The sequence below is a fragment of the Lissotriton helveticus genome, chromosome 5_1, assembly GCF_964261635.1.
Source record: "Lissotriton helveticus chromosome 5_1, aLisHel1.1, whole genome shotgun sequence".
NCBI classification, from domain to species: domain Eukaryota; kingdom Metazoa; phylum Chordata; class Amphibia; order Caudata; family Salamandridae; genus Lissotriton; species Lissotriton helveticus.
This window is the reverse complement of record NC_136065.1, coordinates 640,159,902-640,448,259: the sequence shown is the minus strand read 5'-3', so window position 1 is coordinate 640,448,259 and position 288,358 is coordinate 640,159,902. Positions and strand designations below refer to the sequence as shown.

The 288,358-nt window shown below is 43.4% G+C and overlaps 1 protein-coding gene across 1 annotated transcript; it reads right to left on the bottom strand.

Annotated features, from left to right (window-relative positions):
* Window positions 1–77,127: 77,127 nt before the first annotated feature.
* Window positions 77,128–218,385, bottom strand: LOC144753325 (guanylate cyclase activator 2B-like). Its single transcript, XM_078641061.1, has 3 exons — window positions 218,276–218,385; window positions 104,720–104,882; window positions 77,128–77,649 (listed from the first exon to the last, which is right to left on the bottom strand). The coding sequence occupies exons 1-3, from the start codon at window positions 218,357–218,359 to the stop codon at window positions 77,582–77,584; spliced, it is 315 nt and encodes a 104-aa protein (XP_078497187.1). The 5' UTR covers window positions 218,360–218,385; the 3' UTR covers window positions 77,128–77,581.
* Between the last annotated feature and the right edge of the window lie 69,973 nt (window positions 218,386–288,358).

The following is a 288,358-nucleotide window of genomic DNA, read 5'->3' as shown; positions in this document are numbered from 1 at the left end:
TGATCTAATTATTAGTATTGTTTTGATACAAAGGCTCATGGGGTTCTTCATATTCGATTGAAGGACTTATAAAAAACATGTGTTTTCATTATTTATAACAGTAATATAGTAGCCACGTTGAACAGTACAGAGCTCTGTATGTTTGTGCATATTAAGCAATAAAAAGTGCAAAGTGCTTGAATTATAAAAAGTGCAATAAGTGTAAAAACATAAATATCTATGTTTAGTTTTTTTGTTTTTTTTTAAAAAACACTTCTAAAAAAATTACTAATAAAACAAGATCTTTTTTATGGTTTTTTTCCCTCTTTTTTATCTTTAAAAAAAAAAAGAATATTCATAAAAAATATAATATTCATATTAGTGATCATTAGGTGGTATATATGTTATTAATTTAAATCAAGAGACTAAGACTGATTAATGTGTATCATTTTCCTTTCTGACTTTGGATTAAATTTCGTTGAGTGCCTGAATAACTAGTAAAAACTAGAGAAGATCATGAAAGGTAATAATGCAAGTCATCTGTCGTATTAAGGCCATTAGGGGTCTTACTATCAAACTCCATAATCATGTGAGTTTCTAGTTGTCTCAATTTGAGTTCTCTGTTACCGCCGCGAGGAAGTACCCGAATTGCAGCTACCACAAAGTATTTTAAGTATCTCAAGTCATTGTTATGTGTGGCCTTGAAAGGGCGTGCTACCGGATAATTGTTGTCATTATTTACTATCGCACGCAAATGCTGTAGAATCCGTGTAAATACAGTGAGTTTTGTACTGCCTATATAATTCAGATTGCAAGTACATGTGAGAACATATATTGCAAAATCTGTGCGGCATGTGAAGTGCCCTCTTATTGCGCGTGGCTGTGTACTGAATGGGACAGTATAGTGAGTGGTATTACTGCCAAATTTACATGTTCTGCATGTTGAGCATTTAAAGAAACCACTCAGGTTTTAACCATGTAGTAGCCATAGTAAACTCTGGACTGTTTTTTACTAGTTCTGTCCTCATCGATTTAGCTCTTCTAAATGTAAGTGTAGAGCTGTAGGTATAATCGGCGCCAACACCCCATCTGTGCACAAAATAGGCCAATTTTTCTTGATAATGGCATGGATTTGTCTCTGTTGCTGACTATAGGTGGTAATTAATCTGGGAGGAGTTAAGTCTTCCTTGCTGTTCTACGAATTTCGTAGCGACCACTGCATCGCATTTTGCGATGCATGATGCGCTACGAAATTCGTTTTATTTATTAAATTGTTTACTTACCTGCAATTATCCATATTCCGTTGTTTATCACTGTCCACCCTGCCCCTCCCCCGCACCGCCTCCCTGCCCCACCGAACTCCCTCCACGGGCCGCGGCTGTTGCAGACCTTGTTTAGACCTGTGGATTATCGTTTTTGCATTTTATTACATTACAGGCAAAGCAGTGTGGTTTAGCATGCAGCCTTTGCCTGGCCATTATAGGCCTGTTTTCAGTACAATATTTTCCAGGCCTCCTGCTTGTGAATGTGATTTGTGAGTGTCCATGTGGCTGGTGGTCATTTCTGGTAGGAGTTATAAGTGTGCTGCTTTTGCAATATGGGCCTGCATGTGTTTCCTTTGTGGCCTAGGCTTCTTGTTGTTGTGGGCCTGGCCATGAGGCTGGTGGCCATTTTGAAGCCAGGCAGTGTTCTTTTTGCCAAGGGCCTGCATTGTCTGTCTTCTGTTTTCTTGTTGTTGTGGGTCTAGCCATGAGGCTGGTGGCCATATTGAAGCCAGGCAGGGTGCTTTTTGCCATAGGCCTGCATTGTCTGTTTTCAGTTTCTTGTTGTTGTGGGCCTGGCCATGTGGCCGGTTGCCATTTTGAAGCCCGGTAGTGGGCTTTTATCCATAGGCCTGCCAGCTTGTGGCCTAGTCTTCTAAAAAGCCTTTCATCCAGTAGGCTCAGAGGTAGTCAGGGGTGCATGAAATAACTGTTTCTGTGTGTTCTGTTGAATTTAAACATCATTTAGGGCATGGATGGTATTGGATTGAATTTCAAAATGTGTATTTTTGGTTGTATTTCAGTTTTTTGGTGTGTGTTATTTAAATGCCTTTGTTGTGTGTGGTGAGTTGCGTACCTTGCAGACCTTGTTTAGCCCTGTGGATTTTCATGTTTGCATTACAGGCAAAGCAGTGTGGTTTAGCATGCAGCCTTTGCCTGGCTATTATAGGCCTGTTTTTAGTACATTGTTTTCCAGGCCGCCTGCTTGTTGCTTGTGAATGTGGTTTGTAAGTGTCCATATGGCTGGTGGCCATTTCTGGTAGGAGTTATAAGTGTGCTGCTTTTGCAATATAGGCCTGCATGTGTTTCCTTTGTGGCCTAGGCTTCTTGTTGTTGTGGGCCTGGCCATGAGGCTGGCAGCCATTTTGAAGCCATGCAGTGTGCTTTTTGCCATCGGCCTGCATTGTCTGTTTTCAGTTTCTTGCTGTTGTGGGTCTGGCCATGAGGCTGGTGGCCAGTTTGAAGCCAGGCAGTGGGCTATTACCCATAGGCCTGCAAGCTTGTGGCCCAGTCTGCTAACAAGCCTTTCATCCAGTAGGCTCAGAGGTAGTCAGGGGTGCATGAAACAACTGTTTCTGTGTGTTCTGTTGAATTTAAACATCATTTAGGTCATGGATGGCATTGGATTGAATTTCAAAATGTGTATTTTTGGGTGTATTTTTTGGTGTGTGTTATTTAAATGCCTTTGTTGTGTGTGGTGTGTTGTGTACCTTGCAGACCTTGTTTAGCCCTATGGATTTTCGTTTTTGCATTACAGGCAAAGCAGTGTGGTTTAGCATGCAGCCTTCGCCTGGCTATTATAGGCCTGTTTCAAATACATTGTTTTCCAAGCCTCCTGCTTGTTGCTGGTGAATGGGATTTGTGAGTGTCTATATGGCTGGTGGCCATTTCTGGTAGGAGTTATAAGTGTGCTGCGTTTGCCATATAGGCCAGGCAGGGTGCTTTTTGCCATCGGCCTGCATTGTCTGTCTTCAGTTTCTTGTTGTTGTAGGCCTGGCCATTTGGCTGGTGGACATTTTGAATCCCAGTAGTGTGCTTTTAACCATAGGCCTGCAAGCTTGTGACCTAGTCTGCCAATGGGCCTTTCCTCCAGTAGGCTCAGAGGTAGTCAGGGGTGCATGAAACAACTGTTTCTGTGTGTTCTGTTGAATTTAAACAAATTTAGGGCATGGATGGGATTGAATTGCAAAATGTGTGGTGTATTTCAGTTTTTGGGGTGTGTGTTAAATAAATGCCTTTGTTGTGTGTTGTGTACCTTGCAGACCTTGTTTAGCCCTGTGGATTTTCGGTTTTGCGTTTTATTACATTACAGGCAAAGCAGTGTGGTTTAGCATACAGTGTTTGCCTGGCTATTATAGGCCTGTCTTAAGTACATTGTTTCACAGGCCTCCTGCATGTTGCTTGTGATTTGTGAGTGTCCATGTGCCTGGTGGCCATTTCTGGTGGAAGTTATAAGTTTGCTGCTTTTTCCTCTTGGCCTACTGCTTCCATCCATCCCCTTTGTCAGCTGCTGCTCCCTGAATGATGTGATGAGCAAAAAATGTAATGCCAAACAGGGTCCACTTCCATTACATTTGTATTTTTGTTGTTGTTCCTCTTCTTTCCTATCCTTCCTGAGAGTGTACACAGCATACCATGAAAGCCCTTATTGACAAAGTCTAACAAATGGCTACACTAAGATATACATTTTATTTGTTTGTTTGTACTAGTATTAGTTGAACCACAACAACAAATGCAACATTTCACTGATATTCTTCTCCTTGCTTCTTTGCTTTTAGGTGCACAAAAAAGACAGAGGAGGAGGTGTCATCATCACCCATTGTACTGCCAGACAGAAGTCCTGCTGTGCACCACGTCACATCCACGTGTGACCACAGACATCTTTGCAACTTGTGCGCCTGCGTCCTGCTGACATCTGAAGAAGATGGCCCCAAAATAGGTACCAAGTCCTTCAGTACCAAGAAAGTTGCCAGTGAGAAGAAGGAATAGAAGAAGGAAGTGGCACTTGCCAAGTCTCGTGTGCCGCCCGAGTTGTTTTTTGGGAAAAAAAACTTACGCCTGCAGCAGTGGTTTACACTCTAGTATCTCGGCCGGATTTTACGTCCAGGTGTATAGGGTTGCTGTCGTTGCATTTGGCATTTAAACCCCTCCTCCGACCTCGCAATCACAGTTTCCGGTCTGCGAAGTCGAGGGGGTTTGCTGCCTTTCCACTCACTGGGGAGGACGATCGTTAATTCCAAGGTAAGCAACCACTTAGAGGGTCTTGACTATTGGTAATATTTTGGGCTACATTCCACGCTACAGCAATTTGTTTGCTTTACTTTAGGCTGCCGATTTTGACATGCCGCCTTGATTTCAAGCGTCAAACTACCCATTGTTCGAGTCGCTTATCGTTCATACCTAGATAAGCATCTGCACAGGGGGTCGGGACGATCTTATGATAATCTTTGTCTACCCCCCGTTACAACTATTTGTTAGCTCTACTCTAGGTTGCCAATCTCTATATACCGCCTTGAAATCAAGTTTCTATTTATCGTCTGTGCAGTCACACTAAATTCTCTCGGGTGAATATTTTTCTGTATTACTGCGTTTACTAGCCGAGGTTGGCCGCTTTTTTTGAAATCTTTGCCATGCCGCCTATTCGTCCATCTTTAGCTGTGCCTTTCTTGTGCATGATGCCTTTTAACCGTTTGGGTCAGCCCTGTTTTATTACCCCATGTACCTTTTCAATACCTTTTGGTATTTGTTTCCATCTAGGTCCTGTATTTTTATTCGCCTGAGGTACCGCACAGTTTTCCGACTTCTTAATTCCATTTGAAAGCAGCTATTTGAGAAACCTGATACTTTTGTGTACTTCGGGGAGATTATGTTAACAGGACTCACGATGATCAGCTGAGGTAAAAAAAAAAAAGATTTCTCCAGTTCCCCGCTTATTAAGTGGCAGGGAGTCTATATAGGCGGATTGTCCATTTCATTCTTCAGAGGAGACTTCTGTTTTTTCGTATTGTACACACTTGCAAGTCTATGCTTCTGAATCTAATTAGCTTATTTCACCCTTTTGTCTTTAATTATTTTTTTCATCAGCTCTTCTCGTTTTCATCGGTTCCTAGCTTGATCTGACTGGGATCCGGGCAGTGACGAACTCTTGTGCCACTACAGAGGGCTAATTTGACTAGCCTTTGTCCCCTTTAACAACTCAAGAGGGCCCTGTTGCAGACAGGTTATATGGTATACGTTTAATAGTGATACAACTTTGATTGTGGGTGTACGCATCTTTCTAGACTCACTCTGAGTCTACATTTGGTATTTTCAAAAACACTTCCCTTTTCTTCTTTTTTGTTTCCCCTTGGTGATGGGTTGCCTTACGGCGCTGTGTTATCTGTTCTATGTATGGGTTATAAGGTGCCTTTTCTAATTATGCACACCAACGCTAACATGTTAGTTGGTTTCCCTCTTTTGCTTGTGTGTGTATCTGGACTCTGCTTTAACTCGTTTTTTGCCCTGTTCATTATATATTGTAGTGTATATTGCCTTATTCTAGTTTCTTTGCCCACAGACAAGTTTTTCAGCCACGATTGTTACCAGGACACCTTCCCAGGACTGGGTTGTCGGATCTCGAGAGACCACACATATCCATATTATCTGTATCTTGCGCCCTGATGAAGGAAGCTCCTATTGGTACTTTTCCGAAATGCACGTCAGCGCTTTTCCTGGATGTTGTTGTTTGAATGTGATTGTGTGGATTTGTATGGATATGATTTTGGTTTGACTGGAAGAGTGAGTGAATTGTTTGCCATTTTTTTAATGTTCCGTTGTCCTACGGCTGATGCCACAATATTTTTTGTATGTGTTTTGTTGACAACTTCAAACAAAATTATGATTAAGAAATGTATTATGTATTAATTGTCTAGAATTTTTTTAAGAAATTTTTTCTATGCTAATAAAAAGAAATATTTGATATTATTTTGCTGTCTTTTGGGCTTTTCCTGCAGAGTTGGGAATTATTCCCCTTCACTAGTGGGAACTCCCCTTCTATGTTTCTTGACCAAGCTGGGAGCACCACCTCCGCATCAGCGGGCACACTCCACCACCCTAGGTCCAAGCACATGAGTGTGATAGAGGTAGCCAGTCTACTAACGAGCAGTGATGTTGAAATGTCATTATCGCAAAGTAGTACCCAAGCAACGCATTCGCAGGCGGAAACTCAACAGATAAGTGGGCAACAACAGCAGCAACAACAGCCGCAACAACAGCCGCAACAACAGCCGCAACCACAGCCGGAACCACAACTGGAACCACAGCCGGAACTACGTCCGCAACAACAACTGCAACAACAGCCCACAATAGTAGTTGTTCCTCCTGAAGTAGGGGCAGTTCAGGAAATTGAGCTTTTTGCAGACAAAGAGGAGCAAGCCACTGTTTCAGAAGATCTATTGTTTTCCAGAACCCCAGCAAGGAAAAGTAGGGTAGTCCATCAACTTCTTCAATCCCCGCTTCTGATGATCGAGATGCCACTTGGAAGCCACCAGCTCAGTCTGAGAGTGATGCACACCACAAGACAAGGCTAGTGAAAAGGAAGGTTTCAGAAAGCCTTAGAGTTATGGAGGTAGATGTACAAGAGAGGGATGATGATGATGACGAGCAAGTCATCTTGAACATCACTCCCGGCTCAGAGGAGATGGAGACCAGCATTATTACCCTGTCTAAAATCGCTGCAAGGGAGGTAGCACGGATACCACCGACACAGGTAACACCACCAGCTTCAATATTTGCATTTGCAAAGGCACGGCCGGCACCTACATCCAGCTCAACCACGACTTCAGTAGGTAGTGGTAGTGTAACTGCACAGAGTCAAGTTCCAGGCACACCCTCCAGTTCATCTGGTATTGAAAGTGGCACCTCCAGCAGCGCCAGAAAGTTCTCCTCCCCAGTTTGGGACTTCTTTTCGGTTAGCAGTAAGGAGGAGAACATTGCTATATGCTCAATTTGTCGGCAGGCTGTTAGGCAGGGTAAGCTTGCTACAAACTATGGTACCAAAGGCCAAACAAGTCATTTAAAAAACACCACATTAACCAGTGGGAGACTCACCTACTTTGTGTAGAAAAAAGTAAAACTGAACCCATTTCTTTTGTTGGGGTTGAAGAAGTAGGGGAAGATATGATCGCAGTGGAAGGTGAACAAGAGGGAGACAGTTCTAGCCCCCTGTCCCCAGCAGTGAGGTGGTACCGCCCACATCCTCAGCAACATCTCAGTGGCACCGTAATAAGAGTTAGACTGAGACACCAAGGCAACCGAGTACAGCAATGAGAAAATGTGCGTCGTCGTTGAGCCTAACTGGGTTCAAGAAGCCAGCTGCACCACAAAGGAAAATAATCCAGCCTACCATTGACAGTATGCTTAGGTCGGAGGGGCAGTACCAACACAACCACCCAACGGCACGGTTGTACAATGCGAAGCTCGCTAAAATGGTAGCGCTGGACCTTCTCCCTTTTTCATTTGTGGAAGGGGTGGGTTTCCTTGAATTTGTGTCAGCCATCTGCCCTAAATGGAATGTTCCCAGCCGGTCCTATTTCGCCAGAGTTGGTGTTCCAGCACTACTCCAGCACTACATCACGGTGAGCTGGAATTGGTTGGACAAGCTTTGCAGCAGAGTGCTGTTCACAATATCCACCTGACAACAGACATGTGGACCAGTTGCCAATCCACTGATTACATGTGCATCACTGCACACTGGGTCTCTTTTGTGAAGGTTAGAGAAAAGTTATCTGAAGAAAGAGCTGTTGACACAGCAGAGATTGTTAATGCTACTCGGAAACATGCAACTGTAGCCATGTTCGCTATGGAGAAATCTCATACTGCTGCAAACATTTTGGAAGAGTTTAACAGCAAGGTCTTTGAATGGCTGCGCCCAAGAGGGCTTAACATTGGTTTTGTTGCCACGGATAATGACAGTAATGTACTTATGGAGGTTGGTTGCTATTTCAGGGTCCCATGTTTGGCGCACTGCATTAACATTATAGTTCAAGACTTTCTGAAAAAAGAAACCATAATCAGCAACTTACTGACCACCTGCCAAAGAATATGCACTCATTTTAGCCATTCTTTTAAAGCCCAGAAGCAGCTGAGGATCATTCAACGTGACTATAGAATGCCAGTCAAAGCACTCACCAGGAGGTGGTAACACGTTGGAACTCAACTCATTACATGCTTGACCGTCTGTTTGAGCATTACAAACCAATTAATGAATATGTCATGCGAAGAGAGGATGCTACTGTGAAAGGCATGACCCTTCAGATGGACCAATGGTGCCTAGTTAAATGCCAGACAGAAATGCTTCTTCCTTTCAAGGTCTTCACACGTGAAGTCAGCAAGGAGGACTGTACTATGGGCCAAGCTATCACATTTTTGCTCGTGCTAGAGCAACAGCTGAAGGAGGTGTCTGAAACGTACATAGTTGTGTAGGAAAAAAAAAAGCATATGAGTTGGTGGAGAGCTTATCCCTATGCTTAACTGAAAATACAAGGGTGCAAACTAAGATTTTGTCACAAGAACATTACATTTGTGTCACAATTCTGGATCCACGGTACAAATCGTCACTGAACAGTAAGACATTACTTCCTTTTTCAGAAGTGGATGTTGCCCGGTACAAAATTTGGAGAGCTGAGGCAGCCAGTAAATTGCAAAATCAACGACTGGAAATTAAAGGCCTGCTACTCAAACCCACAACAAGCACTGCAGCAGGGCACCCGGCGTCAAGTTCAAATTCAGAGCAGTGCATTTGGCTCACAGCTGTCACCAACACTATCAACAACAGCAAGAACCGGATCATCATCAACAGCCCCAGTAAAAACGGCAAAGAATTAGTATTTACAGCAAGGACTTGCTAGGTCTAGTGCTGATGCAAAAACAAAAGAGGCTGAACAAAGTGTAGCACCCCTGAACATTGAGCGGATGGTTCAGGCCTATCTGGATGACCCAACAGTGATCTACATTGATCAAAACCCATTGCAGTATTGGTATGGGAAAAGGGGCCAATGGCCAGTGGTCAGCAGGCTGGCGATAAACTATCTGGCTTGCCCTGTCGCAAGTGTCTCTTCTGAACGTGTTTTCAGTGCTGCTGGTTCCATTGTAACAGTGAGAAGGACCAGTCTCTCGCCCAAAAACGTGGAGAGGTTAACCATGATTAAAATGAATCATCACTTTATACCACCGGATTACACAATACATGAATCAACGCAGGAAGATGAGGACAGCCGCTCAGGTGACGTAAGTAGTGTGTTAGACGATGATTACCTACTTCTGGTTGAGCACCCAGAGTTTGAGGATGAGCTATACTTCCCTGACTATAAGGCTTGCACTTCTACCTGTCTTCCTCCCTTATTTACTTGTATTTGTGTGTCTGTCTTTCTGTTTTGAAACTTCGAATCACAACAAATCCATCACCACCATCTTCTAGTCTTTTTATTGCCATATATGAGTTTCAGCTGTCTGCATTTCAGTCCACTCCTCCGAGTCCTGCTCTTCCATCTTCTTGAATCACCCTAAATCCATTGCCCTCAAGCCAGATGTTGATTGGATGTAGCATAATAGAAAAAAAAAGAAAATCTTGCCTCGTTGAGTCCCTCCAAAAGAAGTGGAAGACATGATGATGACTACTATAGCTATTCTCCTTTCCGAGCCGAGAGAGACCGCCAATTAACTGAAAGATGAGAAAGAACAGGTAATGAATGATGCCACACATTGAATGCTGTCACTGACTGAGTGATTTGTGTTGTTGTTTGTTGTGCATGAAGTTAATTCATTGTGTACTATTATCTAATCTACAAACTAAAAGTAACTCAAGGCAATTTTTCCCCTCTTTATTTTTAATAACAAATGTGCACTTCTACTGCAGGCCAATCCATTGCATTTTAAATATGGAAAGGGGACTCAATCTGTACACTGCACACTGAGTTTGACAACACCAAGATGACCACAGTGACCTAACATCTCTGCAGTCATTTTGTAGGATCGGAGATGATTGATGGAATAAGTCATGGCGTTTCATGAGTGGCTAAAAGGTAAACAAGTCAACAACAACCACAGCAGACTTACATGTCTATGTAGTGGTAGAGTCGAATGTAGTGGTATAACTGACACCGGTGCATTCATTTTGTCACTCAATTTGTAAAATGCTATGTTGCTGTATATGTGCTTTGTCTGACTCTGTCAAAAATGTACGCTAAATGGAGGATGGGTCAAGGGTGCTGTGGGCCTGCTCTGTGCTGTTGTTGTTATAGGTTAATGCTGGAAACAGACTAAAGAAGACATGATGTATCCATCCATGCCGCCTCTGAAAGTGTTCTTGTTGCACTCCACTAATTCATGCACTTTTTTTCTACTTGATTTTTCAATATCCCTTTTGTTTCTCCATCTACAATTACAGGCCGGCCCTTACCCGGTGCTATACTGGGAAGAAACAACTCACACTTAGCTTACCAATGAATCTATATCTGCCAGGCAGGCAGTGGCGTCACCCAAGATGGATGGGTGGACAGAGCATCCATGGAAGGGAGGACCAAGAGGAATGCCGAGATGCAATTCCCCTTTTGACCAGGATAACATACAGTAACAGTATCAACTCTCATCATCTTTTAAATAATTAGAGTCATGACTCAGACTCACGTTAGTTTTATTTACTACTGTCTGCAGGTGAGGAACTAGTATTTTTCTATTATGGGTTGCACTGGCCATACTCTGTTACATCAAGGGCAACTGCTTAATTTTACTTTCACCCTGCCCTGACTACTAGAAAAAGGCAGATGATATCTGATCCAATGATCATTGCTTATATATGGGACGACATGAGGTACTTTGTTTTGATTGATTGTGTAACCAGCCGATAGGCCATCCATGGTATGGAATCGAGTACACAGTACACCAGTCTTCTTCTTCTCTCTTGTGTTGCCAAATTAATGTAACTTTGTTGTAGCTGGCATGCCAGCTCAGTCAGCCTGCACCCAAGACAAACATACTAGAGTCATGACGCAGACTAACAATAGTTTTATTTACTACTGTCTGCAGGTGGGGAAGCTAGTATTTTTCTATTATGGGTTGCCCTGGCCATACTCTGTTACATCAAGGGCAACTGCTTAATTTCACTCTCACCCTGCCCTGACTACTAGAAAAAGGCAGATGATATCTGATCCAATGATCATTGCTTATATATGGAACGACATGAGGTACTTTGTTTTGATTGATTGTGTAACCAGCCGATAGGCCATCCATGGTAGGGAGTTGTCCTCTGAGTTGGAGGAAGACGCTTGATGATAACTACTACATACATACACAATATATATGCTGTGCTTGAAAACTACTGTGGGTCAAGGGAGTATTCTGAAAAAACAACTTATATTCTCCTCGGCGTGGTTTCTTTCACATTCTCTTCAAACTAAGACTCTTCATCCAGAGACAGTCTACACCTATGCTGTCTATGATGATACCATCCAGGCATTCATCCATTCAAAGTAAACGTCTATCATTCTTCTTAATCTCTCAACAAACCTTAGTTTGTTTCACCAACAAACATTTGTTCTTTTCTTTTTTTTTTAAACCACCACCCATGCGTCCTTTCCTTCCTTGCTTGCCTTGGCTTGGAGTTTGACCCAAAAACCCCTGAGGGTTCTTGCTATCCTCCACCCATACAGTTTCACCCACCCAGGCACGTATCTTTTCTTTCACCTTTCACCGATCCTTCAACCACCCATGCATCTGATTCCTATCAGCCACCTATGCATGTATCCCATGTATCCTTCTCTGCCAGTCATAAATATTACATCTCGCCCATCCTTCCTCCTTCCACCCTTCTTTCCCTTTTCGTTCAACACACCCATCAAGGTCATCTGATCTGACTTTTAGTCTTCTCCATAAAACTTTCACAGCTGAGTTGAAGTCAGGCCATTGGTTACTCAACTCCCGCCGCTAATGTTATTGCTAATGCTAAGTAAAGGGTGTCTTCTTCAACCGTTGTTCACAACAACTTCATACTTACTAAGTCTCAACAGTACATTGTACACCCTTGCAGCGAGTATAATGTAAATAAGTAAGGATAACTTACCACTGCCCGCCACTGCTGCTGTCTCACCCCCTGCAGCCCCTGCAGGTGCCGCATCTCCTGCCCCCTCCGGAATGGCTACATCGCCATCGCCGCTGGCCTCAGCACTGGTGGTTGGTAGTACACTTAGAAAAAACATATAAAATGTTTTAGATGCCATATACTCCTCCCCCTATTTATTCTTTTTCACTAGCAAGATTCAAACGAAAGTTAATACATACATATACAACAGACATCACTAGTACAAATCTGGCACTACTAGATTAGAGTAGACACTAGAAGTGTCATGGTCTCTAGGGTTATGCTAGTCTCTTTGCTAAGTTAGCCTGAGCCGTGCAACCATTTTAGCTTTGTGTCTTTTATTTTTGTGCATGTTACCTCACAGCTTGTTGTGTAAGAACTAAGAAGCCTTTGAGCCCACATGAGCTCATACTGCTACTGTCTGAGCGCTGCGTACAAGTTCGAAAAACCAGCAAATTTGTTATGGAGTTCTGGTTGTCAGTCGTATTGCTTAACTTAGCAATAACATGCCTCACTTTTGGCACGAATGAGAAATGCTTGCAATATACTAATGCACACCATTTTTCTCATTACAGAAGGAAGATTCCCTTCTCCAAAACAGAGCTTTGCAGAGATTATGATGTAACCAGTACTTCTAGGTTCTTCTAAGGTGAGGGGTCTCCCAGAATTCGCTTAGAGATCTTCATTTATAATTTTATATAAACTATATTCCTGCCAAGGGGAGAGTGGTTATCCAACGACTGTTCAGTTATCATGATTTCCCCTTTTGTCTTCTCTGGACTGGTAGTTGTAACATTGTTTATTGTTTTAATCTTATGCAATTTGCTGTTGGTGCTGGCTTGTATTCATATACTGCATTATAGAACAACGTACAGAGCTTGTTATTTGAAAATAAACCTTTTGAACTTACATAGACTCTGTGATATTTGGTGTGGACTTAAACGAGTGAGTGAGAAAAAGGGTGTGCATTGCTTCCATGACTCTGAGAGGTCGGGAGTGTAGTGTTATGTTCTGGGTTGTCTAATCATTGGGTTACTTTAGGGGTTTTGGGGAGCTAATGAGACACTATAGCTAGTTGGTCAGGGGATTGTGGGTGAGGTATGAGGAAGGTACAACCGCCTATCAACGATGTCCTGTGCATAGTTCTGTATGTGCAGAATCCCTACAACAGTAGAAGTATGTACTAGTATCCTATCAAAAATAGTTAAATATATTTGGTTGGGCATTTTCTTGGTGGGAATTTTTGAAAAGCCTCAAGATTAAGAAGACTAGAAGAGGAGAAGCCAAAGGACTGGAATCTTCCCCAGCTCCCGCCGACTCCGACCCCGTCTTCCTGCCCCTGGGTGCTGATCGTGAAAGATGTAAGAAAGAAAGAGACAAACATGGATGATTGGTGTGGAACAAATATAATATTTTGAAAAATGCTCCAAAAAACATTTATGGAAACTACAATTGCAATTAAATCTGGTCGACTAGTATTGTGGGATTCACGGTCCGTCTTGTTATTATTTAATATATTTATGAACACTATTCCAGTGTTCCATTCTGGTTCCAAAATACTAACTAAGCCTAAGTTCCACCTGACCTAGCCCACCTATTCCAGATGGGCTAATTGTTCACTAAGTCTGCATTTCCATTTATTTAAGCTTCAAAAATGCAATGGAGGACACATGCACACATGTTTGCATACACCAATTTGTAGATTTGGTTGGTTTCTGCTGATGTTCTGCTAGTCAGTCAGTCAAATTCACTTTATTCGATTTGTTAAAATCATAAAAGGCATAACAATTTACATACATACATATAAATTAAGCAATTCATGTATTTACAAACTCAGTGCAAGGCCCTTTTGAACAGATATGCTACAGTTAATCAGGTTAAAATCGAACTGGATAATAAAATCAATCAGAATTATACATTTGGTGGCGCATTTTTTGTTTTAATTCTGATTGCTGCCACTAAAAAGCTGGCCACACAGAAGATGGTGCGGGTGCTACTCAGCATCTGGAGATGAGTGAGAGCAGGCCTGACTTGAATAAAGCCGGCCTCTCTCAGAATTGGTAACAGATATGTTTTTCTTATATCCGAATAAAACACGCAAAGCATAGTACAATGCATGGTATCTTGTTGCGAGAAATTGTCACAGTTACAAGGCGGACCATCTTCTGATTTGCCCCACAATTGGTGACTACCCAGGGAGTGATGTATCAGATTGAATCTAAATTTAGTTAATAAGACTCTGTGATAGGGTTTAGTTACAATTTTAAGGTATGGCTCAAGTGAGGGGGAAATAGATAGCATATAATGCGATCTGACTGTAGGTTTCAATAGTTCCTGCTCCTCACGAGCCAATCTGGACCTATCTATAAAGTGCGTCTTGATCCAATTAACATCCTCCCTCCTAATACAGGATGGGGCTAAAAAGAGCTCCGGGCGTCCTAACTGGATAAAAGAATTTCTCAGGTATTCCAGCCATGGTACTTTTTTAGAGTGGTCCAGTGCCATAACATCATTCAAGATAGCATGATTCAAAGTTATTTCGTGATTGAGCCATGTTTTTACCCAGAATATTAATGGAGCTAATTTCAGTTTATCTGTGACGTAATCCAGGCCCAACTCAGAGTGGATCGAAAAGGTAGGGGTGGACTGGGGAACAGACAAAAGGTATCTCAAAAACCTATTTTCCACTCTTTGGATCTTTTCGTGAGATACATAGCCCCATAAAGATGACCCATATGTGGCAATTGGCATGCATTTTGTGTTGTATACTTTTAAAAGGGCCTCCATGGGCCTGGCCCCTAGCCGTTTTGAAACGCCCATGAGGGCTGACGTGGATCTAGCCATGGATATACTCTTGGCCTTGATTTGAGGGGTCCACGTCCACTTCTCATCGAAGAGAACCCCTAAGTAGGAAAAAAACGGCAACCCTGGGGACCACCTCACCCTTACACACAAAGATTTTGGATTTACACTTATTTCTATGATGACCAACCACCATTGAATGCGATTTTTTCGCATTGATCTTTAGATCCAGCCGATCCATGCAGACCCCAAATAGGTCCAACAGTCTCTGAAGTCCCACTCCAGTACGAGCTAATAAGACTGCATCATCTGCGTATAGGAGAGCCGTTATTATTGCATCTCCTACACGCAGCACGTCCACCCCTGGTACATCTAAATAGTTTCCCAAGCCATTAATAATATAGATGGTAAAAAGGAGGGGGGCCAAAATACGGCCCTGTCGCACTCCTCGCACCGATTTAAAACGACTCATGCACCTGCCCTCCTTGGTGACCCTAACCGTTGCAAACAACTCCCGGTGAAGGGACGCCATAAAGTTTACGAGTGAGGGGTCAATCCCAAAGTCCAGAAGGATTTGCCACAGCTTAGCCCTATTCACCAGGTCGAAAGCCGAGGAGAGGTCCATAAAGGCCAAAAATAGCGACCCCTCCTTTGCAACCGTATAATTGGAAATTAAAAGATGCATGTTTGAACACTGATCCAAGGTGCCTCTCTTTTCTCTAAACCCATATTGTATGTTTGATAAAACCCCACTTCTCTCTATGTTATCCCTTAGCTTAAACAGTAACACTCTGCCTAGTATCTTGATCGCAGAGTCTAACAGGGAGATGGGTCTGTAGCACGCCGAATCATCTCGCTGCCCCTTTTTAAAGAACGGCACGATGATAGATGTGGATCAGGTGGCAGGGAAGGTATTACCATTAGCAGTGTAAAAGACATTTGTTAACACCTTGGCCCAAAGTTTTGGCGAATGTCTATAAAGGTCTGCCGGTATGCCACCCGGCCCCGGGGCCTTGTTTTTAGAGGTCTCTGAAATAGCTCTCTCTACTTCATCATGGTTAAAAAGTAGGGGGGCAGGCTCGGGGACCACCGGTGGACAACATGAGGAGCCAGGATCTGAGTCGCCATAAACTTCTCTAAAATGACAAAGCCATTTATCATCAGAGACAACACAGTCCATGACTGTGTTTTCTGAGTCTGAAAAAAGAGGCTGGTTAATTGTTGCCCAGAACTGGCTACTGTCACGCAATACGTCAATTGAGAGTAACTTTTCCCATGCTGCCTTTTTTATGTAATTTTTCCTTCCACTAATTGTTTGCTTGTACTCCTTCCTCAGGTTAGCAATAACTGCCTTATCTCTCGGGGTAGTTTTCAGTGCTTGTATTAATGCCCTATGCGCTCTTGAGCAGTTAGAGTCAAACCATCTATGGTGAATGTTACCTCCCTGGCCTGAATTGGTCGTCAAATCATCCGAGATTTGTGTGCATATTGACTCAAAGGCCCCCATGATATCTTGATTGGTGGCATTGGGATCTTGGCAAATCGCCATGTTACCCTCAATTTTAGGGAACAGTTCCTCGAGAAAGTTTTCGGGTACTACCTTTGCCCACTTGAGCCTTCTCCCTTGGTCTTTGGGAAGTAAAGCAGGCCCCATTTGAGAGGAGCAGGACTTAATACTCATGGAGTCGCCCCAGCGCACCTCAAGCAGCACCGGGTTGTGATCACTATATATCGAGACAATTACTTTGTAGGTCACAACCCTATGTAAGATACCAGGGGTCATAAAAATATAGTCTATCACTGAGCCAGGGTCAGTACCCTTATAGGTATTTGCTCTTGCCTCTCCCTCGGTGTTGCTCGATTCAAATACATTAAAGTTGGACAGCTACTCTTTGAGGGCCTCTCCTGGCTTTGTGTGCTCGAAATGAGGGGCCACCGAGCCTACTGGACCCTCCTGCGCTTCTGCGTGACATAAGTCACTACAGGGATGAATATTAAAATCGCCCATTAGAATGAGCTCGAAATTAGTGTGATGATTATGACTGAAATTAGATAAAACGTTTTCCAGAGAGGCGATGTGTTCAGTACCATCGTCCCTTTACCAGGAATTATAAAAATTAATTAGGATGATTTTGCGGGTAGGAGAAACTACCCATTCAACTATTAAAAGGTTTGGTGAACCGGCCTCCACCAAGGTTAGTGTCCCCATGAGTTTTAACGAGAAGAGAGAGATGAGGCCACCCTTTGCTCTGCCTGCAGTACTTGGGATGGCCGGGACGGCAAAGCTGGTAAAGCCATCCAACCAAAGCTAGAGGAAGGGTCCCAAGATTCCTGAAAAGCTATTTTGTCATAGCTGGCGACAAAGTCAACCCAAGCTGTGTCTGCCCTGTTTGCTCTAATACCAGCTACGTTCCAACTAATGATTTTGCAACCCGCTGTCGCATCAGGGTTGGGGGCCCGTGCATGGCAGGCGAAGTTGTGACTAGCTGTCAATCATTTTCTTCCATGTCTGAAAGAGGGGCAAAATGATTGCCCAGAACCGGCCCATACCCCTCTACAGATTTGTAAGTTGACTGGGGGTTGAAGGCCACCAGCACTTCTTGCCGCTCCTTTGGGGGATGTAGGCGAGGTTTCCCCGCTGGTCTTGTGCCTCCAGGTTCTGTGCTCCATGATCTCCTTTCCATAGCTGGACGACGTTCCCCATAATGTATGTCTGGGGGCGGGTAGAAAAAACCCAAAGGAACCGGTCTCATTTGCCCTGTTTGTGAAATCCCCGATCCATCCCAGAACAGCCACGTCAGGGCTATCGAAGTTCACTATGACACAGTCCCCGTCTATATTCTTTAGGCATTTCCCAAACCAGCCCACCCTTCTCGCCATAATGATCCTGTTTGAAATGTTCATCCCCCCACTGCTGAAGTCAGCACACCAAACTCTAGCCTTATTTATCAGGTCAAGAACTGATTCAGACTCTTCCTCTTTGAGTGGGGCAACTCCAATAAATGTGGCTACTAAGGGGGCGGCCTCCTGAGGCAAGTCCAGTTTACTTGACATCCCCTAGCCAACATACTAATAGCTGGATATGGTGGCGGTACAAAATTACCTAGGTGGCCTGAGCTTGGGCAAATGGTGTCTATGCTTTTGGAAGCTGTGTGGGAATCCCGGTCCTGCTGTTATCTAGGGCCACCCCAACACTGGTCGGCGTTGGTCCGGAGGGTCTAACTATCTCCTTATCTCTTTTACATGGAGGGTCAAAACCCACCCTGGGGGGTTCCTGAGCTAGGGTGTGTTTATTCACATATGTGTCTATTAAGGTGCATTTCTTTAGTAGACCAGCGAGGCAGGTGTTCAAAGTTTCCACGATATCTTTCGCTATACCCAATAACAAAGGCTTGATACGGGCAATGAACAAGGCCTCTAACTGATCGCCAAGATTATCATTTGTCACAGTAGCAATGTTTGGTATGACCTCTAATTTTTTTCTCCTTTTTGTGTTCTTCTTTAGTTCATTGCCAGTAGCCCGGGTACACTGAGATGAGGGCGGAGATAGGGATTTGCCAGGGAAGGAACAAACAGTAGGTACAACAATGTTATTAGAGCTTATCCCAACCACCTCAGGCTCTAATGGTATATGGGGCACTTGGGCAGTGTCAGTGTCATGAGTGCGGTTTGTAAGGGACGAGGGGGCCAAGCCAAGCTCCTGTTCTGCGTTTGCTATTTCCTTTGTGAGAGCCCCAACAGCAGATGAAAGGTAGGAAATTATTGTCTCCGAGTATCTAGGCACCTTTGTCTTCTTCCCCCCCTCCTCAGCGTTAATTGTTTTCTTGCGCTTACCTATAGGAAAATGTCAGAGGGCTGCCCCAGCCCGGCCTCCTTTGTCCTCCGACGGCCACAGACAGCCCGCCCTTTGCCCGGGCTTAGCCCGCGCGCGTCCCGCGATGCGGAGGGGGCCTCTGATCTTTATGCGCCTCCGGGCGCGAGATTGCTAGGAAGTGGGCGGGGCCGCTAGGCAGCCTGGGAGCTGTAGTCTCCCCCCGCTGCGAGCGCGCGATGGTGCTGGCAGCGGCGGCAGGGGAGACCAGCAGCATCAGGACCCCAGGTATGACAGGCTCCGATGATGGTGTTTGTGAAGCTCAAGATAGCCCCAAATAGCGTCAATGACCCCCGCTCCACCGAGGGAGCCTCTGATCTTTATGCGCCTCCGGGCGCGAGTTTGCTGTGAAGTGGGTGGGGCCGCCAGGCAGCCTGGGAGCTGTAGTCTCCCCCCGCTGCGACCGCGCGATGGTGCTGGCAGCGGCGGCAGGGGAGACCAGCAGCATCAGGACCCCAGGTATGACAGGCTCTGATGATGGTGTTTGTGAAGCTCAAGATTGCCCCAAACAGCGTCAATGACCCCCGCTCCACCGAGGGAGACTCTGATCTTTATGCGCCTCCGGGCGCGAGATTGCTGTGAAGTGGGCGGGCCGCTAGGCAGCCTGGGAGCTGTAGTCTCCCCCCTCTGCAACCGCGCGATGGTGCTGGCATTGGCAGCAGGGGAGACCAGCAGCGTCAGGACCCCAGGTATGGCAGGCTCCGATGATGGTGTTTGTGAAGCTCAAGTTTGCCCCAAACAGCGTCGATGACCCCCGCTCTACCGAGGGAGCCTCTGATCTTTATGCGCCTCCGGGCGCGAGATTGCTGTGAAGTGGGCCGGGCCGCTAGGCAGCTTGGGAGCTGTAATCTCCCCCCTCTGCGATCGCGCGATGGTGCTGGCAGCGGCGGCAGAGGAGACCAGCAGCGTCAGCACCGCAGGTATGGCAGGCACCGATGATGGTGTTTGTGAAGCTCAAGATTGCCCCAAACAGCGTCAATGACCCTGTTCGGCTAGTCATAATAAGCCTATATCACCCCTCAATAAACAAACTACAAAAGGTTCTACTAAGGACTGGGGTAAACAGCACTCAGCAACACGTGACGTGACAGAGGATGCGTCACGCAGACCAGTAAAATTACCTGCTAATAACAATTAACTAAACCTATCAATCCACCAATATCTCTTCTTAGTGGCAGGAGGACAAAGGAAGGACTAAAGTCTCTCTAGAATTACCTCACTTAAGTTCTCTAAAGTAAACTCTTACATAATCATGCCAAGCTAGCGCAAAGTTGCAAACAAGTAAGATTTGTAGCTCCGTGCACCTGTGTCCTAATAATCACAGAAGATTTTTAAACATAATTTACCTGCAATGTAAGCAGCAGCATTCTTGCTGTTCGGGGAAAAAGTTGTATTCGCAATATATAACACAGAGAAGAAGAATAAAAAGTAGTAATATTAAATAGCTACTCACCAAGCCCCAGGACCTCCACTCCTAGCAGGTCCAGCAGGTCCTGCTCCCAGTCCAGGATATCGGACCCCCGGTGCGTCAGCTGGGTATTGGTGTGCCGGACACCAGAGCAGCAAAACACTGCCCGGCGCACCTTTCTCCACCGCTGGCGATGCACGCCATACCCGGACCCAGGCCTGCCGCTTGCTGCCAGGATTAAGGGGAGGTAGTGTTAGACAAAAAAAACAAGTGTGGCCACCTCCGAATAAGGCCTGTGTCTGCACCCCGTCTGAGCGATGCCTTCCGCAGGGAAGGTGGTTGCGGCTGCAACTACGGGAAGCCTTGCCTTTTCCCTTGGCCTTGCCCTCTCCCTTGGCCATAGCTCGGGGACTTTGGGGGGGCGGAAAAGAGAAGGGAGGAGTTGGAAAAGTAAGTAACAGAAAAAGCAAGTTATAGCAAAAGAGTAAAAAAGTAGTAGAAAAAGTAACAAAAAGTAGAAAAAAACTCAAAATATAGATTCAGGAAAATAGAGAGAGAGATAATAATAAAAAAGATTTTAAAAAAGTGTTCAGAAACAAGGGATTGCAAGGATAGAGGGAGGATAGAAAACCAGGCCCAGAACCATAGCAATAGAGCGAAAAACAAGATGGCCGCACCAGCTGCGACTGCGTGGGCAAGTTTGCGCGATATTTTCCCCAAAAAAATCATCGCGAACATGTAATACGCGTTCCCAAATGAGAAATACTCATCGCGAATGTCACTTATGGAGGTCACCTGAACCACAGCCTCGTGGTCCACGCTGACAGAACCCCCATTACTGCGCTTTTTCATCTACACTCAGGTATTATCCTATGTGACCCACTGCATTCTGATACAGCCTATTCCGAGGCATACCCTGTCAGAACCCTCTGTACTGCGCTCTTTCATCTATACTCCGGTATCATCCCACCTGGCGCACGGCGTTTTGATACAGCCCTTTCCGAGGCCTTTTCTGGCCAACTCAGTACATGTCGCCGTTATCACGCTTGCATACCGACATTCAGGTATCGCATTTCCTGGCTTCCGGAACATTACCTGGCTTCTGGAACACTGACACTGTCATCTCCAGCGGCGTTAAATCATTCTTAGTTTACCACAGTTTAGTTTAAGCTACAATTATCGCTGGTATTTCCATTACTAAGTCCCTGGGATCATCTCTAACCACGCGGACTACATTCATGCTCATTTGCACTTTTAACTAGCTACCTATCTAGGTGGCCCATCTCTATTTATCAGTCCGGTTGGCCTATCTTCCTTATCTTGATCAGACCTCACTATTACCAAGCACATACTACGAGAGTTTGCTATATCTCATTTCAGTTTCAGTGCAATAGACGGTAACCTGATGAAGGCCTACATGCCGAAACGCGCGTAGTTCCCATTTAGTGCATTGCCTCCATCTAAACGTGTCTATGGTTATTTTGGCTGTTTTTAATATTTCTGAGATGTATATATGAATGTCTATAAAAAAAATACCAGTTTTTGAGATCAAATTTGCACATATATGTACAGTATGAGGTCAAAACAGAGATATATGACTCATAACAATCCTATAATTCTAAAAAGATATTAACTAATAAAATGAATACATTTTCTATCATTTATGTGTGATACGTTTGATCTATGTGGGATCTAAATCTCTAATCCAAAAATTTTTGAACCTAGAATTTTGTGTGCTTTTTGTCAAATGTTTGATTGACTTAGCTGTAGACTTTTACCTAAACTTGCCCTCTCCCTTGGCCATGGCTCAAGGACTCTAGGGGGGGGGGGGGGGGCGGAAAAGAAAAGGGAGGAATTGGAAAAGTAAGTAATAGAAAAAGCATGTTATAGCAAAAGAGTAAAAAAGTAGTAGAAAAAGAAACAAAAAGTAGAAAAAAACTCAAAATATAGATTCAGGAATATAGAGAAATAGATAATAATAAAAAAGATTTTAAAAATAGTGTACAGAAACAAGGGATTGCAAAGATAGAGAGAGGATAGAAAACCAGGCCCAGAACCATAGCAATAGAGCAGAAAACAAGATGGCCGTACCAGTTGCGACTGCGTGGGCAAGTTTGCGCGCTATTTTCCCCTGAAAAATCATCGCAAACACGCAATACGCGTTCCCGAATGAGAAATACTCATCCCAAATGGGCAGGAGCATGCAATAAGCGACCCCAAACAGGAAATAAGCATCGCGAACGGGAGGGACAAGTGAAAAACAAGATTAGCAACCGAATGGGCAAGTTAGCGACATATTTCCCCACAAGCACGCAAAAACACATCGCGAATGGGCGGGGTAAGAAATTCCACGTGTTAGCGGAATATCCGCGTGCTCACAGAGATTTTTTGTGGTTTCGCAGAGATTTGTGTAGCGCGACTATGCAAATTCTACCCAGGCCTACCTAGCATTAAGCCACATTAAGTGGCACAAAGCTGACTCGCAAATAAGGCAAAGCCCGTATGGTGACGTTCTGGTGGCAATAGGGGCTTGTAAATATGCCCCTCTGTTGCAGTGTCTTACCGCTGAAGTTCAGGTCTAAGACCCGGGTACCAGCCTCTGATATCCTGACCACTGCCTAACTCCGATCTTGCCTCAATAGCATGACATCAGAGCCCACTGCCCGATTTTGGCTTCTAGTGTCTCCTTGTATGTGTTAATGGCCTGGAGAATCACAGCAGTGTCCGCCAGACAGATCCAGCCAACAAGGGGTTCATTGCATCTCCTTCATTTGCAGATAATTTTTGGGTGCTTGGGTGTGCAAATGTGTTTAACGTGTGCTGCTTGCCAGCCGGGTGTAGTTTGTCTTTGGCCACGGCATGTCGCCTGGAGTCCAGGGGAGTCTGGCCCCGGCAGCTACACAAAGAAGCTTATGGCCGTTGTAAAGCTACACCGCCAGGGCTACCTCAAGTGTGCATTTGTCAGGAATGTCTAGGGGTTTGTAGTCTTGCCCAGGTGCCAATCTACCACAGGTCCAATTTCCACAACTATACACTTCCCAAAAATCAACCTAATTTCAAGCTTCTTTCTTTCGATTTTCCTGTTGGTGTTCTTTTGCTTTTCCTTCCCCAGATGACAGCCAACCCACTTCTGGGTATAATTATAATCAGAAGAATGAAAGGAACGCAAATGGGTATGAAAATTGTTTGATAAAAGTCAAAGGTTTAAGGGAATTCAATTGATAATATCAATTGTCATACCCATTTGTATTCCCATCATTCTTCTGATTATATTTGTTTGCATTTATATGGCACTTGCCACCCCCGATGGGGCGTTGAAGTGCTTATAGGCGAGCAGCACGCTACTCCAGATCTAGAAAACAAAAAGGATCAGTGGTGAATTAGTCTGGGGGAATATGAAATACATTTGAGTGGTGGATATGTTATTCTGTTATTTGGATTGAAAAAGATAGTGGAGAGATAGAAGAGGGAAGGGTCTAGAAAGTTGTTTTAGTATGTATAAATTCGTTTTTTTGGGGGTGGGGGATTTTTCATTGCAGCAGGATGGGTTTGGGATGAGTAAGGGGGGTGGAGTGTGAAGAGCCAGAGGGAAGGGTTTAGAAAGGCTTGTTTGGGAGATCTGAATAGTAAAAAGGGTCTGAGATGATGCAAGGAGGAGTAGAGGAGGGAAGAGTCTAGAAAGGGTTATTTTAGGGATCATAATAGTGGTATGGGGTTAGAGATGAATCAGAGAGGGGATGTAGAGAATATATTAATAGAGGAACAGGGTGAGAAATAGGTTAGTGAAAAACAACTGTTATTTTCGGTATACCCACATCTGTCTCAGGAAAAGACTGTTCAAGGGTCAAAAGAACAGGGAACTTAAGAGAAAGGTGCTGTTCACAAAATTCATAATAGATGGACAAAAGCTCTCACAAGAGTCTGTGCTTGGCGAATGAAGGAACCCTGTGGTATGGTTTTGAATCAACACAATTTTACCAACACAAATGTGCATAAGCCAGTGAGATGGAAACATCAAGACACTTATGAAAACACAACCCTTGCATGGCTGCTTTCCAGGACATCTTTGGAATTTACAGAACCCACTTGCCCGAGTGGTGCACAGAATGTAAGACAGATCGCATCATTGTCCACTGGGATATGCAACATTGAATGAAAAACCTGATTGAATTGCCTTTCATACAGCAAAGGGAAGAGCAAGGATTCACCAGCTGTGTTTTGTAAACTATTAGGCCAAAACTGGAAAAACGTTCTAGCAGAACATTTCTAGACATGTGGAGGCATCTAATTGCAAACCGTTTCCCTCAATACTTCATCGCTACTTATACCATTTCATGATAGTCCTAAGTATACTGTTTTATGATAGATCTATTGAGGAACTGGCCATGAAACTGTCCACTGATAGCTCGAAAACCTGAGATACTTTTTGTGTGCCACCTCCTAGTTTGAGTCGCAGAATCCATGATTTCTTTATATTTGGTCCTTTATTGTCTACAAGGTTCTTTGTGTTAGTTATACGGCTTCTGGGATAGGAGGTGGTATAACAGCCAGACCTGCCTTCTTTGGACCTGAAGAGCAAGGTTCGAATCCTGGCATTGGCACAACATCCTGTGATCCCGGGATAATCACCTAATCTACCAGTTTCTGATTCTCTTGCAAAGTGCTTCAATACCTTAGATTGGAGTTCACACTATATAAAGCTGCAGAAAAAAGAATGTCCATTGTATTCAAGAGGCCTTTGGCCTTGTGTGTAGCATGTTCTCTTTTTAATTTGCTAATTTTCCCTATTTCCTCTCATTTAAAAATAAGCAAATGTGTTATTTTATGATAAAGGCATACTGCTGCCAAATGCAAATCTAATCAAAACAAATGAGGGGCCACCGAGCCTACTGGACCCTCCTGCGCTTCTGCGTGACATAAGTCACTACAGGGATGAATATTAAAATCGCCCATTAGAATGAGCTCGAAATTAGTGTGATGATTATGACTGAAATTAGATAAAAAGTTTTCCAGAGAGGCGATGTGTTCAGTACCATCGTCCCTTTACCAGGAATTATAAAAATTAATTAGGATGATTTTGCGGGTAGGAGAAACTACCCATTCAACTATTAAAAGGTTTGGTGAACCGGCCTCCACCAAGGTTCGTGTCCCCATGAGTTTTAACGAGAAGAGAGAGATGAGGCCACCCTTTGCTCTGCCTGCAGTACTTGGGATGGCCGGGACGGCAAAGCTGGTAAAGCCATCCAACCAAAGCTAGAGGAAGGGTCCCAAGATTCCTGAAAAGCTATTTTGTCATAGCTGGCGACAAAGTCAACCCAAGCTGTGTCTGCCCTGTTTGCTCTAATACCAGCTACGTTCCAACTAATGATTTTGCAACCCGCTGTCGCATCAGGGTTGGGGGCCCGTGCATGGCAGGCGAAGTTGTGACTAGCTGTCAATCATTTTCTTCCATGTCTGAAAGAGGGGCAAAATGATTGCCCAGAACCGGCCCATACCCCTCTACAGATTTGTAAGTTGACTGGGGGTTGAAGGCCACCAGCACTTCTTGCCGCTCCTTTGGGGGATGTAGGCGAGGTTTCCCCGCTGGTCTTGTGCCTCCAGGTTCTGTGCTCCATGATCTCCTTTCCATAGCTGGACGACGTTCCCCATAATGTATGTCTGGGGGCGGGTAGAAAAAACCCAAAGGAACCGGTCTCATTTGCCCTGTTTGTGAAATCCCCGATCCATCCCAGAACAGCCACGTCAGGGCTATCGAAGTTCACTATGACACAGTCCCCGTCTATATTCTTTAGGCATTTCCCAAACCAGCCCACCCTTCTCGCCATAATGATCCTGTTTGAAATGTTCATCCCCCCACTGCTGAAGTCAGCACACCAAACTCTAGCCTTATTTATCAGGTCAAGAACTGATTCAGACTCTTCCTCTTTGAGTGGGGCAACTCCAATAAATGTGGCTACTAAGGGGGCGGCCTCCTGAGGCAAGTCCAGTTTACTTGACATCCCCTAGCCAACATACTAATAGCTGGATATGGTGGCGGTACAAAATTACCTAGGTGGCCTAAGCTTGGGCAAATGGTGTCTATGCTTTTGGAAGCTGTGTGGGAATCCCGGTCCTGCTGTTATCTAGGGCCACCCCAACACTGGTCGGCGTTGGTCCGGAGGGTCTAACTATCTCCTTATCTCTTTTACATGGAGGGTCAAAACCCACCCTGGGGGGTTCCTGAGCTAGGGTGTGTTTATTCACATATGTGTCTATTAAGGTGCATTTCTTTAGTAGACCAGCGAGGCAGGTGTTCAAAGTTTCCACGATATCTTTCGCTATACCCAATAACAAAGGCTTGATACGGGCAATGAACAAGGCCTCTAACTGATCGCCAAGATTATCATTTGTCACAGTAGCAATGTTTGGTATGACCTCTAATTTTTTTCTCCTTTTTGTGTTCTTCTTTAGTTCATTGCCAGTAGCCCGGGTACACTGAGATGAGGGCGGAGATAGGGATTTGCCAGGGAAGGAACAAACAGTAGGTACAACAATGTTATTAGAGCTTATCCCAACCACCTCAGGCTCTAATGGTATATGGGGCACTTGGGCAGTGTCAGTGTCATGAGTGCGGTTTGTAAGGGACGAGGGGGCCAAGCCAAGCTCCTGTTCTGCGTTTGCTATTTCCTTTGTGAGAGCCCCAACAGCAGATGAAAGGTAGGAAATTATTGTCTCCGAGTATCTAGGCACCTTTGTCTTCTTCCCCCCCTCCTCAGCGTTAATTGTTTTCTTGCGCTTACCTATAAGAAAATGTCAGAGGGCTGCCCCAGCCCGGCCTCCTTTGTCCTCCGACGGCCACAGACAGCCCGCCCTTTGCCCGGGCTTAGCCCGCGCGCGTCCCGCGATGCGGAGGGGGCCTCTGATCTTTATGCGCCTCCGGGCGCGAGATTGCTAGGAAGTGGGCGGGGCCGCTAGGCAGCCTGGGAGCTGTAGTCTCCCCCCGCTGCGACCGCGCGATGGTGCTGGCAGCGGCGGCAGGGGAGACCAGCAGCATCAGGACCCCAGGTATGACAGGCTCCGATGATGGTGTTTGTGAAGCTCAAGATAGCCCCAAATAGCGTCAATGACCCCCGCTCCACCGAGGGAGCCTCTGATCTTTATGCGCCTCCGGGCGCGAGATTGCTGTGAAGTGGGTGGGGCCGCAAGGCAGCCTGGGAGCTGTAGTCTCCCCCCGCTGCGACCGCGCGATGGTGCTGGCAGCGGCGGCAGGGGAGACCAGCAGCATCAGGACCCCAGGTATGACAGGCTCTGATGATGGTGTTTGTGAAGCTCAAGATTGCCCCAAACAGCGTCAATGACCCCCGCTCCACCGAGGGAGACTCTGATCTTTATGCGCCTCCGGGCGCGAGATTGCTGTGAAGTGGGCGGGGCCGCTAGGCAGCCTGGGAGCTGTAGTCTCCCCCCTCTGCAACCGCGCGATGGTGCTGGCATTGGCAGCAGGGGAGACCAGCAGCGTCAGGACCCCAGGTATGGCAGGCTCCGATGATGGTGTTTGTGAAGCTCAAGTTTGCCCCAAACAGCGTCGATGACCCCCGCTCTACCGAGGGAGCCTCTGATCTTTATGCGCCTCCGGGCGCGAGATTGCTGTGAAGTGGGCCGGGCCGCTAGGCAGCTTGGGAGCTGTAATCTCCCCCCTCTGCGATCGCGCGATGGTGCTGGCAGCGGCGGCAGAGGAGACCAGCAGCGTCAGCACCGCAGGTATGGCAGGCACCGATGATGGTGTTTGTGAAGCTCAAGATTGCCCCAAACAGCGTCAATGACCCTGTTCGGCTAGTCATAATAAGCCTATATCACCCCTCAATAAACAAACTACAAAAGGTTCTACTAAGGACTGGGGTAAACAGCACTCAGCAACACGTGACGTGACAGAGGATGCGTCACGCAGACCAGTAAAATTACCTGCTAATAACAATTAACTAAACCTATCAATCCACCAATATCTCTTCTTAGTGGCAGGAGGACAAAGGAAGGACTAAAGTCTCTCTAGAATTACCTCACTTAAGTTCTCTAAAGTAAACTCTTACATAATCATGCCAAGCTAGCGCAAAGTTGCAAACAAGTAAGATTTGTAGCTCCGTGCACCTGTGTCCTAATAATCACAGAAGATTTTTAAACATAATTTACCTGCAATGTAAGCAGCAGCATTCTTGCTGTTCGGGGAAAAAGTTGTATTCGCAATATATAACACAGAGAAGAAGAATAAAAAGTAGTAATATTAAATAGCTACTCACCAAGCCCCAGGACCTCCACTCCTAGCAGGTCCAGCAGGTCCTGCTCCCAGTCCAGGATATCGGACCCCCGGTGCGTCAGCTGGGTATTGGTGTGCCGGACACCAGAGCAGCAAAACACTGCCCGGCGCACCTTTCTCCACCGCTGGCGATGCACGCCATACCCGGACCCAGGCCTGCCGCTTGCTGCCAGGATTAAGGGGAGGTAGTGTTAGACAAAAAAAACAAGTGTGGCCACCTCCGAATAAGGCCTGTGTCTGCACCCCGTCTGAGCGATGCCTTCCGCAGGGAAGGTGGTTGCGGCTGCAACTACGGGTAGCCTTGCCTTTTCCCTTGGCCTTGCCCTCTCCCTTGGCCATAGCTCGGGGACTTTGGGGGGGCGGAAAAGAGAAGGGAGGAGTTGGAAAAGTAAGTAACAGAAAAAGCAAGTTATAGCAAAAGAGTAAAAAAGTAGTAGAAAAAGTAACAAAAAGTAGAAAAAAACTCAAAATATAGATTCAGGAAAATAGAGAGAGAGATAATAATAAAAAAGATTTTAAAAAAGTGTTCAGAAACAAGGGATTGCAAGGATAGAGGGAGGATAGAAAACCAGGCCCAGAACCATAGCAATAGAGCGAAAAACAAGATGGCCGCACCAGCTGCGACTGCGTGGGCAAGTTTGCGCGATATTTTCCCCAAAAAAATCATCGCGAACATGTAATACGCGTTCCCAAATGAGAAATACTCATCGCGAATGTCACTTATGGAGGTCACCTGAACCACAGCCTCGTGGTCCACGCTGACAGAACCCCCATTACTGCGCTTTTTCATCTACACTCAGGTATTATCCTATGTGACCCACTGCATTCTGATACAGCCTATTCCGAGGCATACCCTGTCAGAACCCTCTGTACTGCGCTCTTTCATCTATACTCCGGTATCATCCCACCTGGCGCACGGCGTTTTGATACAGCCCTTTCCGAGGCCTTTTCTGGCCAACTCAGTACATGTCGCCGTTATCACGCTTGCATACCGACATTCAGGTATCGCATTTCCTGGCTTCCGGAACATTACCTGGCTTCTGGAACACTGACACTGTCATCTCCAGCGGCGTTAAATCATTCTTAGTTTACCACAGTTTAGTTTAAGCTACAATTATCGCTGGTATTTCCATTACTAAGTCCCTGGGATCATCTCTAACCACGCGGACTACATTCATGCTCATTTGCACTTTTAACTAGCTACCTATCTAGGTGGCCCATCTCTATTTATCGGTCCAGTTGGCCTATCTTCCTTATCTTGATCAGACCTCACTATTACCAAGCACATACTACGAGAGTTTGCTATATCTCATTTCAGTTTCAGTGCAATAGACGGTAACCTGATGAAGGCCTACATGCCGAAACGCGCGTAGTTCCCATCTAGTGCATTGCCTCCATCTAAACGTGTCTATGGTTATTTTGGCTGTTTTTAATATTTCTGAGATGTATATATGAATGTCTATAAAAAAAATACCAGTTTTTGAGATCAAATTTGCACATATATGTACAGTATGAGGTCAAAACAGAGATATATGACTCATAACAATCCTATAATTCTAAAAAGATATTAACTAATAAAATGAATACATTTTCTATCATTTATGTGTGATACGTTTGATCTATGTGGGATCTAAATCTCTAATCCAAAAATTTTTGAACCTAGAATTTTGTGTGCTTTTTGTCAAATGTTTGATTGACTTAGCTGTAGACTTTTACCTAAACTTGCCCTCTCCCTTGGCCATGGCTCAAGGACTCTAGGGGGGGGGGGGGGCGGAAAAGAAAAGGGAGGAATTGGAAAAGTAAGTAATAGAAAAAGCATGTTATAGCAAAAGAGTAAAAAAGTAGTAGAAAAAGAAACAAAAAGTAGAAAAAAACTCAAAATATAGATTCAGGAATATAGAGAAATAGATAATAATAAAAAAGATTTTAAAAATAGTGTACAGAAACAAGGGATTGCAAAGATAGAGAGAGGATAGAAAACCAGGCCCAGAACCATAGCAATAGAGCAGAAAACAAGATGGCCGTACCAGTTGCGACTGCGTGGGCAAGTTTGCGCGCTATTTTCCCCTGAAAAATCATCGCAAACACGCAATACGCGTTCCCGAATGAGAAATACTCATCCCAAATGGGCAGGAGCATGCAATAAGCGACCCCAAACAGGAAATAAGCATCGCGAACGGGAGGGACAAGTGAAAAACAAGATTAGCAACCGAATGGGCAAGTTAGCGACATATTTCCCCACAAGCACGCAAAAACACATCGCGAATGGGCGGGGTAAGAAATTCCACGTGTTAGCGGAATATCCGCGTGCTCACAGAGATTTTTTGTGGTTTCGCAGACATTTGTGTAGCGCGACTATGCAAATTCTACCCAGGCCTACCTAGCATTAAGCCACATTAAGTGGCACAAAGCTGACTCGCAAATAAGGCAAAGCCCGTATGGTGACGTTCTGGTGGCAATAGGGGCTTGTAAATATGCCCCTCTGTTGCAGTGTCTTACCGCTGAAGTTCAGGTCTAAGACCCGGGTACCAGCCTCTGATATCCTGACCACTGCCTAACTCCGATCTTGCCTCAATAGCATGACATCAGAGCCCACTGCCCGATTTTGGCTTCTAGTGTCTCCTTGTATGTGTTAATGGCCTGGAGAATCACAGCAGTGTCCGCCAGACAGATCCAGCCAACAAGGGGTTCATTGCATCTCCTTCATTTGCAGATAATTTTTGGGTGCTTGGGTGTGCAAATGTGTTTAACGTGTGCTGCTTGCCAGCCGGGTGTAGTTTGTCTTTGGCCACGGCATGTCGCCTGGAGTCCAGGGGAGTCTGGCCCCGGCAGCTACACAAAGAAGCTTATGGTCGTTGTAAAGCTACACCGCCAGGGCTACCTCAAGTGTGCATTTGTCAGGAATGTCTAGGGGTTTGTAGTCTTGCCCAGGTGCCAATCTACCACAGGTCCAATTTCCACAACTATACACTTCCCAAAAATCAACCTAATTTCAAGCTTCTTTCTTTCGATTTTCCTGTTGGTGTTCTTTTGCTTTTCCTTCCCCAGATGACAGCCAACCCACTTCTGGGTATAATTATAATCAGAAGAATGAAAGGAACGCAAATGGGTATGAAAATTGTTTGATAAAAGTCAAAGGTTTAAGGGAATTCAATTGATAATATCAATTGTCATACCCATTTGTATTCCCATCATTCTTCTGATTATATTTGTTTGCATTTATATGGCACTTGCCACCCCCGATGGGGCGTTGAAGTGCTTATAGGCGAGCAGCACGCTACTCCAGATCTAGAAAACAAAAAGGATCAGTGGTGAATTAGTCTGGGGGAATATGAAATACATTTGAGCGGTGGATATGTTATTCTGTTATTTGGATTGAAAAAGATAGTGGAGAGATAGAAGAGGGAAGGGTCTAGAAAGTTGTTTTAGTATGTATAAATTCGTTTTTTTGGGGGTGGGGGATTTTTCATTGCAGCAGGATGGGTTTGGGATGAGTAAGGGGGGTGGAGTGTGAAGAGCCAGAGGGAAGGGTTTAGAAAGGCTTGTTTGGGAGATCTGAATAGTAAAAAGGGTCTGAGATGATGCAAGGAGGAGTAGAGGAGGGAAGAGTCTAGAAAGGGTTATTTTAGGGATCATAATAGTGGTATGGGGTTAGAGATGAATCAGAGAGGGGATGTAGAGAATATATTAATAGAGGAACAGGGTGAGAAATAGGTTAGTGAAAAACAACTGTTATTTTCGGTATACCCACATCTGTCTCAGGAAAAGACTGTTCAAGGGTCAAAAGAACAGGGAACTTAAGAGAAAGGTGCTGTTCACAAAATTCATAATAGATGGACAAAAGCTCTCACAAGAGTCTGTGCTTGGCGAATGAAGGAACCCTGTGGTATGGTTTTGAATCAACACAATTTTACCAACACAAATGTGCATAAGCCAGTGAGATGGAAACATCAAGACACTTATGAAAACACAACCCTTGCATGGCTGCTTTCCAGGACATCTTTGGAATTTACAGAACCCACTTGCCCGAGTGGTGCACAGAATGTAAGACAGATCGCATCATTGTCCACTGGGATATGCAACATTGAATGAAAAACCTGATTGAATTGCCTTTCATACAGCAAAGGGAAGAGCAAGGATTCACCAGCTGTGTTTTGTAAACTATTAGGCCAAAACTGGAAAAACGTTCTAGCAGAACATTTCTAGACATGTGGAGGCATCTAATTGCAAACCGTTTCCCTCAATACTTCATCGCTACTTATACCATTTCATGATAGTCCTAAGTATACTGTTTTATGATAGATCTATTGAGGAACTGGCCATGAAACTGTCCACTGATAGCTCGAAAACCTGAGATACTTTTTGTGTGCCACCTCCTAGTTTGAGTCGCAGAATCCATGATTTCTTTATATTTGGTCCTTTATTGTCTACAAGGTTCTTTGTGTTAGTTATACGGCTTCTGGGATAGGAGGTGGTATAACAGCCAGACCTGCCTTCTTTGGACCTGAAGAGCAAGGTTCGAATCCTGGCATTGGCACAACATCCTGTGATCCCGGGATAATCACCTAATCTACCAGTTTCTGATTCTCTTGCAAAGTGCTTCAATACCTTAGATTGGAGTTCACACTATATAAAGCTGCAGAAAAAAAGAATGTCCATTGTATTCAAGAAGCCTTTGGCCTTGTGTGTAGCATGTTCTCTTTTTAATTTGCTAATTTTCCCTACTTCCTCTCATTTAAAAATAAGCAAATGTGTTATTTTATGATAAAGGCATACTGCTGCCAAATGCAAATCTAATCAAAACAAAATCAATCAACATCTGACTTCTTCTTTGACACAAATGTGCATTTTCTGAGCCCAGGCAAAGAGTCACACTCTGCAATGATTGATTCTTAGCATAAATATTAGGGGTGGGCGGAATTTGCAAAATTCACTTTCGCACACTATCGTAAAAATGTTGAAGATCTCTGCGAACATGGGGAAATATTGTGAAGACGCAGAAGTGTTTTTTTCCAGCCCGTTCGCGATATTTTCTGCGAGATCGCGTTGAAAAATGTCTCCTCAACTTACCCATGCGGTCGCTCATGGGCGTGGCCATCTTGTTTTCACTTGTCCCGCCCGCTCGCGGTGGAGAATGACGTGTTCGGGTTCTCTCGCTCCTTGTTGCGTTCGATATGACATGTCTGCGTCCTCACGCTCTTGCTCACAGTGGAGAATGATGTGTTCGAGATCTCATACTCTCGCGGTGCATGATCGTGAGACAAATGACGTGATCGCGCGGCTAATGACGTTAATGTGGGCGCGAACTCTCGGGAGATAGCGTAAATGGCTACCAACAATCCAACATCTCGTGGAGAATGCGACCGGATCGGGAAAACTTGTCGGCGAACGCGGGGATTCAGGTAAGGCGATCGCTCACACACGAGAATGTACTATTTTTACAGCGCGAGCAAGAAAAGATTTCCATACGATGCGGAGTGTGGAGATTTTGACATTTTTGTGCTCTCTGCAGAACGCGAAAATTTCACATTATCGCTATTTCCGCGAGTGGAACGGAATTTGATGCTTAGGCCTAATAAATATCATCTGGCTCTTTGGGTCTATGATACACAAGTCTGAGCCTCAGCAAGAAAAGCTGTCATTGGGATGCTCTACAGACAAAACAGAAGCTAAGGACAAGAGACCCAAGTGGTCTAAGTACAAGAGTTAGAACTGGGAGGAAAATGAGTGTAACTTACAGTACACCGTGTATGGCCATTGGTAGGATTTGTGGAGGGTGAAGGATAATCCAGGACGGCTACAGTAAGCATGTTGCTAGTTCATTTGCCCATTTGGGGACGGTAGGTGCCAGGGCAATTGAAGATGACAGGAAGGGCAATACGATTCCAAAAGTAGAAACTGAAGGGATGTAGGCCTGGACAGCAAAGGGAATAAATAAGGAGGTAGTGGTGATGCCTACCACTGAGAAGGAAACAACAAAGGAAAAAGGACACAGAAAATCAGAGGAGAAAGTGATTGTCATAGACAGAGTAGTGACGTTGCTAATACAAATGAGCGGGAAACCTCTCCAGCAGTCATTTTCTGTTGAGTACCAAAGAAAAGTTATGGGCGAATAAATATATTATTTTCAAATTGTTACACAAAGAGGCTTGGTGTAAAGGTTCGACGAAAGATGAAGAAAGTGAGGTAGGTAAAACTCCTCAGGGTGTTAACTACTCATCACACCTAGACAGGACAGCTGGATCCACAATTAATGTCTCAAAAAGGTGTTAGAGTTCAGTGTGACACTATTTAAATACATAGACAGGATGCAAATGGCAAGCATCATCACTACGGGTGGTTTCAAGTTGTAACACCATGATAAAGAATATAGCTCAAGGTGGCGCATGAACATGAAGAAGTTGTAGATTTATCTGGACAACGAACTGGGGCTGCAGTGCATACCGCCCACATGGCTCATTCCCCTACAGAGCAGGTTATCGCTGTCAGTTTCACCCTTTCCAGGGTGTTCCATCGTAGAGGTATGTAGGCAGTGGGGAACACAGAATCTTCAGTAACGGAACGTGCTATAGATAATGCTACAAATTGTGGACCGATTGCTCAGAATGTGTGGGCAAGCACCCCATCATCCATTGCTTTGTTTTAGTTTGAAGTTCAGGAGTTGAGGCAGAGGAGAGAGTGGGGTTGCTGTGAAAGGGCAATTGCACCAAATAGGATATTTAAAATGGAGGAATGGGTGCATAGGTACCTTGACAGGTCAGCAGCAGGGTGGTGAAGAGTGGATTTACAAAAGGTTTCAGAATTCCATATTCATACCTCCAAGCAAGTAGGTACTCTGACAATTTTAATTAAGGTAAAGGCAAAGAAGAGGTGGAAATGACGCATTGATGAAATAAGGGTTGTATCTGTGTAATGCAGACCATTAGTCATTATGTCTGGAGGATGCAGTCTTTTCCTACTGGGTGTGGTTCAAAAGAAAGTTGAGGGTGAAATCTTGTTGATGTATTGCTTGGCATGGTCTAAAGATGGATCAGTGAATGATTTCACTGACCAGACAGACATTTCTGTGTAATATTGCAATATTGACATGGCCAAGTTGGCAAAGAGGTATTGGATAAGAGCATAAATGGAAAAGGCTAAGACAAACTGGCATTTCTAGCGTTACCAATGTAACATGAAAATATCCAATTGGTTGTCATCCCATTTCAGGGAAAAGTATTTGTGGACAAGACAGTGCCTAAGGGTTGCTCCATGGCTTATTAAGTCTTTGAGAAATGTAGTACTTTTCTACAGCAGGTGGGAAGAACGGAGTCAATGTCTGAGAAGCTGATGTACTACAATGGCGGTTTCTTGATGGTGGGCAGGTCAGGTAGGTGAGTGTGAAAGACTGATTTGGACATTTGAGAAAGCTGTGTGTTCCATTGGTATTTCATCGGTGCCTGGAAAGACAGAGAGCCCTTAATCATGCTTTACTTTCCTAGGCACTGATCTAGAATCAGTGGCAATGGTTTTGTACCTGCCAGCTGACAAGCTGAGGTAGCAAGTAAGGAGAAGTACGAGTGTGAACTATAATGTATACAACAATTATTATGTCTTCTTAATTTAGTATGTCAATTCGTTGCACCAGAGTTTCTGGCAACATGATTGTGGGGCAAGGAATTACAGATAACGAATGTGACATTTTTGTTGGAAATGAAGCAGTGGTGATTCTAGTTGATAATTTGACTGAGAACAATCAGCATGTGTTGTGTTTACTGGAAGAACTGGTTTACATTTAATTTCAAGCAAAACACATTCCTGACCTTCACAATGAAGGGGCTCTACATTAACTCCAACAATGATAAATGAGAGACGGGTACGCCCTGTGAATGATTCCCAGAGTGATACCATAGGACTCCTATCCAGTTGCTCCTCCACATATATAGCTTTAACAAATGATGCCACTGTTATTTTCCTGCTTCGTGGACATCCTTTGACAAGGCTCAAAGGTTTGTGGGGTCACCCCGTGCACTCCTTTGTTATAATTCACCATTGCATTGGTTTATGATAGAGGATACATCACTGATAGTTGGGATGATCAGTGTGCGCAGGGGAGGCATGTTTTTGTTGTAATGCATGCAGTGTTGCTGTTGCACTTCTTTTCATATCGCACCTAAGACATGACACTGGTGACATGCGATTTAGAAATACCATTTCACGAATCTCTTGCCATGACTTGTACCAGTGAAAAACGAACACTCATCTCCTGGAACATCAGGGGCCTACATAACCCACAGAAAGGTAGAAACAAGCATTGGAATAGCTAATAGGTCTCGCTTTTGGGACCTTATAAGTGTTTAGCCATGCAACAGTGTATGTTGTTGCACCAAGGATTTTGTGCTGCATAACTAAATACTTATAAGGTCCCAAAAGCGAGACCTATTGGCTATGCCAATGCTTGTTTTTATATGTCTGTCTTGAATATACATACTGGCACGCCATATATATCAGAAGTCTAGCACGTATTAAAGTCATCATTTCTCGCTAATAGTTCGCCTCCCACCACACAACCTTAACAGAAATGTAAAAAGTCAGCGTAGTAAGTTTCTACGCACCCTTTACCCACCTAAATCACATTATGCATGAAGAACGTTAATTGCCTGAAAATTATGGGGGAAAATCCCAATGATGCAGCCTTCACTGACAGGAGTTACGCAACAACAATGCGGGGGCTGCCTGCAAACACATGCACCCTTATTTAACCGAAAGAGAAAGTAGCTCTGGACGCAGTGAAATTGGCGTGTGCAAATGAGTAGAACATGTGCTATGGTGGACAAACGCATACAAATTAGTGAAGATGGCACGTGCCTAGTAAACAAGCAAAGAAATTAGAGCTACGATAAAGTCAACCAATGGTAGGCACTGGTGTGCCGTAAGCACCCTAAAAGTAAACAAAATGACTCGCAAGCAGAGCGTGCTGTCGGAGGTGAGACCCAAGAAAAAGTGAGAGTGGAAAGATATTGCATACCTTCATGAGTGGACTACTGTACATTGAACATGCCTGTTCTCCTTAATTCAAGCATCCCACCTGCTTTTGTGAAAAAGCAGAGGTTCCTCGTCTTCTAACCAGGGGTGCTGGAGTGTCCCCACTTAAAGCCCAAATCTCTCCCGACAGTTACTCCTGCCTTCAAGTTACCGACATGCCTCTGTATGAGGTTTAGTACTGCACCCATACAAACCGAAAGAAATAGCCCTATCAAAGATGGCCGTAAAAAAAAAAAACACGCTAGTGATGCGCGCACGCCCAGCTTTACAAAAAAGTGAAAGTGATCGTGCTGGAAGGGATGCAGATGGCGGCTGCGCACGTGCACGCTCGCGTGAACGCCAGTGCTAGGCCACCAAAAGCCTGTGGCAGTACTTTGAAAACCCCGATGCTAAGTGTCTTGCAGCGCATGCGTAGGCTCAGTGAGACCAAAAAAGTAGCACACCTGGACAGACACAATGGAGACATAGTTATGTTGCAACAGACACATCTGACTCCTCGCTATCAAATAGGGTATGACAGGCGATGGGATCAACATAGACATTTGTCACCCCACAGTACATATTCCAGGAGAGTTGGTGTAATAATTCACAGCTCAAAAGACTTCAGATTACACCAAAAATGTGAAGTCTCAAGTGGCAGATAGCTCATATTTTGTATTAAGGTGGTGGTTCTGCTCAACACACATTCACCTAACATCGATGAACAAGCCTTTTTCAGTGCGATATCAAGTAATATATGGTGACCTAGCAATGAACCCGGAACTAGATCGATCCCAAAATACAGGCCTCCACAATGCTAAATCAGTTGAGCCAATACAAGACATTATTAACTCTATAGACCGATTGATAGGTGGAGATTTCCTCATCTGAAAGAGAATACTGATTCTACTCTTTTGCATGGCACACTGTCACATATAGATTATTGATCAGTATTGCGAGAAGTGTTGCCATGGATACTGGATGTTACATGCATGCTTAAAATACTCTCATATCACTACTATGTTCCAATGACACTATTAGTGCTCAGGTCCCAACTCGTTGGAATGGAGAGGATATTTCCAGCAGACCCTCAGCTCCTGTGAGTGTTTGGAGAGGAGATACACACTGTGGCAAACAAGTCCTTCCAGCACAACTTGGACTTAGTGTGGCACTCCTCAACAGGGGCAGTTGTGCCACCTGGTATGGTCAATTTTATGCTGTTTTTCAAGTGTGCTGTATATCCTATGCAAGTGTTAGGTCCCTTTATAATGCATCAGTTTGTGCTTATAGTTCATGGAGATAACTTTATTTTGCTTACCACCACATTTCCACTTTGTGTCAGTGAGGCCCTACCGCAGTTCCAATTCCCAGGCCCTTCTCCTGGCATGGGCTCCACTGCTCTAGAAGTTGATTCCATGTTGGATAGTTTGGACACCCATCTAGTGCAGTCAGTGGAGTCGATCAGTTATGTTAATAGTTCAAAGTTTGGGGATTCAGTAAGAAACCAAATATTTGCTCTTGTGCTGTTTTCCTTATTCCATTTAAATGACTTTTGGGAAAAAGTTTCTCGCACCATATCCCAAATGACAGGGGTTCGCGTGGACTTGCACCCAATAATAATTAGCCTACTAGTGTAAGGCAAAATGTTCCCATGCAGTTCCAGATGATTCAATGGGATGGCACTAGTTGTGACGATGCACAGTGTTGCAATTCACTGTTGCAGAAACAAGGCACCCGCAGAGGGAGACTGGATTAAATATATGATTATATACAATGATGCAGTGGACACAGTACTGCAACCCCAGCCAATGAGGCCTAAGGATAGTTGGGTGTATAAGAGAAAGAGGCAACCCAGAAACCCTTGGACCTGGGTAATCTAGTAGTAAAGCAAAGCGGTGGTCCCTAAAGTGGAAAGTGTGAACATCTATTTCCTAGTGGTTCACGCTTTTCCCTTTAGAAACCACTGTTTTGCTTTAAGGATATTTTGGGGTCCACGGAGAACGTATCTTTTACAAATGAACAATATCGAGACAATATAAAATGGCTGATAACGACATGGTCTCATCATGGCGGAGCTAGATTATTGTTGTGTCAACCTATACTGAAGTGCCCAGTTGGAAAATGTACCTAATTTTGCTAGTTTGGAAATGTAGGCAGACCTGCAGTAAAAGACATGGGACACGTTTGATCAAGAGAAACTTTGAGACCTAGAGATGGTGGAACAACCATGGGTGACACATCACATGTAGGGCTAGACCCAGCACATGATGGAATAGGTACATAAGCGGAATACTATTTGTTAGAACTGGGGGTCTCTAGTTGGCAGAGGTAGGTACCACTGTCGAAATAGGGACCCTTGCTTCTAGTCAGGGTAAGGAGGAAACCCTCTGAGATAACCCCTGCCCACCCTCTAGGTAGCTTGGCACGAGCAGTCAAGGCTAATCAGAAGGCAATGTGTAAAGTATTTGTACCAACACTCACAGTAACACAGTGAAAACACCACAAACTGACTCCACAACAGTTTAGAAAAATAAAGGTATTTAATCTAAACTACACAAGACCAAAACAACAAAAATACAACATACACAGTTCAAGAATATGGTTGCGAAAGAGTTCTTACGGTTGCGATAAAAATAATCCACGGAGGTGTGAAAAGTTCACAGTTGCGTCACGTTTAGCCAACAGTACCTTTAGGTGCAACAAAGTTCCAAAAGCAGAAGCTGGTTCAGTGGAAAACAAGCGATGCGTTGCTCCTGAGACCTTGGGAAGGCGATGCGACAACCCCGCTGCAGCAGCGGGCGTGTTGCGACAAATCCGATCTGTATGGGGAGGAAGGCCACTTGTATGGATTCCGGTGCGTAGGTTCCGTAGGAAGTTTTTTCTTGCAAAGGCACGGTGCGTCGATCTCGTAGGGGCTGCGACGATCTCCAGGGTGACGATGCGCGATCAAGCAGCGATCTCACTCTCGCAGCTCCTCGATGCGATGGCTCTGCGACGATGTTCGCAGCGACGTGAGGCGGTCCGCAAGCAAGCGGTGCGGCGATCTCACCCAGCGACGACAGGCTCTGCGACGACACTCGCAGCGATGTTAATCTTCCCACACTGGTCTGGTGCGTCCTGAAAACGAAGGATGCGATGGCTCTGGCAGCGGAAGCAGGCGCTGTGATGATCTCGGCCTTCGTAGCGGGGGTATTTCCTCGCACTGTCGGGTGTGTGCTCCGCAGCGAGCCAGCATCCCCCATGATAGCCTATGGAGCAAGATAGCCTTGCAGCAGTGAAAAAAGAAAATGGCTGTAATTCACTACTAGAGCATGTCACCTGCACAAGTACATGCTCTACCTTTCACATACACTGCAACCTGCCCAAGGGGTTCCTTGGGCCTTCCATAGGGGTGACCAATGTGCACAAAAATGGAAGGGTTAGGCCTGGTCAGTGGGGATACTGACCAGGAGGACATGGCAGTTCACAGACTGCACACAGGCACTGCTGTGGCAGGCCTGGGACACCATTTTGGGTCTACTCCTGTAGGTGGCACAATCAGTGCTGCAGGCCCACTAGTAGCATTTGTCATCACCAGCCCAGGCACACCCAGTTCACTTTAATAGGGACTTCTTGGTGATACAAATATGCCAATCATGTATATCCAATCATAATAACAATTTACACAGGGAGCACTTACACTTTGGTACTTTGACACTGATCAGCAGTGGCAGTGTCCAAAGCATCTAAACCAGCAAAAACGAAATCCAGCACAGCATCAAAAATACAGAAGGTAGAGGCCAAAAAGACTGGAGAAACCACACCAAAGATGCCAGGTCTATCACTATTGAGAACATTTGAGAATTTATTTAAGCAAAGTATACCTTTCTAAGCACTACTATGCGCATGTCTATGTCTTATGGCAACTTCTTGACTGTAATTCTATTTTTTTAGTTTTCTTTATGAAAAGAAAGAAAACTGTTTTAAAAAAAGGACTGGTGGGAAATGTTAATTTCTCCCTAGCAGTCACATTTGTGTTATTATAGTGACAACTGGCAGCATGAGGGTACACTGCATCATCAAGAAGACAGGGTTTAAGTAGATGAAAACGAATGGATTGATTCATTGAAACATATGTACATGACTGGTCAGCACTGACTGCACCGACATTGGGAGGGCAACATAATTCACTGTAAGTGCTAACACCATTGAAAACTGCATATGCCATGATGCATTGGGAGAACTGATGTAGCAGGTTGCCAGTATGCCCCCATCCTATGCTTAAGTGTGTCTGACAATCTCCTAACAAAATTAATACACTTTTTTCTTTGGTGGAAATAGATACGTTTAGAAGGTGTATATAAGTTATGTTCAAACTAACAGATTTTAAGTTTATTTGGCTAGATAATGTTTCTAAACCTTCATTTTATAAAAATTTATAAAATGTTCTTAAAAGGCAATAAGCTCTTCATCAAAAATAAAACACAGCTGCGTCGGAATCCATAGTTTTGGTAAAGATGACGAAAGGTGGTAACAAAGCTTAAATTCCCTCCTTGTGAAGACCTCAATGGAATGTCTCATTTAGGTCTTAAACAGATAGATGATGAAAGATTTGTATTCAGTGGTAACAGTTCAGCCTTGCTAGCCCCAAGTCTGACACAGAAGGCTCCTCCGTTGCTTTGGTCCGCCATACAGATTGCCATTGAATTGCAAGAATAAGAGCAAAATAAATCAAACTTTAGTAGTATGAAACCAACCATCTATTGCGGTTACCCTGGATCACTGTGAGGTCACCGTGCTAAATGATAGGGTGCAGGTTAGTTTACGGACAATTGTTTAGGATTGCTGCAACAATACACTAATTCTTCTGGACTGATGCTCTTGTAATAATATAGGTTTTGCTGATGTAATGCCCCACTAGTGACCAGTGACTTTACCGTAGTTATGGATCTTCGTAGGTTTCCTAAATGATGCAAGAACATGCCTGTGCACTTAATGTCCTATTACTTACCGGTAATCTTCATTACTCCGGGTCCAGTAGTCCTCGACACCTTCATAATTACAAGTGGAGATGACCATCTCCCGACAGAAAAAAACAAGAGGAATGCTGGGACACTAATACTGCCGGTCCCCCCTGGAGTACATAAGCAGTACTTACCCAGCAGCCCTCCTGTACTAACAAGCCCAGACAGGAAGTCCGGCCGCCCTGGAGGGAGGGAGGGGCGTATGAAGGTGTCGAGGACTACGGGACCCGGAGTAATGAAGATTACCGGTAAGTAATAGGACATTACCCCCAGGTCCCTTCGTCCTCGACACCTTCATAATTACAAGTGGAGAATACCAAAGCAGAAAACCCGGCCTTCCGCACGCACAAGCACACCCAGGAAACCACAACAAAAGCAGCCACCCAAGGGAGCACCAAGAAGGAGGAAAGGAAGACCGCAGGAAACAGCCGGCCTGCAACCCAGAACAGGACAGCAGGGACAAGGACCGGAGACAAACAAAAAGGCCACGGCTCCAAAGAAAGGAGGCCGCCAACCCGAGAAACCGGCAACCGGGACCCGGACCAGGACACCAAGACCAGCCAAAACAACCCACCGGAGAAGACCGCCAAGGTCAGAACCAGAAGGAAGGCACACAGGGTCAGGCAGAGCCACCAGGAAGACGAGACAACCCGGAAGAAAGCCAAAGAAAGAAACTGCCAACAGAGCGCAGGCACAAGCACCCTGCCCAAAAAGGAAGGAGAGGCACAGGCCAGAAACCCGGCCAAACTCCCAAAAAGAAAGGACCCGAGCCCAAGAGACCCGAGGAGGAAACCCGGCCGAGGAGGCCCAGGAAGCAACAAGCACCCAGGAGCCGAACAGGATCGAGAACCCGACCCAAAAGACAGGGACGGGGAAGAACCCCAGAACCCAGCCGAAGGCCCACCAAACAAGGAGAAGCCAACAAGACCGGAAACTAGCAACAAAGAAAACACAACCAGGTCGGGAACAGAGAAAACAACCACAAGCCCAGAAAACCCCAACCCCAAAGGGATGGAACACAAGGCAGGAGGGGAGCACAGAGCAACTGGGAAACCCCAGCAGCTGCCCAACGAGGCACCGAGGGCAGCACAAAGAAGGTGCCCATAAGACATAGGACCGCCCAGGAACCCCACACCCAGGCCAGGCAAACAGCAAGGGCAGGAGCAGCGGAAAAGAAAGACCCAGGGAGCCAGCACCCAGACCACAATCACAAGGCCCGAACCCAGCAACACCGGAGAGGAGCCAAGCAACAGCAAAAAAAACAGAGCAACCAAGGCCAACAGAACCAGGAAGCCAGGACCAGAGCCAAGCGACCCGACCATGCAGGAGGAACAGCAGGCCCAAGCAAACCCCAGAAGGGGCCCACACAGCGCCCAGACCAAAACAAAAGGGCAGGAGGAAAGGGAACCACCAGCACCAAACCGCCGGACCAAACAGAAGGCCAAAGCGGATGCAGGAGGAAGCAGAAAAGCAGAGGACCAAGCAGCAGGAAAACCACAGACAACCCGCAGCCCGGAGGGAGGAACCAGCAGAGGCAAGAGCACCACAGAACCGCACCCCAACCAAGAGGGAGGGGGCGGGGCACCCCAACAGACCCATACCGGGAACAAAAACCCAGGGAAGCAAGGGAGGAATAAGCGAGCCAGAACCCCAGAACCAGGAAGGAACAGGAGACTGCGGGCAACCACACCCAGAGCAGGCTGAAAGGACAGCACAGCACGAAACCCAGGAGACAGATCCCGAGGCCACACAGAACCAGCAAGAAGGCCCCAGAGCCAGAGAACACAATACAGGCCCGCAACACCGGGGAAACAAGCCCGGGAAGAGAACCAACATCAGGAGAAGGCCCAGAAGGAACCATCAGGAAGCGCCCCCAACTGCCGAACACCCCGCCAGGAGCAAGAGACACCAGCAAGGAAGCAGAGCACAAAAGGCAGCCCAACAAGCAGGAGCGGCAAGCCACAGCCAAAACCTCAGACCGGCACCCACCCAGGGAACCAGACGAGACCAGAACAACCCAGGGAGCAAACACCCCTGACAGCAGAAGGACCAGGCAGCCAACAGCACCCAGCAGCCCCCGGAAGCCAGGCAGGTACCAACCCTGCCCGACCAAGCACAACCACCGAGCAGACAGCGGAGCACGCGGGCAGCACACCAACCCGGAGAATAGGAGGCATGACAGGAACCGGCAGCAGCCAGGAGGCCACAGCCAGGACCAAAGCAGGCAGGCACCACAGCAGAAACAGGAGGGGCGAACAGGAAACAACAGAAGCAAGCCAAAGGCAAGCACGCAGAGTGCTAGAGCAGGGGCATCCAGACCAAGCACACAGAAAGGTCCCCCGGACAACACCAGAAGCCCCAGGCCGGAGAAAAGGGAAGGCCACACCATCAGGAAGACCGAGGGAGGCACCCAACCTGGCACCACGCAGGGAACAGACGAGAACAGGCGCAGGCAGGGCGGAACAGAACAGCCGCACCCAAGGCAGCAAAAGCCACCCAAGCGCCGGCAGAGGGGATAGAGCACCCCAAAGAGCCCCCGCCAAGACACCGGCAAACACCCCAGAGAGGAACCAGGTGCAGCACAAGGGACGGAAGGAACAAGGCCAGGAACCAGGAGCCCCAAAAGGCGACGAACCACACAGAAGCAGGAAGGGAAGAACCAGGACACCCAAGCGGAGCAGAAGCCACAAAGCCTGCCTGCAGCGGAGGCAAGGACATCAAGGGAGAACAGCACGGCAGGCCAACCGGAACCAGGGAGGCCCACAGGACCCGCCCCCCTCAAACCCCCAAAGCAGCCTGAGGAGCAGGAACCCCGACCCAGCACCAGCCGGGGCAAGGAGCCCGAAGAAGAGGGGGAACGGAGCGCACCCCGAACAGGCCGTCGCTGAAGAGAGAAGCGACTCCGAAACAAGAGCAGCAGAGGGCAAGGAACAAGCAAGCAGGCAGGAAAACCCCAACAACACAGGGAACCCCAGGAGCGAGCAAAGGCAGAGCCAGCGAAAAAAAGGAACCAGCCCCCACCAAGGCGACCGGAACCCAGGCCAACCCGAGGCAGTCCACAAACAAAAAGAGCGAACGCCCACAGAGCCGCCAGGAACAGGGCCACCCCCTGAAGAAGAGAACCAAAGGGAGCAGACCCTCGGAACGCCCACCACTCGAGAATAGCAAGACCCAGAGCAGGCTCGCGGCAAAGCCTGAGACCAGGAACCAACCACACAGGAGGAGGAACGCAGGACAGCACCCACGACCAGCAACAGCAGGCCAACAGAGGACCCACCAATGCCGGACATCAGGACAGCAGCGGCCGGACTTGAACCCACTAACCAGGTGCGTCAGAGACACCAGAGGCACAAGGAAACCATGGAGCCCAGCGACCGCAGCACCCAGAAGAAAAAAGGGGGGAAACTGCAGGAGCGGGGTCCAACAACCAACAAGGCCCCCACCGCAAATGTGAGAAAAACAGAAACACATGCAGTACAGGAAGTAGACACCCCAGTGCCCCATGCCACAGAAGCACGCCACAAAAGCAGCAAAAAGGACATGCCAGGGAAAGGCGGAGGCACTTCGCCCAGGACACCCAATAGGAAAGGAGCGGCACAGGGGCAGCCCCAGCAGACGACACAGGTGGCCAAACGAAACGTACTGTGAGAGGATCAAAACCCTGCCTACATAACATATACACACATAGCCACAAGAGACACAAGACTGGCGTACCAGTACCCACGTTACCAGCTCCGACCATCAAAAAGTATGTAGAACAACCTTATGGTCTCAAGGTGCTGGGGGCCCTCGGGGAGATTAGGCAAGCAAATGCTCAGTGTTACACGGTGAAGAGCTGCCGCTGGGGATCGAACTCTGAGCCCTGTGCTCAGGAGTCAGCCGCTCTGTCGGCCACGCCACATCTGTCCTGTCTGTACCCGAATATAAATTTTTGTAAAATCGAGGAGGCAGGTAATGGGGGATCCGCCACAAAGCAGCAGACGCCCCGGATGCCCATCATCCTAAGTTCCCACGTCACTGAGGGGGCACAGAGAGAGTCGATGTACCTGATAGCAGAGCCACAGCTGTGCAGCAGTGGGAACAGAGCAAACACTTCACAGCACAGAAGGACACGATCAAGCATGGCAGGCACGGAGACCAAGAGACCCGCCAGAATCACAATTGCTGAGCCGACGCTGTGGCACGAACCCCGCACCCCAACGTCAAAGACAGACGCCCTGGTCGAAAGACCACTACTGCAAGCCGTGCCAAAATGACGCCAACACCGACCTCCAAAGCATCGGAACAGAGGGCAGGGAACGTCCCACACACAGCGCCCAAGGCTCCACGGGAACGGAAGAAACACAGCCCTCGGACACCTGGCACAAACTCCTGCGCCTGGAGCCCACTCAGAAGTGAACCTGAAAGAAAATGGGCAGGAACCACACACAGGCCATTAGCAGCATCCAAACAGCCCACCAAGTGCGCAAGGCAGAGGAAAAAAGTATCCCGAAATCGGGACTCACCAGGAGTGGGGGCCAACCCCAGGAACAAGGCCCCCACATCACCGTCGTGCAGAAGCCATCAGGAGCCCATCAGTGAGGCATGGCTTCCCTGCCAGGCTCGGGAAGTCGAGCCCTTGACCAGGAAGCCGCCGGGAACTCCTGCCCCAGCCACAAATGGCCGGGAGGGGCATGCAGCACACAGCAAAGCCGGGAAGGCTCCAACCACAACACCGGCTCCAAGTAGAGACTGACTCCCAGCAAGCCCGGCAGGCCAGGAGGCAGTCCAGGAGAACCCCACGCCCACACAGCCAGGCAGCCGGGGGGGGAAGAAGAGAAGCACCGCCACTCCAGCCCAGCAGGAGCAGCACCAGCACACCAACCATTCTGTCGACAGACAGAAAAAAAGAACAGGAGGGCTGCTGGGTAAGTACTGCTTATGTACTCCAGGGGGGACCGGCAGTATTAGTGTCCCAGCATTCCTCTTGTTTTTTTCTGTCGGGAGGTGGTCATCTCCAATTGTAATTATGAAGGTGTCGAGGACGAAGGGACCTGGGTGTAATGCCAGTGTCCCTGATGGATTGAATTGACCATTGAAGTTGTAGAGGCAAGTTCCAAACCTTACCTCTGGGACATGTGTATTTCTCTGCTTCTTAGTATATACTACATGCCTCCTGTGCATAAGCAACGGTGACCTAGTATCTTGCATTGAGTTCTAGAGGAGCCCATGTTAACTGTGCTCCCTTTGACTCTAGTTGCAACTGGTAAAGTCGTTTCTCCTAAGTTTCTTTACAATTTCTTTCTGCAGTTCGTTGGTGTTTAATAGTTAGCAAGTGGTTGCAATCTTAGTTTGAATCTTTCAATCTTTACAGTTGTAACAATGGTGCTGACTGAGATTTTGTTTTCTGTGCCCCTGTCATTTCCTAGAAGTAGTTTATATGTTACACAAGCTTTAGGAAAAGGTGAGACAAAGATGTTTTATAGTGAGGGGTTGATTTGTCTCCTTTACTAGTTCATTGGGGAGCTTAAATTTTTAACACTTGCCAGTGTTATTGGTGGTTTATAAATGGTGGAAAATGGACACCCAATGTTTACACTAAGGGCCTCATTACTATGTTGGTCCGAAAGCATTCCGACCGACCCGGTCTTGGAATAGTTTCTCACCGCATTGGATTCGGGGAGTCTGACAGACCGATTACGATGGTTCAGAACACCATTCAGTTGGACTCCCATTGACTTCAATGGAAGTCTGTGTTTTCCCAACCAACTATACAGGCACCCCATTGTGCCTGCCACACTGTGCATGGTTTTGAAGAGAAATCCCATAGGAGGGCTCCGGGTGAAGGGTGGTCTGTAATGGGTCCCCAAAGTCAGATTTCGACAGCTGAGCCATGTCGGAACAAGTGATTCGGAAAGGCTGTCTGAATCCGACATCATAATACATCGGTTGGAAATGTGTTCTGTAGACCTGTACGAGTCGCCTCCGAACTACTCGATTACTCCGAATACCGCTCGGAACCGAGTCAGAAAGTCCAAATGGTTTCCGACTATCATAACTGGTCGGTCAGAAGGCTTTCCAAAGCGGTCGGAAAGACGGGTTCCAAATCAGATGTGGAAGAACCGAATGCCATTCCGAGCCTTTCCAACCGACATCGTAATCGGCCCCTTAGTTGTGTCTTAACCTTTGCCCATTGCGTCCATCTTTAGCCTTCTACCTGGAGTTCTTAAACTAGGAAAATCTCTGATTCTGTAGTATCATGAAAACAGCTATGGTACAGTTTATGAGGATGTACATGTGTAGAATATTGAGAAAATAAAAGTTGCATAGCATATAAGTTTGGTTGACCAACAAGAGAATGTTTAATGCTCAGATCAAAAAGGAAGCCAGTTGCCTATTATGTGAACACTTTTCTGTCTTTGTTCAGTTCTAAGTTGATTTCCAATTATGCTAGACAACACCAGGGCAGTATGCAACATGTGTTTCAAAATAAAATCCACAATTGTTTTAATAGCCCACTGTGGGCACGCTATCACCTGGAAAGTCTGATTGAGAGTGGCGTCAACTTGCAGGGTCGGGACGGTTTTGAACTCAAGATTATATGAGGTAATGTGTCCCTAGCTGCAAGATTCAAAGCAGCATTGTAAAAATACAATCAATATTGTAGTGTAGTTCCTATATTCCCAATAGACTCTGCGCATTGGAATAATATATACTATAGATTTGACGTCGGACTTAGGTCGACTAGGTCTCTATCGAATATATTAGACTTAATTGTGAGTGCCAGCTAGCTCAGAGGTCACTAGAAACTTTCTCGAATTCACAAGAAGGGATTAGTTTCGGACAACCGCATAAACATGACAACTTTGCTTCCCCAAGATAAAACATATCTCTAGAGTCGTGGAAACAATGGATAGATATTTCACTCAGTCAATCGTGCATGCTTCATTTCACCAGAGGTGCGGAGAAATAGAGAGACGGATTTTCAATCAAAGGTATTTATTGAACAGTCTTCTTTCTCATGCAGAAGAAATGAACTGCTACAATCGTAATACTGGCTGTAAAGTATAATGCGTACAGCAAGAAGAGTATTATAAAATAATACTGTAAAAGCATGGTATGGTTTCTAAGCCATAGATACATACATAAATAACAATGACTAAAAAGTACTCAACTGGTGCTTCTAAAATACGCCTACCCCGATGAACCTAACCTAGGTCTAGTACGAGGGAAGAAGTAAGTGAGCTGTAGCATAGGTTTAGTATTCTTTGCCAAGAATCTATCCAAGATTTATCTTAGGGTCTAATCAGCTCCGGACCTTGGTTTAGAATGAAGGAGGTCTGGTATCTCTCTGTCTCAGGACTCGATTTTCTAACACCCCGCAAGGGGAGCTTGGAAACACTGGAGCTGGATTTCTCGGCAAGAGAAAAGACAGCGTCTCTCTCAGTGTGTCTGCTGGAGGGTCGGCTTCCTTCAGCACTTGCTGTTGCGAATGGTGTCGGGTAGGTAGATAGTCGAACTGCTCCAAACCACTGTGTGTTTGCTATGGCAAGTGTGGGCATATTCATACCTTGAAGGTGCTGAGTTTGACTTAAGGCTGGACATAATAACGTCATCAAAGACTCGCAGTTCTTTGAAAACTCGATGAGTTCTTGGACAAATCAATATTCAAGCAAGGGGAAGTCCCTAAATGCTGAAGGCGAGTTTTTCCAAGAAATCGTTGTGGATTTTTGGAACTAGTGGAAGTAGCCATGCCATATTTGGACTGCATTGGCTAAGTCTAACTATGGTTATGATGTCTATGCCTATATAAGGACAAGGTGAGTTATACCTATATAAGGGCATGAGTCAGGAAAATTACACAAGGGTCCTAAAATGTATATACAACAATACAAAGAAAGGACTGACAGAAAAATGGAGATCAAGATCAGTAATTTTAGAAAAAAACCCATGAAGGTTTATTAAAAACTTAAAATGTGATACAGAAGGCAAAAATATACCTTATTTCAGTGCATAATTTCAACAGAAAATCACTGTTCAGCATTATAAAACATCATATAAACCCACCATGCTAGCACTATCCATTACATGAATATTGATTCATCCGTTCTGACCTAATGTAATTGGAGGTAACTGAACAATTTTGTTACAGTAAACAATGGAAGATTCATAGATGTTCTGTCCACAGCATGTAAGCAGGAAAAGCTCTAAATGTAGCAAAAACTTCCTCCTGAGTTCTTCAAGAGCAGTATATCATTACAAAACAAACAAAGTACATTTTTCTGTGTGAAGTGTCAAATGAGATAATATAAGCACACAATGATTATTATGAGACAGTAGACATATTAATCAAAATGGAGATGAGGCCTATTTGAGGCCTAGTTAAGCCAGAGAATTGTACTGCTAAACATTTCAGTGTATTTGTTTCCGATTGATTCTTGTTAATATGCACATATGATTCTAATCAGAAAATAGCACCCACATATTCCCCTTCTGATGTTTACAATCATCATCAAAATTCAATAATTACGTTCATAATACAGCCTGCACCTTTTTCTGTCAATTATTCCAACATTTTGATCTCATCGTAAACTCATGCTTTGATGTCTTCTATCCCGATCAGTTAGCGCTTCCTTTTAAATGTCAGTGACACCTTCTTAAACTCACAATTTAGTCCCATTAAAAAAAAATTACTTCAAAGAATTTAAACAAGAGAGTAAGAACAATTGCACATATATCACAATAGGTATTGAGGTTATTATAGAAGGCAAACCACTGACTCCCAGACTGAACCACTCACCAACCTTTCTAAATCCTTTTCAAATTTAATTGAACAAAGAACCAACTGATTCCCACAAACCATACTCCACAGGAGGTGCACTGGCTATATAAATCATAATAAGTTTACTGGTATCCATGATGAATGCACAAAACTGCTTTACCTTCAACACTCAACGGTCTCCTTTGCAAGATGGACATCTAATGCAGGATGGTTCTATATACTCATAGCACACCTAGCCATTAACTCCTCATCAATTTTAGTTAGTTCTCAGCAATGTTAGAAACAAGGCAAGACACACGCATCAACAACCTTCTAATCTTCACATCTTTCAATGCCACACCAATAGATGAAATAGCACATCCAACCCAATTTGTCCGAATCGAGGCTTAACGCTTTTCAATCCAACAGCATCATTTATTTCAGAAAAAGGTACCCGATGCCCAGAGTCTTTAGGTGCAGGTATTCTCTCAGTGAAGTGGTGAACGACAAAAACTGTCTTTTGTATAATATGCTAAAACAAACATTACAGGAAAGAGCATAAAAGAGAGGTAATTGCGGAGATGCTGCACCCTCTAAATAAAGAAGGGAAGAATATACAGATGAAACAATTTCTAACATTCATAATTTCTACTAATGTGATGTATTCCTATAGGTTCTGTATCGATCCCCCTATTCCTGACCCTGTTCTGGTTAACAAGTTAACTAGCAGCCATCCCATGATGCAGAAACCGTTATCTGATGAGGCCGAACTACGGCACAGGAACGTGTTATCTGATTAGGTCATAACGCTTGCCATCTAATTAGACAAGCGATATTCCTCCAGCCCCTGATAAGGCATACGGAGTTCTCAAAACAAATCAAACCTATGACAACCTGGGAAAAACCCTGCGGCCATTGTTTTGATTTCACCGAGAACTTCAGCAAAAGAATGTGCTAACGACCAAGTCGTATGACATCCTTATTGACGTATCTATGTCCATCCTTACGTCAATCTCGGCACCTTACAGGTATAAATATTACCGGTATTGCCTTAAGCAAACACACGCGGTGGTGACGAGATCGGAGCAGCCAGACTTGCCGAAGCCCAGAGCAGAGCGGACCCCGCTGGTGCAGCCCCGCCTTCTTGACGCGCTGAGAACGAGAAGCTGCTTTCTCCTGCCGAGAAATCCAGCTCCGGCGCTTCCAAGCAGCCCTCGCAGGCATCTTGGAATATCGAGACCAGAGACGAGAGATACCATCCCTCATTCATCCTAAATTCCAGGTACAGAACTGAATAACCCCTTGCAGAGAATTCTTGAGTCAGTCACTTGGCAAAACAAACTTTACTTAAACTGCTACTTTCTATTCCCGCCCACGTATTAGGCTTAGGTCAGGTACACTGGGGTAGGCGTAGTTAGAAACACCAGTTGAGTACGATTAGTCAAATGTATATATGTATGTATCTATTTTATCCATTTTAAACCACCTTATGGCTTAGAAACCATATAAATGTTTTTACAGTATTATTTTATACTTCTGCTTTTATTGTATGCACTATACTTAACCATAAGTATTGCGATAATATCGATCCATTTCTCTTGTATGAGAAAAGAGACTGATCAATAAATACCATCTTTTATTGAACACGCCCGTCTCTTCCTTTTCTCTACAATCTGGTGAGACTAAGAATGCACGTACTGACTGAGTAAAATAAGTTGTCTTTTGTTTTCACACGACTCTAGAGATACACTCTTGATTAGGGGAGAGCAAAGTTGTCATGTTCTATGGTTGTCAGAAACTAAATCCCTTCTTGTCTATCCAGGGAGGTTCAACTCCTCCTTGCCTATTCGAGAAAGTTTCTAGTGAACTCTGAGCTAGCTGGCAAACCCAAAACTTTAAGTCTAATATCGACAGTAGAAGACCTAGTTAACGTCTGGTCTAGGCCTATACTATTGAAGGTATTATTCCAATGTGCAGAGCCTATTGGGATAATAGGAACTACACTACATGGCGCCCAACGTGTTTGGCAAAGGCGATAAAACTAACGTAAGACATTAGAGTAACTCAGTCGTGCTATTTCACTCAGACCCCTTTTTTCCCATAATACTCCAAAGACGTCTGGAGTGGGTGAAAGGTTATATCCGCCAAACCTCGCAGGAGGAAACTCCTATGTATGGTTCTTGGTTTAGTCAACGTTGAAGGATACACGGTTCCAAAATATTGTGCATCTAATCTTTGTTTCCATAAGAAACCTGATCTGCAAACAAACGGAATAACCTTCTGGACAGTACAATGTCAGACAATGAAGGAGATAGAGAGGCAGCTAGAATAACTGCTGAACTTGTAGCAGCTGATAATGCACTGCAAGAAGCAGACCCGGGTATAATAATCATCCCGGCCAACACAAGGAAATCTATAACTTTAAAACTTATAGAAAATGGACCGACACCGAGAGGTGGCACAGTCATATTCGTAATAGAGGCACACGAATATCGGCAGACAGAGGTATTCTATTCATGGATACACTTTCCAGCAGCAAATGCTGTAACAAAGGTCTTCCACTATTACAAAACAGAGGGACCTCCTGATGAATACACTCCTTTCGAGGAGGTGGAAGTACCACTTAAATTTCAAGAGCACGTGCTCTTGTTTAATGGCGCCCTAAAACACAATAATCACATCACCAGGCTCGGTTCACTAGGTAGACCAGGAGCAACGTGGCCGGTCCTAGCCGGATACACACCACATCCAGACATCGACGGGATGTCTGCAGCAGATCTTTTAATACAACTAAAACAATTAATAAAAGTACATAGACAATTAGTCCAATATGTAAAGCGGACTTCAACAATCCAACCAGCAATTAAAATTCCACAGCTGACCCATCAGGGGAATACAAATAAAATTACACCACAGAACATACAGTCCTGCCTAGGTAAAGTACCAGCTAAACGGGAACAAATACCATTCTGGTTAGCACAAAAAATCACCCAAATAGAGGCTGTGTTTCCAGACACCACCCCGTTAGAAAAACACAGGATTCTGACTATCTGTCTTCCAATGGGAATCGCACCACACGTGGAGGACTGTGACACTTGGGGCACAGTCTTTGCTTCCATCTACACAAAAACGCATGGTGTTCCATCCATCTCGGTAATACCAGATGTGCTAAAACAAATTCAAGATGAATACGGTCCAGAACCCGCTTTAACTCTTGGTATGAAATTACTAAAAGACTTCAAGCAGGTCTCGGCAATACTATTAGCCAACATAAAGGGAGAAGCAGCAAACGTGGCGATCCGCCAGAGGTTAAAAGAAACAGATATAGCAGACTAACCAGCTGAAATTGCCAGAATTATAGAAAAATCCTATGAGGAACTAGGCAGAGATAGTTTAGGTGGAATACCAGTAAAACCGCAACTGATTGAAAGTCCTGAAAAAGTATTTTTTTATAATAATTTAACATTACAAAAAAAGAGCTGGGATGGAAACAAACAATCCAATCCTAAGGAAAAGAAATTCCAGTCCAGAGGAAGGTCTCCTCGGCGAAGAGAAAAATCTCCGAACCAAAGACATAGGTCTCCCCAAAGTGATCCCTCTGGGAAAAGATATAACCTTAGAAATAGGGATAATATAAAGAAGCCTGATAGATATCAAGATTTTGATACACGCCCCTCTCAATCTTTTCAGACTTCCTCGCAGAAATCGGAAAGAAGAGGACGATCAGAACAAAGAGAAGAGCACGCCAAGTCCAAAGACAAGGAACCTGCTCATCTAAAAAAGAAATTACAATTTCCAAAAAAGAAGGTAGCCAGTATTAAAGTAGTTAACAATGCCGAGAATACTGAGGACACAACTGAAAAACGGAGAATGGGCTCAGACAATGCTAGACAGCGCAGCAGAAGTGAGCATAGCTCGCAAAGTCCTTATGAATCTTCTGGAGACAGTGGACACGAATGAATATCTTCAAGTGGAAACTGCAGACACCAGAGTTAGCAAACCTCACAAAATATATGAAATAACTTTACGTATAGAAGGGGATAAGACTAGAAAAATAAGGGGACTCTTTTGGGATAATCTCTCCAAGGGCTATGACATCCTTCTAGCTGAAAAAGACTGGCCACCAGAGTTTGTCAGGGACTGCCCTCATGGCGAAGAAATAATTATGCCTGCCTTCTCAAATCATATCCCAATTCATAAAAAATACACACTTGCTAGAAAGAGGGCAGTAGCTCAAGCTCCTGCTTTATATAAAAATCACGTAGGATGGGATGAGGACTCTCCTCCTCACAGAATCCAGTTAAAATCACAACCTACTGCACAAAGACAGTACCCAATTAAGCAAGAAGCTAAAAAACAGGTAAAAGAAATCCTAGATCAACTAGAATACCAGGGGGTGATTGAGACATGCACCTCACAAATGAACAACCCTTTGTTTCCGGTCTCCAAACCAGACAATTCATATCGTCTAGTTTTGGATTACAGACACCTTAACTCATGTTGCAAAACTTTTGCAGTACAAAACTCGCATAGTGCTGCACTAATGAATAACATAGTGCGCAAAAAACACAAAACAACATTAGACATCTCTAATGGATTCTTTTGTCAAAATATAGCACCAGAGAGCAGATATTTGTCTGCGTTCTCAATAAATGGCAGTCAAAAACAATTCTGTCGGTTAGCCCAGGGATACAAGAACAGCCCTGGAGAATTCTCAGCGAGAGTAACAGAATTACTACAAACATACGATGACGAGGCATTATCATATGTCGACGACATTTACCTAACAGATGATGACTTGGATACTCACTTGAAGAGAGTGAACACCATAATACTTGGGTTCGCAGCAGAGGGTTACAAATTCAACTTTAAAAATCTCGAATTGCCCCTCTAACAGTCCTGTTCTTAGGATATGAATTATCAAGTGAAGGCAAAAGCCTGGCAGACAATTTCCTAGAGAAATGTGCCGTACTCCAAGCACCTAGAACACTAAAAAACCTACAGTCAATTCTAGGCTTCCTAAATTTCGGAAGAACATACATTGCAAATTACGCAGAAAGGGTCAAACCCCTTTATGATCTAATAAAACCAGATTTTAAAAGAACCAATTGGACTCAAATACACACAGAAATTTTGAGATCTTTACAAACAGACATGTTAATAAAAACAAAATTAGAAACACGTGATAACACACGCAATCTTGTGATTCGAGTCATCCCAGGAAGATGCGGATTCACATACCTGACCTCTAATGAGGGAGAAAAGGTACCAATTGCTTTCAAATCACACTTGTACACAGAAGCTGAAAACAAGTTCAGCATTAAAGAAAACATTGTTCATGCAGTTCAAACCGCAATAGCTAGAGAAAAAGATAAAGCTGCCGGTAGACGTATCACACTCAGAACAGCAGAATCAGCCTTTGAGGCATTAACAACACCGTGTAATTTACCAACAACAACATTGAATCCGGAATGGATACAATGGGTGAATTCCATTACAATGGACAAAGTAAACTACTACTTTGATCCAGAACTAGAGGAACTAAAAAATCTAGAATATGAAAGAACATTCCCTCTGCCAATCGACATTCTGCCCTTACGACAATACGCATGTGTAATCTATACAGACGGACAGGATCAACCCTCCGTTTGGGGAGAACAAGCATACAACCCCACATGTGAGATTACAAAAGAAGTGTGGCGCGGAGGTAAACTAAGACCTCTATTAACAAAAACACACTCAGTAGAAACTAATTCAGAACAACAGACTGAAATAATAGCATTGAAAATGGCGCTAGATAATGCAGATCGCGAATTCCCGACACTAATAGTGTCCGATTCATATTACTGCGTCAAATCATATAACAACGATTTGCAGACATGGATTCAAAACGGTTACAAAGATGACACAGGTGCAACAATAAAGCAAAAACTGCTTTGGGAAGAAATAGCTCTTTTACAAAAAGAACTACCAAAGACTCACGTGACACACTCACTGAGTCATCAGCGTGATGGCGTTCACGTTGCAGGGAATTCATTGGCTGAGACAGCCACAGCGGTAGCAACTAAATTGGCTTCCGTAGCTCGAAAAAAGCGTACAGTGAAGTATATTGACGGTGAAACAGTGCTGGCGGTGAAAACGTCATCAAAAGGCGACTGCTCAGCGCTACCGATCAACTATCCACTCAATTATACATACATAATCGATGCAAACTCCGTCCCTTTTGCTCGAATCCCTGGAGTGGGGGACAGAGTAATTCCAAACATGGACAGGAGAACCTTGTTAATTGCAGACGCACATATGGGTGAGGGTCTCGGACACCGCAAAATAAAAGATTCTCTGGAAGAATTACAATCAAGGTACTGGTGGCCAGGCATGAGCCTGCAGCATCACATTTTTGTAAAAAAATGCCCGGACTGCAACAGAGATCGCAGTGGCGAGAGAAACGGTATACTACCGTGGCATTTCAATCCAGAAAAGATCAACAGCAAAAAGCAAAGCGTCCGATTAACATATACAGGCTAGTTTCCACTTATAATGTGGATCACCAGCACTCGGCTGACGTCTGGACTGTTATACAAAGATAGGCGAGTCTAAATGGCATATACGCTAGGAGCATGCTACGTTTGACCATTGTTTTCACTTTAGCCTTAAGCCTGAGGGGAAACATGGCCAAATGAGCATAGCATAGCGGGACTCTTTTCACTTCCTTCCTGAGGGATACGGGATGGTGTAAAGAAAAAACCAAGGCATAAAGCTATCTATAACGGAAAGGATATTAGGTTCGGGAGCTGGGTGGGTCAAACATCTAATAAGTGTCCAACGTAGTCTAAATAACCTGCCAAGAAATTCTCTGAGGGGATTCAGTCCGTACGAATTATTATTTGGAACTAGGATGTTAGTCTTAGACCTCGACAGTCAGACTTCAGTGGTGAAGGAAAAAAGCTTTGATATCAAAGATCGTTTGGCTATTTTGCAGGACTTAAACGAAACAAGAAAAGACCTGAGCAACATAAAGTTGAAACAACAGCCAACAACCACTGAAGAACCACCACCTGTCCCAGCAAGACCTGTCTGGATTCCAAAAGTCGGGGATCTAGTCAGAGAAAAGATCGCAGTAAAGAAGGAATTTGGGCCTTCTTACAGAAAAGCAGTTCCTGTCTTGTCTATCAACGGGACAAGATCAGTTGTACTACCGCCGCTTGCTGGTAAAAAGGAGAACCGAGTTGTATCCATCGACCTGGTATAACCACAATCATGTGGCCGATAACAAATAGTAGGCCAAGTGGACTCCCGATAAGTAGCAGAACACCAAGGTTTGCTACAAATACAGAGGTTCAATCTAAGAGGCTAATCACATTCGAAACGCCTACAGTAGAACAACAAGGACTATGCAACAATGCATTTGAACTCAGACCTCTAAAAACCCAAATAAAAACATTTAGTAGAGACACACCAACCTACAATGAAGTAACAAACGAATATGCAAGAAACAATAATCCTGAAGCAATTGGAACAATTGACAGAACTGCATCCGGCTACTTCATAAACTTCGATGATTCCTCTGAAGACCCAAGTGAATCAAAAACACAGGCATCAACAAAAACCCTTAAAGATAAAGCTAAAGAACTTTTGAAACAACTGAAAGAAACCTATCTGATTTCTCCATGGATTGAATTTTGGGTGGGCTTTGGTGCATTTATCCTCATACTTTGGCTCATCATGGTACTAACTTTGGGACGCTTCATTGAGGGAAAATATGCTAAAATGGACACAGCAAGTCAAAAAATCAACTTGATCCTCAAGCCGCACACATCTTCACACGTTGAGAAAAGAGAACTTTCTTCAGTCAACTTCACAGCCAATCCTATACCGGGTGGGGTAGCATGGGACAACACTGACTACGAAATTTATGGTCCGGTCGAAATCCTGAAATATCCACACCAAATCAAGATCTCATTGAGTGACTTTGTAAAACCAAGCTCATTTGCTGATGATTGGGACTTTGAAAGTATAAATAATATGATGTCTGACTTAGTGATGTCTGCTAAATTTACCAAACATGATTATTTGCAGGGTTCGACTAATTATGATAGTATGTACTGTTACAACCACTATGGTAACCATTTTTTACATAAATCGGCACAACCTAGAAATATTTTAAGTTATAATCAATGGGAACATTGTGCAACCCCTCCAAAAGGAAGCTCAAGAACCTTTTATGACAAATATTCATACTTTTCAGGTTTCAACACAAGTAATGCTGAAACATTTTATTTCAAATTATCAAATAAGACAGGGACAAAGACCATGCTAACGAACACAAAGTTGATATATTCAGACTCATTTTTTGAACAAATGAATACTTTTGGTTTCGATTTTTGGGACAAAAATGTTGAAGTAAAAAGTGTTTGGGGTACAAAAGAATGGCAAGTACAAGGTATAGAATCATTGTTTAGAGCCTGCATGATCCCAGAACAAATTATATTTTTAAATGACACTGTTCAACAAACCACCTGTCTTGGCTTAGCCAAAATCAAAGACTTAAATAAACCGTCTATTCCAAAGCCAACTATGAACGGCAATAGCTCTAAAGATGAAGAGATAGACGTAAACTATGTATTAAACCAAAACAGAACACATCCTGATTGGAAACAGTGGTTGATCTGGCCCACAGATACTAATAACTGTCAAGACAGATTCCTGAACAAAATACAGGGGTTCAAATTGACCAGGCCAGACCCTAGATATTCCCAAAGACAGCACCCAGGGATAATAACCACCTACAGTGTGGGCAAATTATGCCTTCGATGGCTACAAACTTCCACACTGGCAGAAATTAAGCAACACCTAACCTTACTTACTGATGGTGCTGACTTGCGTGATTTCATTATGGGACCACGCAAACAGCGTCAAAAACGCTTCATAGCAGCCTCTGTATATGCAGCTTACAACGAGGCCTGGAAGGTTACTCAAATTGAGACAGCAGAAAGTATACGGGAAATTGACCGTATTAATTTGGAAAAATCACTTTCTGTAGTGGACAATGGGTTATTGACTCTGTCCTCCAGAATTTTTTCTTTGGACAGCATTGTGTCTTCAGCAATCGACATAATATCGCAAGACTTACTGTTGTTACAACACGGTCAGTCTCAATTGCGTTCTATTGTACAGCTTGGCTGGACGTTACAAAATCTGCGTTCAGGCTATGTGCCTTGGCGTTTAATCAACACAACGTCACTTTTCAATATCTTTAACCTTACTGATAAACAAATCAGTATGGCACAAAAGGGTGCTGATTACACAATCCTGAGCATTGAGAAACTTGAGAGATTACCAGTGACAATGTCAGAACGACCTGTCAGTGAATGGATAATACATGGGATAATTAATATTCCAATATCAACCTTCAGGTTTCAATACTGCCAAAAATATATACAGGCTGGCATGTACGAAAAATTGGGAAAAGGGTACATTAAGACAACATGGAACTTGCCCTATTCACATGCATGTGTCAGTAATAAAGGACAGAAAGTGTTTCTTAGTGGCAATAATTGTGCGATGTCACTAAGCGGTACACTTCTGTGTAACGGAATTAGTTTGCATGGAGCCTGTGAAGGGAACTCAAATAACCTTTCATGTCACCAGCTAGGCACACCTGCAACAGAGATAGAACCATTCTTTCAAAGACTCTATAATGGGAGTTACATTCTAATTGTGGATCGCAGATGTTGTAGTCTTATGCCCGGGACTCCTTATCTCGTAACTACGACTGCGAAGGTCATGTGCTGTGGACACTCATTGTTCCCCAGCTCCTTTCCAGACAGGGAGGCAAGGGCATGGCCCAACTTGAAAATTACTTCTATTCGAATAGATACTTTAAGCAGAATGAAAACAGTGCTTCTTCAGACGCCGACCAAGCTCACGTCATCAAAAGAAACGTATGATCTCCTAGTCGCAAGGACGACTGCAGAGATTCACTCATTGTTATCAACTAATTCCCCCATACATTTCGCAGAAATCCTGAATGAAATCTTAAATATTTCTGATACCAGCGGAGTCTCAAAAGTATTTAAGACAGTATTTTCGATGGCATTAACACCATTCAAAGCCATACTGGGTATTTTTCCAGATATCGTCCATTCGATTTTTGGCGGACTTCCCCTCATTTTGGGACTAATTGCAGGAATCCTTTTCCTGGTCCTAATATTTCGTTATGGCAAACCGTGTCACAGACAAAACACCTGCGACAAGGGAAGAAACAATCCGAGCCATTGGATACCGGGACCGGATATCGAAAATCCTGGGACAAACCCGGCTTAGAGACCTGAACATGACTTGGTTTCTTTCATTTCGACCAATGTGGCATCGATGTGTTTTACCTGTATTAAGGTGCCTGCTGTGCGGAGAAGAATGCGTGTTGGACACCTGTCTGACGCTACAATCGGATGCGCCTATGGATGCAGAAACATTGTTGAGTCCGATAAAGGCTCATGCTTTGTGCTGCCCTCAACGGCTACCAATCCTGATGACGGCATTCGTGGAAACTTCACCACTGCGATTAAGGGGTAGTGAAGTTCAAGATGAAAGCAGCATCGATCAGGTACGACCTTCTGTCAGCAATACTAATCAAAACGCCAATGGAGACAATCATGCGCACGAATGCATGGTTACACCTTTTTCCGAGTTAGTGGAACTCTCCCAGGAAGCTGTTGACAGCTTTTTCGAAAGTCTAAATGATATGATGTTCTCACCAGAGCAGAAATATAGACTTTTTAGCAAGCTAGAACACGGCGTTCCCTGAATTTGGCCTTCAACTAGAATAACAAAATAACATGAACAAATCTTCCTCCAGTTCACGGACAGCGATTTTTCAGCAGCCCCAAAATATTTTTTCGATTTTTCGGGACACTTATCTTCTGCTTAAAGTAAGAACTATTCTTAGAGAACTAAGATTTCTATTTTTAGAAACTTTATAGACATTAGCTGCCCGCTGGTATGTTCATAATTATTTTATTCTGTGATGGAATGGTCTCAAACTTTTTTTCTGTATTAAGAGCCATTTCATGTGTAAATTCTCATATACCGATTAGCAATAATGTATACATATGCGTGATTACTTTAGCATTATTCTACAGCTTGAGTGCATATAATACATGTGACTGTTTTTACCGTATATTAGATAATTTAAAAATGCATTTATGTATTTTGGGGTGGTAAGGTATACACGATACTCTACAGTATGTTTTACTATGCCTAGATTCATAAACATGGTCATAGTTAGCGTGGAGTGGGTGTGATGTATTCCTATAGGTTCTGTATCGATCCCCCTATTCCTGACCCTGTTCTGGATAACAAGTTAACTAGCAGCCATCCCATGATGCAGAAACCGTTATCTGATGAGGCCGAACTACGGCACAGGAACGTGGTATCTGATTAGGTCATAACGCTTGCCATCTAATTAGACAAGCGATATTCCTCCAGCCCCTGATAAGGCATACGGAGTTCTCAAAACAAATCAAACCTATGACAACCTGGGAAAAACCCTGCGGCCATTGTTTTGATTTCACCGAGAACTTCAGCAAAAGAATGTGCTAACGACCAAGTCGTATGACATCCTTATTGACGTATCTATGTCCATCCTTACGTCAATCTCGGCACCTTACAGGTATAAATATTACCGGTATTGCCTTAAGCAAACACACGCGGTGGTGACGAGATCGGAGCAGCCAGACTTGCCGAAGCCCAGAGCAGAGCAGACCCCGCTGGCGCAGCCCCGCCTTCCTGACGCGCTGAGAACGAGAAGCTGCTTTCTCCTGCCGAGAAATCCAGCTCCGGCGCTTCCGAGCAGCCCTCGCAGGCAGCTTGGAATATCGAGACCAGAGACGAGAGATACCATCCCTCATTCATCCTAAATTCCAGGTACAGAACTGAATAACCCCTTGCAGAGAATTCTTGAGTCAGTCACTTGGCAAAACAAACTTAACTTAAACTGCTACTTTCTATTCCCGCCCACGTATTAGGCTTAGGTCAGGTACACTGGGGTAGGCGTAGTTAGAAACACCAGTTGAGTACGATTAGTCAAATGTATATATGTATGTATCTATTTTATCCATTTTAAACCACCTTATGGCTTAGAAACCATATAAATGTTTTTACAGTATTATTTTATACTTCTGCTTTTATTGTATGCACTATACTTAACCATAAGTATTGCGATAATATCGATCCATTTCTCTTGTATGAGAAAAGAGACTGATCAATAAATACCATCTTTTATTGAACACGCCCGTCTCTTCCTTTTCTCTACAATCTGGTGAGACTAAGAATGCACGTACTGACTGAGTAAAATAAGTTGTCTTTTGTTTTCACACAACTCTAGAGATACACTCTTGATTAGGGGAGAGCAAAGTTGTCATGTTCTATGGTTGTCAGAAACTAAATCCCTTCTTGTCTATCCAGGGAGGTTCAACTCCTCCTTGCCTATTCGAGAAAGTTTCTAGTGAACTCTGAGCTAGCTGGCAAACCCAAAACTTTAAGTCTAATATCGACAGTAGAAGACCTAGTTAACGTCTGGTCTAGGCCTATACTATTGAAGGTATTATTCCAATGCGCAGAGCCTATTGGGATAATAGGAACTACACTACACTAATTCTACTAATTCCTCTTACTAAATTTAAATATAAGTTCTCTTTATAATTGCCTACAGATCTCTATATGTTAACTTTTTGTGCACTGTATCATTGTATGTTGTGGCTAAGACAATTTGAATAAGGGAAATGTATCAAATTGGAGATAGCAAACATGACAAATAGGCCAACTAATATATTTAATATCATTAGCAACAAACACATACTAAACATTTTGAAGCACCTTTGTTTGCTATAAGCAGCCATCTTCTACTAAGTGAAAATAACATGGAACAGGAAAATCCAACTTCTAAAAAAGGAACCAAATCTAAATGTTCTTTTTTCAAAATGTTTAGTTCTTTGACTCAGTCCATAGAATTCAAGAAACCCTATCACTTTCATCTTGATAAATCCACGGCGGTTCTTCAGATTCAGCTTCAAGGGTGAACTGGTAGGTATTTATCAAATCATAGACTTCTGCATCTGATTCTTCTTCTGCAATGACTGCAAAGGCTAGATGAGTCCACTCAGGAGATGCGTGCTTTCTATTTGGCAGTCTCTCGTTTGTCAGTCTTTTGGCTACAGGTGACTCAGTTTCACTGTGTTCAAAATGAACTTCATTCTTCCTTGGCTCTTCTTAAATCGATTCTGGTCTTTGAGCTTTCCAATGTAAGCTTATGCTTCCCCTCACAGATTCAGGACACTTGTTTCCCCGATGCTCACTCTTCTGCTTCTCTTGTAACTACTGCGGAATCTTCTTCATTTGCAACTGAGCTTGTGCTTTCCTCCTGCATCAATAGCCTGGCTCTCTACAAACCACTTTCCTTTGGGGGTTCTTGAGACTGTAATTTTCAGCTTCTCTTCCTCACGAACTGGACTTTTAGTCTCAATGTCTTCTTCTTATTCTTGCTCATATATGTGCAATGTTTCTTTTTTTGATTCCTAATTTTGTTTTCTTCAGACGCCTCTGGATATTTTAACACAGCAGTAGCAGTTTCTTCTTCTCCCCCCTCTGGATCCATGCAGTGAACTTAAGCTTGCACTGTGAATCAGAGGTTCTGGCCAACAATTCTTCATGTGTAGTCTTCATTCTTTATATGTGAGCTGCATGGATCCACTGTGGGATTGTTGCACACTTCACAGAAGTGTTGCTCACAAGGGTCACCTGATATTGTCCTTTCTACAGTGGCTCCAGACAATGCTTGCTAATATACTTCTTCACTATCACTCAGTTACTCAGTTACCAGGTCACAGTGCCTGGCACTAGATTTCTTTCACTGAAAGCATTGCTATATGAGATGACAGATTTCACAACAGCAGACAGCCCTTTAAAGTAGTCCAATACAATATCATCACTTATTGGTAGAAGTACTACTGAGGGTACACATGGGATTCTCAGCTCTCCCAATGAGGCCCTTATATGGAGAGAAACCAGTCTTTTTATTTAGAATATTTTTAATGTTCATCAGTGTGCGTGGAAGTCCAGCAATTTCAAAGTTTTCCAGCACATATTTTCTTAAATTTTGACTGAATGGTTCCTTTTATTTTCTTTAGCACATCAAACTCTTCAGGTCGATACCCGCAGTGGAACATTTGCTAAACTTGTAAAGTTGTAGATAATGCTTTCAAAATCTCATTCTTGAAGCGGGTAACTCTGTTGGTCTCAGTAAAAGTAGGCATGCCAATGCGCCTGTGAACCAATTCTCTTGCCAATACTTTGGCCACAGGCATGCTTTTGCTCTACCTAGTTGGATAGGCCTCAACCAATCTGGAAAATAGGCAGACTATCACCAAGATATATATAAGCCCAGTATAAGCAGGCATCCCTATAAAATCTGCTTGAAGCCTAATGAATAATATCTCTGATTTGACCGTGTTACTCGTGGTCACATGTGTTCAATTTCCCTTGTAAACCCTCTGACAGCCAAGTATTCTGCAACAGCTCAAACTTTGTGCTGTGCCAACATTTTTTAAACATCCTTACCATATTGCTTCTCCCTATGTAACTTTGACCATGAACAAACCTATGGCCGCATTGAATCTGAAAGAGCATAGTGATGATCGGATATGGCATTAACCAAATGTTGTTATAATCCCCCGTACAACCATCTGTTTCCCACCTTTTCTTTTCATCCTCAGATACCTCCTCCAGCAGCTCTCTGAGCTCACTCAGTGTTGCTTGTAAGGTATTAAGCATAAAAACCAATTCACATTATTAGCATCATCAATGTATGTCTCAGTTTTACATTATTGTGTTCTTGCTCTTTTGATTGTTACAGTCTCAAGAGCACAATATCTAACAACATCATTAGCATAGTGATTGCCCAAGGTGACCATTAGGCCTGGGAACATTTTTAATAACACCGGAGTAATTGTAGTAATTTCACATTACTCTTTTCACACAAAATTACCAAAAGTTATGCCTGTCCATGTAATTATGTGTACTTTTGCAGAAACATCCTACAGCAGGAGCATAGGAACAATAAACTTATCAAGCACAACCAGCAGCTGATTGCTGCTGTTCGTGTGCTGTTACATTTAGCTCGGTTTTTATTTTTTTAGTGTAACATGCATTCTCAGGTCCATTTTGAATGCAAGAGTGCATTTTGCACAATTCCACGTGATCTCAGGTAGTTTTGCTGTAATTTCAAGAAAATACGTTATAGCAAATTACATGAGTTGCTCTCACCTCTCATGACCATGTCATCACCAGACTTATGATCATTGTACTTTACAACCAATATCTTGTTAGGTTGCTGTAAAGCCTCTAACAAATTCAAAATGTTAGAGGATGTCATGAAACCCCAATGTGACCATACTTGCTAAAAAATCATACCATTCCAAAAACATTCTGACGGTCTGTGTAAACTGCCACGCTTTGTTAATTATCCAGACAAACTGCTCTTGTCAGGGCAATAAGTCATGCCGAAGGTACTTTACAAAATTATAATGCTTCAACAATTTTAGAAATTCAGATTCCGTAAACTGCTTTCAGTATTCGTTGGTGGTCTCTCAGACTAGACCCATCAACAAACAGAGTCAGAGTAGCCATTTGAAGCAGAATATCTTTGATGTCTTGCCTTGATTGGTGCACAATTCTGTTACATCGATGCAATCATGATGGAAGGATTCATTATTTTCATCATTGTTTGGAATCAGCAGCAGCATTGCAAGATTTAAGGCATTACACCTTCTTATAGATGTGTTATCAGCTGCCAATATTGTTTGCTCATATTTTATTAGGCACCTCTTTGTCATGCTGAGTTTGTGTACGAGTTAGCACAATCTTGACTAAATGAGGGACAAATACAATCAGTTGCAACATTTGTACGCCGAATGTCGAAGCTCTAATCCATTTTCCTTTCAATTTCCGTTAAGACTGAAACTGGGAGACTTTGTTACTGTGTCTAGGACAATCTCCACACTGTATCCGTTTGGAAATCGGCTATTGTGCATTGATAGCTAGCGAAACCTAAATGACAGAACATTTCACTGCTTTTATCAATGCCTTTGAAGTGCCTCATTATACTGAACCCCTAATGAAACCATAATTTTTTCATACAATATAATGAAATAAGAAATACACCCAGTTGCACTGATTCATTCTTTTTCTTTGAATTTTACAGGCTAATGTGCCTTTTATTGTTTTTTGATGTCATGATTAGTCGTCTAGCAAGTAATTAAGGGCCAGATGTAGGAGGCCAAATACCGGTCGGTAACGGACGATTTTGGCCGTTACTGACCGGTATTTGGAGTTTCAGATGTAGGGGGCCTTAAAATCACCGATTCGGTAAATTTACCGATTCTGTAAATTACCAAATCGGTAATTTTACAGAATCGCTAATTTGTGATGTTTGTGGCACTGAAAACAGTGCCACAGGCCCTTCAGACTTCGTTATTTACCATCAAATACTATTTGCTGGTAAATAACGAATTCCTGTATACATGCACATCTGTGCATGTACACCTGTGCCATGTGGCACACATACATGCCCTAAGGGCATGTATGTGTGTCACATGGCACACAAGCCTGAATCAGGGGTGCAACAGGGTGTCAAAGTGACACCCTGTCCCCCTTGCAAAATCGGTAATTTTACCGAATCTGTATTTATCGATTCGGTAATTGACATTGATTCCTATGGGCCTCAAGGCCCATAGGAATCAATGGCAATTACCAAATCGGTAAATACCGATTCGGTAATTACCGAATCGTACAGATTTGGTAAAAATTACCGAATTTTTTCCTACCTCTGAATTACCGAATCTAGAATACCAAATCGGTAAAAATCTGTATTCTATAGTCGGTAAATCAGATTTACCTACATCGGGCCATTAATCTTTATTTAAACACATTTCAAAATATATCCCTGTATGAACTATTACTGGAGCCTTTTAGAAAGTTGACATTTTCTTGTCCTAGCTTTTTCCTGCCTGTAGCCTTTCTGCTGGGTCACATGCATAGGTGTGGCTGTAAGTTGGACTTTGTATATTGCTCCCAGATGGTGAGACAAATGGGAAAGGGGTGTTAGCAGGATGGGCCATCTCTGACTTGATGAGGGGGAGGAGCTGTCACCTACCACACTTGCACCTCACAAAGGTTCTGCCCCAGCACACTCAGGTGTGACACCAGTCTTTTGTGTCCCCGACAAGCTGGGGCCAAGGCAGGAAGGCAGAAAATTCCAAGGCTCTTTGGGGGTGGAAAACTCCAGAACTTCCTCCTACCTCAAAGCTGTCACCAAGCATAAATATTGGACCCCAGACCCAATTCTTGAATATATTTCTGAACCTGTGGAAGATTCAGAAGGACTGCTGTTCTGTCTACTGCAAGAAGGACTGCTACTCTGCTGCCCTACTACTCTGTTCTACAACTGCCTGAGTGATTTGGACTGAACATGCATCTTGAATGATGGTCCACTGGAGTGACTATATGGGCTAGCTGGATGGGCTCATTATCAAACTCTCAGGGACAGAAAAGGCTCCAACCACCTTTACCCAAGCACCTAGACTTTGGCTGCTGTGAGTCTTAGCCTCCAAGTGGTTCTACCCCAAACCTGGACCCTTGGAAGAGGACCTGAAGGTGCTCTGCTAGCCCAGCTGTGGTCCAAGTAGAGCCAAAGCAGAGCTACGAATCGCCTTGTAGTTCTGCATTAGAGCAGCTGCTGCATTACATACCCCTGACCCAGCAGCTCTCCTGGACAGTCACTGCACGATGCCTCCTTGATGCAGCACCTTGCATCGCAACCCGCATCCCATCGGATCCACCGCTGCACAAGGCATTCACCAAGTGGGATCTTACAACGCTACAAAACCCAGATTTAAGGTCATTTGATCAGCAGGCCTAACTTGGTTCCTGTACCCAGACCATGCACCATTGCAGTCAGCTTGAACTTGTGGCTTTGTCCCAGTCCGGTGCGGCCCGATAACCACAGTTAGCATTTTGTGTTTTTAGGCAATATTTTCACTTTCATCTGTAAAACTGTTTATATCTAGTTACACCAATTGGCTTTTTGTCATTTTGATCTCAAATAATTTACTAAATGTAACTCTGTTTTTCTAAACTGGTGCAGGATTTTTCTTCTGTTGTGTTTTCACTTTATCACTGGTAGAAGTGCTGCATAAATACTTTACACATTGCCTCTAAGTTAAGCCTTACTGCTTTTTGCCAAGCTACCAGTGTTAATTGTGCACAGGTTAATTTGGGGTTTGCATGCAACTTCACTCTGACAAGCATTGTGGTTGCTGCAAGTAGGGATTCTCCCACTCCTCAATCAGAAACCTAATTTCCTACAGTATGGAATTGCTCCTATCGTCAACATTTTGCATGGGAGTCATTTGAGCTGAGGCAGCAAACTGTTTCATGTGATACAAATTCTACTGTGTCCTGGGAACAAATTAATTTAGAATTTGATCTGGATTCTGTCTACTTCATGCTTCCAGTGCACAATTTTCTCTCACAAATGACAACCAGTTATCTTTCTAAGCAATGTAGGGTTCACGTTTATTTCAGAGCCATTCACAAACCCTCTACCTCTGCCCTGCGGGACCACATTCTTAACTTGTGTTAAATATATTATTTCCTTGCACACCAACTCTTTGCATCCCACAATCTGAATATGTACTCAATCTAAAATTCACAGATGGTACAAAATCTGTACCTGAATTCATGATCTGGTTTTTACTACCTCTCACAAGCTGTTTTGTTTGCGTAACCATCAGCTTTTCTTTATTCTTTCTCTGCTTGGCATCAAAACTCTCACTGCAATATCTGGCATACTTGACTATTTCACCAATGCTCTTGGTCGCCAAAACACATACACTGCTGAATATGCAAGCTATGCTATGGATGTAAACCCAAAACGAAAGCCCATACAAATCTGCTAAAGCTTTTTTTCGCTATATCTTCTACTCCACTATACTTCCTAAAGGTCTGAATAACCTCTTGTTACAAGGTAGAAAGATACATAGACCAAGTGATGTAGAACAGGATCACAGCTTTATTCATAAAATCACTTCTTGGCTACAGCTTACAAGATGTCAGTCAGATCCTTTAAAGTGCCCCACCAGGAGCAGCCTCCTCGCTGCTCAGCCCTTTCACACCAACTGATTCTCCCTTCCAATACAAACATACTCAATATTCTATATGACCTCATCATAGGCTGAGCAGAAAGGCAGAGAACTTCTGTAGGGAGAGTGCATTGAATAATTAGTACATTACAACACCTCTCATAGCATGTATGCCCTGATTCTTTCAGCTCTTGTGAGACTGTCATGAATTTCACTCAATTCACCTCTTTCTTTTTCACTTTCTGTTTCAAATGCTCTATTTTGCCTTGTATTTTTTTATTACCCGAACATTTGGACCATTATTAGGCTGTGCTCTTTGGGGTTCATCTATTAGTCAGTAAACAGTAGCTTTACCCAGCCCACAAATCTTAAACAACCATAATCTTAAACAATATATTAAATCTGCCCAAAGCACCTTTGAATTAGACACTTATATTTCAACTTCCGTGTACCACTTTTCTGGTTCCTCTCTCAGTTTCGAAAAATTCAATGTAATGAGAGATCATGCCTAGTCCAAGGAAATGCACATTATTCCCTCAATGTACTTCTCACAAAGGAAACTCCTTCAAAACATTTCAGGCTCACCTGGGACCAGGATCACTCTCTTTTCAGTATCAACCATTTTCTTTTTCAAACTAGCCTTTTTCTTCCACTTGTCACTGTTCTTTCTCAAATATCACCTGTCTTTTATGAAATCAGTCAACTCTTTGATATGAGCTCGCAGAGTCAATGACTATGTCTACTTCACTCAATTTCATTATAAAGCTTTTACCCAAACTCTTACTTTTGTACAGATCATCATCACATTCATCTTCTAAATCTTCAAGCCAGTCATACACACACCTAGCTACTTCCTTAATAATCTCACTTATTCTGAATTATACACAAGCATCAACTGTACCCTGCAATAATTCTCCAAATTAAAATTTCAGATTAACAAAATAAATGTCTGTTCTCTCAGCTAGAGTGATACCAAGAGCCTCAATATCTGGGACCACTGCATTGACAGTAGCTGTAATTCTACTCCAAGAGGGTAAAACTGATAGTGCACTCTCAAGTTGTACACTCTCAGGTGGAGCACTCACAATAGAGAGTTTTTATTTCATGTGTACCAACACCTGGTGCTTCCACACCCCACAGATGTGGTAGCGATCATGGTGTCTGTGCATCAGAGTAAGGAAGAGGTCTAGAGTCTACCAATTCATTTAGGAAAATGTCCTCCTCATCTGAATCATGTTCTTTGTTTTTCTTTCACTTTTCTGTATTAGATACATAAGATAAATTTTCTTCTGCCCTTTTCACACATTTTTGGAGGAAGTGTGCCCACACCTTGCATTGTGTCTTCTTCCCATGCCTTTCTCTGCATTTCCCACTTAGATCTTTACCATTGACTCACTGTGTTTCTAACCAGCTTCTTCATTCTTTTCCTTTCCTTCTCCTAATGAGCCACGGGTCAGAAGCTCAATCTCGCATATAGTATATTTCATGACTCCACAAAAATCCACATTCTCGACTACAAGTCCCACAATGCGGCATCAGAATACCACAGGTGCTTCTAATTCCTGAAAACCTATTAATAATACTCACAAGCATTCTGTCAGTAACAACTGTGGAATGCTAAAACAACACAAATATTCAAATTCATAGACTTTGGGAAGTATAAACAGAATGCAGAGAGTGGAAAAAATATCTTGGGAAATATCAATTATCTTACTTATAATGTTCCCCGTGCAGGTCACTAAAACTGTGGGCCCACTACAACTTAGATAATCTGCATGATAGTGGCGTCTGTTGCAGGGTTGGAGACGGTCTTGACCTCAACAATAGATGAGGTAATAAAGCCAAGATTCAAAGAAGCATTGCAAAAATACACTCAATAAGAAGAAAGGACTAACTCAAATAGGGAATTCGAGATCAGTAATTTTATGAAATATCTTGAAGGTTTATAAAAATGTTAAAGTACAGTAAATATAACAGTTCAATAAATAAATCAGAGGACATAGCGATCAATTGCCATAGAGGCTGGCAACATTAAAAATAAATCCATTAATGAGCAAAATCAGAAAAGCCAAATGTGTAGCAAACTGGCAGTAAATGGGGCAGCATCCCTAGAGGTTCAGAAGTCTGGCTTACCCCAAATTGTAGGGCCTTTTATAATTAATTTCATCACAGAAAGCAATGAAAAATTGCACTGTTAGCATGGGATGGGCAAATGCATATTTTCAACAGCAAATCTCAGTTCAGCATTACAAAATGTCAAATAAACCCACCATGTTAGCACTATCCCACTACATGAATATTGATTCACGCCTTTAGACCTAATGTAATCGGAGTTAGTTGAACAAATATGTTAAAGTGAACAATGGAAAGACTTATAGTTGTTCTGTCTACAGCGTGCAAGCAAGAAAGCTGTGAATGTAGCAAAGGGGCTTCCACAGGAGTTTCATTAAGAACAGCATATCATTACACAACAAACAGCGCACATTTTTTAAAATATATATATTTTTATTGGGGTTTTTTAAAACACAGAAATATGTCCCAACGATGCTCTAGTACAGAAACTAAACAGAACACATTTTTTCTGCGTGCTGTGTCAAATGAGGAATATAAACTGTGAGACAGCAGAAATATTACTCAAAATGAAGACAAGTCCTAGTTGAGGCCTAGTTAAACATAGGCCAGAAACATGTATTTCTAAACATTTCCGTGTTTTACTTTCAATTGCAATTGATTCATGTTAATATGCACATAGGATTCTAATCCAAAAATAGCTCCCAAGACTCTGGCCATTTTGTCATACAGTGGGAAAATAACGCAAGGAAAGCAGCACATTTAACCATGGTACGTAAACCGTATGCCATCCTTATGCACCATCGTCCAATCTAAGGTCAAAGTGTGTCTCTAATCAGAATAGATATGCTTTGAATACAACCAAGTAAATTACATCTAGTTAAGATTACTGTTTTGATCCATATACTGTTAATTACAATTTAGATATTTTGGAATATTTAAGCAAAGCAAGTGTTAGACCAACTGTACAGACAAATGTGTTATCTAATTACTATCAGTTTGAATATAGAGCCAATCTTCAAGGCCATATGAGTATTGCTATTTTCAAAAACATGATTAGTTATCATCTTGCTCATTTGACTGGTTCAGATCTAAAAACACTGAACTTCGAACAGGCAATTATCACATTGAAATTCGCAACGAAGCAGATTGAGGCTTAACTGGAACTACAGACAGATGCTTGTAGTGTGTTTTAACACTTGCAAATCGCATTTCTACATAAGGTAAACCTAAATCGAACAATGTGCTACCTTTAATATGTCTTGATTTTTATTTCAGTGACCTGTGTTTGTTATTAGGGTGACAGCAGTATTCGTTTACATTTTTGCAACTTCCATCGCAGTGCTTCACAACAACCGCACAGCACATCTAGAACTATCAAGTGCAATGGAAGTTGCTTTTTTGGGGCTTAGATAATTCCTGTGAGACCATGAACAATTCTTCAATTCAAATATTACCTAGGAATTCTGTCATTTTTGTGAATACCTTAACTTTTCATTAAAAAGATCTCACTGAGATTAACCAATAGGTATGTCACACAGTGTAGTTTGACATCATAGGCGATAACATTATGGCCTGTTTTATACGCCTGTCTATGTGTTAAGTAAGCGCGCATGTGCGTGTGTGTGCAAAGAGAATTAAGTTAACACACTATGGGCCATATGTACCTATGAAGTGGCTGAGCATGTCGTTAGCCTCCTGGGCTTAACTACACGCTCCGCCACTTCGGAAATGCAAGGCTGCACCATATTTACAAGAATGTTGTGCAGCCTTGCGTTTCCCCCTGCAATGGCGCTAAGTTTCAAAACTTAGCGCCAACGTAGGCACCCTTGCACCAGAGTGCAAGGATGTCCGTGTGGAGGGGAGGATTGGTTATGTGTATAAAGGTGTCCCTTCCTGCACATAAACAATCCTAAAATGCCATTTTGTAACTTTCATGTGTGCTGCATGAAGCAGCACACATGAAAGTTACAAAATGGAATTTTTAAAAAGGTTTGTTTATGTACAGGAAGGGACACCTTCCTGTACATAAACAAATCATGGCATTTTGCTTTTTCCGTGTGTGCTGCCTTGTGCAGCTCACATGGAAAAAGAAAAAAATGAGGAGAAATAATGCATTTCTCCTCGTTTCGCCACCTTAAGACCAGGGTTTTTCTGATCTTAATTTTAGCGCTGCCTCATATGTACGCCACCCTGGTACATGGAGGGCAGCGTCAAATACAATGGGTGTTGCGGTGGAATGCCTACTATAACACCCACTGCAGGCCCCTTTCACGCTAAACACCTTGTACATAAGGCAAGGCACCTATCGCCACGAGAACGTCACAAAAAGTGACGTTCCCATGGCATTAGGGGCTTGTACATATGCCCCTACTTCTCTGAATTAGTGCTTTATTTTCCCACAGCATAGCACAGCTGTTATGTTATGTATATTTGTATGGCACGCTAATCACACATGAGGGTATCCAGGAGCTTCGCAGGTGAATCGGCAGCTGTCTCCAGCTCAGAAACAAAAAGACTCAAACTTTGTTCATTGTTTCCGAGCTGCATTGTCTTAAAATAAATCTTTGACTCAAAGAAATATTAGATTAAATGAATTTACATTACACACTTCAAGTGCATAAAAGTAGATACTCAGCTCTTCGATGAAACGGCAACCATCATGATACAACCCTATGTGGACTGCATGAGAAGATGCTAGCCTAAGGATGCAACAATGAAAAAAGAGATTTTCAGACGATTGGGAAATGACATGCAATGCCAATTTTGTGAAGACTTGAAAAGGTCTAAATTTTTTGTGGAATTTCCAAACGTGAAGTAGGGTGAAACGCAGTGTTCAGCTTACTTGTCAAATTATAATTAACATAATGAAGGCTGGAAAGATTGACATGCATTACTAATATTGTTACTGCAGAAAATAGAAACCGTTTTAAAAGCAGATATTTTTATATCAGCCCCTTATTTTTAATGTATGGATGTATTTACAAAAGTTATTTTAAAAACATAGGGCCTCATTATGATATCAGCGGGACCATCAGCTGCCTGTCACATGGTGCAGGGATGTTTCCAAACATCCATTTTAATATCGAATCTTGTGCTGCTGACCTTTTCTGCCCGCTTCACAAGCTGCCATAGTACAATGGATGTTTCCAACGGCCATATGGGCGGTATCATCCTAATACTAAGGTCGGAACCGCCAACCAAAGGTCAGGTGGTTCCAGACCACTCCGACCGACATTGTAATGAGCCCCTAAGTAGTTGTACGAACTAGATATACAAAACTAAAACCAATAAAGTACATTAAAATGTTACAAAATGTGTACATAGACTTAATATAATGTTTAAGAACTGGAGTACCTATATTAGTTCCCATGGGTGAGCCATGACTAATTATCTTGCTGTGCCTGTTCCACTGGGGATAACAACCCCTCCAAAAGACGTTCACATACATTTAAATACAACGGGCATGGGTTTTCAGAGCACTAGCTCCACAAGTGGCATTGCCACTCGTTACTGTAGAGCCAACTCCAGTTACCTGTGACCATCCGTAAAATTCAGTGACCCAACCTTAAGGTCGTAAGTTGCACTCTCAGGAGATAAATGGAGAAAAGCACATATTTCAGCTTGCGGCAAGGTGGGCTAGTAGATAATTATGTTAGGTAGTCAACTTGGCTAGGGTTTCAAAAATATTCTTATTGGCAGCCTTTTTCATTTCAGATTTCACCTTTATGTATTTTTTTAAAATAAGTTACACAAGAGTTAGTTTGCCAAGATAACAGTTAGAGAAACAGATACAAGTCAACCATCCTTGCGAACCCCAAGCATCTTCTGTGGGTGTTTGTGCAATTTGTAGGTCATGAATGAATAGATTTGTTGACAGTGGAAATATTTCTGAATTAACAAAAAGGTGTAATTTACAAAAGGATGGAAAAGTTACAAATTCAGTAAAGTTACAATGTTTTGGTGGTGCCATGGTGAACTTGACCCTATCCATCAAGAACCTCAACCTGTGCAGTGATGAGAGGGGAAGGGATGTATAAAATGAGCTGTTTTAAGAAAAATATAGAATGGGCAAAATTGTCCGATGTTTTATACTGTATATATTGTGCACCGTTGTTAGATATATTGTGCTTAATCAAGGAGTTTACTTTCCTTCATCCCTGTACACTGTATAAATGCAAAAGGAAAATGATTCTTAGGCGAGTGTCAAATGTCCCTGTTGTGCGTTTGCGTAAATATAGATATATTGGAAAAAATACTGAATATTTGCCAACATCGCCCCCTAGAGTAAAATATCTAGTATAGCCATACTGACATGCCCAGAGCGAGTTCTTTCATTCAACTAAATCTCCCTTTCAATTTCTGATGCTTTAAGGGTGCTTAAAAGTAACGTAAAAAGACATATCTGTTTATCTGGTGCTGTGATAGGCATAGATATGCTTTTTGAAACTCCAACGGGGTGGCAGGGTGGGGTGGAGAGAGAGAGAGAGAGAGAGAGAGAGAGAGAGAGAGAGAGAGAGAGAGAGAGAGAGAGAGAGACAGAGAAGAGAGAGAGAGAGAGAGAGAGAGAGAGAGAGAGAGAGAGAGTTTTCACCTCACTCTTTAATTTGCCTTTACATCTCTTTGATATTGCCTGTGCATGAAATCAGTGCTGTGCGTCAGAAAAAAACAGAAAATGATACATCTTAAAGCACTATAAACGGCGGTTTGCTAACTTTCTCATTATTATTTCTCTAAATCAGAAACGCTGATAACATCTGGAAAATGTGGGTACAGAACCGTTGGTTTTCTCCCCGATTCCACAACGGATTTTCAGCACCCCCAAAATATTAAATTACCATTGTGAATAATGTTATGTCCAAGCAGATCGCACAACGATTTACCATATGACATTTGAAAAATGCATTTTAAACAGAAGATTTGTGAAAGAAGTGCATTGTAAAGGAAGCTGCTTCTCTGAATAAAAAGAACAAATATATGACCCATTAGATGCTGACATTTCTGTTTCCAAAATTGGATGCTGCGTGTTGTTTGCGCCTGGATTTCATTTTTCAGGTGTCATTGCATGTTCAGAAGCAGCCAGGGCAGGCTGGGTTGGCACATAATTCACACTCATCAACTGTTTCTGCTGCTTGCACTGTTTATGGTAAAAATGAGAATGGTTTATAACTTTACATTTTAAACTTTGATACAGTACCGTTCAGATAGGAACAGCACACTACAGACACCCCACATTTAAGAAAAACCAGAAAAACAAAAGAAACCCCCTCTTTTCCAATTGTATCCAACCCAGAATCACTGACGTCATAAACTTCCCAATGAATTTGGGAAGAGAGTACATAATTAACACAATCTGGTTGAGTCACAACTCAGTACTAAGATAATTTCTGCTTATTCTGCTGAAGCTGTGGCAGCATGCAATACTACAGATACATCTGTGTTAAATTCAAGCAGCACAAATGTAATGGGGCAAAAATATTACAATAAAATCTCCAAACCAATAAAAAAAAATAGAGAAAGGTTTAATGAGAAAAAAGTTACCAAATTAATAAGGTAAACCACAGCTGCAGACATTGGATAATGGTTGCACGGTGTTCCTTGTAGAAGCAGATTTGAGTGTGGGGGTTTGTTACTGGATTTGTGACCAACAAGCCTTGGTGGCAGTAAGCACAGATAAAAGCTTCTGAAACTTCACTGGGCCCGAGGGAGTAACGTAGCAGTCTGAAACTTGGGGCAGGTGAGACTACAACTCCTACAATGCACTGGACCACCTGGATGTGGGTGATCCCATGGAGGGCCCAATAGCCAGTGATTCTTTGGATCCAGCGAGTGTTTTTACCTGCAGTTTGCAGGGCCCTAGTGCCACTAGTCTAGGTGAGACTGAGAGTGCTTCTGGCTTCCACAAGCGTGGCTCTCTTCAGGAGTGTCCGGTTTTAGCAAAGGACGAGGCTCGTAAACTCAGTTCTATGTCTGTTGCCTCAAAGACAAAGTATCCCTGTTTTCCTTTGTGCTCTGGACAAAGTCCTGTTGTCGATGACACAGATCTCCTCTTAGTCCTTCCTTGAAGTAAACTGTTCAGATCTAAGGTTCTGGTGTCGGGGTGCTTAAATCCTAGATTTAGGGGAGTTAGGGATGTGGGAGCTAGTAGCCAATGGGCAACTAGTCTGCACCTAGGACGACCAAATGCAGTGGTGTAGTTTGCCATTTCTACCCAGAACCCACTATTCCCACCCTCCTAAAGATGGCAGAATTCTATTTTAGGAGTACAGATCAGGCTTCCAACACTTATCGGTGTGGCCAGCTTTCATTGAGGTGCACACCTCCTGCATATCTTATTATCCACCTGCCCGGCAGCAAGAGCGCCTGGGACAAGGGCAGGGCTCTGTCCCCCTCAAGAGGATAGCCTAGATGCATATCAGAGGTGGTACAGGCTTTGAAGCTCACCGCTTGATGTGCCAATTCACTTTTCTGCTTGAAAGGAGGGAAATGTGACCTCCTTCCTGCCCAAGCCTTTGTTCTTGACTCCTGGGAGTGATCATGTTGCCTGGCAAGAGGTCAGAATCCTTTCTTGGCAGCAGCATGAAAGCAGAGCACAGTGAAGCTGGGGCAACCAGGTGGGCAAGCTCTAATATTCTACCTGGGTGCATGACATGTTACTCAGGACACAAGACTCATGTCAAAGGGGAGAAGGCATGTTGCTTGATATCAACTATGACATAGTTTAGTGGTACCATAATGGAGCTTCCAATCATGAGAGTGTCCAGCTAGTAGGCCATGTTATCCTAGGGACTGCTAACACTTACAGTACCATCCAATGGGGAATGCAACTATAGGGACATATAGGCTTGCAGTGGCAGGCCTGCTTTCAATAATTTGCTTGGGTCTCCAAGGGTTTTGGCCACCACAAGTGTGGAAGGGTATGCTCAGATGTGAGTCCCTTGCTCACTGCACCATCAGGATTCAAGCAAGCCGGGCCGAAGACGGCTGTAATGCCAGAAACCGGTCCCCGGAAGCTTGTTTCCTTTCCAGTAAAGAATTGGCTTGGTAGTTTGGTCTGCCCTGTTCCCATGATGCACTGGGCCAGGGTCAGACTAATTTGCATGTAGCCAGGTTCTGAACTGGGATGGTGCAGTGAGCTAAAAAACGGTGATGGATCAAGCCCTGATCTTTTGACTGGGTAGGAGTGTTCTGCTTAATTCAGATACTCTGTCCATCACCACTCCCTTTTGTATCGTTTGGGTCTCCAAGGGTGGCACAAGACTACGCTGCAGCCCTGGGGACCTCTTTACAACCTATGCTCTGGGAACACCTGGTACCTTAGACTAGGGCCTTATAAGGGGGTAAAGTCAAACATAACAGTTTTGGGAGAGTGCACAGGTGTCTGGGCAGCAGATCAGAGTGCACTATCAGAGTCAAAACCATCAGCATTTGGAGAAATGAGTGGAGGGGTGACCATACAGAAAGGGGCACTTTCCTACAGTCCTGGACTTCTTGCATCTGCAGGAATCATAGTCTTTGCGCCAGCCCACTCCCATAAGAAGTTGAGATGCCTTACCCTCTGACAGTGTTAGAACTGATACCCCCTCCTGCGGTGGAAACAGACAGAAAGTCTAGGGTGCCTCTGGGAATCTGTGACTGTGGTTCCTGATCATGACAGCAACATTTTGCATTTCCCCTTTAAAAGCTGCTCCTGCCCAGCTCCCAGGTGGTTAATCCCTGTAAGAGGCCACTGTTACTACTGTTACCACCACTCCTGCCTTCCTGATGCTTGAGGACAGACATTGTCTTCCTGGTGGAGGGTCATTAAAATATCAGCCAAGAACATGATGTCAATCTCTAGAACAGGACTGAGAGGCTAACCAGTTGTAAACCAGTTTACCCTCAGGCAGCAAAGTACATTTACCTAAAGTTGTTTTTCTACTTAAGGTATTGCAATTTCACTTTCACAAATGATTTAGATTTTTTAAACTAAGTAAAAAATAACTTGTAATAAACACTATTATTTTTCACTGCAATGTTCTTAAACTGCAGCCTTAAAAGACCACAATGCTCTCTGGAGCTATACATTTTTGTCAGGTGGTGTAAATACAAATGGCAGTTCACATATGAGAACTAAGGGGCATATTACCAACGATTAGCGATATTTATCGCTAACGAGGCTTAGCAATGAATTTTTTAATGCTAAGCATCGCCGGAAATTATCGCAGAGATAACTTGCTATTAGCAAGGTTTATCTCAGAAGTGACAAAAATCCTCGCGCTAACTGCCAAATGAGAGATTATCGCTGGAAAACCAACGATAGTCTCTCGAAGTTTGGCGTTAGCTTGCTGATAGGGGCTCACAAACTTAGCCATGATATCCACCTTCCATAGGATATCATGGCTAAGTCAGGAAAATACCAGGTGTAAAAAAAGCAGTGCTAACCGCGGTTAGCGCTTCTTTTTTTATCACTAACAAGGTTAGCGAAATCCTTGATAATAGGAGAAATGTCGCTTAACAACATTTCTCCTATTATTTTTCTCTGGAACGCCCCCTTTGCATCTCATTAGAGATGCAAGGGAAAGCGTAGAGAAAAAGGGTGCTAACATACGAATTTGCATGTTTGCACCCTGTTGCTGATAACTTTATCTCCGCTTTCTTGGCTTTTAAAGACAAAAATGCGGAGATAAATCCCTTGATAATATGCCCCTAAGTTTGATGCTGCTGGTCTTTCACCATCTACCATGGTGTGACTGGAAAGGTAAATAAGACAGTTTGATACACAGTGCATGTTTTTATTGATAAGCACACACAATTTGCCATGGTTTAGCAGTGGCATAGCACAAAGAGTACTAAAGCTACCAAATCCAGAGAACAAATAGTGGTGGACTGTGACAAAATGGAGGTACTTTCTTATACTAGCCTTACGGTGCTGGAAATGTAATACTACATTCTAATACTGTGAGGATCTGGGTGTACTATATGATGTGGCTTTGGGGCCTTATCATGCGGTACACTCACAGAGATCTTACTGGGTCCAGTCAGTATAGTTTACTCCACCTTAGCTCAACTTTGGGTAGCTGTGGCTGTGAGCAGAAAGGCTTGGCAATGGAACTTGGTGTAAAGCATTTAACATTACCATAGAGCAGCATAGGAAAATCACACATAAATAAAAAGACACAACAACAATTTATAAAAATAGAGCGTATTTTTAAGAATTTTTTGAGACCCTGATCATTAAATCTGGGGTTCCAGAGATACAGATTTTGTATCACTAGTAAGTGCAAATGCAAACAAGCATTGGCAAACGTAAAGTTTGAAAACCGACAGGGATGAGGTTTAGGAGGCCAGAAAGGATACTTTGAACAGTTACCCAGCCACCAGAGCATTTTTAAAGCAAGTTCCCAACTTTAGAACACAACCTCCATATGAATCATTGGAGTGGTGCTGGTGCTGAGGGATACAGGCAAAGATGCTCAAGAGGGATGCTCCAGCTGTGGTGTGGTCGATGGGGCTGTCTCAGTGGTGGTTCCCGGGATCACGGGTGATGTGGGGTGACTTTGGCATCCCTCAAAGTCCTCTACGTTGCAGTAGTTGTACAGTGGCTGTGGCACTCCTGATTACAAAGCATAGCAGTTGGTTGCAATACCTTTAGTGGGGGCTTGTGCCCTCTACTTCCAACAAATCCAGTTTCTGATCGCTCTCCCGGGCTAAGCAGAATCAGGTGCAGGTTTTGGATATCTTGGATTCCTTTGTTGCTACTACCAGTTAACAGGTACACCAACAAAGGAATCTCAGATAGCCAAAACCTACACGCTAATCCTGGACCTAGGGAGGTCTCCGCAAGTGTACTCCATGATAAGGCCCCACAGCCATATCATATAGTACACCCAGATCCTCACAAATACTAGCCAGCTAATTACTTTCAAACTCATTTTCTTATTGAAATTGCAACTGCCATATCTCATCCCTGCTTTAAGACTCATTCCCTCATCTTTCTTTATTTCTTTATTTCAGCTCTTCAATTGCATATGTATACATTTTCCAGCTCCGTTGTTTCTTCTTCACTATTGGGCTTCCAGCAACTATATATTAACATTGTATAGGATTATTTTTAATATAAGTTTTTATAGAATTTTTGAAACATGGTAATGAAGCAAAAAACAAACAGGGGTAAGATGCAGCGCCTTGTGCTTACACAATATGTCCCATCAATAAACGTCGCACAGTTGACGGGGAGAAAAATAATTGTATAAACCATGCCAGGGCGACATGGTTGTGGGCCTCACACAAACTGTAGGTGTACATGGTGGTCTTAAAATTGACATGTGGATCATATCCCTCAGTGACCCAGTGGGATAACATCAAACCCCCCTCTTTTGGGTCTGTGTGTCAAAATGCTACCTCCTGAGTATAGACCAGCCAAGGGCCCGATATCCACTCATATGTTCGACGTCACACATGGCCACCTAGCACCCTATCCCTATGAGCAATCGCCAGTGTCGCTGGCCACTCACGTCTTTCATCAATCCCAGCAAGGCCATCTTGTGGTGTATTTGTAGTGTACTCCCCACTACTGTTGCTAAGACACATTCAATCTAGGACCAGAATTGTTTGTGGGCTCCCATTCCCATTTCACATGCAGTAACATACCTCCCTCCCCATCACAGCTAATACACCTGGGATCTAGTTTCCTCCCCATCTCCCACATATGCACAGGTGTAATATAAATTCTGAGGAAGTATTTCAGTTGGATGAGTTTTTGGCAGGCAGGGATGGTAAAACACTCTTGGAGCCATTATGGCCTCTCTCCACTCATCATCTTGTAAGTCACTTACATCAGGCTGCCATTTGGAGCGCTTGGGCATTCACAACTAGGGAGTGGTAAAGCCTTGGTATACTGTGTTTTCCAATAGGCTCTAGGGTCAATTTGATCTCTAATAGGCTAAAATCTGTCAGTTTATCTGGGGAGCCTCTCAATGAGTCAAGTAAACTACTAAGCTGCAAAAATGTAAAGAACTATGAGTTTGCAGCTCATACTCAGTTTTGATCATATCATATGAGTGTATGGGGTCCAGGACCAGACATCGCCCAACTGGGAAAGGCCTATCACGTCCCAGTCGTGGAAGTCCACAGCTCTACTGGCACTGGCCAACCAGTCCCCTGCCCACAAAAGAGCTCTTCATGTGGGGTTCTTTCACCAAAATTACTTCAATGTGTGCTGCCATGCTCATATAGTGGTGTTAGTGGCATGGAGAAGGTTTGGTGACTCTTGGTAGTTCTAAATGTGATTTAGAGCAACCATCTCCCCAAGTCCCTCTAGTTTTAAATAGAACACTGGGCCATTGATCACTATCATGTGTGCTGCCCAGTAGTATAGTTGGACGTTTGTCACACCCAAACCACCATCAAATGGTCTTAGGGTGCACTTAGCGATGGATATTCTGGACTTCCTCCTTGCCCAGAGAAAAGTCCTATATAGAATCTGTAGTTTTTTGTTTAGTTGTAGTGGAATAGTGATGGTGTATTTCCACTAGCACATGGACGCTCCCAGGAGTAACCACACAGCTGATAAATACTGCTATTCATTCTCTTGTTCATTTATTGTAAGTTCTCCGATCTTACCTTCGAGCGATGCCCTGGAATCCTGTATTGCCTGTATTGTGGAGGCCATAGAGTCGGAGAGGGGTTGTTCCACTGATTGTAGTGCTGGATCCAACTAGGGGTGGGTGGAACTTGCTGAGTATCACTCAGTGGAATTCTGTGTAGTTACAGAGAAGCTCCGCTAGATACTGCAGAAATCTGCCAATGGGCGAAAATAGGTAGCTTGTGCTGCAATTTAGCACCAGTAGCGCAAACAGCACCATATGTTGCACAAGAGGAGAACGGCGTGAAGAAAAGGTGTACTGCTCCTTGTTTTCTTCACTACAGAAACACAGAGAGGTTGGCTCATAGTTCCCTTTAGTGTATACCTAAAAATAAATAACTTCTCAAACACATGCACAATTCAAAAGTAAAACATCCCTGACACCAACGCACAATTGAGCTGCATGTGTGCTGTGTGCTGGAAAAACACAGCACCTTCACTCTTGCCACCTGCAGACTGTGGTGCAGCTAAAACAATCACCATGCATTGTCCGCAGCACCTCGAAGGTGGAACTGAACTTCCATGTCCAGAAACCTCTGGGCTCATTTCCTGTATCCCCAGACTACACATTCCATACATCAAGCACACACAGCCAGAGGTTCCATGCAACTGAAGAGAAGTTCAACTGCACACAACTGGCATTAGGGACCTGAAAACGAAACAAAAACATTACAGTTCTAGTGAGAATAAAAGGGAAAGAAGTGAGAAATGTATTAAAAGATAATGCACATCACGGGTAGTCTTTATTTAAACACAGTTTTGCCAATTGAAATTGGTCTTTATACAGCATTTTCAGTGCCTACCTCCTTAAATCCAATATTTTTACTACTCACCACCAACCACCAACCACTGATCCAGACCTGGACCTTAAACCCCTGCTGCTGGATATCAAACTCAGCCTGGAAAACGATGATTCCAATATCAATACCTTAACCCTAACGAATTATTTAGACAGCATGAAAAAAGAGGGTGGACGCGCATAGATATCACCTTGGGAGGCTGTAACACCAGATGCTGGACTTGGAGGATGTGGCAAATGCCCAGTGGGAAAAAATTGCTTCAGATGGAAATGGTACATGTGGTTATACAAGCAAAAAACAAAGACTTGTATGTATGATCCCGCTGTGATAACCTTCGAATCATAAGAGTTGCTGAATCCACAAATTATGGCAGAATGAAAGTGTACATGGCTGCAATGCTGAAACATCTATTTACCGAGATAACCTTCACCCTACTGTTCCCAGTGGAGCACACCCACCTTTCGCTAAGGCCACAACTGCCACCTGGGGCATCAGCTCACCTGATTGTTGTGCTTCTATTCAAGCATAAATACAAAGTCCTTAGGCTGCGGAAGAGCAGTGAGAGGTGCAATAAGAAGGCAATGAGGTGTCATTTTTTCTGACTTCATGATGCCTGCTCTCTCCAGCAAAACGGTGCGTACTGCTGAAAAGCAAGCCATATCTGTTCACAAATCCCAATAAGGCCACTCAATTTCTTTGTCAGCATCTGCACCACCACTCACCACAAAGTGGCAGCCCTCAGAGAGGGGACGCTGATTGAATGAATGAAAATGACTAAGGTAAACTCCTGCTCTACTGGGCTACAATATTGCTACCTGTCACAACCACAGGGAATTATAATGCAAGACAAGTGGCAATGGTGACTTTAACGTTGAACAATTCCCTATCACAAGCCACACTCTGGTTTACGGGCAAACTACTGCTCGACCACCAACATGCCCAGAGAGTCGAGTGTTAGCTGAGCCCAGATGTCCACTCTTTCAAATACGCACCCTTAATGTTGACTGTCTTGTTGAATGTGTGGGGTTACAAATGGTTGGTTGGCTAGTGCAGTGACTGTCCCTTAGCTTGCAGAGTTAGGACGTCCTCTGATGCACAATGTTGCTTTCAAATTTCCTGCTGTGAGTTTAGACGGGCACCAGACATGGTGGGGGAGCCGGAGTGGGTGGGGGAAAGCTACAAGGAATGGAGTCCAAGGGGTTTTGTTGGCTTTGCTCGGCACATTGGCTATATAGACTGGACATGCACCCATCACATCTGGGTGCAGTGGTTCCCATCCCACCAGAGGAGCTATGTCACCCAAACATGTGGATCAGTACTACTTACTATGACACCTTTAGTACAGTTACATTTCTATCATGGAACAGCCAGTGTCTCACCGACCACAGGAAAATTAGGCAGGTAATGACCTATGTCGCCAGACATGAAGCAGATGTGTGCTTTTTACAGGAGATAAACCTGACAACCTGGACGGACACTAAACTCCAAGTCATATAGGTGGAACACAAGTTTGTCACCTTCTACTCGAAGTATACCCCGAGGTAGTGATTCTAATTGGGTGCAACTCACCAATTCACCTGATCAGATCCTTGACAGACATGAAGGGGAAATACGTGATTGTGCATGCGCTCATACACGCCCTGCCAATCACGCTGATCTGTCCCTGTGGAGCATACACGGATGACCCCTCTTCCTTTCACAACCTATGTCTCCAGATACAAATGCTGGGCCCCGCTGCAATTCTTTGGGGTGGTGATTTCATTGTAATACTAGACTAACAGCAGATATATCTGGGACTCGCAGGAGACTGCATCCCAGAACAGTCCATCAGCTTTTCACTGTAATGGTTACTGGGCTATAGGGATCCAGTTAGGCCCACTGAACAAAGTACCTTCAATCCTAGTTTTTGGAGCATTACAGGATCCATGTTAAAGTTGTGTAATGCAGCCAAAGCAATGCCTTGGTTCCGAGATGTGGTGAGGCTGCTGAGCGAGGTCCTGCTGAATCAAAGATCCCTTCAATAAAGGCTTGAAATGTGAAATCCAGAGTTGGGGATGCGTCATGCAGTTGGGGTGATGCGTCAGTTCCGAGGAGCTGCGAGGCTGTGACGCAGAGTGCGGTGCTGTAATCGAGTCTGCCGTCGTTGAGACAGGCAAGGGCCTGTAATGAGGGTGCATTGCGCAGCAGAGGTTCAGATGTGGCGACAGGCTGGGATACAGGTCTTTGCAGTGGGTCTGATTCACGCAGCAGCAGCCATGAGTCAGTTCTGCTCAGGGTTGGGCTGCACAGCAGAAGAAATGCATTGGTTCCTACTGTGTCCACAGAGGCTGGTAGAGCACATGAGGCCTACTTTCAATGGTTCAGGACTGAGGTGGCACCACTTGGCAGGGAAGACTCACAGGAGGCAGAGCCCAGGTGCAGGGTTGTTGGAGCTGTCTGTCCCTGAGGCTCAAGTCAGGAGGCCAGTCAGCTAGACCATGGGAGTCTCTCTGGGGCTCTGGGTTCAAGAGATGCAGGTCCATTCCTCCTCACCCAGTCAGTAGGGCAGTAGGTGAGTACAGCATACCAGTAGTCCAGAAGAGTGCAGTCCAGCAAAGGGACAGTTCTTCAGCAGTACATCAGTCCATCTTCCTGGCAGAGTATCCACAGGGCCAGAAGTGTACTGAAATGGTGATGTCTGAGGTTCTACTTTTACGCAGAGTTGTGCCTTTGAAGTTGTGGAGAACCTTCTAGAAGTTTCCTTTTGAAGTCCCCATACATCCTATCCTCCCTGTCCTGGCTCCTGACTAACTACAGGGGGTATGTAGACCTTTGTGTGGAGGCTGGACACAGCCTATTCAAGTGTAAGTGGGGCTATCCAACTCCTCCCTCCCATCCTGCCAGTGATGGCCCATCCAGGCACCCCTAAGCTCCCTCTTGTATGGTAGGAATACTTTCTAAAAGTGACATTACAAAAAACTGTAATTAAAAATCCAACTTTACCATGAGTAGGGATTTTCAATTCCAGTTCAGAGACACTCAATATAAACTGGTTACCTGCTCCCATTTGGAAATTACACTTTTAAAATGTACTATGGTAACTTCAATGTTAGTCTACGGGAGAGGTAGGCCTTGTAGTAGTGAAAATCTAATTTGAGAGCTTTTCACTACCAGAACATGTAAGACTTAAAAATATATGTCCTACCTTTAAAGTATACTGCAGCCTGCCCTCTGTGCTGTCCAGGACCTACCGAGGGTGACTTTTATTTATTAAAAAGGAAGGTTTGGGCCTGGCAAAAAGTTTACATTTGCAGGTCAAAATGGCATATAAAACCGCACATACAAAGGCTGCAATGGCAGGCATGAGACTTGTTTAAGGGACTACTTAAGTTGATGGCACAATCAGTGCTGCAGGCTCACTAGTAGCATTTAATTTACAGGCCCTAAGCACATTTAGTGCCACTTTACTAAGCACTTACAAATGGGGAAAACCAATATTAACATGTTTTAAGGAAAGAGCACAAACACTTTAGCACTGGTTAGCTGTGGTAAGGTGTGCAGAAGTCCTAAGGCCATCAACAACCAAAGTCAGCAGAAATAGGACGGTTGAAGACACAAAGTTGAAGGGGAAACCATGCCAAGGATGTCAGGATGTCAGGTCCAACAGTAGGATAAAACAAAACGCACATCAAAAACAAAGGACAGTATTCCATTATGGTCAAACAAATAGCAAACAGTCCCAAAGACGAGATGTTGGGGCTGAATTTTGTGGTAAATTTTGAAAAAAACTAACCCAAAACTGTGGCTCCTGGTTGGACATGGTGGTTTGAATTCCTATTGTGATAGGACACAAGTTCACTCGTTCTGCTGTCCTTACGTGGGTGAGGTTATAACTTATCAGTGCAACAGTCGCTATTTGTGACTTATGCCGATTCACCTTTTGCAATTTGGTATTTAAAAATTACTAATACTTCCAAATCACTATTGGCCAAAATGGAACACACCTCAATCAAATGCAATGATACCTAATTTGTGATTGAGTATGTGATGCTATTTAGTAATTGCTAAATATCTTTTTAATACAGCATGCCCCATGTGATTTAAATATGTAACAATGTACCCAAACAAGCCAAGTCAGATAGTAGGGAAAAATGGAGCCTCAAGCAAACGTCCTTCTTTATTTTTTATCTCCTGCACCATAACATGAATAGATCTCTTATGCACTCATCATAGTTGTCACCAAAAAGCAAATTACTGCCTGGCTGCATAGAGCACGACTCTTATCATCCACCGACCTTCTGGTTTTTACTTCAGTTGTCAAATGGTTTCTCCAGGGCTGGGCTAGGGAACTAAAAGCCACCCTGGGGAAAAACCCCAAACCATCCCTGCTCCCTTTGTCTCCTTGTGCAGTCTCTCTCTTTCCATCCACCCAATCTCTCCCTCTCCTCTTCTCTCCACTCTCTTTGGTCGCTTTTTCATGACCTTCGTCCCAAGCTTTCAAAACTGGCCTCCAAAGGCTCCGGCCCACTGGGGAAATGCAAGGTCGGATAGAATGCCTTCCCAGCTCTAGGGAACTTTAAGGAAAACAATTTAGAAAAAGAAGCTCGTCTAGTTGCTTTAATTATCAAGTCAAGTCAAGTCAAAACAAGCTTTATTCGATTGTTAAAATCATAAAAGCAAAGACAGGCAAATAAAAAGACAATGTCACATTTCATCAGTTTAAAAAGACATTATACATTAATGATAATATTGAATATATACAAAAATTGTTAAAAATGGGCATGCTAAAAAACAGTTAAAAGCAGTAAAAAAGAGCACAGTATATTCGGTCACCCCGTCAGGTTATTCGGGGATAGCCTCCTGGTCTTAATACGCATGGCAGCTACCAGAAAGCTAGCAACCCCGAAAATTACCTTTGTGGATCCTAATAGTTGTAAGTAAAGGAGAGCAGGGCGTACTTGTGAGAAACCCGCATCTCTTAAGATTGGGGCTAAAAAACGCCTTCTACCCCCCTTAAAGTGGTCACAGAACATTACAAAGTGCATGAGAGACTGCTCTGAAAAGTTATCACAGCTACATGGGCTCAGTATATCAGGTACCCACCACACTGGGAAGTTACCCAAGGAATATTGTATAATATTAAACCTGAATCTAATAAGGAGATGACGATGAAATGGTTTACTAACAATTTTTAGATAGGGTTCTAGAGAGGGGGTAGTTAAGAGCAAAAAATTTGCTCTAACTTTTGGCTTAATTAATTCCTCCTCTTCCCTAGCCTGATTCGCCCTAAGCAGGAAGTTCTCCTTAATCCATTTTACGTCTCCTTTGACTATGTTGTTCGGGTAATTGTAAAGATCTGGCCTACCCATATTGTTCAACGAGTTCTTAATGTATACTAGCCAAGGAATTTTAGACACCATGTCTAGCGCCATACAATCCTTAAGAATACAGTGGTTCAAAGGGATATCATTATTTAACCCGGTTTTTGCCCAGTAGACCAAGGGGGCCAATTGAAGCTCATCGGTTACATAGCCTATGCCTAACTCAGTATGTAGAGAGAAGACTGGTGTAGATTGTGGGACTCCTAACAGTGTTCTGAGGAAAATATTTTCCGCAATTTGTATTTTGCCTTGTGGCGAGAAGCCCCACAGGGGAGCACTTTCAGGAGAGCGTCCATTGGGCGCGAACCCAATCGCTTTGCAAAGCTCATTAGAGCTGAGGTTGATCTTTTGACTGCAAGGCTTTTTGCATTTAATTGGGCGGTCCAAGAGCCCCCCTCTTCAAAGATGACGCCCAGGTAGGTAAAGACTGGTACCCTGGTCACCCTCTCACCCGTGCAGGTAAACGTCTTTAGCATTTGAGTTTTCTTGCGTTTCCCCGCCACCATTATATGGGATTTTTTGTTGTTAATCACCAAATCAAGTGAGGCCATGAACTCTCCAAATGCGTCGAGAAGTTTCTGTAACCCTACCCCTGTGCGGGCTAAAAGCACCGCGTCATCCGCGTATAGTAATACGGGCACTAGGGAATCCCCCACGCGTGGAATATCAGGTGTTGAGTCCTCCAGTTCTTTACCCAGGGAGTTAATATAAAGGGTGAATAGGAGAGGGGCGAAAATGCAGCCCTGCCTAACACCCCTTCTGGAGCGGAATGGCCGAGTACAGCTGCCCTCCCGATCGGTTCTGATGGAGGCTGACAAATCTGTGTGCAGTAGCGCTAGAAAGTTAACCAGCGATGGGTCAATACCTAGGCTGGCCAGTATGGCCCATAACTTTGTTCGGTTGACCAAATCGAAGGCCGAGGAGAGGTCCATGAAGGCCATGTATAAATTACCCTCCTTAGCCTTAGTGTATTTGCCGACCAGCATAAGGAGGTTTAGGCACTGGTCCATGGTCCCTCTCCCGGCCCTGAACCCATATTGCAGGTCTGAAAGGACCCCCTTCTCCTTTATGAAATCCCCCAGTCTCTGTAATATGACTCGGCCCAGAATTTTGACGGCAGAGTCAATCAATGATATCGGCCTATAGCAGGCCGGGTCTGTTCGGGAACCTTTCTTGTAGATGGGAATAATGGTCGACAAGGACCATGATTTGGGAAACCCAGCTGTGCAGGAGGAATTAAAGACGTTAGTGAGTATTCTAGCCCACATGTCCAGGGGTGACCTATAAAGATCTGCAGGGACGCCATCTGGGCCCGGGGCCTTACATTTTGTCATCTCCAAAATGGCCCTAGTAACCTCGTGCTCACTAAACTGAAGGGGAACATCAGGGACCATGGGCCGGTGAAGACTATCTGGTACTAAAGCCTCTCCACTGTTGTATATTTGGCTGAAGTGGGCAACCCAATCTTCCTCAGGGATTACACAATCCATGATAGAATTTTCTTCCTCAGAAAAATAGGAGTGGTTGATCACAGCCCAGAATTTGGAGCTATCTCTCAAGATGTTAATTGATGTGAGATCGTCCCAAGCCTCGTTTTTTATGGTCTTTTTTCGGTTGGAAGTAGTGAATCTATAGAGCTTCCTGCACTGAATCACCCGCTCCCGATTCCTTGGCTGCTGTTTGAGGGCCTCCATAAGCTCCTTATGTCATTTTGAGCATTCCCTGTCGAACCACCTTGGGCGGGAGGTTTCAGCTCGCATCTTCCTAAGTGTTAGATCTTGGCTAACTTGCATGCAGATGTTAGGAAAAGAATTAATTATATCAGTGTCAACTGCCAAACTATCTGTGCATGTTAGCAGATATACATGAACATTTGCTTTTAGGTGCTGAATAAATGTGTCCGGAACCACCTTGGACCAAGTTAATCTTCTTCCCCGGTCCTTGGGGACGATGGGGTCGCAGCAACCACCCAGACGCTCAACCTGGGTTACGTTGTTGCTCCCAGTGTCTAGAGTCAGGATCAGGGGACTATGGTCACTAAAGGCGGAAACCTTGACTTCCAGGGAAGATACCGCGTCAACTAGTCCTGCTGAGATAAAGATGTAATCGATGACAGTGTTTGCATCTCTACCTATGAACGTCGGTGCCCTATTTTCCCCCTCAGACCCAGCTACCTCAAACAGATTTAGGTCGGCAAGTAATTCTTCCAGCTCCATCCCCTGCGGTGTGTGTTCAAGTTGGGGACTGATAGCGCCCGGGGGTGCCAATTGTTGTTTAGAAAAACAGTCCCATCCACAGGGGTGTATGTTAAAATCTCCCATGAGCAAAATTTCGAATAAAGCTGTTTGATGTGACTTGTAATGAGAAAGAAAGAAGGATAGGGACCTTAAGTGTGTGTTACAAGCTACCTTATCCGGTGCATTATAAAAGTTTACTATTAAAATTATGGGGAGGTTGGGCCTAAACCATTCTACACACAAAATACTATCCACAGATGATTCTATTTTCTTCATGGAGCCTACCAAATTGATAGAGGTAATTGTGTACAGGCCACCTTTGGGTCTCCCTCCCAGCCCAGCAGTCGCTTTAACTGAGAAACTACGATATCCATTTAAATAAAAGTTTTCATTTACATCCCACGTCTCCTGAAAACACACAATATCGTGATGAGTTACAAAGTTAACCCATCTGTCATCCGAGGCTTTCCTCCTTAGCCCTGCTATATTCCAACTAAGTATCATTGGTTTATAGCGTTGATTGACTAGAGTGGAATTCTCCTGACCAGTCGGGTGGGTGGGTGGTTGTCAATCCACTAGGTCCAGGCTAGAGGGGTTTGCAAGTGGTGAGAACCTATTACTTAGCACAACGGGGTCCACCTGAATTTCATCTGTATGATACGGGACCTTGCGTGCGGTGGCGACAAGCTTATCCCCCGCCCGCAGACAAGTCTGCTGAGCTTGATAGGAATAGTGTCTCACTTCCCCTGCCCTACCTATGTGTCCTACTGGTGACGGGATGTGCCAGGGTTGTGGTTTAACCAGTCGATGGGGTGGGGGAGGATAAAAGTAGCCTAATGGCAGGGGTCTGATACCTGTACCAACTGGTTCTGATCCATCCCAGAGTAGTGTATTGGCCATATTGGGACTGGTAAAGTTAACAATCACACAGTCACCGGTGATACATTTCTCCCTTCGCCCCACCCAGTCGACCCTTCTGGCAGCTATAATATTTTTCCCCACATCCAAGCTCCCACTACTAAACTGTCTACACCATCTTCTGGTTCTGATCAGTAGATCCTGTTCTGACTCCCTCTGGTTAATGTTAAGGCGTGGAATCCCAGTTAAAATTACAACTAAGGGTGCTGCATCTGGGGGGAGATCCACTATGTTGTTCTGTCTGGCATGCCACCCACTACTTCTTCGCTCCGTAACTAGAGGATTGGCAACCCTGTCCTCAGGCACAGCCCCTGAGACTGCAATCGTATGTGCCTCCCCTTGAGATGTTATATTCCCTTTGGGTGGATATGTGCGTGTTGTGTGGCCTTGGCTATTAGCCTGCAATGGTGAGCCCATGATCACCTCCTGACTACCAATCAATCCAGGTTTTTCATGGGCCCGCTTCCCCTCAGTGTGAGACTTCAGGTCATTTAGGCAGTTATCAATGCGTTCACATTTAAGCAGGATATTGTCTACACATTGTTTCAAAGTGTCCACTATGTCCTTTGCAATATTTACCAAGAGTGGTTCCAAACGGGATTCAAACAGTTCTTCTACCACATCTGCCAATTTAGCGGGGAAACCCTGGGTCGGTGTAATGTCTTTTTTGGGTGTGGGCGGTATGCGGGGTTTTTTCCCACGGGTTTTGGTGTTTTTTAACAAGGGTTGTTGCTGTGTTTCCGGTGATACAGCCTTACTGTTGGTTCGAGGAGGTAACTGGTTGTCCATGCAGGTGGAAAGCGGGGCCGCCACAATTATGTTGGGTTCAAGTGGGATGGGACGAGCCGGTTCTGGCAGTAACAGAGATTCCGATACAACTGGGAGATCCCTATTAGCAGCACCAGCCTGGACAAGTCCCAGTTTTTTCTCCGCATTTGCAATTTCATAGTTCAAAGCCCCCACCGCAGAGGTAAGATAGGAAATAATTGAATCCGATTTTCGTGGGACTTTGGATTTCTTACCTTCTCCGCCCTTTATTACAAGTTTGTGTTTCCCCATTGCACTGGACAGAGAGACTGGCCCTGCCCTGCCTCTTCCTGCCCCGGATGGCCACAGACGGCCCGCCCTCTGCCCGGGCTCCGCCCTGCGTTGCCCGCGCGCGTTACGCGACGCGGGAGGTGCTGCTGGTGTTTATGCACCTCCGGCCGGAAGCTGCAGGTGTCAGGAGGCGGCGTCCCGGTCCCGGTCTCACAGGGATGCTGGAAGGTGTAGTTTGGCGAGGCAAGGCAAAGCTCCTCCCCACTCGGCGGCCGGTAGCACTCGGCGGCGGGGGAGAGCGGTGAAGATCTGTGGCCCCAAGAAACAGCAGGTGCACTGCAGGTAATGCCCCCAGACAGCAGCAATGACCGCCGCTCCACCGGAGGTGCTGCTGGTGTTTATGCACCTCCGGCCGGAAGCTGCAGGTGTCAGGAGGCGGCGTCCCGGTCCCGGTCTCACAGGGATGCTGGAAGGTGTAGTTTGGCGAGGCAAGGCAAAGCTCCTCCCCACTCGGCGGCCGGTAGCACTCGGCGGCGGGGGAGAGCGGTGAAGATCTGTGGCCCCAAGAAACAGCAGGTGCACTGCAGGTAATGCCCCCAGACAGCAGCAATGACCCCCGCTCCACCGGAGGTGCTGCTGGTGTTTATGCACCTCCGGCCGGAAGCTGCAGGTGTCAGGAGGCGGGTCCCGGTCCCGGTCTCACAGGGATGCTGGAAGGTGTAGTTTGGCGAGGCAAGGCAAAGCTCCTCCCCACTCGGCGGCCGGTAGCACTCGGCGGCGGGGGAGAGCGGTGAAGATCTGTGGCCCCAAGAAACAGCAGGTGCACTGCAGGTAATGCCCCCAGACAGCAGCAATTGGCTCCATTGATCACCTTCACATTAATATCCATTCCTTCACACCCGGAAGACTCTTATAAACGTGCTCCTTTTTCTCTGTAACAATACGACTATAAGGACACTTTTCTTCAGTTCATTTATCCATTACAGAAATCACTTTTACTCCAACCTTCGTTTCAGGACAGTTCTCTTGATCTACATTTTATTTCATTCCACACTCAGCATTCCCACTGCTCACTGTCACACCCAATCACAATTCTCACTACAAACTATTAATATGCTTTCAGTGTACTCATTTCAAGCAACTAGCTTCACTATCACATACAAATATATGTATGTCCTCCATTGGTATATTTACTCCTTTCTCTTTATGGTGTCAATAAGACTTCTACAAAGATGGATTTCCTATTGATACTATGCAGCTAAGTTCTCTTCCATGTATAGATTGCATTACACTCCTGCTAAATTAAATAGATTTTCAGAGAGGTATCCAAGTGAATGCAGGATGTGCAACGCAGCAGAGGCAATCTGGTTTCATATGCTGTGGCTTTGATCATTAGTAGAGTAAATTTGGCAAGAGGCTTTACTCCCTTAAATCAAGGTGATTGATTTTGTGGTGTCTCAGTCCTCACTGGTATGGCGGAGCGGCAGCCAGAGCAGCCTACATTATGCAAGCAAGTCAAGAATGTGATGTATTTCAGGTCCCTTATGGCTCATCTAATGACAGCCCAGAAGCAGAGATCCAAATAACCCTTTGTCCCAGCTCGCATTGTGAAAGAGATTGATATCAGTCATCAAACAAAAATTCATGTACAAACGTCAATATCATTTGAATACGTGCCATCAACTATTGTGGTCACTGAATAGTAAAAAGGATCGGTGTTCGTGAAAGAATTAAAAGGTAGTAGAACCATAGTGATGTAATGTATTTATGTATTCTTGTTAACTTTGAGTAACAGTAATGTATAATTCTACCTTCTTTAATGTTTTGTTATTTATAGTTCTGATTTTCTTGCCACACTTTCTAAATAAGGAATTATAGTCTTGGCTCAGCAGTATCCCTCAACTTGCCACTATGGATTTTTCACCAGCAATCCTAATGTATGTGTCTGTATAACGTTCCTCTTATCACATTATCCTGAACCTGCATGTCCTACAGCTACCTAACCAGGATCTTCAGAATTCTCCTTTGACCGTGTGAAGTCCTGTCACTGAGCTCTGAGCATTATCCTTTGTTCTTTCCTTATGAGTGGCCAAACACTTGTATACACTAATATAGTTCATAAGAACTCAAGGCCTCATTTGGGATTTGAAAGATAGGGAGCCTATTGTAAATCGTTCTGTCCCATGTAACTCATGGGTCCTTGCCTCGTGTAGAGATGGGGGGATCACTATGTACACAATGGTGGGGCCTCAGCTGGTCCTGCTATTGGAAACATTTTGGGAAAAAAGCATCTTTCTAATTCGGGCGTGGTTTCCAGCAGTTATTGTTCCTTCAAAGACTGCCATGTGAAACTTTATAGTGCGGACAGGAAAACACAGAAATGTCTCTGACAAGTTTTGGAGCTTGTTTCTGAAAAATACATAAGAATGCCAAACATTTTGCAAACACCCGTCATTCACTTTTGCCAAAAGTTCATCTTCTACAGCATCAGTTGCCCTTTCTGCAAAATTTCCTGGCCAGGTAGGGAGAGATTTTTTCATTGACAGGGAGAGGTTTGGGCATCATCTGCCATGGCAGAATAACTGACCACCCAGCAAAGGCTAAAAGGTTTATTTAGATCAAGGTGGGAAGTCTGCTGAAGTTGATGGGGCAGCCAACATCCTGCTCTGCCCACCACACCGTGTACCGCCCACTCTATTTAGGAAATAATCAATGCTCTGAAAGTCTGGCGGACCTAGAGCGGGAAAATCTGCATAGGAATTTGATGTGCCATGTTAGACCTTGCACCATTGGCGTGGGTCTCCCTTCCATTTTTGCTGTTGCCTTGTGTTTTTGCTGGTATTAGATGCTTTGGGCACTGTGCCACTGCTATTCAGTGCCACAGTGCAAGTGCTCCCTATTGTAAATTGATGTATTAATCAGTGGTTCCATGTTTGGCTATTTGGTTTACTTGTCAGATCCTAGTCTAGTGCACTGAGTGTGCAAGGGCGTGTAATCCAAATACTGCTGGTGGGCCTGCAGCACTGGTTGTGTCACCCACGTAAGCAGCCTTGTAAAATGTGTCTAAGGTCTGCCATTGCAGAGCCTGCGTGCAGTCTGGTACTGTAATGCTGACTGGGCAAGTGCACCCACTTCCCAGGCCCTAAACCTTCCCTTCTCTTCATATCAGTCACCCCTATGGTAGGCCCATGGGCAGGCGGCATTGTAAGTATAAGGTAGGACAAGCCCTGATGTGTGTGGCATGTCCTAATAGTGAATTACAGCCATTTTCGTTTTTCACTATTGCAAGGCTACCTGTTCTCCTTAGCCCAGAATGGGCAGTTACAATTGTTACACTTTATAATCCTAACAGGCTCAGAGAACATGGTAGAGATTCGAGTTTAGTATGCCTGAACTCAGAATAATAAAATACATCTTTTAGTAAAGTTTATTTTAATATTCTGTGTTTGCAAATACCACTTTTAGAAAGTAGGTATTTGCTTGTCTAACCATTCAAACCTGCCTCTGCAAGTTTGGATATTCCTATGTCTGGTGAGTGCCAGGGCTGGGGAATTTCAGGAGACAGGCTGAGTCACCCAGTGGTGAATAGAGAGATCTGCATCTTGATGGGAGGGGGTAGTGCACCTGAACTCTGAATAGGGCTGTGCCTGCCTTCCACAATGCTGGCTCCACCCCCTGGGGAGCGGCTGAGGCCCCTCTCCCCTCAGAGAACAAAGGATTTCTGGGTATAATATTGGGACCCTGATCCCATGAAATTAGATCACTTTTGGACTACAAGAAGAAACCTTTACTGAGGAGAGGAACCTGAAGAAACTGAGGAGAGACTATTCCCAAGCTGAAGGGCTGCTTGGGGGATTGGCCTGCAGTAGTTGCCTTACTGCCAAAGGAAGTAGAAAGGAACATTGTAACTTTGCTTTCAACTTTTGAAGGATCTACAAGGGCTTGGAAAAGAGCTTGCCTCCTGTTGAAGTCTCAGGGGCAACAGACTACACCCCCAGCTCCCCAGAGTTCTTGTGGAAGTGCCTGCTGCTGTTTTGGGCCTTCTGAGGAACTGCGTGTCGCAAGGAGCTGGAAGCGCGACTCAACGAGAAGAAGTGTATCGCCATCGCTGTGCCTGCCATCACAACTTCGAAGAAAGGAGGGTGTTGCCGCTGGAACTGTCGCACGGCACCGCATCGGAGAGAAGCATGCCGCAACGAAGAGGAAGCGTGTCGCCGTCGCTGCTGCTGCCGTTGCAACTCTGGAGAAAGGAGGGTGTAGCCGCTGTGGTTGTCGCACTGCACCGCATCAGGAGAAGAATCTCGAAACGAGGTCGGAGCGTGTCGCCGTCGCTGTGCCTGCCGTCGCAACTCCAAAGAAGGAGGGTGTCGCCGCTGGAACTGTTGCATTGGACCGCATGACCAAGAGCACCTCGCATCCCCGAGAAGTGCGCCGCCGTCGGAGCTGCTGCCGTTGCATCTTGGATGTCACCGCTGTAGTTGTCGCATCGAGCGGAAGCTTCATGCATCGTGGAGAAGAGCGTCACCGCTGGAGCTGTTATCGTCGCATTGTAAGGGTGTCGCCGCTGCAGTCAACGCATCGAACCGAGAGTTTCTCGCATCCCTGAGAAGAGTGCCGCATCTGTAAGATCTTCACGTCTTTATTTCTTTGCATCTGAACTTTGCCGCTTCTCCATCGCTGCGACATTGCTTGTCGTGGAAGCGCAAAGCAACTTAAGGTATATTGACGCAGAGTGTCGCATTTAAGAACTGAACTGCACTAAGCTTAATCTACCATCTTAAAGTAATCATAGTGTGTATTTTTGTCGTTTATGGTCTTGTGGTAACTCTATATAAAGTCTACTTATTTTGTATATAAAACCTGTGTGGTGTCCATTTGTAGTGTTGTCACTGGGTTACTGTATGTGGTCACAACTGCTTAACTTACAACGCCTCTGAAATAATGTCTTGACTGCTCTCGCCATGCAGCCTAGAGGGTGAGCAGGGTTATTTTAGGTGTGTAACCCCCTTTTCCTGACTAGAGAGGGTACCTGTTTGTCACAAGTACCTACCTGTGCCAACCAGAGACCCCCAAATCTAACATGCCAACTACAAGAAATGGTCAGCGATGGACTTTCAATTTGTGAGCCCTGGGCACTTTGGCCTTGTATGTTGAGAACTGCAATTCTCCCTGACATGCTGGACGAATTTCATTTCTCAAGCTACTGCTGAGCTGTGGCACTGCATATGCTAATCTCACATTGCTTCAATCCACAGCATATTTTTACTACCACAACAAAGAGGTATGGTCATTAAAACGCTGTGGTCACCTCAACCGCATTACCAATTGAATAAGTTGATGTACTCTCATAGAACTACAGAGAGCACAGAGCAACAAATAGGGATTTTTTCTTGCCACCACAAAACATAATGGGAAGCTTAAACATCGTGCACATCTCACCCAGCTGTGCAATGAAAACGTTTGCACAGAATTACAGAGCTGTCAGATTAACAGCTAACTAACATCACTTTAAGACCTTGTGTTTTTAAAAAACTTTTTTATACCACGAAAGTGGCCAAGTGCATTGGAGCTCTTTACCACACGACCAATTTGTTTGTATTTTTTAGGCAAAATGGTCATTTAGTGATCTGCCCAGAATAAAAGGATGTTGAGTGGAAACCGAGATCTTTTCCAGGTTCCCCATGTTCCAAGGTTGACAGCTCTTTATGCTAGAACACTTCCCCTAGCCCTGTATTGTTTTTACAAAGCAAGGCATTGTTCAAGATGAGTCCATAGTCTCAGTACAGTCCTCATCACGACAGTCCACACTCAGAATTGTCTTGCCCTTTTCTCTCTTTTTAAAACCTTATCCAACTATCAGTTTAGGTCATGTATACAGCTGTCTGTAAGCAACAAACCTTCTGCATCCAATATAGCACATGTTTGGGGGTTTGAGTCCTTGCTTTGCTCATGATGAAGTGGCTTTTTTTAGTTTACTGCTCATGATTCCATGATTCTCCTTCTATGTTTATCTTGTACCATCCAAGAAGCACATCGGCCTCACCTTTTTTTGCTGGGACTTATTTACAAGCCCATTGCACTGCAGGTGCGTCACTTTTTTTGACTCACCGGAGGTGCAGTGGGCTTGCCCATATTTACAAGGTCACGTAAAGTCACCCTGCGTAACTTTTCATAGCCTTGGAAATATGGGCCCCTTTCATGCATTACTCTGCATGAAAGGGGCGCCCCATGGGTGTTGCTGTGGGTACTCCCATGCAACATCCATGGAACTTAAGGCACTCCCAGATTTACAACATTTTGTAAAACTAGGAATGCGTCAGAATCCTACGCCTTCCCAGGACAGCCGTAGGAATGGCGCAAGAAGGAGAAATACTTTTATTTCTCCTTGTTTTATCCTCTTTCTATGTGGAAAGAGGAAAATGCCATTAATGATTGTTTTTGTGCATTAAGGCGTGCAACAATCATCCCGCAGCACCCTTGCAAATTGAAGCAAGGATGCCTGTGCTGGCTCATGGCAGCCAGTTGTGTACCAGGGGGAAAGAACAGAGAGGAGGCAGGAAGCAGCTAAATGGTTTGCGGCACTGCGCTGCATTATTTTCCTGAAGATAAGGCCCATAGTATTTTTCCACTCCTGACATCAGGACCTCACTGTGCTCTGCATGAGGGACTATTTTAATTTCCTCTCTCTCCTTGTTCTCCATTTACCCCAGATTCTAATTAGGCACTGCTCAGACATGCACATCCCCATGGGACCACGGGGCATATTACCAACGATTAGCTATATTTATCACTAACGAGGCTTAGCAACGAATTTTTTAACGCTAAGCATCGCCGGAAATTATCGCAGAGATAACTTGCTATTAGCAAGGTTTATCTCAGAAGTGATAAAAATCCTCGCGCTAACTGCCAAATGAGAGATTATCGCTGGAAAACCAACGATAATCTCTCGAAGTTTGGCGTTAGCTTGTTGATAGGGGCTCACAAACTTAGCCATGATATCCACCTTCCATAGGATATCATGGCTAAGTCAGGAAAATACCAGGTGTAAAAAAAGCAGTGCTAACCGCGGTTAGCGCTGCTTTTTTTTTATCACTAACAGGGTTAGCGAAATGCTTGATAATAGGAGAAATGTCACTTAACAACATTTCTCCTATTATTTTTCTCTGGAATGCCACCTTTGCATCTCATTAGAGATGCAAGGGGAAGCATAGAGAAAAAGGGTGCTAACATGCGAATTTGCGTGTTAGCACCCTGTTGCTGATAGGGAGATAATTTTATCTCCGCTTTCTTGGCTTTTAAAGCCAAAAAAGCGGAGATAAATCCCTTCATAATATGCCCCCACATTCGTTGCGGTGTTTCTGAACATGTCCTAATAAATAGTATAATTATTGCTTATAATCTGCAAATGAAAAACAATCGATTTTTAAATGCTCATCTTGGCCAATGTAAAAAAATATGCAGTAATCAATAAAAAATGCATGCGTTTTCCTAAGAATACATTTTTACCGCAGTTCTGTTAATGGGGTTTATTGTACTCAGATGTTGAACACACTTCTTTTAAGTTCAAAGAGTGTGAAACTTAGCAAACATTGCTCGGTGTATGAATGGTAAATTATCATGGTATTAACATGGGAGCTTTAATCAATGATGAAATGTGGTCATGAGGGAGGTTGCTTGTCAGTGGTTCTTTTTATTCTAGAAAGTCTCAGCTGGTAAACGTCTTTTTGAAATAATGTCTCCTCTTGCGTTGTTGTTCGCTGTTTCTGAATCCAATGCTGTACGAACATTCACTGGGTAGCGTTTAAGCGCAGAAAGAAACCTGCCTTCAAACCCATGATTTCAGAGTGATGTGAACACTCCATATATGATCGAACAAGAGATATGACAATATATGCCCTCACTTTTCATGGATTCACTGTGTATTTAGGTTAGGGATTCTAAAGTTATATTACTTGCATTTGTCTATGAGTACAATCATTGGCATAGCAAGTAGATCGTGTTCGGGTGAGGTGTTGACTTTGACAATGCTTTTTGCTGATTGCATGCGTACGTAAGAATCAATACTCACTCATGCACTTGCTTCAAGCTGCATACACACGAATGGCTGGCAATCTTGAATTGGGTTTGGTATTATACGAATTTCAAGATGGCCACAGAAGCGAATGCACATGTCATGGCTCAGGTGGGCATTTTTAGGTTGAGCATCCGAGACCTCTTGTATATACTTTAGTATATACTTATTATATACTGATATGTGTATGTACTTTGTGGGCTCTGGAGATCAGCTCTAGGACGTGTCTGCTTCCGCTCAGGGACTTTTTTCTGTTCAACTGCCTCTATTTAACTGGCTTGATAGAAAAACGACCAAAAGAGGTCAGTAAAACACCAGAATTGCTTTCTGCTGATAGACTTTCTTTTTTTTTTATATTTCTGGCAACTGCTTCTATTTAACTTTGTTGATAGAAACCAACCAGCAGAGGTCAGTAACATACCAGAATCACTTTAGTATTTTCTAGATTCCAGTACATAGAAATTGTCTTCCACAAGCACCCGTAGACAATAATATTTTTTTTAAATCTTGTATTTTCAGTGATATGAACATCGAAAGGTCCTGATTTTATATTAAAAACAGAGCTTTGGGCATTACCATTTCCCACTGAAAGGCAATATTTCTCTCCATGTGTCCCCATACCTGGCGTGTCACGTAGTTTGGTGCTTACTTTCCCTCCATGTTAAAGAACAGTAGATGTTTCAGCACCCAGGCTAATTTGCTTCATAGCTAAATATATACAAGGTCCCAAAGGCGAGACCGATTGCATTTCAAATGCTAGTTAATTGACTATTCTGTCACTGAAGACAGCTATGTTTATTAGCAAATTAAAATGTAAAAACTAAATATATAATTCAAATAAGCGTGCATGAAGTATGGAAAGAGATGTGATTGGCCAATAGCACCTTTCAGCTGCCAGGGCCTAGTAAAAAAAATTGAATAAAACAAATTAAAAAAATGTATGTCCAGTGTAAGTGCAATATGTCAAGCTTAATATATTTTGGGAAGCTAGGCACATGTCAAAATACAAAACAGACTATTAAGTGTGGGCCTCTCTTTCCCCGTGCAAGAAACAATCCGCCATACTTGTTTGCTGCAGACACCTCGTTGAGTTTCTTGGTTCAAGCCATAGCTGAAGTGAGGTGCATCCTGTGAGAAAAGTGACCTGGTAGTTGTATGTGGGATGAGTCTAGGTCTGGCAGAGACGTTTTAAGGCATGGGAAAAGTGGGCTCAGGCCCAGGACCCCAGCCTTTCAGGGGGCCCCCTGATAGAACCAGATCTGTTTTGTTTTTTCTGTTCTGCAGACAGCCCTGCTCTGATGACCTTGAATGATTCTCAAACATAGATGATTTAAAATACTGTTTCCTGTCATTTATTTTTAATACGGGCAATGTGTGGGAGTTTGTTACAGATATTTTGCAGAGAAATGCCGTGTTTATATTTTTCAACGCCATGCAACATACATAAAAGGTTTGTTGTAGATCGGAAAACGATATGACTTTACATATTCGAAACAGGAGATGGTCACAGAGATTTTTTAGCAATAATATTAGTGAGCTGCTGCTGTGTTACAGTAGTGAAAACACAAATCACTACCCCTGAATGTTTGATGGGAACATAATCAGAATTTGTATCAGTATGCCTGCCAGTGTGTCAGGGACCTGACATAAAGGGCCTGGAAGAGCTGAAAATAGATCATAAATGCAAAGCTGTTCAGAACATGGGCCCCCAATATACCTTTGGACTGGGGCCCCCAAAATCCTTAAAATGTCCCTGAGCTCTGGCAGAAATCTACAGGTGCAAGATGTCTAACTGGATTCCGGGTGAGAGAAGCTCTACTTGGTGAGTAGAATAAAATAATAGCACTATTATGACCCAGGGATATGAAAAATAACAACAGCTGAAGAACTAAGCAGTGGAAATGTTGTCTCATTGTGGTACTGAAGCACATCCCCTAGACTGTGTCGCTATACGGCTACTTTGCTGAATAAGTGTCAGGGCCCTTTTCTCCATATTCATTTTGCATGAAAGTCAGTAACATACACAAATAACACTTGGTAGTCTTTGTCTACTTCACTCCTAATTTCTCAGTGAAAGGTAGTGAGATTTGGGGGAAAAAATGAAAATGAGTTATTGCAAGTGATCACAATAGGAAAATTGAGATGGTAGCAACTTACCTAGCCTTGTAAAGACAGTTGCTGCATCACTGCTCTTGCAAATTGGTTCCAGATCAGTAGGAAGATCTGGATTCCAGAAAGGGGCAGAACATATTTTGGTCACATCAACACCGAGATCCCTCAGCTTCCACACAGCTAGGACTGAAATTGAGAATTCACCATCCTGTGAAAAAACATCATGCTTATTGTTAGACAGGATATTGTGCCGCCAAGCACCATTTCAACTGATAGAATTCATATTATTCAAAAATAAAAAATATTCATTATTGGATGGTATTACGATGCAACACACAGCTGTGACACGCTCAAGGCACTCTGCTGCAATTACAAGAGAAATAAATAATTAGTGAACTATGTGGCAAACATTCTGGGTTTTATTTCATTTTTTAAAGAGTAAGCTAGACTTAGAGCCTTATGTAGAGTTAGCAGAGTTGTTGTCCTGGTGCAAATCAGCAGAGCTCCACACCCCCCCAAACTCGTGACTGACCCACCCCTTTTAGAGGTAGGGGAAGTAGCTATGTCATTTGTCCGGCCTCCACAGAGCCATTAGTTTAGTTTAGCAATTTATAGAGTGCATGGTTACACCACCGGTGGGTCCCCTCACTGAAAACATACACTCTTAAAGGTAATGGAGGCATTCTTTGCATATCACACCACGTCACTCACATTGGCCAGCGTGCTATATCTAGTGTGCTGTTAAGAATAGCCATGTCTTTAGTTGTTTGCGAAATCTAGTTTCACATGGTTCTATTCTTAGGGCCATTGGTAAAGTGTTCCATGCTTTTGCCGCGAGATAGCTGAAGGAACGTGCCCCTAATCTAGCTTTAAATATTCTTGGTACAGTCACCAATGCCCTACACTTGGATCTTAGGTTTCGGAATGGTGTGTACTGTGTTAATAGTTGTTGTAAGTACCGTGGGCATTTTTTTGATAGAATGGCACATTGCCTTGAACACAATTCTCTTCTCTACTGGCAGCCAGTGTAGTTCTCCTAGGGCTTTCTTTGCGGAGGCTCTTCTCGGGAGGCTTAGTACCAAGCGACCACCGCATTTTGCACCATCTGTAATTTGGACAGTCCTTTATGTGTGCCACCTAGATATAGTACATTGCCGTAGTCCATTCGGGAGGTTACCATGGCATGTACTATAGTTTTCCTAACCTTAGACGGCAGGAGTTCAAGGATCTTTCTCCAGATTTTCATGGTCCCGTAGCATTTGCCCGCTACTCTCAGAATTTGACTGTCAAATGACAGTTTGGAGTCAAACCATACTCTAAGATTTTTTACTTCTAATTTCGGGGTAGGTAATTGGCCCAGCGTCTCAGGCCACCAAGCTGATGACCAAATGGTTGGGGCCTTGCCCACAATCATCCCCTCCGTTTTATTCCCATAAGCTTAAGTCAGTGGTTAGATATCCATGCTGCCACCTCTTACAGACAATTGGAAAAACAAATAGCTGCCTGTTCCCTATCTTGAGACAGCATTACAATTAGCTGTGTGTCATCAGTGTATGACACAATGGCCACCTTATGCTCTTCCACTCGCTCAGCCAGTGGTCCCATATATAAATTAAAGGGAGTGGTGCTCAGATCGATACCTGTGGAATACCCTGGGCAGGGGGATGCTGTTAGATAGGTATGAATTAGTATGTTAGAAGGCCGACCCTATTTAGGGAATTCTTCGGACTTACAGTTTTGTTGCAAGGCTCACCAGGAAAATCCTAGTGGTCCAAATCACCAAGCAACACAAATGGCACATCAGTGCTATTTGTTTTGTATTTTTTCAGAAACATACCAATTGTTTGGAGATTTACATATGAAGAATTGCAATCTTTGAGAGGTCACAAAATTATGAGAGTCCCTTGGTAAACTTCTCTTCCTTCTGTGCAACTGCCGCACTGTTGGATGCGCAGAAGTCAGAAGTTCTCATTCACAGGAGCAGAGGTCATACAGCCTGATTCATCAAGCCGAATTGCGCTCGCAAAGGGCCAGATTCTGAGAATCTGGCCCATTGCGAGCGCAATTTTTGCATTTGGGATTCATCATCCCAAATGCAAAAATCGGTAATTGCTAATTCGCTAAATTGCGAGGAATTACATTTAAGGAATCTCTATTTGAGATTCCTTAAATGCAATTCATTAACCATTTTTAAATTGCTAATTCGCAATTTCGGGCCGCTATTTACTGAGAGGTCAGACCTCTCGGTAAATAGCAAAAACTTAGAAAAATGCTTTTAAAAGCATTTTTCTAAGTTGCATGTTGCACACACACATGTCCTTTGGACATGTGTGTGCGCAACACCAGTTTCAATTTGCATTTAAGGGTGCTACAGGGTGTCCTTTGGACACCCCTGGCACCCTTTAAATCGCTATCTTATTTGCGAGTAGCAAATTGCTAATCGCAAATAAGGAATACTCCCCATTCATTCCTATGGGCCTTTTGGCCCAAAGGAATGAATGGGGAGTTATTCCTTATTTGCGATTAGCAATTTGCTACTCGCAAATAAGGAATGTGTAGGAATCGCTATTTATTTAGCAATTCCTACATGAATACCGTTTTGCGAGTCCTTAATAGCGATTCGCTATGAATCGCTATAGGGGCTCGCAAAACGGCCCGTTGATGAATCAGGCTGATAGCCCCTACTTACCTCGCAGACCAGCTGGACACCTGCTACGGTCTACATTGCCTCCTTAAAAATAGGAAAAGTCCAAATGTATTTGTGAGGTTGAGGCATTTATACTAATGTTAAGGTCGCCAAGATGTGCTTGACAAGATTAGACATGAATTTTGCATCCTATAGCAAACTAAGGCAAAATATAATAATGTCAAGAATTGTCCTAGGGCTTAACTATCTGAAGTTTTGGCTACGAAAGTACTAATGCCTCCGGAACTGAGGAATTTGGCTCAAGTAGATGTCAAATTGGAGTACTAAGGGACTGGTTATGCATTTGACGATATGGGTGCAAGGCAGCACTCCACGGCCTGCTCCCTCACTACTCCACTGCTGACGGCCCGTCAGATTACAATTGTTATCCAGGTGGGTGGTCCTGGGCAGCAGGCCCACGGCACTGCCTTTCAAAGGCTCACAGGAGAGCCTTTGAAAGGCAGTCCCATGGAACCACCACAGCTAGTTCCAGCATGGTAGGACTGTAAAGTCCATGCCACGCTGGAACAGGGGGTGCATGCACACAGGGGGCACACCATTTGCCCCCCTGCAGGCATCCCCAGACCTTAAGGAAACAGGGAGTCCTGTATTCCCCCCTTTGTTTCCTCACCACCACCCTTTGCACGGCAGGCTCACCACCATGTGGCAGTGAAGAAACTTGTGATATGTTTGGCGGTGCCGCAGGGGCACCACCAGCAAATTGCAAGCCTCTGACCACCGCGCCACCTCTAGGGATCACAGATCCCTGGTGTTTGCAGTGGCCCTATGGTGGTCCGACCGCCATATTCGGAATACGGCAATCAGACCACTGTTGAAGCAGTTGTTGCACCACTACTGTAGGGTTCGCAGTTCATTAGACCGCCAACACATAATCAGGCCCTAAGTATTTGGATCAAGTTGCAACTAATTTAGGTCTTGCAGAAGGATGGGCAAATGTTCTGCTTTAATTCAATTTAAGAAAATGGTAAGGCACAACCTCGGAAGAGATTCCTTTTGTAAAGCCTGTATTATTTATTTGTATGCATTTGAGAGTTGCTATGAATATCTACATTCCTCATTAGTACGACTTATTCATCAATAAATTGATCTGAGCAGGGAAAAGGAAAAATGAAAATGTGTTTGGGTGAGCTTCAACTGACTCACTAGCATTTGAGCTGGGACTGGTGGCTCAGCAAGCTAATTCATCCACTCCAATAATCTGTGCTTAGCTTCATGATTACAGGGTTGAATCTTGGAGGGTTCACGTAGCCTTTCATTGTTCTGAGGTTGGTTAAAAAAAACTTCCATTGAGTTAGGTAACAATATATTTGCTATTTCAGCGCTAAGAGACCCAAGGGTTTGTACATGCTTCACAAATGTATATTATATGTTAAGCTATATGTGCCTGACAAAGAGAAAGTCTTCAGCACTTGACAAGTAAGCATTTTTTTGGGTCAACCCCCATTGTAAAGAGGCAAGAGTTAGCACACGTAGAACTAGAAAAGTATATCGATCGTGTAGCTCGTCTCTCATGATAATTTGTGCTCTGTGGGTAAGATTAGAACAAAGCAAGTGCTGGATTTTATATAGGTTTGAAAACTTTAATTTCTCTGATGGATTCTAATACAGGTTCTTTCCTATAGGTGGGATCAAATGAAGTTTAGGAATTTCTTATGATTTCAATTAATCTACAAAGAAAATGGAAACGACTATGGGATTTGATTGCATTTAAGACATAGGCACTCATTAAACAAACTTCTGAATAATACTGAATCTTTATTAAGCAGGAGTTTGTGGTCGAACCTGAAGTGTGAGGTTAGTAACAAAGCCACACCTTCAGGCTCTTCCCCATGGTCATTTCACCAGTTAAAAGCAGGCAAAATATATCTGTGGAAAATCCTCAGAATTAATATAAACTGTGGTAACACAAGTATTCAAACACTTTGGGGCCAATTACAATGAAAGCCTCCAGCCTCAGGTGTGGACTGCGTTCATGGTACTGCTCCTGATGAAGCGGGGTTGTGACGTCTTCAACCTGATGAGGCACAGAATACACCACATCAGCCAGTCCTCTGCCTTAATAAAGTATCATGTCATTGGTAATGTTCACCAGCACGTTTGCAGGTACAGCTGGCAGTCTCTTAGCTCTACCCATGATCATCTGATAGGGGCATTCCGTCCTCTGATCAGGTATGCTGCGAAGACTCCTCAGCACAAGAGGAAAAGTATCAGGTTACTTCAAAGATGTAGAAGCACACACTTTTGCAAGTCTGGATTTCAATGTTCCATTGGTTTGTTTCACCAGTCCTGAAGCCTCAGATCTATAGCTACAATGTAGTCTCTGTTCACCTTGCACACAACATTCTCAGGATTTCGGCGGTGGAAATGCGTTTCCTGGTCTGATTCCAGAGAAGTTGGAAAGCCAAACCTAGGTATTAACTCTCTCAAAAGTAACTTTGCTGCTATGAGACTGTCATTCCTACTATGATGCACACAACAACAGGGACATATCTTAAACATTTGCACAAAGGTATTTCAATGAAATACAACTTCTACCAGTTGAAGGGACCACCTGGTCTTCCCATATGACTCAATGGTGCCTCTGTTCTTTTCCCTACATTGTTCTATTGACACACAACACATCTGTGACAAAATGCTCCAGCCTTCAATTTAAACCTAGGATTAAACCAGGTCTGTCTAAATGATCTGACCATGGCATCTCTGCCTGCATGAGTAGGGCTGTGAAAATTCCTGGCCACCAGTGGCAATAGACTATTAGGCAGCACAGGCCTTCCATCCCCTGAAATCTATATATCATACTCTTCTGTCTTGGCACATCCTGCCTTAATCCAACTTTGCTGTTCTGCCTGTGAAACGTCTTCCTGAAGCTTCTTGACCTTCTCCCACATATCAGCAGTTGTTAATAAAAGGTTGAGGTTGGTCTCATCTGTTCCTTTATTAGAGTACTCACCATTAAATGTGACTCATTGTCAATGAAATTGCTCTCCCTCTCTTGCAGCTCCACCATTAAGTGAGGCCTTCCCCCGAGCCCCTGTACTCTCGGGTGTTGGTGTTCGAGGCCCTCCTCCACCCACAGGTTTCACCTGTGCCTCATCCCTGGTGGTCCAGTGGACCTCTGTCTCCATTTTCTTGCTCCGCTTTTTCTCTCCTTTTTTACTCGTTTTCCCTCACTTCTATCTCCCCCTTAACTCTCCTTCTGGGTCTTAACCTCCATTTTCTGTTGTTTTCCCCTCATTTCAACCTCCCACTTCACTCTTATGTGTCTTTCCTCCGTTTTTCACTTGTTTGTTGCCCTGATCTCAATCTCCCCCTTTCACTCTCCTGTGTCCTCTGTGTCTTTCCTTCACTCTTTCTTGCACTTTTGCTGCCTTATTTGCACTTTATTCTCTCTTTTTGTCTTTTTCCTTTTGCCTTTTTTAGCCCGTTTTTCCCCGCCGCTGCTGCCCCCGCGGCCCCTCCCCCCAGCACGACCAGTGCGACCGGCCCAATCCAGCTCCCCTCCTCTCTCCTGCCTCCCAGCTGTCCAGCCCTCCCTGACCATTACTTAATGGCGGCAACTGCATGCCGCTGGGGCACCAATGGCAGGCCGGTCTGCGCCCATCTGCGCCCGTCCGCGACTCTACTGTGACCAGCGCCAGGAACCCTAGATCTCTGCACCGCCAATGTTACGTACGACCCAGCGGCACTCCATGCTCTCAACCAAGGCCGTACTGCAAGCTAGCATCACCAGCCGACACTCATGGACCCTTCAGCTGTCACCGCCCGCAAGAACACAACTAAACCAAAGACCCTGCAATGCATCGTCCTCAACGTCTGATCCCTCCACAAACATGCCACCAAAATCTGGGACCTCGACAGCACCAACCCGGACGTAGCATTCTTTACCGAAACCTGGACTAACACCACCTCGGGACAGGACATCACCATCGCCATTCCCCTAGGATACAAGATCGCCAGGAAGGACCGTCCCACCCGCCCTGGAGGAGGAATCGCCATTGTCCACAAATCCACCCTCCGCCTGAGCACACTCCCCGACGAGCCCACAGACCTGATGGAACACCTTCACTTCAAGATACTGGCCAGCCCTACCTCCACCCTCCGTGGAACCCTCATCTACCGACCCCCTTGGACCCTGCTTACTTTTTGCCAACTCCATCACAGACATCATCTCCCCGCATGCCATTGCATCCACCAACTACACCCTACTGGGAAACCTCAACTTCCACCTCGAAAACGAACTGGACCCTAGCACCACATCCCTCCTGGACAACCTCCACAACATTCGACTCCGCCAGATTGTGACCGAACCCACGCACTCAGAAGGACACACCCTCAACCCCCTCTTCCCAACAGGAAACTCCATCACCTTCAGCCACACCACCAAACTTCTATGGACTGACCATCGATGCGTCCACTTCACCTTCAGAACACGCACCATCCACAGACACCAGCACCTGCTCCCACAATGAAACTGGACCAGAATCACCGACGACCAGCTAAACTCATCACTCAGCAACTCCACCCCAACCATGGCGGAAAACGACGACGCCAACACCACAGTTTGAACCCTGCACAGATGGATCTCTGACAGTGCAAACACCATAGCCCCCTCAAGAAAAGCAACAACACAACCCATGCTAAGAAAGTTAGATGGTTAACCACCGAACTTCGAGAGTCCAGACGCACTTGCCATCGCCTTGAAAAGGCCTGGATGAACACTAAACCCACAGAAGCCCACAACAACTTCAGAGCCACCTCCAACGCCCACCAGAAACTCATTAGAAAAATGAGGAAAAAAAAGATTGAAAACAGAATCTCCACTCATGAACACAACAGCAAAGAACTCTTGAACATCATCAAGAAGTTCGCCCAACCCACCAGCAAGTCCACCGACATCCCTCCGTCACAAGACCTCTGCGACAAACTCAGCACCTTTTTCCACCACAAAATCAAGAGCATCTACTACAACTTCGACGAAGACAACCAACACACTGAACCCTCACCAACCACCCCGACACCCTGAAGCCAGCGATCGACAACTGGACAGCCCTCACCACTGAAGACACACTGAAGACGATAAAGTCAATCCACTGCGGGGCCCCCACGGACCTCTGACCCCACCTCATTTTCAACAGAGCCGCCAACACCATCGCACCCATGCTCTGCCACACCATCAACCGCTCCCTGGCAACCGCCTCGTTCCCTGACAACTGCAAACATGCTGGGATCAACCCCCTCCTGAAGAAACCCTTGGCGGGCCCCACCGACCTCAAAAACTACAGACCCATCTCCCTGCTCCTGTTCCCACCGAAAGTCATCGAGAAAGCCATCAACAGCAAACTCGCCATATTCATCGAAGAGCACAACATCCTCAACTGCTCCCAATTATGCTTCGGAAAAAACCACAGTACAGAAACTGCCCTCCTTGCCGCAACAGATGACATCCGTGCCTTACTGGACAAAGGAGAAACAGCAGCCCTCATCCTCCTCGACCTCTCTGCGGCGTTCAACACAGTCTCTCACTGCACCCTACTACGCAGACTCAAGGATGCAGGGATCCAAGACAAGGCCCTCGACTGGATCTGCTCCTTCCTCTCTGGCAGAACGCAGCAGGTCAGACTTCCCCTTTCCTCTCAGACCCTACACCTACCACCTGCAGAGTCCCCCAGGGGTCCTCCCTCAGCCCCACGCTCTTCAACGTCTACATGGCTCCGCTCGCCCCCATCGTCAGAACCTACGGATTCAACATTGTGTCATACGCAGACGACATCCAACTCATCCTCTCCCTATACAACGAACCCAACATTGCCAGACACAACTTTCGAGAAGGCACGGAAGCCGTCACCAAATGGATGAAAAACAGCTGCCAACAACTAAACACAAACAAAACAGAAGTACTCATCATGGGCCCAAACCCAGATGCCTGGAATGACACTTGGTGGCCCCCTGCCCTCGGAAGCCCACCCAGCCCCCACGGACCACGCACGCAACCTGGGAATTATCCTGGACTCCTAGGTAAGACCTTCAAATGGATCCCCCTCAAACACAGAAAGACTGTCACTCACGCCCTGGGCACCTGCAGGCTTGACTACAGCAACGCACTCTATGCCGGAATAAACAAAAACCTCACCAGCAAGCTACAGAACATCCAAAAGGCCGGCACAAGACAGGTCTTCAACCTGCCAAGCCACTGCCACTTCTCCCAGCACCTGCGCACACTCCACTGGCTCCCCATCGAAGCTAGAGTCACCTTCAAGATGCTAACCCACACTCCACGACACCGGACCAGCATACCTGAACAGCCGACACAAATTCCACGCACCCCAAAGGACCCTACGATTAGCCCAGCTCTCCTACGCCGTGGTCCCTTGCACCAGAAAGACCAGATCGGGAGGCCGCTCGTTCTCCTTCCGTGCGGCCAGTGCCTGGAACGACCTTCCGCTCCACCTTAGACAGATAACATCGCTCCCCGTCTTTGCAAGAAACCTCAAAACCTGGCTCTTCGACAGACCCCCCTCTTGATGGACTGGAACCTGCGAAACCCCTCCCCCCCACACACCCTCAGCGCCTTGAGACCCTTATGGATGAGTAGTCGCGCTTAACAAACACCTGATGTGATTTGATTTGAAGCATTGTGAGCACAATACTTTGCGACTTCGTCAACATATCTTTGGCCGAAGGTCACATAATCACCCCACCTTACAAAGAGCAACACATTTTACGACTGCAACTTGATCAGGCATTTGCAATGCCTTAAGAAGCTCTCTTACTTCTTCTTTGTTCCAATGGGAGACCCTGAAGAGGACACAAACCCTATCTGAGGTCATAACTGTCTGAAATCGTGAACAACACCAAAAAAATACTGACTATCAGTGAAAATGTTCACTCTCTGCTGGTCTGAGATACAGCACACACTTGTGAGAGCAATTAATTCAGCCTCTTGTGCAGAAAATACTCCTTGGAGCCATGAAGCGTCAACTGCTCTTGAAAATGTACAGACACAGCACAGGCAGCTCTTAGGTTTCCTCCATGGTCTCACAAACACGAGCCGTCCATAAACAATGCAAAATCAGATTTAGGTAGTGGATCAAATTCTATATATGATCATGGCTTGGTGCACAGTTCAGTAACATAGAGACAGTCATGCCCCACTTCACCCTCATCACTATCACTCTCTGTTAGAGGCAATAAGGTGCCAGGGTTTAAAATATCACATCACTTTAATGTGCCATTCTCAGCTGCAAGTATAATTTGCACTTACTGGGTAAGGCGACTGTTTGTCAAATGTTGAGTGCAAGTACCCATCAACAGTATCTCCACGGAATGGGGCACACTCAGTTAAAGGATGACCTATAACACTACCTTCGCACCACTCAGTACTGACACTAGAAGCAGCCACAGATTTGAAACACCTGGGCAACGCTGCAGCTGCTAGATCAAGGGTTGCAGGAAATCGGCAACAGGTCTATGGACACTTCCATGCATCTGTGTAAGCACTGACTGAGCACAGCCCTATCTCTCACTGCAGAAAAGCGAAAACACTTTGTTGTAATCAGGCATTCTCAGTGGAATGGCAGAGGATTTCTCTCAAGTCTAGGAAGGCAACCAAACAATCATTATTGCAGGGTACCAGATCCGACACATCCTTTTGTGTCAGCCGCCGTAAAGGCTTACAGGCACATGCATCAAGCGATTTAGAAGTCGCTAAAATTGCGAATCGCATAAAAATCGCAATTGCGATCGCAATTTTAAGAGTTGAAATGCATCAACCTTATTAATGCGAAAATGTGTACATTTACGCAAAAATAAGGAATTGCAAAAATATTCTGCGAAAACCATTGCAATTTCTCATTTGCGAGTCGCAAATACAGAATCCCAAATGAGGAATCGCAATAGAAATGCATGAAAAATCGCAATTAGCGATTTTCATGAAAATCGCAAAATTGCACTCGCAATTTAAGACGGGACACAACCAGGTGGTAAAAATGAGTGCAAATCAGAAACAGCTGAAGACCAACAGAAACTGATATAAACACACCCACAATGAGGTCCCACATTTCAAAATGGCTGGTCTGTACCTGATGGCGAGGAGGATGAGGCTGCAAGCTGCTCGACAGAGAGGGAGGCTAATCAATGAGCGCATCTTCAGAGTCCGCATAACTTTGCTAGGACAGGAGGAGGATGAAATATATGATAAGTGTAGGCTGAATGGCCAAATGATACATGATCTAATTAATGAATTGGACCCCATTCTGCAACGACAGACTCATAGGACCAATGCAATTCCAATGCATGTTCAGATATTATGTTGCCTACATCTACTGGCATCAGGCACTTTTCAGGGAGTCATTGCAGTAGCAGGAGGTGTGTCGCAAAGTGCAATGTCACGAATATTGGCAGCTTTCCTTGATGCCATGATGGTCCGGATACACACACACATAAGTTTCCCTACCACAGCCCATGACATTGCTAAGACCAAGCAGGAGTTTTACCAAATTGCTGGCTTCCCCCAAGTACTGGGTTGTATTGATTGCACCCATGTGGCGATATGTCCCCCTGCAGCTCAGGAATATATGTATCGGAATAGGAAAAGTTATCATTCCCTGAATATTCAGGTTGTGTGTAATTCAAAAAACATCATTACGGACATTGTGTCACAATTTCTTGGCAGTTCACATGATTCGTATATCTTCAGGCAAAGTGGCATTCAGACCCGTCCAGCAAGAGGAGAGTTTGGAGAGGGACATTTGCTAGGTAATTATGTGCAATACATCATTCCATTCCTTGTACAAATGTTAAAGTCAAACAACCACTGACAGCCTTTCATCCCTCACATGTAGGTGACAGCGCATACGCCTTGCGAAATTACCTGATGACACCATATCTCAATCCAGCCACTGCCGCACAAAGGAGATACTATGCAGCACATGTCTCAACTAGGAACGTGATAGAGCGTACATTTGGGCTGCTGAAGAGCCGATTCAGACGCCTTCATAAGACCGGAGGAGCAATGAAGTACAGTCCCGTCAAATGCTGCAAGATAGTGGCAGCATGTGCCATGCTGCACAACATAGCCACAAAGGGAGGATTGGAAATGGAGCTGACTGACAGTGACTCGGAGGATGGAAACCAACAAGTGCAACACCACCCTGCCCAACAAGGCACAGGCGCAGCAGTAGGGCGCAGGCGCAGATTGGAGATTACACAGAATTACTTCTAAGGTGAGTAATGATGCCACAAACACATGATATGCAATGAAAAGTATACTTTATGTAAATGATTCGTGACCAGGGAACAGAAGCAAACTGCCAAAGTGACTAATGTCAGAAGACACATTGGCATAAAACAATAACTCCAAAAGGAAAATTAAATGTACTTGAGAGTCAGTGATTAGGTCACAGGGTAGCAATGGTTAAGTCACCATTTAAAGCCAAATTACAGGATGGGAGCCTAGCATTTTTTCCCTCGAACACCCAGACGTCTGTCTGCGGCAGCATCTTCTTGCCTTTCGTTGGTAGTGGATGGGGTGGCGCTGCGAGTATTGCGTCTTACTGCACTTGCAACAGGCATTGTTGTACTGCTCAGGCTTGAGGCACACTCACTACTTTCATCCTGTGCAGTCATGTTCACTCGGCTACTAGATGCATTCATCATCTCTACTGCATTTGTCACTTGATGTAGTGCTTTGGCAACATCCCCGCTCCAATGACACATTTCGGTCTGCATAGTCACAGATCTACGCGCCAGCAGTGTTGTTGCCGTGGACAGTCTATTGTTCGACTTTCCTTGATGTTTGAGCTGCTGCATCAGTTGGCGGTGCTGTCTGTTGCGCAATGCATGCCCCTCCTATATGACCTTTGTCAGCTCCTGGACACTACTGTCCAGTACTGCAATGTTGCCTGACATCTTAGCTATTTCCTTCTTCACTAATCGAGTGTTCTTGCCCTGCAGGCGATGAGAACGGAGCATCTGTCCCTCCAAGCCACCCCAGACCAGATTTGTCGCCTCCACCTGCTGTGGTCTGCGTGCTCTGCGTCTTCTCCGTAGCGATCTACAATTGCCTCTCCGGATCTGTTTTGGTGTGGGTGTGGCGCTACATCTTTGCCATACACTGACTGCAGGTGCAGCACTGACCTCACCATCAGACGCCATGGGACGCAGTGTTGGGACAGGTGATCTACGGGAATGAGGCACACGTGAGTGGGTAGTTGGCAGAGCTGGTGTGTCCTCGTGTTCTGAAGTGCTGCTGTGGTGCATTTCCAGACCATCACTGTCCTCGGCCTCATTACATTCTGCATCTGTGAGGTTAAACAGTGCAAAACAGCATCAATGTATGCTTGTGAGGTTATGTCGCAGTTCACAATTAATAAATGTCATGTTCTTTTGGACATCTGCTACACTATTTCAAACCGTTTTTGGCATGTCTGTGTGTGTGTGGCATTGTAAGTACTTGGCCTGACTACAACTCCCATGATGCACTTCCCTTAGTAATGTAATAGTAGTAAATGCTTTACAGTGTGCGCTTACGCTGTGCTGAGCTGACATCCTGACTTCTGTACTTGGGACAATTTAAACATTCATTCCTCTTACCTTCAGACGTGTGTGCAGCTCCGGAGGTGTCCAGCTGCGTGACTCCAACAACAGCTTCTGGCTGGATTGTTGACTCCACCAATTCCTCCATGGAAGTGTTTCCAGTGTCTGGTGGTGTGCCCCCTCCTGTATTATGTGCCTCCTTCAAACGGTCTGCAATGCGCGCCTTGGCCCGACTGCGCAGATCGTACCATTGCTTTTTCAGTTCCTCTGTGGTACGGCGAGTCACCCCAATGGCATTTACTCGGTTCTGAATCCTGATCCATATCTTCCTTTTTTCCTGCTCAGGTACCTTCAGTGAGGCTTTTCCAAACAGCTTGTCATTGCTGTGCACTACACCCTCAATTAGAGTTTCTAATTCTTTTTCTGAGAATTTAATTTTTCTCTTCCTTGAACTTTGGCTTTCCTCTGCTGGATTTTCAGGTTCCATTTTGCAGTTCTTTGCAGGTGTACTCAGTCTCTCTCCCTCTCACTCTGCTCTGCTCCCAGAGCCAGCTCCCTCCTCCCCCTGAGCCTCAGTAATGGAAATGAGGCTTGGACAGCACACTTCCTGGTTCTGATGGCATCAACATGCATCAATGTGCGACCTCGCAATTTGCGAATTCGCAAAAACAAGAAATCTCTATATATTCTGCAATTTTTGATTGTCACTAGGGAAAAATTGGGTATCCACTGGCAACAGTAGCCCACCATTTCCAAAACCATCATGACTTCTTTCTGTGTTGTTTGTGGCTTCATTTGCAGAATCACTGAGATTCTTTCCTGCAATACCTTCCAGACCTCTTTCTTAATGTGATGGCTGATATACAGGACTTCTCTCAAACAGTATTGCAACTTATTGGAGGACACCTTTTGTCCATTCTCAGCCAAGTGGTTCAACAGAGCGATAGTATCAGTGTTTCAGGCTTCTTGCCTATTTGATGCAACCAGCAGATTGACAATATACTGCACCAGGGCAGAGTTACAGGACATAACCATGGACTCCAGGTTATTTTTCAGAATCTGGTTGAAAATGGACAGACTCTCCATATACACTTGTGGGACCATATTTAAAACACGACTGCTGAACCGAAATGCAAAAAGGGACTTATTGCCTTCATGCAACAGTATAAAGAAAAGGCATGACAAAGATAAATGACAGTAAACCAATCGACCTCACATGGAATCTAAAACAAATTCACAGCAGGATTCAGTGCCACAGGACAACAAGGCACTAAAATGATTTTATCTTTTGGAGATCTTGAACTAAGCAGTACTTACCGCTAGGCTTCAGTAAGCTCATCATGAGTGAATTACATGGGTTCCCCATAATCTGCTTTAAAATATGCTTTGGATCACTGTATTAGTTACTGGAGTGATTCCAGCAATCATTTAAGGGGTCAGAATATATTGTGTGTTTCTTGGGTACTCCACATTAGGTTTTATCTGATTATGGAAAGGCTCAACTCCTTTGATAAGTCCAATGTCCTTGACTGAAAAATCCCAAACTTCCAACCTCACTGTACCTCCGAGATCTAGGGGTAACCCTCGCTTCTCATCATAGGGAACACCTCAACTGTTGGGGGTTGACTAGCCAATTTAAAAGCAACATCTTCATCATGAGTTTGGAACTTTGTACCCTTTGGGGTGCAATAAATGGTGCACAACAGATCCTATCCCACCATACTCACAGAACTTGAATTACATACCACAAATTGGTGATATCCTTGAAATTCCCTATTTTTACAGGCACATCCTCGGTTCTGGGGTTTTTCATTAATTTATGTGCAACTCTAACTTGGATTCTCTTTCCCTAGATTGGTAGGTTTGGAAATTCCAGTGCTCTAGCAAGAGAGTAGGTAGCACCAGTATCAACCAGAAATGATACAGGTTGGCCATTTAACTCACCATCTATAAATGGACCACTGTAGTCTACCTCCAACACTGCTACAAGCACGCAATCCTACCCTCTCATAGGCAGGAGGACTGATCGGTGCCATTGTTTAGGTGGGAACTACAAAAACAACACCACTGGGTCTGGGCTCCCAACAGCACAGCTTAGCCACAAGCTACTAATAAACAACAGAGGATGCTAGTGCCGCTACTTAATTAGATAACAAGACTTTTTTTTGTCCAAAAGCATTGGAATCAAACCATATGCTTTGTGTTTTTATTTTCTTTAAATTGGTTTATTTTGCTCAATATTTCTTTTTACACATATTATTACTTTTAGTTAATCAAGTTTTTGAATTTTTGAACCTTATGTACACAGCAAAAAACACTAATATTTACAAACACTTTTCAACATATCAAAAAGAAAATCATTCAGACTCTCAATCATGCCTCACTCATACCAGTACAGATAAAATAACAGCTGGAATTACAATGTTCACAGCACAGCCATATGAAATTAGTTATTTTGAAATTGAAAACAAATCTATTGTACAATCCTTTAATTTATACAGTCTTTTTTATGGCTATTAATAGTCTACGCGTTTCGAACTCGCTTTAATTTACGGAGTTCTCATCAGGACCATAGTCTGTAAAAGAGGAAAACAACCTTGCTTTAGAAAAAACTTTTTGTTTAGTGTATGCCTGCTGCAACCTCCATCTCTACTAGCCTCCTTATCTTACCTCTTCTGTGTCAGAGCATAGAAAGTATGAAATTTTCCCCGACGTGTGGTCAATTCTAATGCAAAAAAATGCAAAAAAGAGAAAAATACGAAGAATCACGATCATCATTCAACAGCCAGCAGCTAGATCCATTCATGACATTACATTGTTGAGCCACTTACTTTCAGGAGAAAGGAGGGGATCTGGGGCTTGATTAATTCAACTGCCTGGCTATCTGACAGAAGGAAAAAGGGGGGAACCCATGAGTGCTGGATCTCTTGGCTGTGTTGCCACATTTTTTTGAAAGAATGAACTGAGTTTACCTGATTTTTCGCTTCACGCTTTAGTGTACAGGGATCGAGTGCTCCCGCATAGAGAAAATAGGACAAGATGCCATTATCGATCGAGGCATCAACGGAGCATTTGTGGCCGGAGATACAATCTAAATCAGAAGAATTCTTTACCTTGAAGGGTCGGGGCGCCGAGCATGTAATGCTCTCCTTCCTCATTCGTAGTCCGCGTCCAAACAAAGTGACGTGGGCTTCCGGGTTTGCTAAGGATTACGGGGGATGTAGTTCCGAGCTCATATGCCCATGAAATAGATTGGCTCGATTCTACTGGTGAATTGGATTCCAGCCTTTTTGCAATTTTGCTTTCAAATAAAATATTTCAACTTTCCAATGTTTATAATGTGGCTATTTTCCATGGGGGCATGTTTTTCATGTTACATCGACTTACTAATCTCCGATAAAGCACGTCGGGAGAGTGATCTATAATCGTATAACTCGTGGGTCATGTAAGATACATGGTCGTGTATCATGTCTTTTTCGATCGTATTCTGATGGAGAAGAGGTGAATTGTGGAATTTGTAGTTCACGTCGCTTTCGTTTTTTTCTTTTGAATAATTCTGATATGTGTTGTCGTGTATGGAGTTTCTTTAATAGATGTCTGATTATCAGATGATTCTGGTGGCAGTTTAATCTCCAAGGATGTGATGGCTTATATCGGTGTCCTACTGCAGCGTAGTTGACGAGCATTATTACCTTGTAGTCTCCTATTTGAGAGATTGAGCAAACATTTTTACCCTAGTTTGAACATCTCTGTTAGTTCATTCAAACCCTGAATGGCAGAGTTGAATTTCACTATCAGCATTGCTTCCCTTCTCAAGAGCTTGGCTTCCAGGTCGCCACCTCTTGCATCATTGTCCACTTTAGAAATTACTGTCCAGGTTAGGTCTGTTTCTTTATGGGTCTTTTCACGCCAATGATTGACAAGGGGTGCTGTTGCCACATTGTTCTTTATTCTCGATTTGTGCTGTTGGATCCTGGTTCGTACCTCTTGATTGGTTTTACCGATGTACAGTTGCTTACAAGGGCATATGATTCTGTATGTGACAAACCGGGATTTGCAGTTAGTGAATGTGTCATGTTTCCTCTTAATGTTGTTATGTTCGAATAAACTTCTTTCTTTTGTTGTGTCACAACATGAGCACATCCCACATTTGTGGTGTCCTTGAATGGGAGGTAAACCTAGCATTGTTCTTAAGTTTGAATTCTTCTCTTATGGCTGTGCTGCTCTTACTAATTGTTTGGCGATACTGGAGTTTTTTCTGAATGCAAATAATGGCTCTTTAGTGAATGCTTTGTCTAAGTTTCTCAGTAGGTGGCAGTTTTTTTTACTAGCTTTTTAAGTGCATTAGAATTTGGACAGAAGGTGGAGACAAAAACCATTATGTCAGTTTCTTTTTTTATTTTTCTTTCCAATAAGCTTTCACGCGGTGTCCACCACGCTCTCTTGAGGGATTTTTTCAGTAATTTTTTGAGGTAACCACGTCGTAGCAGATTGTTTGTCAAATTCTCCTCATGTCGCAGATACTGATCCTTATATTGGCAATTCCTTCGAATTCTTAAATATTGCCCATATGGGAGGTTGTCTTTACGGCTCCGAGGGTGATTGCTTTTAAAATGGAGGGCCTTGTTGCGATCTGTTGTTTTTTTGTTAAGAGTTGTCACTAGTCCGCCTTCTGAAGGATAAATCTCGACATCTAAAAATGGGATTTTTTTCTGTGAGCGATCCATGCTGAATTTGATCGTTGGAGCTCTATTATTTATCCAATCATGGAATTTTTTCAGGGCATCCTCTGTCCCTGTCCAGACGAAGAAAATATTGTCTATGAATCGATACCAATTGTTGATCCATTGGGCAAATGGATTGTCTTGGTAGATAAAGGTCTCCTCATATTTCGACATGAATAAAATTGCCAATTCTGGGGCGAAGGGGCATTCCATCGCCCGGTCCGCGTCCAAACAAAGTGACGTGGGCTTCCAGGTTTGCTAAGGATCACGGGGGACAAAAAAAATAGTCTTGTTGTCTAATTAAGTAGCGGCACTAGCATCCTCTGTTGTTTATTATTGTTTAGGTGGGGGCAAGTTTTATATAGCACTTACTCAACCTGAAGGTGTCAGAGCACTTTACATGAGCACCAGTTAGCTTACAGACAGACACGTTAATTTTGTTAGACACAGAAAGATTAAGTGATTTGCCCAGAACCACAAGATGTTGAGTGTCCCTGCTGAGGCTCGAACTCTGTTCCCCAGCTTAGAGGTCAACTACTCTAGCCATTACGCTACATCCTCTCCCCATCCATAATTGTCATCTGTATCCAACATGGGAAAGTATTGTTATACTGGAAAGCATTCTAATTCATTTTTGGAACTTGATTTGAAGTGAATCTAGGGCCATTGACAGCTTGTTGTGGCATCAGGGGTTGTGGAACTTGAATCACTGGGGCTTGGAGCACATGGAGATTTTGAGACCTTGGCCTCTGCATGTTTTGTAATTGCACAGGGTTTATGATTCCGAAGCTGTGCAAAGCTTGAATTCTGACCCTGATTAGCAGGATTAAGACAACATTCTTGATTCCAATGCCCAGCCCAAGTTTATTGTAATAGTGACATGGATTGAATTTCTTCAAAGTAGCTACATCAATCCAGGCTCTCGGGTCAATTGTGACACCACGACCTCTACATTGTGGCTGAAATCCACCTCAAACTTGCATCACAGGAGCTCCCTGTTGATACACTCCTTGCATAGCAGGAACATTTCCTATGAAAGGCTGACTCTGACCTCCTCTCTGAGCAGCCTTCATTTGTGCCACCATCAATTTCTCCTTCAATTTCTTCTGCTTTTTACCTGTCATCCTTACAGTACCTTGCATATCTCAACATCTCATCAACTGACTTATTCTGCCAACAAACCAAATTCTGCTGACTCATCATGATAACTTCGGGCCTCAATCCTGTTACAAACCTGGAGACAAAATGGCCACCATCCTTAGGATCCAGCCTCTGCATCCCACTGTGCTGCTTAAATGCCGGCAGGAATCTCTCATAATATGCATGAATTGACTCTTCGTGTTCTTAGGTTGTACTGTCAATCTTGACCCAGTCAATATCTTAGGGCGATACCTTAGATTTGAACCACATCATCACTTGGTTATACTTTATCATTACTGTGGATGATGGACGTTAAGTCAATGGATCTCTCTCTAGCCATTTAGTGGCTATTTTACATTATTTGTTGAAGAGAAGAGATGCACTCTCTGGTAATCCTTATGTTTAAACGTGTGTAATCCTTTGTCATTTCTTCATGGCGTGCAAAACCTGCTTTGCGCTCGTCTCTAAACGCTGTTTGCATTTTACTGAAACCACTACGAACCTTAGGTATGATTCGTTCAGGCTGCACAGCCAAATTCTACGATTTGAATCAAATGAATCAATTGCGTTATTTTTACTCTCCTTTTCTTGGTAGGTAAACTGTCCATTTTACACTTTAATCCTAATTTCATTCTCAATTCATTTTACTCAATATTTTACGATGTGTATTTGTTCACAAAAAGCTCAGGAATCCGAGGTAGGTTGCACATGCCATGATTTTATTTTGGCAGCCCAATGCATTTCAAGAAATTAAATTCTCTTCTTCAGGGGCATCATGGCTTGCAAATCCCCGTGTTTGTTAAAATGAGAGCCTCCTCCCTTATCCGGCTTGTGACCGCGCTCTGGTGCAAAGTGAAGTTTATTTGAGAAATCACGGCTTTTACTTTAGTGTTCCCGTGAACTGGTGAATGACTAATTATTCTGTTCAGGTGAGTGCGAATGGTTCTACACTAACACTAAAAACGGACGTCTGCCGTTCCCCTTCGATAGTTATTCACATGGCACTTCGATTCCCAAAATCCTATGCAATGTCTTCTCCACTCACTCAGTCTCTACGGAGCTCACATAGTTATGCTGGTGTTTTCAGTGCTTTATAAATGTTCTTTTTTTTTAAAAAAACAGTCTTTAATGTTCCAAACATCTTCTTAATTCGGTTAGCAATCAATGTTGAATTTCTTATTTAATTTCGTAAGTTGGCAAGGTAACAAACCCAGGTCCTGTGCTCATTCTTCATGCAAATGTATTGTATCACTGTAGTTCGGGTCTCATGTTTCATTCACCAGTTCACGGGAACACTAAAGTAAAAGCCGTGATTTCTCAAATAAACTTCACTTTGCACCAGAGCGCGGTCACAAGCTGGATAAGGGAGGAGGCTCTCATTTTAACAAACACGGGGATTTGCAAGCCATGATGCCCCTGAAGAAGAGAATTTAATTTCTTGAAATGCATTGGGCTGCCAAAATAAAATCATGGCATGTGCAACCTACCTCGGATTCCTGAGCTTTTTGTGAACAAATACACATCGTAAAATATTGAGTAAAATGAATTGAGAATGAAATTAGGATTAAAGTGTAAAATGGACAGTTTACCTACCAAGAAAAGGAGAGTAAAAATAACGCAATTGATTCATTTGATTCAAATCGTAGAATTTGGCTGTGCAGCCTGAACGAATCATACCTAAGGTTCGTAGTGGTTTCAGTAAAATGCAAACAGCGTTTAGAGACGAGCGCAAAGCAGGTTTTGCACGCCATGAAGAAATGACAAAGGATTACACACGTTTAAACATAAGGATTACCAGAGAGTGCATCTCTTCTCTTCAACCATTAGTATGGTACATTCGTCTCACCACGAGATGGCACCCATGAAGACATTACTAAAATAAGGATTCATAAGAAACATGAGACCCGAACTACAGTGATACAATACATTTGCATGAAGAATGAGCACAGGACCTGGGTTTGTTACCTTGCCAACTTACGAAATTAAATAAGAAATTCAACATTGATTGCTAACCGAATTAAGAAGATGTTTGGAACATTAAAGACTGTTTTTTAAAAAAAGAACATTTATAAAGCACTGAAAACACCAGCATAACTATGTGAGCTCCGTAGAGACTGAGTGAGTGGAGAAGACATTGCATAGGATTTTGGGAATTGAAGTGCCATGTGAATAACTATCGAAGGGGAACGGCAGACGTCCGTTTTTAGTGTTAGTGTAGAACCATTCGCACTCACCTGAACAGAATAATTAGTCATTCACCAGTTCACGGGAACACTAAAGTAAAAGCCGTGATTTCTCAAATAAACTTCACTTTGCACCAGAGCGCGGTCACAAGCCGGATAAGGGAGGAGGCTCTCATTTTAACAAACACGGGGATTTGCAAGCCATGATGCCCCTGAAGAAGAGAATTTAATTTCTTGAAATGCATTGGGCTGCCAAAATAAAATCATGGCATGTGCAACCTACCTCGGATTCCTGAGCTTTTTGTGAACAAATACACATCGTAAAATATTGAGTAAAATGAATTGAGAATGAAATTAGGATTAAAGTGTAAAATGGACAGTTTACCTACCAAGAAAAGGAGAGTAAAAATAACGCAATTGATTCATTTGATTCAAATCGTAGAATTTGGCTGTGCAGCCTGAACGAATCATACCTAAGGTTCGTAGTGGTTTCAGTATTTTACATTATTTCCACAAGTCACTTGAACTACAATATCAAATTATTCTGATCAGTCTACAAAACCTTCTAGATGTTCACAAACCGCTCAACTTCTTGTCTACCATACAACTGGCGTCTCTCTCAATCTTTGGAAATCCTTTGTGAATGACACAAGATCACTCCTACTCCTAGGAAATGGACATAACCTCCACTGGGAACTTCCTGTAAGGGGACGTTTGTGGTATTCACTTCCAATTCTAAGGGAGGAGGCAATCTCCCATAGATCTCTTTGAACCTTCCTTTTTGCCCATTTTCCTTCCTACTTATCTAGTGCACTCCAAATCTTAATGTTTTTAATCAATTCCCGCATTTGCAGTTTCATTCCTGGTATTCTCATACACTCTATATCAGCTTTTCCCAAACTGTGGTCCGCGGATCCCCAGGGGTCCGTGAGATATTCCCAGGGGGTCCACAGGACTCGATTGCCTGTCGTCGTAGTGAAAAATGAAATGCCCATGCATCCTCACAGCACACAAGAGCTGTGAATGTTGGCGCAGGGGCGGCGAGACCACAACAATACAATTGGGAGGCGGGGGCAGCGAATGGGCAGTGGGCAGTCGGGGGTGGGGCCGCAGGGGGCACAACGGCTGGGGAAACAAGTGGAACAGAAGGCAAAAGGGGCACAAAAACAAGGAAAAAACGAGAGGCACAGAAGGCAGAAGCGCACAAAAACGAGTGGAACAGAGGGCAGAAAGGCACAAAAAACAAGTGGAAAAAAGGGCAGAAGGGCACAAAAAAACGAGGGAAAAACGAGTGGAACAGAGGGCAGAAAGGCACAAAAATGAGTGGAACAGAAGGCAAAAGGGGCACAAAAAACGATGGAAAAACGAGTGGCACAGAGGGCAGAAAGGCACAAAAAACTAGGGAAAAACGAGTGGAACAGAGGGCAGAAAGGCACAAAAAATGAGGGAAAAACTAATGTAACAGAGGGTAGAAAGGCACCAAAAACGAGGGAAAAATGAGTGGAACAGAGGGCAGAAAGGCACAAAAAATGAGTGGAATGGAGGGCAGAAAGGCACAAAAAAGAGGGAAAAACGAGTGGAACAGAGGGCAGAAAGGCACAAAAAACGAGTGGAACAGAGGGCAGATTGGCACAAAAAATGAGGGAAAAATGAGTGGAACAGAGGGCAGAAAGGCACAAAAATGAGTGGAACAGAAGGCAAAAGGGGCACAAAAACAAGGGGAAAACGAGTGGCACAGAGGGCAGACGGGCACAAAAAACGAGTGGCACAGATGCAAAATACAGAATACAGAAATATAGGGGCAGCTAAGAACAGAAGGCAGAACGGGCAGAGAGGCACGGGGGCAGCGAGGGGAACAGAAGGGAAAACCGGGCAGAGACACGGGGCAGCGAGGGGTACAGAAGGAAAGACTGGGCAGAGAGAGCACGGTGACAGCGAGGGGAACAGAGGGAAGAAAAAGGGGCATGAACCAACTACAGGCAGCTGGGGAAGACAGACAACAGCAGTCACAGACACAACAATGAAAATAAAGGCAATACAATAAAAGCAATAAAGCGTTGAAAGGCACATGTGTATAGGTTACCGTTACTTGGCAGGCAGGTAAAAATAGATTCAGCCAGGATCAGCAGTAGGATTATCGTGCTGCTGTCTGATTGCTCACTTTCCACAAGCCCATGGGTGAATTATGTGTGCTGTAAAGCTTTCATTTTCAGACATATCAAGCTCTTATTCAGGGTAGCATTTGCAGTTTGTTGTTGGCAAGGGGCGGGGCAGTGGGCATCCTAACAGGAGAGGGTCATGTCAGGTGCCACGCGAGGCCTCTCTGAAATATGCCTTAACTGCACTGCTCACCCCTTGGTGGTAAAATGTTGTTCTCCTGTCTGTGACTAAAGATTATGTCTAACAGGGGTTTATGGTAATTGGCATAGCATTGTTCCATGATCTCGCTGAAACAATATGCCTCCTGTGCAGATACCTTCCTGCCATCTCTTGCACTTCCATGATGAACTCCTAATATAGACCTTGAATTTGCTCTGTACACTGGACTCATCGCTTTGTGCACTATCGTGTTAGAAATTTCAAAATATTCATTGCTCCTTGGGGCATGTCTTTATTATAAAATGCTTCATAATTGTATAATATTTTAGACCTTCTTAAACTGTGAATAGGTAAAAATGCTAATAATTCACAATCATTCAACCTGTTGCTGTAAGGAAGGGTCACCCCTCCAAGGCTCTGGAATGAGAATGTAGAGGTGCTGCTATGGCTGAGAGCAGGAGACTTGTACCACCAAATAATACACTGCTGTATGCATACATGTCCATGCCAATGGACCCAATTCAGGTTGCCTCCCTCTTGAAATTGCCTCTGCTTCAAATAGCATTTAAAAAAAGAAATTTAAATTGTACACCTTGCTTGGGGGTCCCCGGCTTCCAGTAGTGATTCAGTGGGGGTCCTCAGGAGTCAAAAGTTTGGGAACCACTGCTCTATATCATTATCACTAAAACAGAGTCAGTGGCATTTCTGCAAGGCTTTAGTCCGATCCAGATCTATCTCAAATTGTTGAGCTGATTAAGATAATTTATCATAGACTTGTCTTGCCCATTGGGTAACATCCTTACTCATAAACATAAGTAAATTTTCTTTGTAAGTATCTAATTGGGCACATTCAAGACTTCCACTTATCACATTGCCTATCTAGTTTTTTTTTACAGGCATTACCAAGTTTACCCTCAATGATGACTGAATTGTTTCTTGACTCAATTCTGAGCTTCATCTTTCAAAGTGGCATTGAGAACCTTCAACCATTTGTCTGTTTCCTGAGCACTAAGGCTAGGCTGCACTCCAGGCGCTTTAGGTACAGCCATTTCACAGGGTGTGCTACTAAGTGCATGTAGGGGGGGTCTCTCAGGTGGGCATATCTTGCAATCCCAGAAATTACCTAATAGGCCCAAATCCTATATGGTTCATCATTGAGTCCGCACTCGCACCACAAGGGGAATTCACATTAATTGGAATTAAAGTAAGAAAAATCCTCAAACGTTCGAACTTGTGGGAGCATTCTCTGGGTCCTTTAGCTTGGCGGGAACAGCTAAATTACGTGTTACATTACCTGCAGAACTAGGTATATATATAGGAACCACAGGACCAAAGGTAACAGGGACAATGAGAGCATCTTGAGCATTAAGACCTCTAGAGCTACCAGGTGCACAAATCCCTGAACATCCTCCCTGAGGGTTTTGATTCATATTTACAGAGGTGGTTCCCATCGTATTAGGGCTCACATTTACTGGTAAGGTAGCCACTCCAGGATTTCCATTCGCTTTAGGACATCAACCTCCCATTAATTGCGCCTCATTATACAGAGGTGGGAGTTCTGACAACAAAACATTTAGAAGTCTATCGCTAGTTTTTATCACTGTTTTTGCTTCTCTCATCTGGTTCCTTTGACTTGTCTCTTTTTCCTTTTCTTTTCCTCTCTTTCCCTTTTTCAAATTCTTCCCTTGTTAATGTGGAGTATAATTTGGCTCACTCTATTATATCAGTTCTCCACTTCCTTTGTTCTGCAACCCCCTTGCATCAGTGTAAGTGCGCACTGCTTTTTTAGCCCTTCCTTGAAACCTTTCTTTCTATCTGGCACGAGCTGCAAGCTCCCAAGCATTGAGTGCTTCAAACTGTGCATATCTAGGCTGTGTTTTCATCTCATCTAATATCCTCTTCAAAATGTCAATGGTTCTCCCATTGAACATACCACAGCGTGGAGATGCCAATACACTTTTTTCTCTGTGATCTTGTGTCGTTTTTTAAGCCAAGTATATGTGTGAAGCCCTACATTTATAGCCATATAATGACCTGAAGTTGGGTGGTGCTTCTTTTCCCTCTCTGACAGGCATTGTCTAGGCCTGGGCAGCAAACTCCGCTCCGTTCACTGACTTTGTGGCATTTTCGGCACTCCCCGGAGCAATCGGAGTTCAGAGTGGAGCTTTTTCGTCGCTCACCAACGTTATGTTGACGAGCGAAAAAAATCTTACTCCAGACCACCTCCTGGCGAGATTTCTCTACGCGAGTAGTTGCAGATGGTCATGGCTGCTTGTGTTACTCACCTTCCGTGCGCTTTGAAGAATATGCCGCTCGAGTAGAACATCTACTCGAGGGGTAGAAAGAAGCAGCACCCTCTTGCACTGTGCATGGTGCCCATTTGCGCAGATTTTTTCAGCACGGGACAAACACCCGCTGCTAAAAATTAGCACAAAACAGCACAACCTGATGCACTCCACCACTTGCGGAACTCTGCGTAGCACAGCAGAGTTTTCTGCCTGCTTACGCTGAACTCCACGAACCCCGCCCAGGCCTAGTATTGTCGCATTTTCCCTCAACAAATCTCTGTTAACTTCAAAGCATTTAATTTTCCAGCAAAAGATCAATAATCGCAAATAAAATTTCATTTAAAATCAGTTAATAATGGTTTAAACACAATTCTCATTCAGAATCAACAACTAGCACCAGCTCAACACTCTATGGAAGAGACAACCAATAACTTTGCAGCGTTACATCAACCGACAAATCTCAGCTCGGCACACTGTGACGTCAATCTCGGTCCTTGCAGCAGTTCACCCTCCTTTACAATTTTCACAAACACACTCTCCTCATAAATGTGCATGCAAAACAAATGCAAAGCAATTTTAACAAATACCTTTGCTTCACTAAAGAAATTAACAGTATTTAATCATACAAGAAATGGTTCAGAAAACAACTTTCCAACCTACTCAGACACACTTGAATGAGACCTCGACCTGCAGGAACTCACCCTGATTAGTACAAATTTCCCCTGCACAAAGGGTCTACCACACCAATCAAACCAAGATAAATGTTTCTATCTAAATTGTGCTGTCAGTGAAGTCTCACAGCAGGCATCACAAAACGTTAGCAGAGAATTACAACACAGTGTCTCCTACACTTTTTAATATCATCCCAGGCCACGTTGGACCCTATAACAATTTTTATTTCTCCATGTTAAGCGCCACAATCACACGACATTCAAAACAACTCGACTAATCATCACACAATCTCCAAGAACATTCAAACTAAGCATAAGCCATTAGAACGTGCAACCCTATTAATACTCACACCTCCACTGTTACAACTCTTTCTCAAACTGATGGAACTCCGCCAATCAATCAAACCGGAACATGGGCTTTAGGGTTGGGATAGGGACTGAACTGCTCTAATGTAATGCATTCTAACTCTCCTATTCCAGGTTCTAGCCATCCTTGTTTTGCTACCATATGCTGAAAAACTAAAATGCAATGCGTAAGACCTTTTTAGATTACTGAGAAATAAAGAGGAGTTAACATTATCCAATAGTTCAATTTACAATATAACCCATTTGGCTTGTCAGTAAGGACTTGAACGTTGATGAATAGGGTTAAATGTAGATTTATTACAAGTACAAAGCCAAACTGATGTACACAAGTCTCAAGAATATGTTGCAAAAATACAGAATCACTACTGACAGTCCACATTTTTGAGAAAGTTTAATCTCAACAACATAAATCATACAAGGAATTCAGTAATAGCAATGCAAATAATAAGGAACAAAATCTGGTGGTCAGTATGTGGTTTTCGATCCTCTTGCTTATACATGAGTAAGTCTAAATTCCCTAAACTAAGCTTGGACTAAGTAGCATTAACTGGGGAGATCCGAATTAGACCCAGCAAAGCAGGAAGGTGTCAGCATTGTAAAGACTTCTGCAGAAGTTCTACAGAATCAGGAGTATTGAATAGCATAAAGCCACACAACAGAGATATAACAAAGAAGTCTGTACCCCTCTGAGTCTAAAAGTAATCTGCCTAAAGCTAAAGAATGACCACCAATTAAAACTCCACAGAACATTTGAGAATCCCACTTCACGTGTCCTAGTACTTTTCCACTTTCTCACAGTAGCACTTGGCAGCCATGTCTGATACTCCCATCTCATGGTCTAAACATCAGGGTGTCCTTAGATTCCTCCCTTCTCTAGATTTAACATGAATAAGGGTCCTTATTTATTTATTTATTTATTTATTTATTTAAAGAGTTTTATATAGCGCTGGCTAGACCCGGAGGTATCAGAGCGCTTTACATGAGAATCAACAATGTAACATAAAAAGTTCAACAATTACACAATAAATCCCAAAAAATAGGCAATACAATTAGGAGAGGAGAGAAAGGAGAGGGAAAAGTAGTGGAGGGGGCAGGGGAGGTGGGAAAGGGAGGAAAAGGGAAGAGACAATACAGAGAGACGGATAGAAGTCTGTCTAAAGACCGACTGGGTAGGTGATGACCAAGGAGGGAATCCACGGCCCATCTCACCTATAGCTAAACCAGGTAGCTCCATCGGGCATCAGACAAAGAAGTTCGGTCTCAGGTGTCTGGGGAAGAGGTTCGCAGAAAAACAGGATGGGAGTGAGATACGGCAGAAAGACGAAGGAAAGTCTGCCCAAAGACCGGCTGGGTAGGTGATGGTCGAGGGGGAAGTCCCAAAACCCATCTCCTCTATAGCTATCAGGTAGCTCCACCGGGCTTTGGCCAAATAGCTAGGTCTCAATGGGACACATTTAAATAACATGGGGGGCAAAATAAATGGAGCATAGAGGGGAGGGAACAGGGCAGGTGAGAAAGGGAGGATAGGGGAGTAAACAACAAGGAGAGACGAAAAGAAATCTGTCTAAAGGCCGACTGGGTAGGTGACGACTAAGGAGGCAATCCATGGCCCATCTCCCCTATAGCTAAACCAGGTAGCTCCATCGGGCATCAGACAAAATAGTTCAGTCTCAATACATTGAGAGAGGAGAGAAGTAGAGATATAAGTAGAGGGAGGAAGTGGGAAGAGACGACAAGAGAGACAAAAGGAAGTCTGGCTAAAGACCGACTGGGTAGGTGACGTCCAAGGAGGGAATCCCCAACCTGTCTCCCCTATAGCTAAACCAGGTAGCTCCATCGGGCATCAGACAAAAAAGCTAGCTCTCAAATGACGCGGGAAATTCACAGGTAAACATGGTGGGGCCTAGGGCAAGGACAGGTGAGGGTAAAGGTTAGTAGCAGAAAAGAGGAGAGGAGTAGAGCAGGGAGGGGTAGGGGGTAGGTAGTTTGGTTCCCATGGATCTGCTGCGAGGCATTCAAAAAGCCGGTCCGTTTCTTCACAGGCGCCACAATGGAGTTCTCCGTGCGGTGCCGCTGAGCTGTCCCTTGTGAGGTACCAGTTATTACACCCAGCTGTACATTCAGGGATCGACACCGAGTCTAGTCCCCGCGCTGCTGCCCGAGGCTGGCAGCTTGGCAGGCAGCCGCAGCAGTGGTCACGCGGGGGCCATCGCAAGAGATGACGATGGTCGGGTACCAGAGATCGAGAGGTTATTATGGTCACATGTCCTTTTAATTCTGCGCAGTCTTCAACCTTCTGCCTTGAGCCACTCTAAGAAGATGCATAAATGTCGTCCCGAAGCATACGTAGCAGTTGGGTCCACATCATTACAGCCTCAGCTGCCCCCTCGCAGGGTTAACAAACTGTATTGCAGTGGCGCTCCCAGTAAATGAGACTCAGTACTTATACTGTTAATGGTCCAGCAACTTATCAGGAGAGATTGTATTTTCGTCAGAGTTCCGTTCTCCGGGATCGCGCTGGTATTATGTCCCGACCGCCGCCATTTTAGAGTCAGGCAGGCATTGTAACTATCGGGGCAGTGCAGCAACTTGCAAATCAGCAGGCAAGGCGCTCACCTCCCGGTCTCGCTTGAGGGTGATTTGCTTCTTGTATCTCCGATCAGAGCAGCCTCAGGGGGTCCGTTCAGGATCGGCGCATCTCATCCTTGCACAGCGCCAGGCAGATTCACGATCGGCATGCGGCGCCATTTTAGGATGACCGCATCAGCACGTGGAAAGGCTCCAGGATTTCTGAGACCAGTGCCTCGATGCATCCAACGCCAGCAAGGGGGGGACGGGGAGAGGCCCTTAGCGCCCTGCAGAACCTCGTGGGGCCACCGTTTTGGTTGCTAGTGCCTCTTGTCTTTGCCAAAAGCTATACTCCTGTGCCTTAAAATCTCTCATTCACAATGTGCCTTTCACTAACTATTAGATCATATGAACGCTCCTGCAAAAGAGAAGAAAACATTGCAACCCGAGAAAACTTTAAGGCCTTTGGTCAACCTAACACAGAAAAGCACATCACAGCACATTTAAATGCATTGTTATAGATGCATATACAGTTATACAATAAATGCATCATACCATTCAAATGAATAAGTGACCATATATACAGTCAACAAATTACTCAAACCACACAAATGCAGATGCGTATGAAAACTGCAACTTGGTAACACCATAAGGAAAACATTAGTATGCACATGTAAATTTCTTAATTGTACATCAGATGCTCCTTCAGTATTTCGGCCCAGTGGAACACATTTTGCTAATGAAATGAAAGCACACAGATATATGGTGCTACATGAACATATATACGGCATAGTCAAGACATGAGAGGATGAAGCCGAAATTGCGCTGCTCCACTACACTGAGTCACCCCTATGTGAATTCAATGTGCTTTTTACAGCTCATGATGAATTATATTTCCACAAGGAAGTTATTTTGAAAGTATATTGCACCCCAAACCCGAAAAGAAATGCTACCAGATTGAATTGAGCATTCATAATTATGATTATATATAGGCTTCTAAGCTCCCCTCAGCAACCTATTGCTTGTACTATCCTCTAATTGACATAGCGGTATACACTACGTTCTCTGCCAGCAACATCGTCTTCAGGTGAATACTACAAAAGATCCTACAGGACATCAACGACACCAAGGCTGTTTCTCCTGTTAGACGCAACACCTTTTTTTAGCATCCCACAATGGTCATTTATCAAAGCCCTATCTCTTACAAATCTCACATACATATTTAATTTCCTCAATGCCAGTTCATTTGTAGATGTTGTCTTACCCTAATCCTTCATCAAAGCTCTCTCTTGAAAAGTTCTCCCACCCCTACTCATCATTGTCTTTACCTCCCTCTCTAAGGAGATCTTCTCAGAAGCTCTGAAAACAGGCTAGTTTTTTTAAATCCTGAAGAAATTCACTCTAGAGCTGTGGAAGAGGTGTGGCGCAGCGGCCAGGGCGACTGACGCTGGAATCTGGGGCTCACAGTTCAATCCCCAGCACCGGCGGCAGGTCAACCAAGCACCATGTGACTCTGGGCAATAGCTTGCTTAATCTTCTCGAGGGCCCCCAGCGCCGGGACACCACTTCGGAGGTAGCTGTGCTTTACAAATACTAGTATTTCAATGACCTTACCAATTACTGGTCTCTTATTCAACTACCTTCATTGTCACATTGAATTCAAAAGAAGCCTATGCTTAACTCCTTGTTCACATCAACCCCAACCATGTATTGCATGACAACCGATCTGGCTTCAGATCATGCTGCACCATAGAGACACACGCCTTATAGGTTATAGATGATGCTCTCCTCTTGACAGTTAAAGACAACCATGCCTTATAATAATGCTGAACTAGTCAGCAGCCTTCAACATCATCGACAATTGCACTCCTATCCACACCAAGAAGTCAGAAATAGGAATCACTAGCAACTTTTTTCACTAGATCTCTAAACTCAGCTGCCTCTCCATTCACTTGTTGACTGTACCTTTGCCATTTGAACGGACTCTGCCGCCTTTTGTCTTGGTTGCCACTATACAATACAACATGCATGCATAAATACTTAGCTTATCAGCAACCTATTCTGTGCAAAGTCATTAATTCTATGGCATCTGGTGACCCCCAGTTCACTGCCTAACCAGCATAATGAGTTCTGTTAGATGAGAGAAGACTCACCTCTGGTATAAAAGTGCTATTTCCTGCTGTCTTGATGGTAATTCCTGGCATAATGCAGGCATCCATGGTAGGATGGTCTAAATCCCTTTTAGCATGCTGGGTTCGGAATAACGCACTGTAGTGGTACATGGTGGAAATTCTTAGCATAATTAGCACATCTATGGCATGGTGGTGTCCTGCCTTAGCCAACTACCATCCCTGGAATAGTGTTGCTAACACTTTGCATACAGTGGACACCCATTATATGATGGGATCAACAGATATAATGCTGTTCCTCTGCACAATGGTGGTCATTTGTGTCATAGTGTGGGCATTCTTAGCAGGATGGTGCCCACCCATGGTATAAGTCTGACCCTGATGCATATGGGATGTTGTCACCTATGTTTGGATGGTTCTGACATCATGACAGCAAAATTTTGGCATTTATGGGTCTCCATTTGCATGTTCTACCAGGTACATACAAACCAAGATGCAGATTATGAAGTGACACTATTGAATGGACAGCTCCAAAAGAGCACTTTATAAGATGTACAAATTAACAAAATCTCCTTTCAATGGGAAACTCTCTGAAACAAATACATGAACCTAGAAGAAAGAACTTAAGTGAACAAAGCCAACAGATATTACACTGACTGTCAAAAACCCATTCTGTTCTTCTATATTGGTACAGATGCCTGACAATTAAAAGTCAACTCAAAATTAATAAGAACTCAGGCAATAGAAGCTAAATAAAATGGCAAAATGCCTCCTAATTAACATCTCCAGGACTCTGTCAGTCAAAGTCACAAGATTTGAAGAACTATCAGTGAAGAAAAGAAAAAGAGTTAAAGGTAAAGTCTTTCAAGAACTGCAGCTCATATCACTCGTATTCTTAAAATGAGACACACAAGGGCATATTTACAAATTGCTAACACCACGCTCCGCCATTCTGAAAATGAAGGGTTGTGCCATATTTACAAGGATATCGGCACCCCTGCGTTTTCCATAGCCCTGGCGCTAAATTCAGCTGCCTAGTGCCAACGCAGGCACCCTTGATCCATGTGCATTGAGGTGTCCATTCGTGCACATAAACAATCACTAATGGTGATTTGTAACTCCTACGTGTGATGCATTGTGCAGCACACATAGAAGTTGCAAATTATCATTGTTTTAATGATTGCAGGAAGGGAATCCTACCTTCACATAACCAATCATTCATGGTGAATTTTGGCGCTGCACCATATTTACGCCACACTCATGAATAGGAGACAGCGTCAAAAAGCAATGGCTGAATAAAAGGGATCCTTAATCACAAGGTGGCATAAACTCACGTTAAGTGGCTTAACCCCACCTTGTAAATAAGGTGAAGGGTTTTTCTCCACCGGAACATCACAAAAAGTGACGTTCCTGTGGCGATGAACTCTTTTAAATATGCCCCACAGTATCGTAAAGAACCGATTAGTCAGGGACAAGCAAAGAACTTGCTATAGTAGGGTCAATAGTGTAGGGCCAGATGGATCTGTACCCTAGGTGACTTTCTTCTGGCGCTCCTTTCATGCCCCATCACCACGGCTGTCGGTAACGACAGAGCATTCCCAGCCAGACAGATGACGGGAAATCAATGCACAGCATGGCACATTATGAAAGAAACACACACCAAGATGTTAGACAACTCATCTGATTGAGGTGTGTGAGAGTGAATCATTCAGAGGAAAGTTCTGACTTGTGGGTGTGTGTGGGTGTGTCTCTTTCATTATTATAAAGGATAAGATAATCATAGTTCAGAGACAAAGAAAGAGTGTGTAACTGCAGATAGTGACACTCTCTTTCTCTCTACTATATATAAAGTATAAGACAAATAGTGTCTAGGGAAAGACAGAGGTTGAGACTAAGGGCCTAATTATGAATTTGACGGTCCTGGAGTGGGCCGCCACGCCAGCGCCCCGCTCCAGGACAACCAAACTCGACCGCCGGCCGCCAGCCAGATTAGGAGTTTTCTCCTGGTCTAGCCGACAGTCCTTTGGCGTTCCCACGGCAGTGTCTATGAAAAAGACACCACAATGGGACACCGAAGTTATCCATAGTTCTATGAAATAGTTGTATACAGCGTTTAAGCTATAAATGCCCCTACCAAGATGGCAAATCACAAGTTAGGAGAAGGTTACAATTAAACACTTCAAATCCATACACCCCTCCAATTATATGTTTAGATATGTGTATAAAGATAGACAAGCTTTCAGATAGGTCTTAAAATAAATTTAGGCTTTACCATAAAAACAAAATACATACGAGTGTCCATCATTTTCAAATCAATGTGTCATTTACCACTGAGGCGACTGCTCACACTTCAGAGAAAAGTTGCAACAGCCTCTTTATTTCGCTTTATTAGTGCCACCTATTGGCAAATGTAAGTATTATTTCTCACAGTGATGAATGCTGAAATGAAACTCATTTCCACAAATCGTTTATAATAACATTATTATTTAAATAATTTTTCTAGTGCTTTTCAGAAATATTTCAATGAAGAAATTGGTCAGAACAGGACAACAGCCCTTTTTTAAGAAGCAAATGAAGAAACACATTTGTAGTAACAATGTAAGTCATTTTTTTAATCTAATTGAATTATTTTAAATTGTCAGAATTCTTAGAAATGCAGTAATATAGATTTTTAAGAAAGGGTAAAACAAATCAGGAAAATGAGAGCAGATGGTGATCACTGGCTAGCAGGCTGATTAACTATTCCAGCTTTCCCAGTGCCAACTCAAGGAAGTTGCTGGACACTGAGGGGCTGATTTCAATGTCGGACGGATCGCCACCGCCGGCCTGGCAGTGGTGATCCACCCGTCATCGTAACCTTATTTGCACACTGCCAGATTACAATGGTGGTGGGTGACGCAGCGGATGGAAAGTCTGTCTGCCGCTTTTCCGCCAGTCGGCAATCGTTACGAATGCCAACCGGGCGGAACTGGGGCACATTTAAGGTGGCGGAACCTAGCAGACACCGCCATCCATATTATCATGTTGGATATCAAAGGCCTATCCATGGTGGCGATGCCGCCATGGAAAGGCTGGCGGGGAGTTGCTTTGAGGGCCTGTTGCAGGCCCCCGGGGGATACGGGTGGGGGTGCACTTGTGGGGTACCCATGGTACCCTCTCCATTTCCATGTGCAAGGTGGCAGGCACTCTATGGTGCCTGCCACGATGTGCATGGAAATGCACAACATGGCAATTTTACACTGCGGCAGGTGCTACCACAATGTTAAACTGTGGAATGCGACCGCCACGATGGTGGTTGCATCCCAATTCACGGTGCAGGATCACCGCATGTTTGGAGCGAGGATGGCGGGCGGACTCAGGTCCCCCTACCATCCTAATCGGCCCCTAACTGTGGGACAGAATTACTATTCCAACTCCATCATGTGCCCACTCGGGGAATGTGCTGTACAGTGACTGAGTGGCAGAATTACTATTCCAATTCTGCCCTTTGCCAACTTGGGAGAGTTGCTGGACACTGACAGGGGTACAGCTTTACTGTTCCACCTCCAACCTGTGCCAAATCAGGGACGGTGCTGGTCACTGACAGGGGGTCAGATTTACTAATCCAACTCCACCCTGTGCCAACTCAGGGATGGTGCTGGACACTGACTGAGGGAAAAATTACTATTCTGACTCCACCCTGCCCCCCCTTGGGGAAGGTACTGGACACTGACTACAGGGGCAGATTTATTATTCCAATTCCACCCTGTGCCAACTCGGGGGAAATGTGTTTACACTAGGAAAAATAGATATTTTAAACAATTTCATTATGAAAACATTTCCCATATTCTTTGTGGAAAAATCTAGATCAACATCAAACCATCCTCTATAAAAAAGAACACAAGCTTTGAAAATAAAGCAACAATCACATCAATTTGACAATCTATCGGGTTAATAAGTTCTTTACCTGTTCCATTCACACTAATAACCAATTTTTCCAACACTTTACATCATAACAACCACACAGAATCAAATTCCTTGAGCAAAATTGCAAACCAAATGGAAAAAGTATTTGCTTGCATTCTGCGCATCAAATGCAATTCCTTTGAATTTCTTCGACAGCATGAGCCAACATTTTTGAAACGTTTATAAAACATTTTATCATACATTTTTAAATTATTTCAGATCTACACCCTCAAAGGAAAATTTGACAAATCTACCACAAACCTCCTTTGAAGTCTTCAAACTTTTTTTCCAACTTGAGCCCACACTCCATCTCCAAAGAAAGCATAAAGATTTCATGATAAAAAGATAATGTTTAGTTAAATCTCTCCACCAAAAGACTTCAAGGAACCAACCTGTTTTCTTTAAACAGTACACCAGGGACAAACTCACCTTTTTTTCATTTTCACAGGATATGCCATTAAAAATGATAACATCTCTCCACAAACAGAATTCCAGCAAATAAAATTTTTCCTTTCCAAAGCAGAGCATGAAAATCGATCATCAATTTAAAAATATTTTTGCAAGATACTGGATAAAATAATATTTTTTTTTTTTTCTTTCAGAACTTGAAGATGTAAAATGCAAGACAAGCTGAATATGTTCTCTCTAAGAGGGCTAATTAACTCCTAAGATATGATGAGTATCTTTATTGTAAGGTGAGTCTTACTGATCCCAGGAGTAATTGGAAGTGTGTGGAGTACTTCTCAACCCATTGCAAAGGCAGAGCTGTTCTACTTGGTGACATAATCAAAAGCAGGGGTGTAACACAGGCCCCGTAGCACCGGTAGTCCCTGTGGCCCTATTCAGCCCAAGGTCTATGAAAATGTATGAGATGGGGGAGACTTAAAGGTCCCTTATAAAAATCTGCAGGGGGCCCCATTGCTTTGGGATACGCCATTGGTCAAAAGAAAAATCAAATATAACCATTCTTCCTCTGCATTGGAGTTAGAAACACCTGAAAATGTATAGCACATTAAAGCACTTGGTGCCACCTCCAATGAAGCATGTGGCTCAATTATAAGGGAGGTAGCTCAGAACAACCACATGCATGTTGCAAGTAGTATGCCCACATTTCAAATTTGAGAAGAATGGTACTATGTCAAAAACAGGCACGTAATCCACCCACTAACAGCTCATCATTTCTATTCAAACATTAACATTCCCCAAATTAACAGAATCTTTCAACCATGAAGCTTACATTCTTTATGGCAACCAACACCCTCAAAAACATATTTGTATCTTTGCAACCCTTCATAACACAGTTACAGGACAAAACAGTGAAATTTGAAAGATGGGTAGTCCCATTAAATACACACCCAATCCATTCACCCACATTTGCATGATTCAAGGTAACATTAATCACACTACAGTCCCACTGAATTAGAGTTTACTCACTGACGAGCAATCATGAACCTATACTAAATGATTGTCAGTTATAAAATCCAAAACAATAAATAAAAGTCCTAGGAAAAAATAATTGTTTTTCAATTATACCTTATTAATACTATTGTTAAACTGTACCCAAATACTCAAATTCAAGGATATTTTTCACTTGTCCCCGACATTTTAGAAAACAAATAAAAACTATATCCTTAGCTGAGAATTACATGTCAAACAGTACATTACACTTTGAAGTTAGAAACTTAACAGCTTGGTGTTTTGTGCCTCCTGAAAGTGTGGATGACGTCTATACAGCCATTATGCAACAGGATTTTGTTTACTCATAGTGAGGCAAAATTAGCTCCCTCTTAAATTATTTTGAAGATACATGGATTGGCTGTCTAAGCAGGTTTGGTCACAATTGCTTTCCAATTGAATGGTGGAACTGCTACTCGATCTGCTTAGAGGGAGGTGCAAGAACAAAGGTTGTACTTAAAGTGTTGGCATCATTCCTGTAACAGTTCAATTGCCAAACAACACCCCAACCTGTATCATTTCCGATATATCTTTAAAAAGGAACAACGTTTCCAGAAATGAGACAGGCGCAATCTTTAGTGGGTAGTCTGAATCCTTGAGTTTCTACAAAATATTTTTAAATGTCTGAACGACTATTAAACAAAAAATCTCAAACCTTTCTATGTTTGGAGGTTCAGACTACCTAAAAACTTTGCTTACATCCCACACTAATCATACTAAATGTTTTACTGCATTACTCTCATCTTTTACATAAACTTTTAATTAAATTGCCATTTTTAGGAATTGCACATTATGTTTTTCTAATAATAAGTCCTTCCTGTGAAAGACTTCTTTTTTCAACTGTTGTTGATATTTTTAATGCCATGCTCAGCTGAAGTCTTAGGTAGTTTGAAAATCCAGTTCAGGTAAACAGTGTCTAAACTCCAAAAATGTTCTTTGTTGCACCAAAAAAGACACATTCAGCCCAAACAATGCCAGCCCCAAAAAATGTATAAAGCTTATTTGAAAAATCGCCTTCATTAAGCCCAGAATTTTTTTTATCACTCCCAAGTCTCTACTGCATTTCTCATCAAAATATAAAGACCAATTAAAAAACATGACATAACATTTTGTAAAGTAGTTGTTATTTTATTTTTCTAGTTTCAAAAGGAAATTATTTCAATAAAAAATTCCTTCTTTTTACACCTAAAATTTAAAAAGTAACATCCTTCCTGTTGTGCGCATATGAACACAACCTATTTGGGGAAGTCAAACTGGGTAAAATTTGCATATCATAAATATAAACGTAATTTTACTGCAAGCTACCTCCCTATCTCTCTTTTTACAATATAACATACACACATAGGTCTATGCACTTCAATAAACATACAGCAATAACTGGAAATTGAAATGGGGTTTAGTTATGATTTGTAAGCATATAACTCTTTTAACCACTTGAACGCTATGGGGATTTTTCCCCTGTGCTGTAAATACAGGAACACCATTATTCATGACGAGCTGGGCTCGTCATCAGTGTAGCAGGAGGCTACTGCATGACGAGCCCAGCTCGTCATGAGCGTGGAAGGGGTTAAGTGACTTATTTGACTATAATGTTTTTCCATGTATAATAAAAATCTAAGCCACATTTAGAGTTCACATGACAATTGACTTGCATTTTGATTCTGCCTGAGACCCACACTCTAACCACATGCACCACAAATTAAAGACAAAGCATTGACCTTTGATGTAAAATAGGTGAAATAAAGAAATATACTTCAACTGAATTGAACAATGTGAAAGTAGAAAGCCATGTATCAATCCCAGCTTCCAAACTTAAATATATTGTGTGATCCCAGGTAAATCTATATCTTGTGTTTAATTTGGTGGAGTATAATTAGGCTGTTCGGTTTTAGATTTAAACCTATAATAACTGATAAAACCCCACTGAAAGAGAAATAGCCCTCACCAGTCATTTTTTGCTGCCTGGAGGGGCCAATACAATGTAACTTTGGTATACAAGCTAGCAGTAAGAAAGGCTGAGCTAACATTATTCTGCTTGAGTTTTGGTATTTAGTAATGCCACTAAAATATTGTTTTTTCTTCCTTTTGTTTTTGTTAAGTTCTGTGGTCTTTGATCTAAAGATGCAGAGTTCAGAAGCATGTTTTTGGTCTTGTTTAATTATTTTATAAACTGTAGAGATTCAGGAAATATCAAAATCATATTTGAATCTTTCACTGATAGGTAAAATGGCTGGTTTCATGAGAAAACTTTACTAATATGTGTCATCGCATTTACCCACAGAGAATGGGTAAAAACCTTTATGGTGTACTACAATAAGTTTAATTTGCAAAAATCTATTTGGACCTCATACACACTATACTTACTCTGTCTATATACCATGCACTATCAGTGCAGAAAGCAAGCAATATTAAAAGGGAAACATTCCACAAACACCGGAAAAACACTGTTTCTGTAGTTTTTAAAGGCGCGAAAATGTGTAACCACTGTTTTTTAAGGTATTGAAATCACTTGAAAACACTGGAAAAAACACCAAAAATAGAAACTGAAAACAGGAAAGCCTAAGTATAATGTTGCTTACATTATAATAATATAGGCCACTTATAAGGGGCACATGGCAAATGATTTCCATTTGGCTACTGCCTGCAACTCATGCTTTACCCTCATGCCCCATGAATTAAAGATAAAGTATTAACCTATGATCTAAAACAGGAAACATAAAGTGATACCCATCTAGTGGCAGAACTACAGAATCTGAAAGCAGAAAACCTGGGAGCAATCACAGCTTCTTCACTTGACCAAATTGTGTGACCCTAGGCAAATCTCTCTCTTGTGTTGTATCTAATAGACTATAATATTGCTCCATGTACTGTAAGAATCTTAGATTCTAGAATCTAAGGTGCTCATGACAATTGACTTGCTTTTTCGTTCATTAATAGTATTGTGGTCAAGGTAGTGAATGGCATGAATGTTTCTAAGTTCACAGTAAATTCAAGCTATCAATTTTAGTAAATTCCTGTCAATGCAGTGATATGATCTGACATACTATGGTGAAACGTTTCTGCTTTTTAACAAAATACACTGTTTGGAATTGTGACGCGACTTTGCATATTTTGTTGCATAATACTTGCCCATGTCATTGCTCAGCTCATGTATGGGCTCTACTTGTAAATTTGTTAGCTCACCCATTTCTAAAGAAGCTAGCTTTTGGAAGCAAGACTGGGGCCGGGGTAATTGTAATGGTACCCTTCAATCCAGCCTATGAAGTTGAAAACATTTCCTTGAAATCCGACCATATACCAACCAGATGCTGCATCACTTTGCTGCAACACCTCGTCCAACGGTAAGAAACAGTATTTCTTTTGCAATGGGATGGAGTGAATACTGACTGGGGTAGTAGCACTTACCAAGAACTGAAGTGAAGAATGGGATACAGGCGCCTCCTCTCCACTAGCATTCTCCATCTAGCTTCTTCTTTTCTCTTTATGTCCATGTGCAGCGTGTGCTTCAGCTCCAATGGGAGGGAAGGGTCAGTGTGGGTAAGGCAGGTGTAGGGCACAGTAACAAATAGACCAACATTCTGACTGCTCACTTTTTTAAATGGTGTGCAATTAGAGGTGGGCAATCTACAGAAAGCTCGAGGCAGTGGCAAGCCAGGTTATTGGCTCTGGCTCAGGTCTTCTTGGGCCCTCAAGCCCAACATGAGACAAGCTTTCATGTGGCTTCTGCCTGTCACCAAGCTCTTACCTTGTAATGTAATGTAATGTAATGTAATTGCCAATTTGTACCGCGCAACAATCGCTCCAAGGAGCATCTAGGCGCCCGTATAAGGTCATCCAGGTGTCATGTTGCCTCTCTGCTTAACTTGACCAGATCCGAAATCACACTAGGCTTCTAGCAGTTGTGTCTTGGAGATTAAAAATCCAGGTTTTTAAGTGTTTACGGAAATCTGTTTGCACCAAGAATTAACCTCTTCGACGCTTATGGCGAGCTCTGCTCGTTATGAGGCACAGTGGAGCTGTGCTCATGACGAGCTGAGCTCGTCATAATCGCCACGGAACGCCCACGCGGGGCTAATTCCCCTCCTGTGTGGGCATTCCACAGGAGTGGGCGGAGTCATGACGTGCTGAGCTTGTCACGAGCACCGCGGCGCTGCGCGCGGCCCACCCTCCCCACCGCACCGCGGGGCAATTAGCCCCGCATGAAAGGGGTTAAAGACAAACCCTTAATGGGTAACAGAAACAGATACCCATCCAGTGGCTGTACCGCAGTGTGTAACCAGAAAACCAATGATCAATCGCGGCTGCCAATGCTCACTGTTGGACTTGGCCCTTTTGGCAGGTTCACCCCTAAACCTTTTGCCTTCTCCTAGCCTTTTCTGTGACCTGGTGTTGGTGGTTTTAGGCCTCTGGGCACTTTAGCACTGCTGTCCAGTGTAAAGTGCGTGCACTCTCTGTGTTACATTGGAGAGATTGGCCTGCCCTCCCATAGGTATGCATTGGGGTTTCCCTGATCAGTGTGCGTTAATGGTAAATCCTGTTATAAGAGGAGCAGTGTGTTCTAGTCTGGTATGATTGGAATTGTAATAATAAATGCTGCGCAATGGTGTGCACAGATTTATTATGTGCATGTGTCTGCTTGCCTGGTGTGAACTGCATGTCTGGCTTGTGAGTGACATGGGCTGGGAGGTGTGTGTGGCTCCAGGAGTGGCAGGGTGAGTCAGTTATGTTATGTTAATTTTGTCTTTTATAGCGCACGGCTACTCCGATAGAGTGTCCCAGTGCTAGGCTGAATGGGACATCTGTGCTGGGAGTAGTGGGAGGGGTAATCACCTGACTCTGATTAGGATAGTGCCTGCCCTAGTGAATGATGGCTCCGCCCCTCTGTGGTGTGTCTGATGACAAGCCCATACCTGACATAGGGGAAGAGCAGCTTGGGAAACAAAGTGCTTCAAATCCCCCCCATAACCAGTTGCATCTGGTTCCCCCATGCCCTGTACTACAGGTAAAGAGATTTTGCAGTATAAGTATAGGGGCTGTGACCCCATGAAATTGTTCAGTTATGTTCTGTTCCTGGATGAGGGCTTGCTGCTGCTGGGGCCCAGGAGGAACCGGAATGGGAGCTTACTTCCCTGCTGGAGGTCCCTGTGTGCTGGCCTCCCTGGGCCCAGCTATGCCCCATGGACCTGAAGGAATTGCTGGGACCTTTTGCGCCCTGTGAGCGCTAGATTCTGATTTTCCCCAGAAGAGGAATGCGTGGGTTTTTGCAGCGCTAAGCTGCTCGTCCTGTGGGAGGGAATCCCGGCATGATGGATTCCCTCATGAAGCTGATTGCGGATGCCCAACCCGATTTTGCTTTTTATTTTATTACCGGTGCCCAACCCTCTCTCAGGTACCTTTGAAGGCGGGTGCCCACCCCACTTCATGCTTTGACTTTAAAGCGGGTGCCTACTCCGCATGGATCCGCCGAAAGAAAATGCTGGGCCGCAGCTGAGCGGGACCGGGAAGACAGGCACTGTTGCCTGGTTGTGGGTAGGCCGGAAGTGCAGAGCCGTGCGGGCTCCACATCACAGATCCGGGTCCCAGGAGAGGACCCGGGTGAAGGGAGGTGAGAGAGAGAGTCCCCGAGGAATGGGGGCTCTCCTGAGTATGCCAGTAGTAAAGCGGGGCTCCTGTGTGCAAGGGAGAGCCCAGCAGTGGCAGCCGCAATGGATTAAGGCGAGGCCTGGATTGTCTGCGGGGCTCCCATTTCTGGAGGGAGCTCCGTGTCCCACCGCATTGGAGGAGATCTGTCCCGAGGGAGGGGGACCAGAGTCTCCAGCCCGGCCGCATAGGCAGAGAGACTTCCCACCGTACAGAGTCCTGCCAAGTGGGGGATGAGGCTGTTATTGTTGTAGGTGCCACAGGGCACTCGGGCAGTATGTGGATTTCCTGAGCGGCCCCGCCTGATAGGGGGTTGCTCCAATGTTGGGGGCCATTTCTTTAATAGAGCTCCAGAGGGGGGCCCCACAGCCCTGTGCTATTTGTTTCTCCTCAGCTGCGCCGCACCAGCACGGGCAGCTGCAACATTGGGCAGCATTACTCTTTGCCATAGAGTCCCTGAGTGGGACAGGAGGGCACAGTGGCAAGGCCTGCAATTCTTCACAGCTGCATGGCAATTAGTGTCAGCTGCTAAGTTTAGGCCAGCATCCCTTTGGGGGCATTTCTTTTGGAGGTCAGAGGCACAGTGGTGCAATTGCCATTCCCAGCTGCAGTGCAAGAGTGCAGGCAGCTGCAATGTTTGGGGGCATTTTGTTTTCCTAATGAGACAGGGGTGAGTTGCACCCCACAGCGCAATTGCAAACTTTGGGGTTTGCTGCATTGGCAGCCAAGCCCTGACATTCTGGCCCAGGTGAAAGGCCAGATGGCCTAGGGTAATTTTGGGTGAGATGGGTAGAGCGCCAGGCTCTACAAAACTACACAATGCATTTCATGCCACCTTGTGATTGTGATTGCATAATGTGATTTATGTGATGTGATTTATGCAACCTGATTTATGCCTCTAATGATGTTTATGCTCATGAGATTATTGCATAGTATGTTTATGCTGGCTAGGACTAAAACGTAATGTGTTTATGCTTAGGTAGGTGTCTAACGCTAATGTGGTTATGCCTAATGTCATACTAGGACATTTTTGAATTGATGTCTAATGTGACTGTGATAATGCTTAGGTCATTATTGTACCAGTAGTTACTGGTCGTGTTTTATATTTACTTACCTGTTCTGATAGTTCTGACCATGGCCCGATTGGCCTGGTCCTGTATATAATCCCCTGTGAATATTGCCCGTGCCAGTTGGCACAGTGTAAATGTGTGATTAGGTTTCTAATGTGTTTATGATAATACAAAGGCTATTTTTTATATAACCTTGTGTGGAGTTTCTTTTGTGGGGTGTCTAGTTTGTGTGGAGTTTCTTTTGTGGGGTGTCTAGTTTGTTGCTGCTGTGTGTGTGTGTTGCGCAATCGCTTTACACATTGTCTCTGGGATAAGCCTGACTGCTCGTGCCAAGCTACCAAGGGGGTGAGCAGGGGTTATCTTCAGCGTGTAACTCCCTTGCCCTGACTAGAATGGTGGTTTCTGCCTTGCATTTGGCGCAAGCCTTAGCCAACCAGAAATCCCATTTCTAACACTCACCAATTATGTAATCTTAAGCAAGGCTTTCATTTCACTGAGCCGCCTTTTTCTTTATCACCACATATGAGAACACCTTCAGATAGCTGACTTCGGAATGTGCGCTGTTCAAAAACCAAGTTGATTCATTCATAATAGGAATCTGGGATGTTTTAGGGTGTACATGACAAATGACTTGCTTCTTAATTTACAAATATCATTATAACAGGGGAAGGTGTGGGTAGGAATGTTTGTAAGTTCATGTTTAAAAAACATCACTTTTAATCAACACAGTGATATAATCTGATGGACTAAGGTGACACGCGTCCGCGTGCTAAATGCACTCCTTTAAATTTTGAAAAAACCTTACCATATCTAACATGATGTTTGTTACATGACTAACTCCCAAACCTTTCCAGAGCTCGACTCATGCACAAGCTCTCAGAGTAAAGCCATACTTTTTGCACAGCTTTGGCTTGGTTCTCCCCATTTATTTGTTGTATTGCCCATCTCTATATTTAACAAATGTTGATCTTCCAGCTTCCTGGCGCATTGCATTCTGCAAAAATTGTAGGGTGGAAGTTTTTCTACATTCTTCCTGCTGATTTCTTCAGGGCGTCTTTCACTGTGCATGCTGGGATAAAATCAAAGAGCAGACGCTATGCAGACTTGATGCAGTCTGCCAATCTTGCTACTGCCCTGTGTGTGATTCTTATGGCAGTGCTGGAATTGGAAAAACTTTACTCCGAGAACCCATCAATTGGGGATAAAAGGTGTGCAACGAAAATTGGATGGGAGTGACAAGGATCGGAGTGGGGTGGGGGTGACAAGGAGTGGAGTCATGGAAAGAAGTCAACTTTTATATTTAAAAAAACCTCTGCCGTAAAGAAATTAGCAACAAGGAGGCATGTGACAGTAATTCTGTTCTGGCTTTACTGGTTGCACTTCAAAATATCTTATGGGGTTAAGGCACCTGCTGCAGAGATCCTTGTGTGCCCAGTATATCTCAAGGAGTAATAATAACGGTGAGATAACTATGGTGACTAAAGCATGTGCTGGAGAAATCTGAGCTTTTTCTAGTCACAAAGTTAACTCAAAGTAGCATAGATCGTGCCTCCTGCCAAGCACATCCCGTAACCTGCAGAAAAGAGATTTTTATTTTATGTGGCTAGGTGAAAACAGTTTTTTATTTTATGTGGCTTGGTAAGTGGTTACTGTTTTTAACACATACATCCTTTCGTTACTTGCCGTTCGTAAACTGCAACCCTTACAATCTAGCACAGTGGCTTACGAAAGACAGTGTGAATACAACACCCTGAAACCCTCATTCATGTCTACTGAAATTATATGATGTTGCATTTGCAGCATTTTCCACATCGTTATGGATTTGCTTCATTTGCCTCAGAATCCATCATCTGTTTCATAAACAGCAGATTTAGCAAAAAAAATGTGTAGCTCAAACAGATAAAAAGTTACTTAATACTCAGTGGCACATGGGGCGTGTCAAAGTGGTACTAATGAGGGAAAACCTTTGCCAACGTAGGGTGTCATTATGATGGCGGACGGATTGCCACCACCCAGCCGGCGATCCGCCCGCCATCACAACACAATTTACCCCCCGCCATATTACTATGGCGGGGGGTACTGCGGCGGATGGAAAGTCTGACCGTCGCTTTTCCACCAGTCGGCAATCGTCACGATTGCTGGCCGGGCGGCAAAAGCCCACAATATGGTGGCGGTGCCTTGCAGGCACCGCCATTCATATTATGATGGTTGCGGTGGGTATGTCATTCCATGCATGCGGGAAATGACTTTGGGGCCCATTGCAGGCCCCCAGGGGTGGGGGGCTGCACTGGGGGGTACCTATGGTACCCCCGACATTGCCGGCACATGGTGGCAGGCACCGCGCGGTGCCTGCCACACAACTTGTGATTTTAACATTGCGTACAGTGCTGCAGCCAGCAGCACTGTCTGCAATGTTTATGTACCAGAATGCGCCCGCCAGTGTGGCAGGTGCATCCTAATAGGGCGGGCGGGACCGGCGTACCCATGGCGGATGGTCCCAGCTCCGCAGGGATGGCAGGCGGACGATCCTAATAGGCCCCATAGTATTAACAAATTGCAAAGTAAAGAGATAATAATAGCACTAAATGACGCATAATTTGTCTTTTCTTGCTGCATAACTTAGTCAACTCTTCCACACAATTTTCTCTGCCCCTGCAGAATAATTACAGTGCCCCTGCATCAATGTCTTATGTAACACAACCTGTACATTGATTTACATACTTGTATGATTTATTGTCCACATGTGTTCATCTGACCTAAAGCGCTCTGACACGCTACCTTGGGAGGAGAAGCACAATAAAATAATTAAATAAAACAAAAATCTAGCACTTAAATTGTTATTAATGTAAATAGTCGTACAGACCTATACAGCTGACATTTCAGTGCTTTGATATCCCAACAGCTTTCTTCCGAATCGTAGTTTCGCTTAAGTACTAGTGAGGTATAACAAGCGGTGTGCCTTTATTTTCCATCCGTTGCTCTGGCATGTAAGTGATCAGTTTGAGATAGCTTCCAGTCAGGATGCTACTCGAACAAAAGTAGAGTGGCGGACCTTTAAATTAGGCCCTTGTCTTTAGCCCAGCTGGAGGTGAAAGCCCCCTCACCTCCTGCCCGTTGCGGCTCGGAATGGAAAGCAGACAACGTGTAGGCACTGCTGAATGTGCCCCGGTGTCAGATAATGGGACAGGCTCAGCATATTTCAAGGAGCCCAATTTTATGACTGGTAGGCAGGGTCCACGCTGTGCAAATAGTAAGCGGACGCCGTCCAGCCGCGTGTACCCCCCCCCCCCCCCCCCGACTTGTGCCATGAGGTAGTAACCTGTAATACTATATTACACGTTGTCTGGCTACACGTTCGGTTAGAGTTTGTCTGTGTGGAGGTTAGTTGTTAGCGGTGGACCCCTGAGTTGATTGTACTAAATGTTACTACAGAGGAGAAGGTGCTTGTATAGTATTTTGGTTATTCTTTTAGTATCTTTCAGCCTTTTGGGGTAGGTAAATTTACTGAAGGTTGGGAAATTCCGTGTGGGAGGAAATGGGTGAAGTGAGGAAAGACCCAATTAGCTGGATAGCAACTGGTTAATTTCAAGGTGTGCTACTGGTTTTCAAAACTACACTGCCTGTGTGTATAGATTGACAACGGATGTAGATCTGAGAGTCAATCTTCCAGTTAAACTAGCTGCCAGGGTTCAAATCCCTCATACTGCATGCTATCCACGGGAGTCCAAAAGACTGGGTGGGTTATAGTTCACCTGAACAGACATAACACCACTATGGGGTTCCTGCAGGGAACACATCTCAAAACAGGATCTGAGGGGAATTTTTCCAGACCCTGGGTTGAGGGCGCACACCAATATTTCTCATCATGTCATGCATATTCAAGGTGGGTTGCTATACTAGTTAGAAGTGATCAGCAGTTCCAACGTATTCAAACCGTTGTAGGTACAGAAGTTAGGCACCCTATGCTACAATGCATACTAGGTAAACAAGTAAGCTCCTGAGAAATTCAAATAGTAGCAGGGTCCACATACTATTCCTTAGTGCATGGTGCAAGGTATATAATAGACTATTGGCTCCCCAAGTGAGATATATGTAACTGGGTGTTCAAAATCCAGCCATGCTCAGTATCCGACTGCTCCCCTATTATGCTGACAATAAACTTCCCTTCCGTGAGTAATAGACATAGGATGTGGTATTTATTTTCAGGTGCTACAGGTCACAGTATTTAGAGAGAAGGTGAGACAACCTATCACTAAGTATTTGCAATTAAATGTGAGTTTGGTGCTTAGGCAAGGCATGAAATAGACTGGTTTAAGCCTACATCAGAGGCATGAGCATTGAAATGCAAACTAGAGTCCTTAAAACTATTTCTTCCATCCTTTATAGACTGAAGGGGAAGGTTAGGAGGTAGAAAAGTAATATCTGAGAACACATGAGCAGCAGATACTTGGGAGACTGAGTAAGAAATTGCTGGGATTCTGGGAGGAAGACAGTTCTATATTATAGAAGACATGCCCAGCCGGGCAGAGGTCCTCAAAATTTATATTTAAATCAAAGTTTTACAAAACACAATAACACCTTCAACAATTCACGTGCGTGGGGCACAAGCCTGTACCCAGCCACTACAATACACGAACAGCAACATACAAAAAGGGCTTGTAAGGCAAAATCAACAGACTCTGAAAAATTCAAGTTTAAACAGAGAATTTCCTATAGGTACCATTACACAATTTTTGTAACAAGTTATTTCACAAGTATATGGTACACAATGGGTCGACGACGTTTCGGACCCCTTACTAAATGATGGGGTCCATCATCAGGACAAAACAATGGTTGCCTTTTTAGTTTAAAAGCCTCTTTTGCCTAAGGAGAAGAAAGAGGGACAGAAAAATACATTAAATTCTCACACACATAATGATAGTGACATTCTGCAGTGATTATCGGGCCGATCTGCCTGTATCCAAGTGGAGACAGCGAGTGACATTGATTATAGTGTCACCAGGCTTGTGACTAAGTGAGGAAGCACATTCTCTTGGCGCAAAGGAAGGTGTATGAGAGCAAGTGAGTGGTACTCAGAATAAAGCCCCGGGTGGCAAACAGATCACTTAATACACGGCGCAGTGATACCAAGGAATATCAAGGGAGAGGTGCGGCAATACATTTATATTGCAGAACATATCAACAATAAGGTGAAAAACGGCGCAGTGATGCGAAGTGGGTTGTAAGGAAAATGTGAGCGGAATCGAAATGGTACAGTTGTGGTTACACCAAGGGAACGGTAAAAAGCTCACCAGAGGGGTAAGGGTACTGGAGCTCAAATAGACGCGGGATTACTTCATGAATAGTTGATAATCCGCTACAGCCGGTATATCTAAATGAACGGGGGAATTAACGTTTTAGTACTGGGATCAATCATTTACTAAAGGTGTAGACCGCAAAATGAAGGCGTCTTACCAATGATACAGATTATATATTTTTTGAGGGTCCAGGGCAATTGAATTAAGAGCTCACGGGAGGAGCGCGCAGGCAAGGAGTTTAAAGCGGAACCAATTAGGGAGGCATTATCCGCTTGGTAGGTTCATCTAGAAGAAGGGGAGAAATAACCAAACCTGAGAAAAGGAGCGGCCGTTAATTAATTAGGCGGTCAGAGAGATCTTTATGAGGTGGCTTACCAGTGAATCAAGGACGCTAAATCGAGGGTCCAGAGGCAGGAGAAGAGTGGTATCTTGCATCCGCATATACCTATATACACAATTTATATTGTAAATGTGGAAGTCCAAATTCAGGATAGACTAGGCAATTACTCGTTAGACGGGCAGGCTAGGCAGATACTCGTAAAACAAGCAGTGCTTACCTTGTGCACCGGGTAGTACCGGAAGCGCCGCGTCGCGCTGGGATCCTGGAACCAGGGGGGCCTGCCGGTAAAGGGAAGGGATTAACAATCAGGGGAATACAATGGGGCCGGGTGTAACGCGGGACTGTCAGGACGTCCAGGAGGCACGTCCTATGCTTACCGGGTCAGTCGGCAACCTCGATTTCCTGGTTGGGTGGGTCACGTGAGCCCAACAGTTTTAACATGCTCGGCCATTGGCTGACTAGTGGGCATGAAAATAAACGAAGGACCAGGGCTTAGCGGCCATCTTAGGGAAGGGGAGTGAAAGCCACAATTAGGTCGGGACAGTGTACAGAAGGAAAAGTGCAGCGTGGTGAAATATGTGAGTGACAATAAAATTTGTGACAATTACAGCAACATTAAAATTAGAGTACATTATTTACACATAACGGTCTCTGCGAAGGCCACAAAGTTTTATATCCACTTTTCTCTTTTCAATTAGAGACCATAATCAAATTAGTGTGGTCCAGTCCTCTTGCTGGTTGAGACCAGAGTTCAGGCTATCTGTCCTTATGATCCATTTTAACTCCTCTTTATTGAGCAGGAGATTTAGGTCGCCTCCTCTTGGTGGTATTGTCACTTGGTTTATAACTGTCCAGCGGATATCATTTTCCGTGTGCTCCTTGGAGGTGAAATGTTCAACCAAAGGGGCGTTGGGTGTCTTACAACGTATTCTGCTCCGGTGTTGGGAAATCCGCAACTTGACTTTCTGTTTGGTTTGTCCAACATAAATAAGATCACATGGACATAAGATTGCATATACAACATTAGAGCTGTTGCAATTTGTGAACGTCTTCAACACATTCTTGGTTTCCTTGTACACAAATTCTTTACTCTCAACAGTGAAATCACATACCACACATGTTCCACATTTCGCATGGCCCCTAAGTGGTGTCGTGGCCCAGTGATCATTGATCGTTCTTTTAAGTGGGGTAGGGGAAGGTAAAGCTGCCCTCACCAAATGATCTTTGATATTCTTGCTTTTTCTGAACGCAAACAATGGGCGTTCCCAGTTCAGTTGCCCTGAATTTAGAATGTGCCAATTTTTCTTGATGGATTTTGTGACTTTATTGGAAATGTTGGAAAAAGTAGTAACACACACCAATTTGTCTGTAGTAGGTTTAGGTTTGTTAACCAAGAGGCACTCGCGTGGGCAGTACCAAGCGCGCTTCATAGAGGTTTTTATGAGGCGGTGCGGGTAGCCTCTTTGTCTCAGCTTAGTTGCTAAGAGACTAGCTTCATGGAAATAGTCTTCTTTGTGAAAATTGTTCCTTCTCAACCGGAGGAACTGTGAATAGGGTAAACTATCTTTTAGGGCCCTAGGGTGGCAACTATTATAGCTTAAGAGCGTGTTTTTTTCGGTAGGTTTGTGGTATAAGGAAGTGTAAAGTAGGCCATTCGCATGCTGGATGTTTAAGTCCAAAAAAGGAATAGACGTTTTGCTATGAGTAAGTGTAAATGTGAGTCCACTGCAGTTATTGTTAAGCCAATGTAATAGGGCTGGGAAGGCATCGATGTCATTACCCCATATCATGAAGACATCATCTATATAACGTCTCCATGTAAGGATGCCTTGGTAAAATGGGTTGCTATCCACTAGAATCGTATTGCATTCCAACCAGTCCATATATAGAATGGCCAAGGTTGGAGCAAAAATAGCTCCCATGGAGGTTCCACGGACCTGCTGGAAATATTGGTTATCATACGTGAAGAAATTTTGCGTGAGACAAATTTCGAGGAGCTGAATTATGAAAAGTGTAGGTACCCTGTGAGGACGAATTCTCTGGTCAAGGATGGTCTCCATTACCAATAATGATTCTCTCTGGGGGATGTTCGTATATAATGATTCAACATCGAGGGTACAGAGGGTCTCAATATTCTGGTTAAATGGATAATTCTCAACAAGGTTAATCATGTGAGTGCTGTCTTTTATATAGCATCTGGTAGAAGGGACAAAGTCCTTAAGGAAGAAGTTCACGTAGTGGCCTAAAGGTTCCAAAACCGAGCCACAGCCCGATACAATCGGACGGCCTGGGGGCTGGTCAAGGCTCTTATGAACTTTAGGCAAAGTGTAAATTACCGGTGTTCTTGGATTGGGGGTGTTAAGGAAATCATACTCATGTTTACTCAAGTATCCATTATCAAGAGCTTCAGTAGTGATGACTCTGATTAGAACTTGGATATCTTTGGTGGGGTTCGTGGGGAGTCGACAGTAGTGGTCCGTGTTAGATACTTGGCGTAATAACTCACTTTTGTAGTTGTCAATGTCTTGCAATACAATCCCTCCGCCCTTATCAGCTGGCTTGATGATTAGGCTGGGATTATTCTTAAGTGTTGAGATGGCAGATTTCTCATCCACAGAAATATTATATGGTACAAAGATGTGAGATTTTGCCAAATCTGTGGTTTCTTTAAGAACCACCTTCTCAAATGTTAAAATTTCTTTGGGAATCATGCCCGCCACTGGGGAAAATCTAGACGGTGGTCTGAAGGGTGTGGACACTGGTTTAGGGTCACTTGGGTTAAGTTCAAAGTAGGCCCGCAGCCTAACTTTCCGAAAAAATGTCATAAGTTCGGACTGTAGGTCAAGGAAGTTTGGGTAAGTGGTAGGGACAAAGGATAGGCCCTTACTAAGGACAGAGATTTCATGAGAAGACAATGTATGGTTTGACAGATTAAATAGAGGAATAGTAAGTTCTGTGTTTACAGACTCTGTTACCATTGATAGAATCTGTTCCGGGTCTGTCGTTCTCCCGGAGGGTTCTGCCATCGTGCCTGTTGTTTCACACGACCTCTCTTGGGGGGTTCTTGCTGGCCTCTGGCTAAAAAATGGTTCTGGTGTCTTTGTGGTCCGCCACTCGGGCCTTCCCCTCCGTCTGAATTATCTGAGGAGTCAGCTGATGAATCGGTGAACCCAACCACCGTGTTCCTTCTATTAAAGCGACCCCAAGGCCTAGGTGTAGGTTGGTTTTGGTTGAAGTTACGATTTGTATAGAAGTCCTTCTGAAGGTAAGGATATGCGCGTTCAGAAGTGAATGATTTAATATCTTTCTTAACTTTATTGGCCTTCTTATTTTGTTCGATTCTATGGAACTCCTGTACCGTTTTTTCAATTTTTTCAAGGAGTTTTTTAGCTTCAGTATTAGTATTCTTTTCAGCTATTTGTTTCTCTAGATCTTTGATTATCTCATCTAGTTTTTTAAGTTCCTCAGAGGCAGTATCAATCCCTAGGACCAACCAGTGTCGGGAGCAAGTAGTGCCTATATTGCTAAATCCTTGAATATACTTCGGGTTGTCAGTAAACACCCCTGGTATGTTTCTAACCTGGAGACCTAGTGGAATCGTATTGGACCTTAAGTAATCTGTTAGCATAATAGTCATAAGTTCTAACCGAACATACTTCTTTTTTTGTTTTTCTAAATCATCACTCAGATTAGTACTTGCAATCGTAGTTGGTTCCTCTAAATCAGTGAATAGAGAGGGGCCTTCACAGATTTTTTGAATATACTCTAGTGAATAGAGGGGGGCGTCGTTAGACATAACAAGGTGTAGTGAGCAGTGATGTGAACCACAAGAAGGTGTGAGGGCAGGGAGGAGAGGACCCACTTAGGTGAAGTGGAAGGGAACAAGGAAACCCTTGCAATCAAGCGATTGCGCACAATATCTATTTTAAACAACAAGGGGACCCCAATTAGTATCAGCGAGGGACCTCGGGGAGCTTAGTTATATAGAAACAACAATGGTCCCTGGCAGCAAGACAAATAATTGACAATAAATATAGACTCAGTCAGTTCTATATTATAGAAGACATGCCCAGCCGGGCAGAGGTCCTCAAAATTTATATTTAAATCAAAGTTTTACAAAACACAATAACACCTTCAACAATTCACGTGCGTGGGGCACAAGCCTGTACCCAGCCACTACACTACACGAACAGCAACATACAAAAAGGGCTTGTAAGGCAAAATCAACAGACTCTGAAAAATTCAAGTTTAAACAGAGAATTTCCTATAGGTACCATTACACAATTTTTGTAACAAGTTATTTCACAAGTATATGGTACACAATGGGTCGACGACGTTTCGGACCCCTTACTAAATGATGGGGTCCATCATCAGGACAAAACAATGGTTGCCTTTTTAGTTTAAAAGCCTCTTTTGCCTAAGGAGAAGAAAGAGGGACAGAAAAATACATTAAATTCTCACACACATAATGATAGTGACATTCTGCAGTGATTATCGGGCCGATCTGCCTGTATCCAAGTGGAGACAGCGAGTGACATTGATTATAGTGTCACCAGGCTTGTGACTAAGTGAGGAAGCACATTCTCTTGGCGCAAAGGAAGGTGTATGAGAGCAAGTGAGTGGTACTCAGAATAAAGCCCCGGGTGGCAAACAGATCACTTAATACACGGCGCAGTGATACCAAGGAATATCAAGGGAGAGGTGCGGCAATACATTTATATTGCAGAACATATCAACAATAAGGTGAAAAACGGCACAGTGATGCGAAGTGGGTTGTAAGGAAAATGTGAGCGGAATCGAAATGGTACAGTTGTGGTTACACCAAGGGAACGGTAAAAAGCTCACCAGAGGGGTAAGGGTACTGGAGCTCAAATAGACGCGGGATTACTTCATGAATAGTTGATAATCCGCTACAGCCGGTATATCTAAATGAACGGGGGAATTAACGTTTTAGTACTGGGATCAATCATTTACTAAAGGTGTAGACCGCAAAATGAAGGCGTCTTACCAATGATACAGATTATATATTTTTTGAGGGTCCAGGGCAATTGAATTAAGAGCTCACGGGAGGAGCGCGCAGGCAAGGAGTTTAAAGCGGAACCAATTAGGGAGGCATTATCCGCTTGGTAGGTTCATCTAGAAGAAGGGGAGAAATAACCAAACCTGAGAAAAGGAGCGGCCGTTAATTAATTAAGCGGTCAGAGAGATCTTTATGAGGTGGCTTACCAGTGAATCAAGGACGCTAAATCGAGGGTCCAGAGGCAGGAGAAGAGTGGTATCTTGTCAATTATTTGTCTTGCTGCCAGGGACCATTGTTGTTTCTATATAACTAAGCTCCCCGAGGTCCCTCGCTGATACTAATTGGGGTCCCCTTGTTGTTTAAAATAGGGATTCTGGGAGGTGCAAAAATGAGAGGTACATACTTAATTACACATGCAGCAGTCAGGCACTCTGGCGAACGAGAGCACCGGGGTAGGACCCTTGCTGGCCATTCTTGTAGCTTTGGCTAGATACTATGCCTTCTGTATTCAGTGCTTAATTTGAGCCGGTATTGTCTGTGGGGGCCACCAGCACTCATTTTGTGTGCGGGCACTTATTTTTCCACATCAGACTTTTACCAAGAGCAAGAGAGGAAAAAAAACACTAAGGGACAATACGGTGGAAGAACAAGACGGATAAACCATCACAAGGGGAGAAAGCAGGAACCTGCAAGAGTGAAATAAGAAGTCAAGGGTGTCAGGAAGAGGATTAAAGAGGAACGAGGTGGATTCTCATGAATGGATGAATGCAGAGTTCCCCATTTCACACACTCAATCACATTGTCAACCATGGAACCTCCAGGAGTATTAATGTCTAATAAAAACATCTAAATTCATCCATATTCTAATAACCAATGACTAGCCGAGGTTTTACCTTTGCCTGGAAAGTCAGGTGAAGCTGAACATCTACTTCTCTGTAAAAGCAAGCAAGGTTTTCTGAGGTCTTACAGGGGACCCACAGTACTTTGCTGTTTTTCAGCCAAACAAGTGCCTGTCCGATTATGGTGGGACATGGTGGGACATCCTGCGCCTGAAAACTGGCAACAAAGGAGCTACTGCAGGTGATGGAGCTAGAATTTGGTCTGGGGTATGGAGAAGCCAAAACATTGTGGGCAGTGCAGCAGGGTGCAAGGGGTACGCGCAATTGAACCTTTCCTAGAAGGGAAGTGGAGCTACTTGATCTTCGGATGATGTGGGGTGCTGGCATGGTATTGAGGCTAAGCTGGAGATGGGAGCTCTAAGAGATGACTGCTGCCTCTATTCAGCTCTCCACAAAATGTACATTATTCAGGGGTGTTAGGGTTCACAACTGCAATCTTCTCTGACCAATGGCAAGCCCTTACACTGCCTTTGTGATCTCTAGCCTCGGAAGAGACAAACGCATTGTCAAGAACAGAAGGGAATCACTACTCTGATGAGCACTATTTACTTTCTGCAGGTCCCACTGGTAAATTGCTCTTTCTGTTTGGTAACATAAATGCATTCAGCAGTGTAGGACACTTTAGAATACATCATAATATGAATCACATAAAAAAATACACATTATGCAAGGTTGTTGTCATTCTTTATTATTTCACACACATGAAAAACAACCTCTGGCAAAGCCAATAGGTCTGGCCTTGGCAAACTGGTGAGATGTTATTTTTGTATTACTGAAAAAATCAAGAAAAAAAATGCTTCCAATAGCAATTTTGGATTAAAAAAATAACATTTGCAACAGTAATAAAAAAAGTGTGGATTCTTACTAGTAGGTAAGTGTACTTTGAACCGTTATAGAAACCCTTTTTTAATTTAATGCATATCTCAGGAAAATAAGATTCTTGTTGGTGTAAAGTTAAACACACGCATGATTAAAAATAAAATAGGATAAAGAATGGAAAGAAGAACTCACTAGAAAGGTAAAGTTTGTACCCACCATCCCTAACACTGATGTGCTCTTGTGGCTGTCGGGATGTTACTGAGCTTTGCACCAAGCCGAGACCTGACATTGTCGATGAGCCTTGTCTGATTCCGATCAAGTCCTCTTTGTTGATGGTTCATGTGTAGGAGACAATGAAGGTAATTTGAGAGCAGCATTTGCTGCCTGTATCATCTCTGGAGTGGTGGAAGCTGCTTGTTTACAATGGGCACACTCCACACAGGTAGCTAAAATCATTGGTCTGACCCCTGCAAGTGTTGTCTCTGAAGAAATCAACAGGGAACCGATATGCTGATGAAAATGCTCACTTTTGTGCTACACATGCATGTATTTTCAATGGGGAATACATTGGCGATAGTGCAGAGATGACCGAACTCAGCATGATGCTAGCTGTTGCAAACACATGGGATAAAGTCAAGCGCTTGCAAATGGAAGCCACAGACCAAGAGCAAGTGGGTTGGATCAGAGCAAGATGTGAGAAAGGGGAAGGAGACAAATGGGTTTGAGAAGATGGTAGTGCAGTGGTAGTGCAGTGTTACCTGATTGAATGTTAAACCTAATGACAAAGCACATTCATTGAGCAGCCCACCTATAAAGGGATGCAATGGTGAGATTGTTCAGGCAGATTTGGTTCAATCCGAGGTTTCGAGTGATTTCAGAAGCAGTGTGTCATTGGTGCATCATGTGCCAACAAATGAATGCTGGGAAAAAGACTATTGTTGCCTTGAGCAACATTGGCAGGTCAGGGGGTCCTTTCAATCAGATCGAAATGGATTTTGTTGAGAAGCCTGTGTGCAATGGATTTAGATACATCTTGGTTGTCGTGTACATCTTTTCTCAATGGGTGTAAGCTTATCCAACTAGAAGGTGTGATAGTCTCACAGTAGCAAAATTATTGTTGAGGGAGCTCATTCCTAGATTCGAATTTCCAACTACATTGGAGTAGGATAGAGTAACGCACTTTCATAATGAAGAATTGTTGTGCACCACCTTCAAATGTGGATCAAAGACTGCATGTAGACCGGAAGCATCTGTGTTATATCCTATGTTCCTTCTTTGCTAATGCTTTTCCTATGTTTTGCATCCTAGCATCTAGTTGCTAGGTTATAGTAGAATGTTCTGCTCCTGATCTTCAGTTGAAGACTGGAGTTTGTTGGATGTGCACTCTGATGGATCTAATGCTGTACTTGAAACTCTTAATTAAACTTAATCCTTAAGTTTACCTTCTTCTCCTGTGGTTCCTTGGATACAACATAGATTGGCGACGAGGTGGTCAAGTCAGCATTATCTACGAACCTACGCTCAAAATTTTAATTTTATACAGATCTCTTCAGACTCCAGCGCTCATTCAATATTTTTACATTCCTCAACGAACTGAAGTCTCCTGTCTACTTGCTTCATATTGAGTACTTTCAAGAAACAACGTTAACTTCATATAAAAGTAAGCCTTTACTTTATTACTTGTGATTTGATTGCACCAGCGCCTGTACTTCCCATTGTGTCTTGATTGCACCAGCGGCTGCCCATTAATTCATATACCATTTCAACTTTCATCCTAATTTTGACTTTGTTGTTATAAATCTCACAACAACCAGTGAAATGGTCATCCAGTAAATTGGCCATGACTTCTCTCAAATCGGCTCCTTTGGTGATTTGATTGCACCAGCGCCTGGTTATTTCTTTCTACTGTGTTTTGATTGCACCAGCGCCAGATTTGATTTTATTCTACTTTCTTCATAAATTTAACTTTATTAATTTTCTCAGCGGCTGATATCCTAGTTGTCTCTAATTGTGCCCTTGATTGCACCTGCGGCAGACCTGACAGTGTATTTATTTTACCAAGTGTTGCTGAAAATACCATACTCCCCATTTCATTTTAACTCATTTCGACGAATTTTTAACAAAGTTAATACTAACATACATTGTCTTCTAACTTATAGAACTCTCGCTATTCGAAAATCGCCATTACCGTTTACTTGGCGGTTTATACAGCACGAGAACGACGCGCGCTGCATTTCTTCTCCTTCGCCCTTCATTCTATTCATCAACAAAGCGTGTCATCTCCATTTGACGGTGAGGAACTCGTCATCACGCATGCACAACGTAGCAGCCATTTTGAGGTTGCTTAGTTACCTGCAACAACTTCACGGTCTTCCGCGACTCGAATTCATGATTAAAAGGTACTTTATAATTATTTTACTTTTCAACCATACTACCAATTGAACTTGTGTGTCTTCTACGCTAACACACACAGCCTATTTAACACTACGTGTATTATCTACGCTGATACACACAGCTGATATTTAATTTCTTCAACCTAGAATACTTACTCGTGTGTCTTCTACGCTGACACACACAGCTGAAACTACTTATTTAACACTACATGTATTATCTACGCTGATACACACAGCTGATATTTAATTCTTCAACGTGTATCTTATACGCTGATACACACAGCCAACAATATAGTTTGACTTCAATGTATGGATTATCTACGCTGTTACACACAGCTGATTTTTGATTTACACTATACAACCTACGTTATTACATTGATACTTACAATTAACACTGTTAATTTTACATTTTACAATTAGCTTATACATTCAGGATGGCTCAACAGACTGCAGTTCTCCCTTCTTCATTTCTTCCAGAACCAGGTACACCTAAAATAAAATGGTCCCATTGGTTTAAAGCCTTTAATAGCTATGTAATTGCCATTGATGCTGTGAAATTTCCTGCTGCTAGGAAAAATGCAATGTTATATAGTGCCTTGGGTGCTGAGGGTCAAAGAATCTTTGATCACCAACCTCCTGTTAATAGACCTCCCTCAGATGATTGGAATGAGTACACTGAGGCTATTGCCCGTTTGGAAAAATATTTTAAGGATGAACCGAGTGTAATTGTTGAAAGGCATAGATTTTACACACGCAAACAAAGAGAATATGAAAAGATTGATATATTTTTAGCTGAGTTGAGAATTTTGGCTGCAACTTGTGAATTTGAAGGCCCTATTGATCAATATCTCAGGGATCAAATCGTTGTGAATTGCTTTAACAACAAAGTTCAGGAAAGAATTTTATGTTGTCGTAATCCCTCTTTGCAAGAAACTTTAGAATTGGCTAGAGGAATAGAAAGATCTGCTTTTGCTTCTAAAGAATTAGGCAATAATAAACCTACACATGTAGATTTAGTAAAATCTACTTCCTCAAAAAATAATTCTCAACGTAACCAATCTTCTAAACTTGAATGGAAAAAGTCTGATAAGCCTCCCGTTTGTTATAGATGTGGATCAAAATTACACCTTGCCAATTCAACTTCCTGTCCAGCTTTAAGAAAACAATGTACCAATTGCAAAAAGATTGGTCATTTTGCTACAGTGTGCAAGTTCAAGTCCAAGACAATGTACCTTGAAGTCTCTGATTCTGATAATTTCAATACATGTGAAGAACAGATTGAAAAAAAAATATTGTTATCCGTTGACATGATAGATGATCATGAAGATCCATCTGTCTATGATCCAGTATGTGATATTAAAATTGGTGAGATTATTGTTAAGGTCACTGTAGATTCAGGATCCCCTATTACCATCATTGCGGATTTCTTGTTTCTTAAACATTGGGACGAAAATTTACTCCTACCTCCTGATATACGTACTGTTGCATTTAATGGCAAAGTCATTGATTTAATGGGTTTCTTTAATGACAGTTTAACTTTTGAAGACCGCTCTATTCAGGCCAAAATCTACGTTTCAAAAAAAAGGTTATAATGTCTTGGGTTGGAGAGATCAAGGTAAATTCCCTTTAGTGTTAAGACCTGGTACCAGATATCCCATTTCTTTAGACCGTTCCATCAATGTTAATGCTCTGGTTACTGAAGAACTTTCTCTGGAAAGTATCATAAATAAATACAACAATGTTTTTTCTGACAATCTTGGTTCAGTTAAAGGTTACGAACATAAAATTATTTTGAAGCCTGATGCTGTCCCAATAATTCATAAGGTAAGACATGTCCCTCTAAGCATCATAGAAAGACTGAAGACTCACCTTCAACAACTGAGTAAAGAGGGAGTCATTGAAAACATTAACTCTTCGTTGTGGGTTTCTCCAATTGTAGTCGCACTTAAGAAGAACTGTGATGAACTCAGGCTGTGTGTAGACCTAAGAGCTCTAAATAAAAATATTCAGGTAGATTGTTTCCCTCTTCCCCGTATTCAAGATATGTTGGCTCAGCTCAGAGGCACAAAGGTTTTCTCTACCATAGACCTACGAGCAGCCTATCACCAGATAGAGTTGTGTGAAGAATCTAAAGACTTAACTGCTTTCAACACTCCTTTTGGTCTGTTTAGATATCTGAGATTACCTTTTGGTCTTGCCTCAGCGGCCTCAGTTTTTCAGAAACTAATGTTTCAGTTATTTGGGGAAGTTCGTGACGTCTTAGCCTACCAAGATGACATTTTGATCTCTACCAACACTGTGGAAGAACATCTTGTCAAACTTGATCAAGTTATTGGTATTTTAAGTGACCATGGCATGACTGTTAAAAAACAGAAATGCAAATTTCTCCTTAGTGAGGTTGAATACCTTGGTCATACCATCTCTCACAAAGGCATCGCCCCTAAACATGATCTTTTACAAGGTATTCGTGATTGCGCCCAACCCATTAACAAAGATCAATTAAGATCATTTTTGGGTTTGAGTGAATTTTATTCCAGATTCGTACAGAATTTTGCACATGTTAGTGAGCCTTTGAGGTCACTTACCAGGAATAATGTTAAATTTGTGTGGGATGAGGTACATAGAGTGGCTTTTGAGTCCTTAAAGGAATTGATCATACATGCCCCGGCTCTCAAACCGTTTGATGGGAACTCTCTGTCATTCATTACAGTAGATGCTAGTAATTCTGGTTTAGGTGCTGTTCTGAGTCAAGCTGATGGTGGGATTGAAAATGTTGTTGCCTTTGCTTCCCGTCAACTTTCCTCTTCTGAAAGAAATTATAGTACCATCGAAAAAGAAGCTTTAGCTTGTGTTTGGGGAGTTAGACATTTTTCCACATATGTTTGGGGTCGTGAGTTTGTGTTAGTTTCAGATCACAAGCCATTGATTTTTATTTGGAATGACAAGGGTTTAAGGAATGCTAGCCCTAGGTTGAGTCGTCTTCTTTCAAAGCTTTATGACTTTAACTTTGTCATGAGACATATCCCTGGCGGAAAGAACTTCACGGCAGACTTTTTGTCTAGGTGTCCCTCAAGTGCTTTGAAATGTTCTCCTGTCCTTGATGACAAAGAAGTAGTAGTTAATCTTTTGGATGGACTAGTTTTAGCAAAGGACGTGGTTTCGGAATCCGATTGGATTAAAGAATCTTTGCAGGATTCTTCTTTTCTTACACTAAAAAAATATATTGCTGAAGGTTGGCCAAGAGAAAATCTTATTGACAAGGATCTTCTTCCTTTTTCCAAGGTTAAGGATGAATTAAGTTTGGAGGGTGACTTCCTTTTGAGAGGTGTTTCCCTCATCCCTCCTCTTTCAATTCGAGATAAGATCATTGAGATTGCTCACAAAGGTCATGGGGGGATCACAAGTACAAAAAAAAGGTTGAGACTTCATTATTGGTGGCCAGGGATGGACATCTGTGTAGATACCTTCCTGAATGGCTGTAGTGAGTGTTCTCATGCTGAGAAGTCATTGCGGACTGTTAACAAACCTTTGTGTCCCGTTGCTTTCCCTGACAGTCCATGGGAAAAATTAGGTATGGATTTTCTAGGGCCCATTGGTGGTTTAAACCAGGGTTTCAGATTCATACTCACCATTGTAGATTATCACTCCAAATGGGTTGCCTGTAAGTTTTTAAAAGAACCTAATACTCATAATGTCATAAAATGTCTTAAGAAACTTTTCCAGTCCGAAGGAATTCCCAAGTTCTTAGTATCGGACAATGGGGTACAATTTGTATCTTATGAAATGAATAGTTTTTTGGATAATTTTGCCATTAAACACCTTACCACTGCTTTGTACTCCCCACAGGGCAACGGCTTAGTGGAGAGAGCGAATCGTGTCCTGAAGGACGCAGTTCAACTAGCTACTTCATCTAGCCTTTGTGTTCAGGATGTTGTCTACGACAGAGTTTGGTCGTACAACAACACACCACACTCAACCACTGGGGTGACACCTTTCCTCTTATTAAGAAGGAGACAATCCTTTAATGAGTTATCCCCTGGTTGGGTTGTTAGCAAAACATCTCAAGGTAAAGATGTTGTTGATCTGGATCTTGTCAAGGATAAGGTTGTTTCTGCTCAGCTCAAGTCCAAAGTCAGATATGATCTGGATAAACATGTAAAAGAAATTTCTTTAAGCGTTGGTGACAAGGTCAGAATCCGAAGACCATGTAAGACCAAAGGCTCAAAGTTTTATCCAGAGACATCTATTGTTCAAATCGGCAAACATGCTGTTAAAGTTACTGGTGGTAAGTGGTGGAGTAAAAGGGCCGTTTCAAAAGTGAAGGGCTCGGACGTTGCTTCTGTTGATGTTTCAGATTCAAACGGTATTCCCAATATAGTTGACCTTAACACTTTGTCTCCATGTAATCTTCCTTCATGTAGTTCCAATGTATCTGATGGTGCTCAGTCATTCTTTGACAATCCTAATATTCATGAGGAAGAATCCCTTCAATCCACTGCTTTAACCAGTTCTGATGATAATAACTCGATTTCTTTAGATATAAGTGAAGTTGCTTCAGGCCCTTCTGAGGTCTCTGCTTCCTGTTCAAAATCATCCAGAGTTAAGTTCACACCGAAATATTTGAATGATTACATTACCTGATATGTTATCCAATTGTAAATTGTTGTTTCATCTTATGTTTTTCCTTATTTTAATTTGTTTTGTTTATTGTGGGAAAGGAGGTGTGTTATATCCTATGTTCCTTCTTTGCTAATGCTTTTCCTATGTTTTGCATCCTAGCATCTAGTTGCTAGGTTATAGTAGAATGTTCTGCTCCTGATCTTCAGTTGAAGACTGGAGTTTGTTGGATGTGCACTCTGATGGATCTAATGCTGTACTTGAAACTCTTAATTAAACTTAATCCTTAAGTTTACCTTCTTCTCCTGTGGTTCCTTGGATACAACAATCTGGCATAGTGGAGCAAATGAATGGGACCTTAAAGGTGAGACTAGCTAAAGCATGTGCTTTGACACCTTTGAAATGGCCTGATGAGTTGCCATTTGTTCTAATGAGTTTGTGCTGCATTGCTGACAGGAGAAATGGGTTATTATCAAAGGAAATCTTGATGAGAAGAGTGATGCGCTTGCCTGCTGTGCCTGCCACTGCATTGATTAATATCAAAGATTACTTGATTGTTGACTACTGTAGAGGATTAGCTGATGTTGTTCATTCTGTGCCTAATCAGGTTGAAGCAGCAACTGCACATACTTCAAAAGACCTCTGCCACAACCTGAACCCAGGTGATGGGGTGCTTGTCCAAAAGCACATGAGGAAAAACTGTCTTGACTCTCGGTGACGGGAACCGTATATGGTGATATTGGTGACGAATAAGCTTGTGAAGTGTGAACGAGTGCCAAACTGGGTCCATGATTCCCATACCCAATGAGTAACAGGCTCCTCAGATGAAACAGCTCCTCTCCCAGAAGTATTTCCAGCCATGGTCGAGGGGTCACCGGAGAAGTCAAGCCAAGCTGGGGAGGTTCCACAAAGAGCTGGATATCCACCAGATCAGGCTGAGGGGGGTCAAGCTACACGAGACCCTGGTATAGAATCTGAGGGAGACGGTAACATTGTGAGTGGTATAGAGTCTGACTCAGCGGAAGAAACCGGTGTGGAAAATGGTTGTGTGCTGTCAAGGAAGAAGGATGCTGCACATAAAACATGGCCTGTGAGACAAAGGAGAAGGAATCTGAGACTGGCATCTGAAAGAGAACTTGCACCAATAAGTGAATCTTCAGAGTCTGATCTAAGTGATATTGAGCAAGCCACAGGGAGTGCTAGGAGATCCAGGAGGACAAGAGTGCTGTGTTGAGATATTCCTCTCCCGAGTGGACTTATCTGGTTACAAATGCCATGAAGCGCGAGGTCCGATATTTCAATACTGATTGTCGAGAACTTGCTGAGAGTTCCTAGAATCGAGGCTAATGCACTCTTGTCATTGACTGTGCCTTTTCTGCCAAGGTTGAGTGGCCTACGGACTTCGATTCTGGAAGTCATTGAATTTCCAAGCTTGGGGGCTCCACCGTCTCCTCTTGAGACAACAGTATTGAAAGTTGAATTGTTACAACGAGTCATTGAGGAGAGTGGCTCTGATCTCATAAGGGATGCAAATTGAACTTTTGTGCTGTAAATTGATTGCTTGAAAGAAGATAACCTAGGCCCGAGTGGAATAAAAATAAAGATAGTGGGGCATATTATCAAGGGGGGCGATAGGCACTTTTCGCCGGTTTAGCGGCCGTTTTCGGACGCTAAGCGGCGAAAATTCTATCGCCCTATTATCAAGCTGTCGCTAACAGCAGTTAGCAACAGCTTGAAGGTGATAGCGAGCGGTTTGGGGCCCGCTTTGCATGTCAGCGATATTTATCGCTAATGACATGCAAAGTGGGCGTACCCAACCCGTTAGCGACTGAAAGCAGTCGATAACGTCGCTATCGCCTATTCACAAGGCTGGCGTAGCGATGGAAATATTTCCGCTATCGCCAAAAATGCCTGCTCTGACCAGTTCTTAGCCATGTTATCCAATGGGAGGTGGATAACATGGCTATTTCATCGCTAATGCGAGAATATCGCTGTATTCTCAGCGATATTCTCGCATTACGGCGCTATCGCTGGATATTTTAGCGCAAAGGAGAAAAACTTTTCTAATAGCATGTTTTCTCCGCTAAAATATCCAGCGATAGGCAGCGATAAAAAAAAGTCGCTAAACGCATTTAGCGATAAATATGGCTAGTTGTTGGTAATATGCCCCAGTGACTTTCCATTTAGAAGACGAAAGAGGGCTAGGGAAGTCTTCCAAACTGTGAAAATATTGTGCAAAGAATTAAAAGAACTTTCCACGAGCCAAGGAAAAGTTCCTCAAAGACTTTGTTGCATGTGAATAAGAGATTGAGAAGAGACTCTCTGTGATTGATCCTCTTACAGCTGCAATCCGAGCCACTTTGAAAATCGTAGGCACAAATGTATCAAAGGGACACTCATCTTAGGAGTAATCATAGAAATAGCTGTAGTCATTACAGAGTCCATTTTAAGCGCACATAAGATTGAGGAACAGGGAGTGGGGGTACATGGGACATCTAACCCTCCACTGCTGACTCAGAAGATAAAGGCTTAATAAAACACACTAGCCTTGTTCTGCATATAGATTTGTCTAAAAGTGATTATAAGCTGAATGCTTATGTTAATTGCTTTATGAATATGTTAATACTATGGAAGTTACAGATTGCTCTGCATGTATGCAATTGCCTGCTGCGGTCGAGGAGGGGATTAGATCCCATCACTTACCCTTGACGTATCTCATTAGTTGTAGTTTGTAATTTAATGTAAGGGACACTTTTATAGCGTGGCTGCCATCCATAGGGTATCCTGGCGCTTAAGATTACCAAAACACTGTGAGTAACTGAAAGGAGCCAGGCTGGAGATTAATCTCTAGGAAAGAGTCTAGTTTTCAATTCCTTCCTGAAAAGTGACAGAGTGTTCATTTGTCTAAGCTTAATTGGCAGTGTATTCCAGAGTCTGGAAGCTGCAAAATGAAAGGATCTGCCACCCAGTTGAACTTTATTGACATGGGGGCTGCATATCAGACTGGCTGAAGAGGAACGCAGGCTTCTAGCTGGAGAATACCATACAAATATGCTCTGTAAGAGCTTAGGCCCCATTTTATGTGCTGCCCTAAAACGATACAGAGTGCCTTGAACTGGACTCTTTGCACAATGGGCAGCCAATGAAGATCTTTTAGGGCTAGCGAGGCTGAGGCTCTGCGTTGTCTCTTTAGCGCAAGCTTAGCTGCAATAATCTGTATCCTTTGGAGTTTTTTTTATCAAGGACACTGGAGCTCCTAGGAGCAAGGCATTGCAGTACTCTAATCTGTTCATAATAATGCTCCTTACCACTTGAGGTCTAACTGAAATAGGTAGAAAAGGAGTATTTTTCTAAGAGCTCTAAGCAGCGATAAACAAGTGTGCACCGTTTTATTTACTTGAGAATTCAATTGTAGATTACTGTCAAGTAGTACTCCTAGATTACACGCTGTTTTACAGGCAGAAACTAGCCAGAATCTGATGGTAGGGGGCGGGGGACTTTACTTGCAGCGCAGCAAAGTACTTCCGTCTCATCCCCATTATGTTATGTTATGTTATTTTAATTTATAAAGCGCGCGTGTACCCGGAGGTGTCTTGACGCTATGGACAGCAGGGGTCTGCACTGACAGCTAGTTCTGGAATAGCCAGGTCTTCAGGCCCTTTCTAAAGGCGATGAGAGTGGGGGCGTTTCTGAGCTCGAAAGGAAGAGAGTTCCAGAGCTTGGAGGTATAGAAGTGGAAGCTGCGCCCGCCCCATTGCACAGTGCAGATTTTTGGTACCTGCAGAAGTTTTGTGCCAGAGGAACGGAGGTGTCTGGAAGGTTTGTACCAGTAAAACAATTTCTGCAAAAAGATCGGCCTTTTTTGCTCAAGACTTTGTAGGCTAACGACATTGCCTTGAATTTAATCTGTTGCTCCACTGGGAGCCCATGCAGCTTTCGGATTTCAGCGGTGACTGAGTTATTCCTAGGGATGTTGGCTAGAAGTCGTGCTGCTGAGTTCTGAACACTTTGGAGTTTTTTTAAGCATTGTTTCTGTGAATTTCCCAATAATCCGATACAATAGTCCAGTTTTGACTGGACTAAGGCTGTCACTACAGTTTTTCTAGTTCCTACCGGAGGGTATGGAAGAATCTTCCTAATCTTTTTGATGAGAAAGTGACTGGCCGAAACAGTAGCAATGGTATGTTGGATAAGAGAGAGTTTATGATCCAGCCACAACCCCAGGCTCTTGGCTTTCGCCACCAGTTTTGGGGGTTTGCTCATCTCCACTGGCCACCAAAGCTTGCCCCAGATCAGTAGTAAATTGTCAAAGATCAAAATCTCTGTTTTGTCAGAGTTTAGTTTGAGGCAATGGGTGTTCATCCATTGGTTAATGGTGCGCATGCAGTTTTGAAATTGTGCGGTGGGAGGTGTCTCATTTTTATGTGCTGTTACGACAATCTGAGTATCGTCAGCATAGGACAGAAACCAAAGCTCTGAATTAATGGGGCCAGCTCTGAAACATAGACATTGAAGAGTGATGGGCTCAAAGAAGAGCCCTGGGGCACTCCACAGGGGAAGGTGTACGAGTCTGAGTGGAAGGCATCGATCTCGACCGTGAGACTCCTACCTTTAAGGAAAGAGGATAGCAAAGCCAGTGCTGCGCCCTGACCCCTATTCTCTCGAGCCGCTCATGCAAGAGAGAATGGTCAACCGTATCAAAGGTGGCTGATAGATCAAGGAGTATCAGTACCGCTGTGCCACCCCGATCCATCACCGCCCTAATCTCTTCCGTGGTTTTGATAAGAGCTGTCTCGGTACTATGTAGGTAAATTGTAGAGAGCTGTCTCTGAGCCAGCCTGCTGTTTTTTGCCTGCATCTATTGAATTTCTGCAGAGGAAGTGCATTGTTGCCCTCGAAGGAAAAGCATCCGCATAGTTTATAACATTAATGCCAAAAGATTTTGTGAAGGAGATAAGTGGGCACAGGTAAAGATTAAAAAGGATTGGACTGATCGCCGAGCCCTGTGGAACCCCGTGTTTAATGGGTATATTCTGAGAGAGAAATGGCATCAAGGTCACTGGCTGCTGTCAGTTTAGAAGATAGGACTGCAGCCAGTCCAGTGCCTTTGCCCACAATACCAATCTCTTCAAGTATCCAGACCAAGACCATTCTTAGGTCATCCAGGACTGCTACCAGAGCAGTTTTGGTGCCATGTCCTGGCCGAAACCCAAATTGAACTTCGTCCAAAAGTCTGTTTTCTTCCACAAAATTTGAAAGAGATTTAATTACTACTCTTTCTAAAATCCTAATCGGGTAGGCTAACAGGGAGAAGGGTCTATAGTCAGAAGGGCACTGGGGGTCCAACGTAGCTTTCTTTAATAAGATAGAAACAACTGCCTTTTTCCAGCAGTTAGGCACTGAACCATTAGTTAGGGACTGGCAGCAAATTTTGTAAAGATACAGAAAGAGCTCAGTACCAAAGACTTTCCACATCTTATGCCGGTCCAGGCGAGAGCCTGAAGAGATGCCGGCTGTGATTATATTGAACTCTTCTTGTGAAGGGACCTGGAAAAACTCCAGAGGCAGCTTAGGTTCCCTAAAGGAAGCTACAGAAGGAGCTGTGCTACATGGTGATGAGTGCATATCATCTCCTTTGTCCGACTCATTGTCCCTGGAAGATTTTAGCCCAGTTAGGATTTTGTTGATGTTATCCTCAAAGAAACCTGCCAGATTATCGCAAAGTTGCTGGAATCTTAATCGGTGTGCAGTCTGGGTTGGACATATCTCTTACTAAGTTATATAAGGTCTTGGACCTATTGGACGATTGTAGGATAGTTTCCTCAAGGTATTTAGCTTTGGTCTTACCTATCATTTCTTTATAGGTATGTAATAGTTTTTTCAAGGCTACTTTGTCTATCTCCTGATATTTCCTTGTCCAATTCCTTTCTGCATGTTTGCAGTTAGTCTTCATCAAACTCAACTCCTTGTTATTACAGGGAGCGGACGGCTTCTTGTTACTTTTGACTTTCCTCAGCGGGCCACCTGGTCTAATGAGTTAGTAATCTGATTGCACACATTCAGATAATTCTCACCCACTGATCTGTAAGTGTCAAAGCTACTATTATTAACAAGTCGTGGGAGTTCTTTTAACTTTAGTATTTTAGACCATTCCCTACTCAGTCGAGTGTTGACCGGTTGGGGAGCTCGTTTGTTAAGGTTGGCTAATCTTACGGAGAAAAGAACTAGGAAATGATCTGTCCAACACAATGGAAGTATCTCCTTCACAGCTACAGCTATTTTGTTGGCAAAGATAAGATCCAGCACTTGGCCTTCCTGATGAGTAGGGCGTAGCACCAGCTGCTGTAGTTTAGTATTCTAACATGCTTGGCAAAGTTCTTTAGAAACTGTATCAAGGTTACCATTCTCCCAGAGATTGAAATCCCCAAGGATCATTAGTTTAGAATGGGAGTGTGATAAATTATATATCACATCAATCAATTCTTGGTAGTGGGGGGAAGCACCTCGAGGAGGTCTATAGCAAAGTATGCCCGAACACAAAGCTCCACCATTATCCTTGAGTGAAAACCAGAGTAACTCAAAACCCTGGGCTTCATCTATGCATAATGGGGCAAGATTCCAGATATCTTTGTATATAATTCCTACCCCTCCACCTCCCCCACCCAGCCTTGGTTTATGAAATATTTAAAAACCCGGAGGGCAGGCCAGACCCAACTCAACTTCCGTATCTGGTTGCGTCCAAGTTTCTGTGAGGAACAGAACATGCAAGTTCTGGTCTTCCAGTGATGAGTAAATCTCCGAGTAATCTTATACAAGGGACCTTACATTAACCAGCCATTTAAGGACATTTAACATAACTTTTTTAAAGATAACCTTATCACAGGTACCTCTTTCACTGTTCTTTAGTATGTTTTATGGTAAGGGTCATTACGAGTACTGTTTCTCAAATTATGATGGGAGTGTGATAAATTATATATCACATCAATCAATTCTTGGTAGTGGGGGGAAGCACCTCGAGGAGGTCTATAGCAAAGTATGCCCGAACACAAAGCTCCACCATTATCCTTGAGTGAAAACCAGAGTAACTCAAAACCCTGGGCTTCATCTATGCATAATGGGGCAAGATTCCAGATATCTTTGTATATAATTCCTACCCCTCCACCTCCCCCACCCAGCCTTGGTTTATGAAATATTTAAAAACCCGGAGGGCAGGCCAGACCCAACTCAACTTCCGTATCTGGTTGCGTCCAAGTTTCTGTGAGGAACAGAACATGCAAGTTCTGGTCTTCCAGTGATGAGTAAATCTCCGAGTAATCTTATACAAGGGACCTTACATTAACCAGCCATTTAAGGACATTTAACATAACTTTTTTAAAGATAACCTTATCACAGGTACCTCTTTCACTGTTGTTTAGAATGTGTTATGGTAAGGGTCATTACGAGTACTGTTTCTCAAATTATGATGGGGTGCTCTCAGAAATACCAATTTATAAATATTTGAAGAAATATTTTTTTGTGTTCAAATCGGTTTTTTTAGACAAAAAAGAAAGGAAAGAGAAAGCAAATATAAACAATAATACAGATAATCATATCGTTACCTAGCTGTGGTCCGAGAAGTAAATAATAGTTAAACAGATAAAAATAAAGGAGCACAGAACTTAATCCAGAGCCACACCTTCCTGACGGCTAGACAATCAAACGTGAGGATGGTATTAATATTTGAGATGACATTATACACCAGTAGAAGCGTTATGGTTGGTTGCGATAATAAAATTACAGATCTGCAGTACAATGACAAGGTACAGTATCGTAGTGTCTTCAGTGTGGGTTTGGTGGACAGGTGATTTTCAAAATAAACAATTTGCAAACAACCAGCATGCTCATGCATCTTGTCACCAGGATATAGCTTATGAAACCAAAGAGTAGCTCAACCAAGAAAGTAAGATCGTAGTGGTAGGATACATAATGTGCTTGACTACTATAGAGTGGCAGCAAGCTATTTGCGACTTGTCCCCGAGTGGCTACCTGTCAGGCGTACTAGGCGTCTAGCGATTAATGGGTAAACTACGGCGGGTCAAAGTGGAAGTAAGACTCATCCAGAGAAGTCCAGAGTCTCTTGCTAGTAACTTGCCAAGGGGAAGAATGTAGAGCAGGATTATCCACCCCTCTTATGCAAGATAACCACTCCTTCCAAGCACTGAAAGAGACCTTTGAAGCTTCCTTCCAGTGGCACAGGACAACTTTACATGCAAGGGTGAGTAGTAGGTCAAGGAGTTGGCGATCATGGTCTCTTAGTAATGTTGGATCAATGGCCCCCAAAATTTAGTAAATGAATTCCCTTTTGGGTTTGATGTCGAATATGTGCTCAATAAAGTCAAAGACGCTGGACCAGTATTTGTGTATCATAGGGCAATGGAATAGAATGTGTGGCAGGTCTCCATCGGCTAGGGAGCAGTTCCAACAAGTGGGGGTATCCCTTAGATCAAGTTTAAATAACTTTTTGGGGGTCCAGAACACCCTGTTGAGTATCATGTATTTGGTTTGCGAGAGGATTGGTGAAACCTTGTGTGTGAGGGCTGAAGCATGGATCCTATCCCAATTAATATCTATTCCGGTATTGTTAGGTTCTGCTTCCCATTTAAGTTCATTTCGTCTTAGTGATTTGTTTGGAGTCGGTGCAAGCAATTTATAAACTTTTGATACAAAATGACCAGAGGATTGAAGGTGAGGGAGCGTCGACTTTAGCCAAGGTTTTGAGAATGTGAACGAGCGCGTGGACACAGCTGATTTTAGCTTTAGGAATGCATAGAAGTCAATTGGCTGAAGGGAGTGTTTGGACTGGATCATTGAGAAGGGCAATGGCATGTGCCCGTCGTAGAGGTCCGAGATCACGTTGATTCCTTTGTCTGACCAGTGTTCCCAAAAAGGGGACGAGCCATTGATCTTTATAAGTGGGTTACGCCACAGGGATGAGGAAGCAGATTTCTTAATCTGTAGGCCAGATTTATGTATGCGGTCTAGTCTGAGAAGAGCTCTTTTGGTGTTGAGCATGATGTACTTGGAGTGTGTGAGGTGCGATAGATCCATGGTGAGTACCGCTGCGAGAGGGGTTTTACCTATGACAGCCTTCTCTATGTTGATCCACAATGGTGTGTAGCTAGATCCTTCAGTGAACCAGGAAGCCCCCTGCTTGCACAGGAAAGCGGTTTGATAGTTTCTGAAGTTGGGTAAGCCTAGACCACCTTTAACTTTTGGGAGTTGCAGTTTTTTCATCGAGATTCTGGGCTTCTTCCCCTTCCATAGGAAGCTACTAAATAATTTGTCTGTTTTTTGTAGGAATTCCTCTGTGAAGGTCATGGGGAGCATGCTCGCCATATAATTAATTAAGGGGGTGACCATCATCTTTAGTGTCTCCGCTCTACCCCACCATGACAAGAATTTCGGAGACCATCCTTCCAGTAAATTGTGTACTTTCTTGAAGAGTATATCTTCATTGATTTTTAGTGTCATAATTAGGTCCCTCTCAAACTCCAGTTCCAGGTATTTGAAGCTCTTTGGTTGCCAGGTAAGCCCAGAATCTCCTAGAATATTTTTATCGCTCATATTGTTTAGCATTTTCACCTCAGTTTTGTCTTTATTCAGGGAGTATCCGGACACACAAGAGAACTCCTCAATCATGGATAGCAAGGCGGGTATAGCTCTAGCAGCCTGCTCACTTAGGACCAAAACATCGTCAGCGTACGCAGTGAGTTTGATAATGCAGTCATTAAATGGAATTCCTGGGATGTCAACGTTTTCCCTAATTTGATGTAGAAAGGGTTCAATTGCCAGGAGGAATAGGGATGGGGACATGGGGCATCCCTGTCTGGTCCCTTGTTCCAGTTTAAACGGCGAGGAGAAAGCACCACCCGCCCTCACTCTAGCGGTGGGACAGGCATATAGCGACATTACCAGCTTAGTAAAGAGAGGACCCAACTCAAATTTATGCAGCACTGCTTCCAAATATGTCCAGTTTACCTTGTCAAACGCTTTTTCTGCGTCGAGTGTCATCGCAGCAGTGGGTGTGGAGAGGAGCTTAGCCTTTTCGATTACATGAGCTAGGATTCTGGTATTGTCACTTGACAATCTGTTTTTCAGAAAGCCAGCTTGTGAGGGGTGGATTAAGGATGGAAGCACTCTCTGGATGCGTCTTGCTAGGATTGTGGCCAATAGCTTGCAATCCAAGTTTATTAACGAGATGGGCCTGTAGTTTTTTGGGAGTTTAGAGTCTTTCCCTTCTTTTGGTATCACGGCAATCACTGCCTCAGCCATCGTTCCCTTTACCTCCCCCGTCTGACTAATCTCATGAAATACGTTCAAAATTGGCGTTGTAAGCGTTTGTGCGAAACATTTATAAAATTTCGCCGTAAATCCGTCCGGCCCAGGGGCTTTCCCACTCTTAAGAGACTTGATAGCGCCTGTGACTTCTGCTTCAGATACTGGTCCGTTTAAGGACTCTTGTTCTGAGGGGGTAAGTACTGGTAATGCGCATCTGGAGAGGTAATCCTCCACTTTTTCTTTTTTCACAGTTTCATTCTTGGCGTACAACTTCTCGTAGAAGTCTTTGAATAAGTCGGCAATCTTATTGCGGTCCGAATTGGGGGTGCCTTTATCATCCAGTAGTGAATTGATCGTGTTTTTTTGAATTTTAAATTTAAGGTAGGCCGCTAATCCTTTCCCTGCTTTATTGGAGTCACAGATTTTAAAACGTTTCCTTCTGTCCAACCAGACTCCTGCCCTTTCACTCACTAGTTTATTATAAGCATATTTTTGGTTGGTCAAATCAGTCAAAGATTTTACACTTCTATTGTTTAGGTATTCGTGTTGGAGTATTGAGATGTCTTTTTCTAGTTTTAAAAGAGCGGCATTATGATTCTTGCTTATTGCAGATGATATTTTTATGATGAGTCCCCTTATGGTGGTCTTTAGAGCTTCCCATCGGATTAAGTCAGAGGTATCCCCCCTTTTGTTAATTGATAAGAATTCTTGAAGGGCGCGGTCTATAGTTTCTCTATGTTTCTCATCATTCAGGATGGTGTCATTTAGGCGCCACATCGACTGGCGGATTGTCGGTTTAACATTTGATAAAGTAAGTGAAATGCAAGAGTGGTCAGAAACGAGTCTTGGTGCAATGTTTGTGTCCTCTATTCTGGCTACAGCGTTCCGAGTTATGAATATGTAGTCAATTCTGGAAAACGAGTCATGAGGTGGGGAGTAGAAAGAGTAGTCTCTTCCATCAGGGTTTTGTATGTGCCACGTGTCTATCATGTGAAATCTGGTACATAGCTTAGTGAATTCCTTGTGGGCTTTGCCTGGCCGGAAGGCGCACTTAGAGTCTCTATCTAGTGCGGGGTCAAGGGGAAGGTTGAAATCGCCTGCTAGTATATGAACCGATGAGTCCGGAATAGTGTCAATCTGTTTTGCGAGTCCTGACCAGAAGGAAGGTTCATGTGTGTTGGGGGCGTATACCGCTGTAATGTAGAATTCAGTGTCATCTTTGATTAATTTCACCGAGATCCATCTGCCTTTCGTGTCAACGGAGGAGGAAACCACTTCCACATTGGCCTTCCTAGCTAATAATATCACTACTCCGTTTTTCTTGGACACAGCTTCAGAGCCCACCACTTCAGTGAAGAACTTGTTATGTAGAGTGTGGAAGTGTTTTGCCTCTAGTTTTGTTTCTTGCAATAGGGCTATGTCTCCCTGTTTTCTACGGAGATAGTCAAGTACTTTTTGTCGCTTAATTGGTTGGTTCAAGCCCTTCACATTTAGTGAGAGTAATTTGAGGTTATCTATAGTTTTCTTCCCTATGGGAGTACCTATAGTAGGAGCCATCATCTATCGTGTATGTAGCATTCTGACACACTGCTTGGAGCTATATTAGTATTAGAGGTTGCACTTGGGCCTAGACACATCTGGTAGCACACTACGCAGGGCCTAATGCTAGTACAAGGAAGAGCTGCATTGGTTTCAAGAAGCACATTCGGTTGCCAAATAAAGAGCAAATAGGAAAAAACAAAGTAAAACAGTACACAATATGCAAAAACAATCCCCCCTTCACCCTTCCCATCCTCCCACCACCCACCTCCCTTCTCCACATCCCTCCCCTCCCACCCCAATAGTAGAAAAAGAACATGGCGACTCGGGAACGACCGTGGGGCCGCCTCCAAGCAGCTTACTCAAAACTATTAATCGTAAAAGCTGCAAAACACATTTCAGATCAAGATTGTAACGATAACATAGGCAAGTAGATATAACAGTAGTACTGTAACAGTAAGTTCAGTAATGGCCACTATAGAGACTATAGCAATGGGAGCGAGGTGCGTCAGTAACAACCGATGAAAGGACTAGAAGGTACACCAAAACCCAGGAAACGCACTATAGATCAGAGCACAACATATTACGCAAGTATTTGGACCTTAGGAATGCTAGCATAGTAATCTCAGCAGTAGTTCTTGTAATAGTCTGCAAGGAGACTATCCTGTCAAATCCGAATTATGAGAAGAGCCGCTGACATTCCTTCAAAATGGATCATCGAACAAGGAACAAAGTGGGTGAACCATATTTGAAGAAATATGACTATTATAAGCAGGAAGAGAGAATGGGAAAGTATTTTGCACCCACAATAACATTAGACACTGCTTACGCGCATAGACATAACCTAACCTGCATATTAATAGATATACAAAAAGAGATTTGTAGATCAAGTAGAAGATAGACATAGGGGACTAGTTCTAAAGTTTAATAATCAGGTTAGTAAAATTGACTGGACCAAGGAGGAGTTAGCTCACACAGCTAAGTAAAGGAAAGGTCCTATTGTTTTGATTGGGAACAACAAGGCAAGCTTTGCATATGTCAAGCTCAAAGTCGTTATGACACTGTATTTGTGGGACAAAGTGTGTGTGACTGATGGAGCAAGGATTTGCACATAAGCAACTTGCTCGGATTTAATCCTCTCATATAACCTCGTAATAAATTACTAATAATGTTTGTATTACTAATTTTACACGACATTTTACACTTGGAAAAGGGGGAAGCTTGCCTATGTTTTTGACTAAAAAGTTACCCGAGTGCAACTAAAATGGCTGCTAAACGCACGAACGCAGGAACTGCCCATGCGTCAAATGCATGATGCCTTAACGCTTGGAGGGAAAGCTTTGCTTCTGCGCAATAAGAGCCGAAATGGCCACTTAAGCACTCACATGCTAAGCATCTGCCCTGCTGAAACTAAATCACGTTATATACTAAGTGCTAATGCATACATAGTCTTTTTTAATTAAATGGCATTAGAGTAGAGATACGTGGTATACAGTGAAATCATTTTATTTGAGTCTAACATCTTGTCTTTTTAACCTCTCTGTTAGTTCGTATTTGGGCCCTAAAGAGAGCTAAAGGCAGACATGTCATGTGACACCCACCCGCAGGCATAGTAGAGACAACTCCGGAGTCATGAGCTCAAGTCTTGGAACCAAATCAAGGACACCCTCTCCACATGTCAGGCGGCTGGTGACATTTGAAAGTGGTAGGGCGTAAGTGTTGGGTTTAAGTGTTATTTCGTGTTTGGAGAGAAAACCTTCAAGAAACCAGTGGCAAATGGTACATTTTAAAGAAAATTTGAGAAAGAGAGGTTTATTTAGCAAGTGTGAAAGTGCAGTGCTGAAATATTTAAATACATCAAAACCTGCTCCATATCTTACTGCCTTAAATATATTAAACAGTAACTGCAGTCATCCACTTGTACGATTGGACTTAAGTACTGTGCAAATTAAACTATAAATGTGTTGCACATAAGCAATATGAAGACTCAGCAGCTATAAATAATGAGATCACCATAGTGCAATACATGCCATTGAGAGCGGCTATGCCCCTGCAAAGAATTAGTAACAATTAGTTATGACGAAAGTGTCCAGGGAATTGAGTTCATTATTGTTGTTGAGTAATAAATGTGGAGTAGTCCTGCCGGAGTGTGTAGACTGAGTGGAAGTAAACATACACAGTGAAACACAGCCCTGAAAAATGAAAATCTGTTCTTGAATATTAGATGGTGACATTTACATTAGAAACAATTACATTTGAGTTCTTTGGGATTATAATTGTCAATTAACAATTAAAAACGCCCAATAAGAAACCCCATTTGCTTCATATGTAACTGTCACCATGTAAAATTCAGATCAGCTTTCCCTCTTTTTTTATTTTCGCTCTTCATGCTTCAGCAGGAAGCAGTCACCAGACAAACACATTAATGATGGCCACAGTCTTGCCCTTTTTTATCAGAAATGATAAATAGGTTACCAGTTCAAGTACATTTTGTCTAGAAGTGAAAGCACACAGGCGGTAACGGTGAAAATTCACTTCTGGCATGAAACGTCAGCTACCGCCTTAAAACAAACATTCAAGAAAAGGCGCAAGGCATTTTTACCAAGGACAAAAGTAATGTGCAAGGGCTGGAGTGCAAATAATAAATATAATGTGAAGACGGATGGTGGCAAAACACCAACACGGCCTTCAATGAAACCAAGCGTAGTTGCCAGTGTATATTAGCAGAGCAGTGCAGGACGATATGACTTGGCTTACGGCGAAATCCCTCCTATCGCCTCAAAAGAGAGATGAAGATAGCTCCTAACACTGAAAATATTTATACATCTGCCTTGAGCCGAACTAGTGTTCTAGGAAAAAAAACACTTAAGTGTTGTACGAGTCTCGGCGCCCGGCTTCAGTATATCCTGTGATTCTGGGCAAATCACTTATACTGCTGGTGCCTTAAAAACATCTGATCTTGATTAATGTAGCCCGGGTACTCATGCAATGTGCGCCAATACCTTTGGTTCGCGTTTGCTAACTACAAACTCCTGCGTGAACACCATATGGATGCTTAACTGCACGTAAATAAAAAAATCCATAAAAAGGTATGTATATTAATGACAGCTTAAAGGGAAAATAGGCACCTACCAGCCTGTATTCTTTTGGGCCTACGCTGTAACAATGCCAATGAAACATGGCTCACCTTCGGCTCCATAACGCTTTCAAAAGTGAAAGCACACCACACACGAGGAAAGGAAGGAACCTCTCCTACAGCCCGGCCCCTCTCGTGATGACCTGAAATTGTTGCCACCCACCTCCTCGTTCTGCCTCTCCGTCTGCCTGCCCCCTGCCATTGAAACAAATGGAGTTCTGCAAACTCCTCCCAGGCAATTTTGTAAAGCGCCCGAAAAGCAGATTTATCCTCGGCATTTTAACGCGGCATACTCTCTACAATGATGTCATTACTGTAGCTTGTGCCTGCAGGTCGAAAGATTACCTCGCCCTGGCAGGCACATTTGCAGCAGGACATCTGCAGTTTATTACAGCTGCAGCACTGAAAATAATAAAGCAGCCAGCAAGTAATATTTTCTTTTCAGTTGCTTGGCTTTTTAAATTCTTTTGTTGACTCGCCTCTCAGAATGGCAGGGCAACGCCCCTTTTGCCCACTAGCACCAGACGCCCCTGGAACCAGCTGAACATCCTGAAGACTCAATGGAAACTGTATAAACTGTATACATTGTTGATATTGCATTATGAACATGGGTGGGAAGTAAAGCTTGGGAGAAACAAATTAATGGTCAGGAACATAAGACAAAGGTCTTAAGAAAAAAGTATTACATTTAGCATGGTGTGATGATCATCCCCTTGGTTTGTCCAGTCAGAATTAGGAGTTTCATAGGGGTGGAACATGCCAATAAGAAAGTAAAATTGGGGTAGTTAGTTAGATTAAGTAACTCAATCGCTGCCAGACCGCTGAGAGGTAGAGATGCTGTCCGAATGCTGATTGAATACCGAAAGAAACAGACTTAGAATTTTCAAACAAATAAAATTAGAAAGACGATCACGGAAAAATCGAAGAGGTAATAGAATTAGAAAGAAGAGCGAGGAAGAACCGAGGAGTTAATTAGAACCACAGAGGGGTGAGACGCAGGCGTCGAATCCAGAAGATGTTACCTGTCCTGTCCTATTCCTGTCCTGAATTTATCACCTGAATTTTCTAAGGGGCCCATAAATCTGCACCAGAGGGGTCTGATCTTGCACCAGCCTGAGTGAATATAAATCTATGTGTTGTGTCAATGTACCTTTTCTCTCTATCCTCTCTTTCTGAGGTACTTGTCATTGAAATGATAACTTTATATAGAAAAATCAAATCTTACCTCTTCAGAATGATGGAGTTAACACTGTAATTTGTCCCTTAATTCTTATGGTAAAATTTAGATAAACCTTTAAAACTTAACCCAGTCTGTGGTTATTTTATGAACAAACAGGTAAATGCTTTAATGTCATAATTACCAAATCTAACTCAACTAAAATAGATCCATGTTTAAAGAAAGGGCTTAGTATTAAATAGGCTCAAGACTGAGAGGCAAACGGACATGTAGAATTTAGCCCTAATAATTGAGTGTGGTTTATGGCCCTGAATGAGTATTTGGTGAGTATTGTGCGCAGGTTGGTGTCCTGCTGGATCAGTTTGCTGGTAGCAGAGGTATGGTTTTTATTGATTAAGTTTGGTGATTATTGGTTATAGATTTATGTATTAACAAACCCGTTTGTATATTGTTTTATGTTGTCTGGAAATTCCCGGGAAGTGTATAGCAGGTGATGAATGGAAATCACACTGCAGTGAGGTTACTCATCGGTTTTAGAAATTGAATTTTTAAAAAGTGAGAGTGATTGTTAGCACAGAGTTTGTTGGTGAAATGTTAGTGTTATATCACCTAGAAAGGGTAACACAGGAAGAGTAGCAGATTCTTCTGAGCTTATGTGAAGAGTAAGCGGAAAGGATTTTACTCGCAGTGCATGAAGAGTAAGCAGAAGGTTTTACTCATAGTAAAAGATTTTAACCACTGGTTTTTGTAAAACTGACAGGATAGCAAATGTTCTTTTACATAAGAGGACCTAGTCATAATATGTACGGAGATAAAATAAATATTTTGTTTATGCAGAAATTCAAGAACTATTTCACCTATTAAAACTAGAGAAGGAATTATTATCCCACCACCTAAAATTCCAGCCTCATTTATGATGATGAAAAAGGGATATCTTACCTGTGTATGGTTAGAAAATTGGATTGAATATACAAAAGATGATGAAATATTTGCTTTTCCATAACATGGTACATTCTATGGTAGAATCCTTCAGAATTTAAGGAATAGAATGAATGAATTAGAGCCTAGACCTAGATTAACCCATTATGAAGCATTAGAAGAAAGGGAAATGGAGGCATTTGATCGAGACAGATCTAGAAGTATTCGGGGTCATAGAGGATTCTATCCTAAAACGTTGCATATAAAACGTGAAGATCAGAGGAAGCAATGGAGACAGGCAATGGTGACAGAAGGACTGTATCCTGTATTAATGTTAGATGAACAGTCTGGAGGCAAATATACTAGAAATACTAAATATATGACAGGTTGTGGAGAATCAGAAGATGAGTTTACGGAAGACATTCTTACAAAGAATCCTCCACGATATCAGGAAGCACCCAATAGAAATATACCGAGTGCTCCTGCCTTTGACACCCCATTTGTTCCTCAAATTTTGCATGGTTCATTAAATGAAAGAATATTACAGGAAAAAGAAAGCGAGGCAATAAATAGAAATAAAGATGAGCTAATCCAGAAAATAACCCAATTGAGTATATATCCTGAAGCATTAACCATACCAGTGACTATAGGTCCTATTGTCCAACTATATGGTGATAAAAGAAACTGTTAAAAGCCACCAGTTATGGCCACTCCTGTAATGGAGCCAAGTAAGGAAAACATGATCATTGAGGATCAAGCTAGTGAATGTGAATCAGTAATATCTCTAATGGATTTACGAGTAAGAGAACAGATAAATAAAACCCTGAGAAGAGTTGCACCTAGTTGTTCAAAAGAATCAAAAAAGGAAACTTCAACGGGAATTAAAAGTGCTACAATAGCGTCACCAGAAGAATTAGAAACGTGGGCACATGGGATGGACAAACCAAGTCAGCAACAAAAAATGTTGGACATTTATTAATTGAAAGTAGAATTGTAAGAAATGATAGCTGGAAATGTCGGAATAGACAGATTAATTATGTATTGTGAAGAAGAATTATTATCATATGTATAAGCATAACTAGGAATGTATAAATATTCCATGAGAAATTAACAGAGCTTGCTTCAGAGAAGGGAATTGAAATAGGGAGATCTAAAGTACTACAGCAACCTTACAGACCAGAATTTATTGACAAATATTTAGAAAATATGAATGTGTCAGGAAGGAAATTGCAGATTAAGGCACTGGTGACAATTTTACAAAATTTGGAGAATAAGACAGTTGGAAAACAAGGTGAACTAAGAAAAAGGAAGAAGCTCAGGGAAAAAAAACTGCATCAGAACATTTATTAAGAGAACCTAAAAAGACAGAAAGATTGTGTCCTATTAGGAAAGTACCAGGAGGATGATATGTGCATGTTCCATGGACCAGGCAAGATATTTTACCATTTACCAATGATTTCCCAAAATTAATAGCGAAGCCAGTCAAATGGTATAGACAAGTTGAAAGGTTTGTGAAAGTTTCAAAGGTTTTGTTGAAGGATTTTGGTGGTCTGTTTGACATAGTGGTACCTGCAGATGTATGGACAGAGTGTAAAATCACAGTTGATTGGCCTAGTGATGAATACCCAAGAGATGAGAAAACAGGTGCACCTTCGGAAGAAGGAATGAAAAAATATAACGAGGTGATTACTTTCTTGAAAGGGAAAATGCTCCCCAAAGAGACAGATTGGATACAAACTGATAGAACTACACAAGAAATACAAGATACTGTACATGCTTACTATGAGCCTCTGTTACAGGTGTTCAAACAGTGTAGTGGATTTGAGAATATTGGTGACAAAGGTATGGGACATTTTGGGTATCGATTTGTATCTGGATTAAGACCAGAGATTTGTCAGATGATCCAAACCCATATGTTGTGCTGGCAATGGGAAACCCACAGATGAAGTCTTAAAATACGCAAAATGCTGTGGAGGTTTGATAGATAATAGATGGAAAAAGTTAGAAGAAAAAGTAATGTGGGCACAAGTAAAATTGGCAGAACAACAAGAACTCAAATTAAATAATGAACAAAATAAAGGATCAGGTCAGAATGGAAATAATGTTGGAAAGCCAAGAGGGAAAATGAGTTGAGAAGAAGCAAAGAAGAAGTTTCCTTGTCATGGGTGCGGAAAATTGGGGCACTGGAAAAATGACTGTAAAAATATTCAAACTAATAATGGCCCAAATCAAAATGTTTATCCACAGAAGCAGAATGAGGTGATATTGAGTAAACCGCAACGGGTTGTAAATCCACAGAGTCAGTTACCACCTGCCCTTATGCAAAATGTTGTGAACAGAGCAAAGTACAGTGTGGACGCTGGATTTCAAGGCGAAAGTGGTAAGCTAAATTCAGTAACTTCACAATTTCTTTTGCAGAACAGTAGTTTATCGGAGGATGAATTATGATGGTGCCTGAGGAGGGGGGAAGAGGAATGCTTACTTGACGCATCCTTGCCGTAGGTCAGTCAGGCCCATATATTGTTGGAAAGGTAGAAAGAAAAGATATTACTTTTATGTTGGACACTGTTGCTACCCGTTCCACTGTGAGAACAGTAGACATCACAAACCCACCCCTCTCAGGAGAGGCAATCCAAGTAGTTGGTGTATTTAATAGATGGATCAGAACCCCAGTCACAGAACCCAAGGAGGTGTGCATTGGCAATTTTAAGGAAATGCACAGATTTGTGGTATGTGACTCCAGTCCCATAAATGTGTTAGGCAGAGATTTACTCTGTAAGATAAACTGTACAATGTATTGTACACCGGATGGTGTGACAAATCAAACCCCTGATGAAGATAGTATTTATAAATCAATGCTAGCAAAACAAGGTACTCAATGATGACAAAGGATGACCTACCTGATGGTTTAAATCTGACCGTAAACCCAGCAGTGTGGGATTTTACTGGAAAAGAAGTAGGGTTGATGGCAGGTGTAGACCCAGTAAAAGTGACTGTAAAAAAAGGTGCTAATTTCCCAAACACAAGACAGTATAAAATGAGACAAGAATTAAATCAGGTGTCATAGCAGAAATTGAACAAATTATTCAGCAATGCATTTTAAAGGAAATAATGAGCAGTCCTTTTAATTCACCCATAATTGGTATTAAGAAACCTAACGGTAAATATCGGATAGTGCAAGACCTGAGAAAAATAAATAAAATAGTGTTGCCTTGTTGTCCTGTAGTGCCGAACCCAGCAGTAATTTTGTATCAAATACCATGGAATGCAGGATGGTTCACAGTAATCGATTTGTGTCATGCATTTTTCTCAATTCCATTACACCCAGATAGCCAATATCTCTTTTCATTTAAATTTGAAAATCGTGTTTATGTGTGGAATCGAGTTCCTCAAGGGTACACAGAAATTCCTTCAATCTTTAATCAGATCTTGAAAAGGTGTCTTGAAACTTTAGTGATGCCCAGAAGTTCAGTTTTGGTCCAATACATAGATGATTTTTCAGTTGCCTCAAAAACACAAGAAGACTGTGTCCTAGATTCTATTGCATTGTTAAAACATTTGGCTGATGGAAGGCCTATGGTGTCAGCAGAATTAAATAATTGGGACATCAATTGGAAAGAGGAGTGAGGAAAGTGAACCTGAAAGGATTAAAATAATAAAACAGCTGCAATTACCTCAGACCCAGAAAGAAATCAGAATGTTTATTGGTGTTGTAGGATATTGTGGGCAATGGATTGTAGGGTTTTCTTTACTGGCTAAACCACTGATACAAATGACAAGAAAATGAGCAAAAGATCCCATAGAATGGGACAGTGAGAGCATGGGAGCTTTTGTCAAATTAAGAAATTTTCTTTGCGAAGACCCTGCTCTTGGAATGCCAGATTATACAAAAGAATTTGCATTATTTTGTTGTGAACAAGATAATTGTGCATTGTCAGTGCTGACCCAAAGACATGGTCTGACGTCCAGTGGCATATTTTTCTGCTACATTCCATCCTGTAGCCTCTGCATTAACTGGTTGTTTAAAAGCGGTGGCTGCTGTTTGCACAAGTCTTGAACAAAGTGAATCCATTGTGATGGGACATTCTGTGAAGGTATACGTCCCTCATTCAGTTGAAATTCTTTTGACCAGAACCCAAACTCAGTCTCTTACTACAAGTTGAATGACAAAATATGAAAGAACAATTTTAGGAGCAGAAAATGTAACAGTAATCAGGTGTACAGTTCTGAATCCAGCCACTTTATTACCTGATGTGTATGGCGAAGAAGTGAGGGATGATATTGAACATGACTGCCGAGATTTTACTGAATATTGTACCAAACCTCGCCCTGACATACAGGAAGAGCCCCTGAACAATTGTGAAAATGAACAATTTGTTGATGGCTTGTGCATGAGGCATGAGGAAGGAGGTTTGAGTGCTGCTTATGCTGTCTGTACATTGGCTGGAATAGTTAAAGCATCCTATTTACCTGGAGTCAAATCTGTACAAGTAGCCGAATTGATTGCTTTCATTAAAGCATGCAAAATTGGGAAAAATTGGAGAGTAACCATTTACACTGATAGCCAGTATGGTTACGGGGTTGTGCATGATTTTGGCCAACTTTGGGTGCAAAGGGATTTCATGACATCTTCAGGAACCCCTATCAAAAACAATATGTGAAAGAGCTTTTAGAAGCAATACAATTGTCAAAGGAAGTGGCTGTGGTCAAATGTGCTGCACATCAGTCAGGAAATGATTATGTGACTTCTGGGAATCGTTGTGCTGACCAAGTCGCTCAGTACTGTGCTAAGGCTAAATTGACAGTAAACAAGAAAATTGAAACAACAGGATGCCAACTTATGCTTATTTCAGCTATAGAAACATGGGATGAAGTAAGACATGTTCAAGATGAGGTAGAAGTAAGTGAAAAGGAAGGGTGGATCAAAATAGGATGTCAAAGAAGAGAAGAAGATGGTGATTGGATTTATCCAGATGGCAGACCAGTCATGCCAGACTGTTTACTCTCACAGCTAGCAAGAATGTACCACGGAGATACCCAAATAGGTAGGGATGCCATGATCAGACTCTTTAGACAGGACTGGTTCAACCCGAACTTTAGGACTGTCGCAGAGAGCCTTTGCGAAAAATGCTTCATTTGTCAACAGAATAACCCAGGTAGAAAGACAGTGGTCAGCTGGGGAAGAATTGGAAATGCAGAGGGACCTTTTGTAAGGTTGCAAGTTGGTTTCATTCAGTTACCACCATGTAAAGTACATTCTTGTCATAGTGTGTTTGTTCTCACGGTGGGTGGAGGCAAATCCAACTAGGAGAAATGACAGCATAACAGTAGCCAAATTATTACTGAGGGGAATCATACCACATCTTGGTTTTCTAGTAACAGTGGAATCAGATAGAGGATCTCACTTTAATAATGAAATAATTTGATTGATCTGTGAAGCATTCAAGATTGAACAAAAATTGCACTGTGCTTACCGCCCAGAGGCTTCTAGGGTGGTGGAACAACTGAATGGCACCATAAAGTCAAGATTGGTAAAGGTGTGTGTATCTACATCACTGTATTGGCCAGATGCATTGCCTCTTGTTGTGATGGGACTCAGAAACAATTCTGACAGAAACACAAGGTTGAGTCCCCATGAAGTACTCATGGGAAGAACAATGAGATTAGCCTTCATACCTGGACACAGACTGTTAAGCACAACTGATAATCTGGTATTGGACTATTGTAAAAGATTGGCTGACCTAATGCGTTCTGTCTCTCACCAGGTTGGAGAAGATGCAGAGGCCAGGCAGCCAGATCAAGCATATGATCTAAATCCTGGAGACTGGGTGGTGGTAAAGAATCACACTGAGAGACGTGTTTAGCACCCAGGTGGAGTACCCCAAAACAGGTCATATTGGTTACAACAACAGCAGTGAAATGTGCAGGATTGCCTAACTGGATACATGCCAGCCATACCAAAAGAGTACCAGCTCCTGATGAAGAAACCCAACAACAAGAAATCGAAGTTGAGGGTGCTGAAGGTTGTGCAGCTGAGGAGCACAGAATAACAAACTCTGAAGTAGATGATCAAGAACAACCAAGCACTAGTCAGGAGGATTGGGTATGAGCAGTTGACATACCTGATGTGGAAATAAGAACCAGAAGCAGAACAAAATTAGAGAAGCTACAAACTAGTGAGGACCAGACAAGTATAGAAGATAAAGCTCAGGAAACAGAATACGAGATTGTTGAAGACCCTGAGCAGGAACAGATAGGGAAAGAAAAATACACTCAGACAGAGGTGAGCAAGGATTTTCACAAATCTGAGGAGGGACAGATAGGTGTGGAACAAAGCGTTCAGGAACAGATAGACAATGAGGAACATATTCAGGTGAATGGTAGTACTTTGAGAAGTCCTGAACTCGGTCTACTAGAGAGGGACTCAGAAGACTAAAAAAATTGTATCACAACAAAATGTACATAAAAGAAAACTTGAGAGTGACGAAAAAGGTGAAAGTTCAGTGCAACCCAAAAGGGTTAGAAAAGGTGATAATTGGCCCAGATATGTCAAAAGATTAAGGTATCATCATTCTAAAGACAATTAATGAAGAACCTTATCAAGTGAACAAAGTCACTAGTCAATGAGGACAGACAAACGCGAAACACAGGCAAAACAGTCAAAGATTAAGAATATTGAATAACTAATTCAGGGGACCTGAATGGACCTGTGCAATTCTAGAAGAACTTGAGAATTTAGATTTAAACAAAGAAAGTGATGAAGAAATAATTGCAGATTAAATTGACGAGGGAGAGGTGAGACCTCCTTGAAAAACAAACCAAGAAAAACGTAAAAGTTTCCGAAATTAAACGAAGAAGAGAGATCTTAAAAAGGCAAAAAATAAAGTTACTGTAAGACCAAAACTAAATTGTTTTAAGAAATGTTGTAGAGTATGTATATGTAGCATCCTATTAGTGATCATAGTATGGTTAGGTTTAACAATAGCAATACCATATTTGATGAGTATAGAAACAAAAATAATACAGATGAAAAGCTAGCTAACATAAAGGGAAACAGAATGGAACTAGAAGCATCAGATGAGTTAGAAATACATCACACAGTCACAGATAATACCACAGATTTAAATGTTTTCACCAAGTTATTGTTTGAATATGTAGATAGTATGAAGATTAGTGACTGTTATGTATGTATAAAATTACCAGCTTCAGTAGCAGAAGGTGTTATGTATCATCATTTACCACTAACTTATGGCATTTCATGTAGTGTATTAGCAAGTCTGTTCTATAAAACAGGAAAATTGCAGTATTTTTATTCAAACTTAGATGTGATATTTCCAGAAGGTCCTGTTCGAAAGAATATGAATCCAGTACTCACCAGTTTAGCTGCACAATTTATGGGAGAATTTTTCTTAGCACAAAACACAATAGACATAGCAGAAGCTCATAAGATAATCTAACATGCTCACTAAAGGAAACAAGAAAAGATATTTTTGAATTTAGTAGAAGAAAGGAGACAAGCTTTTCAGAAGAAAGCCAACGAACAGAAACCCCAAATTCCACCACCATGGGCTGAGAAAGAAAGAATTTTTACACCTGGCAAGGCTCCTGCTACGATGGCACTAGATTTCGAAAAGAAAGGAAAAATCTGTTTTCATAGATTAAAAACTGACTATAACAATGTATTTATTGGTTCCAGTGAATGTGATCATAATTTCTTAATTACAGGAGGATGGGGCTAAAAGGGGGAACTGATCCAGTATTTCCTGGAATTTACTACATATGTGGGAATAAAATCTACTTTAAGCTACCTGCACAATGGTATGGGAGTTGCTATTTTGGAATATTATTCCCAAAAGTCTATCATGTGAAAAGAATCAATGGAAGCAATGAAAACAATAGGGAACTAACATGTAGTAAATTAGCTAGTTTTGTAGAAAAATTAGGAGACATATTTAGTGCATTGATACCTTCAGTGGGAGTAATTCTGAATACACGAAGAATTTGTCAATTGTCCACAGTGGTTGGACACTTATCAACTGATACTGCTGGAGGGTTTCTAATGATCGATACTGTGATGGTTGTGATCAGATCTTTGGTTTTGTAGAATCAACTTGCCCTTGATATTTTATTGGTATAAGAGGATGGAGTCTGTAAAATGCTAAAAGCGCAACATTGTTGTGCTTACATACCTTATAAAAGAATAGAAATTGGGAAATACATGAAGAATATTAAAAATTTGGAAGAGGAATTAAAACCACTGGAAGTTGACAGTGTATGGAAAAGACGAACAAATAGCCTAACATCAATAGGGCCATATTTGCTAATTTTGGTAAAGGAGTTGTAGCTCAAGTAATACTACCTATACTTGGAATAACTATGATAAGTCTAATAATAAAGGTATGGTGCAAATGTGTTAAAAGAAGGAGAAAATATGAAGTAAACAAACAGGGAAAGAAAAGGAAATATGAAGAAATTAGACTTGAAGAATTAAAAGGAGATTATATAAGAAAATGAAGAACCTGAAAGAAAAAATGATGCAGAAATTAATAAGATAAAGAAGGGAATGGAGATATGCTAAAGTTGGCATTTGATTGGGTATGGGTAATTGTTGATGGCATAAATGTCAGCAGAGAGGGGATTGATGGAGCAAGGATTTGCACATAAGCACCTTGCTCAGATTTAATCCTCTCATATAACCTCGTAATAAATCAATAATAACGTTTGTATTACTAATTTTACACTACATTTCACACTTATTAGAAAAAGGGGCAAGCTTGCCTATATGTTTGACTAACAAGTAACCCGAGTGCAAGTAAAATGGCTGCTTAACAAGGGACAATTAACTGCGCATGCGTCAAATGCATGACGTCTTATCGCTTGGAGGGAAAGCTTTGCTTCTGCGCAAAAAGAGCCAAAATGGCTGCTTAAGAACTCACATGCTAAGAATCTGCTCTGCTGAAACTAAATCACATTATATACTAAGTGCTAATGCATAGTCTTTTTAGTTGAATGGGATTGGAGTAGAGATACGTGGTATACAGTGAAATAATTGTATTTGACTCTAACATCTTGTCTTTTTGATCTCTTTGTTAGTTCGTATTTGGGCCTTAAAGAGAGCTGAGGGCAGACATGTTATGTGACACCCACCCACAGGTGCAGTAGAGACAACTCCGGAGGCTTGAGTTCAAGTCTTGGAATCAAGGACACCCTCTCAGCTGAACATCCTGAAGGCCATTGTTGATATTGCATTATGAACATGGGTAAGAAATAAAGCATGGGAGAATCAAGTTAATGGGCGGGAACATAAGACAAATGTCTTGAGAAAAAAGTATTAAACTTAGCATGGTCTGATTATCATCTCCTTGGTTTGTCCAATCAGAATTAGGAGTTTCATAAAGTTGAAACATTTAGGGGTGGAACATGCCAATAAGAAAGTATAATTGGGTAGTTAGTTAGCTCAATCGCTGCCAGAACGCTGAGAGGTAGAGATGCTGTCCGAATGCTGATCGAATACCTAAAGAAGCAAACTTGGATTTTTCAAGCAAATAAAATTAGAAAGAAGAACGTGGAAGAAGAGAGGAGGTAATAGAATTAGAAAGTAGAGCGCGGAAGAACTGAGGAGGAAATTAGTACCAGAGGTGTGACGCAGGCGTCAAATCCAGAAGAGGTTACCGGTCCTGTCCTATTCCTGTCCTGAACTTATCACCTGAATTTTCTATGGGGCCCATAACTATTGGCCAGAGGGGTCTGATCTTGCACCATCCTTCGTAAATATAAATCTATGTATTGTGTCAATGTGACTTTTCTCTCGATCCTCTCTTCCTGAGGTACTTGTCATTGAAATTATAACTTTATTTAGAAAAATCAAATCTTACCTCTTCAGAATGATGGAGATAACACTGTAATTTGTCCCTTGATTCTTATGTTAAAATTTAGATAAACCTTTAAAACTTAAAGTCTGTGGGTATTTTATGAACAAACAGGTAAATGCTTTAATGTCATAATTACCAAAATCTAACTCAACTAAAATAGATCCATGTATAAAGAAAGGGATTAGTATTAAATAGGCTCAAGACTGAGATGCAAACAGACATATAGAATTTAGCCCTAAAAATCGGTCCCCAGCGGGATTATATCGACCAGATAACGAGTGAGTGTGGTTTATGGGCCCAAATGAGTATTTGGTGAGTATTGTGCGCAGGTTGGTGTCCCACTGGATCATGACCATATCTTTCTAATCAATGGTCCCTGGAGGATATGTCTGCAAGAAGCTGTACAAGTGGTGCCAGGGGTATATTTTGTGTGTGGGAAGAATGCTTATGTTCGGCTTCCGAACAATTGGTAGGGTACTTGTTATGTGGCAGTTGTGTTTCCGAATATATATCATGTGGAAGATCTGGAAGGTTTTGCGGGAATATTGAACCATAGTGATAAACGTGGACAGAGTGCTGGTGAAATTGGGGGGGGGGGTATATTTGGAACAATGATTCCTAGTTTAGGAGTGGTGCTGAACGACATTAAGATCAGAAGACTGTCTACTATTAAAGATACGTTGTCTGTCAACACAGCTCAGTCATTGCTATTCATAGATGGGGAAATGGTTTGGATAAGGGTGATGGTGATGAAAGACCATCTTGCGTTAGATGTCTTATTGCCAAAAGAAGGTGGAGTCTGTCGAGTGCTGAAGGTCCAACAGTGCTGTACTTATATCCTTTGTAAAAGAAAAGATCTGAGGAACATATATAAGTAATATCACTGAGATACATCATGAGATACATGAACTGTCATCTGAGGGAGTTTGGGATGAAATTGGAAAGGAATAAAGTTTTTATTACAATTGAAAATGTTTACACAGCTTGTAGCCTACAACCCAGGGGCCGGCAGCATATGCAATAGAGTTTCAACTTGTTTGAACACAGATGTGGCGCCGACATCCCGGAGGACCAGCAGCGTATTCGAAGTTCGTCACTGTGAAACACTACATACGAAAAGGGGGTTGTAGTCATGAACTAATTCATTCTGTTTCGTAAACTTCCCACAAATTCCAAGTAAATGCCCTCTCTACCCCCCTAACCTGCCTTCTCTAGAAATACCAGTTCAATAAAACCCTACAGCCCTGAACAGTTTGCATGTGTCTGTTGTAAATTTTATGTCACCTCTATAGCCATCTAGCTAGCCCAATCCACTTTCTCCAACCAGACACAAGGCTCTCACTCTGCGCGTTCGCTCTGCAGGTCCGCCCCACTGATCCTAGCCAACTCACAAATGGTCCCCAAATGTCTAATGTTCTAGATCTGCTAGGCATTAGTTCCCAATAATTCGTTAATTGATCCTTGCAGTACGTTGCTGCATTTAGCCAATCCGCTATTGTTGGGGGCTGTCGTTTCTTCCGATGTATAGCCACATGACGTTTAGCCAACGACAGTAGCATAGCTGTGAGTTTGCGGGAACCCATTGGGGCATCTAGCATGAAGCCCAGCAGTGCTACCAGTGGTGTGAGTTGTATTTGATTTTCGGTGATGTCTCCAATGTGCCTAACAACTTCCACCCAGAATTGCGCTATTTGCCTGCAGTACCACGCCAGGTGTATAAATGTTGCGTTCTGTGACCCGCATCTCCAGCACCTACTGTCAGGATATATGCCCATGCGATATAACTGACGCGGTTTGCGGTATACCCTGTGTAAACAAATTAAAGTGTATAAGCCTTAATCTATAGTTTGGTGAAAGATGCTCTAATTGTGAACAACAGAATTGCCATTGTTTGTCAGTTATTAAGGTATCAGATTCCCTCTCCCAGTGTGCTTTTGATGAGCTTGAAATAAAGGGAGACGTTTCCTGCATTGTGCTGTAAATACGTGTTATCAATTTACGGGGAGATGGGTTCGATAATATGTTCTCTAAAGCTGGCAAAGTGGGTGGCGCTTGAGGAAAGTCGGTATATCTTGCCCAGGTAGCTGCTCTGAGTTGTTAATATAACAACATGTCTGAACCGAAGGTGTTTGCTGTTTGCACATTTGTTGAAGGGAAATGAACGTGTCATCTGGAAATAAATCACTGCCCTTCGTTAGGTCATGGGCCTTCGCCCTCTGCGTCGTAGCCTTATCGGTCAGCGGAACTTGAAGCGGTTTCCCCCCCCCAGTGGCATGGACCGGGCATATAACTCGCTTTGACCTGCCCTCTTCGCTATACTTCTCCATGCCCACCATGTTGTTTCCACCGTGTCTATTTCCATGTGTGGTCTCTTGTAAGGTTGGTATACTGCCGCATTTAGAGAGATAGGTGCCACTCTATCTATTTCTATGGCCACGTGAGGTTGGTATGGTGTTGGGTGGTGCCAGAGGTGTAGGTATTGTGCCTGTGTGCTATATGAGTAAAGTTCAAAGTCTGGAGCACCCAATCCACCCTGAGAAAACGGGAAGGTCAACAAGTTCCAAGATACTCTGGGTTGTCTGCCCACCCAGAACAGCTCAATGATGCTCGTACGGAGACGTTTAAAAAAATGAGCGTTCAGTGGCATCAGTATATTTACAAATAGATACAAGAGTTTAGGTAGTATCACCATTTTCGAGATAGCAATACGACCCGTCAGGGATAACGGGAGCAGTTTCCACCGCTATACCTTACTCTTAATCCAGTCAGTTAATTTCCCGTAATTGGCTAACCAAATTTGTTGAGTCGACCTGCTAATCCAAATACCCAGGTAGCGTACTTCGCCTTCCGCGCACTGTATAGGAAACTCTGTTTTGCATGCGGAAGTGTCATCTGTGAGTGATAGCATCGTGGATTTTGGTCAATTTATTTGGATCCCCGTTAACCCGCCAAATGGAACCATTTCCCTCATTATTACGTCAACATTATCTCTGGGATTCACTAAATAAATTGTCGTATCATCTGCATACATGGATATCAGTAGACCCCTAGATGTGAAACCTATACTCCATTGTGTATGATGTTGGCGGAGTCTAGCTGCCACTGGCTCAGTGGCAATTGCAAACAGCAATGGCGACAATGGGCAACCCTGCCTCATCCCTCTCATGATAACACATGGTTCCAATACCTGTCCGTTCACCCTCACTCTCGCCACTGGGGTATTATATATTATTTGCATTTGTTTGAAGAACATGGGGCTTAGTCCAATTCAGGTCAGCAGGGTAAAAAGGAACTTCCACTCCAGAGAGTCAAACGCTTTCGTAGCGTCCAATAATGCAGCCACTGTCTGAACATGAGGAGCCAAGTAATGCAAAAGTCCGAATATCGTTCGCAGATTATGAGCCGCCGATCGGCCTGGAATAAACCCGGATTGATCCGGCAACGCAATCTGCAGCAGCATCGGCTGCAATATGTTAGCCAATAATTTGGCATAAATCTTTGCATCCAGATTGATTAACGACAATGGTCGATATGAATCCGGTTTAGTGGGGTCTTCATCCGGTTTCAATAAAGTAATTATTGTGGCCTCCCTAAGGGTGGGGGGTAGAATATCCATGTCTATGGCCTCCAAGTATACCTGTAGTAAATGGGGAGCAAGGATATCGACGTATTCTTTGTAGAAGGCCGCAGTCAAAACGTCTGCTCCTGGGAATTTGTCTGCCTGCATGCCATTTATCACTTGATGAATATCGTCTAATGTAATTGGCATGTCCATATATTCACGGGCTCCCCTGTTAAACCATGCCAGCGCCACAGTGCCCGGGTAATCTGTTATGTCTGATTGGGTTGGGTATGTATGGGAGGTATACAATTGTTGGTAGAATTGGGACATTGTCTGAAGAATTTCACACGAAGTCCTGGCTACCTCACCACTTTCTGTTTTTATTTCAGTGATGTAATTAGATCCCCTCGGAGTCTGGAGCTGTCCGGCCAAAGTTTTCCTGGCTCTATCCCCCTCCCCATATCTTCTCGCTTGCATATACTTGTACATAAACGCCATTTCTCTCTCTAACTCTGTCTGAAAATTCGTCAATTTGTACCTAAGCTGGCCTTTAGTTGCAGGGGATGAATTTAATTGGAGCAATCGTTCCAGTTCCCCGATTTCGCATTCCAACCTGTGAAGAGTGTTACGTATGTCCCCTAGAACCCCTGTTTTGAGTGCTACGCAGGTGCCCCTGGTGACGACTTTGAAAGCTTCCCACAACACCCCAGGCGAATCCACCGACCCCTCATTCAATTGGAAGTATTCGATAATTTTTTCTCGTAATTCCTCTCGAAAAACCTGATCCAAGAGAGCACCTGTGGGAAAACGCCAGGTGGAAGTTTGCAGATACGGCAGTGGAATTTGCAATCTTATCTTATCTTATATTGTGAGTCAGAAAGGCTCGACTTGGAGGCGGGACCTTCTCTGCTGGTACGGTGAAATTGTGGAACGCCCTACCGCCCTCCATCTGGTCTGCAACTTCGGAATCCGGGATTAGAAAGCAATTAAAGACTTGGCTCTTTACCCAGTAAATCTAGCCTTTCTTTTTCTTCTCTTTGCTACTGTTTTCAGCTAGCTGCTCACATAGCGCCGGGACACCTCCAAGTGAGATAGCTGTTCGCGCTCTACAAGTATCAGTATTATTATTATTATTATTATCTGAGTGGGCACGTGATCAGAGAAGGTGCGTGAACAGTGTGTCGCCTCCGTCACCCAGGAGTGCAGATCTCTAGAGACTAGCCAGTAATCTAATCTAGACCATGCATTGCGGTGATGTGTCACACATGTACCTTTCCTGGCCGTCGGATGGAGTGTTCTCCAGGAGTCCACTAGATCAAGGTCTTCTATACTTCCTGTCAGCATTTCAGCTGCCTTCGGGTGGTGTTCACGAGACGCTCCCTGTCTATCTGCTGTAGGCGACAGTACCACATTGAAATCACCTCCCCACAAAATTGCTACGTCGCCCAGTGCTTGGATGTTCTGCCTTATAAGTTGGATGGTGCAGTTGAAAGTTGGTTTTCTAACCTAGGAAAGGGTAGGTAGGTAAGTATTTATTTGTTGATTACTTAAAATCATTACAATCAGCAAAGTACATATACAAAATAAAATTAGATTAAAAAAATACAGCTACTGTGTACATTTATATCCAAGCAAAAATCTACAACTAAGCCCTAACATAGTTTATTTAACTGCAAATGATCAGCATGCAAAAATAAAGTGCATTGTGCCAGCTGCTATAATTTACAGTATACAATACATTACTCTAAGAAAGACTTTAGAACAATGGGAACTGCGAAGGTAAAAAAAGCCCAATAAAATAACATTTAAGACAGCTTTAGCAATAAAGTGCAATTGTGCTAGTAAACTTTTAGCAGCAGAAACTAAAGGGCCTAGTGCTAGCAGCTAAAGTTGTCAGTTCAGTTCAGTTCATAAATCTTTATTCGAATTCCAAGAATTCATAAAAGCACAATCACAAAATGTACAATAATATTTCTAAATCCTTATAAAAATATCACACAATTGATTGGATACACCATAATAAACATCAAACAATTTAGCAAGGCTTCCATACAGAACTTTAAAATAGTCAGGGATTGTTCATCATCTTCCGGGCTCGGTGGTGATTCTCAGAAAAGTGCAAGTGCGAAAAACTATTTCTTCATTTTCTAAAGAAAGCAACATCTGATAAGATTGTTCCAAGGAAACAGGTCAATGGTTTTTTTTTAATGGGGTTAAAAGCCATTTCACATATTTTAAATAATATTTACAAAAAAGAGAAAGTGCAAATCAGTTTGTACGCTCACTCCATCACAGGGGCATGATGTATTTACGAGGTTTGGCTGATAGCCAAGGGGGAAACATAACAAAAATTTTGCAGTTCCTGCTCTCAACCGAAATAGGAGGCTTCTTTCCCAGTTAGTCATTGGCAAAGTAAGACATGTTGGTAGGGGATACCTATACAAGTCTTTGCACATGTAACTAAAAACGGAGGATTTCTTAGATTCCTTACTGATCCTTTCTGAGTTGTAAATTGTATAAAGTGCGCTTTTCAGGTCATTCTTGTGAAATGACTCTGCTCTGCTTGGGTCTAAAAAGAGACTGCCTTTACCAATGCTACATAGACTCTGATAGACCCCCGAGAGCCAAGGAATGTCCATTCCTCTCTCGCACTTAAGGCAATCGCTTATAATTTCTTGCGTTAAGGATGCAGATTTATTCCTCCAAACTGAGAGCTAAAATAGAGCAGGGCAAGCACTAATAAAATCACAAATAAAATTTAGGTTAAGTTCCCCATGGCATATATACTGGGCGGTGGAGATTGGAACACCCAGCAGCTTTCTGCAAAACCAATTTTCTTCCTGCTGGATGCAATGACTCTTTATCAACCCCCATATCTCAGCCCCATACGTGGCTACTAGAACGCATTGCAATTTAAAACATTTTAAAATAGCTGGAACAGCACCTGTTTTCTTCGGACGGGGGAGACTTAAAATAGAGTTGACGGCCTTTGAGAACTTGCTCGAGGAGTGGGCCAGATGACGAGTCCACGAGCCGTTCGCAGCAAAGACCATCCCTAAATAGCGGAAAGTACCAGTGGATGTTAGTCTGTCATTCCCTACAATATAGAATTAAGCTGGCGTTTCCCTGGTCCACATGACATGATAAAAGATTTTTTAAAGTTTACACGTAAATCCAGACCGTCCATGTACTCAACAAAGGTCTTAACCAAAGTACGCAAGGAACTTGGTGTGCGACCTATAAGGACCGCATCATCTGCGTACAGGAGTACCGGTAACGGTTTACCATTAAGTATCAAGATGCCTGGAGTTGACAATTTCAGGGAATTACGCAGCCCATTGATATAAATAATAAAAAGCAGGGGTGCTAAAACGCACCCCTGTATGACTCCCCTTCCTACCTTGATGGGTCCCGAGACCTCACCACCCATACCAATCCCGACTTGTGCTTTGAGATCTGTGTGCAAATATGCCATGAAATGTACCAAGGACTCATCCAAACCATAATCAAATAGAATAGACCAAAGCTTAGACCTATTGACTAAATCGAAAGCGGACGATAAGTCCATAAAGGCTAAATAAACTAGGGAAGATAGGGCAATGTTGTATTTACTGATAACCAAATTAAGATTTAGACATTGTTCAGTGGTTCCGACCATGCTTCGAAAGCCCAAGTGACATGACTCTAATATGCCACTTTCCTCTGTCCATTTTAAGACCCTATTGTATATAATTCGGCCCAAGATCTTTAATGTATTATCAAGCAAATAAATGGGTCTGTAGTTAATGGGTTCCGATCTATCGCCCTTTTTGGTAGATTGGGACGATGACACTCGTGGCCCAGGTGCTAGGCATAGGGGCTTGGGGTAAGTTATTAAAAACATTCAAGAGGAGTGGGGCCCAGAACTCTGGTTTCCATTTGATTAAATCTATAGGAAGCCCATCTGGGCCAGGGGCCTTATTACCAAGGCTCTGTGCAATTGCCTCTTCCACCTCTAGGAATGTGATGTGCAGGCAACACAGTTGACCCTGCACATAATGATCTAAACCGTGTGGCGGAGTGGCATAAATTTTGGAGAAGTGGTTCTCCCATGACTTGCTGGAAATAGTACAACTCACTGGTGTTATTTGCTGGCCCATATTGCGCAAATCCCTAACTGCGGACCAAAATATATTGGCCTTCTTTCCGCCAGCTGACTCTGATAATACTTCCCAGCGTTCACCAATTACAGTTTTATACCTCTTGCTTGCTTTTCTTACATCTACGCAACGCCTTGGTTTAGAGGTTAAAGCCTTGGGTAAGTTCCTATTGGCCTCTGAACATTTGTGATCAATAACCTTGGTTCTGTTTTGTCCTGAGTGAAAGGTACCGACAAGAGGGATTTGATCACTGAGCAAAGTTTGGTGAAATCTTCAATTACCCTTGAATGTAATCCTTCAGTTGATAGACATGAGGAGATTAGATGTGTATACCCCTCTGACAAAGTCTGAAGTAATTTACCGCTATCAACCCCCCTCCATTTCAATCTTAATTTATCTGTTGATGGAGTTAGATCTCTTGCTCCACAAAAGGTGGTGTACACAGGGCGCGTTGCTAATCTTAATACCACTTTGAGGGGATTATGGTACCCAAAATCTGTTACATGAACCTCAGCGGTCAGTAAGCAGTCTGCGAGGCAAGGAGAAACAAAAATAAAATCAATAATTGAAGAGCAATCCCTTCCTCTAAATGTGGGTGGCTGCTGGTTTGTGGAAGAATAGATAGATTCAATACCAGCAATATCCATTACATTAGTAAGGATATGCTCACTCAGAAAGGTATCTAATTCCAAGCTCCTTCGTATGGCGGAATCCACGTGGTGTGGATTCACACCATATGGTTTGATTGGAAGTTTGGCATTAAAATCCCCACCTACAAAGATCCCAATAGGCTCATCTGAGCCTTGCTGTCTGTCTAAATTGGAGAGATTACTAAAAAGCTCAATAAAGGTCCTATTTGGAACAGAATAAAAATCATTATTGTAGAAATTAATTAAATAAAAGGGGACTCATCTTTTATATTTCAATATTTGAATATTGGGTCTGTTGGTGGGTATGACCTTAATACTCCCTCCGAATACTATACTAATCACAATAAACAAACCCCCAGGTGCGCGGCCAAAATCGGGCTTAGGTGCAGGTAAGCTAAAGCAATGGAACTCTTCTATATGTAAATCATGTGTGGCCCATGTTTCCTGAAACATTATGACATCTTGATCAGATATCATATGCAGCCAGTTTGCGTCAGCTAACCTTGATTCAAGACCTGCAACATTCCAACTCAGGACGTTAAGGTCGGTGTGAATTTTACTTCTTTTAAGCGTTTGGACACTATTAGATATGTCAATGCAAACAGTTGGTGCGGGTACTATATCACCCTCTATCTGTAATTGATGGTCAGTTGATGCAGGTAACTGCGTGTCCTTTACTTCCTGAACATCTAACTGCTTCATCAGAGTGGGTAATCGGGAGCCTGATGTATCCTCTAGTATATTTCACACACATTCATTGACATTAACCAACCTATGTAATTGTCAGTCCTGTGCATCCAAACCTGACAGGGCCTGAAACCTATTACCGTCGTGCAGGGAAGGTTGTACATTAATAATACTAGGAAGTTGAGGTCTATAAAAAAGCCCAGCGGTAATGTACTAATACTAGTGCCTGGCAATACAGTTTGCACCTGAATGCCTAATATTCGTCTGACCATTTGGAGTTTACGAAAATTAATTACAATGCAATCGCCACCAATACTCTTAGATGAGTGGCCAACCCACTCTACTCGTCTCACCATAAGAAGTTCGTACATGTCTGAAGCGTGGAATCTTTTATGCTTCACCAACCAGTCAACACATTTATTGCGTAACTCTCCCCAAGACTCCCTCTGGTCCTTAGTAAGATGTGGGACTCCAGCTAAGACCAGTACATATGGACAGGAACGCGGGGTAGATTTAAAATATCTGCATTAGCTCTTGTGTGGTTGTCTCCTGTATAGCTAGGGACAATTGTACCTCTACTTAGATTAGGTGCATTTGAGCCTGCAATTGTACCAGGTAACGAGCGCCTGAGGAGGCTATCGCTACCTGGGTTGGTATCACTGATTCTTGGTATATCTTGAGCCAGACTTACAACAGGGTGGGATTGAGGAGGATGGGGATTAATATAATCACCACGTGCACTACAAGATTTGGCTAATGTGACATCCTTATTCACCAAAGGTGGGTGTGTCATATCCGGCCTGGAGATTGTAGAGTTTGGTGCTAACAAACCACCCCTCCCCCCGTTACCAGTGGAACAATACACTTTAGGGCCACCGTAATTCTCCATATTAGAGTCAGTTCTGTTAAGTCTTTCCCAAAGTAATTCAAAGTTCTTATTAATCTCCTCTTTGAGTTGAGATAAGGCAGAATCTAAAATTTTCTCCACCGCATTTACTATCAAAGTTTCCACATTAAAGCTGGTCTCCCTTCCGGCCACATCTTGGTTAGAAATTACATCAGTCTGTGTGCCCCTGGAATCCAAGACCAAGTCTGAGTTGGCATCCTCATTTAAGGTAATAACTGTAGAGTTTGCTGGATCATTAAGAGCGGGGCGCTTAGCTTTTAAAATTTCCCGAGTGCACTCTACTCTCTTCCTTTTGCTTACTGATGCTCTTGTTTTAGAGCTCCCGCTGCTTTTGGCCGCCTGCGCCCTAGTATTAATACGGGGCGCACCAATTGCTGTGGTAATGGGAGCGCCAACCTCCAAGGCTTCCTGGGGACTAACAATAACGATCTTCTCGGATACCTGGGGTATACATACAGAGTCCAAATCGTGTGGTGGCAAACAGGGCTGTAACAAAGCCGGATCCAGTGACAAGCGGCGTTCAGCAATCTGAATTACTTGAGTTATCAAAGATTCTTCCCTCAAAAGGAAGGAATCCATAGTACCCACAGCTCCTTTTTTCTTACTCATGTTGGAAGAGATAAATCAGTGTACCGGCCCAACCCACTAGATGGAGATACAAGGGGAGATTGAAAATAATAATAAGTCACCAGTAAACAAATAAAACCTTAACAGTACCTTATTATTCCTTTCAAATAGGAGCAGATGTCATGGGGGTGGCCCAGCTCGGCCTCCGACGGGCGCAGACGGGCACGCCCGTGCGCGTCCCAAGCCGCGGGAGCCCACGCGAGTTCTTGCAGTGCCTCCTGGCGCTGGCGCGCTGTGCACATGGCAAGTGGGTCCAGGTAGGACCAGTGGCGTGTGGCGGCAAGTAAGACGGGCTAAAGTTGTCACTATACCCAAAAACTTTAGAATAGTGAAAGATACATAAATAACAATCAACCATAATACAATTGCATTAGGAACGACGTTAGCAATAAAGTGAATTTGTAGTAATAGACTTTAGCAACAAAAATAAACTGCTTAGTGCTGGCAACTTTGATTTACAATATACCATACATCAGTCTAAAAGGTACTTTATAACAATGTAAACAGAGACAAGGAAGTAGAAGTCGTAATAGAATACAATTGTTCAAACCTCGGAGATCGTGTGTGTTTCTGCTAAGCAGACTTTAACTGTTTTAATTTAAAGGATGCCAGCACTATCCCTAAAACCATTTAATAGCAATATAACAAACAGCAACAGTACACTTGGGCTATCAAACCCTAACAACTACGGTTTAAAGACCGTGCATAACCCAAGAAATACATTGGGGCATTTTAAATAATTTTCGTATCGCGAATACCTTTACTTCAATTGTCAATATTACAAAGTTTCTTTTCAGCTATAAAAGTAAACTTAACAAATCGGGAAATAAGACGGGTGCTGGCTCCATTTAGACATAAGATGATGGCATTTCTTCAAGATCTTACCCCCAATTCAATAAAAATAGACTTCAATATAGTTTTCCGCTCTTCTAACAATTTGGGGCATAAAGTTACTATATGCACTAAGTTTTCCTCACAAGAACCACATAACCTACCCAATTTAGAGGGCCACTTCAATTCAAAACAAGATTTATTCGGTTGGAACAAACAACCATAAAAGCGCAGTATATAACATGTGACAGTTAAAAATTAATAAAATCGACATACGTGATAAAAAGACATACAGCTAATTATGTTTCGATATGTGTCATACATTGCATTGGTTCTCTTAGTGTACATTGTAAGCAACTTTACATAATTAAGGTTGATAAGAACACCAGGGCTTCACAAAGAGCAGTTTAAAATGCACAAATTGTATCATAACTCCAGATGTAAACAATAAACACATAGCGGCGTAACATGATTATAAAAACAGAGTATAGTTTAAAGTGGGCCACTTGTTTTCCCATTTTGGTATTCCAGATTTAGTCGGATATCTCCCGAACCGTAGTAGCATACATTTGTTCTTAATTAAGGGTTTGAAATGTAACAGCAAATATGGTTGGGGAGCCAGTTTACCAAAGGAATTTGCAATTGTCCATAAGTGTTTTTTTTTCCTAATTTCATCTTTATCTATTATACTCGACAATAAAATAGCTGATTGGTTAATTGATTTTTTATAAACCACTTTACTCTTAATTTCGTCTTCTAAATTTGAACAATCAAAATTATGTTGACACTCATTTAAGTATGTTTGCCAACTACTCGCGTATTCACTTCTCATCATCTCATGCCAACACTGATTTTCAAGAGAACCCTCTTCAGCACGAGACAATGACAATAAGGTTTTTAAAAATATAGATTGTCGTGCCAATATTTGTCTTTTTAGACCAAATTCTAGTCTTATATTGGCAGGGCTAATATATCTAGGAATCCTAAAAACTGATTTATATGTCCGTATTTCAATATCGTCATGAATTTTCGCATCCTTGCCGCGGAAAATAATGGAACCGTAATCCAAGGATGGAATTAACTTTGCTTTCATAACCTTCAACAGGTGATCGTAATTTGGGCATGATAGCTTGTCTCTCAATTTTCTAAAAGCAAATTATAGTGATGTTCCCTTAGCTTCAAGGTTATGAACATGCTGCCTAAACGACATACTATCGTCAAATGTGATTCCTAAATATCTGTATGATTTTACACATTCAATGACCAAACCATTGATATTCCATTCTTTCATTCTTTCATTCCTAATTTTGTTTTTCCCACGATCATTATTTTTGTCTTTTTTGTATTTATTTTTAGACCATTTTGAGAGACATATTGGTTAAAAGAATCTATTAATCTTTTTAATCCTATAAAAGATTGGCTTAATAAAATGGTGTTGTCTGCATATTGTAGATATTTAATCTCTTTGCCTAAAATAGCAAGAGAATGGGCATTAACATGATTAAAATGAACTGGGAGACCAGACATAAAAAGATTAAAAAGACAAGGGGCCAAGACACAACCTTGTTTCAGTCCAATAGTGGTCTCAAGGCAAGGAGTTGTGTGTCTTCCATCACCAACTTTGGTCTATACCCATGTATTGGAGTATAATAATTTAATCATCTTTAGTAAGGTGTTAGATATGCCCCAATTAGTTTACTTTGACCATAATACATTTTGCGGTACAGAATCAAAGGCGGCTTTTAAATCAATGAAACAAATATACAACTTTTGTTTCCTATATTTGGCCCTATCGCCCAATAATGTCAATAAAATCAAATTTGTGTTAGCCGATTCTCCCTTTCTAAAACCAGTTTGTAAATTTGGGATCAAATCCTTTCTCAGGGCCCATGCTTCCAGTTCTTCCAAAAGACAACTAGCGAATATTTTAGCCTCCTCATCCGTTAAGGCAATTAAACGATAATTTGCGGGATTGTCTTGGGGACCACTTTTGTAAATTGGTTGGATGATACTTCCCTGCCATGATTCGGGAATAGAACCCATTTTAAGCACATCGTTAGATAAAAGTGTTAATACCTCTGGCCAATGTTTTAGATTTGCTTTAAGAACTATGTTTGAGATTCCATTCGGGCCGGGGGCTCCATTTGATCTAATATTATTTATTACTTTTCTAACTTTCTCTACCGACCTTGGCTCTTTATCAAATAAACTTAATGGACACTGAAGTCTGACCCGCCATCTTTTATTTTTTCTTGTGAGACATGATGGGCAGAATCAAATTTATTAGAATCAAACTGTGGGCCCGGAGGAACAGATTTAAGGTTATGGAAAAAATGTACCCAGCTTAATTCTTCAATATTGGCACTATTGCCTCTGTGATTACCAAGTTCAAGGTTATTGATAATACCCCAGAATAATATTGAATCCTTAGTTTTACATGAAAAATGTAATTTAGACCAAATTCCTTCATAATGCGCTTGTTTAGCCTTCCGTATTTCGTTCTTGTATCCATTTTTCAATTGTTTAATTTAGTGGGATACATCAAAATTAGATGTTCCTTTCGCTTTTCTACACAATGCTCTTGTTGCTCTATTAAGACTTCTTTTAAGGAAGAGTAACCGATTTGAAAACCACCCTGGTTTATTTGAAGTCAAAGTTACACCTTTTGATATTTTAGAATTAGGAAAATTAGCCAAAAGAGCAGAACACAAACAATGCCAGAGAGCAACCACAGATTTTCCTTTAGAAATTGCATATTGAACATTTAAAATTAAACGGGAAAGGACTTCCAATATCTCCTTTTCGTTCTCTCATTCAATATTAACCTTTTACGGTTAAATTGAATAGGAGCAGTTTTAATTATTCTTGTTTCCAGTAAGTAATCAAAAGAAAAAGCGAAGGAAATAACTTGTAGATTATGATCACTCTCTATCCTTGGTAATACATGATAACTTTGAAGCGAATTTAAAAGTTTTCTGAAATTATGGAGTAATCAATAATAGAGGGATTACACGTTTTGTTGAATGTCGGTGTGTAATCCTCGTCTTGCAATATTTTAAGATTACATTTATAAACTGTGAATTAATCCACTGGGATAAAATTTTCGAATGTATATTCAGCTTTTTGCGAGTAAAAAGGCGCATGTTAAAATCACCGGAAATGATATCAATGAATCTAAATGGTCATAATATAACAATTTTACTATTTCCTATAAGCTTGATAGTTGAGTTGATTTAACCTTATGTTTTGAACTTATATAAGCATTTAAAAAGATAATAGATTGCTTGGAAAATAATTTAATACACTGTAGCCATTTTACCTGAAAATCAATCTCAAAATGTTTAACATCCAAGTTCACAGAAACATAAATAGAGAGGCCGCCAGTGGGACGACCAGTAAAGGCCTTTCGTATAGCTACATTTGAATATTCAAAATAACCGAGAAGGGGTTCACAGAACATATTCCAAGTTTCCTGGAGCATTAATATGTCGAAGGTTTTAAGAAAACTTATTACATCTAGATCTTCAAGAAGTGATTTAATGCAGTTTGTGTTCCAAGAACAGATTTTAAAAGGTTTTAATCCTTTATCATGAGAATTTGGGCATCAATCATTGTTCACAAGATTTCCATTTGCCAATGTGGACGGGAGCCAACTTCAATCTTCGACCGGATTAGTTTCTTTCTTTGACTCTTCACATATTCGAAGCCCTGATTTACAGCTCCTGATCTTAATACCAAACGACAAATTCAACTTTGTTGATGGACCAGAGGCACCTTCCAAAACTCTAACATGTGATCCCGGACCAGTTTTTTTGCCCACTGATCTTTGAGTCCGGGCTGCAAGAAAACCTACTCGGAATCAACAAAGTCGGGTATTGAGACCCATAAGTTCTCCAAACTTTGATGCCCCATTTCTCAAATTGATTATTGTTAGTGATTATTTTCTTGACAGTTTCATCACTTTGCCAAGTTGTTACAGTTATTTCATTATAGAAGTTATTACAATCTTTCTTAAACTCTACTGATTCCAAATCAACTGATGTTACATCCTTCAAATCTGCAATTGCGTTCAATAATTTCAGAATATTTCCACGGTTCAAAATATCATAAGGGCCTCTTGTAGTATACTGAGGGCAAAAGGCTACTTTCTTCAGGTCATACGAGTAATCTGTAACCTCTATTTCCTCCCTATAACAAATTAGATCCTTCTTCCCAATGATAGGAGCCGAAACTGGGACTACTGATTGTCTTAATACAAGGACTTCTGATGTCTTTTGGTCATGGATAAGTGGTTGCTCAATATAAATCTCGTTATGACTTTGATGACAGACAGTGTGAGTTTGATGGGGCAGAAGTTTTAGACCATATACTGTCATTGGGCACATCAGGGGTTGGAATGTCAATGGTTTGTCTATTTTGGTTAACCTTTAGGTTGATTGCAGGTGTTTCCGCAGATCTAAAAATCGGAAATAGGACTTTCGTATCGGGCTCTTTAGGATCATTGAGTTCTTTGGTTACAACCTCCTTGAGGGTTTTTTTCCCTGTGATGTTTTATGGTGGGTTTTCCTTAACCTTTTTCTTGCCTGTTTGGACAGGATCTCAGAGTTTGTAATAGCACTTGATGCTTGATTTACTTCAGAACAAATGTTTTTCACCTCAACCACTACCAAATGATCCTTAGATTCAGTGCTTTTGAGCCTATCTTGAGATATCACAGACATTTTCAGATTGATGGCATCATTTACGAGTTGGTCATTCATATCGGCAATTTTACTATTTCCTCTACTCACTTTTTCTTGTGAATTTACTGACTTTTCTATGGTAGTCAATCCCGATTGGACTGGATATTTTGAATAATTTGTTGCCACGGGTAAATTAATTTTATCTTCATTGGTAATTATTTTACCTTGGGCTATTCTACCTGACATCAGTTTTACTTCCTGTACCATAGAACTAACGATTGACGGTAAATCTGAAATTTTGTCAATCAGTTGTGCACAAGTACAACTATTAATTGGTTCTCTTTATTCGATTGGACTTTAGTTATCAAATTAGTCAATTGGAGAAGTTCTGCATCGATCCCTACTACGTGGGTAGCCAATGTTTTTTAAAATATTTTCTTGGATCTTTAATGTATCTGAATGAAAGCTAAGAGCATTTGTGATCGAATCCATTGTGTGGAGTAAACACTCCCATATTCCATGGTCTCGGGGCTAGAAGGGTTGTTTTCTATGTCACCAGATCTAGCTTGGTAATTCCCATCAAATTTTGTTATTAAAGATAAGTTCACTGAATTGAACTGATTGTTTGGCACTATTTGTGTGGATTTACTTTGCTCATTTGGAATGGGAACTTTCTCCGCACTGGCAGTACCGGGTACCAGTAATGATTTATTATTGGTAAAGCTGTTCTCCAGGATTATACTTGACTGATCCGGATTAAAAAGCCTTACATTACCAACTTTATCAGTTAGGCCATTTGGACTAGATGATAATTCAGCTATCACTGGTATCAATATTTGACTCCCCCTCTTACTTTCTGTCTCATCAGCGACATAGCCTAACATGAAGACCTCATCGCTTACGTTCTGGTCCAGACCTGAGAAGATGTTGATCACTGAGCCGATCTCTCTTTGACTACAAACCAGCGATTTAAAAATCTCCTCCCGTCTAGTTGCTAAAGATTCATCAGCCATAGATACCACAACGGACTGTATAGCGGAGTCTTGCAAATGAATTTGGGCTTTTGTCTGTAACTGACCAGACGATGTTAGCATTGATTTGGGGGTTGGCGGCACTTCAAACTTTTCTACGCCTGAATTTTTGATCTTAACTTGAAGCTTACCTCCATCGTTTAACTCCTCTATTTCTGAGGACAACTTAGATTGTAATATTGCATACGGACAGACTCTCTTTACACTTGTTGACGATGAGGGTGATGAAGGTGATAAGCGGCCATTGTCAGTCTCATTATTTTTGGTTTTTTGTGGTTTTTGGTACTGTTTTTTGGTGATGCTTAAAAAAACTCTTAATAGATGGCTGATTAACGTGAACTTGATTTTTATAGCCTTGACCAAAATTTATAGGGGTAACTGCCATTTTAGCTGGATCATTCGTGGGGGCTTCTTTTAACGTACACTCCTTTGTAGTGACACAAACATCAATGCTTTCCTCGCTCTTATGACATTGCTTCGATTAAGGTTTAGGCTGCACCCCTCGCTGACAGCCGGATCTTACAGTCTACAGGCTAGATCAAGGGTTAGAAGATTTGAAGATTAAATATGCTTATATTTAAACCCCCTACGCTGCTTCCTGGTATCGATGAACGATGAAAGATGATGATGATAAACAATTTTTACAGCTCTACTCGCAAAGACACGCCTTGCAGTTCCTAGCCAAGATTCTAGCTCCAATTCTGGCTGTGGTGGTGGCTCACACAGTTTCAGCTGCTCCTCAGGTTTCCACTGAAGATTTTTCCATTCAGCAAACCTGAAAAGTCTAGTAGACTGGCAGTCTTTGCAGTTTAACAGCTGTTTTCATCAAACTGGAGGAATCAGCAACTATGCTTGGCTCACCTATATCTCGTCAGTTTGTCAGATATCCGTAGTAGCGGTAGAGGTAATGAAGGCAATGAAGGCAGCTTGGCGACTTGGCAGTGGGGGCTGTGCTGTAATCATCAAGCACGCCTCACACTGCTCACGGCTCTCGTACTCTCCTGCCGCGACCTCGTCCTAACCTCGCCTCTCCTCGCCTCGCTTCACCCATCCCGCTTCACCCCCCTGGCATTCACTGCGCTCGCTGCTTTCGCCGCTATCGCCGCCCGCTCTCTGCAGCGGCTCTCAGCAAAGGCACAGGCACAAGCGGCAGGCACAGGCAGCGGCACAGGTTGCGGCCCAGACGGGTGGTGGCACAGGCGGCTCTCAGTGTGGAGGGGCTCAGGAGCTCAAAAGCAAGCAGAGAGCGATGGCAACGATAAACAGCAGAACACCACTCTTTTCCCAGACTCCTCCTCCTCCTAGGAAAGGGAATTCTGGGATATATCTTGAAGCCAATTATAACTGTTGTAGTCTGTTTTATCATCTTCGTAGGTATGTTAAGTGCATACAAATGGCACAAAGAGAGGCAAGTGGAGAACTCCTTGAGAGAGAAAGAGAGAGAGAGAGAGAGAGAGAGAGAGAGAGAGAGAGAGAGAGAGAGAGAGAGAGAGAGAGAGAGAAGAGAGAGAGAGAGAAAGATAGAGAGAAGGGTGGAAAGACTACAGGGCAGTCATTATGAGAATTTGAAGCGATTGGAGGAGTTCAGACAGAAGAGACTAGCTATGACATCTGTTTAGATCAGTGTACTCTACATGGATTTTGGAGTGTTAAATCTCATTTTACTAGTAAGGGTGCATCTTAATCACATGTTTAGAGCGCACCCGCATATAATCCTTGTTGTAATAACATGAAGTGTTAGAATTTTAAAATGTTTTATTCTGAAACGTGAAGTGTTTAGGCCATTGAAAAGTAACATGGAAAATTAACGTGGAAAGTGAATGTAACCAGCAGAAAACATTGACGTGAAGAACTGGTGTTGTGCAATTGACAATAATTCATATATTAAATGTGTCTATTAACTTTGTGCAATTGACAATTATTCACGTACTAAATGTGTCTATTAACTGTGTCGTATTAAATGTAGGTAAATGTACTAACTGAAGCTGCCTTGTGTTGCATGCTAATTCATAAAGCTAGTATTTTTGCCTTCTAATGTTAGCTTAATTTTGTATGCCGGAAATGCAGTTCCCTGGAAACTCTTGCTTTATAATGAACAGTTTGAATTTCATGTGTGCTGCGAAACTTGTTCTTTCTCACATTTTGTGCTGCAGGTGAAAGATGCATTCTTGTTAGCTAGAATAATGTCTTTATTTTACTTGTCAGGAAAGAAGAGAAGTTACAATCTTGTGCCTTGAGTCGATAAAAGAAGGTCATTATGTTTCACACAACAGAAGGCTTGGGAACCAAGGACAAATTGTTGCATGGAAAGAACACCATTGTCCCATGCAAATACACCTTTAGGACTGTACTCAGAGCAGATGGTGTGATTCACAATAAATCTTGGGAAAGTTATCTACGAATAATGGGATGATGGTAGTAGAGAACGTGTCCACTTTTTCTGCCTTCGGAGAGAGAGAGCTTCTGAGAGCAAGCTCTTTCTCTGTAGCTTATGCTACTTGACCTGGGCCAGACTGGCTACTGGGCAGTTTGGAATGCTGCTGAGCAGGGGGCTGATTTCGTTCATGGAGACCTGCGTGTGCTAAACGAAATTTGTTTTGCGTTAATTATTTCGAAGCACACGCAGGTCTCCATGAACGAAATCAGCCCCCACCACAGTGAAATCAGCCCCCAGCTCGGCAGCATTCCAAACTGCCCGGTAGTCATTTCGGCCCTGTACTTGACCCATTAACTGTGGAGCGACTTCTTAAGAAGACTCCACGTACTGACACCTTTTACCTTCCTTCCTGATGATGCTTAAGTAGGGACGCCACTTTAGTGTTAATGTAGGGATAGATTGATGCTGTTTATTCATCAACCCTCGATGCAGGGAAATTTGGACTCATGCTTTCTGATCCTCTGCATTCTGCTTCTTGAATTGACTGTATTCTTTATGCTAGAACAACTCAATTGGATACGCAGATTCGGCTTTATACTAATTCTGATGTATTTTTACACTCTCGTCTTGAGGTGTCTTTATGTTCAGTTGTTTTTGGCTTTGTAATAAATCAACTAATCCTTCTTAGTTGTCTGTGCTTACTATGTGTCCAAAGGACTCTTAATTAGTTGATTGGCTTTCTAACAATGTTTCTCCCCTATACGTTTCCATGCTGCTAAAAAGAACCATCGGATTGTGTCTCTAGAGCAGGTCCAGAACTTATGCGCACGGCCATTTCAAGTCTATAGTCCTCAATGGGGCCCAGGCTTTTGTATAAGTAATGGCAACAGCAAAGGATATTTACCTGATACATTGCAGATTCACCCCCACGATAAAAACTGTTCTCAGCTGGTGTCCCTCATCTATGCTTTTCTTCCATCCTAAAACAGCATGTATATTAAATGTGTAATTAGAATCGACCATCTTTCAGTGAATAAGCCATATGCTTTTTCCTGTCCACTGAAATGCAGGCAGACACTCTACTTGCCTTTTCTATTGATTGTTAGTCTAAAATGGAAAGACTTTAAGTATGAGAGAAACATAAAGATTCCATAAGTAGAGCCAGCCTATTTAGCGCGCTTTTCGTTTGATGTATTCCTTTTCTAATTCCTAACCACTCACGAGGTGTTGCCATGTATAGGGTTATAGCTAGCCCATAACTAAATTGTTTTAATATTGTCCTTGCTACGTAAGTCAATATCCCTTGCATTTATGTTGCTGATGCACCACAGATCAGTTAGCTGAAACATGTTAAATGAACTCTATGTTGTCACGTAAAACTTACAACAAAATAAAGACCTCAAGAATAAAAATGTTAAGGTAAGTAGCCCAGCAGTTAACACGTATTCCTCCTCTGCTCTGCTCCAGAAAGAAGTTGAAGTATCTTGCCTACTAAATTTAAGGAAATTTCTAGATCATTTTTGTCCTATTGGTTTCTATGCAAAATGTTCCCTCCTGTCAGGTTAAACCTTAATCTATTTACACAATCATGAATCATTTCCCAATGTGTACTGCACTACATTGCTTTTAGCGAGCTTTGTTCTATGTGCATTCTGAGATGCATAATACATTTTTATGACTAATTAATTGAACCACTTGTGATCAGGCACAACCATGCTATTACAGTCAGACAATATTACAATTTGTTATTATGCCCAACAAATAAAATCATGCAGTTATTTCTTGTTGTTTGTCTCCATTGAATATGTGTGAGATTAGGCATTGTTATTAGTAAAAGAGGCCCACAAACTTAACTTATTTTCGGAACTTTGAATCTCACCACACCATGCCATTATTTTGATCAGCAGCCTATGAGGTGAAAGTATTGTTTGTAAATTGCTATTAGTTTTATTTAATATAATGGCAATGATTTGTGTTTTGAGTGTCTGTAGATGTGCATTGTTCATAGCTTCAAAGAGGTAGATAGGCTGACCGAAGGGCTGCACATATAAACTAGCATTAACAGAGCCAATCGGTCTGGTATTGTCCGCCAGCCTTTTGGATTCGTCAATGCTTGTTTTGAATTTTCATAATCTTGCAAAATGTTATTGTTGGAGAAGTTTCCGGGCCCTCACCAATCTAAAAATAAAACACTGATTAAAGGCAAAAATGTTTTGTTTTTCAAAAGCACACATTTAAGAGCTCTGCTTTGTGGGGATATGCTCCTTGTGAAAGGGCAGAATATTGTCAGTTGCATTGAAGTTAGCCTATGACTGCAGAGGGCGGAACCATCCGATGCTGTATGCTGTGGTAGATGGAAGATAAATGTGCTTGACACGATAACCAATGAATGAGTAGTGCTGGTTGAAAGCCATTACGAATAAGTAAAACAAATGATTTTAGTAACCTCAAAGGTCTTGGCTAACATCAGGTCTAATAAAAAAGGCACATCAATTTACATTTAAAGGAGAAACTCTATATTTGTATTCTTTCATCAATCCTGTTCTTTTTTAAAAATGGGTATATAAAACCCAGCATTCTCACATGAACATTGTCAAACAGAAGTGAAAAAGTTGCAACCAAGTTTCTAAGTTCTGCACAACTTTCTGTGAAAAAACACTGTACGAATAAATTAAGAGCAAAATTTCCTTTAAAAAATGCATTTTGCTTGCACGAGAACAAGCATACCTCATCAATGATGAAGCTCAACTACATCACCCTAATGATGGGGGGAAATATCTGGTGTCACCTCCAGGCCAGAATCATCTTCAAGGCTAGGTTATCACCCGAAAGTTCCTCAGAAAAAAATATCTGGCAAAGAAACTAACTACTGCTGGGGATTGTGGCACACCAGGAGCCAGGTCACCACCAGACTGGAAACCAAAGGAAACAAGAGGGAAAAAACAGAACACAGGCCTTCCCCATGTATATGCACTGAGAAAATAGGGCAATATACCCATCAACGTCAGAACTGCAGCACCTCTCCTGCAATTCAGGAAGAAAGTGAAGACCAATTTATCCAAAGAAGCATTTTTCCCTCAACACACTAGAGTGTGCACTGCCACACCGATGTATGTTTTCTTCTCTGGAGTCTCACCCGTGTTCAGTTGCTTCCTGCTTGGTTCGGGCTATACCAGTAACAGTACTTATATGCATATGTGTTGCGACAAAATCAGGGATAACTGTTATGTTATGTTAAATGCTTTTATATCGCGCAATAGCTACTCCAGAGAGTGTCCCAGCGCGGATCAAAGGGGAGTCTCTAACATAAATGGAGGACAGAAACCTACAAAACTTACATTTGATCCTAATGTGTTTCAGAATGTAGAAGAAAGCTCGTAAGCAAAACTATAGGGCACAAAAACCACAAACTATCAGTTCATTCAACATGAAAACTCCAACCAACGAGAGACTCTCCACACAACACAATAACGAGAACATATCATCAAAGATGGCTCAGATTCTGGCCTGTAATGGGAGCTAGAGGCGGGATGCAGGGCTTGCAGACTTATGCAGCCCCTGGGTTGCAAGCCCCGCTCCCACCCACACACCACCACTTTTCTGGGAGCTTCCATTCAGCCCAAGGCCTATGAACATGAGTAAGCCATTAGAATGTCAGGGGTCTCTTCTGCAGTGGGGGGGCATCATTTTGAATTATGCCACTGATGGGAGCCCTCGGCCTCCTGAGATGAGACACGCCCTGACAGCCATGGGAGGCCATACTAACTCAGCCTGGGCACTATACAAATAATAAAACAATATAACATAAATCAGAAGATTGAATGCAGTTACATAACGACGATAAGCCAACGGAATAATCAAACATCATAAATTATGAGGTTATGAATTAAGATTCATAATAATCAGTCATGACTGACCGCATATTTTTTAGCAATGCAAATGTTTTAGCAATGCAAACTGGGCTTTCTGAAGAGAGTACCAGCCGCACTCCTACCAACACTGACGTGGGGTGTCAGTAGAGCTTACTTTAATGTAGATGTCCTTCGAGCCGTGCGTAGATGCTAGTAAGGCAAGTAGCACCGACAGTGTAATGTAGTTCATTGCCGACATTCTCCCTGACGCCCACTTTCAGTGAATACCCTTTATGTCCTCGGTGCGGACCTCGTCGACGTTGTACGTAGTCTCTGTGTTCAGCCGTCGCCTCGTGCCTGGCTGGAGTCGCGAGCCTCGCCTCGTGCTTGACTGGAGTGAGTCTCGTGCTTGGAGTTTCTTGTATCGCGCGCTCCTCCTCTTGAAGGCAGCTCTGTGCTTCCAATAAATTCGGAGGCGAGCGGTTATACCCAGGAGGTTCTTACTTGGTAATGTATTAATCGGTACACTGACATAGGCAACATAGAGCAATCTCCTAAACAAATGGACATGGGTGTCATCGCCACCCGTATCAGTGCAGTATCTGCTGGGCGGGAATACTCGTTCCTCGATCCTTATCACTGGCGTGCCCGGAAGTACGACGAGTGACTGTCTCCAACAGGATACCTACGAGGCGAACAGCTGCCTGTCAAGACCGGCACAATAATGAGATGATTGTATTATGTGAATGATAGCAGATGCAGCACCCGAAACATACGGGGTGGAAACAAGCACTGGCAAAGCCAAATAGGTCTGGCGAGGGCTTTGTCAATCCTTGTTTTGTTTTGTCATGGTTTTTGCTAAACTTTCCTTTTGCGGAAGCTGCCAGGCCCGCATCAACAAAGACAACAAAATTGTCTGAAAGCAAACATTTCTCTTGGTCCCAATTAATGCACATATTGCCATGGTAGCCCCTGGCATGTGCATGTGCTCCTTGTGAAAAAGGCTGAATGCTATCAATCGCAGTGCCCCATGTGGTGTGATGTACTGGACAAAAGAAAAATGTGAATGACACAATAAAACGCCAACGGATCAAGAGAGCTAACCGAATGCCCCTATGAATAAATACGTAATAAATATAATTTTAGTAAGATCAAGATATCTAGACTAATGCCATACATAAAAAGCTTAAATGATCAAAAAGACACATGAATATATTCATTTAAACTATTTATAAAGCAAAGGCACATACTTCGAGCCCTGTACATTCATAAGAGAAAGGAGAGATGTGAACTGGAACAGTAATCGACTTGATTGAGCCACAAGGGTGCAACCCATGCAAAATATGAAAGGCGCAGTATTCCCTTCCTGCGCTTGCACCAATGAGAGGCCGCTATATAAGCTTCATTAGTATCCATAGTAGAAGCATCACCAGGGATGAACAGGTAGTGCTGAGAGAGGATTTCCTCAACTTTTCCAGCTTTGGTGCCAAAATCTTTAACTGTTTGCATCCGGATTATCCAGGGGGTTTTCCTCTGTATGACCCACATTCTCAGGAAGTCTAATTCTGATTTTGATTGAGGTAAGTGATTATATTCATTACGTTCCAAGATATTTTCAAAGAAAGGAGGAAGTCAGAGCATCTATGGTAATGTTAATGTTACTGTGATTTATAAAGCGCACATATACCCGGAGGTGTCTTGGCGCTGAGGACAGAAGTGGACCTGCTCTGGCGTCTAGTTCTGGAACAGCCAGGTTTTCAAACCTTTTCTGAAGGAGGCGAGGGAGGTCGCACTTCTGAGCTCACTCGGAAGAGAGTTCCAAAGTTTGGAGATGCCAAAGCGAAAGCTGCGGCCACCCCAGAGTGAAGTTTGGATTTTTGGCACCTGTAGGAGATTGGCTCCTGAAGAGCAAAGATGTCTGGTCGGTTCATACCAGACGAGGAGCTTTTGCAAGAAGATATAACTTGTGTGGTTTAGTGCTTTGTAAGCCAGGCACAGCGCCTTGAATTTTATCCGTTGTGCAACTGGTAGCCAATGAAGACTATGAATCTCTTCGAAAATAGATTTATACCTGGGGATGTTAGACAGTAACTGCGCAGTTGAATTTTGTACACTCCAAAGCTTTTTTAGGCACTGCTTCTGCATGTTTACAAACAGCCTATTACAATAATCCAATTTAGACTGAATCAATGATGTAACTACGGTTTTCCTGGTATCTGCAGGAATGTAAGTAAGAATCTTCCTCACTTTCTTGATGAGGAAGTGGGCGGAAGACACGGTTGCTTTTGTGTGCTGGGTGAGGGAAAGTTTATTGTCAAGCCATACTCCCAGGTTCTTGGCTTTAACCGCAGGTTTTGATGGCTCTCCCATCTCAACCCCAGTTTGGTTGCATGTTGCCAAAAATCAGAATCTCTGTTTTATCGGAGTTAAGTTTAAGACAGTGTGCGCTCATCCATAGATGAATGGCACACATACAATTCTGAAATTGCTGAGTAGGGGGATCTGATTTTTATACGTCGCCACCACAATCTTGGTGTCGTCAGCATAAGATGTGAGATTAAAACCGAAGTTACGGATCAAAGGGGCCAGTTCGGATACATATACATTAAATAACGACGAGCTCAAGGAAGAGCCCTGTGGCACTCCGCACGGGAGGGTATAAGGCTCAGAGTGATACTCATCAACCGAAAACTGTTAACCTCCTATCCTTGAGAAAGGAGGACAGTAGGGCCAGTGCAGTGCCCCCGACCCCATGGCTCTCGAGCCACTGATGCAAGAGAGAAGGATCTACGGTATCAAAGGCAGCTGACAGATCGAGGAGTATAAGAGCAGCCATACCTCCTTGATTCATCACCACCCTGATCTCCTCTGTAGCCTTAATGAGTGCCGTTTCAGTACTACGTTCTTGGCAGAAACAAACCTGTGAGTGATCCAGCAAGTTGTTTTCGCAAATGAATTGAGTGAGTTGGATATTCATAAGTTTGTCGATTAGTTTAGCAGGCAACGGTAATTGGGCTATGGGACGGTAGTTATTTGGGTCGGAAGCGTCTAGAGTGGGTTTTTTTTAACAGCGGAAGGATGGAAGTGCCCTTCCACATGGATGGAAAGTTGCCAGAAATAAACATTGAATTGAAAATTTCTGTTAACTCAGGACTCACCAGGTCTGTGTCTTCTTTCAGAAGGGCTGGCAGGCAAGGGTCAGAAGGAGACCCTGATTTTGCTTCTTGAATGTATTTAGCCACGGTTTCCGATGAGACAGGTGAGAAACTAAGCAACGTATTGATGCCCTCGTCATTGCTAGGTCGTTGGGTGATAGGGGAGTGAGCTGGTGTGTCCTCAAAATATTAAAAAATGTTCAGAGCTTTGGTTTTAAAAGCAGCTGCAGTGTCATGGCATGTCTTTTGATTGCCCTTAACCCCTGTGGTCTTGGGAGTGACGAGTTTGTTCACTACTGTAAAGAGTGCTTTAGAGGAATGTTTAGCTTCCTCAATCTGTTTGGTAAACTGGTCTTTCTTTTCTGATATCAGTAGGTTTTTATACTGTAACAGGGCTGTTTTGTAAATTCTCTTCTCAGGTCAATGATAATTTGCACGCCACCGCCTTTCTAATCAATGACATTTTTGTTTTTCTTTCCGTAAAGCGTTGGAAAACCAGGGGGCTGAATGGGTCGCCCTATTCCCTGTGTTTTTTTTGGTAGATACCGAGGCCTTGAAAGCATTGTTTAGCCAATCAGTATATTTTGTGACTGTTCAGTCAGGGTGACCGTGTAACTGTGAGCAAAAGATCTCCAAATAAGTGCGAAGGATCGTTTTATCCATTTTACCCCAGACTCTTCTGGTTGCAGATGGGGTCTTGGAGGTCCCACCGGGTCCAAAAGAGGTTATTGGGAGGTCAAAATTAATGAGCGAATGATCTGATCTTGTGAGAGGCAAGGTCTCTGTGCAGGTGAGGCCGTGAGATGATGTAAAAATACCAGCTGGTGTATGTCCTGCCTCGTGAGTAGGGGTCTGTTCCAATTGTGTAAGACCGACTGCCCCCAGGGTATCCATCAGTGCGTCTGTCTCCCTATTGCCCCTATCTTCGAGATAGAAATTAAAATCTCTGAGTATGGTAAAGTCATTATTTAGGAGGGTGGGTTCTAAGAGGCTGCCTAGGTTTGAAGTGAAGGTACTTCTGGAGCTAGGAGGCTGATACAGTACAATGCCTCTGAACTTCTGCCTTGGGCTAAGCTTAATGGCAAAGTGAAGAGCCTCATAGAAAGGCGTGGAGGTGGAGTAAAATCTGGCTGGGAGATGTTCCCTCAGAATGATTGCAACTCCGCCTCCTCGTTTTAATGGTCTATCGACCCTGAATGCTCGATATCTGGCCGGAGTAGCAGTTCCAAAGTCAGGGTCGGAGGCAGCGTCTGCTCAGGTTTCTGTCATACAAATATCTAGATTGCAGTCTGAGATTGTATGTGCTATCTCATATTTGTGTTTGGCCAAAGATCTGACATTTATAAGGCCCCCATGAAGTATAGCATTCTCTGTGTTTCTGGGAGAATTGCCACTCTCAGATCTTTGGACGGACTGGAAAGCCCTAGACATTTGTGTTTGCGGGAGTGTATAGCCACATGGGCAAGATGCATCAACTTTGTCAAGAATGAATTGGCAGCAGTTTATCCTAGGAGAGTTAAGGAGGAGTAAATCTTTGGAACTATTCCTGGACACCTGGGTACCGGAGAGAACAGGGGTCCTGGCCCTGGACCCGGTCCAGGTGCTGACGGGCGCAGACGGGCTTGACTTAGGTGGGCCTTTGGCACACCAGCGGCGTGCCCGCTGTGCGCCCGCACCATCTGTCAGCTACACCGCGTCCCACCGGAAGTGTGGCATGGGCGGAAATGAGGAGGTGGAGTGTCCAACCCTCTGTGCAAGCGGCACAGCAGCCGTGGCGGACCAGGGTCGGCACCTACTGTGAGCAAGGTGCAAATGCAGGAAGCTAACTGCAGAGAGCAGGTAAAGGATGTCTACTTGTGTTTAAAGTTAAAATGATAGCAGAAGTGATTTTTTTAAAATAGCAGCAGCTGCAATTTCAAGGAAATATCACGCACAGTGCAACATGGTTAAAACAATAAGAACCAATCTAGAAGTAAGTCTTAATCAGGCGTAAGAACCTCAAGCCACTTTCATGCTTCAGGATATCCCTGGTAGGTTGATGCTCAATACCCAGCCTTCAGTGGCAGCTTCCTGGTCAGAGTAACACATGACCTACTGATCAGCCACAGCTGACTAGCAAGTCCGACAAGGACAGCCTCTGATCACTCTGAGGCTCCTTGTCTTCAACATCTCCTTATAAGTCCAACAATGTTTTGATCTTAGAAACGGGGGAGCAATTCACAAAATAATGTGGGGCAACACAAAATGGTCCTCAGTGTGTGTTTGAAATATTTACTATTCTCAAAAATCCATTCAGAAATGTATAGCGTAGTAGAAATCTTGCTTGTGCTGCATATTTTTCTCGGAAGTCAGTGGAATAAGATAGGGTGACAAATGCATTACCCAGTGATACATATGGATGTGGCCAGGGTGATGGACCCTTAAATGGGTACTATCTCTTCCAAAGGTAACGCAGCAAGGTGAAAATAAAGGAGTGGTGCAAACAGGGTGATGCAACCTAACTAAAGAAAACACCTAATACTTCTCAAGTAGTACTAGAAACCACCAGAATCAATGTTGCTCCCACCCAGCTTTGAAGCAAGTCAAATACCACACGTACAGTACCCCCAGGGAAATTGAAACGGAATTAGACTGGGACCAATGGATACATGAACAACACTGTCATGACACAGGAAAAAAAGCAAATGAAAAATAGGTTAAGTGGTATGGTATGACAAACACAGCCAGAGTTATGAAAAAAACATTGACAAACACGGGGGTAAATATACCTATTGAAAAATAGTATAGACGACGGCTGTAATGCCAGAAACCGGTCCCCGGAAGCTTGTCTCCTTTCTAGTGAAGAATTGGCTTGGTAGTTTGGTCTGCCCTGTTCCCATGATGCACTGGGCCAGGGACAGACTAATTTGCATATAGCCAGGTTCTGAGCTGGGATGGGGCAGTGAGCTAAATAACGGTGATGGATCAAGCCCTGATCTTTGGACTGGGTAAGAGTGGTCTGCTTAATTCAGACACTCTGTTCATCACCACCCCCTTTTCTGAATCGTTTTTGGCCACTATAGGTGTGGCAGGGTATACTCAGACATGAGTCCCTTGCTCACTGCTCCATCAGGATTCAAGCAAGCCGGGCCGACGACGGCTGTAATGCCAGAAACCGGTCCCCGGAAGCTTGTCTCCTTTCTGGTGAAGAATTGGCTTGGTAGTTTGGTCTGCCCTGTTCCCATGATGCACTGGGCCAGGGACAGACTAATTTGCATATAGCCAGGTTCTGAGCTGGGATGGGGCAGTGAGCTAAATAACGGTGATGGATCAAGCCCTGATCTTTGGACTGGGTAAGAGTGGTCTGCTTAATTCAGACACTCTGTTCATCACCACCCCCTTTTCTGAATCGTTTTTGGCCACTATAGGTGTGGCAGGGTATACTCAGACATGAGTCCCTTGCTCACTGCTCCATCAGGATTCAAGCAAGCCAGGCCGACGACGGCTGTAATGCCAGAAACCGGTCCCCGGAAGCTTGTCTCCTTTCTGGTGAAGAATTGGCTTGGTAGTTTGGTCTGCCCTGTTCCCATGATGCACTGGGCCAGGGACAGACTAATTTGCATATAGCCAGGTTCTGAGCTGGGATGGGGCAGTGAGCTAAATAACGGTGATGGATCAAGCCCTGATCTTTGGACTGGGTAAGAGTGGTCTGCTTAATTCAGACACTCTGTTCATCACCACCCCCTTTTCTGAATCGTTTTTGGCCACTATAGGTGTGGCAGGGTATACTCAGACATGAGTCCCTTGCTCACTGCTCCATCAGGATTCAAGCAAGCCGGGCCGACGACGGCTGTAATGCCAGAAACCGGTCCCCGGAAGCTTGTCTCCTTTCTGATGAAGAATTGGCTTGGTAGTTTGGTCTGCCCTGTGCCCATGATGCACTGGGCCAGGGACAGACTAATTTGCATATAGCCAGGTTCTGAGCTGGGATGGGGCAGTGAGCTAAATAACGGTGATGGATCAAGCCCTGATCTTTGGACTGGGTAAGAGTGGTCTGCCTAATTCAGACACTCTGTTCATCACCACCCCCTTTTCTGAATCGTTTTTGGCCACTATAGGTGTGGCAGGGTATACTCAGACATGAGTCCCTTGCTCACTGCTCCATCAGGATTCAAGCAAGCCAGGCCGACGACGGCTGTAATGCCAGAAACCGGTCCCCGGAAGCTTGTCTCCTTTCTGGTGAAGAATTGGCTTGGTAGTTTGGTCTGCCCTGTTCCCATGATGCACTGGGCCAGGGACAGACTAATTTGCATATAGCCAGGTTCTGAGCTGGGATGGGGCAGTGAGCTAAATAACGGTGATGGATCAAGCCCTGATCTTTGGACTGGGTAAGAGTGGTCTGCTTAATTCAGACACACTGTTCATCACCACCCCCTTTTCTGAATTGTTTTTGGCCACTATAGGTGTGGCAGGGTATACTCAGACATGAGTCCCTTGCTCACTGCTCCATCAGGATTCAAGCAAGCCGGGCCGACGACGGCTGTAATGCCAGAAACCGGTCCCCGGAAGCTTGTCTCCTTTCTGGTGAAGAATTGGCTTGGTAGTTTGGTCTGCCCTGTTCCCATGATGCACTGGGCCAGGGACAGACTAATTTGCATATAGCCAGGTTCTGAGCTGGGATGGGGCAGTGAGCTAAATAACGGTGATGGATCAAGCCCTGATCTTTGGACTGGGTAAGAGTGGTCTGCTTAATTCAGACACTCTGTTCATCACCACCCCCTTTTCTGAATCGTTATTGGCCACTATAGGTGTGGCAGGGTATACTCAGACATGAGTCCCTTGCTCACTGCTCCATCAGGATTCAAGCAAGCCGGGCCGACGACGGCTGTAATGCCAGAAACCGGTCCCCGGAAGCTTGTCTCCTTTCTGGTGAAGAATTGGCTTGGTAGTTTGGTCTGCCCTGTTCCCATGATGCACTGGGCCAGGGACAGACTAATTTGCATATAGCCAGGTTCTGAGCTGGGACGGGGCAGTGAGCTAAATAACGGTGATGGATCAAGCCCTGATCTTTGGACTGGGTAAGAGTGGTCTGCTTAATTCAGACACTCTGTTCATCACCACCCCCTTTTCTGAATCGTTTTTTGCCACTATAGGTGTGGCAGGGTATACTCAGACATGAGTCCCTTGCTCACTGCTCCATCAGAATTCAAGCAAGCCGGGCCGACGACGGCTGTAATGCCAGAAACCGGTCCCCGGAAGCTTGTCTCCTTTCTGGTGAAGAATTGGCTTGGTAGTTTGGTCTGCCCTGTTCCCATGATGCACTGGGCCAGGGACAGACTAATTTGTATATAGCCAGGTTCTGAGCTGGGATGGGGCAGTGAGCTAAATAACGGTGATGGATCAAGCCCTGATCTTTGGACTGGGTAAGAGTGGTCTGCTTAATTCAGACACTCTGTTCATCACCACCCCCTTTTCTGAATTGTTTTTGGCCACTATAGGTGTGGCAGGGTATACTCAGACATGAGTCCCTTGCTCACTGCTCCATCAGGATTCAAGCAAGCCGGGCCGACGACGGCTGTAATGCCAGAAACCGGTCCCCGGAAGCTTGTCTCCTTTCTGGTGAAGAATTGGCTTGGTAGTTTGGTCTGCCCTGTTCCCATGATGCACTGGGCCAGGGACAGACTAATTTGCATATAGCCAGGTTCTGAGCTGGGATGGGGCAGTGAGCTAAATAACGGTGATGGATCAAGCCCTGATCTTTGGACTGGGTAAGAGTGGTCTGCTTAATTCAGACACTCTGTTCATCACCACCCCCTTTTCTGAATCGTTTTTGGCCACTATAGGTGTGGCAGGGTATACTCAGACATGAGTCCCTTGCTCACTGCTCCATCAGGATTCAAGCAAGCCGGGCCGACGGCGGCTGTAATGCCAGAAACCGGTCCCCGGAAGCTTGTCTCCTTTCTGGTGAAGAATTGGCTTGGTAGTTTGGTCTGCCCTGTTCCCATGATGCACTGGGCCAGGGACAGACTAATTTGCATATAGCCAGGTTCTGAGCTGGGATGGGGCAGTGAGCTAAATAACGGTGATGGATCAAGCCCTGATCTTTGGACTGGGTAAGAGTGGTCTGCTTAATTCAGACACTCTGTTCATCACCACCCCCTTTTCTGAATCGTTTTTGGCCACTATAGGTGTGGCAGGGTATACTCAGACATGAGTCCCTTGCTCACTGCTCCATCAGGATTCAAGCAAGCCGGGCCGACGACGGCTGTAATGCCAGAAACCGGTCCCCGGAAGCTTGTCTCCTTTCTGGTGAAGAATTGGCTTTGTAGTTTGGTCTGCCCTGTTCCCATGATGCACTGGGCCAGGGACAGACTAATTTGCATATAGCCAGGTTCTGAGCTGGGATGGGGCAGTGAGCTAAATAACGGTGATGGATCAAGACCTGATCTTTGGACTGGGTAAGAGTGGTCTGCTTAATTCAGACACTCTGTTCATCACCACCCCCTTTTCTGAATCGTTATTGAAAAATAGTGACAATAAAATAAAAAAATAGTTACAGAAAAAGTATGTCAGTGTCACATCTGCCATTCACAGCAAAGCATAAAATGGACATGGCATATCAACACATATGCAAACACTCGAAAATTGACACCCAAAGAACAGATATGCAACAGAAAGTGCATGTTAAAAATATTTACACACCAGCCAATACAAAAGGAGAGAGACTTATTGAGAGTACTTGTACCACATCTTACCTCAGCTACATTCAGTGAATCAAGCAACCAGTGACATACATATCAGCAGCTTAAGTAATTAAGAAATCGTTTTAGGATTGGCGGTCAAAGTAAAGAATTTCTAGGTGGTGGAGGGCTTTATTTTGCCATCCCTGCCTTTACTTCACCCACCTATTTGAGTGTTCACAGTCGACCCGACAGTGAACTATATGGACAGTTATGAACTTCCATCACAACATGGTGTACATCCATCTTTGCTGACGGATGCCTCCACCAAACTTTTAAAAGTTTTACATTTTTCAGAAACAAACTCCCAAAGCGAGTGTTTGTTTTTGAAACAGGTAAAACTGGTGTTTCCCCACCATGGGAATTTTCTCCTTTGATGTGGTGGACTTTTTCATACACCTATTTATTTTTACTGTCCCTCAACACTATGTTTTGCCAGTCGGTGAGGGACAACAACAAAAAGCCATACACACATTCTAAAATTGTGTGGACATTCGGATGGCTTAGCTCAGGCAGCCCTTACTCTGTCAGGCCAACAGAGGAGTATGTCGGTGATGGAGCCGGAGTAGGCTTAGTCATTAATGTACAGTTGGTCCAGCCAGGAACATAGTTGGTGGACTGGGAGTTTGGTTACATGTGCACTCCATCTCTATTGCAATGGAATACCATCTCAGTCAAACTCTAATCTGTCCAGTAACCACAGAAAAAAATAGTTTTTGACAATTACTCTGTCATTGTTTGTTGCATTGTCTTTGGATTTGAAGAACAGCTACTCGAGGAAGGGAAGGTATCAGGGAGATGCCACCTTCCATCAGACGTGATCCTGGACAGGGTTACAGAATAGGACCAATAACTTCTGGATTGGCTACCTGGGGAGGCAGGAGCTTTGTTCGTTGTACGGCCTTAAACTGGAACCGTATTCCTCTAGAATAAAAATGGCCACCTCTTTGCTCAGGTTCAAGAAAGCCTTAAAGACCAGGCATTTCACTCTTGATTTGACTAGTTATCATTGAATCCTGATTGTTCCTCTTTTCTTTACAGTTTATGGATAGCACCAAGACGCTTCCAGGTGAACGATCGGCTTCACAAATCATGAATCAATCAATTAATCAATCAACTTCACTACCCAGGTATTCTAGATTTCTTACTGAATAGCTCAAAATAATGGTTCGAAAGTCACCTGTGAAGACCGTTTTACCCAGAGTATAGATTAGTTTACTTTGTCAGAGGTCAAATGTCAATGTACTATCTAAAAACAATTAAATAGTGGTTCCCTGTAGCTGTTTGTTTTTTGAACCAGAATGTTTAGGGCACAACATCTATCCCAGAAAGATGCAACTATTATAGAAAAGTAGGAGAAATGTGCATTACACGGCAAAGAAGAAGATTTCCTATCTGACACCGTTGGTCAGAGCCTACCGAACAGCATCGTAATGTGCCTGTCGGATTCCTTTCCAACTACCTCATTTTGATGGAGGCGGTGGGAAAGGAATCATTCCGGCTGGCTTCTGATGGGTTCAAGGAGCCCTTCCGCCAGTCCGAATGCGTCAAGTAATCTCAAGGGTGGACCTTTCCGTGAAAATATTGCCCCAGGAATGCTGGACCTATGCCATGGATCGCGTTAAAGACAATACACAGGCTTTTAAATAGAATCCGCTTCCTTACTGGCAACCAGTGTAGTTTCACTAGTTCATGGGAGATGGGTGCAAATTTAGGCAAGCCTATAAGCAGGCGCGCTGCTGCATTCTGCAGTATCTGTAGCTTGCTGAGTACTCCTTGTTGGGCTTCGAGAAGCAAACTGTTGCAATAATCCAATCGTGAAAGCACCAAAGCCGTCACCACTGTTTCTTTGCATTCCCCTGGAAGAAACTGAAGAACCTTCCGAAGGATTTTCAATGTCCAGTGGATGGATGAGGCCAAGGCGTTTACCTGAGGTTTATAAGAAAGTCTGTCATCTATGATGACCCCCAGGTTCTTAACCTTGTTGACAGGAGTAGGAAGATTCCCCATCTCTTCTGGCCACCTGCTCGGGCCCCAAAAATTGGCCGTGGACCCAAACAGTATTACTTCGGTTTTGGCCGAATTAGGTTTTAGACAATTTCCTGCCATCCATCTGCTCACGGCTTTCAAACATTCCTGGAACTTGCTGGCAACGTCATTCTCCCTCCCGGGTAGCAGTGACACCACAATCTGTGTGTCGTCTGCATAAGATGTAAGTTCAAACCCATGAGAGCGGATGACTGGGGCCAGGGAAGAGACATGGACATTGAACAAGGTGGGGCTAAGTGAGGAACCCTGATGGGCCCCACAAGATGGTTGAAAGGGTTTCGACTCAAAGTCCCTCAGCGCGACTACCTGGACCCTGTTGGTCAGAAAAGATCTCAAAATGTCTAATGCCTTCCCCTGGACCCCACATTCCTCCAGCCGGTCCACCAAGATGGTATGGTGGACCGTGTCGAAGACCGACGACAAATCCAGCAAGACCAGCGCTGCCCGACCTCCATGTAGGATACCAGACATTTTTCTAACAAATGTGGAAAATCAACTATCAGGCTCTATTATCCATCTAGTCTGAGTGGCCTGTAATAAAGGCACTGTGGGAAGACCAACACCAGTGAAGGTGGTGGCGGATGGCAAAGGTGTAGAAATACAGGTCCTGCAACAGTGATATGAAGGAGCATGTGTACATACACACATGGATGTTTGAAAGAGCCTGTAGTTACAGAGTGCATGTGCATTGGTGATGCTTCAAAGCAACCAGTCTTGTGGCACTTATCTTTCGTGAGTGGTTGTGGCTAGCATTGCTAAAACACCATCTGACTTTGTTAAGGGGAATAGCTTTAGGGCCTGTTCTGGATATGTCCTCACACATCAAGACTGTGAACTAGTGTTGATCCTTCGTGCAATGTACACCCTGGGGTCTGGGCCGAGGAAATGGGATGATTAATTAAATTTATGATTGGTAGTTTTCTATGTGGTCGTAGCATTTACAGGTAAATGTGCTGTTACTTTTGTTTCATTATGTCTATTGTACTACATGTGTGGCACTTTGGCCTTTGTGACTTTATTGGCAGGTGTGCTACTTGAGGTATTAGGAGGGACTCGCTTATATTGCCTGTTGTACTCTCAATTGAATTTTGCATGGCCCTATGAATATAGTCTCTGAAACTTGCTGGCCATGAAGCTGGTGGGGGTGTATAGTATCAAGGCTATGCATACCCATCAGGGACAGTCTGAGGCATGCTCCAGAAACACCACTAAGGATTACAGCTGTATTGCATCTTGTGTACTTATCTATGCATCTACCCTGGTGCTTTGGCCCTTGCCATTCAGCCAATGTGAATGCGCAGTGAGGAATGTTGGAGTGGTGGTGATGCAATGGGATGTTTGGGTGTGTGAGGGGAGGAGTGTCAGCTGGAGTATGGGCTGAGCAGCAAGAACGCTGCCCCTGGTTGGGCTGTTCTAGGGGCTAACCTAAGGGTCTGGGGGCTATACTATGTACTATACTTCCACACACCCAAGAGAAACCTCAGTTGAGCTGACCTCTCTCTGGCCACCATTCCACGCATCTACAAGACCATAACGGGTGGAAAGTTCTTCTCCTACCTGGAACGACCTCCCCCTCCAGCTCCCGCAAAGCCATACACTGCTCCAGTTCAGGATGGACCTCAAGACCTGGCTTTTCAGATGACCAAAGCACCATACAAAGCCGCCCCCCAGCGCCTTGAGACCCTCACGGGTGAATAGCTGAGCTATACAAATCCTGGATTGATTGATTGATACTAAGAGCCTACTATGAATATACTTATCTGCAACTAAGACTAATAAATCATCTTATAAAAGTTACACCGCTGCTACCAGACTTTCATTACAACATTTTGGTGATGATTTGGAGACCGAGCAATGCATGGAAACTGGTGTAACGACTGAAGATATCTAAAAAAAACTTAAAGCAAACTACTCAAGAACCTTTGCGCACTACAGAAGAAACAGAACGCTCTGCAGCCCCACCAGTGTCCTTCCCATCGAACAGCCCACTGAAAGGGTGTGGATCTGTCATCTACATAGACCAGTATCATTCATGGTAATGGAGGCATTATGAATTGGTAGCATCACATGAGAACCGGCAGCAGTGTTCAATTGGATTGAACTGGCAGCATTTATGTTAACTGGTAAGCTTGATTTGGATCGAAGTTTCGAGTGAACAGATATATGGACGTAATATTTTGTGGATTTTTACAAGAAACGCAGCCAGCGTGGGACATTATTACTGGCATCTACAGAGACCTACAGGGGCTTCAAGTTAGTGTAAAGTAAGCTGTGTCACAAAAGCTTGCACCCCTGCGCTCACAGGTCCTGTTAACTGACACTGCGTGTGTAATATTACAGGTGATGTAAGTTCAATTTATGCGCTTGCTGAAGCCTCATTGTGTATGCAGCATTTGAATGGGCTGCGAGGCATTCATTCCATGAGTGCGTGTCCATGGAGATCCTGCAGGGGCTGCTGTGCGTCCTGTAAAGCCATGGTTGGTGAGAGCCATTATCACCTTTATCAGACATAATGCGCATGGTGAAGCATGCGCAGGAGTGACACTTTCCTTAGTTGTCACTGCTCTTCCTCAAGACAATCATTGTGACGCACACTGGAATATGCAATGCAAAGCAGGAAGGAGCATCAAGCGTTTCCCAGCGATAGACCAGCATGCTGGAGCATGTGCAGGTGGTGCCGGACCGTCACTGTTTCGGCCGATTAAGTGATTGATGTCTTCCTGTCACGTTGACAGGTCAAGAAAGAAGATAGAATGCACTCAAAGCAAGCTAAAGCACTAACTGCGTTCGTCGACAGTCTCAGCTTTCCGCCCATATCCTTATAAGGCCCTGTAATGCTTCGCCCTCCCAAATAATCGAAAATACTGCACTCCCACATGGAGGCACAAACACAGTGAAGCAATAAAAATAAACACCACCAGGAAAAGGTTTTCACTCTTATAAAATGAAACATATCAAAAGATTCTTCTCAGAATAATGCATGGGGTTTTATTTGTGCAACACTCCTAAACAGAAAGGCTTTCCCAGATGTCAAATCAACAACATTCAAATGTATATATATATAAATATATGAATTGCTGCCGCGGAGGTGCGGTCCAACATTGTGTGGAGAGGTACATTCAAACAGTTTTGCCTCCAGTCCTGGTGTCGTTGCGTGATGAGGTGGGAAGTAGGGGACACAGAAATGATTATTCCCCAGTATCACCGTCAGATATTCCTACTGCAGCTTGTGAAAATTCAGCAAAGTGCATGATGGGACCAGTGGTTTGTGGCACGGAACTACTGAGGCGTCTACACGGTAACAAGTTGCAGCTGGGCCTTGCGCTATTTTGGTGGGAGGAGCTCATATAAATATTCAAGGACTCTCTGTACCGGACTGAGGCATTTGATAAAGGCTGATTGCCGAAACCGGTCCTGCCGAAAATCTGTGAATAAATCATTCTGGAGAGCCCCGCTGTGTCCCTTTCTTCTGTTCGTACAGAGAGCAGCTGTTTGCACATATATATATATATATATATATATATATATATATATATATATATATATATATATATATTCACTGAAAAAACCATAGGTTATAGACCATATATAGTTAGGAATTAGCATTTAAAAAACCTTATTTTACTCACACAAAACCATTGAAATTCCATATATAGTTAGTTGCACTAACTATATATCGCGCACCCGCAATCCACTGCTGATCATGTCACATATTACATCATTCATGACATGGTCAGTGACATCACTGATGACATCACTGATGACATCTCAAATGACATCACTGATGACATCACTGATGACAACATCCAGTGACTGTATGTTTCTGTAAAGTTAAAATATGTCTTACATATTGAAGAATGAGTGGATGTATAAGTGTCTGGATGAAGGATTTAGTTGGTGCGTGACTGACTGTATGAGTGAGTGATTAAATGTGTCTCACTGAATGCATGGGTTAGTGACTAAACTGTCTTAATTTGTGCATCATTATGTCTGTTGTGATGTAAACTGCTGCATGTGTTGATCATTAGCTATACGAGAGGCTATATGTGTTATTAATTGGTTGCCCAAGTATTTCTATGGGAGATTGAGTTTGTGTGGGGGTGGCTGGAAGGTGTGTGACTCTATGCATAGATGTGTGAGCAGTTTATTCACTAGGTGTATGAGTTCAAGACTGCATGTCGAAACAGCTACATGGGCAGTTGACTGTGTGCATGAGTGTATTGATGAGTGAATGGATATCTCAATGCTACATGTCATAGTAAGTACATATGTTAAACACAGTACATGTGAGAGTTGGCATATATAAATAACTGTGCATGAGAGCCACTGAATGAGTGAGTGGTTGTATCGATCATTGTGAACTTGTATCAGGGATTGTATAAGAGAGTAAATATGTGTTAGTATATGTTTCAATAAGTAAGGTGTGTTTAACTGTATAGTTGAAGAAATGGAGGTGAGATTGTTTCTTTGCATGACTGACTGGGTGTGTGAGTAACTCCATAGATGAGTGGCAGTGTGTGAGTGTCTGTATACACTGAGTGTATCTAAGGTTATATTAGAGTCTGAAGAGGTTTATCGTATTAGCACAAGAATGATGTCAAATGAGATGTCATCAGTGATGTCATCAGTGATATCATTTGAGATGTCATCAGTGATGTCATCAGTGATGTCACTGACCATGTCATGAATGATGTAATATGTGACATGATCAGCAGTGGATTGCGGGTGCGTGATATATAGTTAGTGCAACTAACTATATATGGAATTTCAATGGTTTTGTGTGAGTAAAATAAGGTTTTTTAAATGCTAATTCCTAACTATATATGGTCTATAACCTATGGTTTTTTCAGTGAATTTCAATGGTTTTTTAATAGCAAATATCATAAGCTGTCGAATGTCAAGTACGTGGTAAGTAAAAACATTTTCGTGTTTATGCACACTGATCTGCTTTGAATGCTGCCCCCCACCCCTCATTTCTATTAGGAGTACTCTCTCTTTGCAGATAGTGAAGGGTAGTTAACGCAGGCCTTTGCCCCCGTTGCCCCCGTTGTAATCCGTCGTGCCTGCTTCTCTCTCCATTTGATTGATTGTTCTCTTTGGTTCATTCTCTATTTACAAACAAGCACAGAGTCGCAATACTCTGTTTAGTCTTTGCAGATAGCGAAAAATCGTGTAAAAAAACAAAAGGAATCGAGCAAAATCAGTAGGCCACTAATGGGATCTCTTTTTGACCTCCCTAAAATAGAAACATTAGGAACAACCTGTTGATAATACCAATGTGTATGTACATAAGCGGCGTTCATTTGTGTTCACAGTACCCCTTGTTGATTGTTTGAATCGAGCATTGAATTGTTCGAAGTTGATTCTCTTAAGAATCTTCTCTGCCTGCAAACGAGGAAGAATAGGAATATTCTCTCTCCCTTTGCAGATAGTGAAGGGTAGGTAACGCAAACCTTTAACACGTCGTGCCTATTTCGTTCCTCATTGATTGATTGTTTCCCCAAACATTGACTGTTTGGGAATTGGTTCTTTTTGGAGGTATTCCCTATTTGCAAATATACGTAGGAAAATCTTTGCAAATAGTGAAAGGGTACGTAATGCGGACCTTTCTCCCCCGTTGTAATCTGTCATGCCTATCTACTCCCCACTGATTGATGCACCTGTTTCACCCGGACCATTTACTAGAGATACGTCATCTGGCCCGACCAGAGAGCACCCCTAGTGAAAAGGACATATGCAATAATAACGAAGTGATCACTGTATCCTGTTAACAGAAACTTTAGCATGAAACAACCTGGAAAGAAAAGAATAGGAAAACGAATATCAGTAGGCCACTGATGAACATGAACTTTTATTAAACAACGAACAAAGAAACGATAACATAACGTAATGATAAAACCTATTAATGTCCTAGAAACAAGAAAATGTTAAAATATGCCAGTGGTGAGAGACCAGAAAAACAGTAAGAGAAACCAAATCACCCCTCGCTGTCCCACCGCCTGCCACGCCAAAAAAATCGATAGACTAGGGAAAATGCAAGTCAGTAGAACATCCGCCCCCACTCTGGAAACTTCCAAGGTGGGGCAGGGTTGCGGCTACGCCCAGCCGGGAGCAGCCCATATAAGGCGGGTCCTGCTGCCACGCCTCGGCCAGGAGATCCTAACGTAGGGTGTAGCCGGAGGAGAGGCCGAGGCCAGCGGGACCCGGCCAGGGGATTGCCTTTACAACGCTGAACAGTTGCAGGGGGGGGAATGTCTCCTCGACCCTCCCCTCTCTCTCCCAGTCCGGCCGCGGTGGCCCTTGAGAGTTGCAGGTAGTCCCGCCACATGCTCTTCCGGTCCGGCCACCAACAGTCGGGGGGCCGAGGCCGACGGGATCCGGCTGCAGCCGATAAACCAAGAAACCCGTTCATGGGGCCAGAGCCAGGGGCGTCCGGCCGACATCTACCGGAAGCCCGGCCCGAAGACGGACGGGACACTTCTTCTTTCTTGAATAATAGCTGCGACAACACTGGGGGGGGATGTCTTGCACATGCCTCCGAACCCCCCCCCCCTCGTCCTCATCGCCTGGTCCGGCCATAACAAATCTCAAGCGAGACGCCGTGGGGTGCACTGGGAGGGAGAGACGGTGCGAACAGGCCTCTCCCGCCTCCCCAGGTGGAGGCTTCCCAGCTGCACCCTCAGCGCTCCAGGCGCCCGGAAAAGGGTTCTTCCACTGTGGCCATGCTGCAACGTCTCGCCCGGCAGGGTGGAGCCCGTCCGCTCATTTGACCCCGCGATCGCCAGTAGCTACCGAACTCTCAAAATGGCGGTCGACCTGGCAAGAGCGGGCCCAGCATAAAGAAATGGCCCGGTCACTGGTTGACTCCACCACCATAGTCCTCCACGACCTTGAAGATTCTAGAGGAGCCGCGGGAGTCTCCGACCCCCGATGGGGAATGACTGCCGTGATCGCCCGTGGAGTGACGAAACTGTATCCGCGGGACGTCGGCGCTCCCATGCTGGCGCCAGCCTCACTTTGAATTACTAGAATCCTGCAGACCTCAGTTCCGGTGAAAGCACAGTGTGACCCGGTAGGAAAAATTGTTGCACCCCCTCCCCTTTTTGACTGATAGTTCAAACCACCGATCCTTTCCTTTGCCCTTTTAACGGAACTTTGGACTGCCTCCCCCTCTTTTACATTTTCTAGAGAAAACAAAACATTAACCACTACATTAGCATAGCAGTTGACACCAGAACTGTTTTCAAATTGAAAACCAACAACATCTTCAACAGAATCCTTTTTGTTTCTGCTGTGACCCTGCTACAGCACAGGCATTGTCCCCAGCAGTAATTCTGCAATGCCGGTAAGAATAGCTGTGGTGCCTACTGGACTCACTCACCCCCGCGGCGCCCCACGCCGTTATTTGCTGGGCGGCAACTTACTAGACATCACTTTCGTGCCATCTAGATTTCAGCGCGTTCTGCTGCCTTGGAACTATTCGCACAACAGACTGCTACTGACGACCCACCCCCAGGCAACATCTTCTGAATTTTCATAATTTGAAAGAACTAGTAACATGTCCTCATCAGGAATTCAAAAGAAATTGCCACGGTCTCTTCGTTGTTTAAATGTTTTTACTGTTTTTGTTTTGTTGTATATATTTATATGTTATTAAAGTTTTATATTCCTACTACTTTGTTGGAGTGCTATATATTTTTAATGTGACACATAATTGTAAAAACTTTGATGTACAAAGAGTCATTCCTGGAATCTTCCGCTTCAGGCTCGGTCCCCTCCCCAATCACAATACAGGATGGTTTTCAGATAGTAGGAACACGTGTGGTGTGACGGATCTCATCGGGTGTGGGCCTTGATCTACTATAACTCCTTTGAAGAGGGGTGATTCTTTACAGCTGGGGCCATAAACTACATCTGCAGGGCTAGGTGATAGCCTGGACAATCGGACACAGAGGAAGAGGAGTGTCAGAGGGTGCGGTAGTGAATAGGGCGAAAGGGAGGTGTCGGGCGGGCACAGAGTGTGATTTTCAGGGAAGAGCAGCGCAGATGGGGGGAGGTTTATTGCCGATGCATAAGACAGAGAGCGGGGGTGACCAGTGCCTGGGGAAGATGCTTGCGAGGGTGGGGAGCCATGCTACGAATCGACAGCGTGCAGAGAGTGGGTCTGGTCAAGGCATCTAAAATGGCTGCCGTGCACGACAAAAGTGTGGCATTTCAAAAAAGGCAAGATGGCGCAGACAATGTTTTTCAACACTTCCTCATTTCCTTCGAATCGAATGTTAACAGACGTTGGTGCATATTACCAAAGTTAAGCGATATTTATCGCTAACGATGCTTACCAACGAATTTTTTACCGCTAAGCATCGTCAGAAATTATCGAAGATAAACCTTGCTATTATCAAGGTTTATCGCAAATGCGATAATAAACGGCCGCAATGCATGAATATCGCTAAAAAGTCAGCGATATTCATGCATTACCGAGCTAATGCTCTTAGCCTTGTTATCCACCTCCCATTGGATAACATGGCTAAGAACTGCTCAGGGCAGGTGTTACTTTTTGGAGATATTCGCGCTTAGCGCGAATATCTCCAAAAGTTGGTAATAGGAGATAGATATCTTGCATGTTGTAATGCAAATTATTGTGGTATATGGAACTCATACCATAATCTCTCAGGAAAGCAGAAACTGATCCTTTTGGGACCGCCTAAAAAGGCCTAGGGGGTGAGGGGTACTCTACTTTGCCCCCTTTTCACGTTCCGAACTATTTTATTTTACTCTCTTCTGTAATTACACAAAATAGCAGCGATAAGATGCATCGGAGACACACAGTGAGAGAAAGGAGGCCGGAGATGAAGAAGAGATGTCAAATACACATTGGAGATAATATAGTGGCAGAAGGGAAGTAAATATGAGTAAACTTACCATGTAACATAAAAATGTTGCACTCTATACTATAAGTCTCATTTTATACTACAATCACTTCGCTACAACCTCATAAATTAAAAATAAAAATGAATAATGTCTCAAACAATTTTTGATTTCTAAATATAAATTTATTCTTCAGAATTTTCTAAATTTGAAAGAACTAGTAACATGTCCTCATCAGCAATTTCCTCATGAAAAGTCTGCAATGATGATTCTTGTAACTCTATGGTCTCCAAACATTCGATAAATTCGCCATCAACAGATTGATCAAAAAAATCATTCAAGTCATCTCCTCCTTGTGACAATATTTCATTATTGGTGCTGTCAATTTCAATCAATGTAGTGGAATCATTCAAGTCATCTCCTTGTGACAATATTTCATTATTGGTGCTCTCAATTTCAATCAATGTAGTGGAATCATTCAAGTCATCTCCTCCTTGTGACAACATTTCATTATTGGTGCTGTCCATTTCAATCAATCTAATGGAATCATACAAGTCATCTCCTCCTTGTGACAATATTTCATTATTGGTGCTCTCAATTTCAATCAATGTAGTGGAATCATTCAAGTCATCTCCTTGTGACAATATTTCATTATTGGTGCTGTCCATTTCAATCAATCTAATGGAATCATACAAGTCATCTCCTCCTTGTGACAATATTTCATTATTGGTGCTCTCAATTTCAATCAATGTAGTGGACAATTCAAAAGAAATTGCCACGGTCTCTTCATTGTGAGCCATTTTATTTTGAAATTGCTTGCTGTAAATTGCAGAAAAAAATAATCACTTTCATTTATCGTTTTTAGTAATACATAATATAAAACTAACTTTATCAAGTATTTAGTATAACAGAAGGACTGCAAATAAATAACAGAAAACATTTTTCAAATTATCTTCAAGTGTACAACATAGTTCCCCTCACAAAGAAATTGCCACGGTCTCTTCATTGTGAGCCATTTATTTTGAAATTGCTTGCTGTAAATTGCAGAAAAAAATAATCACTTTCATTTATCGTTTTTAGTAATACATAATATAAAACTAACTTTATCAAGTATTTAGTATAACAGAAGGACTGCAAATAAATAACAGAAAACATTTTTCAAATTATCTTCAAGTGTACAACATAGTTCCCCTTACAAATTAACAACTCACCTTTTTAAAAGTAGGAGAAGTGTTAGTACTGTGTAAATCAAACACCAGAAATTCACCACCAAAAATTCCTCACAAATGTACCTCAGACAGTAGTATCACAAAATGGCTGTGGTTTCCTCTCATTTGACATATATACATAACCAATTAACTTTCATCACACACAAATACAAAACCAAAGTAACATTTTAATTGGTTCTAAATTTCAACACTTTCAAATGTGTTTTCCCCATGCAATTTTCCATAGGACATTTACATACGTCTACAGCCTGAATGGCTGAACGGAATTACACCAAACTTGGCAAAATGGTACATCAAACCTAAGAGGTCAGGAAGGATCTACTATGCCCCCTTATGGTCATTTCCCCCTTCGCTTTGGCCTCCTCTTGTCTCTCAATCCTACCGAGGGACAAGATGGCGGCCGCTACGGACTGTTTGGAATGTTGACAGACGCCGGAGAACCAATCAGCTTCGCAAAGCTCCGTAACGCGAAAAGTACGCGAAGCGGAGCGCTGTTACAGATATATATCTTTTTTTGAACGTTAATTTCTCAAAATCCACTGGAGCACATATATTGAGACGTAGCAAAGGCACATCGGGCTACCAGTCCCTAATATTTTGCCAAGTTTCGTGCAAATCCATTCAGCCGTTCGATTATTATTATTATTTTTTTTTTTGCCCCGCGGGGCCCTTTTAAAACCTCCACATCAAACCTAGGGGGTCAGCGAGGATCTACTATGCCCCCTTATGGTCATTTGCCCCTTCGCTTTGGCCTCCTCTTGTCTCTCGATCCTACCGAGAGACAAGATGGCGGCCGCTACGGACTGTTTGGAATGTTTACAGATGCCGGAGAACCAATCAGCTTCGCTTCACAAAGCTCCGTTGCGCGAAAAGTACGCGAACTGGAGCGCTGCCCGGTCCGCTGTTACAGATATATATCTTTTTTTGAACGTTAATTTCTCAAAATCCACTGAAGCACATATATTGAGACCTACAAACGGCACATCGGGCTACCAGTCCCTACAATTTTGCCAAGTTTCGTGCAAATCCATTCAGCTGTTCGGGCTAAAAGTGAGGCCAACCGCCCTATGGAAAACTCAATGTTAAAAACACGTTTTGGGACCCCCCTTTTTTCTCGGCCCCCCCTTGACGAACCCCCCCCCAAATTTTCAAGGGCTGCTCAGAAACAAAATTTGCCATTTTCCTGAAAATTTCAGCCAATTCCGTCCACAAACGCCAAAGTTATTAGACATAGAATTTTCAAAAATCCCATAGGGAAAAAATCCTAACTATATATACCTACTCGCGACCGCCAGTAGGTAATATATATATATATATATATATATATATATATATATATATATATATATATATATATATATATATATATATATATATATATATATATATATATATATATATTCACTGAAAAAAACATAGGTTTCAGGGGTGTTATAGTTAGCTGGACATTTCACTCACACAAAACCATTGAAATTACTCAGTTATAGTTAGTTCTACTTACTATAACTCGCACGCCCGCAATCCACTGCTGATGATGACACATATTACATCATTCATGACATGGTCAGTGACATCACTGATGACATTACTGATGACATCTCAAATGACATCACTGATGACAGCCAGCTATTTTAGGAATGTTGTGTAGGATCCGCGTAGGGTGTGCAATGGGTGCGTATTTTGGTGCGTGATCGCTATGCGACTGGTATGCGACTCCAGGCGCATACGCAACACATGCGCATTACTTTACGCGATGCTCGCGCACTTCCACGTGATGTCATATACCTGTTTGACTCGGTGGGTGAGCGACTCCCGCAAAATTTTAAATGTCTAAAATTATACATATATATATATATATATATATATATATATATATATATATATATATAGTTCAACAAAATGCCTGTAGCATATGAAAGGCACACGACAGTCCTCTGCCCTTCGGGCTTCTCACATGGCACGCCTTTCCCTTTCACAGGAAAGTGCACCATCGCCTGCTGGAGGATGAACACTGTCAGCAGAACGAGGCTTGTACATCCAAACCTTTTGGAAGTAATTCAGCACAGGACTCTTGTGTCAATTACGGCGCGCCAGACCACATCACAGCCTACTGAAGGTATTTAAAAGACTGAGCATAATTAAAACAGAACACTCGACCTTACTATAAGGAGGAAAAATGAAAATGCATTATGGACTACAAGTCCCAGCTTATGATGGTGAGAGATGCACTAAGCACACGCCCACCTGGGGGCTTGGTACTAATAAAAAAGCCGGAAATGCAAGTAATGCTGTTTCGAGTGTCATGTTTGCAAGCCCATGAGGAAGGGGTGTGTTAACCCTGAAACGCGTCGGGCATTTCTAAACAATGTGAAAGGGAAAGGCGTGCCATGTGAGAAGCCCGAAGGGCAGAGGACTGTTGTGTGCCTTTCATATGCTACAGGCATTTTGTTGAACCATATTGCTACACGGCGGCCTGGCCGTGGAAAGTGCACCATCGCCTGCTGGAGGATGAACACTGTCAGCAGAACGAGGCTTGTACATCCAAACCTTTTGGAAGTAATTCAGCACAGGACTCTTGTGTCAATTACGGCGCGCCAGACCACATCACAGCCTACTGAAGGTATTTAAAAGACTGAGCATAATTAAAACAGAACACTCGACCTTACTATAAGGAGGAAAAATGAAAATGCATTACGGACTACAAGTCCCAGCTTATGATGGTGAGAGATGCACTAAGCACACGCCCACCTGGGGGCTTGGTACTAATAAAAAAGCCGGAAATGCAAGTAATGCTGTTTCGAGTGTCATGTTTGCAAGCCCATGAGGAAGGGGTGTGGTAACCCTGAAACGCGTCGGGCATTTCTAAACAATGTGAAAGGGAAAGGCGTGCCATGTGAGAAGCCCGAAGGGCAGAGGACTGTCGTGTGCCTTTCATATGCTACAGGCATTTTGTTGAACCATATTGCTACACGGCGGCCTGGCCGTGGAAAGTGCACCATCGCCTGCTGGAGGATGAACACTGTCAGCAGAACGAGGCTTGTACATCCAAACCTTTTGGAAGTAATTCAGCACAGGACTCTTGTGTCAATTACGGCGCGCCAGACCACATCACAGCCTACTGAAGGTATTTAAAAGACTGAGCATAATTAAAACAGAACACTCGACCTTACTATAAGGAGGAAAAATGAAAATGCATTACGGACTACAAGTCCCAGCTTATGATGGTGAGAGATGCACTAAGCACACGCCCACCTGGGGGCTTGGTACTAATAAAAAAGCCGGAAATGCAAGTAATGCTGTTTCGAGTGTCATGTTTGCAAGCCCATGAGGAAGGGGTGTGTTAACCCTGAAACGCGTCGGGCATTTCTAAACAATGTGAAAGGGAAAGGCGTGCCATGTGAGAAGCCCGAAGGGCAGAGGACTGTCGTGTGTCTTTCATATGCTACAGGCATTTTGTTGAACCATATTGCTACACGGCGGCCTGGCCGTGGACAGTGCACCATCGCCTGCTGGAGGATGAACACTGTCAGCAGAACGAGGCTTGTACATCCAAACCTTTTGGAAGTAATTCAGCACAGGACTCTTGTGTCAATTACGGCGCGCCAGACCACATCACAGCCTACTGAAGGTATTTAAAAGACTGAGCATAATTAAAACAGAACACTCGACCTTACTATAAGGAGGAAAAATGAAAATGCATTACGGACTACAAGTCCCAGCTTATGATGGTGAGAGATGCACTAAGCACACGCCCACCTGGGGGCTTGGTACTAATAAAAAAGCCGGAAATGCAAGTAATGCTGTTTCGAGTGTCATGTTTGCAAGCCCATGAGGAAGGGGTGTGTTAACCCTGAAACGCGTCGGGCATTTCTAAACAATGCTAGAGGGATAGTATATAACTATCAGAAAAAGTTTACCATATTAACTTATAGTGCACAATATACTTCAGTTTTAAAAATAAAAACTTACCTTTAGATAGAAGTTGAAGGAATTAGTGAAAATCCTATTGAAATGTACACCAAGAAGTAGTAGTCAAAATGGCTGTGTTTTCTTCTCTTCCTTTATATATATTCAGGTATATAACCAATCAAATGTCAGGTAAAAAAAGTAGAAAATGAAAGTAACATTTTAATTGGTTGTCAATTCCAACACTTCAGATGTGTTTTGTGAAGTAATTTACCTCAGGGTATTTAGAGAGGTCTACAGGCTAAATGGCTAAATGGAATTCCAATCAAATTTGTGAAAATGGTAGGGATTGGTATGTAGTATGAGCTAATCTATATTTGGTGAAATTGTCTCCAGTCGCTTTTCTGTAAATTACTTTCCCACCTTTTTTGATGGTGCGCTTCCCAGGGAGCGACCCGGTACGCGAACTGTTGAGCGCCCCGGTTCGCGAACCTTAAGCGTTACGGGAGTCCACCATTTTGTGTTTCAATTAATCTTTTTCTGTTATTTTTTGTTTTCTGTTTTCTATTTTTTCTCTCTGTTATTCCTCATGTTTTAATCTTATTTTGAACATTCACTCACATTCTCCAAGAAACTCTTCTTTGTTAATGTTATACTCTCTTTTTTTTTCTTTCACTTCGTTATCTATTTTGTTTTTCACAATTATACCCTCTTCTGTCTTTTCTTCGGTAAATAGATCTATTAAACAGTATCTCTTCTTTACTCCCTATAGCTGTCTTTCTTTTAACATCACTCTCTGTTTACTTTCCTTATACTTACACTTTTTTTTTTTTTTTTTTTTTTTGGTTAGCTCCCGGTCCGCGTACCGGGAAGCTAACCCGGGAGCGAACCAAAAGAAATAGAGCTTGCCAGAGTGCTAAACATTCTAGCAATTTTTTTTGAAAGGGAAGGTAGTTCTGAAAAGAACTTTTTTTTTTATATTTTTGTTGTTTTATATTTTTTTTTATTTTTTGAACATTTTTTGTTTTTTTTGTATTTTTTGAACGATTTTATATTTTTTTGGTTTTTTTGGGGGGGGGGGAACAACAAAAAACAGGCGTTGAAAAGGGCTCAACAGGAGCAAAAAAAAATTACTGGGGGCGGTTAGGGCAATCATGGTGTTCATACGCCAGGTTGAGTGCATTGATGCTCATGTTGCCACAAGCTAATAATGCACGACAGTGCATACATAAGTGAATCATGTGCCCAAAATTTTCTTGAATATTTGGCACAGTTTCCCGTGCCTCTTCTGGTGTTAGAGAAATCGGTATTGTTGGTCTGGCCACAGGAGTTGGTCTTGGATTGTCCTGCATATCCCTTATTTCCGCCCGGCTGTAATTTAGTGGATGCTTCCTTGTCATGTGCCTGTGCATTGTGTGATTTCCATAGCTATATTTTTTGTCCGTCCCTCTGGACAATTGTTCTTTGCATATGCGGCAGGTGACATACCTCGCATTGACTTTTTTTTGGCCAGGAGGGATCGAATAAAACTGCCAGATGAAACTGGCTTTCTTTCTGGAAACCCGGGGCAACTCTTCTAAGAACTGTGGTTCTTCTCCCTCCTCATCCATTTCTTCATCTTCCTCCTCAGTGTTGGTAATGACCTGGGGAGGTGGTCCTCTCTTCCCATGAGGAGGTGGAGGTGGTGGTGGGGGTGCACCAGCTGAAGCAACCAATGAAGCCATTTTCCAACAAGCAAAATAGGTCTTCCTCTCACAATGATGAAAGTCAGAGTGAGGAAAGAAGGAGGGGTTTTCATCATTTGGGAAAAACAATACTTCTCAACCAATGAAAAGTGTTATTTTTAGGTCACCTGACCTAGCCTTACATCATTATGAAACCAAAAGTGAAATGAACCAATGAAAAGTTTTATTAACAAGTCACATGACCTCTCACGCTCATGTTACGCGCTGAGGAACGCGCCCCAGTTAGCTTCCGGGTCGCTAAGCTTCGCGCCCCGGGACACTTCCGGGTGCGCTAACGCGATACGTCACAAGACGCATTACGCGGCAACGCCGCGGATCGCTTCCGGGGAGCTGCGTTTCGCGCCGCAGTCCGCGCCCCGGGGCACTTCCGGGTGCGCTAACGCAGTACGTCATAAGACGCATTACGCGGCAACGCGATACCGTCACTATGTTGATTTTTTACCGGGTCGCGGCATCAAATTGAGCTAACGGGAAGCTTCCCGGTCCGCGGACCGGGAGCGAAACAAAAAAATATTTAAAAAAAATTATTAATAAACATATAAAATATATTTTTGGATTTAAATAAGAATACATTTTACAGCTATAGATATTTGCTATTAAAAAACCATTGAAATTCACTGAAAAAACCATAGGTTATAAACCATATATAGTTAGGAATTAGCATTTACAAAACCTTGAAAATTCACTGAAAAAACCATAGGTTATACACCATATATAGTTAGGAATTAGCATTTTTAAAACCTTATTTTACTCACACAAAACCATTGAAATTCCATATATAGTTAGTTGCACTAACTATATATCGCGCACCCGCAATCCACTGCTGATGATGTCACATATTACATCATTCATGACATGGTCAGTGACATCACTGATGACATCACTGATGACATCTCAAATGACATCACTGATGACATCACTGATAACAACATCCAGTGATTTTATGTTTCTGTAAAGTTTAAATATGTCTTACATATTGAAGAATGAGTGGATGTATAAGTGTCTGGACGAAGGATTTAGTAGGTGCATGACTGACTGTATGAGTGAGTGATTAAATGTATCTCACTGAGTGCATGGGTTAGTGACTAAACTGTCTAAATTTGTGCATCATTATGTCTGTTGTTCTGTAAACTGCTGCATGTGTTGATCAGTAGCTATATGAGTAACTATATGGGTTATTGATTGATTGTCCAAGTATTTGTATGGGAGACTGAGTGTGTGTGTGGCTGGCTGGGAGGTGTGTGACTCTGTGCAGATCAATGTGTACTTATATCAATGATTGTATAACAAGGTAAGTATGTGTTAGTATATGTTTGAAAATGTAAGGTGCTCTATGTTTAACTGTATAGACAAGAAAATGGAAGTGTGATTGATTCTTTACAGGACTGACTAGGTGTGTGAGTAACTCCATGGATGAGTGGCAGAGTGTGAGTGTCTGTATAGGTGTATGAGTGCATATGATAGTGTTGTAAAGATGAGTGATTGTATGTATGAATGATTGTATGGGTGAATGAGTGAATGTGTGTGTAGACGTAGGAATCAGTGAGTACATATGTAGTAACTAGTATTGGTGTGTCAATGGTTTCAAAAATTATACTCTGTATTTAACAATGGGTGAAACAGAGGTTATATTAAAATGTGAGGAGATGCATTGTATTGTCACATGAATGATATCATCAGTGATGTGGTCATTGATGTCAAATGAGATGTCATCAGTGGAGTCATCAGTGATGTCATTTGAGATGTCATCAGTGATGTCATCAGTGATGTCACTGACCATGTCATGAATGATGTAATATGTGACATCATCAGCAGTGGATTGCGGGTGCGCGATATATAGTTAGTGCAACTAACTATATATGGAATTTCAATGGTTTTGTGTGAGTAAAATAAGGTTTTAAAAATGCTAATTCCTAACTATATATGGTGTATAACCTATGGTTTTTTCAGTGAATATATATATATATATATATATATATATATATATATATATTAAGCATGGGCGTAAAATCCGCTCCGCTCGCGGATTTTTCGGATTTTTGGCAAATCCGCAATCCGCGAACGCTCGCGAATTTGTCGAAAATCCGTGAATCCGCTCGCGGCGGATTTTTTGCTTGGTTGCGGCGCGCGGCGTGGTGCACGGCGTTCACTTTCCGTCATTTTAGCGTTTGCCGAGTTGTTTTTCTTTGCGAGTGACGCGCCATTTTAGATCTTGCTGCGTGTTCCCGCGGGAGTTTGTCGCCCGCGAATACGTACTCGCGGCTTGCCACCTTGCACAGCACACCTCGCGAGAGTTCGCAATTGCGAACACGTAGTTGCGGCGGAAAGGAACAATCTCGCACTTGCGAAATAGAGATTTTGCAATTTCGCACAAGAAAATCACCAGCAAACAGGATAAACCTTCAGAAAATTATGATTTTTATCAGAATCACTCCTCAGGTTGACATTTGCATGGCTTTTTTTTTTTGCAAGGAGTCCATTTTGGGGGGGGGGAGGAAGGAAGTGCCCCACAGTCTCCAACTTCCTGTTCCTGTCCAGCAGGCTCCTCCCAGTGCTTTGTCCATCTCCTGGTCACTTTCATTTGGATCTGGAGCTGGAAGGATTACTTTTTGTGGGTGCTGCTGGATATTTGGATTTGAGGCCTTTTTGACTGTCTTTGGATCACTTTTGGATTAGAAATCAACTTTCACAAGTAAGTTTGTTTGGGGCATTACAGTTGCTGCAAGTAAAATTTTGGAACTTTTTCAGAACATTAAATAAATTATATTGTGGGTAGCCACAGTATCCAGTAGGACCAGGGTTGGTTAGGGGTGCATGATACAACTGTTTTGTTGAATTTAAACACCATTGAGGCCATGGATGGGCTGGGATTGTGCTGATTTTTGTCTTTTTTTTGGGACTGCTGGTGGGGCCCTTTGCCCAGGGGTGGTGAGTGTTGCATGGGCCTAGTCTTTCTGTGGGGTGTCTTCTTAAATTTAAACATAATTGAGGCCATGGATGGGCTGGGATTGTGCTTATTTTATTGTTTTTTGTCGTTTTTGGGGGGCTGCTGGTGTGGCCTTTTGCCCAGGGGTGGTGGTGCATGGACTGAGTGTGCCTGTGGTGTGGTCTCATTCTCTTTAATGTAAACATCATGGATGGCATTGGATTGTGGTGATTTCTGGCTGTTTTTCTGTTTTTTGGGGGTGTACTGTTGATGTGGACTGGTCATGTGGGTGGTGGTGGTGGCCATCTTGAGTGCTGGCTGGTACAGGCAACATGTGCCTGGGGTGTAAGGGGCCATTTTGAGGAGAGGCAGTGTCTGAGGCCTGCACTTATTTTGCCTACTTTTCATCCATTATGCCCAGGGGTAGTGAGTGTTGCATGGGCCTAGTGTTTCTGAGGGGTGTCTTCTTGAATTTAAACACCATTGAGGCCATGGATGGGCTGGGATTGTGCTGATTTTATTGTTTTTTGTCGTTTTTTGGGCCTGCTGGTGGGGCCCTTTGCCCAGGGGTGGTGAGTGTTGCATGGGCCTAGTCTTTCTGTGGGGTGTCTTCTTGAATTTAAACACCATTGAGGCCATGGATGGGCTGGGATTGTGCTTATTTTATTGTTTTTTGTCGTTTTTGGGGGGCTGCTGGTGTGGCCTTTTGCCCAGGGGTGGTGGTGCATGGACTGAGTGTGCCTGTGGTGTGGTCTCACTCTCTTTAATGTAAACATCATGGATGGCATTGGATTGTGGTGATTTCTGGCTGTTTTTCTGTTTTTTGGGGGTGTACTGTTGATGTGGACTGGTCATGTGGGTGGTGGTGGTGGCCATCTTGAGTGCTGGCTGGTACAGGCAACATGTGCCTGGGGTGTAAGGGGCCATTTTGAGGAGAGGCAGTGTCTGAGGCCTGCACTTATTTTGCCTACTTTTCATCCATTATGCCCAGGGGTAGTGAGTGTTGCATGGGCCTAGTGTTTCTGAGGGGTGTCTTCTTGAATTTAAACACCATTGAGGCCATGGATGGGCTGGGATTGTGCTGATTTTATTGTTTTTTGTCGTTTTTTTGGGCCTGCTGGTGGGGCCCTTTGCCCAGGGGTGGTGAGTGTTGCATGGGCCTAGTCTTTCTGTGGGGTGTCTTCTTGAATTTAAACATAATAGAGGCCATGGATGGGCTGGGATTGTGCTTATTTTATTGTTTTTTGTCGTTTTTGGGGGGCTGCTGGTGTGGCCTTTTGCCCAGGGGTGGTGGTGCATGGACTGAGTGTGCCTTTGGTGTGGTCTCACTCTCTTTAATGTAAACATCATGGATGGCGTTGGATTGTGGTGATTTCTGGCTGTTTTTCTGTTTTTTGGGGGTGTACTGTTGATGTGGACTGGTCATGTGGGTGGTGGTGGTGGCCATCTTGAGTGCTGGCTGGTACAGGCAACATGTGCCTGGGGTGTAAGGGGCCATTTTGAGGAGAGGCAGTGTCTGAGGCCTGCACTTATTTTGCCTACTTTTCATCCATTATGCCCAGGGGTAGTGAGTGTTGCATGGGCCTAGTGTTTCTGAGGGGTGTCTTCTTGAATTTAAACACCATTGAGGCCATGGATGGGCTGGGATTGTGCTGATTTTATTGTTTTTTGTCGTTTTTTTGGGCCTGCTGGTGGGGCCCTTTGCCCAGGGGTGGTGAGTGTTGCATGGGCCTAGTCTTTCTGTGGGGTGTCTTCTTGAATTTAAACATAATAGAGGCCATGGATGGGCTGGGATTGTGCTTATTTTATTGTTTTTTGTCGTTTTTGGGGGGCTGCTGGTGTGGCCTTTTGCCCAGGGGTGGTGGTGCATGGACTGAGTGTGCCTGTGGTGTGGTCTCACTCTCTTTAATGTAAACATCATGGATGGCGTTGGATTGTGGTGATTTCTGGCTGTTTTTCTGTTTTTTGGGGGTGTACTGTTGATGTGGACTGGGCATGTGGGTGGTGGTGGTGGCCATCTTGAGTGCTGGCTGGTACAGGCAACATGTGCCTGGGGTGTAAGGGGCCATTTTGAGGAGAGGCAGTGTCTGAGGCCTGCACTTATTTTGCCTACTTTTCATCCATTATGCCCAGGGGTAGTGAGTGTTGCATACTTGCATGTCCGTAGTCTTTCTGTGGGGTGTCTTCAATGTAAACATCATGGATGGCATGGGATTGTGCTCATTTTTCTGTGTTTTGTCGATTTTTTGGGGTGTATAACTGAACTGATGTTCCTCTGTCTTCCATTGTTTTTAGGTGCACAAGAAGACTCAAGAGAACCACCAGTGCCAGGAAGAAGTCCTGCAGCGGTGTGTGTGTGCAGCATAACGTCACGCGACGTCACGTCTGGACACAGAACCCTCTGCAACTCGTGCAACTGCTGCCTGCTGACCTGCTCTGAAGAAGATGGCCCCAAAAAAAGTAACCCGTAGCTCCTCTAGCAAGAAAGGTGCCAGTAAGGAGCAGAAGAAGCAAGTTACCAAGGACACTGGTGTGCCGCCCGCCCCTTTTTTTGGGAGTAAAAAAAAAAGTATGCCTGCAGCAGCAGCGGGATCTGCTGGGGACCAAGCTGGCAGCAGCACCCCCGCTCCATTGGGCTCAGTGCCACCACCACCACCACGCCAACTTAAGTCCAAGCCCTTGAGTGCTGCAGAGGCAGCCAGTATAGTTCTTCAATCACCATCGACCAGTGATGTTGGCTCATCGCAAGAAAGCAGCAGCAATGTCCCTCAATCAACACAGGTTGTTGTAGCTCATCTGACGAGTGTTGAACAACCACAGCCGCAACAACAATCACATGTGCAAGTACAAGCCCAAGTACATGTGGAAGGAGAGGCAGCGCAAGGAGATGCGCAAGCAGAGGTGCATGGAGGGTCACAAGTGCCCACAATAGTTGTTCCTCCCGAAGTAGGGGCACATCAGGAAATCGACAATCAAGGCGAGGTATCATTTGAGGAAGCCACTCCTCCTGATGATCCTTCATTGTCTTCCACACCCCTAGCAAGGAAGAGATCAAGGGTGGTGTCTACATCTTCTTCAAGCACACCTCCTTCTGATGATACGGATCAAACTTGGGAACCAGCACCACAGCCGTCTGAGAGTGAGGCACACCATGATCCAACAAAGGTACTTAAGCGTAAAAGGAAGCTCGTCCAAAGTCTCAGACTTATGGAGTGTGATGAGGCTCAACAAGAAGTGGCGGATACTGCTGCTGATGAAGACTCTGCCAACGACGACCCAGTCATCATAAAGGTCACTGCAGCCCCAGCGGGCATGCAGCAAACAGACATTTTGACCCTAGCCCGAAGAGCTGCTGCGCGTGATGATGATGATGATGATGTTGTCGATGAGGAGGCAGTGGAAACACCACAATCATTGGAGTTAAGTAGTACACCAACTCGTCCCGCTTCCATATTTCTTTCTGGCAAGAAGAGACCTGCGTCAACCTCGACCTTAATTAGTGGCGGTGAAAGTGGAAAACGTACAAAAGTTGGCCAATCCAGATCCTCCACTTCATCTGGCATTAGCTTCATGACCACCACCACCAGTATCGCCGCCTCCTCCAGGTCCCACAGACACTTCAAGTCCCCAGTTTGGGACTTCTTTACTGTTTGTCCCAAAAATCCAAAGTTTGCCATTTGTACCCTTATTAAGCTTGCAGTTAGTCGTGGTAAGCCAGGTAGCAACTATGGTACCGGCGGCCAGAGTGGTCATCTTGAGAGAAAGCACGCTGTCAAATGGTTTGCGCACCTAGCTGCGATCAAGAAAGGCCAAAATCAAGGAAACGTTGATGTTTCATCTGATGTTGACGAGCAGGAAGAAGACGTGTCAAACACTTCCCTTACACCCAGTACCCCTCTCAGCAGCACACCCAATGTGAGGCACACTAAGAGTGTTGGAGCGAGTGAGACACCAACGCACAAAAGTTCACCAGCGAGCAAAATTGGGTCAACGAAGTCATTATCAGCCCGTAAATGCTTGGTCCAGGGCAACATTAGAACAATGCTTACTTCAGAGGTGCCATATGAACGCAACCACCCACTGACGCGTCTGTATAACACTAAGCTGGCTAAAATGCTAGCTGTGGACCTTCTACCTTTTTCTTTTGTAGAAGCGGTAGGTTTTCTTGAATTAGTTGCAACGCTCTGCCCTAAATGGAAGGTTCCGAGCCGGTTCTATTTTGCCAGAGTTGCGGTTCCAGCACTACATGAAGATGTGCTGCAGGCGATTGGGGCAGCTTTGCAGAAGAGTGCTGTTCACACAATACATCTGACAACAGACATGTGGACCAGTGGCCCAGGCGATGATTACATGTGCATCACTGCACACTGGGTCTCTTTTTCAGGTGTTATAGCAAAGCTAAACGCAGGTGTTGACCCGGACCAAGTTTTCAAAGCTGCTCGGAAACATGCAACACTAGCCATGTTTGGCTTGGAGAAAAGTCACACAGCAGAAAACCTTTTGCAAGAGTTTAACAAAAAGGTCTTGACAATGCTATCCCCCCTAAAACGCAAGATTGGTTATGTTTCCACGGATAATGGCGCCAATGTAGTTAAGGCCATGTTACAGGGTGACCATGTTAGAGTGCCGTGTTTGGCGCACTGTATCAACCTGGTAGTTCAAAAATTCTTGAGTGATAAAGAGAGTCCAGCGTTCGAGGTAATGGCCACCTGCCGCAAAATGTGCAACCATTTCAGCCATTCTTTTAAGGCCCGGAAGCATCTGCGGAGACTGCTACTTCAACGTGGAATGCCAGTGAAAGCACTCATCCAGGAGGTGGCAACACGTTGGAACTCAACCTTCTACATGCTTGAGCGTCTGCATGAGCAGTATACGGTACTCGATCACTATTTCTTGACAGAGGCTACATCTCAGAAGGAGGACCTGCGGATGAGTAAGGCGCAATGGGCCATAGTTAAAAGCCTGACAGACATGCTTCGTCCTTTTGAGTTCTTCACGCGTGCAGTCAGCCAGGAGGACTGTAATTTGGGAAAAGCTATCCCATTGTTGTGCATACTGGAGCACCAACTGATGGCGGTTTCTTCTGAGTTTGAAAAAGATGAAAAAAAAAAAACCATTTCATTTTGTCTGAGAAATTATTACATCGCCTACGTGGTGATGAACGTCTTAAAAACATCAACTCAGATCAGCATTACATTTGTGCTACTATTCTGGATCCACGCTACAAAAAGGCGCTGGCAGACAACGCATTCTTTCCTTTCGCTGATGCAGATGTTCAAAAGTACAAACATTGGTTAGCCTGGTCAGCCAAGAGGTTTGAAAAAGAACGGCAGGTTATTGAAGGAGAAGCCAGTACATCAGCATCAGCAGGCCATCCGCAGTCACAAGAATCCACTTCTGCACCTGTGGCTGGGGCACAAGTGACCTCTCAGCCGTTAAAGACACCGGCAACTGGATCATCTGCACCACACACAATGACAACACTAACAGTGGCTGGGGAGGAGGATTGGCTAAGTTTGATGGGGTATGGTTCTCGAAAAAATGTCACAGGCACAGCAAAAAGTAAGCAAAGTGGAGGAACAGTTGATGACCTTGAGTCGATGGTGCAGGACTATCTGAATGACTCAACAGTGGTCTTTCTTAATGAGGAGCCATTGCAGTATTGGCATGGCAAAAAACAATTGTGGCCACAGCTCTACAACCTGGCTATAAACTATTTGTCTTGCCCACTCGCAAGTGTGTCTTCTGAACGTGTTTTCAGTGCTGCTGGTGGCATTGTAACTCCCAAACGGAGCCGCCTATCGCCCAAAAATGTGGAGCGGCTGACAATGATCAAGATGAATCAGCACCTCATACCACCAGATTACAAAGTGCGAGAAAGCACGCCACATGAAGACGAGGAGGACAGCAACGTAGATGAGGGGATTTTTTCTCTGTTCGGTGCCACTGACCTCATCCAGCCTGAATTCGCAGAGTATGATGACGAAATCTTGTTCTTATTCCCTGACACCGAGCCCTGAAAATGAGACAATCAATCAAGAACTTTCTTTTTCGTCCTTATTCACTTTTATTCCTGTGTGCTTTGTGTCTCTCTTTCTTTGTTTTGCACAGTTAATTTAATTCAAACTTTAATCACCTAATCCCAAAAACAAGACCATCATCAGAACTGTCTTCACTTGTTTGCTTATTGATTTGAAGGTGCCGCAGTCTACATTCCTCAGGTTCACAAGTTCTGAAGAACATGCTCCTCTATCCTCCTCCTCCAGACTGCGATTTACCTCCAAGCAGAGTGCTGGATTACGCACAATGAAGAAAGACTCAGCACTTGTGGGGGTGTTGTACTTCTTTGCGGGTGAGTTGACGGTTTTGGGCCCATTGCTGTGAAGCTCTAATAATGGACAAAAGTGTTTTGGACCAAATATGAGGTATAAATTTCTTGCCGTTTTTGCTGACTTGCTTGCCTTTGAGGTGCTCTTTGGCGGGGTTCCGGGGGTTTGTGTGTAATTTTTGGTGTCTGTCGAAGCACTGCTGCGACAGTCTAATCTTGATTGCATTTGCTTTTCAGGAAATCCGTGGTGGAAAACAGGAGTTATGATGATTGATGATGATGACCTAGCTGAACAGCGCGGCATTTGGAACGAAGGCCGAGAGATATTGTAACTTGTAAGTATGAGATTTAGCTTTTTCGCTGTTTGGGGGTGTTGTCGGGTGTTTTTTTGCGGGTGGGTTGGCGCCGGCGGGTCTTGCCTGGGGCATTCCTGGGAAGGTCTAATACCGGATACAAGTGTTTTGGACAAAATCCATAAGGAACAGCCTTTTTTTTGCCATTTCTTCAGACATCTTGCTCAATGTAGCGTTTTGGGGGGCTTCCTGCTGTTCGTGGGTGGGTTGCGGCCGGGGTCTCTGTCGAAGCACTGCTGCGACAGTCTAATCTTGATTGCATTTGCTTTTCAGGAAATCCGTGGTGGAAAACAGGAGTTATGATGATTGATGATGATGACGACCTAGCTGCACAGCGCCGCGTTTGGACCGAAGGCCGAGAGACATTGTAAGTATGAGATTTAGCTTTTTCGCTGTTTGGTGGTGTTGTGCCGGGTGTTTTTTTGCGGGTGGGTTGGCGCTGGCGGGTCTTGCCTGGGGCATTCCTGGGAAGGTCTAATACCGGATACAAGTGTTTTGGACAAAATCCATAAGGAACAGCCTTTTTTTTGCCATTTCTTCAGACATCTTGCTCAATGTAGCGTTTTGGGGGGCTTCCTGCTGTTCGTGGGTGGGTTGCGGCCGGGGTCTCTGTCGAAGCACTGCTGCGACAGTCTAATCTTGATTGCATTTGCTTTTCAGGAAATCCGTGGTGGAAAACAGGAGTTATGATGATTGATGATGATGACGACCTAGCTGCACAGCGCCGCGTTTGGACCGAAGGCCGAGAGACATTGTAAGTATGAGATTTAGCTTTTTCGCTGTTTGGTGGTGTTGTGTCGGGTGTTTTTTTCCGGGTGGGTTGGCGGGTCTTGCCTGGGGCATTCCTGGGAAGGTCTAATACCGGCTAGAAGTTAGTTGGACAAAATCCATAAGGAAACACCAGTTTTGGCACTTTTTGTAAGTTAGGGTTCGTTAGGGTTAGCCCTAGCAGCAGGATTGCATGTGTTTAGGGGGGTTCGATTGCAACGCGGTTCTGTTGTTGTAGAGCACTGTTGGAGCGATGCTGGCTATGGATACTTTTGCTTGCAGGCAAGTGGTTTGAATACAATCCACGGTCTGTATTTGGGTCTACTGTTACTTTCAAAGTACGTTTTGTAACCATTTTTCTGCTAGGCATCGTTTTTGGAGATATGATTGGGTTCTTCTACATTTTTGCGACTGGCTTTAGTAAGGGTCTTGGTGGGAGCATTGCTGGGAAGGTCAAATTTTGTTCTAAAACACAGTAGTACACCCACCTTGAGGGGAAAGATCCGCTATAATATTTTGGCCATACTTATTGATCCTTAAAAAGGTGACTCAGACAGAGCACGCAATTTCAAAAATATTGTACTGTCTATTAGGGAAATCAAAGTGTCACTTTTTGAACCACACAGCGTACATACCTTTTATTTATTTATCAGTGGTATTGTAATAGCACTTCCTGTTTTCCGTTCAATAATTACAGGCCGGGTTTCAGTCAACATCCGCCAGGCAGGCAGTGGACAGGGTGTCTCTTCTGTCAGTGGTCACCACCACATTGATGGACGAAGCGTCAGCTGGAATGGAGGAGTGCCGCCAATAAGAGGAATTGTTTGCTGCATGCAACTTACTTACCAATTTCAACAGGACAACTCCAACAACATACGCAATACAGATACAGTATCCATTGTTGTCTTTTATTCTATGAGTGTGACTGCATGTGCTTACCTTTAGTTTGTAACCAAAGATTGTCTGTAAACTCTGTATCTTCAATTATTGTTTGTCCATGCTCTGCTTTTTTTTTCTTCTCTCAACAAAACCTACCCAAAAAGAAACCCCCATTCCCATCCATTTTACAAACCCTAACCCTCTTCCCCCGGGCTGTGTTGTTTTGCTTGATGTCTGACTAAAATGACATCAATAATTCCACACACTTGCTGGGGAGGATAAGGTGATAGCAGCAACAGGCTGGTGAAGGAATACGAGGATATCTTCTAGACTTACTCAGCTTCAGTACTATATCTTCTAGTAGTAGTAGCCAATGTCAAATAAATTCAACGCAAGTACTAGTTATACTTGCAATACTTTACCATTTGTTAGGCTACATTATGGCACTGTTCTAGTGTACTGTCACCTGCTATTTTCTCGATCGTACCGTAACCGTTGTAATGCTACAGTAAGGAGTACAAACAAGGTTTCGTTTTCTTTTTTTCCATAGGCATGCAACTGCCACTGTGTCACACCACTAGTAACACCGCAATGAGGAAATGTCACCCGCCCAGGAATGACAACGTTAATCCCCATTTCACCTGGAGCCAGCCCTGGGCCTAGCCCTAATTTCTAACACAAATTACAGGTAAGATAAGCGTTTGGTGGGAGGTAGTATAATGGAGTATTATTTCGGAGTAGACAAGAGATTGACGGTTGTACTACTAAAGTCCTACGACTGTTCAGGAAAACAAAGTTACTGTTACACCCCCGCCCCCCACCCACCAGACTGAAAAGCAGTAAAAAACAGGTATGGTCAGATAAAGTTGAAAAATATATTTATTTATCCCTAACAAAATAATCTCCCTCACCCACCCTAACCCCAACGATTGTCTCTGAAACGTCCCAAAACGATCCCAACTCCCAAATCCCACCCCCCAAAAGTCTATAAAAAAAGGGCAAGGGACACTCCACTACTGGAGGGTGCTGGTGCTGGTGCATGATGCGGCATGGGCATCATACTCCTTGCGGAGGGTGGCAAGCTCGGAGCGGAGGCCCTTAACCAAGGTCTTATACCTCAGGACCTCCTGCTCCAGGTTGGACATGCGGACTCGTAGGCGGCGTTGGCGTTCCTTGCAGCTCCTGTGGGGGGCAGCTGGTATTTCGGGTGCTTGGCGGTGGCGGTCGGCTTTCTTAGCCCGGCTCGGTCCCGCTGGTTTAGTCACGGAGGAGGATGCAGTGGTCACAGTCGAAGATGTTGCCCCGCTCGACTGCGTGTCCTCCTCCTCCTCCAGGGCCACCAGCCGCCGATACTCGGCGACTGTGGCCTCCAGCCTCCGTTGCCGGGCCAATCTAGCCTGCTCCCTCCTTGTTGTTGATTTGGAAGGAGCAACTATATGAAGAAAGAAAGACATAGTCTGTAACCAATGCTCCTTATTAATAACACAAAGTGATTGAGCCGAAAGTTGGGTCACAGAGTACAAGTAGCAAATTGAAAGCACAGTACATAACTATTGAGGACAGTATCTATGTAACCTCCCACTTCTGCATCCTTGCTCTAACAGTAGTGGTAGTTTAATGAACTAATTCTACGACCACTATGGACTTCCATTACAGTCGACTATGACAGTACACCAGTCTTATTCTTCTTCTTCTCTCTTGTTTAGGGAAATGGGTACGTTATCTTATGCAAGCCGGCAGAATGACATGGACACAGCACAGTGAAGTTGCACCCGAGAAAAAAAGTTGCACACCATGATGATGGAGACAGACTTGCGTTACTGTACCGGTCCAGTACATGCAGGTGGTGAAGCTATTACTTTTCTATTACGGGTGGCACTGAGAATACTCTGTTACAAGGGCTACTGCTTAATTAATTTACCTTTCACCCTACAGTGCAAATGAGTACTAGAAAAGGAAACTGAAGAAGCTAACTAATTTGATTATCTATCACTTCACATGGGACGTATTTAATGACAGATGAGATGACTTTAGGTGCTTTGCTTAATATTGAGTGAACACAGTGATACACCCACACATGAATGACGTACTACAAGTAAACTAAAGTTATTAAGAGAGGTACGGAGTGTCCACCGTAATAACCAGATATATGCTGTGAATGCAAACGCAATACAAAGTACTGCTACTATTCATGGTAGTATTGGACACATTTACAATTTCTTTTCCTTGCCTTCCCTGCACTGGGACGGACGTGCGGGTGCGGTGGTACATGCTCTTCAAGGTAACACTTACTTCACCTGGCGACCATCTACTCTCTCTAGATACACATTTGCTATGTAAGAGTCAGAGAATACCATGCTCCAGGCATCCATTCATTCAAAGTATACGCACACATACAGTTTCTGTTTCACCCACCCAGGCTGCTGTCCTTCCACCCATCCTTGCTTCATCATTGACCCAGCCATGCACCATACCATATTCTTTCCTTCCCAGCCACCTCTGGGTCCAAGCAAACACATATCGTTCTTCTTTGCCAGCCATCATACAAGTTCGCGTCCCACTTACTTACACCCTTCTTTCGCTTTTCGTTCATCCCATCCATCATGTTCGTCTAAGAACTTATTGGGATTCTTCTCACCAAAAACTTCACAGCTAAGTCGAAGTACATTTCGAGGAGGCTACTACCTGGTTGATTTGTAATTGTAATACACCCGTGCAGAAAGCACACTATGCAGTCTTCAATCTCAATAAGTAAGGAATATATAGCTTACCTTTTTCCGCCACCACCGTTTGATCCCCCACAGGAACGGCCACCAGCTCTTCTAACGCCGCCTCCTCCCCAGAGGCCTCCGAGTCCAAGTCCAACACAGCCACCTCCGCGCTGGCCCCGTCACCAGATGTTACACCTACAAAGTACATTTAAGAAAGTTAGAATACACCACTCACTACTATATAATATTTGGTCTAGGAGAAATGTTAAAAAAACAGAATACAATGTAATAATTTGTGACTGTCTACTCCATAGTAAAAATGTCCCATTTTCCAGGGAAGGCTGTTGTCTTGCTGCACTTTTATGCACAACTGATAAATGCTTGCTTTTGATTTTTAACACGCACCACTTTTTCTCCTAACAGACAGAAGCTTGACTCCTGAGTCCTAAGAACACGACCAGGATCAAGTTCAAACTAGGTGAGAGTTCGGCTCGACCACAAGAAATGTGTCCAATTAATCGTCAGCACTAACCACTTTTCCGTTTACAGTTAAATAGTTTTATGACAAAGTAGATTTTAATAAATGTGTTTACTTTTAATAAAGCTTTTACACTTAAATAGACTCTGTGGTTTTTGTTCCTCTAGACTAGAGTGGATGAGCTAAAGGTTTTGGAATTTTTGCAAGCATGAGTGCCTCTGACACTTCTTGACTGTGCTGTGACTCCGTACTACTCTCTTGTCCTGCGTACGATAATCTAGAGATCATTGGGGATCTATAATCGGTGACTTCGGGAGCTGAATGACTCTGCCACACTATCTAGTCAGTAAGGAGACAGTGCATAGAGGTATTGCTGAATATAATGGGAGTCCAATGGAATTGCCAAATGTCCAATCTTAGTTAGCTACACAGACAGACTAATAAGAATAGTCTAGTAATACCACAGGGAGTCATATTCGAGGCAGGATAAGAATTTATATCCAGTCTACAAGAAGATCAAAGACGATTTAGAAAAAATCGAATGAGGAACGCTAGGAAAAAATAGGTACTGTTTAGTAAAATGTAAACTTACTGGGGCCAGCAAAGGAGCCCTCGCCTGCCCGATCCTGGCCTGCATCCTCAGCACCCTCCTCCTGTGTCCTCTTGCCCTTGGGGGGAGCTGATGTACAACATGAAAGAAAGAAAAACCATAAAACATGGATGAGATTTTTCAACCAAATCAAACATTTCAAAAGAACAATAACAACATATTTTGGAAAAATAGCAAATAGATAGACAACTATTCCACGGGATCTATCTCATGTGGTATACTACGTTATTCGTATTGCCTGATTTGCGGAACGTTGACTTAGAAAGTTCCTATGTAACTCAATAAACAGACTACTAAAGAGGTTTGCCTAGGCCTGGCACTGCAGGCAGTAGTGCGCAACACGTGACAGACAAAGTCCATCCTGCTTGCAGATCAGTGAATACTCAAACTATCAATCCACCCGCCACCACCGCCACTATTTCTTCTGATAGCCATGTGACTGTCTAAAGGAAGGACACTGGACTTCAGTCTGTTGGGGCTGATTTATAAGTCCCTTGCGGAAGTTGCGGCTGATTTTCCTCCATTGTTGCGTGCCTTTTCTGACGCAGCGGCAGAACAAAAGACTCGCCATGGTGTTGGTGCGGCGTATATATTAAAAAAAAAAACACATATGGGCATATGGGCGATGCATCACGTTGTAAAGCCCTGCGCCATCAGGGGGCGTTCCGGCGCAAGGGAGGGCGTACCTGCGCAGGAACGAATCCTAAAAGTGGCTGAGGGAAATCTACAAGATGTCAATCAGTCATTTTTAGGACAATGATGCATGACTCAAACCCTGCGCGCTTGAAGCCGACGTACGGCTTGATGCAGCATTGGGGAGATAGGGTACCCCAGAGCATTGCTGGAGCTGCGCCATCGTTGGCACGCAACTCCAGCAATGCGCTGCCTTTACGGCACAGATGCGTAAGGCTTCTGTGACGTTTTGGGCCAATGGGTGGTGGTGGCATGGCACACAATTACTGCCGCATCCCTGCTACTTTGCAGGGATGCGCCGGTAATTGAAAATATGACCCTTACTGTCTAGCATTACGCAGTTCTTTTCTTTACAGTACACTCATACATAATTTCTCAGGCCAATGAAATGCTTCTGAACACAACATACAAAACAAAGAAGCATAGTAGCAAGCAAGGCTACTGAGAAGGAGAGCAGTGCACCTGAAAATGAAATGCATAGAAGATTTTGAAATATAATTTACCTCAATGTAATCGGCAGCATTATTGCTCTTGGTAAAGAACAAAGATTTGCAAATAACAGAGCAGGATAAAACAGAGTAGTAAATGTACTACTACTACTACTCACCAAGCCCGGGGACCTCTACGCCGAGCGCGTCCAGCAAGTCCCGCTCCCGGTCCATGACATCGGTCCAGCGGTGGGTGGCCTGGTTATATGTGCGCCGGACCCCAGAGATCTTGTACATGGCCCGGCACACCTTCTCCCACCGCTGGCGGCGCTCCCGGATGCCATAGCCGGTCGCGATCTTGCCGCCTCCCAGGATCGTCTTGGGGAGGCGGCGCTGGACATGGAAGATCAGTGCCGCCACTTCCTCCGCGCTGAAGATCTCCCTCGGGACCACTTGCTCCCCCCTTAAACGCCCGCACGGGAGCCGGGCACGGGGTGCGGGACCCTTCCCCTTCTCAGGGTGCTTCCCGGCTCCCTTTACCATGGTCTGGGCAGAAATAAACTTAAATGATAAAGAAGAAATAGAATAGTGAAGAAGAAAAGAAAAGAGTTTAAAAAAGTAGTTTAAAAGTAAATAAAAGCTGCAGAAAACACAAAAATATAGAGCTAGAAAAATAGAGGGTTAGATAATAAGTAAAATTAGATCAAAAAAACTTCAAACAAGCAAAGGATGGCAGAGATTGAGAGAGGATACAGAAAGCATGCCCAGAACCATAGCAATGAATGAGAAACAAGATGGCCGCGCCCGTTCACGACCGCGTGGGTAAGTTCGCGCGAGATTTTCCTTGCGAGTACGCGCGAAATTGTACTAGCGAGCAGCACACTTTGCGAGATTACACATAGCGGGCGGAAACGGAATTACGTCACGCCAACAAGATGGCCGCGCCCGTGTACGACCGATAGGGTAACTTGGCAAACGAATAGCTAGAAGCGCCTCGCGAACACGCGCAAGATCACGCGAACATACACGTCGCAACAAAAACAATTTTGTATTCGCACGTATTCGCGGCTTCCGAAATCGATCTCGCACGGATTCGCGCCCCAAATAACGCGCGAAATTGCAAAAAAAACGATTTTAGCTAAAATGAAAGCAATGAGCAGGTGCAAAAGTTCAAACTTAACATTAGTAACATTCAAGGTAGTGCTTCCTGATGGGCCCCTCCAGAGTTTGCAACAATTCTATGACCCTGCTATGACCCAAACAGCAGGCTCATAGAATAGCACCATAAAGGTCCTGTAAAAAAAAAATTTCACTGCAACAAAAAGCAAATTACAGATAAGGAAGGAAGCAGGTGCCAGCCAGACTGGAACTTTCAAAATTACTGACACATTAATGAAACACAAATTAATTGATGGCAGTTGAAGAAGGGCAGGTGTGCTAGCTTTTTTCAACCACCATAATCTACAGTAATAAATAAACCTAATAGGTGCCTGTGAGGATGTACTAGAGGGTGGCATGGGTGTCCCAGAGGGTGGCAGTGGTGAAACAGAGGGTGCTGTGAACCTGTGATGATAAACCAGACGTAGAAACAACATAGTCGCGGCCGTTGCAAGCCGAAAAGTAAGTTCGCAATTGCGAACTTGTCCCAAAATCGGCGCGAACACACGCCAACACAAAAAACGGAAAAATCCGCAAATCCGCTAGAGTTCGCGGATCTTCGCGGATTGCGAATCCGTAAATACGCAAGTTCGCGGATTGCCAATCCGCAAAATCCGCCCATGCTTAATATATATACATATATATATATATATTCACTGAAAAAACCATAGGTTATAGACCATATATAGTTAGGAAATAGCATTTAGAAAACCTTATTTTACTCACACAAAACCATTGAAATTCCATATATAGTTAGTTGCACTAACTATATATCGCGCACCTGCAATCCACTGCTGATGATGTCACATATTACATCATTCATGACATGGTCAGTGACATCACTGATGACATCACTGATGACATCTCAAATGACATCACTGATGACATCACTGATGACATCTCATTTGACATTACTGATCACATCACTGATGACATCATTCATGTGATGATACAATGAACCTCTTCAGACTCTAATATAACCTTAGATACACTCAGTGTAAACAGACACTCACAGACTGTCACTCATCCATGGAGTTACTCACACACCTAGTCAGTCTTGCAAAGAATCAATCACACCTCGATTTCCTCAACTATATAGTTATACACACCTTACTTATTGGAACATATAATAACACATATTTACTCTGTTATACAATCCCTGATACAAGTTCACAATAATCCATACAGCCACTCACACATTCACTGGCTCTTATGCACAGTTATTTATATATGTCAACTATCACATGTACTGTGTTTTACATATGTACTTACTTTGACATGTAGCACTGAGATATCCATTCACTCACCAATACACTCATGCACACAGTCAACCGCCCATACAGATGTTTCCACATGCACTTTTGAACCCATACATCTAGTGAATCAACTGCTCACACATCTATGCACAGAGTCATACACCTCCCAGACACCCACACACACACTCAGTCTCCCATACAAACACTTGGGCAACTAATCAATAACCCATATAGTTAGTCATATAGCTAATGATCAACACATGCATCAGATTACAAAACAACAGACACAATGATGCACAATTTAAAACAGTTTAGTCACTAACCCATGCACTCAGTGAGACACATTTAATCACTCACTTATACAGTCAGTCATGCACCTACTAAATCCTTCATCCAGACACTTATACATCCACTCATTCTTCAATATGTAAGACATATTTTAACTTTACAGAAGCATACAGTCACTGGATGTTGTCATCAGTGATGTCATCAGTGATGTCATTTGAGATGTCATCAGTGATGTCATCAGTGATGTCACTGACCATGTCATGAATGATGTAATATGTGACATCATCAGCAGTGGATTGCAGGTGCGCGATATATAGTTAGTGCAACTAACTATATATGGAATTTCAATGGTTTTGTGTGAGTAAAATAAGGTTTTCTAAATGCTATTTCCTAACTATATATGGTCTATAACCTATGGTTTTTTCAGTGAATTTTCAAGGTTTTGTAAATGCTAATTCCTAACTATATATGGTCTATAACCTATGGTTTTTTCTGTGAATTTCATTGGTTTTTTAACAGCTAATATCTGTAGCTGTAAAATGTATTCTTCTTTAAATCCAAAAATATATTTTATATGTTTATGAATATTTTTTTTTTTAAATATTTTTTTTTCTTCGTTCCCGCTTCGCGAATCAGGAAGCTTCCCGTTAGCTGACCTTGATGCCGCGAAATAGACCGCGAGCCGGTAAACGTTTCTTTACCGCAAGTGCCGCGTTAGAAAACAACATCGTGACGCCTCCCGTCCGCATGACGTTCCACGTTGTCGCTTGATACGTCATATGACGTGCTACGTTAGCGAACTGGTACGCGAAGCGAGTGCCAAAGCGCAGGTTTCTGGAAGCAAACAGGGAGGCCCTGCAAAGCGCTTAACGTAAACACAGCAAGTCATGTGACTTGGTAATAACACTTTTCATTGGTTCATTTCACTTTTGGTTTCCTAATGATGTAAGACTAGGTCATATAATCTAAAATGAACACTTTTGATTGGTTGAGAACTCTTGTTTTTCCCAAATGATGAAAATCCCTCCTTCTTTCCTCACTCTGACTTTCATCATTGTGAGAGAAAGACCCTTTGTGATCACTGAGCAATGGCTTCTTTAGTAGCTTCAGCTGGTGCTTCCCCACCACCTCCACCACATCCAAGGAAGAGTGGACCACCTGCTCAAGTTGTAATTCAACAAGAAGAAGAAGAAGAGGAACAGGAGGACGAGCACGAAGAGAGGCAGTTTTTGCCTGAGCAGCCCAAGACGTCTCACCGGAAAGAAAACTTCATTTGGCAATTTTTTAAAATTCCCAAAGGTCAGAAAAAAGTAAATGCAAGATACGTAACTTGCCTTATATGTCAAGATAGACTGTCCAGAGGGACCGACAAAAAATACAGTTTCGGAAACTACACAATGCATCGCCATATGACTAGGTGGCATCCTAACAACTACAGTGCTGCACAGTTTCGGAACGACCTAGATAATCTCCCTATTATGGCCAGAAGATCTGTTGTACCGGAAGTAACGGGACCAGAGGGCAGGGAGATGGTGCCAAATATACAAATGAGATTTGGTGAAGTAAAACACACCTGCGTATTTTGCGATGGATTCATTTCCTACGGAGAAAGAAGCATCACTCTGATCAACAGAGCTATTGACTATCATATGCAAGTTTGTCCGAAACGCCCAAAATAATAAATACTTCTTTTTTTTGTTTTGTTGCTCCTGTTGAGCCCTTTACAATGAATCGTTTTCATTGCCCCCTCCAAGAAAAACCCCAAAAAATATAAAACTGTTCCGAAAAATTCAAAAACAGTAAAAAAATGTTCAGAAAAATAAAAAAAAAAGTTCTTTTCAGAACTACCTCCCCGTTATTAAAAAATTGGTACAATATTTGAAACTGTGCCAACCTCTATTTCTCTTAGTTCGCTTCCTAGTTCGCTCGCTGGTACGCGAACTGGAAGCGAACCAAAAACAGTAAGTATAAGGGAAGGAAACACACACTTATGTTAAAAGAAAGACAGCTATAGGGGAGTAAACTAGAGATACTATTACCCATAATCCACTACTGATGATGTCACATATTACATCATTCATGACATGCTCAGTGACATCATCAGCAGAGGATTGCGGGTTTTTTGGCAACATGCCTTATCCACGGTTTAATAACGCTGCCTTTTGCTTTATATAAGTTTTCAAATTGTATGAAATATATACCAATAGGTCTTTATGAACCTTTAGGTAGTGCTTTTGTTCATGAGGTCTGGTCGCTTCCATACACATACAGATGTTTCAAAGATGATCAAGAAGTTTATCTGAATGGAGAGGAATGCACTGAGACGCCAGATCATTCACTAATGTGTAGGCACATACAGTTACACGATTCATGCAACAAACACCGACCAAATATGGCTTGCGTGTTGCAAGGCACGCCAGTTCCTGCTATCATCCCCACGTTCAAGTTGTTGGAAAATGGTAGTTATTTGATGCTCAATAATGAAGATTGTTCTGAGTTAATTAAAAGTATTCCTTTTATCGTAACAGTAAGTGAACGGGTTATTTGCTGCAGAAATGTTCTATTTCCTCCCACACATGAACATAGGGAGTTTTCAATCTGGCCACAAATACCAACCTTGGGACACGTTTCAACGGCATGACAAGAATAAGAGCTCTTTTGTCTCAGAGAGAGGTGGCCTTGAGTTCGGCCCGTGAAACTTTCGTACTTCACATAGCGAACACCCGTACACAGGTTTGCCTTTCAATTTCAGCAACATGTTTCCGACTATCTTTAACGCATCCTCCACAAAATCCCTGGCACACTTTTTTAAAGTTGTTACCAGTGGTCTCGTGACTTCATTTGAGAAAATCTTTGGAGTCATCCCTGCTCCCTTTCATTCCATTTTCTCCACTCTGGTTCGTGGATTGCATTTTTACTTGCATTACCAGCGGACGCTCTTGTGCTTTTTTACATTTTTAAATATGGATGTCCCTCCTATGCAACCTCCGACCCTGCAGCTGCTGACACTGTTCCGCAATCGCATGCTAGAATATTATGGCACAATGCCGTTGGCGATATTAAGCACGGCATATGGATTATCTTTTCGGTTCTCCTACTTCACCTGTGTCCAGCCTGTATTTCACTGCCTGACCTGTGATTTCGATTGGGCCATTGATTTGTGTCTCTGCGGACCGGTTTCTCCTGACGTCGACTTTAATCAGCTGATGACTCCTATCATTACTCACGAGTTGATTTGTCCTGGCGAAAGGATTATGGCTGTGGCATTGATGCATGGACTACTTGGTCCCTGGAATTTACTGGCGGCAGCACAGTCTTTCTTGGAACACAGCTTTCTTGAAAACCCACCGAGCTGTCCTCTGATGGTGATAGAGGATCCGGTGCTGGGAGAGCACGTATGTTCTTTTCCGCTTTTAAATTGGATGGCTGAACTGTTTTCGGATGAAGACGGTGACTTCCTATTGGAGGCTGTTGCAGCTTATTTTGCATACACAGTTATGTCATAGACCTTTTTCATGTTTCATATGCTGAGTACTAGCATTTCATTGACAATTCATTGACTTATTTGTCAAGTTTTTATTATTTACCTTGCCTATTGGCTTAAGACTCGATAAAGTACTTGGCTGTTTTATTTTTCTTTAGCATTGAATTTTCCTAGTTTTTAATGCTTTACCTTGCGGACCGTCCACATATAAACTTGCAATCTGCTCTCATGAGATGGCACTTCTATTATCTTATTCAGTTCGTTTCCGGATCATGAGGAGGTGTCATCTAGGTCCTGGATATCTTTACACCGTGTTAAGTTAGCATGGGCTCATTACCGGTTTAAACGCCATTTTTCCTTTTTTGCAACTTCTGCACACGACACTTAGTTGTTGCTTTAGCTTTCCACCTAGTAGTTCATCGTGGTTTACATGAGAATAATATGTTATTGGTCTACTATCTGCTTTACTTGTTAAACTATATCTGTACAGCGAGTGCTAAAGTTTCAAGAACAACACGATACAGAATTGTTATGAGGTCTGATCTCCACGACTTCATACTCATAACATAAGTGCAACTTCTGCCAATTCTGGGCATGAGGCGGGTTTTATATTGCTTTGCCGAACACACATACACAACAGTTGATGCGGTTCACATGAAGAGAGAGCTGGTGTATGCTGATGTGATTCCTTCAAATCTAAGACACTAAAGTATGGGCACGCCCTAAACCAACACAAAGAGACCTTCTTAGCAAATAATATAATATGTGTATTAGGGAGGGTGAGATATAAGCAGCCGCGGGCCGTGGAGGGAGTTACGGTGAGGCAGGGAGGCGGGGAGGGGGAGAAGCAGGGTGGAGCCCTCTCTACCTTGCCCCTCCCCCTCCCCGCCTCCCTGCCCCACCGTAACTCCCTCCACGGCCCGCGGCTGCTTATAAGTGTTGCTAACTCTTATTCATTTACAGCATGTTAACATACTGTCACCATTCGCTTTTTATGTACTAGTAACTATGCTGGTAATTTTGCTACTGATAATATGTGTACTTGTATTCTCCACCCTGCTTCTCCCCCTCCCCGCCTCCCTGCCTCACCGTAACTCCCTCCACGGCCCGCGGCTGCTTATAAGTGTTGCTAACTCTTATTCATTTACAGCATGTTAACATACTATCACCATTCACTTTTTATGTACTAGTAACTATGCTGGTAATTTTGCTACTGATAATATGTGTACTTTTATTATCTAAGGTACTACGCCTGAGAAGACGGCATTAGTAAATAAACATTTCAAATACACATGTGTTCTTCTTAACTCCATGTTCTGGTTTCTAAGAAATATATAACGACCGACTGTTCATGAGTTCCACGTATCCTGAGGTACTATAAGTTCATATTCTGGATTGTCTAAACATTGAGAGTTTGTTATATCCAATGTGACACTGTACCTAGCTTGCTAAATAGTTTTTGATTACTAACGTGAGTTTTGGGACACCCTAATTCGCCGAGGTTCCAATCCTCTGTCCACAGTTCTGTGTGAGAACAGAAACCCTGCGACAGGGGCACCCCCGACCCTTGCTGGACCTTCATCACACTTGCGATACAACTCCAGCAATGCGCCACCTTTACGGCACAGATACATCACGCATCTGTGCTGTTTTTGCCCCATGATGCGCCGCATTGTAAATGCAGCACACCATAGGTGACGGAACAGCGGCACAGAATGACTAACACATCCCTGGTGATGCGCCAGTCATCATAAATCTATCCCTATGCTTCTTATCTTGTTAGAGATGAACCGCCATATGTATCATCAAAGTTATTTGCATTTCCTAAATAGCGAACTTTAAGGAATAAATAGCGATTCTTTACCATTCCTAGTTTGCGATGAGCTATTTGCTAATTAGCCGAATGTAGCCCAATGAAGCCCAATGTAGCCCAATGTAGCCCAAAGATGGCCGCCAGACACACAAAAAAACAAATGTAGCCCAAATATCAGCCAGATGTAGCCCAACTATAGCCCAGTGACAGAATGACCAATCAGCTTCGCAAACCTCCGTTACGCGAAGCGGAGCGCTGTTACAGATATATATCTTTTTTTGAACGTTAATTTCTCAAAATCCACTGGAGCACATATATTGAGACCTAGCAAAGGCACATCGGGCTACCAGTCCCTAATATTTTGCCAAGTTTCGTGCAAATCCATTCAGCCGTTCAATTATTATTTTTATTTTTTTTTTTTGCCCCGCGGGGCCCTTTTAAAACCTCCACATCAAACCTAGGGGGTCAGCGAGGATCTACTATGCCCCCTTATAGTTATTTCCCCCTTTGTTTTGACCTCCTCTTGTCTCTCGATCCTACCGAGAGACAAGATGGCGGCCGCTACGGACTGTTTGGAATGTTGACAGACGCCGGAGAACCAATCAGCTTCGCTTCACAAAGCTCCGTTGCGCGAAAAGTCCGCGAACCAGAGCGCTAACCGGTCCGCTGTTACAGATATATATCTTTTTTTAAACGTTAATTTCTCAAAATCCACTGGAGCACATATATTGAGACCTACAAAAGGCACATCGGGCTACCAGTCCCTACAATTTTGCCAAGTTTCGTGCAAATCCATTCAGCCGTTCGGGCTAAAAGTGAGGCCAACCGCCCTATGGAAAACTCAATGTTAAAAACACGTTTTGGGACCCCCCTTTTTTCTCGGCCCCCACTGGACGAACCCCCCCCCAAATTTTCAAGGGCTGCTCAGAAACAAAATGTGCCATTTTCCTGAAAATTTCAGCCAATTCCGTCCACAAACGCCAAAGTTATTAGACATAGAATTTTCAAAAAACCCATAGAGAAAAAATCCTAACTATATATACCTACTGGCGACCGCCAGTAGGTTATATATATATATATATATATATATATATATATATATATATATATATATATATATATATATATATATATATATATATATATATATATAAACAAACAACCATTCCCGGCTGTTCCTCGTCTCTTGCCACGGCGAGCCTGTGTGGGTGCCGGACACCCTTAATATACACAAACCGTTTTCTCCCAATATGAAGAAATTCACAGGCTGATTTTGATGCTTAAAGTGAATTTATTAGAGGCACGAAATCAGCAGCTCCCTACCGACGCGTTTCGCCACTAAGGCTTGGTCACGGTAAATGTGATCAATGCGAAGTGCTATTTACATATCAAACCAGTGTACATGGAAAGAGGACTCTCATCAATCAATCCCGACCAGTTTATGGTCGCCATCTTGGAGTGGTGCAGAATCATGAACACAAGAAAAGCCACAATATACGTATTCAAATACATTTCAAACAAATTAAATCTAGCACTCAGTAGGCTAATACTTTGTATAAGTTCATGAATAAAATTAATTCAGTCTCGCCCAAGTGGGCTGCCATGTAGAAATAGTGCATAATGCTCAACAAAATTAATACCACAGTACGCATGTTAGAACATTTTCAACATAAATCTTGCCTCTATAGGCAGCATTGTGCACATGTCCATAAATAAACTTATTCATGTAATTCGTAGGTCTCGCCCAAGTGGGCTATAAAGTTGTGACAGTCCTTATTCAAAAAGATTTTTTTAAATATTGGAGTACTCCGGATGATTAAGGTCCCATGTTCCTATGTAAGAAGAAAACATGTGTTTTAAAATCAGATATGCCAAACTTATTTACATGTTAAAAATGAATTGAGATATCAAACCAGTTACATTTACATGTTATCATAGATGGACTGCCAGTTCTTCACTGCAATTCATCCCAATGGGATGTAGTGTCTCAAAGTCAATAATGAATTTGGATTCCAAAATTCTCAACTGGCGCAGTCTCTCACCCCCTCTTACATTCTCTTTGACTGCATCAAGTACAACATATTTCAATAAGTTGTCATTTTGATTGTGGTATGTCTTAAAATGACGAGCAACAGGGTACTGTTCGTTGTTATTCCTAATAGCTCGTTTATGCTCCAATATCCTGATCTTAGCCCTGTGCTTGGTGCTCCCAATATAGAACTTCCCACAGGGACAGATAAGACAATACACACAATATTCGGTATTGCAGTCAAAGCGACCCATGATGGTAAATAGTCTGGAACTGTTGGGTACTTGCACTTTTTTGCAATTAGAGCTACCTTTACAGGCCTTACATTTCATACAGCACTCAAAACCAGCCACGCTCTTGTTTTGTGTTTCTTTTTTGGATGAAACCATATTTTTACTGAGGTCATCTTTCAAGGATTTCCCTCTACGGAAAGTAATCTGTGGATGTTCCAACACATGTTTACTCAGAAAAGTATCTGTGATTAAAATTGGCCAGTTTTTCGTCAATATTTTTCTCACCCTGTATGCCTGACCTGAATATGTAGTGATGAACCATACTGTCTCTTCTTCCTCACTCACTCCTTTTTGTTTAGGAACTAGCAGATCTGTTCTTACTGCCTTGTCTACTCTTGCAACAGCTTGTTTGATGGTTTTTTCGGAATATCCTCTTTCTTTAAACCTGTCTATCATCACATGTTTTTCAGTTTCAAAGTCAGTACTGCTGCTGTTATTCCTTTTAGCTCTTAGCAGTTCCCCAAGGGGAGGCTTTGAATAAGGCTGTAAGGGTGAGCACTGGTGGCAAATAGTAGGCTATTTCCCACAGTTTCTTTTCTGTGGAGGCTAGTAGTTAGTTTGTTATTTTTAACCTCAACTTGAGTATCAAGAAAGATGACCTTCTCCTTGCTGATCTGAGATGTTAATTTGATATTTAATTCATTGTTGTTGAGATTAGCGATATATCTCTTAGCACTTGTTTCATCTCCCTTCCAGATGCAAAAAACATAATCTATGAAACGGGTCCAGAGTATCACCCTTTCCCCCTGGTCACCCTGGCTACTGGACACCTGGTGGTGGGAGGAGCAGGAGGAGCAGGAGGAGCAGGTGTCCAGTAGCCAGGGTGACCAGGGGAAGAAGAGACAGTAAGGTTCATCACTACATATTCAGGTCAGGCATACAGGGTGAGAAAAATATTGACGAAAAACTGGCCAATTTTAACCACAGATACTTTTCTGAGTAAACATGTGTTGGAGCATCCACAGATTACTTTCCGTAGAGGAAAATCCTTGAAAGACGACCTCAGTAAAAATATGGTTTCATCCAAAAAAGAAACACAAAACAAGAGCGTGGCTGGTTTTGAGTGCTGTATGAAATGTAAGGCCTGTAAAGGTAGCTCTAATTGCAAAAAAGTGCAAGTACTCAACAGTTCCAGACTATTTACCATCATGGGTCGCTTTGACTACAATACCGAATATTGTGTGTATTGTCTTATCTGTCCCTGTGGGAAGTTCTATATTGGGAGCACCAAGCACAGGGCTAAGATCAGGATATTGGAGCATAAACGAGCTATTAGGAATAACAACGAACAGTACCATGTTGCTCGTCATTTTAAGACATACCACAATCAAAATGACAACTTATTGAAATATGTTGTACTTGATGCAGTCAAAGAGAATGTAAGAGGGGGTGATAGACTGCGCCAGTTGAGAATTTTGGAATCCAAATTCATTATTGACTTTGAGACACTACATCACATTGGGATGAATTGCAGTGAAGAACTGGCAGTCCATCTATGATAACATGTAAATGTAACTGGTTTGATATCTCAATTCATTTTTAACATGTAAATAAGTTTGGCATATCTGATTTTAAAACACACGTTTTCTTCTTACATAGGAACATGGGAACTTAATCATCCGGAGGACTCCAATAATTTAAAAAAATCTTTTTGAATAAGGAATGTCACAACTTTATAGCCCACTTGGGCGAGACCTACGAATTACATGAATAGGTTTATTTATGGACATGTGCACAATGCTAGCCTATAGAGGCAAGATTTATGTTGAAAATGTTCTAACATGCGTACTGTGGTATTAATTTTGTTGAGCATTATGCACTATTTCTACATGGCAGCCCACTTGGGTGAGACTGAATTAATTTTATTCATGAACTTATACAAAGTATTAGCCTACTGAGTGCTAGATTTCATTTGTTTGAAATTTATTTGAATACGTATATTGTGGCTTTTCTTGTGTTCATGATTCTGCACCACTCCAAGATGGCGACCATAAACTGGTCGGGATTGATTGATGAGAGTCCTCTTTCCATGTACACTGGTTTGATATGTAAATAGCACTTCGCATTGATCACATTTACCGTGACCAAGCCTTAGTGGCGAAACGCGTCGGTAGGGAGCTGCTGATTTCGTGCCTCTAATAAATTCACTTTAAGCATCAAAAGCAGCCTGTGAATGTCTTCATATTGGGAGAAAACGGTTTGTGTATATATATATATATATATATATATATATATATATATATATATATAATTTTAGACATTTAAAAATTTTGCGGGAGTCGCTCACCCACCGAGTCAAACACGTATACGACATCACGTGGTGCGCGAGCATCGCGTAAAGGAATGCGCATGTGTTTTGCGTATGCGCCTGGAGTCGCATACCAGTCGCATAGCGATCGGCCGACCCGGTCGAAGGATGCACTGCCACAGAAGTTAGCGGTCCCGCTGCTGGTGCGCAGCATCAGCGGAGCAGGACTGTTCAGCAAGAAATTTGAATGGGGATGAACTCTGCCTGTGCCCCTGTGATTTTTAAATATTGGATTGAATGGACTGCCTGCAGCCCACTTGGGTCTTATTATTACGAACTACCAGCCCCATAATGCAGTAGTGATGTAGAACTCACTTGAGAATGATTGTGTCACTGTAATAAAGGAGGGACAAACGCTGATGTTCGCGTAGCTGGCAGTCATTCAATTGCAGAAAGCCTTTGAGAAAGGCAGTTGTCCTGAAACGCGTCAGGCACTGCTGATGCTGGGAGCATGGGTTTCTTCCCCAAATTGGAGTTGGCTCACAGTGAGTGCATCCTGCTTGAGGGCACCTGTGGAACTGAATTTAATCGGCCGACCCGGTCGAAGGATGCACCGCCGCAGAAGTTAGTGGTCCCGCTGCTGGTGCGCAGCATCAGCGGAGCAGGACTGTTCAGCAAGAAATTTGAACGGGGATGAACTCTGCCTGTGCCCCTGTTATTTTTAAATATTTGATTGAATGGACTGCCTGCAGCCCACTTGGGTCTTATTGTTACGAACTACCAGCCCCATAATGCAGTAGTGATGTAGAACTCACTTGAGTATGATTGTGTCACTGTAATAAAGGAGGGACAAACGCTGATGTTCGCGTAGCTGGCAGTCATTCAATTGCAGAAAGCCTTTGAGAAAGGGATTTGTCCTGAAACGTGTCAGGCTCTGCTGATGCTGGGAGCATGGGTTTCTTCCCCAAATTGGAGTTTGCTCACAGTGAGTGCATCCTGCTTGTGGGCACCTGTGGAACTGAATTTAATCGGCCGACCTGGTCGAAGGATGCACCGCCGCAGAAGTTAGCGGTCCCGCTGCTGGTGCGCAGCATCAGCGGAGCAGGACTGTTCAGCAAGAAATTTGAACGGGGATGAACTCTGCCTGTGCCCCTGTGATTTTTAAATATTGGATTGAATGGACTGCCTGCAGCCCACTTGGGTCTTATTATTACGAACTACCAGCCCCATAATGCAGTAGTGATGTAGAACTCACTTGAGTATGATTGTGTCACTGTAATAAAGGAGGGACAAACGCTGCTGTTCGCGTAGCTGGCAGTCATTCAATTGCAGAAAGCCCTTGAGAAAGGGAGTTGTCCTGAAACGCGTCAGGCTCTGCTGATGCTGGGAGCATGGGTTTCTTCCCCAAATTGGAGTTTGCTCACAATGAGGGATGTATGACCTTACAACGCACACTTTTACAACGCATATCTTTACAGCGCATTTGTTACAACGCAACATTCATTACAATGCATTCCATTACAACTCATTCCATTACAACGAAAATTAAAAAACTACATTTTCTTTTTTTCATTTTCAATCTTTATTTCGATCCATTATAGATCATAAAAGATGCGAAAACATTCATTTTAAAATCACAGTGGCAACTACATTTACAACGCATTCCATTACAACGCATAATACCTTTACAACGCATACCATTACAACGCATAGCATTACATTGCATGTTTGGTAAGTATTGGATAGTGTAGGGGTAAAAATTACTATTCTAACTCCAGGGGGTGCAACAGTAGGGTAAGTGTTGGATAGTGTAGGGGTAAAAATTACTATTCTAACTCCCGGGGTGCAACAGTAGGGTAAGTGTTGGATAGTGTAGGGGTAAAAATTACTATTCTAACTCCAGGGGGTGCAACAGTTGGGTAAGTGTTGGATGGTAATGTTATGCATTGTAATGGTATGCGTTGTAATGACTGCGTTGTAATGACATGCGATGTAGTGGTATGCGTTGTAGTGTCATGGTTTGTAATGGTTGCGTTGTAATGGCATGCGTTGTAGAGGATGTTGCGGTGTAAAAGTTTCATTGTAATGGTAGTGCGTTGTAAAAGTTGCGTTGTAAAGGATGTTTCCCCACGTGAGTGCATCCTGCTTGTGGGCACCTGTGGAACTGAATATATATATATATATATATATATATATATCAAAAAGCAATGTGCCAAGCACTTTGGGAGGGCTACCCATGACACATCTACCATCCGGCTTTTCCAATTGTCCCGATGTCCTCTCAGCCCCTCTCCCTGTTAAAAAGAAGTCCGACGCGTTTCGGGGCAGACACGCCCCTTCTTCATGGACGTTTGTTCAAACACATTGCACGGCAGCTCACCAACTAGACTGAAACGCATTTTATTTCAATCTGTGCCGCCCTAAGTGGGTGTGGCTGAAAATGTTTCTGCAGCCAGGCTTTCTGGTTGCTGTAGTTCCATTGTCGGTGAGTGTAGTTTTCCTTGAGTAGGTGCGCAATCCGGTGTTCATTCATCTCGAATTCATTGTTTACCTTGAGTTGCAGGTTGGAGGGTGGGTTGGGAGGTCATATTTGTAATACGATGTGTCACGCTACAAGTGCGGGGATTCGTATCTCTGCAGCAGTCTTCACCGGCTCCTGCATTCCAGATGGACGGTGAAGTGGAGCCCCTCCCCCGGTTATGGCTAACCGTAGGTAATGTCAAAAAGCAATGTGCCAAGCACTTTGGGAGGGCTACCCATGACACATCTACCATCCGGCTTTTCCAATTGTCCCGATGTCCTCTCAGCCCCTCTCCCTGTTAAAAAGAAGTCCGACGCGTTTCGGGGCAGACACGCCCCTTCTTCATGGACGTTTGTTCAAACACATTGCACGGCAGCTCACCAACTAGACTGAAACGCATTTTATTTCAATCTGTGCCGCCCTAAGTGGGTGTGGCTGAAAATGTTTCTGCAGCCAGGCTTTCTGGTTGCTGTAGTTCCATTGTCGGTGAGTGTAGTTTTCCTTGAGTAGGTGCGCAATCCGGTAATAAAATGCGTTTCAGTCTAGTTGGTGAGCTGCCGTGCAATGTGTTTGAACAAACGTCCATGAAGAAGGGGCGTGTCTGCCCCGAAACGCGTCGGACTTCTTTTTAACAGGGAGAGGGGCTGAGAGGACATCGGGACAATTGGAAAAGCCGGATGGTAGATGTGTCATGGGTAGCCCTCCCAAAGTGCTTGGCACATTGCTTTTTGATATATATATATATATATATATATATATATATATATATATATATATATATATATATATATATATATATATATATCAGCCGCGGGCCGTGGAGGGAGTTACGGTGGGGCAGGGAGGCGGGGAGGGGGCGGGGCAGGGTGGAGAGGGCTAAGAACCGGCACCTGGATAATTACAGGTAAGTACACAATTTGATTAATACAACGAATTTCGTAGTGCGCACTGCATCGCATTCCTGCCCCACCGTAACTCCCTCCACGGCCCGCGGCTGATATATATATATATATATATATATATATATATATATATATTCACTGAAAAAACCATAGATTTCAGGCCTTATATAGTTAGGAATTAGCATCTAAAAAACCTTGCGAATTCACACTGAAAAAACCATAGGTTTCAGGCCTTATATAGTTAGAAATTAGCATTTAAAAAACATCTGAAATTCACTGAAAAACCATAGGTTTCAGGCCTTATATAGTTAGGAATTAGCATTTAAAAAAACCTTTGAAATTCACTGAAAAACCATAGGTTTCAGGAGTTATATAGTTAGGAATTAGCTTTTAAAAAACCTTTGAAATTCACTCAAAAAACCATAGGTTTCAGGAGTTATATAGTTAGGAATTAGCTTTTAAAAAACCTTTGAAATTCACTCAAAAAACTATAAGTTTTAGTGGTGTTATAGTTAGCTGGACATTTTACTCATACAAAACCATTGAAATTGCTCCTATTTAGTTAGTTGTACTAACTATATTTCGCGCACCCGCAATCCACTGCTGATGATGTCACATATTAGATCATTCATGACATGGTCAGTGACATCACTGATGGCATCTCAAATGACTTCACTGATGACATCACTGATGACATCATCCAGTGAATGTGGTTTGCTTCGTTATTTAAATATGCATTATATATATAGCAATTTACATTGAAGAATGAGTGGATATATTTATTTATTTTGTTTATTTATTTATTTATTTTGCGTGTTTATAGAGCGCTTGAATAAACTCCCAAGGGAGTATCTCCGCGCTATCTGACTGCTGAACCTGCAGGGGATCGAATTCCATGGCTCCAAACTAGTTCTTGAACTGTGTATATATAAATAAATATTTGGATGGAGGATTTAGTAGCAATGTAATTGACTGTTTACTTGACCAATTTATAATGTCTCACTAAATATAGTGGATAGTGACTAAACTGTGTGAATATCGGTATCACTTTGTCAGTTGTTGTGTAAACTGATTCTACAGTTGGTTACTAGCTATGTGAAAGTCTATATTAGTTATTGATTAGTTAACTGAGTATTTGTATGGGAGTATGAAATTGTGTGTGGTTCGGTGGGGGGTGTGTGACTGTCCAAAGATGTGTGAATAGTGGATTCAGTAGATATATGAAGTTAAAACTACATGTTCTAACAGTTTGGGTGAGGGAATCTCTTTATGGGTGTGGTGATGAGCAAATATAGTTCTCAAAGGTACAGGTCCAACAAACTAGAAAAATAAAAGGCAGTATATGTGTCAGTTGTTGTATATAAATAAGTATACATAAGACACAATGATTGTGTGAGTGACTGTATGGATAACTGTATACTTGTAATAATGATTTTATAATTCACTAAGTATGACTTACTATCTAAATGAATAGAAGAAGTGGTGTTTGTATAAGTGTTTTGCTAAGTAAATATGTAAGTATGATCCATTGTTTGCATAAGTGAGTAGGATGGCTTCATATGTGAATAGGATGCGTGCTGTTGTTTAATGTCGATATAGATGTATAAGTATTTTTGATAGTGTTCTATTGTTCCTTGACAGCATGTATGAGTGAATCCATAGGTAAGTGATTAGATGTGTGTATACATCTATGAATCACTGAGTGGATTTTTAGATACTTGTATTGCTGTGACAATGGATTTAAATATGATACTCTGTATTTTACAAAGAGTGATGAAAAATTGTAATAGTGTATGAAAAGGTGTATGTGATTGTCACGTGGATGATGTCATCAGTGATGTCATCAGTGATGTCATTTGAGATGTCATCCGTGATGTCACTGACCATGTCATGAATGATCTAATATGTGACATCATCAGCAGTGGATTGCACGTGCGCGAAATATAGTTAGTACAACTAACTATATAGGAGCAATTTCAATGGTTTTGTATGAGTAAAATGTCCAGCTAACTATAACACCACTAAAACTTATAGTTTTTTGAGTGAATTTCAAAGGTTTTTTAAAAGCTAATTCCTAACTATATAACTCCTGAAACCTATGGTTTTTTCAGTGAATTTCAAAGGTTTTTTTTAAATGCTAATACCTAACTATATAAGGCCTGAAACCTATGATTTTTTCAGTGAATTTCAAAGGTTTTTTAAATGCTAATTCCTAACTATATAAGGCCTGAAACCTATGGTTTTTTCAGTGAATTCGCAAGGTTTTTTAAATGCTAATTCCTAACTATATAAGGCTTGAAACCTATGGTTTTTTCTGTGAATTTCAAAGGTTTTTTAAATGCTAATTCCTAACTATATAAGGCCTGAAACCTATGGTTTTTAAGTGAATTTCAAAGGTTTTTTAAATGCTAATTCTATTAGCGGATAACGTTTAAATATATTAATATCCTAGTGGGACCACCTGAGCAGCCCTAAGGAGTCAGGGTGTTTCTACCCTGCCCCCTTTTTGTGTTCTACACGTTTGTTTTTCTGCTTTCTTGTGCCTAATTCCTAACTATATAAGGCCTGAAACCTATGGTTTTTTCAGTGAATTTTAAAGGTTTTTTAAATGGTAATTCCTAACTATATAAGGCCCAAAACCTATGTTTTTTTTAGTGAAGTTCAAAGGTTTTTTAAATGCTAATTCTATTAGCGGATAACGTTTAAATATATTAATATCCTTGTGGGACCACCTGAGCAGCCCTAAGGGGTCAGGGTGTTTCTAATCCTGCCCCCTTTTTGTGTTCTACACGTTTGTTTTTCTGCTTTCTTCTGCCTCAGTCTACTAAGACCCAAGATGGATGCCAACACTTCCTAATTAGAAGTGTTGACAGCCAATGAGCATGCAGCTTTCTCGGGAAGGCATGCTGATTGGCTGTCACTGTCTGTCAACACTAGCACAAGATGGATGCCAACACCTCCTGGTTAGAAGTGTTGACGGCCAATGACCACGCAGCTTTCTCAGGAAGGCATGCTGATTGGCTGCCACTGTCTATCAACACTCAAAACCAGGAAGTGTTGGCAGCCATCTTGTGCCTTGTTAGAACCAAGGCACAAGAAAGCAGTGAAACAAAGGTGTGAAACTCGCAAAGGGGCCAGAGTAGAAGCACCCTGACCCCCTAAGCCCGCTCAGGGGGTCCCACAAGGACCCCCAAGGCAAAAAAAAAATATATTTTTTTTTTTTAAAGTCGCGGGGTACAAAAAAACAATAAAAAAAATATAAAACAACAATAAGAATAAAAAACAGTTCTTTTCAGAACTACCTCCAATGTATATAAAAATGCTACATTTTTAAAAAACTCTGTCTTTCTTTTTTTCTCCAGGGTACGCGTACCGGTACGTGTACCGATACGTGTACCGGGGCGCGCACCCCCTCAAAAAATAAATAAATAATGAGTGTATGTGTGTGTGGTGTGTGTGTGTTGGGGGGGTGGGTGTGGGGTGTGTGTGTGGGTGGGGTATTTGTGTGGGGTGTGTGTGTGTAGGATGTGTGGGTGTGTGTGTGGGGTGTTTGTGTGGGTGTGTGTGTGTGTGGGGGGGTGTGTGTGTGGGTGTGTGCGTGTGTGAGGAGTGTGTGTGTGGGTTTGTGTTACTATCCTTGTGGGGACTTGGGTGTGATAACACACTCACGCTGTGGGGACTTGATTGCACTGTGGGGACCTGAACTCAGGTCCCCACAAGGTAATGTCCTTTAAATGATAAAAAATGGCTTCAGGAACATCTGTGTCAATTTTTACAACTTTTAAAAAAATTGTCTTGTGGGGACCTGTGTTTCATAAAGTGTGTTTACATTTTTGCTCGCTCTGCCCCCGTAGACAGGAGGCGATACTGCAGTCTTAGCCCTTTAAGTGCTGCCGTCGGCCAACGGTCGTCACGGGCACTACCTCCCCAGTGCTGCGTGCGACCGTTGGACGTCCATTCAGCACTGGATAATGGACAGCGCAGCACTGGGGAGGTATATTTACGAAGCTCCTAAGGTGTTAAACACACTTTGCATTTAAACACACTTTGTTCACCAGGAATACAAGTTAGCAGCAGAAAGCACAGATATTTCAAAGGAAAAGCTGCAAAACTCGGGGTTAAAAAATATTTTTCATGCAAAGTAACATTTTCCCCATTTAATAAAGTAAAACTTTATTTCCATGAAAATTTTGAATTCAGACTATTTGAGTTTAAAAATTGTTAAACATTGTTACAATCAATTTGGATATGATTTGAATCCCAGATTACATCGTGGTGTGTGGAATGTGGTGTGTGGAATGTGGTGTGTGGAACCACTCCACATTCCACACACACACTCCACATTCCACACACTCCACATTCCACACACATTCCACACATATTCCACACACATTCCACACACATTCCACACACATTCCACACACATTCCACACACATTCCACACACATTCCACACCACATTCCACACACCACATTCCACACACATTCCACACACATTCTACACACATTCCACACACCACATTCCACACACATTCCACACACCACATTCCACACACATTCCACATTCCACACACCACACACCATATTCCACACACCACACACCAAACACCACATTCCACACACCACATTCCACACACCACATTCCACATTCCACACACCACACATTCCACACACCACATTCCACAAACATTAAACACACATTCCACACACCACATTCCACATTCCACACACCACACATTCCACACACCACATTCCACAAACATTAAACACACATTCCACACACCACATTCCACACACCACATACATTCCACACACATTCCACACACCACATTCCACACACATTCCACACACCACATTCCTCACACATTCCACACACATTCCACACACCACACATCACACACACCACATTCCACACACCACATTCCACCCACATTCAACACACCACATTCCACACACATTCCACACACATTCCACACACCACATTCCACACACATTCCATACACCACATTCCACACACATTCCACACACACCACACACACCACATTCCACACACCACATTCAACACACACCACATTTCACACATTCCACACACAACATTCCACACACATTCCACACACCACATTCCACACACATTCCACACACCACATTCCACACACCACATTCCACACACATTCCACACACCACATTCCACACCACATTCCACACCACATTCCACACACATTCCACACCACATTCAACACCACATTCCACACCACATTCCACACACATTCCACACACCACATTCCACACACCACATTCCACACACACTCCACATTCCACACACCACATTCCACACACCACATTCCACACACATTCCACACACCACATTCCACACACATTCCACACACCACATTCCACACACATTCCACACACATTCCACACACATTCCACACACCACATTCCACACACCACATTCCACACACCACATTCCACACACCACATTCCACACACATTCCACATTCCACATTCCACATACCACACACCACATTCCATACACCACATTCCATACGCCACATTCCACACACATTCCACACACCACATTCCACACACCACATTCCACACACCACATTCCACACACATTCCACACACCACATTCCACACACATTCCACACACCACATTCCACACACCACATTCCACACACATTCCACACACCACATTCCACACACATTCCACATTCCACACACATTACACACACACCACACACACCACATTCCACACACCACATTCCACACACCACATCCCACACACCACATTCCACACACACCACATTCCACACACATTCCACACACCACATTCCACACACATTCCACACACCACATTCCACACACACCACATTCCACACACATTCCTCACACACCACATTCCACACACATTCCACACACCACATTCCACACACATTCCACACACCACATTCCACACACACCACATTCCACACACATTCCACACACACCACATTCCACGCACATTCCACACACATTCCACACACATTACACACACCACATTCCTCACACATTCCTCACATATTCCACACACCACACACACCACATTCCACACACACACACCACACACACCACATTCCACACACACCATATTACACACACCACATTCCACACACCACATTCCACCCACATTCCACACACCACATTCCACACACCACACACATTCCACACACCACATTCCACACACATTCCACACACCACATTACACACACCACATTCCACACACACCACATTACACACACCACATTCCACACACCACAATCCACCCACATTCCACATTCCACATTCCACACACATTCCACACACCACATTCCACACACATTCCACACACATTCCACACACCACATTCCACACACCACATTCCAAACACACCACATTCCACACACCACATTCCATACACCACAATCCACCCACATTCCACACACCACATTCCACATTCCACACACATTCCACACACCACATTCCACACACCACATTCCACACACATTCCACACACCACATTCCACATTCCACACACCACATTCCACACACCACATTCCACACACCTCATCTCATTCCACACACCACATTCCACACACCACATTCCACACACCTTCCACACACACATTTCACATTCCACACACACAAACTCCACATTCCACACACACACTCCACATTCCACACACTCCACATTCCACATACATTCCACACACATTCCACACACATACCACACACATTCCACACACATTCCACACACACACTCCACACACACACTCCACATTCCACATTCCACACACATTCCACACACCACATTCCACACACCACATTCCACACACATTCCACGCACATTCCACACACATTCCACGCACATTCCACACACATTCCACACACATTCCACACACATTCCACACACCACATTCCACACACATTCCACACACCACATTCCACATACATTTCACACACCACACACATTCCACACACAACACGAGTGAGTGTGGTGGTGTATGATGCGGTCCTGAGGCGAAAAGCCGGGACAGTGTGGTATTTTGACTAAAAACTGTTGTTTGCTCGATTTTATAAGCAGCACCTTGTTTTAATTGCGCACTCGGGAAAGCCCGATTTTTAAATTGCACTGAACCTAAAAACTACTATTCGATATCACTGAACCTAAAAAAAAACTACTATTTCCTGGACTTACCCTCACCAGTTGGGCCACAGCTGATTCAGAGCGGTTCCTGGGCCCCCCTCGAAAAATTGTCAGAGCCTTCGGCTCGCCTACCACCGAACTTCCGGGTACGCCTTCTTGGGTGTGGCACCCGATCACCTTGCTAGGCCCCTCCCACCCGAGGCACAGCCAGCTTAAAGGAAATTGACCAAAGCACCACTCCCACTGATTACGAGTGAGTGTGGTGGTGTATGATGCGGTCCTGAGGCGAAAAGCCGGGACAGTGTGGTATTTTGACTAAAAACTGTTGTTTGCTCGATTTTATAAGCAGCACCTTGTTTAATTGCGCACTCGGGAAAGCCCGATTTTTAAATTGCACTGAACCTAAAAACTACTATTCGATATCACTGAACCTAAAAAAAAACTACTATTTCCTGGACTTACCCTCACCAGTCGGGCCACCGCTGATTCAGAGCGGTTCCAGGGCCCCCCTCGAAAAATTGTCAGAGCCTTCGGCTCGCCTACCACCAAACTTCCGGGTACGCCTTCTTGGGTGTGGCACCCGATCACCTTGCTAGGCCCCTCCCACCCCGAGGCACAGCCAATACATAATGACTCCCCCTCCCAGGAGGCGCAGCGGACGGGCGCAGCGGCGGCGCCGGCGGGGCGCGGAAGGCGCGCCAAAGGCAAGCCCGTCTGCGACCGTCCGCGACCGCCCGGGACCAGGGGCCATAACCGCTGGTCAAAGTTCACTAATATCTTATTCCTCTAAAATATTACATCAACTACGTGGCCACACCAACGATCCCTGTCTCAGGTCTTGGGACCCAACCTCACAACACTTCAACTGTCCACACTGTATGTTCCTCAGTCACCCTCCCTCACTCCCCCCCTCGTTTCACATGTTTCTGCTTAATTGCAGATCTCTACCCAAACATGCCGTTGAACTATCCCTGCTGATCTCGGACAATGACCCTGATGCCATGTTCCTTACGGAAACATGGCCCAACTCTGACTCTGACCCCGACGTCATTCAAGCTCTCCCTACTGAATACCTTATACACCGAGTCGATCGCTCAGTAGGGAAAGGAGGCGGCATAGCCATTATTTACAAAAATCGCTATACCTGCCGATCCTCCCCTTTGAACCTTCCCAGCTGCGAACATCTTACCTTCTCGCTGGACTTCTCCCCCACCTGCACCTTCTCGGGAACTCTTATCTATCGACCACCTGGGACCCCAACCAACTTTATAAATCAGCTTGCCCCAGAGATAGCCAATGGTGTCTGCTCCTCACCTAACTACACCCTACTAGGTGACCTAAATGTGCACATGGACGACCCTCTAAACCCAGCAGCCACCGAACTCCGCAATAACTTACTGGCACTCGATCTTTCCCAGCTAGTACAACAACCCACTCACGAAAAAGGTCACCTTCTGGACCCTATCTTTAGCAACTGCGCGCATCTTATAGTTAGTCCACCTATCACCCTTCCTTGGTCAGACCACTCTTTGATCCCATTCACATGGGCACCTTTACGACCCCGTCCCTCACCTCTCTCTGCACCTAGCAGAGGCTGCAAATGGTCCCAACTTAATACCAATCAGTGGACCTCCTCACTGGAATCCTCCGTCCCACGGATTAACTCAGATCCAATTATCAGCAACGACAACTTTAATAACTGGATCACAACCTCTCTTGACCTTATCATCCCTCTCAAGGATCTCCCACCCAAACAGAGACCAAAAAATGCCCCTTGGTACTCACAGGACCTGCGCACTCTCAAGAGAGAATGCAAGAGACTGGAAAGAAAATGGCGCCTCGACTACACCCACACCAGTAAAACTGAATATCGAGCGTCTATAAAATCCTATAAAACCAATATATAAAAAGCCCAAGCCAGTTACTTTGAAAATAAGATTCAGGAAGCAGCATCCAAACCTAAGGAGATCTACCAGATTGCCAAAAACCTACTCAAACTCCCTGACAAACCACCAGATCCCCTGACCGCTCAAACCCGCTGCAATGAACAGGCTGACTATTTCTACAACAAAATGGCCACAATCTATTCCTCCTTCCCCCTCCCCCACACCCCCTCCCTGAACAGCAGTATACCAGACCCTCCCCCCTTTCCCTCCTGGAATCCTTTCCACCTTTGGAGCCCGACAGCCTTGAACCCATAATACTACAAGTAAAATCTGGATCCCCCAGCGACCCAGCCCCAGCCCGCTTTTTAAAAACTATCACGCCGGTCATCCTCCCTACTATTCAGAATCTGATCAATAATTCACTCTCAACAGGGATTGTCCCCCCTAAATGGAAACAAGCTACAGTTAAAGCCCTCCTGAAGAAACCTAACCTAGATCAGATGAACCCGGGAAACTACCGCCTGATCTCTCTGCTACCATGGATCACCAAAATCGCGGAAAAAGACGTTAATCAATGTCTTACCAAATTCCTGGAAGCAAATAACTCCCTGGACACCTCACAGACTGGGTTCCGCCCCATGCATGGAACCGAAACTGCACTACTAGCAGCAACAGAGGGCGCCAGAAAGATTGTAGATGAAGGTGGCACTGCGGCCATTATCTTATTGGACCTCAGTGCCGCCTTCGACACTGTGAATCACGACATCTTACGCCACAGAGTGTCAGAGCTTGGAATAACATCTACTGCAGCAGCCTGGCTCCATTTCTTTCTTTCAAACCGCTCCTTCAGAGTCTGCGAGGGCAATACCATCTCACCCAGCAAACCCCTCAGTTGTGGAGTGCCTCAGGGCTCGTCCCTGAGCCCCACACTGTTTAATATTTACATGCTCCCCCTCGCAGAAATAATCCGCCCTTTTGGCATTCAAGTCGTGTCATACGCCGACGACACGCAATTGGTGGTCACTCTTACTCATCCCTCCTCCTACCCCAGCGAACTCAGAAGCTGTATGGAAGCAGTCTGCACCTGGATGAGCCAGTCCTACCTAAAGCTCAACGGAGAGAAAACTGAGCTAATGGTATTGGGCAACTCCCCCCAAAAATCCATCGACTCTCTATGGCCCCCCGCACTTGGCCTAGCCCCCCCGCCTAGGGATTCCATCAAGAGCCTGGGCATCTGCCTGGATACTGCACTTACCTTCGGCCACCAGGCAACAAAACTAGCAGCCACCTGCATGGGTATTATCAGACTCATTCGGAAGATTTTACCCCTCCTTCCTTTCAAGGCCAGACAGATCATGGTCCAGGGTTGCA

Coding starts and splice junctions, on each gene's coding strand:
- LOC144753325 (XM_078641061.1), bottom strand. CDS start 218,359: ATGTCGGCAATGAACTACATTACACTGTCGGTGCTACTTGCCTTACTA. Junction 104,883..218,275: donor CGAAGGACATCTACATTAAA/GTAAGCTCTACT, acceptor GTTTTTTCACAG/GATGGTGAATTCTCAATTTC. Junction 77,650..104,719: donor AACTGTCTTTACAAGGCTAG/GTAAGTTGCTAC, acceptor TACCATAAACAG/TGCAAGCAGCAGAAACAGTT.